The 269,760-nt window shown below is 41.9% G+C and overlaps 8 protein-coding genes and 3 long non-coding RNA genes across 12 annotated transcripts in view; 8 read left to right on the top strand and 3 right to left on the bottom strand.

Annotated features, from left to right (window-relative positions):
- The first annotated feature begins 60,533 nt into the window (after positions 1-60,533).
- Positions 60,534-91,599, top strand: notch1a (notch receptor 1a). The gene is made up of 34 exons (XM_063889952.1): positions 60,534-60,765; positions 62,260-62,341; positions 71,709-71,971; positions 72,167-72,505; positions 74,047-74,169; positions 74,262-74,495; positions 75,188-75,343; positions 75,783-75,968; positions 76,084-76,197; positions 76,725-76,838; positions 76,931-77,164; positions 77,279-77,389; positions 79,629-79,821; positions 80,244-80,389; positions 80,478-80,591; positions 81,333-81,452; positions 81,564-81,716; positions 81,803-82,031; positions 82,116-82,317; positions 82,750-82,903; positions 83,014-83,198; positions 83,609-83,741; positions 83,837-84,094; positions 84,182-84,294; positions 84,409-84,980; positions 85,446-85,886; positions 86,175-86,320; positions 86,714-86,927; positions 87,023-87,107; positions 87,215-87,377; positions 87,455-87,753; positions 88,363-88,510; positions 88,625-88,722; positions 89,359-91,599. Exons 1-34 carry the CDS (start codon positions 60,708-60,710, stop codon positions 90,535-90,537), a joined length of 7,359 nt encoding a protein of 2,452 aa, XP_063746022.1. The 5' UTR covers positions 60,534-60,707; the 3' UTR covers positions 90,538-91,599.
- Positions 91,600-99,377: 7,778 nt separating this feature from the next.
- Positions 99,378-138,187, top strand: camsap1a (calmodulin regulated spectrin-associated protein 1a). Of its 2 annotated transcripts, XM_063890116.1 has the most exons (20): positions 99,378-99,530; positions 100,855-101,033; positions 116,850-117,112; positions 119,127-119,288; positions 119,365-119,445; positions 120,864-120,923; positions 122,359-122,500; positions 123,651-123,790; positions 123,870-123,966; positions 124,079-124,205; positions 124,708-124,790; positions 126,957-127,038; positions 130,714-133,018; positions 133,209-133,345; positions 134,044-134,252; positions 134,747-134,809; positions 135,236-135,323; positions 135,413-135,534; positions 136,042-136,160; positions 136,261-138,187. In XM_063890116.1, the coding sequence occupies exons 2-20, from the start codon at positions 100,856-100,858 to the stop codon at positions 136,549-136,551; spliced, it is 4,749 nt and encodes a 1,582-aa protein (XP_063746186.1). In that variant the 5' UTR covers positions 99,378-99,530; position 100,855; the 3' UTR covers positions 136,552-138,187. The 2 variants fall into 2 exon arrangements, with proteins under 2 accessions (XP_063746186.1, XP_063746187.1); XM_063890117.1 differs by lacking the exon at positions 134,747-134,809.
- Positions 127,845-130,148, top strand: LOC134868811 (zinc finger MYM-type protein 6-like). Its single transcript, XM_063890118.1, has 2 exons — positions 127,845-129,579; positions 129,718-130,148. The coding sequence occupies exon 1, from the start codon at positions 127,936-127,938 to the stop codon at positions 129,574-129,576; it is 1,641 nt and encodes a 546-aa protein (XP_063746188.1). The 5' UTR covers positions 127,845-127,935; the 3' UTR covers positions 129,577-129,579; positions 129,718-130,148.
- A 6,931-nt stretch (positions 138,188-145,118) lies between the features above and the next one.
- On the bottom strand, positions 145,119-187,407 carry kcnt1a (potassium sodium-activated channel subfamily T member 1a). The gene is made up of 31 exons (XM_063888828.1): positions 187,241-187,407; positions 184,538-184,705; positions 171,624-171,703; positions 170,405-170,552; positions 170,102-170,149; positions 169,771-169,819; positions 169,195-169,254; positions 168,736-168,810; positions 167,954-168,037; positions 166,648-166,742; positions 166,287-166,467; positions 165,802-165,966; positions 165,321-165,457; positions 163,218-163,281; positions 162,958-163,066; positions 162,137-162,245; positions 160,964-161,113; positions 159,972-160,198; positions 159,172-159,379; positions 158,077-158,182; positions 157,769-157,941; positions 155,677-155,748; positions 151,889-152,023; positions 150,838-150,949; positions 150,550-150,651; positions 150,266-150,349; positions 150,051-150,179; positions 149,258-149,552; positions 148,512-148,574; positions 148,323-148,407; positions 145,119-146,557 (listed from the first exon to the last, which is right to left on the bottom strand). Exons 1-31 carry the CDS (start codon positions 187,405-187,407, stop codon positions 146,440-146,442), a joined length of 3,798 nt encoding a protein of 1,265 aa, XP_063744898.1. The 3' UTR covers positions 145,119-146,439.
- Positions 187,408-190,284: 2,877 nt separating this feature from the next.
- Positions 190,285-192,172, top strand: LOC134868871 (uncharacterized). Its single transcript, XR_010166341.1, has 3 exons — positions 190,285-190,481; positions 191,224-191,581; positions 191,680-192,172. It is a non-coding gene; the product is annotated as an uncharacterized LOC134868871 (long non-coding RNA).
- A 137-nt stretch (positions 192,173-192,309) lies between these two features.
- On the bottom strand, positions 192,310-197,371 carry psmd5 (proteasome 26S subunit, non-ATPase 5). Its single transcript, XM_063890224.1, has 10 exons — positions 197,129-197,371; positions 194,916-195,060; positions 194,721-194,834; positions 194,523-194,651; positions 194,223-194,332; positions 193,943-194,085; positions 193,648-193,839; positions 193,442-193,551; positions 193,202-193,342; positions 192,310-192,998 (listed from the first exon to the last, which is right to left on the bottom strand). Exons 1-10 carry the CDS (start codon positions 197,299-197,301, stop codon positions 192,741-192,743), a joined length of 1,515 nt encoding a protein of 504 aa, XP_063746294.1. The 5' UTR covers positions 197,302-197,371; the 3' UTR covers positions 192,310-192,740.
- Positions 197,372-198,345: 974 nt separating this feature from the next.
- On the top strand, positions 198,346-199,550 carry LOC134868771 (beta-1,3-galactosyltransferase 9). Its single transcript, XM_063890073.1, has 2 exons — positions 198,346-198,351; positions 198,432-199,550. Exons 1-2 carry the CDS (start codon positions 198,346-198,348, stop codon positions 199,548-199,550), a joined length of 1,125 nt encoding a protein of 374 aa, XP_063746143.1.
- A 774-nt stretch (positions 199,551-200,324) lies between these two features.
- LOC134868668 (uncharacterized) lies at positions 200,325-202,013 on the top strand. The gene is made up of 3 exons (XR_010166304.1): positions 200,325-201,038; positions 201,339-201,416; positions 201,871-202,013. It is a non-coding gene; the product is annotated as an uncharacterized LOC134868668 (long non-coding RNA).
- A 20-nt stretch (positions 202,014-202,033) lies between these two features.
- LOC134868669 (uncharacterized) lies at positions 202,034-202,688 on the top strand. The gene is made up of 2 exons (XR_010166305.1): positions 202,034-202,334; positions 202,451-202,688. It is a non-coding gene; the product is annotated as an uncharacterized LOC134868669 (long non-coding RNA).
- LOC134868667 (uncharacterized) lies at positions 202,450-204,638 on the bottom strand. The gene is made up of 3 exons (XM_063889948.1): positions 204,119-204,638; positions 203,414-203,629; positions 202,450-203,238 (listed from the first exon to the last, which is right to left on the bottom strand). The coding sequence occupies exons 1-3, from the start codon at positions 204,364-204,366 to the stop codon at positions 203,079-203,081; spliced, it is 624 nt and encodes a 207-aa protein (XP_063746018.1). The 5' UTR covers positions 204,367-204,638; the 3' UTR covers positions 202,450-203,078.
- A 26,220-nt stretch (positions 204,639-230,858) lies between these two features.
- col27a1a (collagen, type XXVII, alpha 1a) overlaps positions 230,859-269,760 on the top strand; it is an 87,710-nt gene continuing 48,808 nt past the window's right edge. The window contains exons 1-8 of the mRNA XM_063890285.1: positions 230,859-231,204; positions 235,507-235,577; positions 241,099-242,567; positions 249,149-249,202; positions 259,470-259,523; positions 261,369-261,422; positions 261,530-261,583; positions 269,695-269,739. Coding sequence (XP_063746355.1) covers positions 231,152-231,204; positions 235,507-235,577; positions 241,099-242,567; positions 249,149-249,202; positions 259,470-259,523; positions 261,369-261,422; positions 261,530-261,583; positions 269,695-269,739 — 1,854 coding nt within the window. The 5' untranslated portion in view covers positions 230,859-231,151. The remainder of the gene's footprint in view (positions 231,205-235,506; positions 235,578-241,098; positions 242,568-249,148; positions 249,203-259,469; positions 259,524-261,368; positions 261,423-261,529; positions 261,584-269,694; positions 269,740-269,760) is intronic.

Here is a 269,760-nt window from a genome sequence, read left to right as displayed (position 1 = left end):
AATGTATATTAAATGCCTACTGAAACGGTTTTTTTCAAACTTTAATGGGGATAGCAGTTCCGTTCTATATATTACTTGATCGTTTGGTGAAATTCTTGTATTTTTATGGGGAGCACGTAAAAGCAGAATAATTGACAAGAAAACACGATTTTTATCAGCCGGCGAGGACCTTCTCAAAACAGCCTGCCTGTACCGGAAGTAGCAGACGACTTTCACGTGACGTCACGGGTGTAACTGTACCGGTGTTGCAACCATGGCTAGCAGTAGTGAGAGTGATTTCAGCGAAACTTCGTCTGTTTCTGTTGGTGCTGAACACGATGAAAGCGTCAGTGGGCTCTCTGATGCCCCTGAGCAGTCATCAGATGGAGAAATTCTTCTTTGTACATATAAGGTAAAAACATCTAATTTGCCCGAATTGAGGGATAGGGTACATACTTTTAAAAAAACCAACGGTAGGCCTGTTCAAAACTAATTTATATATATTTTTTTCGTGTAATAATGTAATGATTATTATGACTTTTTTCAATCTTAATTTCGGGGGCCCCCACCAGGTAGGCTACTGGGGGCCCTACGCGCTCTGTGTACTCTGCGTATAGGGAGCGGCGGCCCTGGTAATTAGTATTCCTTTTGACCCTGGCCTGTTATTGTTATTGTTTTCTTTAACCCGTCTACTGCCTTGGGCGACATCTGTCGCCAAGATTCTAAACTGCCTCCCTGCCCTGGGCATCATATAGCGCCAGAGTCCTAAGCACTGCAGCCTGCCCGGGGCGACATACAGCGCCCAAACAGCATCGTGTGTAGACACGTTGTTTAAACCAATCAAATACGTATTGCTAAATTGTTATACCCTTTGGCACCCATGATAATGCACAACCAGTAGAACATCGTGCCATTGGCATTGTGAAACTGAAAGGAGTCCATTTATTAACAAATAGTAGTAATAATGTCAATGACCAATACAAAAGTCGATTCTAGATACCTGTACGTAACATTACAGGTGGCCACACTGCACACAGATCCATTAACAAGCTGCCACGGCACTACTATTTCACAGTTCATAGTACAAAGTCAGAGAGTATGAAGACTGCATCACTGGGATGCATGGTCTACAAAGCACTCATGATAATGTGTATAGATTAGACACATGTGGATTATATTTATTTTAGCTGCAGTATCCCACAATGCATCGCTTCCCACTCGCGATTTTCGTCATTTTAGCCTAGAATTGACAAAGCAAATCACGACTGAAACACACAGGCAACAATGGACGCCAAACTCGTGGTTACACTTGTGACGTCAAAACGGAGCTTCGCCCCCAAGGGTCTCAAACAAGAACGTTTTCAGGGATTTCCTGGGAAGTAATTTTAAATGATTAATTACTCCGTTAATTCGACCGCAATGACACGGGTTGCAATGATGTCTGTTATTCAGTTGCATATGTACTATTAGACTGCGTGGTGTGTAGTACTGCACTTCAAAAAGGCCTTTAAGATGCAATGTGTCTTGCCTTGGTGGAATGTATTGTTTGGGGTTCTGAAAAAATAATAATAAAAAACAAAACAGCCATGGTCTACACTACAGGGATAATATATATTTTATTTTATTTGATCTTCATAATGGCCAAATGCCATAACCATAAATGTACATTTAAAGTAAAAAAAAAAAAAAAGCATGCATTAATTGTTATGTTCATAATACCTTTTTTCTACCTTTATTCAATTTTGTTCGATTAAAAGCAACAAAAAAACATTTCTTACAATTGTGTTCTGAAATGTGATTCATAGATTCAATTCACATCTTCACGAGCACTTCACCATATGACCCTTAGTCCTAGCATATCTGCACTGCCTAACAGTAATATTCAGAATTCATTTTGAGATGTTACTGATTGTTTTTAAAGCACAGAAAGGTGCGGCTCTCTTGGTTGTTGTTGGCCAAGCTCAAGACTAAAGGTCACTGTGCTTTCTTTATCAGGGCACGTGTCCTGTGGAACAACTGCATGGGGATATTAAGCTTGCTAAATCAATTTCATCATTGGCATTTACTTGAATTAAACCCAATGCACTTTAAAGTTCTATGAAGTCTTGATTTGTCTTTCCTATCTTTGTTTATTGCTGTTTAATTGTATTGGGTTCTATTCTAAAATTCTAAAAACACAGAACTGTACATTAGAAGGTCAAGATGTATATTTGCATTTTTAGAATACAGTTTGCTTTTCATGAAATGTATTTTAGTCCCATAAGTCAAAGATAAACCTGTCTCTGATTCTGATATGAACCAGTAGCATTTTAAGAATCATTGTAGATACAGCGTTTGACCACCAGAGGGCGCTAATGTGTACTCTACCATTATTCATTACGTCTCTCTGACCGCAAACCATGTTAAGCACAACGGGGAGATACAATAGTTTTATTACATTTATTTATTAAAGTTTTCTTTTAAAAATATATATTTTGTTATGCAATTAGACAATTAATGTCATCTAGCAGTGTGTTAACATGCTTAGCGGCTCCCTTTTAAAACAAAAATGTCATGTTTTAGTCATTTTAAAATAATAACTTAGAAAAAGATTAAAGCAACAGGTTCTTTGCAAAAATATCCTAAATGCATGCATTTTTCTTAAATTTATGATTAAATATTAAGATATTAAATATTAAGGGTCTTTGATTGATACTGAAATTTTGTAATATTTAATTTGCATGTCAAAATGAATAATACTTGAAGTATTTATCCAACAAATATAGTGAATGAATATTATTATATATGTTATAGTTATACATTAACATGAGGATTGCAAAAGTCTCCCTTCAAAACGCATATGTTTGACATATAATGGAAAGTTGTAGTCAAAAAGCACAAAGGAGAGAAAACCACACACACTCTTCGCGCAGCTTTCAAATACCCACCACACACACACACCGATGTACAGTATGTGTTTTTCACACACCTCTCTTACACTTTTGCTCAGACTTGTTCACCGAAACCTGGCCTCCCACTACACTGTGTTTGCACACTGCAGGCCCTGGGCAAGTCGGAACAGACCCTCAGGATCACACCCAAAACCCCTCACCTCAGGGAGTGTGTTGAGAAATCTCTGCGATAATAACAACTTGTCAAAATGTAGTTTTATGTTTCTCATAAAAGGATACACATTGAAAAAATCATAATCAAAAAATCAAAAATAATTCTACAGTAATCGAATTCTGATCATGTGAAGTAAAGTGTAACATAACTCATCATGTAGTGCTGTCACTGAAGTTGCATTTAGGTTTGACGTGCAGGCTCAACACACTGTTTCTAACACACACACACACACACACACACACACACACACACACACACACACACACACACACACACACACACACACACACATCACACACACACACACACACACACACACACACACACACACACACACACACACACACAGTACACTTTGCACAGCTACAGACGCACAGACCTGCTGTCCTTTCATGCTTGATCTTTCATTCTGCAACACACTCGCACCCGGCCAATCACTTCCTGTGCTGTGTATGTGCTGCTCAAGACGCTTACTCAACTCTTTATGTATTTATACGTACCTTTCAAACAAACATGATTACCGGAGTGATTCACATAAAAATGAAACAATAAATACAGTTTTTTCAAGACTGAAAACTAAAACTATATTAAAAGTGTCTGTAAATGACATTAAAAAAGTGCCTAATTTAGGATATATTTCATTTCACAATAAGGGTGGCTTTACACGGAAACGAAAACGGCTTAAAAACGCAAAACATTTTTGCGGATGCACTATATCGTTTAGATGGAAACGGTGTTTTGGGGGATGAAAACGCAAGAAAGTGAAACCACCCTCCAGAGTGGAATTCTTGAAAACGCTCCACTGTCGCGCCACCGTGTAAAGGATGAAAAACGCAAAACTTCGTTTCTCGTCACATAGAAATGACGTGACAAGCATAATAAAGCGCCAGAAAACCGAGGGAAACACATTAGAAGGCTATCAACATGTCCGTCCCTGCGGACTTTCAACTCGCCTTAAAACGCTCGTCTAAAAATGCAGATTTAAAAGTGAAAACGAAACGCCACTTTTGCGTTTTTGTTTCAGATCGTTTCCGTGTAAAGGTAGCCTAAGTTAAATAAATAAGTAGTCTGTTTCATGTTATATCAAAGTAGTTGAAGTGTAACATAGTTTAGTAGGCAGTTTGTGTTATGTTTGCCAGTGCATCGTGACTGTGAGTTTCTGTGGTTTTTGTGCCTCGGAACCAATGTTTGTTCATTGTGTGTTGGTACTGCCTTTTTTGTGACGTACTGTGAAGCACAATGTAGGCAGACGTCGTTATCAAAGCTGCTGCAGTATTGTCGTAAGGTATCAGCAGAAGAAGACATTTTAAGAATCTCCTTTCATGACTAGCGGCCAACATGTGTGCGCCATGTCTTATTTTCTTGTTTATATTTGTATTTGTAGCACACTATGCAAACGTTGGGGATATGTGTGTGTGTGTGTTTGTGTGTGTGTGTGTGTGTGTATGTATGTATGTAGTATGTATGTGTAAGAGCCAATTAAGCACACAGTCATATTTGGGGAAAATGTTTATGTTGGCTTGACATATTACATGGTGCTAAATTTCATTTATACTAATATTTTTGTATAGTTTCGTATATAGTGATTTAGGTGGTTTATGCTAAGGTTATGTTTCTGTTGACTACTTTTTGATGTAAAATGCTAGGTTTCCTATTTCCAACATGGTATTAGGGCCTTGAACGCAGCTTTCAGGACACATGTGAAAAAGGAGTTTTAGGAGCTATGCTAGGCTAGTTGGATGCTGGAAGTCTGCAAGATAGGATGCAACAAGTTTTTGACCGTGTTTACTGCTACGTGTTATACCAAACTTCAAGTCGGTATTGGACCGAACGAGATGTATTTGTGGATGAAAATCACCTGCGGTGACGCTGTGTTTTTAGTTTGAATAAACCCTCGTTCAAGTTTACCTGCCTCCCGTGACTACATTGGGTCTTCACAAAAGGTTTGGAATTAATTGGAACACGAGTCAGAACCAAGATACATTGCAGACTAAGTGGCCTAGGAACTTTGGACAATATTAAAACGGCCACTACAATAAGTAAAAAACTTCCGATAAGGACGGACTGTGGGGATAACGTCGTCGAGGGAGCCGACTAATTACTGGAATCGTCGGAACGTGCACATGGCTGTACAGGAGCTGCCGCAGAAACCAAAGGACAATTTGGATTATTTAGTGCTTAAAGGACATTGACTGTAAGCCTCAACCATACCCTTCATGCTCAACTGTTGGAATACTAATTACTGGTCATATCAACCGTCAAAGAGGTAATTCTGCGAGTGAATTGGAGCTGGATACGTCATGCCTGAGGAAAATGACCCCGGCAGCGCAGCTACGGATGACGCCCACAAGAGGGCAGTCAAACCAACAGAAAAGTCCGCGGAGGAGCGGTTGGATCACTTCATCAATGCAAGGAGAGGTAAATTAAGGCAACTAACTGCAAAATTAAACGAAATGGAGCAGTTAATGGACAATGGTTGTAACTTAGAGGAAGTTAAATCAAGGATTAAAGTTTTCAAAACCACCTTTGAGGAGTTTAAAGAATGTAACTGTTCAGTTACACTTCATCTTAAGGACGATGAAAAGGTTGCAGACCAAGACAGCTGGTTTAAACCTAAAACAGAGAAGTTACAGGACTTTATTCGAACAACTGATATGTGGATTAAGGGTGCTGAACTTTGCAAAGAAAAGTCTAGAGCATGTGACGATGAGGTCACCCATATGGACAGTGTATCTGTGGTGACAAGTTCTAGTAGATCTGGCAGTGGACGCACCAGCTCATCATCTGCATCATCTACATCTGCTGCACGCTTAAGGGAAGAAGCAAAGCGAGCAGCTCTGGATGTCAAGGCAGCTACGCTTAAGCAGAAGCAGGCCTTAGCAGGCACAGCTACAGGCTGAGAAAGAGGACTTGGAAATTAATGCTGCCTTAGCGGTGGCTAATGCTAAAATTAAAATATATGAAGTATATGATGCCCAAGAAAAGGGTGATGCAATGAACAAGTATGTGGATGCTGCACATACACTAGACACTCCTGTAAAGAAGGAAGACATCCAAGAACGAGTAGGATATGGACATCCACTCAACACACACAGGCATGAAAACCCCTCAGATAGGTCATTCACAGCATTTGGCGCTAGACCTAAAATATCAAAGACAGAAGATTCAGGTGCAACAGTCATTGGGGTTCCTCAGCAACAAAGTGACACTGCAAAGGACATTTACAAAGTCATGAAACAGCAGAATGACATCACAGAGATGCTCGTGAAACATCAACAGTTGGCCCGTCTGCCACAGCGAGATATTCCTGTTTTTTGTGGTGACCCACTTGACTTTAGGTCGTTCCTCAAAGCATTTGAGCACACAGTGGACTCCAGAACAGACAATAGTGCAGATAAGCTGTACTTTTTGGAATAATATACAAGAGGGGAGCCACGAGACCTTGTCAAAAGCTGTCAGCATATGCCTCCAAGTCGTGGTTTCCAGAAAGCCATGCACCTTTTGGAAGATCGCTATGGCAACGCACTGAAAATTGCTACTGCACTAATGGACAGAGTTTTCAAGTGGCCGCAGATAAAATCTGAGGACGCACTGGCACTCAACAACTTTTCCCTCTTCCTTTTAAGTTGCCGTAATGCCTTGGAAGATGTGGACTACATGGACGAGTTGGATAATGCAACAAATATGAGAGTTATCATCTCAAAGTTGCCCTATAAATTCAGGGAAAGGTGGAGATCACTGGCCTTTGAGATCCAGGAAAAGTACCAAAGGAGAGTCAGATTCACAGACCTGGTCGACTTTGTGGATAGACAGGCAAAGATCATCGCAGACCCTCTCTTTGGAGACTTACTGGGCTCTACAGCTGAAACAAAGGAAAGGAAAGTGTCTCAGATGGAAAGAAAGGCCAAGAATGAAAGGATTAAAGGAAGCAGCTTTGCTACTAACGTGGCCACAACGAAACAGGATGAATATGACAAGGCAAAGACAGTGGTTAACAGGACATCAAACAATGTTGCCTTAAATAAGCCATGTTTGTTCTGCAAAGGAAATCACACACTAGTGGAGTGCCACCAGATTGCAGAAATACCTCACAAAGACAAGCTAGACTTCATAAGGAAGGCTGATCTCTGTTTTGGATGCCTATTTAAAGGGCACATAAGTAAGGACTGTAAAAGGAAAATGACATGCCAAACATGTTCAGAAAAACACCCAAGCATGTTACACATCCACAGAAAGGAGGATGTTTCCAAGCAGTGCAGGTGCAGAAAGGCTTCAGGAGAACAGGTCAGACCAGACAGTAGTTTCCAGTGCTCTGGTAAGCCTAAATCAGGAGGCAACTACCTGTGAAGGGGCTGGAGATAAGTGCAGGGTTCGTACACCTTTTTCATGGCCAAATTCAAGCATTTTTTAAGGACTTTCAAGACCAGTTTTCCAGTACCATTAAAGGCGAAATCGAGTGTGAACAAATCCAAAGCCCTGTTGTTTGAGGTCACTGTAGGACAAAGAAAACCAGAAAATCAACCTTGATACAACCTAATCCGAATGTAGAACCAGCAGCCATTATTAGGTTAACTGAATGGGGCATAGAAAATGAAAATGAAACAGAGTGTGCCCCATTTCATTAGCATTTGCTGCTGCTCTATTTGGTCTGTCATATCAAATTTCCTTGTTCTTTTTCTTACTGACAGCACTCGATGATGTTGAACAGCATGGATTGATTCACACCATATTTCTCCTTGTAATTTCTCCTTGCATAATGTGATATAAATACACGCACCCTCAAAAATGTCAATTTCACTTATTTATTAACAAAACGATTCCATAAGGATAAAAAATTCAAGGATTTTTTATTGTTTGTTTCACAATATCACATTTTCAAGCAGATATTGCCTTATAACCATGGCTATGACAATTACCAAAAAGACAAAATAGGTAACTTTTTTGCTTTAACTGAGGTACTGTAGCCAGTAGTGATGCGCGGGCTGGCCCAAAACCCCTGGGTCCCGCGGGCTAGCCCGTGGGTCGGGCGGGCCGGGTTGTTTTTCCCGTGGAAAATGCGGGGTAGCGGGCGGGTCGGGTAAGAAAATAGCCCTACATCATAGTGGGAAGGTGGCCTAATATTATAGGCTCGCAAATGAGATATGTAGCCTACCATGTTACGGTATTGTGTGAGTTTCTTTTCTTTTCGTCTTCAAATTGCGGAGAAAATGCGAGTGTTCCATAGCCAATCATTTGACAGTTTTGTTTATGCTACATTATGGTTGATGTTCTCTGGCTTTATAATGCGACCGCCTGTTGTGTGTGCGTGCGTGCACTGCTGTGTGTTAAGAATAAAACTATGTTGTTTGGAACATTTTGCCGTTCCATGATTGAGATTCCGTGAATGCCTAAAGTAATGCATCATATAAAAGTTTGGGACAATCAAACAGCAGTACAAGGTGAGCAAAACCCCTCGTTAATAGGCCTACCGTTTGGCAAATCACGACGTAAACTCATTGGTATCTTTTTTTTTTTTTTTCTCCCGTTTTCGCGGGTTGGGTCGGGTTGGGTTAAAAAATCAGAGCGTAATTTTGCGGGTCGGGCGGTGCGGATTGGCTGTCACGATGGGTTGGGTTGGTGCGGGGGTTAAAAATCCTTAACCCGCGCATCACTAGTAGCCAGGCAAGTTAAGTAGACAATCAAAATAATAAAGCAAAAATTGTTTACAAACATATTATAGAAACTCAGTATCATTCACATTAGCTTAGCTCTATGTTGTGCGAAATGTTCCAAATTACACATGCCCCTCACAGGGCAAAGTCCAACATATACAAATTAATATGAACTTCCCCGAACATTAGTGGTCCTTTATGTTTGAAAAAAATGAAAATAAAAAATACCCTTCATGGTAAGACCAAAGGCCAAATTGTATAGGACCCTTAAAAGTGCATCACTCAATTCCTTCATTTTCTGTCAACTTTTGCTCCAAAGTCTCTGTTTTCAATTTACTGCTCCGTTTGACTTTGAAATGAGGTAGTTTGCTTTTAGTTTTTGCTTTTTCTGCATTGCTGTCAGCAGATTTCATTTTCCATCCTCTTCTTTTTGACCTTCATCCCTGATATCTCAATAACACAATTAACCAAAAAGATGAGCAACTTTTTTGCTTAAACTGAGGTAGCCAGGTAAGTTAAGTAGACAATCAAAATAACAGAGCAAAAAATGTACTAACATATAAAAGCTCAATATCATTCACATTAGCTCAGCTCTATGTTATGCAAAATATTCCAAATTACACATGCCCTTCAAAGTGCAAATAAGTCCAACAAGCGCAAATGAATATGAACTTCACCGAACATTAGTGGACCTTTATGTTTGAGAGAAGAAAAAAAAACCTTCATGGTAGGACCAAAGATCTTGTAGATCTTGAGAATTGTTTAGGCCCCCTTAAAGTGCATCATTCAGTTCCTTCATTTTCTCAGTCAACTTTTGCTCCAAAGTTTTAAGATTTCTCTGTTTTTCATTTGCTGCTCTTCTAAGTCCGTTTGATTTTGAAATGAGGGAGAGTTTGCCTGTAGCTTCGGCTTTTTCTGCATTGCCGTCAGCAGATTTCATGAGGACCCTTACATCCTCTTCCATCCTCTTCTTTTTGGCCTTCATCTCCGATACCTCCTCCATCAGTGTTTTTCTTTTCAGTGCTTTTTGTTGATCTTGTTTTTGACGCCTTTCTTCATCAAGGTACATACAGTGGGGCAAAAAAGTATTTAGTCAGCCACCAATTGTGCAAGTTCTCCCATTTAAAAAGATGAGAGAGGCCTGTAATTTTTTTCATAGGTATACTTCAACTATGAGAGACAAAATGAGAAAAGAAAATCCAGGAAATCACATTGTAGGATTTTTAAAGAATATATTTTCAAATGATTGTGGAAAATAAGTATTTGGTCAATAACAAAAGTTCATCTCAATACTTTGCTATATACCCTTTGTTGGCAATGACAGAGGTCAAACGTTTTCTGTAAGTCTTCACAAGGTTTTCACACACTGTTGCTGGTATTTTGGCCCATTCCTCCATGCAGATCTCCTCTAAAGCAGTGATGTTTTGGGGCTGTCGCTGGGCAACACGGACTTTCAACTCCCTCCAAAGATTTTCTATGGGGTTGAGATCTGGAGACTGGCTAGGCCACTCCAGGACCTTGAAATGCTTCTTACAAAGCCACTTCTTCGTTGCCCTGGCGGTGTGTTTGGGATCATTGTCATGCTGAAAGACCCAGCCACGCTTCATCTTCAGTGCCCTTGCTGATGGAAGGAGGTTTTCACTCAAAATCTCACGATATATGGCCCCATTCATTCTTTCCTTTACACGGATCAGTCGTCCTGGTCCCTTTGCAGAAAAACAGCCCCAAAGCATGATGTTTCCACCCCCATGCTTCACAGTAGGTATGGTGTTCTTTGGATGCAACTCTGCATTCTTTCTCCTCCAAACACGACGAGTTGAGTTTTTACCAAAAAGTTCTATTTTGGTTTCATCTGACCATATGACATTCTCCCAATCCTCTTCTGGATCATCCAAATGCCCTCTAGCAAACTTCAGACGGGCCTGGACATGTACTGGTTTAAGCAGGGGGACACGTCTGGAACTGCAGGATTTAAGTCCCTGGCGGCGTAGTGTGTTACTGATGGTAGCCTCTGTTACTTTGGTCCCAGCTCTCTGCAGGTCATTCACTAGGTCCCCCCGTGTGGTTCTGGCATTTTTGCTCACCGTTCTTGTGATCATTTTGACCCCACGGGTGAGATCTTGCATGGAGCCCCAGATCGAGGGAGATTAGCAGTGGTCTTGTATGTCTTCCATTTTCTAATAATTGCTCCCACAGTTGATTTCTTCACACCAAGCTGCTTACCTATTGCAGATTCAGTTTTCCCAGCGTGGTGCAGGTCTACAATTTTTTCTCTGGTCTCCTTTGACGGTCTTGGCCATAGTGGAGTTTGGAGTATGACTGTTTGAGGTTGTGGACAGGTGTCTTTTATACTGATAACGAGTTCAAAACGGTGCCATTAATACAGGTAACGAGTGGAGGACAGAGGAGCCTCTTAAAGAAGAAGTTACAGGTCTGTGAGAGCCAGAAATCTTGCTTGTTTGTAGGTGACCAAATACTTATTTTACCGAGGAATTTACCAATTAATTCATTAAAAATCCTACAATGTGATTTCCTGGATTGTTTTCCCCATTCTGTCTCTCATAGTTGAAGTGTACCTATGATAAAAATTACAGGCCTCTCTCATCTTTTTAAATGGGAGAACTTGCACAATTGGTGGCCGACTAAATACTTTTTTGCCCCACTGTATGGTACTTTTGTCTGGCAGCAGATGCGGAAAGGAACAATTCCTTTGAGTACCCTACGTTGTGCAGCCCTCCGATAATGAGCACATGGTCATGGATGACCCGCTGTGCAATCAAAGAATGTTCTTTAAGGTTTTCCACCATCACCTCCTTATTAACTGAAAACCCCCTCTCAACAGAGGCCTGGCCATGTGAGAGGATCAGGGCAAGTTGTAAAACCGCCCATAGATGGCGAAACTCTGCTTTATTTGCCAAGAGTCCATGATCGAACTCGTCCAATCTGTCACTCTGTGGAGTGAACTTGTGGAATGAATCTGATGCCAACATCAGGCTTGTGTCAAAAAACTGACCAAATTCCCTGAGAACATCATCACAGCATTTTTCTTCAAGCCGGGCAGTTTCCACAAGGAGTCGGAGAACAGTAGTGAGTTTTTGGGAACTAAGCTCTTTATTCTTGAGGAGCACCCTTGGATCCAGGACAGATAGGCTTCTTACCAGTGGATATTTCACTGGTGCCTTTTCGAAAAGTTTAGACACCATCTTCACCAGAAAAAGCTTACAGTTTTGCCTAAACTCAAGTCTCAGTCTCTCCGCTCCCGAGTTCTTCACATGCTCCACCAATGCTCGTTCTGTAGCAAAGCCAACTTTCACTTTGTTGACATCCACGTGGTTATCTTGTTCTTCGTGATCAACTTTGAGAAGCTTTAGAGTGTTGGTTGCACTCATCATCACACTGGGCTTGACAAACTTCTCCATAAGACTTCTAAGAATATTTGTGAGATCACCAGACATGAATGGCAGCATGGTCAGTTTGGTATAGCTTCAAAAATGGCGTGATTTCCCTAGCAACCATTAAAAAGAAGTTCAGTTTGGCTGGGAAGAGGTCATCATGTACAATGCCCTCAGCTTTCTTAATGGCTCTGTGATTTTTTTTGTTTTGGCAGCGCTGATGTAGGTTTTCAATGAGGGCAAAATTGTAAGTGCATGTTCAGCCACCTCCACGTTTTCTAGCCATCGATGACTGCAGAAGTCAAGAGGAAAGGACGTTGAACCTGTGACTTCTGTGAAGTCCTCCCGACGTGCTGGAACATCTTTGAAAAGCCATTTCAAGCTTGACAAGGCATTTCCTAGGTCCCAGTCCGTGGAAGCACATCCTGTTCTGAAAGCATTGGGTAAAGTGTGCAATCCACAACTTCCAACATTTAGCATTTGTCTCCCTGTTTGTTGTTCAATGTTCTGCTGGGCTAAAGAGAAGGTCTTCCAATTAACATTCGGGCCATCCATAGACAGCTGAATCAGGTTCTGAAAGCCTATTTCTGAACAAACTTTTTCAATCTTCTCATTAATTTGCACTGCATTGTGATGACCCATGAAAAATGATGTCAGGTATCTTGAGTGCACTTGGTCATTGTTCCAAAATCTTAAATGCATGTCAAGCTGGCATTTCTTCATTTCTTTATTTAGACTCTCATCAAACATTATGACATAACCAGACTCTTTCTTTGCTGTTGTCTTCATTAAAGAATGAGGAGCAATCCCAAATGTGGTGAGGTATGCCACTTTTCTCTCTCCACAAGAAAACTGCTTGGCAATGTCACTATCAGGAAACATGGTTCGGAAAATCTCCCCTGCATTTTCACATGATTTGTAGGAATAATGACTCATTACTACTTTAATTGCCCAGCATATTTCAGCTTTAAGTGTTGGGTTGGAGGTAACAAATGATGTTAAGGTGCTTAAGGGCTTGTTGGATGTCTTATCTGGAATAGAGGATGGCATCCGGTCAGCTGTTAGGCCTGCTCCACTGCCTGCTCCCACTGCACTCTCCACACTCCTGGATGGTGGTGTGGATGTGTCAGAGTTTGATGCAGGGCTTGTCTGCTGGAAAAAATCCCCCACTGTAGGGCCTGAACTCTGAAGTGCTTTCAGGAGGTCTTGATGCTTTTTTCCTAACATCAAAAATAGGAGAAAATTATATTTTAAAATGGTTTACTCTCACATACAGTATAAGTAAGATGCTGAACATATCTTCTATCAGCTAGGGCCTGTAGGCTCAGCCTACTGTTAAAAACTATTTAAGGACTTCTGTATTTAATAACTTTATGTCTTTACAGCTTTGAATGCTTTCAATCAAACTAAAGATCATTGTCGCTTTTACCCTCTCTGATCAAACCCACCCACAATGAAAAAAGGACCTTTAACTTTAATAAAGACTGTTCAGACCTAGAATCACGTTCAGAATCGTGTTCCATAGAATGTCAGATTCAAGTTGTGCTTTTGATGAATAAGCAAAACTGTAATATATCCTACGCTGAAAAAGCCCACTGATCATCAAATTTGAGAATGAATTTGATCAGTGGGAAAAGCCATGTTATGTGGAATTTCCTCTTTCGTTTTGGTAATTAGCCGTAAAAGCAATGACCTACGTTCTACACATTATCCATCATGCTATGCGCTAACGTCAGCTGAGCTTAAATTAGTTTGCAACGTTACAATTTACCATAGATGGGAACAGCTAAACGTCACACGCCACTCAATTCAGAACGGCCACGCCCCTTTGGGGGAAAACATTGGATTGCTTACAATGGGTTTTAATACAACGCGACCTCCATAAGCAGAGAAAATAGCTTTAAAGGTTGCCATGTGTCATCCAGCAAGAATAAACCCCACAAGATATCATTTACACAAGGCTTGTCTTTCTGTCCGAGAAATATAAACTACATATTATCATGTACATTATACACATTTTTCAGTTGACCATGGGAAGCATCAGTACTTCTAGCCAATTTGAACTGTTGGCTATGGACGTTTGGTTGTCCATAGCAGGCTAACCCTCAAAACGGCACTTACATTCACTATTGAGTACTTCTGAATTTACTCATATGACAACTATCACAGTCTAACATGTACATACGATCTTACTTTCAACAAGTAAGGCCAGCCAGTTAGCTATGTACACTAATATACCCCAATTTGCCTGTTAGCAAGCTAACCGGGACTAGCGGTAAACATTAGCAATACAAGCGTTAGCCAGCAACATCAGAATATTGCAGGCGAATTTGGCTTCTTATGTACATATTCACAGCACCAATCAATTGTTTTAATGCAAGTCTTTAAAAACGTTATGTTTATCAAATTGTTTAATGCCTTGTAAATTTAAGAGGAGGTGTTAAGTGTCACGGCTATCCCTCATTCTAATGCAAGTGAATGGCGATCTTAATTTTTCTATCCCCTAAAAATGCCCGGATGTTCCAAAATAAGGGAAAGTACCCGGATTGTCGTTCCCATCTATTGAACAATGTAGCTTTCTTCTTTACATAGCCCATGCAATCATATCATTGAGCACGTTTACATGCACACTAATAAACCGATTACTGACAATAAACGGGTAGTCTAACTGGAATAAACCGTTTAAGGTGAATACATGCATTTAAGAAATCAGATTATTGACAGAAACCTAGGTGTGTTAAACGGGTTTTCATAAACCGATAAGGGCAATAAACGGATAATGAATATCGGTTTATTCCGTTTACATGAGCACTTGAATAACCAGATAACTACAAAAACCCGATAATAATCGGTTTATAAGTGTGCGTGTAAACGCGCTCACTAATACACATATCATCTGCTTCTACGTTTAGGTCTAGCATGTAGCAAACGATTAGCAAACACATCATAACTTGTAGGGCTAGTCATCTAGAGAGCCGACTCTCCCATTGCGAAAAGGTTAATCTCCTTTCTGCATACTTTGCAGAAGGCTAAACGTGGATTTTGTCCACGTTTTAGCCACAATTTGTATTTGTCATTTTCAAGCCAACGTTCATTGAACCGACAACCTCCTGGCATGTTGGTCCGATGTCCTCTTGGGGGCGACGATGTGACGCATGACAACCATCAATCCGGTCATATGCAAAGGCTCATGCGAAGCCATCAGATATGCGTGTAACTGAGATTAAGCAAATTAATTTTATTTCCCTTCATTTAATAATTGAGTCAGACTGCCGAGAGATATGCCGGCCTAGCACTTTCAAGCATTCATAAGCACTTTACCCAAAATCCAAGCATTTTTCAAACCTGGAAAACACCACATTAAAATCCAAACATTTTCAAGGATTCCAAGCACCCGTACGAACCCTGTAAGTGTGTTCTTGCTGTTCTTCCGGTCTTCATCAAAGCAAAGAAAGGCAACACAATTGTGGAAACTTACGCCTTCATGGACCCCGGGAGCTCAGCAACGTTTTGCACAGACTCTTTAGCAAGGCAGCTGAATCTTCAGGGGAAAGGAACTGAACTTGTCTTGACTACAATGAGCTCAACTAAACAAGTGAAAAGTTGCCTTCTCAGAGACTTGGAGGTCAGTGGACTTGAGGAAGATAACTTCATCAGCCTGCAAAAGGTTTTCACCCAAAGGAGCATCCCAGTAACAAAGGAGCACATTCCCCTTCAGAAGGACATTGAAAAATGGCCGCACCTTCAGGAAGTGAAACTGCCATACATTGCTGCTGAAATAGGGCTCCTTATTGGTAACGATGTGCATGAGGCATTGGAGCCATGGAAAGTCATACACAGCCAAAACAACGGCCCATATGCTGTGAAGACAGTTCTTGGCTGGACTGTTAATGGCCCACTTAAAGAACACATACACAGTGGGTTTGAGGACAATGAACAGTATCAAGTCGCAGTCAATCGGATAGCAATGGAACCAGTGGAAAAACTGCTCATACAGCAGTACAATGCCGACTTTCCTGAGCATGGCTGCAGTGACAAACTGGAAATGTCACAAGAAGACAAAAGGTTTATCAGCTCTGTGTCCAGCTCAGTCCATCATGCTGAAGGACATTATTATGTCAACCTCCCCACGAAAAAGGCAGTGGTCAGTTTGCCAAACAACAGAAGTGCTGCTGTGCAGCGGGCGTTACATCTGAAGAAGAGGCTCAGCAAGAACCATGAATTCCACCGGGAATACACAGACTGTGTCAGTGAGCTGTTAAAAAAGGAATATGCAGTCAAGGTGCCAGAAACACAGCTGACCCGACAGGATGGGAGAGTGTGGTACATCCCACACCACGGTGTGTACCACCCACAAAAGAAGAAACTCCGTGTGGTCTTTGACTGCGCTGCCAGTTTTCAGGGAACTTCACTTAACAAAGAGCTGCTTCAGGGTCCAGACCTCACAAGCTCCCTCATCGGCGTGCTGACACGTTTTAGACAGGCGGTTGTTGCAATGATGGCAGATGTCGAAGCCATGTACCATCAAGTGAGAGTTCCAGAAGAGGACACATACCTCCTTCGCTTCTTGTGGTGGCCAGAAGGAGATCTGACACTGGTAATGGTGGAGTACAAAATGGTTGTTCATCTTTTCGGCGCCACCTCATCTGCAAGCTGCGCCAACTTTGCTTTAAGGAGGACAGCAGAAGAGAACAGATCTGCAGCATCACCTGAAGCTGTAGACACACTTCTCAGGAATTTTTACGTTGACGACTGTTTGAGGTCAGTCAGCAGCAACTCTGAAGCCATTGCCCTGAGCAAAGACCTCATGTCCTTGTGTGCTTCAGGAGGCTTTCATCTCACTAAATGGACAAGCAATAGCCGTGCACTCTTAACCGCTATTCCAGAATGTGAGAGAGCCAAGGAGGTTAAGATCTTAGATCTGATTAAAGACGCTCTTCCTGTTGAAAGGGCGCTAGGTATGCTCTGGTGTATAGAGTCAGACTGTTTCAAGTTCAGAGTCAATGTCAGCAAGAAAGAAGTCACAAGAAGAGGAGTCTTATCGGTTGTAAGCTCTATATACAGTGGGGCAAAAAAGTATTTAGTCAGCCACCAATTGTGCAAGTTCTCCCATTTAAAAAGATGAGAGAGGCCTGTAATTCTTATCATAGGTATACCTCAACTATGAGAGACAGAATGAGAAAAAAAATCCAGAAAATCACATTGTAGGATTTTAAAGAATTTATTTTCAAATGATTGTGGAAAATAAGTATTTGGTCAATAACAAAAGTTCATCTCAATACTTTGTTATATACCCTTTGTTGGCAATGACAGAGGTCAAACGTTTTCTGTAAGTCTTCACAAGGTTTTCACACTGTTGCTGGTATTTTGGCCCATTCCTCCATGCAGATCTCCTCTAAAGCAGTGATGTTTTGGGGCTGTCGCTGGGCAACACGGACTTTCAACTCCCTCCAAAGATTTTCTATGGGGTTGAGATCTGGAGACTGGCTAGGCCACTCCAGGACCTTGAAATGCTTCTTACGAAGCCACTCCTTCGTTGCCCTGGCGGTGTGTTTGGGATCATTGTCATGTTGAAAGACCCAGCCACGCTTCATCTTCAGTGCCCTTGCTGATGGAAGGAGGTTTTCACTCAAAATCTCACGATACATGGCCCCATTCATTCTTTCCTTTACACGGATCAGTCGTCCTGGTCCCTTTGCAGGAAAACAGCCCCAAAGCATGATGTTTCCACCCCCATGCTTCACAGTAGGTATGGTGTTCTTTGGATGCAACTCTGCATTCTTTCTCCTCCAAACACGACGAGTTGAGTTTTTACCAAAAAGTTCTATTTTGGTTTCATCTGACCATATGACATTCTCCCAATCCTCTTCTGGATCATCCAAATGCCCTCTAGCAAACTTCAGACGGGCCTGGACATGTACTGGCTTAAGCAGGGGGACACGTCTGGAACTGCAGGATTTAAGTCCCTGGCGGCGTAGTGTGTTACTGATGGTAGCCTCTGTTACTTTGGTCCCAGCTCTCTGCAGGTCATTCACTAGGTCCCCCCGTGTGGTTCTGGCATTTTTGCTCACCGTTCTTGTGATAATTTTGACCCCACGGGGTGAGATCTTGCGTGGAGCCCCAGATCGAGGGAGATTAGCAGTGGTCTTGTATGTCTTCCATTTTCTAATAATTGCTCCCACAGTTGATTTCTTCACACCAAGCTGCTTACCTATTGCAGATTCAGTTTTCCCAGCCTGGTGCAGGTCTACAATTTTGTCTCTGGTCTCCTTTGACAGCTCTTTGGTCTTGGCCATAGTGGAGTTTGGAGTATGACTGTTTGAGGTTGTGGACAGGTGTCTTTTATACTGATAACGCGTTCAAAAAGGTGCCATTAATACAGGTAACGAGTGGAGGACAGAGGAGCCTCTTAAAGAAGAAGTTACAGGTCTGTGAGAGCCAGAAATCTTGCTTGTTTGTAGGTGACCAAATACTTATTTTACCGAGGAATTTACCAATTCATTTATTAAAAATCCTACAATGTGATTTCCTGGATTTTTTCCCCCATTTTGTCTCATAGTTGAAGTGTACCTATGATGAAAATTACAGGCCTCTCTCATCTTTTTAAATACCAAATACTTATTTTCCACAATCATTTGAAAATAAATTCTTTAAAATCCTACAATGTGATTTTCTGGATTTTTTTTCTCATTCTGTCTCTCATAGTTGAGGTATACCTATGATAAGAATTACTTGCACAATTGGTGGCTGACTAAATACTTTTTTGCCCCACTACTTGTATAAAACGGCCAAGGCAACTTACTTGAATGCTTTTCTGTTCTTGTTTATGTCTTTCTTTCGGCCCGCTGTTAAAACACTGTCATTCTTTGGACTGTGCTTCTGTACTCCATGAACTGTTTATATGATGGGCATGGTTGTTCTGCTGGAATGAACAGAGTTCAAGTAGAAAGTTAGCAGCAGCTCAAACAATAGCCAATTACTAGCAGTGCATATTAACTAAACACGTTGGTATTCTGTTATGGCTGGAATAAGATTGACTGTGTAGCGAAATAAACTGAAACGGTAACTGCGCTTTTATTCACTGCATGTCTGACAATGGCTTCAGATAGCTAGCGCTATGCTGCACTTACTTTGTTTAGCATTTTTCAGCTCGCAGGGCCGTTGAAAACGCAGGAGTTGCAGGCCGCACTGCAAGGCATGCAGGGACGGCGGGCTCCTGGCATTGATGGCCTCTCGGTAGAGTTTTTTAAAGCTTACTGGGACATCTTAACACATGACCTTTTAGACGTTTTTAATGGGAGTCCGGCCTCTGGCTCTATGCCAATGTCCTGCAGCAGAGCGGTGATCACGCTGCTGCCAAAAGAAGGGAACCTGCAGGACATCAAAATCTGGCGCCCTGTGTCTTTGCTGTGTGTGGATTACAAGCTTCTATCCAAGGCTTTGGCCACCAGGTTGGGGAGAGCTATTGAGCAGGTCATCCATCGGGATCAGACCTACTGTGTGCCCGGCAGGTCCATGGTGGAAATGTTCACCTGATTCGAGATGTTTTGGAGGTCTCCAGCTCATTGGGCATTAATACTGGTCTGATTTCTCTAGATCAGGAAAAGGCTTTTGACCGCGCTGAGCACAGCTTCCTCTGGAAAGTAATGGAGAAGTTTGGGTTCAGCGCTGGTTTCATAGCTAAGATCAAAGTGTTGTACAATAAGATTGAGAGTGTGCTGAAGTTCAACGGTGGGCTGTGTGCTCCTTTTAGAGTGTGTAGAGGGGTCCGGCAGGGCTGTGCTCTGTCTGGGATGCTCTATTTATCTCCCTAGAACCCCTCCTCTGCAAAATACGCTCCAAATTGCAAGGGCTGTTTTTACCTGGTTTTAACATACCTGCAAACTAGTCACCTTTCGGCGAAATTCGCCGTTTTCAACTCAAAATATGTCATTGACGTGAATCGTGTAGATCCGAAGAGTTTTTTTTAGGGGGGGGGAGGGGGGGCTGACCGACGACTGACCGACCAACCAACTGTATAACGGACTGTATAATGAGCAAGAAACAAGTTTGCTATCTTCACAATAAATAAAATCTTTGTTCAAATGACTCGCGTTCCACGACCACCGACCAATCATAAGCAAGATAAACCACAGCGCGCTTTTACCCATCGGTCCCTCTGAGTAGAGTGCTCAGTCGTCAGCGAGTGGTTCTTCTGGACAATTTTCGGGATACGTTACAGATACAAGTTTTGAGGTAAATCTAGTAGCAGGTACTCTGGCAAAAACATTGTATGCTGTATCATTCTAACGTTGCTGAAGTAAAATTATTTTAGCCAAATAAAGTGTATTAACATGCTTAAGCTTATCAGCTTGTTAGGTTGCTAGCTAACCTCAGTGAATTGTGTTAAAGTTAGCCTAGCTAGACCAGTTCTACGTCACCTCGTTCAATGCGAAAAGAATGCGTTTGTGAAGGCTGATCTCCACAGCATCCGTCCTGTTACTGATATTACTGGCGGCTGTCATTGTGGTCAGATCTGAGAGGGATGAAAACTAACACGTAATGAACAAATACACATCCGTGTGTGGTTTAGGGAGTAGCTAGTAGTGGTGCAACGGATCATCATTGATCCGTGATCCGTTCGGATCAATTATTTCGGTTTCGCATTCATCAACTTTTTAGTAGCTACGAAAAGTTTGGAGTTACAAACAAACTCTACAAACGCTGGCGACCGTGTGTAGAGTTTGTTTACAGTAAGCACATATAACGCTTCACTGTTGGAAATGACATCATTCATATTGCGCTGTGTTATGTACACAAGACGCAGATGCCTTTGAAACACGCGATCTAAAAATGAAAACATATTTTATATGTAGTAACAATTGTTGGCAATTGGCATGTTTAAGATCCAGATTAGGTTCATGGTTGTGAATTATCTATGTAAATCGACTCTATAGATTACACGTTCATTCTACATGTTGAATGATGATAGCGTAATAAAAATATAGGCTATACATACAATGACAAAACTGCCGTGGGCGATATGTTATCCGTATCCTTTGTTAAAATTAATGTTCAATAGCTCTATGCCAATGGGAACAACAGAACGTGCGCATTACATATGGACCAATGCGACACGTTCATTACAGCCGTGGACCGATAAACACTCAGTACCGTACGCACACCAACCGGCATTTGCGTGTTTAACACCGTGTTTAACACTGGCGTTACCGCCGCTTAACTTAAATAATGAAGAACTGCTTTTAATTACGACTTGGCCGAGATCTTAACGTGCTGTTCATGCGTTTCCCATGAATAGCCTACTACTATAACTCGGAGCGGAGCAGGATATAATGCGCATGTGCGGCGTTGCTAGGCAACGTGTACAAAGGCTGGGGGGGGGGGGTGCCCCCAGACCCCCCTACAACGGTTTAGTTTGTCACCTTTTTCAGCCCTTCTGAGTTTGCAGGTATGTTTTAATGGAAACACGGTTTTATCTGCGTATGCGGACGACATCGTTGTTTTTATTAGTGACTAGAGGGATGCAGACATTTTAACCAATATTGTGACAGATTTTAGTTCAGCATCGGCAGCGAGGGTCAATTGGAAGAAGAGTGAGGCCCTCGCTGTCGGTGAGTGGCGTGGCAGTCTCCCAGTTCTTCCCCAGGGCATGACATGGAAAAGAGATGGCATAAAGTACCTGGGTGTGTTCGTAGGGAACACAAATATAGTCCAGAAGAACTGGGAGAACGTTACAGAGAAGATTGAGGAAAAACTGTCCAAATGGAAGTGGCTGCTCCCGCAGATGTCTTTTAAAGGTAGAGTTTTGGTTTTAAACAACCTTGTGGCATCCCAACTGTGGCACCGTCTTACCTGTGTAGACCCTCCCTCAGGCCTACTGGCCCAAATACAAAAGAGATTGGTAGATGTCTTTTGGGATGGGCTACACTGGGTGCCACAGGGGGTGCTGTTTTTATCTAGAGAGGAGGGGGGGACAGGGCCTTGTCCACCTGGCCAGCCGAACAGCCACTTTTAGAATGCAGTTTCTGCAAAGGTATCTTACCGGCCCGGCTGATTTGGTGTGGAGAGATGTGAGCAGCTGCATTCTAAGACACATGAGTAACCTGGGGCTGGATGCTGCTCTGTTTTTAACTGATTTAACCATTTTAAAGCTAAGTGGGTTACCTCCCTTTTATCAGGGTGTTTTTAAGTCTTGGGCCCTTTTTAACCATAAAAGGTGTCCAAAGACTGACTCTCTGCACTGGTTGTTAGAAGCGCCTCTGATTCATGGAGCCAGGCTGGACGTTAGCAGCAACGAGACACCAGGACTGGTGGTGGTGCTGTGCAGATCTGAGACCCTGAACCTTCAGCAGGTGGTGGATGCAGTGGGGCCAGAGCTGAGCGATCCCCGGGCCTTGGGCTCTCTGCTCTCCGGGGTGGGCCAGAAGGATCCTGCAACTCTGGAGTCAGAGCCTCTGCACTGAGGAACAGAAACTTTTAAGGAGCTACAGACAGGGCAGAGCCAAACCAGACCCAACAGACCCTTTCCCGGAGATATACCTGAGCCCAGGGCTCGGAGAGCTGATGGGCCCCCTGCCCAAACTTACAAACCCAGAAAAAATGTCCATACACAAAGCTGACAAAAAGACAATATACATGAACATTGTCAAAAGCATAAACAAAAATGGACTGAAGGACAGGGCCTCCCAGGATAGGATTCTATACAAACCTCCCTTAAAAAAACATACTGCCGACCTCCAGTGGAGAATTTTACACGGCGCTATTGCCTTCAATTCTTTTATTTCCACTATTAATCCTGCTGTTAGTAACAAGTGTCCATTTTGTGGTTTTAGAGAGACTGTTTTCCACGTTTTTTTTTTTTTTTTTTTTTTAAGTTTTTGGGGCTTTTTGCCTTTAATCGGATAGGAGAGTGACAGGAAAATGGGAGAGAGAATCGGGGTGGGATCCGGAAAGGACCACGGGTCGGGAATCGAACCCGGGTCGCTGGTGCACGGTACAGGTGCCCCAGCCAGCTGCGCCACGGCCGGTGCCCGTTTTGCATGTTTTTACAGAGTGCCAGAGACTCACGGGTTTCTTCTCTCTAGTCTTTTTAGTATAGCTTTTACCGAGAGCGTGTTTATCATGGGGGCTCCATACAGAAAGACAAATAAGGAAAAGTGGCAGCTCCTAAACTACCTCTCTGGTGAAGCAAAAATGGCTATTTACCTAAGTAGGAAGAACAGAGTGGAAAACAGGAAGGGACAAGAAGCAAAAGCGATCTGGCTGTGCAACATCAGAGCCAGACTCTGGCTAGAGCATCGTTTTTATAAAAACATCGGGGACTTAAGTTTTTAAACAACATTGGTGTTATAAATGTATTGTGTGTTCTGTTTTCAATGAGGATTTGCACTTTGCACACATTTTTAAGACATAGTTTTATTATTTATTTATTTTATGTAAATTGATTTTATTGCGCAATAGAGCACTTTATTTGAAATAAATGTATATTTGTTGAACATGTAATAAAGTGTTTTTGCAAAAGTCAGTCTTCTTCTTCTTTATATAAAAGAAACAATAAATACATTTCTTTGCAAGGCTGAAAACTACAAAATGTATAAAAGTGTTAATCACAAACTAACTAAATAATAGGACAATAAAAATATTTAAACAATAATGTACAAAAAAGGGATTTAAAATAAAAATAACAAACTAAATACAAAACCAACACAAAAAAGCAGCCACAAAAAAGTAACGTAAAAAAAGTTCAAAAATTTAAACAAAGGCGTCACTGGGTAGAGCTGGCGGCCATATACTGGGGTTTGATCACCATGCGGTGGACCCAGGTTCAAATCCAGCCTGAGACCCTTTGCCGCACGTCATCCCCTCTGACTCCCCATTTCGCATCTGTCTCTATAATAAAGGCAATGGTTGCCCAAAAAAAAAAAAAAAATGTAGAAGCTTAAATATATTTATACTTTATCATTTAAAATATATATATTAGAATGTTAGGTTACAGTTACTTTAATTAGCTTTTAAACATATCTCGAGAGTATATAATATCAAGAGGCTGGTCCCTTAGTTTAGGTGCATAAAACAGAATGGATTCTCAGGTACCTTTTATGGAGAACATTAGAAAAACATTGGAAAGAAAAGTAGTGGAGGAATTTAAACAAATCTAAAGTAAGTCTTATGTTAATGATGTCAGTTTTAGTTCTGTTTGCTCAGGTTGTGTTTATAGAAGAACCAGGAAAGTGGTTCATGTTTGGTTAACCACTGTCTAAACTCTTGATAAGCCCCTGAACATCACCCTGTTAATGGCACTGAGTCTCCCGACAAAACCCCCGAAGAGGTTTCCTCCTGCAGAGACATGCAGGCCTGTAATCAACAGTCTCCGAGGGCAGGTGTGTGATAACTGAGATAGGAGTTCAGCAGGGTCATTTTCTTACGGGAATAACAAATATTTAAGATCCCATCCTGTTTGTCTTTCACCCTCAACACTGTTAATAGAGTGATAGAGGATATTGTGAGGAGTGCAGGTGTGGGTTTTTTTCTGCAGGATGCACAGATTAACATGATGGTAGCAGAGCCTCTCCCATTTGAGAATCTCTCACATCCCTTCACTGTCCTCATGTTGCTGCCTTGTTGTTTGCAAGGGGGCAGTCTTTTTAAAGGAATGTGCCACAGTTACTGAGCTAAAATATCCTGAAACATGTTGCATATTCAATTTCAGTGAAGCTATTTCTTCTTTTAAACGTGTGTTTTATTTTTACTTCAGCATTTCAAACATGCAGTACATTTTGACCTCAGAGTGTTAACCTTTGCACCTTTTGCTCCTTTGACTATTTTGAACTTTTCCTTATGAAAAACACTCTTTAAAAGTGCCCAGCTCTTCCACTTTAATTAATATATGTGGTATTTTATTCTTCTACCTTTATTGTTTTTTCGAATGTATATGTTTGTTGTGGACAATCATTGATTTTGTGATAGGTTTTTTAATCTTTTTTTTTTAATACAAATATGCTCTTATTTGAGGTTTTATTGCCTATTACTGTGTTTATGTATGCAATATTACACACAAAACACATTCTTCATATGTGAAAACCTTTTTGGCAATTTAACATATTCAGATTTCTATTCTGATAACACTCCTTCCATTATTTTCTTTACAAAATATCCAATTGTCTTTTCATTGATTTCAGTTTCACTACTTTTCTATCCCAAAATACTCACTCATTAACGCTCCAAAAACTAAACACAGCCAGGTGGGGGCGTCATTGCTCATGATATAATGTGATTAATCATTAGACAATAGAAATTTAGAAGTAGATTTTAAAAGTAGAGGAATAAAATGGTACATATAAAAAAAAATGCTGATACAGAATATGTTTTGCATTTCATTTTGACCTCTTTTAAAAAAATCATTTTTAAGAAAAATAAATACTTGACTGGTAAGAAAACTTAAATTTTGTTACATTTTGGCAGTTTGTTTTTCTTTATTGCGTTATGGAGTGGAAGGCTGAAATGACAGATTGGAGTGCACTTATTAGATCACTCCAACGGTCCCGTATCACATTAGCCATCAATTAGGACTGGATGCAATTATTGCATTACAGAAGTGCGGCTAATTTAGTTTCCACTTTGATTAAAGCTAGAGCTATGAGCAGGTTTGATGGAGGTGAAAAGTAATGTTTTTACAAGTGGAAGATGGATTGTTTTACAGACGTTACATCTGTTCCTGCCACTCCCTGCAGGCCTGAGAGCATGGGAACCTTCAGCAGGCTGCGCTGAGCACTTTATCAATTTATCAAAGTCTAAAAGACCCCTATATGGATCTGCATTGTATTTTAAAGGTGTATTATATTTGAAAGCTAATTTCCATCTGTGGTCACTGGGCAGGTTCACACATGACAATCAACAAACATTAAAACATTTCCTGGTGTCTGTCACACTCGCATTTGAACAGATCAATGAAACATAGAGTACATTTGTCAATATCAAAATCACTGTAGATTAATTTAAACTCACATCTTAAACTACAGTAAAATGTATGTTGCCAAGTCTGGTTGCCTCTAACACATGTTGTTGCACTGTGGGAAACAGTGTGAACATCTGAACAAGTTTTTAGATCAGCTGGAAGCATATTCCATGTCCTGCAAGTTCTGTGGCTGCAAATGCTTCCAATAAAAGTATCTCCTGAATCTGGCACTTCCTGTCTGCGGCTGGTGTGCACGGCGCTCACTCTGCACAACACGGTTTTGAGTTTCTCTCACTGTCTTGTCCTGCGTTGGCCCCCCAGGAATGGTGACCACCACACTTTAATAAGCCATTTCACAGGGGTCAATTCCCCTTTCTCCACGGCGTCAGCTGGGGGGGCCCCATTCACCTCTTCCTCACCCATGGCTCCCCCATTGGCATGTGTTCAGCCCGGCGTTGTTTACTGGACGGCACATTTAGAGGGGTTAGCATTTCACCAGGGCAGCTGTTGGCACCATGTGCCTCTCCCCTCGGGCGGCTGGTCGACGGCACGCACGCCACTGCTTCACACACCCTCCAGCATCTCCCCTTAGGGACCCTTCCCTCCCTTCACTCACCTCTCGCTTGGCCTTGGTTAAAACCAGTAGCCTCGATCGGATATCAAATACCAGTTTAATGTGAAGACGCAGTTATGGCTTTAATTGAATTTGGCAATAAATCATGAATACAACATACATAATACATAAAAACATACATAATAAAAACAACATTATTACAAGATAAAAATATAAATCATAAAATGATGCAATATAATATACAAAAAACACCAGGGATTAAAAATGCAAATAAAATAAAAACAACAAAAAAGTCCAAAATAGTTCATAAAATCAACCCACTATAGATGAAAAAAGTTAAAAAAAACAAACAGATAAAAGCTTAAAAGACTAAGCCATAATATTGCTACAAAAAAAACAAAAAACTGATAAGATGATACTTGAATTTCCTTTCAAACATATCTGGAGATGAACTCATGCAGAGAGGTTGTTCCCCAGTTTAGGGGCATAACACAGAATGCATTCTCACCTGTACCTTTATGGAGAACATAGGAAGAACCTTTAAAAGAAAAGTAGTGGAAGACCCGACAAATGTAAATAAATCCAAAGTCACTCTTTAACATCCCTCCTCCCATTCCCTCCCTTCTCGCTTGGCCCTGGTTAAAACCAGTAGCCTCGATCGGATATCAAATACCAGTTTAATGTGAAGACACAGTTGTGGCTTTAATTGATGCTTCCCGAGTGGCTTCTCTGCAGCCACTGGTGTTTGACCGTGAAGAACTCAATTCAGTTTCCACAAGGAGCGTCTGCTTTCTGTATATAGTACCCATGTGACATGAACAGACTTTATTCATAGCGAGACGGCTAATATTATGTCTGTCATTAGCTGGATTAAGAGCTCCTGTCGCTGCATTTTCCACGTCACCTCTCTTGATGATTTCCAAGACAGCTGTAACGACCACCAGGACTCATGGAGATACTCAATGTTGGAAGTTTTAGCTCAAGATTGGACATGGCGGTAGTTTTTGTTTTCAGCCAGGATAGCAGCACGGCTCTATGGATGGCAATGTCGGTCTGTCAATTGGTCCACCCCTTTGGTCCTGACTAAAATATCTCAACAACTATTAAATGATCCTAAACGTGAAGTAAGCTTTTATGTTAAGTGTTGTCCCTTACAATCAATGTACTAAAGCTGATGGCTTGTGAGAGAAGAGGATAACTAACCTATTTGAAGACCAATATATGGCTTTACGCGTATATATATATATACGCGTATACAACACTTAAAATGTTCACTATACTGGCATTCGTCATGAACGTCACATACATAATAACAATAACTGTAAGTAAAGATAACCAAAGTATATTGGTATGTGATTCCTTAACTCTCATGCTGACCTATACTACAAGAGAATCATTTTCTGTACCTCAGTTATGTTTTTCTGATTTGGTCTGATCTACTGTTGCGTGCCACTCCTACCAGCAGTCTGACTTTTGTTTTACAGAAATTTCTCCATAACTATTCGACGGATAGCAATTTGAAACTTGGTACGGACATCCATGATCCCCTGACAAAATGTCCTAAAGGCATTGTTGAGCCCCTAACATGCTAACATGCTAAATTAAGATCGTTAATAAGCCAATAAACCACTCAGCAGAATCTGCCGGAGAAGTTGTCACCTTTGGTCGTAATTCAAGGTGACCTCCAAGAGAGGCGCTCAACAAATTATCTTAAATATAAACCCACTTAAAGATGTGCTCAGTGGTGGAAAAAGAATTCAGCCTATAGACTTTAAAAGTTAAAGTCCCGACTTCAAAATGTTACTTAAGTAATAGTAAAGAAGCATCATCCACAAAGTTCATAATATAAAAAGTAAGAGTTCTTATTGGTTCTAATTGTGCATAATGGAACATTAAAAATAGTTGTATTGTTATAGATTGTCATATTAGCCAGTTTTTAGTACCTACAATTATAAATTAGAGTGTTTTTAATGTTGTAGTTTGTCATTGAGAGCACATTTGGGATACTTTGTATACAAGTGTAAAGAATAATTTATACATATCATATTAAGACTTTTTACGTAGCATAAGAGTGAAAAGTACAATACGTCTCTGAAATGTGTTTAAGTAGTAGTAAGTAAGCTGTTTTGCATCTTTTTGTTGTTGTTGTTGTAATCTCTTTGTATAGTGTTTCTGTTTTTTTTGCAAAGTTCTTGATTACCTACATGCCATCAGTGCAGTACTCAGAGACATATCAGTGTCTACATATGTGTGTGTGAGTGTATCTCTGTCTCCATATCTGTCTTTTTTAATACATTTTGTCACTTTTTGTAGTCATCTTAAATCACTTTTTCTCTTTCTGTGGTGTTTCATCACTTTACAGTAGCTTTATGTTTCTTTTTTGGTATTTTGTGTCTTGTCATGATTCATTGTTTCCTTGGGGTCTTATCGGGTGTCATTACAGCTGTTTTGTGTCTTTTTGTCTTTGCTTTAGTCTCTTCATAGTACTTCTTGTGTCTCTTCCCCCTAATGTTAGTCTTTATGGAAAAATATATTAAACTTAAGCACCGTTTTTCGAGTTAAGTCCCATTCCTACACTAGTATTCTCTGAGGCATATTAGTCTCTACATATGCCTGGAAGTGTATCTCTGTGATTGGCAGATGACTGTGTTCTTGGACAGACAGGGGAGATTGTGAATGCTGGTAATCTCATCCCACCCCAGCCCTTGATAGTCATTTTGTCTCATCTTCTGTTTGGTGATTTTTCATATTTTAGTGGTTGTTTTGTGTTTCCCTGTAGTCATCTTGTAGTTCCTCATGGTCTTTTAGGTTTCTTTACAGATTATTTTAGTCTCTTGGTTATATATTTGTGTCTTCTTGTAGTAATTATTCATCTTGTTTTCGTCATTTGTGTCTCTTTGTAGTCATTTAGTGTTTCCTTGTTCAAGGTTCAAGGGTTTTCATTCTCAGATGCAAAGTAGTCTAGTTATGGCAATGAGAAATGTAGGTCCTGAGCACCTCCAACAATGGGACATTAGACAATAATAAAATAAAGTGGCTTTTAGGATTTCTTTACAGCTGTTTTGCATCTTTTTGTCTTTGTTTTAGTCTCTTCGTAGTATATTTGTGTCTCTTTCCTGTAGTTTTTGAAAGCTCTACTTAAGCACAGATTTTGAGTTCCCATTCCTACACTCGTATTCTCTGAGACATATTTGTCTACGTATGCGTGGACGTGTATCTCTGTGATTGGCAGATGGCTGTTTTTTCAGAGAGACAGGGGAGATTGTGAATGCTGGTAATCTCATCCCACCCCGCCCCAGATAGTAGAGTGAGTCTTGGGAGAGCGGTGCAGGGAAGCAAGGTCAGGGTGACAGTTGTCAGACCCTCATCCATACCATTTGGATGGAAAGTGATACCCCAGACAGCTGAGGCAGCTTCTGTCACTCTCAGGGTTAATTTGGAGCGTCTTAACATTCACTTTGCTCCGGACGGATTTGTAATGAACGTGGAACTGGGGGGTAAATGGAAATCTCAGCATGTCTGTCCCCCCTCTCTCTCTCTCACACACACACACACACACACACACACACACACACACACACACACACACACACACACACATTTATGTGAACATGTCGAGGTCGCGGCGCAGATTCTTCAGGTTGTTGTTTAACCGCAGAGTCATGCAGTGCCCATAACTCTTCCAATCACATTTACTGTGGAAATGCCCGTCACCATACATCATACCCTAACCCCCCCGCACCCCACAAACTCACTCCCGGGACCCAGAGCCCCTCTGTGAATGTTTTCCCTCTTCCACACAGTCAGGCTGCATATCAGGAGGTCCCTAAAATAAACATGGGGGAATAGGATGAGGCTCACATGTTTTGTTGTTGGTCTAATTCACTTTGTAGTCATTTCGTATGTCTTTCTGGTTGTTTTTTGTCTCTACAAGCTGTTTGCACCTTGTCTGTCATGTAGTACTGTTGTGTCTCATTGTCTGTTTGATTGGACCTTAGCAAATTCTTCAGAAAAACAATAAACATTTAAATAAAGCACTACCAGAGGTATGACTTGCTGAAGTGAATATATCTGCTGTTTCCTTGTTGTTCTGAGTTTGAATATTTAGGTTTTTTTTGCTTTGGATGCAAGCGTCAGCCAAATGTAATATTGTCATTTGGAGTTGCTTTATGTCACTTTGTAGTCATTTTCTCTGATGAGTCATTTTTGATCTCTGTTTAGTAATTGAGCATCTTTTTGAATAATTTGAAATTGTTTTTTAACTGCAGTAGTCATTTTTGTATCTATTTATGATTGTTCTATATGTTTACGTCAGTTTTGCATCATATTAATTATTGTTTTGTGTCTACTTTTGTGTGATTATTTGTTGTGTATTTGTGGTCTCTTTGGGGCAGTTTTACAGATTCTTTGCATCTTTTTGTTTGGTCTACCTTTTGTTTGTCTTTTGCTGTCACTTTTTCATAGTCTGTTTCTTTATGGTCATGTTGAGTCTCTTCCTGGTTCCTTTGTGTCTCTTTAAGTCATTTTGTAGACAGGGCCAGTGGTGTGTGATATTAACGGCCCCTGGGGCCTTGCCCTGTAGGCATGGGGTGCAAATTCAAGGAGGTATGAAAGGGATGGATTGAGCCGCAGCTTGATAATAGACTACACATAACGTGTAATGTCCAGCACATACACTGTTCCCCTGAACAGGAAGTTATCTTTGTACCTAGCGCCACATGTGATATGTTCTGCAGTTTGAAGGACTGAACGAAAAGGGATGTTGGTGTCTTGGTTTTCCCCTGACTTGTCCTCTGGTGACACTTTAAGGTTGACCTTTTTGGTTTAAGGGAATGTCCACTTTTGCAACATCATGACCCCTGGTGTCAGCAATAGTTTGAGCTGAAGGCCACGAGATGCAAAGTCTTGGTGTTTTTGTAAGAGAGAAGTTAGCTTATCAAACATCTTCTGCTTGAAGACACATCAGTTGCTCAACAAAAACACATCATCAAACAAACTGTATTGTGGGCATCAGGTTTTAAAAAGGAGGATAAATGCATTGAATGAAAAACACAACCTCTGGTTCTGATGCATCAGTTTTTATACTGATTTTGATCAAGAGTCTTACAATATGACAGGAGGAATTTCCTCACTGCAGTACTCCTTTCCATATGGTGCCACAGGATAAACCTCTGAATATCTTTCCAGTTACTGGATGTATTCTCTTAATAGACACTCGTGTTTTTTCATTGCTGTAGTCCTGGCAACAGAAACCAGAAAACCAGTCAAATGGCGAGGAAAATCATGGCATTGTTTGCATAAAGGTTTCAAACAAACCCCCATGTTATCCAAACTGGTCTTTAGTCAAGAAATAAGAAATAAACTTTAAAATGTTCACCCAGGATGTCCACATTGCCCCATTGTTTGCCATAGGTGCAAGCACACACAGTTGTCCTGTGAAATAAGGGATGATATTGACATTTTGGTCCATTCACTTTCAGTTTTACCAAGCTGAAAGTAGTTCACATATCTGGAAAATGTGGTTCTTGAGCCTTTGTGCTGTTTCACCATATACCCAGTTCTTAACGTCCACTGTGAAAAACAAACCGAATAAACAATAAATCAAACCATTTCATAATCACACGTGATAAAGAAGAGCGAGAAGCCAGCAGAGAGACCTGTTGATTTAGCTGCATGTTATACAGGCTGACAGAAACGTTGCCAGAAATGCAAACTCAAGTTGTATAAATAAACAGATATTGAAATGAAATGATCCCTTAATGAAGGAATTCGACCCTGCATGAAGCCTCTCTTTGTACCCAGAACACTTGGCCTGCTCTCAAAGGGAGACAGAGAGAGCATGGCATCCATTACCCTCCATTAGTACCAACATCAGGATGTACACAAAGTGTAAGATCGTAACTCACTTTCACTTAGTGTCGGAAAACACCAAGATCCAGTTAGAGAAGACAGAGAGGCAACTCTCTAGGACTTAAAGTCCAGCTGTGTTGTCACTGAAACATCTTTACTGTGCACATTCATGCTAGTTAAACTGATGTGGATGTTAACTGGTTCCTTGTTCCAGTTGTGCATGTTTATTCAGAAACTCATACTCAACAACTCAACAATTAAAAGTGCAGTTAAATAGATTTAAAATCATTCATTGAATCCCCAAAAGGACCGAAATAAAAACAAACTGAATCAGAACAAGATGGGTATAAAACACAAGCATAAGCTACAGAGTGCAAGATATGAATAGATATTTGAAAACAGAAAACAGAAAAGGTTTTAAGCCTAGAGTTTAGAACTCAAAGGTAAAAATGATTATATCAGGTGTGTAGTCTTCCTTTAAAGAAGCCCTGTTATGCTTTTCCTTTAGATAGATTCTACTTTATTGTCATTGTGCAGTTACAAGCACAGGTACAAGCCAATGAAATGCAGTAAGCATCCAACCAGAAGTGCAAAGATGTACTATAATATAAACAGGGTGAAAATAAACTACTTTATACATATGTTATACCAGTAAGTATTTAGGGATTGTATATGCAGTATCTACAGATTGTATTTGCACAGAATAGACAGTATAAACAACCTGTACAGTTGGTTGTGTGTACAGTACTTATATGAACAGTATATTAATTCAATCAATGCAGGATGAATAGTGCCATAACGTGTTCGTTATTTACAGTAACAGTGCAGTAGTGAGTGCAATGATGCGATATGGGTTATATGTGCAAACAGCAACAGTAAACAGTATAAACAGTATAAGCAGTGTAAACAGTTTAAGCAACATGTACAGATGGTTATGTGTACAGTATCATATGAGCAGTGAAGTTATTCAGTCAATGGAGATATGAATAGTGCAATTAACGAGTTCTACAAGTACCAAACAGTACAGTAGTAAGTGCAATGTTGCTAATGGAGTGAGGGAGTGGAGTTCAACAGGGGCACAGCCTCATGAAAGAAGCTTTTTCTCAGCCTACTGGTGCGGGAGTGGAGGCTTCTGTAACGCCTTCCGGATGGGAGTAGCGTGAAAAGTCTGTTTTTAGGGTGTGAGGCATCCTTAATGATGCCTCTGGTCTTGCACAGACAACGTTTTCGAAAAATGTTCTCGATGGTGGGTAGCTGTGTGCCAGTAAACCGTTGGGTGGTTTTCACCACCCGCTGGAGTGCTTTGCGGTCTGATGCCGAGCAGTTGTCGTACCATACTGTGATGCAGTTTGTAAGTATGCTCTGAATGGTACAACGGTAGAAGTCCACCAGCATCATGGGACAGAGGTGAGCGTTCTTGAGGCTCTTTAGAAAGTATAGACGCTGCTGCGCCTTTTTGACCAGGGTGGAGGAGTTTAGGGCCCAGGTGAGATCATCGGAGATGTGGATGCCAAGGAACTTGAAGCTAGACACACGCTCCACTGCAGCCGTTGATGCAGATAGCGTGGTGAGCATGGCTCCCAGCCCGTCTGAAGTCCTTGATAATCTCCTCGGTCTTCTCGGTGTTTAGCGCCAGGTTGTTATCAGCACACCACGTATCCAGGTTCAGTACTTCTTCCCTATAGGCCGTCTTGTCGTCGCCTCTGATCAGGCCTACCACCGTAGTGTCATCTGCAAACTTGATTACAGGTACACAGTCGTGGGTGAACAGGGAGTACAGGAGGGGACTCAGCACACAGCCTTGTGGCACACCGGTGTTCAGGGTGATAGTGGCAGAGGAGAGGTTGTCTATCCTAACAGACTGGGGTCTGTTAGTCAGAAAGTCCATCATCCAGTTGCAGAGGGATGGGTTGATACCAAGCTGGCGAAGCTTGGAGATCAGCTTGGAGGGAATCATGGTGTTGAATGCAGAACTGAAGTCAATGAACAGCATTCTGACGTATAAGTTGGGGCTGTCCAGGTGGGTCAGTGCAGAGTGGAGTGCCGTGGAAATGGCATCCTCAGTTGACCTGTTACAGCAGTAGGCAAACTGGTGAGGGTCCAATGTAGCAGGCAGGCAGGATTTCAGGTTAGAGAGAACCAGTCTCTCGAAGCACTTGGCGATGATTGGGGTGAGCGTGACAGGACGGAAGTCATTATGGGCCGTGGTGGTGGAGTGCTTCGGCACTGGCACGATGGTGGCGGTCTCGAAAGTTGTGGGAACAACTGCCTGGGCCAGGGACAGGTTGAAAATGTCCGTAAAGACCCCGGCCAGCTGTTCTGCACAGGCTTTGAGCACGCGTCCAGGTATTCCATCAGGGCCGGCTGCCTTCCACGCGTTCACCTTTCTCAGGGTGGAGCAGACATCTGAGGTGGAGAGTGTGAGAGGCAGTTCATTTTGAGGTAGAACTGCTTTGAGGATGACCTCTTTGTTTTCCCGGTCGAAGCGAGCATAGAAGTGATTGAGCTCGTCGGGAAGGGAGGATGAGTTGGTTGGGGGCACAGTGCTGGATGGTTTGTAGTTAGTGATTGTCTGTATGCCTTGCCACATACGCCAGGGGGTCAGAGGAGTTGAAGTGCTCTTCGATCCTCTGTTTGTAGCCATGTTTGGCCTGTGCAATTCCCCTCCTCAGGTTGGCTCTGGCAGAGCTATAGGCCTCTCGGTCACCAGACCTGAAGGCCACATCTCTTGCTTTGAGCAGAAGGCGAACCTCTTTGTTCATCCAGGGCTTCTGGTTGGGAAAAGTTCTTATTTTTTTGAGTGATGTCACTCTATCGACCCACATGTTGACACAGGAAAGAGTTGGTGAAAGTGTCAATGTTAATCAGAGAACCCGTGGAGGCCTGTGCAGAAAACACATTCCAATTTGTCTGTTGGAATTTGTGTTGTAGAATGGAGTCAGCACCCTCCGCCCAGATCTTGACGGTCGTCGTTGTGGGTTTCACACGTTTGATGACCGGAGTGTACTTGGGAAACAGGAACAAAGAGAGATGGTCAGACTGTCCGAGGTGGGGGAGGGGTGTGGATTTGTGTGTATCAGCCACATTGGTGTAAACATGGCCCCTTGTGGCGCAGGAGACATTCTGGTGAAACTTTGGCAGTGCAGATCGTAGGGAGCAGTGATTAAAGTCCCCAGAGACAATAAAAGTCCCATCCCGGTGCAAGGTTTGCAGTTTGTTAATAGCAGTACCAAGCTCTTTCATGGCCACTTTAGCATTCGCATCTCGAGGGACATAAACTGCAACAGCAACAATGCAAGTAAACTCACGTGATATATAATAGGGCCTACACTTAATAATAAGGTACTCCAGATCAGCAGAGCAAAAGGTATCAACAATGACAGACCATGACTTGTTTACATAAATGCATACTCCTCCCCCTCTATTTTTAGCTGTAGCTGCTGCTACTCTGTCAGCCCGGAATACATCTCGCCCATGCAGATTAATTACAGAGCTTGGCACAGTTTTGTTCAGCCATGTTTTTAGTAGCTTATATGTTATATTTTATGCATGTCAATGGTCTGGAACAATTCAAATCCCTGTGCTCCTACAGAGGGAGTTCCTCACTATGTAAGAGTCACTCTCTTATTGGTTAGTGTTATCCATCACATTGTACTTGATAGGCTAAGGGGTGAGACATCTCTAAACGGTTGACCACTCACAGCAGAGCTGGCCAGCTCACCAATCAGAGCAGACTGGGCTCTGGTTTCAGACGGAAGGTGGAAACCTATATACCAAAAGACAGGAATCCCCAAATACAGCATCAAGCAGCTTTCCATGTTTTTTTTTTTTTGAGAAGCTAGTCCCTGAACCCCATTTGAAGGAGGCACAGAGTGGATAATGGATGGGGGAGGTGGGGAGGAGGGGGGAGTGTTGAATCAAACGTTTTTTTCCTCCTTGCCTCTTGTTGTTTACATTCCCCCCCCCCAAACCCCCTAACCAGAGCTGCAGTGTCTAATCTCATCAGTAAATTCCACGGCTGAACAAATATCTGCTCTCATAGTGAACACACACACGCACACACACACACACACACACACACACACACACACACACACACACACACACACACACACACACACACACACACACACACAAGGTTTAGCAATGCGGGACTGTAACTAAGTACATTTACTCAAGTACTGGACTATACAGAATTGATGTACATCTTAACTCAACATCTACTTTAAGTGTTGGATTTTTACACAGGAAACTGGCGACAATTTGGATAATTGTTTACTTGTATTTAAGTATTTTTTCACTGTAGTATTAGTACTTTAACTCATAAGGGATCTGGATGCTTTCTCCAGTACTGGAGTTACAGTCAGTTTTCTCGTGTGGTGTTTTTTAACGCTTCAAAATCGTATGTACATGTATTTATGTTACAGCAATGAAAACCTTACATACAAAACATACAAATAGTCCAGGTAAACATTTTTTGCAAGAAGTAAAAGAAATAAAATAGTGCAAGACAATAAAAGAAGAGAACAGTGAAAAGTGAAAAAATGGATATGGAGATTTCCTTTTTGTTGTAATGTTTCAAAATGTTGATATGACTGATTTGATCAAGGCTAAAAGTTGGACTATTGATGTTTGACAGTAAGTTTAATAGAATTAAAATGTTTTAAAAGGGGTAGGACTTGATTAATATTGTGTTCTTTTCATCATGGTTTTGTTTTCTTACTTATTTTTTACATTATTAGGTCTGCAGAAATACAGTAGTACAATATCCTGATTTTACCGACATATTTCGATTGTAACGCAGGATGTTTACTTGTATCTTTTTACAATATAGTAATAGTACTTTAACTTATAAAGGATCTGAATGCTTTCTCCAGCGCTGGAACTTAATCACAGTCAGTTTTCCCAGCTGTGTCGTTTTTTAACGCTTCAGATTGAGACTTTGCTTCCTCTCTTCTCTGTGGACTGTCAGCACGTCAGCAGGAAGTGAGTGGAAGTCACCCTCTCCCCTCCTCTCTAATTTTCTCTTTTGTTTCAAACAATTCAATTTAAACAATGTACAAGGGTATTTTCATTTCATGCAACTTTACAATTCTACTCAATTGTATTCCCAATATTGTACATTTCACCCCTCTACATTTGTCTGACATCTTTAGTAAGTTGTCAGATGAAAAATTGGTATTGCTTTCCTGTCCGTTTGTATTTCTCTCTCATTCATCCAATCATATGCTCACTACTTCAGAAACAGATGCAGCTTTGCTAAAACTTTAAAAAACAGCTTGGGAAAAATAAGATTTAAAGGTAGCATGTGGTGAGTGATTGATATTTAAACGGTTATTTTTGCAGTGAAGTGTTTCTTAAAGCACAAAATGCTATTTGGAGAATCCCAAATCATGGTAAATTGAATTGGGGCTTTATTTAACACAAACAAAATATGTATTTTTTTTTACTTCAAAAGAAGTATTTGAAAATACTGTTACGCTTGTTCATGCAAAGGCTACTTAAATAGAAAGGTTTCCGCTAATTGCACATGTAAGAACAAGGTTTTTAAGGGACGGACTTTCCCTGAGTATTTTCACAGTGTGGTATTAGTACTTTTACTTAATTAAAGTTCTGAATACTTCTTCCACCTCTTGCTGTTGTTCTTTCTGTCACCAGGTTGTGAATGAGGGCCATTTCCTGCACTTTCTTACTATCAGCTATGTGGGGGGCGGACCCCAAGAGAAGACGTCTTTGTTACTGTGTGTGTGTGTGTGTGTGTGTGTGTGTGTGTGTGTTTGTGAATGAGGACAGCTTGGAGCCGGTTTTTCCTGCTTCTATTGTTTCTTTGTCAGACACAGATACATACTAACAAATACATGCATCTAATAAATATATATACAGTAGGCTGCTATTACAGCATCAGTAAACCCACTACTGTTCTTAAGTAATATTTTGAGGTACTTAATACTTCGACTCCAATGCCATTAAGGCAAATATTTTAACAACTTTACTTTAATGACATTAAATAATAACATTTTATTAGGCCTTCTCCGTGTTACACACATCATAAATTGAAAAAATATATTTTGTTTTGTAATGATTACACATTAGCATTTTTACAAAATTCTGAAATTCAGCATTATGAGCTTAAAATAAATAAATACTAATAATCATAATGCTAAATGCACATTTCCACACAAACATCTCTGATGATAAATCAATAAAATGTGATATACTGACTTGCATCTCTTATTTATTATGAGACTCATAAATAACTTTGTCTATAAAAAACAACTGTAAAAATGGGGCTGAATTAAACATTTTAATTTTATTTCACTTTTCCAAAACAATTAACACAGACATAACGAGATTTACATAATAAATACAAATATAAATTGATAAAACAAGTAAATAAATGTGGGAAAAACTGATCGAAGAGAGAAATCAATCCTGAAAAAAAAAATATATATATATTTTCTCCCCCCCGACGTCATGGGGATTGGATGTGATGCACATGTGACAAAGGGCTCACTCTCTAATGTTCCCATCACTGTGAGCGGAGTCTGGGCTTGTTGACATCAGAACGACCTGCATGCATATGAGAGGCTTCTGTGGCGGCCGAGGGAGGGAGGTGATAATTAAGACACCTGAGGACCCGTCCTCTGATCCAGGGCTGAAACACAAACAGGGGGGGGGGGGTCATCGCCACTCTTGATAAAGTGATGTGCTTTTTAAACCTCTTCTCTTCAAACCGTCAACAATGGGGGTTGTTTTCCAACAAACAGAAGCCAATTCAGACTGAGCTCTGCAGTAAATGTGGGCAGAAGTGTGAAGCAGCCGCAGATTAGGACCCTCAGGAACATTTTTTTACGTTTCTTCTTTCATATGACTGATTGGATCAAGGCTTAAAGTCAGACTACTGATACTTCATATTTAGTTTAATGGGAAAAAAATGTTGTAACAGAGGAAAGACTCATTCATATTCACTTCTTCCTACATCTTTTCATCATTGTCTTTGCTGTTTATATTTCCTGAATGTTATTATTATTTATTACATTTTTAGGCCTGCAAAAATACAAAATCTGAATCAATAGCTGCAATGAAAGCCTCCAATGATTCCTAGGCTAGAATAGGTTGGAAAGTTTAAAGGTTTAACGTTTCTCAGTTGTGATTTCCACTTTGATAAAAACGTCAGAGTTGACTGTCTAAACAGCTGAGTATCAAAAATAATATCTCAATTACTTTGTATGGATTAGTAGCTAAATCTAACATGAAACAATAAAAAACTTTAATTTTGCAAAGGTCAGAAAATGCATCTTATTTAATTCCAATTACAAGCATTCAAAGCTGCTTACTGACTGTCCTTGCACAAAACAGACTATTCTCAATATCTCAAAATTCTATCAAAAACATGTTTGATGTTATTGGCAGCCATATTTAAAATGATTCTAACCATAACTTTCTGGACACTAAACAGCCCTGTTCAATGACTTCTTGTGTCATGGAGCTTTTTGGAGCCTTTGTTGCAGCTGTTTGGGTGTGCACCAGGAATAATACTCTGAGGTCTGATAGTGGGATGAGATCATGTGGTCCTTGTCACGGAGAAATGCTTTTTATCACCACCTCTGGCCCTGCTCCATTCCTGCAGCCGGAGCAGGAAGGAAGGGAGTTAGAGGCAGAGTGCTCCGGAGTTCGCTCTGCAGAGGGCAGCCGCATTTACATTTCATCTCTTTTTTGCTCTGTTGTCTTGCACTGTGCTTGGACCTCTCATGGTCTTCGTGTCTATATTAAGCTTTGATAGAGTTTGTTTTTCGAGCTTTGGGTCTTTCCCCTCTTCAACCTTGTGAATCCATCGCAGAGCGTTTTCTCATGGCCTTACATTTTTACCACCCCAAAACAAATATGTCAAGTAGAAACACAGGCTCTGATTTCAGGAGAGATAGAGGCTCTTCTGACCAATCAGCATTTTCTCATTCAAAGCCCAAACCACACCTTTTCTTTCAAATCCCTTTTATGGACCATCACATCATTGTGTCATATGTTGTTTGCACACAATAAACTAGCACAAAACTACATTTACAAACACTTATTATAGAAGCTACAGAATTGCATTTTGAGAGAAGAAGAGGAAAAGCAACAACAGAAGAAGAAGAAGAAGAAGAAGAAGAATACTTTTGACTTTTACAAAAACACTTTATTACAGGTTTAGTAAATGTACATTTACATCAAATACAACACAACTCAATTTACCTAGAATAGATAAATAAAAAAGCTAAGCCTTAAAGACTTGTGCAAATCCTCATTAACCACAGAACATACCATGTCTTTATAGCACCAACGTTGTTTAAAAGCTTCCAAGTCTCCGATGTTTTTATAAAAACGATGCTCTAGCCAGAGGCTGGCTCTGATATTGCACAGCCAGATCGCTTTTGCTTCTTGTCCCTTCCTGTTTTCCACTCTGTTCTTCCTACTTAGGTAGATAGCCATTTTAGCTTCACCAGAGAGGTAGTTTAGGAGCTGCCACTTTTCTTTGCTTGTCTTGCTGTATGGAGCCCCCATGATAAACACGCTCTCAGGAAAAACTATACTAAAAAGACTAAAAACCAATGTTAAAAGAGAGAAGAAACCTCTGGCACTCTGTAAAAACATGGAAAACAGTCTCTCTAAAACCACAAAATGGACAGTTGTTACTGACAGCAGGATTGATGACAGAGATAAAAGAGTTGGAGGCGATAGCGCCGTGTAAAATTCTCCACTGGAGGTCGGCAGTACGTTTCTTTAAGGGAGGTTTGTACAGAATCTCCACTGTGGGCCTGGTCCGTTTCCGGCACCCAGTCTAGTGCTCCACACAGTGGAGACCCTGTCGGTTTTTACAATGTTCATGTATATAGTCTTTTTGTCCGCTTTGTGCATGGTCATTTTCTCTGGGTTTGCAACCTTGAGCAGGGGGCCCGTCAGCTCTCCGAGCCCTGGGCTCAGGTTTATCTCCGGGAAAGGGTCTGTTGGGTCTGGTTTGGCTCTGCCCTGTCCGTAGCTCCTTAACAGTCTCTGTTCCTCAGCGCAGAGGCACCGGCTCCAGAGTTGCAGGATCCTCTGGGCCACCCGGACAGAGTGTAGACCCAGCAGAGAGCCCAAGGCCCGGGCATTGCTCAGCTCCGGCCCTACTGCTTCCACCACCTGCTGAAGGCTCAGGGTCCCAGATCTGCACAGCGCCACCGCCAGTCCTGGTGTCTCGTTGCTGCTAACGTCCAGCCTGGCTCCATGAATCAGAGGCTATTTTAACAACCAGTGCAGAGAGTCAGTCTTTGGACACCTTTTATGGTTAAAAAGGGCCCAAGACTTAAAAACACCCTGATAAAAGGAGGTAGCCCACTTAACTTTAAAATGGTTAAATCAGTTAAAAACAGAGCAGCATCCAGCCCCAGGTTACTCACGCGTCTTAGAATGCAGCTGCTCACATCTCTCCACACCAAATCGGCCAGGCCGGTAAGATATCTTTGCAGAAACTGCATTCTAAAAGTGGCTGTTCGGCTGGCCAGGTGGACAAGGCCCTGTCCCCACTCCTCTCTAGATAAAAACAGCACCCCCTGTGGCACCCAGTGTAGCCCATCCCAAAAGAAATCTACCAATCTCTTTTGTATTTGGGCCAGTAGGCCTGAGGGAGGGTCCACACAGGTAAGGCGGTGACACAGTTGGGATGCCACAAGGTTGTTTAAAACCAAAACTCTACCTTTAAAAGACATCTGCGGGAGCAGCCACTTCCATTTGGACAGTTTTTCCTCAATCTTCTCTGTAACGTTCTCCCAGTTCTTCTGGACTATATTTGTGTTCCCTACGAACACACCCAGGTACTTTATGCCTATACTTTAGGGCCTCCCTTTTCTTCCAATTGACCCTCGCTGCCGATGCTGAACTAAAATCTGTCACAATATTGGTTAAAATGTCTGCATCCCTCTGGTCACTAATAAAAACAACGATGTCGTCCGCATACGCAGATAAAACCGTGTTTCCATTAAAACCAGGTAAAAACAGCCCTTGCAATTTAGAGCGTATTTTGCAGAGGAGGGGTTCTAGGGAGAGTGCATAGAGCATCCCAGACAGAGCACAGCCCTGCCAGACCCCTCTACACTAGGGTGGCCAGACGTCCGGCTTTAGGCAGTCCGGACGCGTATTTGTCCTCCTTCTTGAGGCACTAGGCTTGAAGAGCGGAGTTCTAGAATCTTTGCTGGGACGCAGCACAACGTCCAATGCCGTAACATATCTGTTCTAACAAATGATTGGCTAAGAGCGGTGTCAGATAAATATCTGCTATATCATTGGTTAAAAACGTAAACAAGGCTCCATGTGCTGCCACTTCATACATATGCCGGCTTCTTTGACAGAAAGTTTGCATCATGCCAAAACGTAAGACCTCATTCAATCCAGAATGGACGAAAGAGCACGATTTTATATCTAAAACCAGTCGAGACTCCTTTCATGGCTTCTGCACACTTTGTCGTTGTGATTTTGACATAAGCAGTAAGGGAAAAGCTGCCATTGAACGACATGCGGATACGAGAAGCATAAAACTAATAGACGTGCGGCAGGTACCTCTTCAATGAGGACATTTTTTCGTGAAGCCTCGTCGCCCCTGGATAATAAAATAACCGCTGCTGAGCTTTGCAAGGTTTACCATGCTGTAAAGCAACACCAGTCGTACAGAAGTGTAGACTGCGGCGTGAAAGTGGACCGGGAGATTTTCAGTGACTCGCCCACAGCTAAAGGGATGACTGAAGCAGCTGCCCCCTTGCCAGTCAAAAAAATGTGAAGCAGATGTTCTGCTTTTTTATGAAAGAGCAAAGAAATACATCAGTGAAAGATATGACTTCTCTGACACAAGCTAGCAAAGTGGCCAAGCTTGGCCTCAAAACTTCTGTGCCATTTGAAGACTACAGTGCTGTCCAGGCCTGCAATCTGGACATTGATATGGATGGACTGTATGAGGAATATGCCATGGTGGAAGGTTCCTTCAGCTCACCAGAAATGGAAGGTTGCCACAGTGAGGAACGATATTTGAAACTGTTTTCCAAAGCAGATGTACCACTTGTGAATCTCAGGAAGGTCAGCGCCTATATTTTCTCCATCCCATGCAGCAATGCACACACAGAACGTGTCTTTTCAATGATGACAACTGCATGGAGAAACGAGAGGAATCGCCTGGATGTGGACAGTGTCAAGGCTGAGCTGCAAGTGTGTGTCGATTTCACTTATCCCTGCACAGAGGTGTACAAGAAGTTCCTTGAAAACAAAAAACTCTTGGATGCAGCCAGGAAAGAACAGAAGTATTGCAGATAGACAATCAACTACTTTGGTGAGTACACTAGTCTTATGATTTCACTGATGGGCTGCATGAAATATTTATATTTATTGGGTTGAAAACAATACAGATGTTTGAAGGTTGATAACAGTATTCTTGCTATATTGTTATTTGTACCAGTCCCTGCAGGATATAAACAGGCCCAGGGGCAGTGGGGGCTTGGAAGCCATGATGTCAGAGGTGCTGTTGTCTCCTGAGCTGCTACAGAGGGTGAATGTGGAGTTTGCCTAAATACAGGTGGACTGCTGTGAAGACACTGAAGACAAGTCCCCAAAAGACTGAAACACTTTAGAAATGCTATACTTTTTGAGCAGTTGAATGTAAATGTTTTTGTTTTTTTTACAATCTCCTTTGTTGTTTACATAAAAGGTTATTTATGCTTTTCAAAAAAGCATTTTTGTATTATTATGTATGTTACCTGTTATTTGTTTTTTCCATTTAAGTCCACACATGTTATGCTTTGTGGCACTCTGCACTTTAAAAGATTCATCTCAGTGGTCAGTTTTTGAACACCACAATGTATTGAATAAATACAAATACTGTGAACAAACCCTTTTTGACTTTTCATTCATATTTGTTCCTATTCAGCTACACAAACATCATCTTTAAACCACACAAAATTGTATTGTAAATGAGAGTGTACCAGAGTCCTATGTACATCATAGTAATTTATTGATATGCCGCATAATGTCCTCCTTTTCGGTGTTATGGAAATGGTCACCCTACTCTACACACTCTAAAAGGAGCACACAGCCGTTGAACTACAGCACACTCTCAATCTTATTGTACAACACTTTGATCTTAGCTATGAAACCAGTGCTGAACCCAAACTTCGGCAATCACGGTGTGCCCCTCTTCCCCGCAACCAAATCACTTCATAACTGACGAGGTTGCAAAAATCAGGTAGTCATAATCATCTACTTTAACGTGAAAACGGAGGTTGAGCTCCGCTTTCCGATTGTTAAGTATCATATAGACCTGTCTGCGATGAGACACCACGTGCTTCAGTAACTGAGACTTACACCGAGACAGCATCTTCTTCACCGGAGAAACAAGTTTCCCGTGTCTGCATAGCCGTGGGAAGATGATTTGGGTTGGGGGTGCTGAAGACTGAGAGGTGTTCCGATAGGCTAAATAAAAGACAGGCATACGTGTGCGCAATATTTAAACACCACACGATATTTCATTGTAAACCAGATAGGCTACTGCAGTGGCGGCTGGTGAACATTTTTTTTGGGGGGGCGCAGTTGGGCAGCACGGTTTAAATAGCACTTTTTTAGAGGTTTAGCTTAAGACAGTTGGTTAGGTGGCTGCGGCCACATTCGTGCTTCTTACATTTTTGTGTGAAGTGCTTTAGATCCTTCATCCCGGTTGTAGTCCAAAGTGTTTCAGTCCCAGGACTTTGAAATAACAGACAAGGGAAACAAAAAAAGGCATTGCTCACTGTACAACCAGCTAACCAATTCCGCTTAGCATACAAGTTTGAGGAGAAAGTCCGAGTGTAGGTTCTCCCGCGATCAGTGGTCGTCTGTTGAATGTTTAAATCCGGACGCTCGGGTCCCAAGTCTTTCAATTTCTTCTTTTCGACATCTGATAGTCGATGAAACGGTGTTTTAAGTAGAGCTTGCACGGAGTTCTCAGCCATCGATGTCGCCATATTCACTCAATCTAAGTTTCAGCTAGCTACGGTGCTGCTCTTTACGCTTGTGGTTAGGGAATGATAACGATGCTGATTCGCCGAAATAGTCCAATCGCGTATCTAAGAATGTCACATTGAACTAAGAAACAATGCCATTGGCTGTGGGCGCAAAGATTTGCGCCCACAGATCTAAGTTTCATCCCCCAATGAAAAGCTATCCTTGCTAAAATGACTGAGAAAAGTATAAGCTCTCCTATAGACTCCCATGTTATCGGCGCCCACGGATGGTAGCCGACCTGCCTATTCTCAGAAAAGGCGAATGGCAATATATTATGTCCGGACACATTTTAGCGGTTCTTGACAGTGGTCTCCCATACACATTTAACCCATAAACACGGTACATTTCTTATTTCAATTATGTTGTATATATAACGTTTTTTAACTCAAAAAGTCAGGGTGGGCGGCGCCCAAGCGCCCACTATTGACGCACCGCCACTGGGCTACTGTGATGTGAACACTAAAACAAAAGGCTACTTATTTCAATAAAAAAATGTTTACAGCTTTAAAGACGGTATTGTAAATGAGCGACTTCCGAAAAAACATTAAACCAAACAAGCATCAACAGAAACCTGCAGTGTTCTCAGGGGCAGGGAAGAATGCACAATATGTCTATTAGTAACTGTTGAGCTGTGGTGCACTACTGTTGCACAGATAACGTTGCATTCGGAGGAAAAGCATACACGGAGAGTGAATTATCTTTAGCCGTACTTGGCGTATTTATTCGGTGTGCTCTGACACATCAGTCTCACGGTCAGAGCTACTACGGCATCAACTACTACTGAACAAGCATTTAGTTCAACCTTTTATAGGCTGTACCTTAGAATCGCACACAACTGAGAACAGTTATTATATCTCAACAATCTCAACTGACATGAAAAACAAAAAAGTCAGCGTCGAACTATTTACAGTACACTGCTCGGCGGCAGCTGAGCTGATCAAATCAAGCGCTTACCGTTGGGCCTTTCACAGTACTACTCCAAACACGGACTGACGCTCAGGCGTCATGGAAATAAAATCTCTCATGAGCGCATTCATGTCCACATCGTCCATAATGTCTTTGTGGACATTCATCAATGAAAGATGCGTCAGCCTCTTCTGTGTCATTGTGGACCTTAACCAAGTCTTTAACCTTCTCAAAGTGGAGAACGATCGTTCCGATGAGGCCACTGATATTGGCAGAGCCAGACATAACTGGATGACTTTCTCAACCTCAGAAAAGAGAGCTCTCGTCTGTGGATGGAGATTACAAAGACGTGCTGCTACATCTTTAACTGTGGTGCACCGAGACTCCTTGGTGACAGTGTTCAGCATTTTAAGCTGGAGATCAAGGCGGCAGTTGTCCAGCTCCATAGGAAGCTGAAGGCTGTCCAAGTCCACTGTTTCTCCCTGTGCTGCTGCTATAACTGCCCTCTCTCTTTTCCCCGCTAGCGTCAAAGTCTCTTGGTCGAACCTTCTTTGAAGCTCCCCTGAAACTAGATCGACAGCCTCATAGAATTCCCGTTTCCAAGAGGCTGTTGGTGCGCTGCGAGTGAGTGCTTCTGGCTCTGCAGTTTGCCTAAATCGTGCCGGGGTTCTGCTCTCTCTCGTTTCTGGCATTTTGAGATCCATTCTTGAGGAATGTTCTTCCACCTTCTGAAACATCTGCACAACATTTGGGTCGTCTCGAAGGGCCGCAATGCTGTTTTTCAGTACATTTGCGCACTCAAGTGTGCCAAGCGCACTCATTGTGGAGCTCTGCAGCTTCCGTGCCACAGCCTCACACGGTTCAAACAGTGCCTGGCAACAGAGCAGGCCGAAGAGAGTTCTGCCTTTACGGGCTTGCTTCCACAGCCCGACAATCTTTGCTCTGCTGTCACCTCTTGTGGTTTTGTCATCTTTCAACAACGTTAGTGTGGCCAGCAGAGTGTTGTAAGATGAACATATGCGCCTGATGGCTGTGGCCCGCACACACCACCTGGTTGGGCACAGGCCTAGGATGTTAACTGCAACCTCGTCGCAACTACTGAAAAGCGATTCATAAAGCTGTTTACGCTTTGACGACTCTCGTATCACACCAGCAACACCCCGCACAAAGTTTAATGTATCGGCCACTAGGCCAACTTCGCAGGCGACTTCTTGGAGAACTAAATCAAGTGCGTGGTTGTTGCAGTGAACGTACATGGACAGAGGGCACAGTTCTTTCAGACAGGCCTGGACTCCTGAGAAACAGCCGGACATATTACTAGCGCCATCAAAACAATAAGCAATAAGTCTTTCAATCGGAATGTTCAGTCTCAAAAACACATCCTTGATGCAAGAAAATAAAGTTTGTCCGGTAGAGTCAGGAGCATTATAAAAACCCAAAAACAAGCAATGCGCCTCCAGGCTGCTGTCAACAAACTGCAAACAACATGAGAACTGTTCTGTGGTGCTAATGTCAGTAGTGCCATCAGCAACTAGTCCATAAAACATGGATTCGGAAGAATTGGCGACAATGTTCCTCTGAATTGCATGCGCGAACTGTTGAATGATCTCGTTCTGTATGGTGTTTGACATCCAATTGTCTCGTCTCATAATCCACTCTCTTTCCTTCGGAAGATCATATGTTCGCTCCAGCATGTATCCAAACAGTATACCATCACGTGTAGTGTCTCCCCTGAACGGAATACCTTTGCTGCCCAAAAAACGAATACTTCTGAACAGTAGTTCCAAAACATGACGAGCAGTCGCCTGTTGTTTGCAAACCGCATCAGATAAGAGAGCGTTAATCGGTGTGCCTTCCAGTGCAGCAAGTCTCTGAATGGAGTCTGTGTGCAGTTTAGATTTTTCATGTTCGTTGAATTTTGAGGTAGCCTTACGCCAGTTTCCGAAACCACCCGACAGAAATGGGTTGTCTGCACGAACACTATCAGCATTGATCAGTCTTTTTTCTTTGGCTCTCAGGCAAGCAAAACACAAGACACGATCTATCTCTGGAACATAATGTAGCCACTTCCACCTGTTAAACCAGGATGGTGAAAATGTACGACTGTACGTTTCATTCCCACAACGCGACCAGGAAAAGTTCAACGGTTGGAAAGGCTCAGTGGGTACACATCCACTGTCAGTGGCAGCAGCATTGTGCAGAGACGTGGCGGGCTTTGGAGGGCCGTTATTACCGTCATCATTTGTGTCAGTGATCTCTGCATCTTCTGAAACGGAGGATGAACTGCTGCTGCTAGCTGGATTTGTTTCCGTTTCTCCAATCTGGAGACACTCTGGTGGTGTAGACCTACTGGTTTTAGACACTGGTATTGGTAATCCACTGAAAAAATCTGAAATTCGTTTCTGTGCCATTTTAACGTTCAGGCTGCCATTTTAGCTTAAACAATCCCGTGGCTACTTCATATGACATCTGATATAACCAGAATGCACAGCGCTATCGAAAACGTTTTGAAGATTATTTTTGTAATAATTAAGAAACTGTATTAAACCATATTACACAACATAATTTTAAATTTTAGACATTTTATGCATTTAATAGTTTATGTATTTTATCGTTAGTTTTTTTTTGTCAACTGGCGGGGCTGCTACGATATTCCACCTGTCGGGACCAGACCTCCAGCAGGGGGTGCTGCAGCACCCCCAGCACCCCTACTTCCCACGGCTATGCGTGTCTGGGTAGCTCTCTGCTGAGGAACTCATCAGTTATGAAGGGAGGGACGTTGGATAGAACCACTTCGGTTGCGGGGAGCGTCAGCGGCTGCACCCGCACAAACACTTCACTCACCGTGATGCCCGTCTCGATAACGCGGTTCACTTTCTCCACCTGGTCCAGAAAGATCACGACTGCACTGTTCATCCGCGCCAGGGACTTAATGCTGCTGTGTCCGACCTTATCTCCCACAGCCAGCCCGATATCCTCCACAGTGCATGGGAAGCCGGCCGATATTGTGATGCCGTGCTCCCGCGTGAGTTTGGAAAAGTCTCCATTCACCATGGCGTCAGACACCGGCAGGAGAAGCCCGCAAAACACCCCAAAACCTCCACCAAAAGTTAAGCAAAGTAAACTATCACCGATAAACTATATGAAACTAACACCCATAAACGGAAAAATAACGCAACAAGTGTCGTTCTTTTCTTCAACTCGCACTCCAAAAATCTCCCAGCATGCACTGGAAGAAGAAGAAGAAGAAGAAGAAGAAGAAGAAGAAGAAGACTTTTGACTTTTACAAAAACACTTTATTACAGGTTTACATCAAGTACAACAAAAATCTATTTACCTAGAATAGGTAAATAAAAAAGCTAAGCCTTAAAAACTTGTGTAAAGTGCAAATCATCATTAATCACCGAACATACAATGTCTTTATAACACCACCGTTGTTTAAAAGCTTCCAAGTCCCCAATGTGTTTGTAAAAACGATGCTCTAGCCAGAGTCTGGCTCTGATGTTGCACAGCCAGATCGCTTTTGCTTCTTGTCCCTTTTTGTTTTCCACTCTGTTCTTCCTACTTAGGTATATAGCCATTTTTGCCTCACCAGAGAGGTAGTTTAGGAGCTGCCACCTTTCTTTGCTTGTCTTTTTGTATGGAGCCCCCATGATAAACACACTCTCGGTAAAAGCTATACTAAAAAGACTAAAAACCAATGTTAAAAGAGAGAAGAAACCCGTGAGTCTCTGGCACTCTGTAAAAACATGGAAAACAGTCTCTCTAAAACCACAAAATGGACAGTTGTTACTGACAGCAGGATTGATGACAGAGATAAAAGAGTTGGAGGCGATAGCGCCGTGTAAAATTCTCCACTGGAGGTCGGCAGTACGTTTCTTTAAGGGGGGTTTGTACAGAATCCTCCACTGTGGGCCTGGTCCGTTTCCGGCACCCAGTCTAGTGCTCCACACAGTGGAGGCCCTGTCCTTCAGTCCATTTTTGTTGATAGCTTTTACAATGTTCGTGTATATAGTCTTTTTGTCAGCTTTGTGTATGCTCATTTTCTCTGGGTTTGCAACCTTGAGCAGGGGGCCCGTCAGCTCTCCGAGCCCTGGGCTCAGGTATATCTCCGGGAAAGGGTCTGTTGGGTCTGGTTTGGCTCTGCCCTGTCCGTAGCTCCTTAACAGTCTCTGCTCCTCAGCGCAGAGGCTCCGGCTCCAGAGTTGCAGGATCCTCTGGGCCACCCGGACAGAGTGTAGACCCAGCAGAGAGCCCAAGGCCCGGGCGTCGCTCAGCTCCGGCCCCGCTGCTTCCACCACCTGCTGAAGGCTCAGGGTCCCAGATCTGCGCAGCACCACCGCCAGTCCTGGTGTCTCGCTGCAGCTAACGTCCAGCCTGGCTCCATGAATCAGAGGCTCTTTTAACAACCAGTGCAGAGAGTCAGTCTTTGGACACCTTCTATGGTTAAAAAGGGCCCAAGACTTAAAAACACCTTGATAAAAGGGAGGCAACCCACTTAACTTTAAAATGGTTAAATCAGTTAAAAACAGAGCAGCATCCAGCCCCAGGTTACTCACGCGTCTTAGAATGCAGCTGCTCACATCTCTCCACACCAAATCAGCCGGGCCGGTAAGATACCTTTGCAGAAACTGCACTCTAAAGGTGGCTGTTCGGCTGGCCAGGTGGACAAGGCCCTGTCCCCCCTCCTCTCTAGGTAAAAACAGCACCCCCTGTGGCACCCAGTGTAGCCCATCCCAAAAGAAATCTACCAATCTCTTTTGAATTTGGGCCAGTAGGCCTGAGGGAGGGTCTACACAGGTGAGGCGGTGCCACAGTTGGGATGCCACAAGGTTGTTTAAAACCAACACTCTACCTTTAAAAGACATCTGCGGTAGCAGCCACTTCCATTTGGACAGTTTTTCTTCAATTTTCTCTGTGACGTTCTCCCAGTTCTTCTGGACTATATTTGTGTTCCCTACAAACACCCCCAGGTACTTTATGCCATCTCTTTTCCATGTCATTCCCTGGGGGAGAACTGGGAGACCGCCACGCCACTCACCGACAGCGAGGGCCTCGCTCTTCTTCCAATTGACCCTCGCTGCCGATGCTGAACCAAAATCTGTCACAATATTGGTTAAAATGTCTGCATCCCTCTGGTCACTAATAAAAACAACAATGTCGTCCGCATACGCAGATAAAACCGTGCTTCCATTAAAACCAGGTAAAAACAGCCCTTGTAATTTAGAGCGTATTTTGCAGAGGAGGGGTTCTAGGGAGAGTGCATAGAGTATCCCAGACAGAGCACAGCCCTGCCGGACCCCTCTACACACTCTAAAAGGAGCACACAGCCCACCGTTGAACTTCAGCACACTCTCAATCTTATTGTACAAGACTTTGATCTTAGCTATGAAACCAGCGCTGAACCCAAACTTCTCCATTGCTTTCCAGAGGAAGCTGTGCTCAACGCGGTCAAAAGCCTTTTCCTGATCTAGAGAAATCAGACCAGTATCAATGCCCAATGAGCTGGAGACCTCCAAAACATCTCGAATCAGGTGAACATTGTCCACCATGGACCTGCCGGGCACACAGTAGGTCTGGTCCCGATGGATGACCTGCTCAATAGCTCTCCCCAACCTGGTGGCCAAAGCCTTGGACAGAAGCTTGTAATCCACACACAGCAAAGACACAGGGCGCCAGTTTTTGATGTCCTGCAAGTTCCCTTTTTTTGGCAGCAGCGTGATCACCGCTCTGCTGCAGGACATTGGCATAGAGCCAGAGGCCAGACTCTCGTTAAAAACGTCTAACAGGTCATGAGACAAGATGTCCCAATAGGCTTTAAAAAACTCAACCGAGAGGCCGTCGATACCAGGAGCCCGCCGTCCCTGCATGCCTTGCAGTGCGGCCTGCAACTCCTGCGTTGTCAACGGCCCTGCGAGCTGTGAGTTGGCCTCCTCAGAGACCTGAGGTAGTTCTGCACAAAACTCCTCTGACAGCGTTTCGTCCTCGTTATATTCACTCGTGTAGAGGGTGGAATAAAAACTCACAGCTCGCCTCCTGATCTGGCTTGGCTCTGTTAATTCCTGCCCTGTGTCTGACAGCAGTGAGTGGATTACCCGCCTCTGTCCATTCTTTTTCTCCAGGCCAAAGAAGAAACTAGTGGGGGCATCCATCTCGTTTATGTTTAAAAACCGGGACCTGACCAGTGCACCCTGAACTTTAACGTCCAGCAGGCTGGCTAGAGCCATCTTTCTCTCTTTGAGGATTTCAATACATCCTCGATCTCCTGTGGACTCGCTTATTGTCTCTAGTTCCACTATATCACTCTCCAGGTCTTTCATAGATCTGATGTTGTCCTGTGTGACATTGAGGGTGTGCTGTTGACAGAGCATTCTTATCTCAGTCTTACCATGGTCCCACCACTGCCTAAGACTGCTAAACTCTCCCTTCCTCTGTCTAAAAACACTCCAGAAATAAGTGAGGGCCTCTTTAAAATGTTTATCAAATGTTAAAACCGAATTAAAATGCCAGTAAGCACTTCTCGGTAAAACATTTCTAATAAAAACATTACATAGAAGCAAAGAGTGATCTGTAAAACCAGCAGGGAGTATAGTGCACATTTTAAAAGTGTTAAAATGATGCTTAAAGCAATAAATGCGATCTAGTCTGGCTGATGAAATCCTATTCTCTCGGATGTGGGACCAGGTGTACTGCCTATCGTCTGTGTGCATCCTTCTCCATACATCCACCAGGCCGTGGGAGTGGACCAGCTGCCTCAGAGCATGCTGGGATGCTGGATGCGGCTCTGCATGGTTGCGATCTAAAGATGCATTTTCCGTACAATTAAAATCCCCACCCAAGAATAAAAAGTCCTCCGTGGCACAGCCGTTTAAAACATCATTAACTTTTTGTAAAAACAGCTTCCTCTCTGCACCGTTTGTTGGAGCATACACATTTATAAAAACAGCCGTAAAAAGGTCAAACCTTGCTTTTATTAAAAGCAACCTCCCCTTGATAAACTGCTCGACCTCCAGTGAGACAGGATTAAAAGACTTGGAGAGAAGGAAGCCCACCCCTCCACTGAGAGAGGTGCTGTGGCTTAAAATGACTTCCCCCTCCCACTCTTTTTTCCACTCATTCTCATTACCAACGTCGCTGTGCGTCTCCTGTAAAAAAAGCACGTCGACATGTTTTATACTTGCTGTTTGATAAATTAGCGCCCTCTTTCTTAGCTCTCTGGCTCCATTGACGTTCAGGCTTCCCACTCTAAAAGTGTCCATTGTGAGTGAGGTAGTGCATACAACAATAAAAACAAATAAGTTAAATAAAACACACATAAGGGGTTTTAACTTCATTGCTGCTTATTTGTTTTCGTACTTTATGCACCAGTTTCTTTAGTCTCCAAGCTTCCTGTTCTGTGAAGGCAGACTCCTCTTTTCGACTAAGATGGAACTTGGCCGAAGAACAAAAAACAACCAAATCAGGGAAATAGTCTTCCACCACTACCCCATGCTGGTTCTTTGTCTGCAGTAGATAGTTTTTTATCATTTCCGCTGTGTACATTTTTCCCTTTTGACTGTCACTGAACCCTATCACGTCACTGCCGTCTGACACACACTCATCCCCACTCTCATCTGTCTGCCCTTGCTCTCTTCCTTTCTTTCCCTCGCTCACCACTTTGCTACTCTTTCTAAGAGTAGGTGCGTTGTTCCTCGTGCTTCTGCGTTTATTGGCAGTCTTTTTTGTTGTTGCTATTGCTGTTGCCACCTCTTCATCCTCCATCTCAGCAATCTCCACCTGCTCACCCCATGTTTTCCTCTCCTCTCCTGTTTTCACCATATTTTCCTCCTGTTTGGCAGACTTCACCCGTCTCTACCATTTTTTCGATTACCTCAGTTTTTTCCACCATTTTTCTTTTCTTTTTCTCCCACCACCTGATTTTCTTCACCTCTACACAAAACCACAACCTCCCTTTCGTGAACATCCTTACCATCACCCACACCCTGTGCAACACCCCCGCATGCCCCGTCAGACACAGCAACAGCCGGCTGCTCCGGCGCAGCGGCGCTGTCAGCAGCCGCGGCCGCCTCCGGAGGGGAGCCCCCCACTGCCACAGCGGCCACATCAACGGCCACCGTCGCTGGAGACACCCCTCCCTCAGCAGCCGCCGCCGCCTCCGGAGGGGAGCCCCCCACCACCACAGCAGCCGCGTTAACGGCCACCGTCGCTGGAGACACCCCTCCCTCAGCAGCAGCCGCCGCCTCCGGAGGGGAGCCCTCAACCACCACGGCGGCCGCACCAGCGGACACCGCCGCTGGAGACACCCCACCTTCAGCAACCGCAGCCGCCCGCTGCTCCACTACAACCGGCCCGGCCGCAGCCGGCCCCGGCGCGGAGGCAGAAGTGACATCCGGACCAGGCGGAGCCGAGTCCCCGCGCCCCGGACAGGCACTCACGGTGTGCCCCTCTTCCCCGCAACCAAAACACTTCATAACCGATGAGGTTGCAAAAATCACGTAGTCATAATCATCTACTTTAACGTGAAAACGGAGGTTGAGCTCCGCGTTCCGATTGTTAAGTATCATATAAACTTGCCTGCGATGAGACACCACGTGCTTCAGTAACTGAGACTTACACCCAGACAGCATCTTCTTCACCGGAGAAACAAGTTTCCCGTGTCTGGATAGCTCTCTACTGAGGAACTCATCAGTTATGAAGGGAGGGACGTTGGATAAAACCACTTTGGTTGCAGGGAGCGTCAGCGGCTGCACCCGCACAAACATTTCACTCACCGTGATGCCTGTCTCGATAACGCGGTTCACTTTCTCCACCTGGTCCAGAAAGATCACGACCGCACTGTTCATCCGCGCCAGGGACTTAATGCTGCTGTGTCCGACCTTCTCCCCCACAGCCAGCCCGATATCCTCCACAGTGCATGGGAAGCCGGCCGATATTTTGATGCCGCGCTTCCGAGTGAGTCTGGCAAAATCTCCATTCACCATGGCGTCAGACGCCGGCCGGCGAGACACCGGCAGGAGAAGCCCGCAAAACACCCCAAAAACAGCACCAAAAGACCCAAAAATTAAGCAAAGTAAACTATCACCGATCAACTATATTAAACTAACACCCATAAACAAGTAAAAACGGAAAAAATTTAAGTATATAACGTCGCTCTTTTCTTTCGCTCACACTCCGAAATCTCCCAGCATGCACCGGAAGAAGAAGAAGAAGAAGAAGAAGAAGAAGAAGAAGAAGAAGAAGAAGAAGAATGTGCAGAGCTAAAATAAATATGTATGCAATATAATGAAATGAAACATAAATGGAATCAAAAAATAGAAATACATTTTATACTCTTATTATCGTCCTTTAAATACTCCCTAACTTTCTCACACTTAGCAACTTATTCCAAAATTTCAGCTGTAACAAATCGACGACTTGATCAAAAGAGAAACAGCAACCAAAGACCCTGGTAATCAATACATTTTCAAAGTAAATGTTCAAGCAAAAATGAATGTACAGTGGGGCAAAAAAGTATTTAATCAGCCACCAATTGTGCAAGTTCTCCCATTTAAAAAGATGAGAGAGGCCTGTAATTTTGACCATAGGTACACTTCAACTATGAGAGACAAAATGAGAAAAAAAAATCCAGGAAATCACATTGTAGGATTTTTAATGAATTAATTGGTAAATTCCTCGGTAAAATAAGTATTTGGTCACCTACAAACAAGCAAGATTTCTGGCTCTCACAGACCTGTAACTTCTTCTTTAAGAGGCTCCTCTTTCCTCCACTCGTTACCTGTATTAATGGCACCTTTTTGAACTCGTTATCAGTATAAAAGACACCTGTCCACAACCTCAAACAGTCATACTCCAAACTCCACTATGGCCAAGACCAAAGAGCTGTCAAAGGAGACCAGAGACAAAATTGTAGACCTGCACCAGGCTGGGAAAACTGAATCTGCAATAGGTAAGCAGCTTGGTGTGAAGAAATCAACTGTGGGAGCAATTATTAGAAAATGGAAGACATACAAGACCACTGCTAATCTCTCTCGATCTGGGGCTCCACGCAAGATCTCACCCCGTGGGGTCAAAATGATCACAAGAACGGTGAGCAAAAATGCCAGAACCACACGGGGGGACCTAGTGAATAACCTGCAGAGAGCTGGGACCAAAGTAACAGAGGCTACCATCAGTAACACACTACGCCACCAGGGACTTAAATCCTGCAGTTCCACACGTGTCTCCCTGCTTAAGCCAGTACATGTCCAGGCCCATCTGAAGTTTGCTAGAGGGCATTTGGATGATCCAGAAGAGGATTGGGAGAATGTCATATGGTCAGATGAAACCAAAATAGAACTTTTTGGTAAAAACTCAACTCGTCGTGTTTGGAGGAGAAAGAATGCAGAGTTGCATCCAAAGAACACCATACCTACTGTGAAGCATGGGGGTGGAAACATCATGCTTTGGGGCTGTTTTTCTGCAAAGGGACCAGGACGACTGATCCGTGTAAAGGAAAGAATGAATGGGGTCATGTATCGTGAGATTTTGAGTGAAAACCTCCTTCCATCAGCAAGGGCACTGAAGATGAAGCGTGGCTGGGCAACGAAGGAGTGGCTTCGTAAGAAGCATTTCAAGGTCCTGGAGTGGCCTAGCCAGTCTCCAGATCTCAACCCCATAGAAAATCTTTGGATGGAGTTGAAAGTCCGTGTTGCCCAGCGACAGCCACAAAACATCACTGCTTTAGAGGAGATCTGCATGGAGGAATGGGCCAAAATACCAGCAACAGTGTGAAAACCTTGTGAAGACTTACAGAAAACGTTTGACCTCTGTCATTGCCAACAAAGGGTATATAACAAAGTATTGAGATGAACTTTTGTTATTGACCAAATACTTATTTTCCACAATAATTTGAAAATAAATTCTTTAAAAATCAGACAATGTGATTTTCTGGATTTTTTTTTCTCATTCTGTCTCTCATAGTTGAGGTATACCTATGATATAAATTCCAGGCCTCTCTCATCTTTTTAAATGGGAGAACTTGCACAATTGGTGGCTGACTAAATACTTTTTTGCCCCACTGTAAGTGCTTTTATCAGCCTCTCAAACACTGAGCTTATCACTGAATTGTTGGGGGTTTTGAACTGACAACTTTTGTGACATCCAAAGACATCATTTTGGACTTTGGCAGACTGGGATCGAGAGCCCAACCAGTTTTCTTCGAATACTGAAAGGCAAATGATAAATTCATTGGCAGTTAACTGACAATGGAAACGACCATGAGTTGCAGCCGTGGATAGGATGAAACTCAGGGACTTCTAGGCATTTTCTGATATGAGGGGTTTCCAAATCCCTCCTTATCCTCTCCCAGTGTACTTTAATAAAACAAACCGCACCTTTCTCCTGTATGGAGGATGCAGGAGGGCGTGTGTTGACAGCCTGTGAGCGTGTGCCTGACAGATCTGATATTTTCTCACGGTGGGTCAGGTGTTTTCTACTGTCACCCTGCATGCCCGTGCACATCTCTTTTACTTCATACGTCCAACACTTATTTGCGTTTCTGTTGTGCAATAAATCCGGAGCTGATTGCTCACACTCCCTGTTTCCCTCTCTTTCTCCCGGTGTTTCCCACACTACACACACCTCAGGAGATTTAGCCCCTTTTGGCATGGATCCATTTGGCAGTCACACCAACAGAAGGCCAGCATGTGCGTGGGCTTCATAATAAAATAATCTTTGCCCTGGGGTGCTGAAACTCTGCAGAAACTCCCTGACAGTTTCACTTGCCCTGGGAGAGAGGAAAAAAAAATCTGACACAGTCATGCACGCTCTGTTTCTATACAATGCCGTAAATGAAATATCAAGTAATGTCATGCAAGGCTGGGGGATTTCTGAGGAGAAGCAGAGGGGGGAGAAGTACTCAGATCTGGTACAAGATTAAAAGCAGAAGTACTCAGATCTGGTACTTGAGTAAAAGTAGAAGTACCCAGGTCTTGTCCTTGAGTACAAGTAGAAGTACTCAGATCTTGTACTTGAGTAAAAGTAGAAGTACTCAGATCTTGTACTTGAGTAAAAATAGAAGTACTCAGATCTTGTTCTTGAGTAAAGTAGAAGTACTCAGATCTTGTACTTGAGTAAAAATAGAAGTACTCAGATCTTGTACTTGAATAAAAGTAGAAGTACTCAGATCTTGTTCTTGAGTAAAGTAGAAGTACTCAGATCTTGTACTTGAGTAAAAGTAGAAGTACCAGAGTGTAGGAATACTCTGTTACAGCAAAAGTCCTGCATTCTAAATGTTCCTCCAGTGAAAGTAGAAAGTACTCTCATCTAAATGTACTTAAAGTAGCGACAGTAAAAGTAGTCATTGTTTGATTGGTCCATTTCAGAATAATATCTCTGATATGTTTTATAATTATTGATCATTAAAGTGTTCTCAGAGCTGGTAAAGGTGCAGCTAGTTTGAATGGCTTTGTATACTGCAGGGTAGCTGCTGGATTTACTCCAGGTGAACTAAAGTCTGATTTAAGGGCTGATTATATTTACCATCATTAATCCAGATCTGTAAAGGAACTAAAGGGATTAAATACAAGTAGTGGAGTAAAAGTACACCATTTACCTCTGAACTGTAGTGGAGTAGAAGTACAAAGTAGAAAAAACATTAAAATACTCAAGTAAACTACCAGTACCTCAATAGTCATGTGTCAGGAAGAATGTGCAAAATAACGATCCACGCAGCGAGATGGAAACTTTAGCAGGAACTGATATAACTGTTTTCTGATAGATTGAAGACTCTGTGGTCTGCAGGGTATCGAACTGAGAGCAGAAACAGGAAGACTCACATTCTCACATCAGAAGCACATATTTGTGTAGTGATTGAACCAAAGCACAATGGACTTCCGTTTTCGTTCCTCAATTGGATTTTACATAAAATATAATGTTGTGCTTCTCCAATGTCAGCGATGGAAGAACCACTCAGATGTTTGACTTCAATGTGACTGACACAGCAAGTGAATATCCTGCATTTCAAATCTTTGTTACGGAAAACTACAGAAGTATTTTCAGGAAGAATATAGTTATAAAGTATCTTTAAATATATAATTTGTGCAAAATCGTTTCAATGTTGTACCTTCAGGTATAACTTTATCACCCCTGAGGGGACATTTGTCTCGCAGACAACAGACATGATAACACACAGAGCCTGAGGCAACACGTGATATGACAAGACAAGTATCAACAGGAAAACCAGAGTACACTAAAACCATTCTAATCATTCGTCAGTTTGATTGAGCTTGTGTAACAACGTTTTGGTAGTTTCATCTGTAGAAATCCAAAGGTATGCTAGATCATACAGTAGACCAAAGCTGTCCCGTCAGTAGCTGTAAATTCTCCCTCAATATCTTACTTTGTAAATGTTTCTAAGTGTTTTGATAATTTGCTGTGCATATGAAGTACATAAATACCAATAATGAATATTTTGTGTAAGAATATGTATCTTGTAAAGTAACTTGTATTTATTGTTGCCAGATAAAGAACTTTATTATAAGGCTTAAATCTAAAATCCATAGTAAATAAGTATCATTAGCAACATATTAAAGTAAAAGTAGTCCTTGCAGGAAAAAGAGTATTATGAAATTACAGTATTTTTTGTATTTATATAATATCATTGTCATTGAAAAACAAGCATCATATTTCATAAGCTATTCTTGTGTACAATCTTAAAGTAGTGGAGTGAAGATAGTTGCAATAATAATAATAATAATAATAATAATAATAATAATAATAATAATAATAATAATAATAATAATAATAATAATAATAACAATATTACATGGCATTAATATAGCGCTTTTCCTGGTGCTCATATGTTACCACAGCTATGTGTTCAAGAGTCAAAAATAAATAAATAATAAAGTAATTGTACTTTTCCATCATTTTAATGCTAATAATTTCACTTTTGGACAGTGAGAGGGATGGCTGTGTGAGACGCAGCTTTTATACGGCCTGAGGAGGAGGAGGAGTAAAGGGGGAGGAGAGACAGGGGAGGGGGGGGGAATGGGAGGAACATGTAGAGTTGCCTGCAGATTTCATTGAGAACTCGGAAAGCACCAGGTTAACATCTATGAACTGAGTCCCCTTCAAGAACCTTCTCTGTCTGTGTGCTGCTGGATTTACCCCTTTCCCTCCTGCAAGGATATTTATTTATAAGGCAACACCTGGACCAAACTGTGGATCTATGCGAACCCTTTGCGGGAGTCAACGGCATTTTGTGAAGTTGAACAGGAGGAATGTATCGTTTCTTTGTGAAACTAACATTTCTGATTCCTGCAATCGTCCTCACACAAGGTAAACTTTCCCTTCTTTGAAGATGTGCTGCGGAGAGTGTGTGTGTGTGTGTGTCTGTGTGGGGGGGGGGGAACTAGGAGGAAGATGAATCAAAGTTTGAAAGAAGTTTATATATATCAGTACCGTGGGATTCTGAACTGTTCAATACCAGTATGAGATGTACCCTCGATCTTGTAAACCCCCCAGAAACTTTAATGAAGTTACTTTACTGCTCGTGGGAATTTACAACAAGTGCACGAGCCAAATGCTGCTGACTCCCTGTGCTCACTTGTGAACGTTTTTATTTTAATACATTTAAAGTGTGCACAGGTAGCCTAGGCTAGAATAATCAGCACCTGTAACTCAACCAAAAAGTTATAAATAATAATGGATCAAAATCCCTCATTTGATTGGCTGTTTTATTTTGGATATGATCCCATATAGTAAAACATTTGGAGATTGTCCTGAGAAGCGGTTTTAAATAACACGGGACATAATGGAAGCGGGTGCGTGTGTGGGGGACGCGTTAGGGGGGAGGAAGGGGGGAGGACACCTTTTGTCTGCATGGTGGGAGAGTGTTGTGGGTGGAGGGGGTGCTGTTATCCCCGTCTGCCGGTAAACAATGCCCGAGGAGAGTGTTTTATGGCTCGTGCTGGACTCTGATTTCTTTTGTCCCGCGTCTGAGCCCCGCAGCTGCTGCAGCTTTCCCCGCAAAAGCGTGCGCCCCCCCCCCCTCACACACACACACACACACACACACACACACACACACACACACACACGCTCTGGACGCACCGGTGTCCACGAGAGGCTTCCCAAAAAAAAAAATCCCCTCAGGACAACTGTGTAACAAATCAATTAAAGATTAAGGATGTGTACGTTAAAAAAATGTTCTATTTAAGAATTCACTGATGAATAATTTCCCAGTTATTCTAACTCCAGCTAATCCGTGTTAATCTTTACAGCTAGTTCAGAGGGCCCAGTGTGAAGTACCTGAGTACTCAAGTACTTTTATGGTACTTTTACTTGAGTATTTAAATGTTTTCCTGCTTTCTTCTCCTACTCCACTACAGTTCAGAGCTAAATGGTGTATTTTACTCTTCTACATGTATTTAATCCCTTTAGTTACTTTACAGATCTGGATTAATGATGGTAAATATAATCAGCCCTTAAATCAGACTTTAGTTCACCTGGAGTAAATCCAGCAGCTACCCTGCAGTATAAAAAGCCATTCAAACTAGCTGCACCTTTACCAGCTCTGAGAACACTTTAATGATCAATAATTATAAAACATATCAGAGATATTATTCTGAAATGGACCAATCAAACAATGACTACTTTTACTGTCACTACTTTAAGTACATTTACATTACTTTAAGAACATTTTGAATGCAGGACTTTTACTGTGACCGAGTATTCCTACTCTCTGGAACTTTTACTTAAGAACAAGATCTGAGTACTCCTCCCACCTCTGGTCTTGTGAGTTTATTATTAATTTGTTTTTGTGCTCAACAGGTCTAAAATGCTCCCTGCCCACTGAATCATGCATTAATGGAGGACGTTGTGAAGGCACCCACAATGGAAATGGAGAGTGCAAGTAAGTGGCGAGCCTGTGAAGCAGCAGATGTTGAAACGCAGACCACCAGAAAGCTTCCTGCTATCGTCTTGTCTTCTTAGAGGTGCATTGTGGTGTGTTTTCGCTACTCGAAAGTGCTTTTTTAGGTCGGGGGGGAAAGAAAAAAGGGGGCCACATATTCCCCCTTTTCATTCCAGCCTTTGAGCGGGCCCTGTGCCCAGCAACCAGGGGCCCTTGAGTTTTATCAGGGGCTGGTTTTTGCTTCTGCATTGCTACAGGAGCCACATTTCTCTGTGAGGCCATACACACAAAAAAAACAAGACTCAAGAACTTTATTGTCACTGTTATGGCACAACGAAATGTCATGTGCTGGTCCCGTAGGCGCAACAGAAATACAATACGTGAAACAGCCTTTAAAATCTATGAACTAATTGAATTGACATAACAGTATAATAATACATAAATCACTACACTTAACATGATCATAGTGTGTGCCTATTCACTCTCTTCTCTTTATCAGCACTTCTGCTGTTGGGATAATGTAGATTTCCCTGTTGGGGGACACATAAAGGAATTCTGATTCTGATGAAGCACTATTTGCTCAGATGTGGATTGCACATATAGAGGCACTGTATGTCTCCCCCCAGCGCCTTGTACTGGTTTGTACGTCAGACTGTGATTTCAGAGTTCAACAGATTTATGGAAGTTGGAAAGAAGCTGTTTTTGAGTCTGTTGAAGAAATAAAAAGAGTGCAGCTCCAGAGAGGTGAGAGAAGGGTAGCCGGACAAAAGCCCCCAACTCCATCCTCCCCCGTTAATGAATGCAATACCCCTTCCCCAGCAGAGTGAGGGGACGCGTCCAGTCCTAAATCTTGTTTTTCTGCCTTTTCATGGGCGACAGCTGGGGCTCGCCCGCCGCCCGCCACCCATTGTCCCGCAGTCAGAATAATGCTGTGTGACTAATCTGAGTGGGGCTTCCCATCATGCCACAGCCACCACAGCACACACCAAACCCTTGCCATAACCCCCCCTCCCTGCAAAAGGCTTGTCTCCTGCTTTCTGAATGGACACCCCCCCCCCAACCTTACTCTGCTTGTGATCTCCATTAGAAAGCCAGATGGCTGTGAAATGTAATTGGATTGGATGTCAAGAGAGTCAGATTAATTAGAATAAAGTACAGAAATTTGAAGGCAAACAAGTGGGAACGGACAAAGAGGCAGATTGTGGGATATCTGTTTCGACTATGTTCGTTTTAAAATAGTTTAATAGGTAAAACATGTGATATTTAGCTGACCTATATAAGCAAGTGTGTGAGTTTCACCGAGGCAGTTATTGGGTAGACGGCTAAAGAATGCAATCCCTGGAGAAACTGCTGTGTGTATGCTGAAAAGCTGATGCTGAATTTAATACAACAATCTGGATGAATTATGGTTATTCCTTTCTGGAATTGTGAAAGTTATGAATGTCAGGAGTAACAGCAGTCAACAACAGTCCTAGTCAAGCTGAATGTTGTGATGTCTGAACGGAATTTCTGCGATGAGGATGTGGAAGAGGAAGCGAATAAAATAATTGCACTGTGCTCAGAATTCACACCAATTTTTTTTTGTACCATGTTATAATGATTACTAGCTGTGGAAGCCTTATTTTAATATCCGTAAAGAAGAAACTCTGGGGTGGCCTGGTGTCCCCTTGGGGCTTGTGGTCAAGGGACAAGGGGGAGCCATTCAGAGCCCCACACTGCTCGCCCAGGGCCACCTATTTCTAATCTGCACACGCCACACACTCCACACACAGACCACCGCACGTGTGCACTGCAACTGGTCCCTCCATCCCCCCCCTCTTCTCCACAAAGCTGTTATTGTGGTCTCCATCTCTGCTCAGTCCAATTAAAAACAGACAGGATAAGAGCATCACTTCACCCGCCCGCGCTTTCCCTCTTCCTCCTCGCTATGCCTCGCATTAATCCCTGCAGAGCCCAGCAGCCATCAGTCACAGGAGATTCAGACAGGGGTCAGAGTGTGGCGTCTATACCGAGGGGGTTAGTGCAGCAATAACGATTGTTTTCTAGATTAATTGATTCATTTGGTCTTTAATGTGTCAGAAAGAAGTGAAAAAAATGTCCACCCTAGTTTCCAGCTTCCAACGTGATGCCTATTGTCAAATGTTCCCACAACTACTCACTTTAACACGGGAAAAAGCAGGATACCTCAAATTTAAGAGAATGAAAGGCAGCCATTTTAGTATGAAAAATGTCTTTTTTACAGATAATAGAAATATTTTCTTAATGCTCTACAAGGGAGCTTTCAAAAATGTACCTTTCTGACACATTACCTGGCAATTTCAGTTAGTGATTGTGTCTTGACATAAATGGAAAGTCCACCTGGGGAAACCAATGTTTTGCTCACTACGAGAAAAAGATTGTCTCACTGCAATGAAAGGGAAAGCAATGCCCCAAAAATAGGCCATGGTTGACTTGTTGTGACGTGGGCCTCCATCTGTTTAAACCCACTTTTGGTGGTTCTTGAAGTTGCCCTTGAGTCATATTGTGCTTCAGAGTGTTGTGCAGCAGTCTCTGAGGCATGCAATGACACAGATGTGAGTAGTACGGTGTAGATTTAAATCCTCCTGCATCACAGTTCCCACGAGTGTGAGCGCATAGGGTGAAATCACATGCTGGCATAGAGAACATGGTTAGGCTGGGTGTAAACTGTGCTAATCAGATGTCTTGCAGATGGATTTCGTGGACAACAATCACTACAGTGGTATTCCATTGTCCCTGTCCTTCAGAAAGGATGTTTTTCTGTCCTTCCTGCTTCTAAAATTAGACAAACAAAAAAAGGCTGTCCAGACAGGTTGTTATTTAATGAATCATAGTGCTGATAAAAACATTTGCAAATATCATAAATTAGACTCTGTCTTTGGACAAATGGGTCATGTGAGGGGGGAGCACAGTGTGAAAAATCAGTATATCTTTTTCAATCCTTAAAAATGTAAGTGTTGTTTGTTTTCTAAAGACATCCCTTCATGTTTGTCCTTACTTGTACAACCTATTTTTAAAAGTTGCTGTGCTTTAAAAAGACCTCAACTCATGTCTATGCCTCAACAAGCAATTGGTCACAAGTAATGGCATCAGTTCGGGGACAATGAGAATCAGTTCTCCACTCGTCTTACTTTGTGTTGTGGTGATACCAGATGCACAGAAACAACAGCGAGCCGGCGTAATGGGGAAGCACTCACTCATGATTCTGTGAAGTAAAAGGTTATCTCAAGGTCTGGGGCTTCCTGTTTCCCACGCAGCGGAAGCCGTCTTGTTATGCAGGCTGCTCTGAAAGCATGTAGGGGCACCAAGTCAAATTTAGTTTCCATTTGTGGAACGTGATGAGGGCACAGCGAGGTTGAGAGGTTTTTGCCCCTCGAACCCTGGCCCGCCTGACTGCTGATGTGTCTTTGCTGAAATAGACCCTGTTTTGGTGCAAGGTGCACGGTAATAAACTCAGAAAACATCTCAACTATTTGCTGCGTGGTGCAGATACCGCAAGACATCTGACAGAAATAGACCCGTGGTAGAAAAACGTACGGTCTGCAGCGGTGTGTGTCAGGCCTCTGTGACCTTGCAGGGAGCTGCCTGGTGTTGCGTATTGATGATAAAATGTCTCACACATCAAGACCGTCTACTGCACCACTGAAGAGACGCTGCACTCTCATTCAGCAAGGAATGCCGCTCTTCATTCATCCTTCAATAGGATTACAGAGCAGGTCTCAGCTCCATGTGGGCTTAAGCGAATCAGGTGCACGGCTGGTTCCAGTGTGCCTGTTGGTGTCAGGCTTTTATTGGGGTTTAAGCTCTGAGGCGGCCACTCCCCTGGTTGGGCCCATTCCCAACACGCCAGGACCCCCCTTTTCTAATACAGGGAATGAAGTTAAAAGTTGACTTTGAGTCCTCCAATGTGGAATAAACCTTCGATAGGTGGACACATATTTCCCCACTTTCAGTGTCAGAGGGGCCCCAGTAGAGTGGGATCCTGTGGGTCTGGAGATCCTCAGAGCTGGGCGATCAAAGTTGTGCTGTCACAGCGAAAAGATAAGAGGCTATTTGGCTGGAGTGGGCGCTGACAGTTCACATGCACAGGCACAGGCTGTCAGATGTAGAAACACCAGCCACTTTGGCATGTCAGGGTTGCGCCACAGAGCATGTACAAATGATGTGAACGGGTTAGGTGCATGCATGTAAGTGCGTGGTTTGCAGGATTCATTGACAAGTTGTCAACTATTAGATGAATCACCAACTATTTAAAAAAAACGGTTAATTAGTTTGAGTCATTTTTGTAGAAAGAAGAAGTGAAAATCCTCTGATTCCAGCTTCTTCAATGCTTATACTTGCTGGTTTAGTGACTCTTCTATTAAAAGTAACAGAATATTTTTGAAGTTATGGACTAAACAAGACGCTTCAGCATTCTTGTATTGGGCTTTTCTCCATGAGAGGAAATGTAATCAGTTAAAATACTCTTACTTTTAAAAGTTAGTATTTCTGCTTCAAGAGACCAGAACCAGAACAGCTGAGTAGAGCTGGTCTGATCTCAGCTCTCAAAGGAGGATGTGACATGTGGTGTGAGGACCTGATAAAGTGTGACCTGTGTTGTTGCTGATAACGATTGTCAGAAGTGCAGCCGCGGGCAGCTGTGTTCCCTCTTTTGACTGTGAGGCTGGATTTCTCCAGAACATGGTCCATCTCTCTCAGACACACACTGAAGATACAACCCCAGTGTTTGCTAACCGGTATGTATTTGTGCATGAAAGTGATCTTGCAGTCATTAGTCAAGCAGGTGCTCCCATACGTGTCTGACTCTCGTAAACCACTCCTTTTACAGTGTGAGACAGGAAGTAGCTTAATCACTGCCAAAACAAACCAAGCAAGAGCCTCTTTTTCTCTTGTTTTGCAGGATTTAACACCTTAACCCTCACAAAATAAAACAGAATGGTTTACTTTGCAGTGTAAGAAAGGTAGAACTCGGTAGACAGGAGTGATCTTGATAGGAATCCACTCACTTGTATTTAAAGCTATCATGCATGGCTGTTAAACACATAGGCATGATCTCCTGTTAAGCGCAAGGGGAGTTGAGTCCCTTTCAGGCCCGCTACATTTGTCATTTCCTTTCTCAAGAACCTCACTGTTTTATTCTAGGTTTTTTATTCACAGATGTGTAACGCAGGGGTCAGAGCTTGGCTAATGATTAGACACATCCAAGGGAACATCAGCTAACTAGGCGAGAAAAATAAGGAGAAACAAGAAGACACTTATAGAGACAAAGAAGTGAAGTGAGTGTGTGAGATTTAAGAACATCTGAATCAGAATCCTTTATCTGTCCCGCAAGTAGGGAAATTGACATTATTACAACAGCAGAAGTACAGTGCACATAAAGTAAAAAGAATGGTCTTTAATATTTAAAAAATATATATATATATAGTATGCACACATGATCAATAATAAAAAAAACAATAAGTAAAAAAACAAATGTCAGACAAGTACATCATGGTAAAAAAAGTAGCAGCTTATACAGTATATCTTTTTTGAATGTCCATACAATGAAAGAGACAGCTGGTACCGTTAACAGATTGTAAATACATTTTTATATTTACTATTGTCAGGGGTATTACAGTGTGTGGTGGTCTACAACAAGAGATGCTGTTTCAGACTAACCAAAAGAATAAAACCCACACATCGTCACTGGAGACCAATCTTAGCCATTTTCAGGACATTTTTCCTCACTTGTGGCATTTCCAGTGCACAGTAGGGGCTGGTTTTTGTGTCTGGGAATAAAGTCACCCCAGAGTGGCAGATGGTAGATCAGGCTCAGCGGGGAGAAAAGGGAGAGGGGAGAGAAGGCAAAGAGGCCGACCCCGCAGTCACAAAAGTGTTTGGGGTCAGAGGTCGGGGAAGCATCTGCTCCGGCCTGAGGGGACATTGCATGGTGGAGACAGAGACCTGTTGCCGTGGTGTGTGTGTGTGTGTGTTTGTGTGTTTGCTGCTTAGCTTTTCAGCGTGTGGGTGGATCTTTATCTCAGATTGGGCTGACTTCAGGACAAAGAGGATCTATTACAGTTAGTTAGTGTGGGATGAGACACACACACACACACACACACACACACACACACACACACACACACACACACACACACACACACACACACACACACACACACACACACACACACACACACACACACACACACACACACACACACACACAATTTACAACATCTGTTCCATTACTAGATTTTAGATGCAGAGATGTAGAAGTACTCAGATATTGTTCTTGAGTAAAAGTAGAAGTACTCAGATCTTGTACTTGAGTAAAGTAGAAGTACTCAGATCTTGTACTTGAGTAAAAGTAGAAGTACTCAGATCTTGTACTTGAGTAAAAGTAGAAGTACTCAGATCTTGTACTTGAGTAAAAGTAGAAGTACTCAGATCTTGTACTTGAGTAAAAGTAGAAGTACTCAGATCTTGTACTTGAGTAAAGTAGAAGTACCAGAGTGTAGGAATACTCTGTCACAGTAAAAGTATTCTAAATGTTCCTCCAGTGAAAGTAGAAAGTACTCTCATCTAAATGTACTTAAAGTAGCGACAGTAAAAGTAGTCATTGTTTGATTGGTCCATTTCAGAATAATATCTCTGATATGTTTTATAATTATTGATCATTAAAGTGTTTCAAATAAATTTAGTGGAGTGAAGGTACACGGTTTACCTCTGAATTATAGTAGAGAACAAAAAATTATCATATGTGATGCACAAGTCCCTCAATATTGTTCTTAAATACAGTACTTGAGTAAATGTACTTAGTTACTTTACACCCCTGTCTAAAGGAACACAGGGAATTCCCCTCAATGTGTTTTCACGGTTAAGTGGAATAGGAAGCAGGCAGACTTCAAAGCAAATCCAAATGTTTTTTACAATCTTCTGCCAATTGCAACTGTCTGGGCTCCCTGTGGAGCTCATGGCACTGTTAAAAACCCTCTGATTGGTCTCACCTCACAAAGTCAACAAGGGAGTTTTTCAGCAGTCCCATGTGACATATGGGGAGCGCTGTAAAAAGCAAACTGCTGGGAATTGTAAAAAAATACAGGAAGGGAAAAACTGCAAAAGCAGAAACAGGAAGAATCAGAATTCCTTTATGAGTCGAGGAAATGTACAACGTTACAGCAAAAGTGACATAGCAGATGAATGGCAATCACAAATAAAGAGTAGCTAGCATGTTAAATGTAGAGAAAGGGCACACATTAGAAATAAAAGAAGACAAATAGGTACTAAAAATCAGCATTAAGAATAGGTAAGTGGACATATTAAGACTTGAGATACTGTAATGGTTATGTTTTGCCCAAAAAGTGTATCTATTTCCCATTGATAACTTTCACAAGAGGGAGAGAATATTCAGTGTTAAGGCAAAAAAAAAAAGGGGAATTTAGAAGAGGAACAGGTAAGGAATTAAAAAGAGTGGGGGAGAGGAGACAGAAGTTGCAACAGCTGACTTCACATGGGTTCTTTATGTCCCTGGAGAAGAGGCTGGCTTGTTCGCACCCCCCATCTGACAAGGGGACAGAGGGGAGGGATAAAGGGGGGGAGGAGGAGGAGGAGGAGGAGGAGGAGTTCTGTCCAACAGCTGCCTTGATTAACATGCGCACCTGCTCCCTGTGGAGACACTCCAACAGATGCCCTCCCTTACACATAAACACACACTCATCTGCACACAGCTACACACTCACACAAGCCCCGATTCAAACATAAACAGGTTTTTCGCTGACGTTTAATGACGACACGTGACACAGAGGACTTCCTGTTTGATTCAGGGATTTGAACTAAGAAGTAGAATGGATTTATCTTTGGATTCTTTTCTAAATGAATCTTTGGGTCTGTTAAAGAATCCAAGTTGTCTAATATGATTTCTCTAAATGTCTTATTTTTCATGCCAAATTGAACTTAAATATGACTTGACTTTCATGCACAAAAACATAACAATTGTTTTTAATTGATGAATTTGCAGATAATTAACAATGTGGTTTCTAAAATGGCAGAAAAAAAAGAGGAATGTCAATCGAATTTATCTTAAATTCCATAAGGATGTCATTAAATTTCTTGTTTTTTCACATCAAAAGCCCAAAATATAGCATTTAATATTACAACAAACAGAAAAAAGACAACATAAGATGCAAAAGCCATTTGCTGATCCCTGTAGAGAAATACATGTGTTAAAGCGGCCACAGAAAAAGAGGAAAAGCAGGACGACTGATCCATGTTTTCTGTGCATTTTTTGCATGAATTCACTCAAAATAGTTGCTGATGGCTTTCCTGACAGTTGTTTAGTCGACTTATGCAGCTCTTATGTTTTAGCTAATTTTGTTTTATTGGAGACAAATGTATTACTACCCAGGCGCTGCAGGAGAGTGCGGCCAGACCTGAGTTTTGTGGAGTTATGTGACTGTAGCAGCAGTCCATCCTTAGTGTGAATGTGTGGGCTTAGAGTGTGAATGTAGAGCTTCGTTTAGGACATCCAGAGCCGGCCCGGTGCCCTTGATCTCTGCAGTCATTCAGGATGAGTGTGGACAGCCTGGGGGGGAAAGGTAGATGGGAACCGCTGTGGACTATTGAGCACCGTCTGTTCTCGGGGCACTCTGTGTTTTCAGGGTTCTGAGGGAGTCTAATCCAGAGAGACACACTAGAACAACATGGCTTCCCCGTCCCGCTGCACTGGGACTTTTCTGGGCGGGAAACTTTTCCTCCTCCCCTCCCCCTTACTCCCCCTTTTGTTTGGATAATTGCTCAGAGAGTTGTTCAAGAAAAAAATCCTTGTTTTCTAATCACCTTTTCTTCCCCCTTCTCTAAAGACACAGAATACAGAATGTTCCCCACACAGAACTGCAAATATGAACATATCTACAGTAAAAAATACATCTATCACAAATAATACATAATCTATAATATTCTGGATTCATTAAAATGTTCTATGAAAGACAGATAGTGCTTAACCTTTATGCACAAAAAAGATAAAAATAACAGTTATTTTTCTTTATTGGTTAATTCGCAGATTAATAATCATTTGGGTTTTAAAATGTCAGAAAAAAGTGACAAATATCAATCTAATTTTTCCAAGTTCCGTAAGGATGTCGTTAAATGTGTTGTTTTTTTCAAACCAAAACCCCCTAACCATGTTATGATTTTTAAAAAAGCGAAATCCGGCGGTCACAGATCCATTTTTCTTCTTTTTTTTATTACTAGTGTGTGCTTTTCTTTTTATTATTGCATGCCTTTTTTTTTTACCTGCTATGCTACTTTTCCTTTATAACTGTTCACTTCCCTGCAGTGGGACTAATAAATGAGTTCTGTCTCCTCCCAGATGTCCCAGTGACTATGTGGGAAACCGGTGCCAGTACCCCAGTCCCTGCAGCCCATCACCCTGCAGGAATGGCGGGGAATGTCGTGCCGTTTCACATGGCAACACGTTTGATTTCATCTGCAAGTGCCGTCTGGGTTTCAACGACCGACTCTGCCTGACCCCCGATAACCACGCCTGCATGAGCTCCCCCTGTCGCAACGGAGGAACATGCGACCTGATCACCCTGACTGTGTTCCGCTGCAGATGCTCACCTGGATGGTCAGGTATGTGGAAAAACCCCCATAATTAACTACCTGTTTCAACTAGACCTTGGCCATAAAGACATTTTATAATTTATCTATCCATCTATCCACCCATCCATCCATCCATCCATCCATCCATCCATCCATCCAGGTTGATGCAGTTACCGTTAGTTGTGTATTATTACTGGTTTAACTCCTTCTTGTTTTGCTCTAAAGGTAAAACCTGCCAGCTCGCCAACCCATGTGCGTCCAACCCATGCGCAAACGGCGGCCAGTGCTCGGCCTTCGACTCCACCTACATCTGCACCTGCCCCCCTGCCTTCCATGGTCAAACCTGCAAGCAAGATGTCAACGAATGCGCCCAGAGTCCCTCCCCCTGTCTCAACGGCGGGGCGTGTGTGAACGAGGTGGGCTCGTACAGTTGCCGCTGTCCTCACGAGTACAGTGGCCAACACTGTGAGACCCCCTACATGCCCTGCAGCCCCTCGCCCTGCCACAACGGAGGCACCTGCGTGCAGAAGGGAGACACCACCTACGATTGTAGCTGCCTTCCAGGTAACATGCAATCAACAGCTGTTTCTTCACATAAACTCCAGGCAAAATCCAGAAGAAATCAGGGCTGCACATTTGCTGGAGTTTTCCTTTTTACATCAGTAGCACACATCAAGAGATGGTCCATTTTAGATGCTCATTTCAAATCTCTTTTCGGAGCAATTTTGACAGCTTTGCAGACAGAAGTGACCAAAACCTTTTCCTCACCACCCACATGCCCTGTCGCCTGTTTTTAATTGGCAGCCCTTTTCCCTCTCAATTGTACATCACACACACATATTGTTAGGAGCTTGCAAGCTCATTTACTGTCTGATCCACTCAATTCAAACACTTCTCACTAACAGCCCCTCTGGGTAAAGCCTAAATAAGTTTAGGCTGCAGTGCATGAGTAAACAAGCAGAACAATAGTTATTTTGTTGACATAGGGAATTGCATATGGTTCGGGAGGCAACAGCACAAAGACTTTTGTTTTCCTATTACATCAGTTGACCTAAAAAGCAACCTGTTTTGTAGTGAAATCAGATTGAGTGGACAAGTAGTCACCCCCCCCCCCCCCCCTGCCAGGCTCCCCTGGCAGGATGCAGTCGTACAGACGTTTCCTTCTGATAATGTCCCACAACACCAGGGGTACACACATAAACGTATAGATAAACACACCCTATTCATGAGGTCACACGACACTATCTTGTTTTCCAGCTCCATGCAGCCCCGGTCTGGTTGGCGTCTCTTAATTGTGTTGGCATCTTAAAGCCGTTGCAGTGTTGTGTAAAACGCTGGTTAATTTTGAGCTATTGTGGTAACTGGTGTTAGCGGGCAGGCCTGCAGCTGTGGGGAGTCTCCCCCCTCAGAAGGACATTTTGTACTAAGCATGTTTTATTATAAAAAACAAACACAGGTAGAGTTCATAATGCATATAACAGACAAAAAATAAGACATTTATCCTCAATGTTTATAACAATTAAAAATTCATTGTGTTATAATGAAGAGCTTATGGTTTCTCTGAACCCAGCCAGTTTTTTATACATCATAACCCTTTAAAATGCTTGTTTTGCTGTTATTGAGATCTTTAGGTACATTAGCAAGGTATGAAAGCAGTCACATTTCCATTTCACAGAAAGATTTAATGTGGCAATGATGCAAGCTTTTAGCAGCGTGTATTATTGTCACAGAGTTGTTTGTATATGCAGATGACCGGGGGATATTGTGTGTTAAAGTTTAACCATGCTGTGTGTCTCTCGCGGGTGTCAGTGCAAGAATGTGTTGAGATAGCAGAGCTGCACGGGCGCCTGCTGAGAGCGCGTTGAACGTTAATCAGAGTGTGGCGCTGTTAAACACCCACGCCTGCCTTTGATGTTTGAGGGGGACACAGGCTGCTCTGTCACCTACAGGGCATTCGAACAATGTGCCACAAGGATATAGACAGCTTATCTTTGAGTGCACGGTGATATCAAGAGGAAAAAGAGGCCTTATCTTTATTGAGGTTACTTCATCCTTTAATGTATCCTCCACAGATTTTCTAAACTCTTCTTGTCCCTCTTGTTCAGGCTTTAATGGTCCACACTGTGAGCATAACATCGACGACTGTCCGGGCCACAGCTGCAAGAATGGCGGCATGTGTGTGGACGGTGTGAATACCTACAACTGCCAGTGCCCTCCTCATTACACAGGTGACATTTTGCTTTAAGAATAGCAACTTCATAAGACAACCTGAGAGGAAGACATTTGTAAACCTTTCTGTTGTTTTTTTTAACTCTCTCAGGTCAATACTGCACAGAAAACGTGGACGAGTGTGAGTTGATGCCCAACGCTTGCCAGAATGGAGGAACGTGCCATGACACTCACGGCAGCTACCACTGCGTCTGCGTCAACGGGTGGACAGGCGATGACTGCAGCGAGAACATCGACGACTGCGCCAGCGCCGCCTGCTACCACGGCGCCACCTGCCACGACCGCGTAGCCTCCTTTTTCTGCGAGTGTCCTCATGGTCGCACAGGTACTGCTACATCCCAGACATGCTGTATTTGAAGAAAAACACTATATTTCAACCACAAAATATCTATATTTAGTAGAATGACTCACATTGAATCCTATAGAAATGGTGAATTACATGGTAAATGAAGCATCTTAAATTCAAGAAAATTCTTGATTAAAGAAGTAAAAGCTTTAAGAATGGCATAACTTTATAAAAAAACACATTTTTACAAGCTCTCAAATAACTTGGGCAGTATATCAAAAGTCTCATTTATCCAATTATATGCTGATTATATACTTCAAAAACATATACAATTCCCAGAAACCTTTTTTAAAAGAACTTTAGATTTTCATAGACAAGTAGCCCTTATAACACTGTTCATATATTAGTGTTTAAAATACTAAGGTTTTACAATGTGTTTGGGAAGTACAGAGCATTTAAGCGCATAAATTAAACTCGGACTGTACCGCTTGAGTTGTGTAAGAGTTCATAAAAGCATGTTTCAATGTTGTAAAGTGTCAAGAAACCTTTCACTTTTGAAATTCTTCCTTCACGGTCGAGGAATGTGAGAAACAACATATCTTACTTTTCTAAGGTAACACAGGGTGAATATCTGATATACTGATGCTCTTCTTGTGTGTGAAATATTCCCGTAACAAAGTGATGAATGCAGTGACACAGTTCGATTAAATCTCATCTGGTGATGCTCACAGGTTTGCTGTGCCACCTTGACGACGCCTGCATCAGCAACCCATGTCAGAAAGGCTCCAACTGTGACACCAACCCCGTCAACGGCAAGGCCATCTGCACCTGCCCCCCCGGGTACACTGGCTCTGCCTGCAACCTGGACATCGACGAGTGCTCCCTCGGTAAGTGACAACACTTAATGAAAACCTTCCTGCTTCCTGCAATAACTCTGCACAACACATCCCCTCAAGTCGGGGATGTAGCTCCTGGACATTTTAACATCCAAAAATCCTAATGCATCCATCTATGTCGTATATTCACACGGTACATTTATATTTATTTTAATATGCTATTTTCTGACAAACTCCATGTTGATAACATCTATATTTTGTTATCTGTAATTGGCCCCTCATAGTGTATATTTGACAGTCTACTAGTCATTATGTATATATTTGACTTGAAGTTTAAGTTCTACTTTTATTTGATGCCTGGGATCAGTAAAGTGTATGGTATCTTATCTTAGCTTATCGTCTTTCTGGAATAGTTTAAAAATAGTGTTATGTCCAGTTATATGTGCATAAAATACCACGTTTGCATGACAACGTGTATCTTTTATGTCAGGCGCCAACCCTTGTGAGCATGGCGGTCGCTGCCTCAACACCAAAGGCTCTTTCCAGTGCAAGTGTCTTCAGGGATACGAAGGACCACGTTGTGAGATGGACGTCAACGAGTGCATGTCCAACCCCTGCCATAACGATGCCACCTGCCTGGACCAGATCGGAGGCTTCCACTGCATCTGCATGCCAGGTAAGAGCAGGGATTGATATTGAAAGGGGAAGTGGGATGCGTGGATCTCCATAATATTCCATTTTTAAAACCTGCAATTTGACTAATAACTTATAACTTGTGTGTGTGATTTCAGGGTACGAGGGTGTGTTCTGCCAAGTCAACACAGATGAGTGTGCGAGCCAACCTTGTCTCAACAACGGCAAGTGCGTGGACAAGATCAACTCCTTCTACTGCGAATGCGCCAAAGGTGAGGAATAATGAGGGAATTTTAAAGATGAGGAATGAATGGAGTAAGAAAAATGAGTTTTGGGATCCATTGGGTCTCTTTTCTCCCTTTTTTGTTCAGACAATAGAAGTCGCTATTAAAGAGTAGAGTATTAACTCGGCTGTAAATGAGTATAGCATGCCACAGATCAAATGTGAATGATTTACTTCCTCTAATAATTTAAGTGAAAGTGTTTCGGGTGAGCAGGACAGAGTGGGTCAGGTTGCAAGAACATTAGCATTTTTGGCGGGTTTGTGTAAGAGCTTAGCGCCAAAATTGGGGGCAGGGATTGGTTTATGGCCGGTGAGCTAGAGGCCATTGTGTTAGGGTTTGAAAGGAAAGATTTCCCCTGCACAGTAAGATCAGAGGAGGAGGGGGGTTGGGGGGGCGACCTTTAGTGTCCTGCAGTCCTACTTCAGATGCAAATTAGTTTTTCTTTTTGCATCTGGCCATGACATGCATATATAACTTTTAATGGCAAATGTGTTTTTTCTTCTATGCATTGGTAGGTTTTTCAGGGAGTCTTTGTCAGGTGGACATTGACGAATGTGCTAGCACCCCCTGCAAGAACGGCGCTAAATGTACCGACGGTCCCAACAAGTACACCTGCGAATGTGCAGAAGGTAAACAAACTCTCTTTTTACTGAAATCGCATGCATTTTGTTGTAATTCATTCCTCTCCAAATAAACACTCCTTCCTCTCTTTCCTGTGCAGGTTACTCAGGGCAGCACTGTGAGACTGACATTAACGAGTGTTACTCTGACCCCTGCCACTACGGCACCTGCAAGGACGGCCTCGCCTCCTTTACCTGCTACTGCCGCCCGGGGTACACCGGCCGCTTGTGTGAGACAAACATCAACGAGTGTCTGAGCCAGCCCTGCAGGAACGGAGGCACCTGCCAGGACCGGGAGAACACCTACATCTGTGCCTGTCCCAAAGGAACATCAGGTAGACTTTAGACCAGGGCCACATACAGAAAACCTAATCAAAATCCAGCACAATAAATTGAACACACTCTTTCTTCTCCCTAATATCATTTGCTCACTTATTTTCAATCTCCAGGTTTCAATTGTGAGGTGAACCTGGACGACTGTAAGAGCAAACCCTGCGACTACGGGCGCTGCATCGACAAAATCAACGGCTACGAGTGTGCATGCGAGCCGGGCTACACAGGTGAGCACTGGGAGGAGTTTACGGGTGGGGGGGCTGGCCCCTTGAGCTTTGGGAGGGGCAGGTAGGACAGGTGGCTGGCGGGTCCACTGCTGCAAAACAATGGTGTCAGATATCCTGGGTGGTAGAGAAAGGAACACAGTCCCATACCTGATACACACACAAAACAACGCGCACACAAAGCGCTTACTTTGTGTGCCATCTGAAAAGGCTGTGACGTGGAGCCAGGAGAGTAAGGTGATACTTTAAAAGGAAGAGAGCTTGGCTTTTAATCACATGTCTGAAGTTTAGCTGTGTGTAACAGCACAGCAAATCCAATACAGATCTCAGAAAAAAGCACCAAACATACTTCACCTGCAATCAGAAGTGGAGAAGTACTCAGATCTTGTACTTGAGTAAAGTAGCAGTACCAGAGTGTAGGAATACTCTGTCACAGTAAAAGTCCTGCATTCTAAATGTTCCTCCAGTGAAAGTAGAAAGTACTCTCATCTAAATGTACTTAAAGTAGCGACAGTAAAAGTAGTCATTGTTTGATTGGTCCATTTCAGAATAATATCTCTGATATGTTTTATAATTACTGATCATTAAAGTGTTCTCAGAGCTGGTAAAGGTGCAGCTAGTTTGAATGGCTTTGTATACTGCAGGGTAGCTGCTGGATTTACTGCAGGTGAACTAAAGTCTGATTTAAGGGCTGATTATATTTACCATCATTAATCCTAATCTGTAAAGTAACTAAAGGGATTAAATACATGTAGTGGAGTAAAAGTACACCATTTACCTCTGAACTGTAGTGGAGTAGACGTATAAAGTAGCAAAAAAATGAAATACTCAAGCTAAGTACAAATACCTCAAAATTTCACTTGAGTAAATCTAAGATAAGATGGACCTTTATTGATAGCAACAGTTGTCATAGCAACAGAGTAAGACAGAAACACATATAGTACACGGGATAATAAGGATACAAAATAAAATAATGAAAAATAAAATAAGAATAAATATGTACTAATGATATGAAGAGAAATCAAACTCTGAACAGGTTCATACATCTGTATTAATATATATGTATTATATGTATATGTATTAATATGTGTTAATATAAAGACATGTGAAGGTGCCAGCAGCAGCGGTGAAAGTCTGCAGTTCGTTTAGATGCTGCCTCTTCAGTTGCTTTACTCCTCGCTCTGTGATGCAGCGGGAATAAAAGTCCAAGCCGCACAAGTGGACCCCTCTTCCTCCCTTTCCTGGCCCAACAGAGCTGGTTCTGACCGGTAGTGGCTGTGTGATTATGCTGGAAATGAGGAAGAGGGGATGTGGGGGCTGGGAGGGAGGAACAAGTGTGCAGGCTTCTCTCTCCCCCCCCCCCCCCCCCCCCCCCCCTTCCTCCTCCTCCTCCACCTTTGTGTGCTGACGGGGTGAGTGTGGAGGGCATGGCAGGACGGAGAGGGACAGAGGACTATTGTGAGTGCAGATCAGGCAGTTGGGCCCTCCCCTCCTGATTGATGAAGAGCAGGGTGGGTGAGGGGATCCGAGAGGGGGGGGGGTTAATTGTTATTCGGCCGTGTGTGAAATGGCTCTGGCCTTCTGTCCCCCTGTAAACAGCCCTGGGTGAGGTTAGCTCTCCCTGGATGGGGGGTGCTTTGTGTGTGAATAGGGAGAGTAGCTGCAGCCCCCCCCCTCACCTCCTGGCAGCACTCCCCCACCCCCTACTCTCAGATCCAGCTGAAATCCTCCTTCTGCCTATTCAACAGGGCCCCATTTGATCAATGGAAGAGAGGCAAAAAGGGCCTCCAGGGGCCGCAAGGCTAGAGAGACATTGGAGCGGCCCCAGCTTCTGCCTGTTTAATGTTCAGAAAGTCTTTATTGTGCAAATACAACTCAGCTAGCAGCTGTTCATCTCTCTAAGTATGTTTTGCACATTTCTGCGCACATTCTGCAAATCCAAATTCCTTTATGAGTCCCACAGCCCGGACATCACAATCTTAGGGCAAAAGCGGGCAAGCAATGATCAAAAAACAAAAAGTATTAGTACAAAAAAGATATTATCTGACCTACTCTTGCAACTTATTCTCTTATATTGTATATGTTTGCACCCCCATACACCAAAGCAAACTCCTGGTGTGTGTAAAGGTGCCTGGCAGTACATTCTGATTCTGATAAAGGCTCCAAAAATACCACAGCAAAAGTTCACTTAAAGCTGTCCACACCCCATAATGACTCAAAATCCTTTCTGATTGTCTTTCAGGATCCATGTGCAACATCAACATCGATGAGTGTGCCATTAACGCATGTCACAACGGAGGCACGTGCGTCGATGGCATCAACAGCTACACCTGCCTGTGTCCGGAGGGCTACAATGACGCCACCTGTCTGTCTCAGGTGGACGAGTGTGGCAGCAACCCCTGCATCCACGGACACTGCCAGGACCTCGTCAACGGGTGAGCACGGATACACATTCTGCTGTGAATGGTTGGCAGCTCAATTAGGACATGAGGGCTATTACTGCGGACGTCCCTCACTTTCTTGATTTTAGAAATATTAACCGTAATTCATCAAAAATGTACTATAGAACGTTTGGATAAAGCATCTAATAAGTGACAATCTAGTATTACACATCTAAGCCAGCATTACATTATAGCGTCAGCTTTTCAGCATACATACTGATATCTCTTCAGCAATATGTATTCTCTAGTTATCCTTCTCCATGACCAATATCTCGAATACTCTGGATGGACAATATCACTACAGGCTAGAGGAGAAGTCATTATTTTCGATTAAGTGTGAAACTGTTTCTTAAAGGATGTACAAGCAAATCTTGAAAAAGCAACATGATTTACCTGATGTATGCTTCACATTACAGCTACAAATGCACTTGTGACTCTGGCTGGAGCGGCCCCAACTGTGACATCAACAACAATGAGTGTGAGTCCAACCCGTGCATGAACGGGGGAACCTGCAAGGACATGACCAGCGGATACCACTGCACCTGCAGAGCGGGCTTCACTGGTCAGTTAAACCTCATCTTTTCACCATATCCTCATTGAGTGTGTCTCCACATCTAACCGGAGTGTGCTCTCTAATCCTGCCTCTGTAGGGCCTAACTGCCAGACTAACATCAACGAGTGTGCCTCCAACCCCTGCCTGAACCAGGGCTCCTGCATCGACGATGTGGCCGGATACAAGTGCAACTGTCTGCTGCCCTACACCGGTACAACAGCATGTTTCACACTATCACCTGGGCTGTTTGATTAAGTTAACTGTTTGCATAGCTCTGAAAATGTAAAACAGTCATCGGTTTCCACACAGAAGGCTTGTCCTTGTGTTGTTAGAGAAAACACAACACAAACAGGGATGTCTGTTTCTGGCATTTCTGTGTGGAAAGATCTGCTATGCAGGACTAACAGGTGTGTGTGTGTGTGTGTGTGTGTGTGTGTGTGTGTGTGTGTGTGTGTGTGTGTGTGTGTGTGTGTGTGTGTGTGTGTGTGTGTGTGTGTGTGTGTGTGTGTGTGTGTGTGTGTGTGTGTGTGTGTGTGTGTGTGTGTGTGTGTGTGTGTGTGTGTGTGTGTGTGTGTGTGTGTGTGTGTGTGTGTGTGTGTGTGTGTGTGTGTGTGTGTGTAATAACATGCCAAAGCGGCTAATATCGGCCAGAGAACTGGTGCCTACTCCATGCCCCATTCCCACTTCCGCTACGTCCTGTTTCCTGTCTGTGATCGTGACAATAGCAGGAAACAGGAAGGCCCTTCCTGTTTGGCTAAGTCGTCATGGAAATAGATAAGGAAGTGGGATAGAAAATGGGATTTAGAGATGTATGTCACTCCTCGAAATGTAATCTTTTACAGGGACCTTTTTATTCATTTATTTTAAGACTTTTCAATATATAAGTATGAAGAAGTTGCTCCATATATCCAGCGCACTGCAAACACTGACCACTGTTTCCCCCTGCTATCAGGTGATAACTGTGAGACCTTGCTAGCGCCCTGCAGCCCCAGACCCTGTAAAAACGGGGGGGTTTGTAAAGAGTCGGAAGACTACCAAAGCTTCTCTTGCATCTGCCCCGAAGGATGGCAAGGTATCTATCAATTTGTACCTTAAAATGTATATAAGAAGTGGACAATGGTTTCTTAAATGCGGTATTTGGGCCATCTCCAACTTCTTTTACTATCTTCTCCACCCTATTAAGGTCAAACATGTGAGATAGATATCAACGAATGTGTGAAGAGCCCGTGCCGCAACGGTGCAATCTGCCATAACACCATGGGGGGCTACCAGTGCAAGTGCCAGCCAGGCTACACTGGCCAGAAGTGTGAGACCGACACTGACGACTGCAAACCAAGTAAGGAACAGAAGCAAGCTCTCCAGTTGTCTGAACTTATAAACTAGAGATTGGTTGTTGATTGTATTTCTCGCTCTGTGTCTCAGACCCCTGCAGTAACGGAGGTCTGTGCCGTGACAGCATCAACTCCTTCACCTGCACCTGTCTGCCCGGGTTTCGTGGGAGTCGATGTGAGCAGGACATAAACGAGTGTGAGAGTAACCCCTGTAGGAACGGAGCAAACTGCACTGATTGTGTCAACAGCTACACCTGCACCTGCCCCCCTGGCTTCAGCGGCATCAACTGTGAGCTCAACACCAACGACTGCACCGACAGGTAGGTCGCTTTTTCAATACACTCTCCACTCATCTAACCAGCCTGTCTCTGAGGGTTTACCACATTCTCCTCGTGTCTCTGCAGCTCCTGCTTTAACGGGGGCACCTGTTTGGACGGCATCAATACGTTCACCTGCCTCTGTCTGCCTGGATTCACCGGCAGCTACTGCCAGTATGATATCAACGAGTGTGACTCCAAACCATGCCTCAACGGCGGGTCCTGTCTGGACAGTTACGGGACATACAAGTGCACCTGTCCTCATGGCTACACCGGAATTAACTGTCAGGTGAGAATCATAATGATAAATATACATTTTTGTAGTGCTTAATAATACTCAAAGGGACTTTACAATTTAAAAACATTTCATACAAGCTAGAAAAAAACAATAATGAAATGGATAAAAAAAGCTTTATTGTGTTTAGCTGTTTTCAACATTGAACACTCAAAAGTAAAACGCTACCACACAAACAGATCTTCAGGACAAGGTGGACTAATCTCAATTTCACCATTTTCATTGACAAACAAAGATGACCCTAACCCTACATTTTGGCCACCAGGTCAGAAAACATTGGTGTAAATCTTTTCATAAAATCTGTGTGTGCTTATTTTAACCTTGAAGTGTTCAACTTTGCAACTTTTGGAACCAAGGTTTAGCACCCCATCACATACTGGGAAGGTGTTTCCTGTCAGAGACCTAACTTCTATATTCTTTCCTTAGAATCTGGTGCGCTGGTGTGACTCTTCCCCCTGTAAAAATGGAGGAACATGCTGGCAGCAAGGAGCCTCCTACACCTGCCAGTGTCAGACCGGATGGACCGGTCTCTACTGCGACATCCCCAGTGTGTCCTGTGAGGTTGCAGCCAAACAGCAAGGTAAGATGACCTGCCTTCAAGTTAATATGCCTCACGTGATATAGCATTTTATATCTATTAGTTGTGTTTGTCATTTGTGCCTTTTGTAACTCCTGCCTCTCGGTTTTCAGGGGTGGAGGTGGCTCACCTGTGCAGGAACTCAGGCCAGTGTCTGGATGCTGGAAACACTCACTACTGCCGCTGCCAGGCCGGATACACCGGGAGCTACTGCCAGGAGCAAGTGGACGAGTGCTCCCCCAATCCCTGCCAGAACGGAGCCGCATGCACCGATTATCTGGGAGGCTACAGCTGCGAGGTAGGACAAAATGAGATCAGGATTAAATAAATAATTTGCAAATCTTCAGATATGATGAGAGATAATTGGACCGTTGAAATGTTCTGTATAAATTGCTCAAAAATTCTTGAAATTCTAATTGCAGTTTATTTTGGAGGTAATCCCTATCTGACTTGATAGTTTGAATTTTAGATAAAGAAATAACATAAATTGCTTTGCTTAATCCAGGTCTTGCATTAGGGATCTCCCAACAAACGAGCAGAGGCCGAAACATTGGTTATAGCATAATAACATCTGACTTTATTTGATAAATAAAGTGAAATAAAGAGTTAAATGCATGCACTGATATCAGCCCAGTTAAGGTGCTTAACTAGAAAAAGTGCAGGAATCTGAAAAACAATTTGTGTAATGATCTTATTATTTCCCCTCAGTGTCTACCTGGCTATCATGGTGTGAACTGCTCCAAAGAGATCAATGAGTGTCAGTCCCAGCCCTGTCAGAATGGAGGCACATGCATCGACCTCATCAACACGTACAAATGCTCCTGTCCCCGAGGAACTCAAGGTACACACCTACACAACACACCCAGAGTCATATAGTGGCAAAGAATCCCCCCAAAATCTAATCTAATTTCTACCTGACTTGCCTCTCTCCTGTAGGCGTGCACTGTGAGATGAATCTGGATGACTGCACCCCCTCCAGCGACCCCCTGACTAATGAGCCAAAGTGCTTCAACAACGGGAAGTGTGTGGACCGTATCGGAGGCTATCAGTGTGTGTGTCCAGCGGGATACGTTGGAGAGCGCTGCGAAGGGGATGTCAATGAGTGTTTGTCGGACCCCTGCGACCCCCGAGGCTCCTACAACTGCATCCAGCTCACCAACAGCTACCGCTGCGAGTGCCGCACGGGATACACAGGTACTGAGGAGCATCCTGCCGCAATATCCCTGTGTGCCATGTGTGAATGGTGTTCAGGTGCTAACTCGTGTATTTTCTGTCCTCCAGGTCAGCGCTGTGACAAGGTGTTTGACGGCTGCAAAGGAAGACCCTGCAAAAATGGAGGCTCCTGTGCTGTAGCCAGTAACACACCTCACGGTTTCATCTGCAAATGTCCTCCTGTGAGTACAACCCAAGACTCTTCAGAGATGTATCTCAAGAAATTATATTAATAATACACTTAATGATTTTATTGCAAGTGATCCTAACCTGTCCGCAACCGGTCTGTCCTTCAGGGCTTCACCGGCTCTTCCTGTGAGTACGACTCTCGCTCCTGCGGGAGCCTGAACTGTAGAAATGGAGGTACCTGTGTGTCGGGCCACCTGGGCCCCCGCTGCCTCTGCCCCCCTACCTTCACCGGCCCAGAGTGCCAAACCCCCACTGACAGCCTCTGCATCTCCAACCCCTGCTACAACGGCGGCACATGCCAGATCGCCCCGGACGCGCCTTTCTTTCAGTGCAGCTGCCCGAGCAATTTCAACGGCCTACTGTGCCACATCTTGGACTATTCCTTCGTGGGGGGCTTCGGCCGGGACATCACCCCCCCTCCGGAAGTGGAGGTGAGCTGCGAGATTCCTCAGTGTGACGAGTGGGCTGGGAACCACATCTGCGACTCGCTGTGCAACAACCACGCCTGCGGCTGGGACGGAGGAGACTGCTCGCTGAATTTCGACGACCCCTGGCAGAACTGCTCGGCAGCGCTGCAGTGCTGGCGCTACTTCAACGATGGGAAGTGTGACGGACAGTGCAACAGCCCGGGGTGTCTGTACGATGGCTTCGACTGCCAGGGACAGGAGGGAACATGCAAGTAAGTGTAGAAAACAGAAAAAAATAAATGTTCATCATGCTAATGTGTTTGGGGTTGGTCATATATGTGTATATTAGTACGGGTGCTGTGTTGTACCGGTATTGGTGTCAAAGGTGGTATTTAATTATTATCAATAATTATAAATAATTATTATTTTGTACAAACCACCCCTCTGTATTTGTAGTTTGAATTTTTTTATTTCCCAAAAAAGGAACAAAACTCATTAAAAAAGTTATACATGAGTTTGACATTATTACTGTATGAGATATCAAGATAGTATTGTTATCATCAATGTGTTTTTTTAATAAATATTTTTACTATAATTTACTACAGTGCATACCAAAATAATTGACATCAAATAAAACTAATTAAAACAAACATAATACTGACAAATCAAGAATAAAAACTAAATAAAAGTCTGATCATGCCTTTATAAGCACTAACCATCCTCCGTGTTTCCTGCAGCCCGCTGTATGACCAGTACTGTAAGGACCACTATGCTGATGGTCATTGTGACCAGGGCTGCAACAATGCTGAGTGTGAATGGGACGGGCTGGACTGTGCAGAGAACATGCCGGAGAAGCTGGCAGACGGACATCTGGTCCTGGTGGTCCACATCCCCCCCGAGCAGCTAAGGAACCGCTCCTCTACGTTCCTCAGAGAGCTCAGCAGCGTCCTCCACACCAATGTGGTTTTCCGCCGCGACCCCAAAGGAGAACCCATGATCTTCCCGTACTACGGCAACGAGCAGGACCTGGTGAAACACAACGTACTGAAGCGCTCCGTGGACGGCTGGCCCGAGTGGGCCGCCATGCCCGCCACCGTTCTGGGTCAGGTCAAGGAGAGCGTGTCCACCATGGTCAGCCCTCGCAGACGCAGAGAGCTAGATCCTGTGCAGATTAAAGGGTAGGCACCACCAACAACAATTTCAAAGTAAACAAACAATAACAATTAACACATGACAGTGCAGGAAGGAGCCTCCACCTTAATGAAATCCACAACGTAATGGAGAACACAAGATCAATTTACGAATAATAATAATATAGATATATTTTTTTTAATGCAATTTAGATGTTATTGTTCATTTTCATAGACAAACAGAACCAGCGATACAGTACAAAGACCATACCAGTTTATTTTTCTATTCATTGATGAGCTGTATTAAAGTGTTAATATTTACTCCCCTGCCTGCAGGTCTATTGTGTACCTGGAGATTGATAACCGTCAGTGTTACCAGCAGTCCAGCGAATGCTTCCAGAGCGCCACAGATGTAGCGGCGTTCCTCGGAGCGCTGGCCACCAGCGGGAATCTCAATGTCCCCTACATCGAAGCTGTCACCAGTAAGTGACTGATCTCAAGTGTTTTAATATGTCGATATTTAACGTATAATCAGCGGTGCCATGTGACTCGATACATTTACTCAACTTTTGTAGTAAATGCAAACTCGACTTGAATCGAAATGAATGATCATCTATACATCTTCAAGTAATTATTTAGATTTTGTTTTATGGTAAGAAATATATATTTATGCAACAGTGTTGTATTAGTATAGTTTCCTAAATAAAGGATCTAAGTACTTCTTCCATCTCTGCCTGTTATATTAAAACTGGCCACCAAGTTAAGATGAGCCTTCATTGATCCCTGTAGGGAAATGCAGGTGTTTTGCAGCAACAGCAAAAAGGCAGAAGTAATATCCTTTAATCCCAAGTAACTCTAACGTGTTTTCCCTCCAGGTGTGAGACCTACTCCCTCCGGCTCAGAGCTCTACCCCATGTACGTGGTCTTCCTGGGCCTGGCTGCTCTGGGTTTTGTGTGCCTCGGTGTTCTGGTGTCCCGTAAGAGGCGCCGCGAGCACGGCCAGCTCTGGTTCCCTGAAGGATTTAAAGCTTCAGAGCCCACCAAAAAGAAACGCAGGGAGCCTCTGGGGGAGGATTCTGTTGGATTGAGGTATGGACACTTTGAAAATGGATACAATCTCTACCTGCAGCTTAGTGTTTTCTGATTTAAAGCATCTAGTCTAACCTGCCTCCTCTTTTCAACAGGCCTATGAAAAACTCTGACATCAATCTGATGGATGACAATCAAAACGAATGGGATGATGAGGATCCAGACTGCAGGCGCTTCAGGGTAAGAAATAACTTTGCCTTTTGTCTGAAAAAACGTTGTTTATCACTCTCGCAAACATTTCTCTACGTGGTTTCGATGCTCATGTTGTGATGATTTGTGTCTCTCAGTTGGAGGAGCAGGCCATGTTGGATTTGAGTGACCGTACAGACCACAGGAAGTGGACACAGCAGCACCTGGATGCAGCTGACCTGCGTATTGCTTCCATAGCACCGACTCCTCCTCAGGGAGAGATCGAGAATGATTGCATGGATGTGAACGTCAGAGGACCAGGTTTGTACCCTTGTTGTTGGAAAATTCTGACAAACAAGTGACTGAGTTGATTAAAATACCCTTTCCTCGTGTTTCAGATGGTTTCACCCCCCTGATGATCGCCTCCTGCAGCGGTGGAGGACTGGAGACCGGTAACAGCGAAGAGGAAGAGGATCCCTCGGCAGAAATCATCTCCGACTTTATTTACCAAGGCGCCAACCTACACAACCAGACCGATCGCACAGGCGAGACTGCCCTCCACCTGGCCGCTCGCTACGCCCGTTCCGATGCCGCCAAACGCCTCCTGGAGTCCAGCGCCGACGCAAACGTCCAGGACAACATGGGACGCACTCCGCTGCACGCCGCTGTGGCTGCAGACGCACAGGGAGTCTTCCAGGTACACTCCTCTTTTCACTCTTATCAATCTCCTGGGTTTCTCAGTAGAGACTTTAATACATGTATGGAACCATGAACACGTGTCTGGTTAAAGGCTGTTTATGCTCCAACTTTTAAAACACACAAAAATTCAACTAAAAATCATCAACTATAATTTTAATAAATGAAATAAATAATAAAAGACACAGAAGGTTATTAAACATAAATGAATATTATTCTAAAATATAATAACATTTTAGAGTTATATTCCAAAAGTCCATGAAGAGGCCAATTATAAACAGGGCTTCTTTGTCAGATATAGTATTGAATAGATTGTTTTTAATAATAACAATAATGAACTTTATTTGTATTGCACATTTCAAACTAATTTTCTAAGTGCTTTCACATAAAATACCTTTAAAACACAAGGAGAATAAAGTGAACAAAGCAAGCAACAAGCAAAGGATCAGAAAGTAATGAAACACAAATAAAAGCACATACATGCAATTCCAAAAAATTGTGCTTTAGACAGAGTTCACAGCCCTGATTAAAGACATGTGCTTGGTTCTACTTGTTTAAAATGTTCCAGCACATTAAAAGCACTAAACGAAACACCTGTGTGTCTTTACAGATTCTAATCCGAAACCGCGCCACTGATCTTGACGCCCGCATGCATGATGGGACAACACCGCTGATCCTTGCTGCGCGATTGGCTGTGGAGGGGATGGTGGAGGAGCTTATCAACTGCCACGCCGATGCTAACGCCACGGACGACTCTGGTAAGCTAACTAACATGTTATCAACATATGATCATCTCCACAGTTCATGAAGATGCCTCCCAGTGTGCTGAGCTGTTTTGATAATCATCCCTCACCTTCCTCCTCTCTCTGCAGGAAAATCTGCTCTGCACTGGGCCGCGGCGGTAAACAACGTGGAGGCCGCCATGGTGCTGCTGAAGAACGGAGCCAACAAGGACATGCAAGACAACAAGGTGTGTGTGTGAGGAAGGGACTGTCAAATGCTCCGTACATTCACAGTAGTACATTTGGTTTTTCAAAGGTTAAAATGAAACCCCTTTTTATAAAAATCTCTGTAATTAGCTTTTTTCAGTTTTTGACTTGCATCATCCCAAATGTTTCCAACAATTTCAAACCAATAGACATTTTTATTTACGATGATTTAAAATAGATATTTTTCATTTGGTCTGTTGTAATGGCATTACGTGTTTTTTTGCTGTTTTTGTAAGCCAAAAAACATCATTCATTTACTTTTTATTCAGGTTAAGGCCACATTTTAACCATATTCTTCCTAATTCTTTGTTGTTTTTAAATATATTTTAACCGGATGATGGTCATCAAAACATCTGAATCTTAATTTATCAGAGAAACAAGCTGAGGAAGCATTTACATTACTGAACTGCATCAGAGAAATACTACTTTTTTTTAACACGAACAGCTACATTTGGTGTTTTTAACTTAGTTTGAAGAAGCTGATCACAATAACATACTCCCATCATCCCAAACTACAAGCCGTCATCAAACTCTGTTATTGTTTCCATTGAGAGAGTCTTAGTATCAGAATATTAAGTATTAATCACTAAACCGTTATTTCTTTAATCTCTTTACAGGAAGAAACGCCCACCTTCCTTGCTGCCCGTGAAGGCAGCTTCGAGACAGCTAAAGTTCTCCTGGAACATTTCGCCAACCGTGAGATCACTGACCACCTGGACCAGCTGCCCAGAGACATCGCCCAGGAGCGCATGCACCACGACATCGTCCGCCTGCTGGACGAGTACAACGTTGTTCGTAGTCCGGGGCTCCACAGCGGGCCCCTGAGCACCTCCAGCCTCTCCCCCCCTCTCTGCTCCCCCAATGACTATCTCAGCAACCTTAAACCCAACATCTCTGTTAAGAAGGTCCGTAAATTGAGTGCCGGAAAAGGAGGGAAAGACGGAGGTAAAGATAGCAGGATGAAGAAGAAGAAGTCACTGGATGGGAAGGGGAATCTGCTCGATACGACAGGCGTCCTCTCCCCGGTGGATTCCCTCGAGTCTCCCCACGGATACCTCTCCGACGTAGCCTCACCTCCCATGACATCCCCCTTCCAGCAGTCGCCTCCCATGTCTCTAAATCACCTCCAAGGCAATGGGGATCACATGGGCCAGATGATGGGTAAGGATATGAGCTGCTTGTCTTTTGACCCACCACGTCTCTCCCACATGCCCGTCTCCAGCCCCAACAGTCAGGGCAGAGGAGGAAGTCAGTGCGACTGGATCTCCAGGATGCACCCGGGTGTTGGCCAGCAGGGAGGCTACACCCAGCCCATCTCCCACAACATGATGGGGGCTCTGCATGGCGTCAGCACCGCCACGCTGTCTCAGATCATGGGCTACCAGAACATGCAGACCAGCCACCTGGTGATGCAGCAGCAGGCGCACTCGCGGCAGCTCCAGCACCAGAACTCCAACTCCACCACGGCAGGACTCAACCAGAGCTTCCCCAACGTGGATCTGAATGATGGGCGCTCCATGCCCATCCTCACCGTCATGCCGCAGGAGACGCAGATCCTCGGCACACAATTTCTCACCCCACCCTCCCATCACAGCTATTCTGGCCCAATGGACAACACCCCCAACCACCAGCTGCAGGTGCCCGATCACCCCTTCCTCACCCCTTCCCCAGGCTCCCCCGACCAATGGTCTAGCTCGTCCCCACATTCCAACATGTCCGATTGGTCGGAAGGAATCTGTAGCCCACCCACAAGTATCCATTCGCAGATGAACCTGATCCCAGACCAGTTTAAGTAGAGACTTTAAAAAATGGACAGTAGGAAAAAATTCAAAGAAATACAGAAAGAGAGTGACAAAGCTGTCTAAAGACATTTTTTATTATCAGTTTTTATACTAACGATAAGAACAGTTTTAGGAATTTTGTATTTATTTATGTGCTTTTTTTTTTTTAAATATTAAGAAGATGCTTTTATATTTATGCTTTTTTATTCTTTTTTTTATTTGTTATGTATGGGAAGATTAGAAACTGTTTTAAAAGGAGTGTATATCTTAAGAAAAAGACTCCTAGATATGTACACTGGCTATTTATTTGTGTCTCGTGTTGCTTTATTCACTGGATTTATCGTTCTTCATAAAGTTTTTATTTTTTGGGATTGGCAACGCTTTGTTTGTACAGATTTTTTTCTCCCAGCTTTTTATAGATTATTTTTAAAATTTCAGTATTAATTAATTATACTTTAACCTACTTTGTGTTTTTAAATGACACAGGTTTTGTTACTGAACTACACATTTCACTAAGTCTTATCACTGAGTCCATGTTAGATGATAAAATATATATTTAAAGTGTCGCCTTTCATGAAGTTGCTCGCTCTCACAGAGTAACTGAGCGAAGGTAACAGAGACCTTAAAGCACAGAACAAATATACCTTATGAGTTGACAGTTGTTGTGAGTTGATGTTTAACCTGTAAAGTGTTAAATTGAAGACCTGTTGTAGAACATGTTACATTTGCCACAGTTAAAAATAGTGCCAGTGTGATTTAGTTTTTCCTAAGAAAAGCAACATATTTGTGAGATTTCTTGAAAAGAAAAATGTCTTCGACATGAAGGACATAGTTTGTGAAAGAAATGGGGACCTTTGTTTGTGTGTTGAAAGACACCACCTGCACTTTGTGTGGTTTAAGGTGTCTAGATGTCATGTTTTATAAACTAATTCAGAGATACGAAAGATGTTTTTAAGAAAAGATGTAATTCAAAATCAATGTTCATGCAAAGTTGTAGTTTGCAAAGAAGTATTTCCTGATTTAAAAATGTTTTGTAAAAAATGTCTTGATTCAATAAAAGTTGCTGTTAAGATTTAATATATGGCTTCATTTCCTTTAGTGTCCTCCCTGTTCATGTGTAGTACCTCCAAGCTGAATACAAAGAGAAGTTCACTTCACACAGCAAGCCTCTGTGTCTGGGGCCCTCTGGTGGTGATAGTCTGATACTGCCACTGCAAGCACCTCACAGAGCAACTACATTTACTCAAGTACTGTACTTAAGTACAATTTTTAGATACTTCTAATTTACTTGAGTATTTCCATTTTATGCTACTTTGTACTTGTACCTCACTACAATTCAGAGGTAAATGTTGTACTTTTACTTCACTACATTTATTTAACACCTTTAGTTGCCGGGCAGATTAGGATTAATGATGTGAAATATAATCAGCCCTTAAATCAGACTTTAGTTCACCTGCAGTAAATCCAGCAGCTACCCTGCAGTATACAAAGCCATTAAAACTAGCTGCACCTTTACCAGCTCTGAGAACACTTTAATGATCAATAATTATAAAACAAATCAGAGATATTATTCTGAAATGGACCAATCAGACAATGACTACTTTTACTGTCGCTACTTTAAGTACATTTAGATGAGAGTACTCTACTTTCACTGGAGGAACATTTAGAATACTTTTACTGTGACAGAGTATTCCTACACTCTGGTACTTCTACTTTACTCAAGTACAAGATCTGAGTACTTCTACTTTTACTCAAGTACAAGATCTGAGTACTTCTACTTTTACTCAAGTACAAGATCTGAGTACTTCTACTTTTACTCAAGTACAAGATCTGAGTACTTCTACTTTTACTCAAGTACAAGATCTGAGTACTTCTACTTTTACTCAAGTACAAGATCTGAGTACTTCTACTTTACTCAAGTACAAGATCTGAGTACTTCTACTTTTCCTCAAGGACAAGATCTGAGTACTTCTCCCACCTCTGATTCTCTATGTTGTTGGAGACTGTGTGTATATATTTATTTGATAAAAGCGTTGTTACAGTCTTAGGCAGTGAAGAAGCTTCCAAAAAATCTAGGGCCACATACAGAAAAAACATACGAAAGTCCCCTCACTAGAGGTGAGGTTTATTGCCTCATAAGTTAAGTTAGAAGTTAGCAAAATCAATCAAATGTATGTAAATGATGCGTGATACTTAAATATTATTTTACATTATTGTACAGAATGTGAACATGACACCCTCTGCCCCTGGAGCCTCACATCAGACAAGGAGAAACTGCTAAAGAAACCCCAGTCCCCCTAAAGCAAAAGAGGTGGATCCCTCCCCTGGACCGACAGACGTGCAACAGATGTTAAACAGATAATACATTTACAACATAGGCAGTCCAAATGCTGAAAAAATGCATGCGTCTATAAATAAGAAAAAAAAATGATCCACGTGGATGACAACAATCCTCTGGGTGCCATCAAAGAAGTAGTAAGGTGGGCGTCAGGCTCCAGCAACAGTCACAGCCACGACTCAGGATCCTGGCGTAGACAGACACCAAAAGACATTTGGGGAAGCTGGGTTATTTGGAACATGAGGGAACACAGGTACAGAGAGAGAGAGAGAGAAGAAGTAAGGTGTCCCCCGACAATCTAAGCCCATAGGAGCAAAACTATGGACTGGATCTATTCAGCCATAACTATAAGCTTTATCAAAAAGGAATGTCTTAAGCGCACCCTTAAAAACAGTTAGGGTGTCTGCCGCCCAAGGGCGAAACCATGTAGGTGATATTGGGGGGGTCCAAATGAGCATTGGGAAAAGCCTTCCTGCGGGGGGTCTGGGGGTCCTCCCCCCGAAGATTTTTGATTTCTTAGATGCCATTTCCTGCATTATAGTGCATTTTAGGGTGACCTGTAAGACAAATCCTAACCCCATGAAATAGATATAGAACAGTAGATTTCAGCCCTTGGTCCAAATGTGAGCCCCTCCCAAAATATTTAAAGTGAATTTTGTACAATTTTCATATAGGTCTATTGATAAAGATGTGCTTGTATAGAACATAGTTTTAAGAAATGCAGTATAATGACCAATTAACAAGTTACAATTCAAAGCTTGTTTTTTATTGTAGGCTGTCAAGTAGCAAAACACAAATACAAAATGTGCAATTGTTAACTTATTGGCTTCTTAAACAAAGATAAGTGATATTCTGATAATTAGGTCAAAAAGAGCATAGAAATATATCTAAATAAGACTTAAATAAATGCCCCAAAAGTACGGAGGCGTTCCCCATTCATTTCCACAAATCTTTGACAGATCTGTCTCCTGTCCAATGCATCCAATTTGTCTTGATGGACATGGCAAACGGCAAGATTGTTTAGCCGGGTTTGCGTCATTGATGTTCTCAGCCATGTCTTCAAGCGTCTAAGGGCACTAAAACTTCGCTCAGCCTCTGCTGAGGAGGCAGGAACAACCATGACAAGTCGCAAGAGGGCCTCCACTTCCCTAAAAAGATGTCGTACCTCTGGCGTCATACCCTTCAAAATCTCTGCTACCTCTGAGAGACTTGTACTGGGGTAGTTGGCCTTGAACATTTTCAACTGTATGTCCAAAGACATGGCATCCAACTCTGGGTATTCATTGATGAGTGTATCCATCTTCCCAGTGATGACAATGTTTTCTAACTTCTGTAGCCTCTGAAGCCCCTCTTGGCTAAAACGCTCTGAGCACTGTGTAACGACAGTGTCTAAAGTGCCAAAGTACTGCACTCTGTCGTAGTCTTGAGCCGTATGATGCTGATGCTGCATGGCTGGACCAGTGAAGCGTTTTGGGGGCATTCTCACGTGAGGCATTTTGATGGGCTGCAGGCTTACAGATGTTACAACCTGAGATGCTCTCATGTACAGCTGGCCAAAATGCCCTTCTGATCTTTTCTCCTGGATCCCTCTCTTCACATGCTCCACGGCAGCCAGCATCCCTGATGTCGTCTGTCTTCTCTGCTGCAGAGAAATGTTCAGCTCCTCCAACATCGACATCACATCTTCTGCAAGAAGAAGGCCAAGAAGTGTATTGCCCCTCAAAAACTTCTCATGAAGGCCACTTGCTTTTGCAGCCACATCCATCATGGAAGACTGAGCCATTTCCTCTGTTGCAGCAAGCACGGAGTGGTACTGATTGAGAACAGAGCGAATGGCTGGCGTTCGCACCGTCCACCTGGTGGGGCAAAGAGGCTTCAGCGATGTGTAAGGAGCTGTATGATCCGACTTCGCTATAGTTGCAAAGATGGCCCTGAACTTCATAGACTGGTGGAACAACACGCCCAATTCATGCACCAAATGAATAGCATCTCTTATGATAGTGGAGGATGCACAGGCAGCTTGGGTAATAAGATTGATACAATGTGGCCCACAGTGAACATAAACAGCCAGAGGTTGCTCCTTCTTCAGATGTGCTTGCACACCCTGCATTCGTCCCGACATATTGGCCGCCCCATCGTATGCTTGACCTCGTAGCTGGGAAAGAGGTAGATTCAGGTGAAGCAGGACATCTTTGGCTGCACTTGCGATGTTCTCTCCAGTAGTGGATGTAACCTGGTAGAGACCGATAAATTCCTCTCTGGGTTGCAAGTTTTTGTCAATGAAGCGCAGACAGAACGACTCTTGCTCGACTCCAGCTGCATCCTGTGTCCCATCAATGATGAGAGAGTACTGGATTAGGGGCAATGACAGGATCTCCTTAACGATGTCATATACTATTTTGTTGCCGATTATTTTTATGATTTCATTTAGAATTTTTGGGCTGGTGAAGTTATTGCCTCTCTGGAGCCAGCTGTTGAATTCGGCGTCATCCTCTGCTTTATAAATCATCAGTTGGTGCAAGTTTCCCTCTTTGCTGTCATGCCCCCTGAAAGCATTGCCTTGCCTTGCCAGATACATAATCCCACCCACAATCTTCAAGAGGCTGTTCCTAGCCTCATACTGCTGTTTCTGTAATTGCGTTGAGAGTTGTGTAGTGATTGGCTGTTTGCTGTGCAGATAAGTGGTCATCGCTGCTGCATGACAGTTGCTGTTTTCATGCTGATGGAACTTCTCAAGTGCTTTTTTCCAGTTACTGAAACCTGTTGTTATGAATGCCCCATCAGCCTTACTGGCTAAAGACAATTTCTGAATTGCAAAATATTTGGCACAATAAAAACACAACACCCCCTTCAATGCCTTGCTGTAATGAAGCCACGTGTGCTTCCTAAACCAGCTGTCCTGAAATTTTAGTGTCTTTTTGGTCAAGGACTGAGTTTGAATAAAACAAGAGTTTGGCTGATGTGGGCAGCTACCAAGCTCCTCTGCATGCTGATCACTTCTCTCCCTGCCTGGGTCTGTCTCTCCTGAAAAATATATAATATGAAATGTTGACTTATACTGCTAAACTAAGCTTATTGGGTGCTTACCCTTAGTATTTATTTATGTGTTCTACAAAATTGTTGTTCTTATTCCAATATCTTACGTGTATCTTCTGAGCAGGTGCCTGTCTGTCCTCTCCCTGCAGGTGCCTGTGAATTTCCAGCCTCTGTCTCTGCTTGTCTTCCTCCACCTCCTCCTCTATCTCCAACTGTGGGTTCTCCTCCACTACCACCTCCATCCTCTCCCTCAGCCTCTGCTCCTCTATCTCTTCCTGCAAAAATATGTTGATGCATGGCATACGAACAGATTAGGGATAGTATGACTGTAGAATTGCATGGTAAGTTAAGTTGTAGCAAAAAGGGCTTGCCAAAAAGGACAAAATTATTACATCGACATAATTTATTCAACACAAAAACATGGTTGCACAATATCACATGCTCTTCCAGGATCTGACGATACACCACACAATTCCCAATTTGTGTTTTAAGCAGTAGCCTACTGTCTCTTCCACAGAAATACATGTAAATAAGAAGAAAAAAAACTTGTTATTGTTGTTGTTATTTGTAGTAGTACTACTACTACTACTAGTAGTAGTAGTAGTAGTAGCAGTAGTAGTATTTTAATTCATTATCTGTTTTGTTTGGTCCTCAAAATTCACTGAATTTAAACTTATGAATAAAGAAATATACTTATTCTTAGTCTTCTTCTTCTTCTTCTTCTTCTTATTATTATTATTATTAGTAATAGTAGTAGTAGTAATAGTAGTAGTAGTAGTAGTAGTAGCAGCAGCAGTAGCAGTAGTATTTAATTAATATCCTAGTAGTTGTACGGGTAGTAGAAAGAGGTCTCTGTAAAACTCCATACAAGTTTGAGGAGAGTATTTATTAAAGTGTGCAACACATTGCTATTGCGATATCTATTGAGCATTATGGTACTGACTTATAAGTTAATGGTGCAGTACTTAGTTATGTTGTTTGTCCACTAGAGGGCGCTCTGAGACCTGCATAGTGGGCATGTCGAGGTTAAGCTACAATTGAGGTAGACCCAGCTAGGTAGCAGGAGATCGGGAACTGTTCCAGTCGGTGTTGTAATGTAAAGTGTGTGCTGATAATTCTGACAAGTAAATAAGTTATCAAACGGATACTTATGGAGTGAAGATGTTTTATTGGATGAAGATGCAACAGCTATATTTCTAATTTGCATTTAGTTTGGTGGTGTAGATGTATCAAATCAAATCAAATCAAATCAATCACTAACGTCCTGGGCTACTTGATGTTTTCGGGTTGCTATCGTGTTGTGGATTACTAGCTAGCTGTATTAATGTGAACCATGGCAAGATCCTGGAAGGTAGGCTAATCAACCAGTGTTTTCTTATAAGTTCTCTGCAACTGTGCAGTAGCCTAGCTCTAACGATGCGCCCTGCCACGTTGCTAAAACCTGTCTAGTGCCTAAAGAGCAGAATAAGCCTTAATGCTTTTATGAAGGGTTTCCATTCATTCATCCATTTTGCTTAGTTTTTAAAGAGGGACCCTGCACTTACATTCCTGACTGTAAAGAATGAACGAATGTCTCGTTTCTTGGGAGGGGGGCCGTCATCCATTATGTCACCGAAGTCTAGCTCTCCGAAGCTAAGAATCCGCGACCGCAACTTGACATTCTGGGCTAAGCCAAGTTCACAACGGGGGAAGGGGGTCGCAATGTTTTTTTTTTCCTTGATTGTTTGGTTGATTCGTTCTCTTGTGTTTCCCACATTGAAAGTAAATCTGGAACAGCAAGGGACTGATCTAGGAAAAAAGGAGGACTTTTATGTCACATACTAGACAAAATATTGGAGGGGACAGATTGGTACTTTCCCAACATTGGGGGGGACGTGTCCCCCTCAATGTCTATGGTGGTTACGCCCCTGCTGCCGCCCGAACCCAAACTGGAAGCTGATTCCACAAAAGAGGAGCTTATAAGAAAAGGCTCTGGCTCCCATTGTACTTTTAGACACTCTGGGTCTGGGAAGAACCATAACCCTGCATTCTTGGAACGCATGCCCTCGTGGGATAGTAGTAGGGTATAATGAGCTCTTTAAGATAGGAAGGCGCCTGCATTAAGGGCTTTGGAGAGAAGAAGAATTTTAAATCCTATCCTGTGTTCTATAGGGAGCCAGTGTAAGGCAGCCAAGACAGGAGTCATCTGGTCCCTTTTCCGTGCTCTTGTCAATACACACGCTGCAGCATTTTGAATCAGCTGAATCTTAACTGACTTTTGAGTACATCCTGATAATAAAGAGTTACAATAATCTAGCCTTGAAGTAACAAATGCATGGACTAGTTTCTCTGCATCGTTTTAAGGCAAGATATGCCTGATTTTTGCAATGCTACGTAGATGAAAGAAGGCGGTCCGTGAGATTTGCAGTATTTGGGCGTCCTGATCAAATATAACTCCAGAATTCCTTACGGTTTCACTTTGTAGATTCTTGGGGCTGAGTACAATAACTTCAGTTGTGTCTGTTTAACATTAAAACATCCAAGGTCATCCAATCTTTTAAGTCCTTGAGGAAATTTTGAATTTTATTTAGATGATTGGTTACATCAGGCTTGATAGATAAATATAATTGATTATTATCCACGTAGCCTAACTGTTGAGCATGGAGGCGCAGTCTTCCGTTCATTCGCGTGGGTGGAGATTAAGCAAAGAGTCATTCCTTCTCTCTTTAGCCTTCATCCAGGCATATTTATTTTAGCAATATCAATACAGTAGTTTCAACTCCATCCCTCGTGTCTCACGCACGGATCATCACAGGTGATTGAACAGACAGAACTAACGTGCACCGTGTAGTGACGTCACATAATATGTATCATAATACATGGAGTAAGGGCGCATCACAAAGTAAAACTTAACAGTAACAATGAAAATGCACAGCGTGGTTCCCTATACTATTGCCTAACGGAGGCATATATAATGTCAACAAAATAGATGCAAGCACCGAGCCCTGTGGCACTCCATGGCTTCAGTCCTTTGTCTGAAGCTATTAGAAAGAAATGTGTGACTTTCTCAAGAGCTGTCTCGGTGCTATGATGTGTTGAAAAGCCAAATTGAAAATTCCAAAGAAATCTTTTTTTTTTTAGTTACTCACAACTGTTTTGAGAGGAATAGATTAGAAATAGGTAACTCTGTGCAGGCCTGCAGCACCCTCTGTTGGTGATCCTGAGTATTGCAGCAGAGGACAGAAGAGAACAGCGTCCCCATAGAGACAGGGCGACAGGCTGCTCAACAGGACACCGTTACACCGCTCTGAAACAATGGCAGCCTCGATATGAAGCAGCCGGCTTTGGGACATTAACATTTTCCTCGAAATCAGACTTCCGGATGGTTGCCAATCAGATTTTTTATTATTGGATTACCGACCATCAGCCGCAGCTTTATCCCGAGGCCGGAGATCTGTCTGTGTGTGTGTGTGTGTGTGTGTGTGTGTGTGTGTGTGTGTGTGTGTGTGTGTTTGTGTGTGTGTGTGTGTGTGTGTGTGTGTGTGTGTGTGTGTTTGCAGGGAGGAGTCCTGTGTTTCACTGCTAGCTGAGCTAAAACCAAGCATGTCGGCGATTTAACAGCACAAACACAAAGCAAGCCAATGCACTCTTAAAGGTGAGTCTTTGTTGTGTGTTCCAGCTTTAATTTCCCAAGTGTGTGTGCGCAGTATAGCAAGCTAACATGGCTAATACTATCATCTGAATGCTGCTAGGTTTAGGTCATTCATTGGTCACCACAGTGCAGCCTCGACTGGACCTAGCTGGAAAATGCATTGTCAGTCAAAATGGTGTATATGTTATACATTTTCTATAAGTAATAAACATAAAGCAGCTTTAATGTATGTCAAATAGTGCTGCTTTGCTTTCATTTCGACCTAACACACCATCAGCTGATCATCAGCTGTGCAGATAAAAGGTGTTTTGTCTTTGATTTAAATACATAAATGGGCATTGCGCAACATCTTGTTGATTGACAGCAGAGACATTAGCAGCAGGGTAAATGAGGTGGATCTATGTGTAGTATTTCATAAAAAACGTGATGATCAGAGCAGGTGCTGTCAGTGGGAGCTGCAGGCCCTGCTTGTTGTTCTTCATATCATATCGATGATGTAATGCATGGGCTGATACTGGGGTAATAATGTTTCGGTGTCATATTCAGAAATGTGTCCTTAATAGAGACTTAATAATAGATTAGTAGAGACTACCTGGTGCAAGGTATGGCCTGTTCCTTTAAGATTCAGCATCACAGCCAACACTAGAAAAATACATCTGAAAATATATCCTTAAAACATTACCTTCTGCATGCAGGAGCAAACTACTATAATTAATAATCAGTTTTAAAGTTGCCCATATAATATTACATTTCGAAAAGACTTATTTTATAAATGTGCAACATCACACATAGAATTAGTATTGATGGTAATAAATAATATCACTTACTTTACATGTGATTATAAACAGTTCATATACTAATACATTACACAAAATCTTATTATTCATTTTCATTAAGCTACTTTTCTTAGTCTCATTCCCTTATTTTATTACATTTTTTAAATTAAAACTGAATTCTTTTTTGACTGCCTTAATTTTGTAATAAAAATGCATGTCACTAGCGTGAATGTATTTAAAATTATGATATATTATTTATGAATTATTAATTCATATTTATTTAAATAATTTTAATAAAAATAAATCTATTTATTAATTATTATATTCATTATTGTAATTATTATTTTATAATGGTGTATTGGTTTTTACTATCATTATTCGTATAATTATAGGCATTATTATTAGTATTATTATGAATGCTATTATTATAATTATTAATATTGTTATTCTTTTTTTTTCTTTCTTGGTCAATTGATATATTATGACTGATTTTTAAAACCTTTTTATAACTAAATCATGATTGATTGTTGTTTGTGTGTGTCCGACTGCAGGATGGATGTGGAGGTGAGTGCTGGCAGGGACAGCAGCTGGAGGCGGGCAGCAGCAGCAGAGGATGTGGGTGGTGGAGGAAACATGGAGGCTCAGGTCGTACCGCTGGAGCTCTACGACTCTGCCAGAGCCAAAATAGAAGCAAATCTCCGCTGGTTGTTCGCCAAAGCTTACGGTAAAGGTAAGACTTTATTCCCTGCTCACTGGTCAGGCTCTGAACCCACACACTGCTCATTTATTGGAGAACATATCTATTGTCTGGTCTTGCTATGTAGCCAAGGAGTTGTCCCCTTATGATTATTCTAATACAAATATCAACAGCTTCTCATGTTGTGTTATACACGGTGTTTGTTTTCTATACAGTAAAAGCCTTAGTTGTCTGATTAACAGTTTGCTGAATACAAATCCTGTTCAAAACAATCCCATCAGTTCCTTTTCTGGCATGATTTCTTGGAGAGGAACAAAACCAAGAACATAATAACAGCAGAGTTTTAACAAAAGTGTTGCCAATAATGTAAAAGCTGATATTGTATGAACCTGGTATTAACAAAAAGAAAAATACAGTACAATATGCAGCCATACTGTGCACAGGAGTATTTGGAAATGAAAGCTTACACATGTTTGACTTTAGCTTATTGCTTTTATTGGAACTTCAAAATAGTAAAGAGAATGATATGCATCAAACTTCCCTGGTCAGAAACATTGCAGTTATACTTCAAGCTGAAACGATGAATGGCTGATAGAAAATAAAAAACAATTTTGATCCACATTAATCCTTTAAGTCACTTTCAACCAAAAAACGTGAACGTTACTTGCAAAGCTTTGCTGCTTTTATGTGCTGGTAAACTGAACACAGTTGAGTTTCAGACTGTCTGCTGTGCATGTTGTGCTGCTTCTTTTAAGGCGAGGTGGTGCCCACCTCCGCAATAAAACCCTCCAGGAATCGATGAAATACATTGCAGCTGGGATGATGCAGTGAATGTATGAAATGTGACCATGCAGAAATGGATTAGGAAATACAGTTGTTATTGTCCACGTACAGGGAATAATCACCAACTATTTTGATAATTTCTTCCCGCAGAAACGGAAGAAAATGCACTTTTTAGCCTCTCAGATTTGGATATTTCTTGCTTTTCTCTGTTTTTCCTATTATAGTAAATATCTTTGGGCATTTGGATTGACAACTCAAGACATCACATAGGACTTGAAGAAACTAGGATGAACATTGTTCACCTTTTTCTCAAATATAATAAAGACCATTAATCCATAATGAAAATAATTGATGGTTGTAGCCCTAGTTTATTTCAGTGTTCAGTCCAAAAAGACAGTCTGACTACAGTGTATCTACAGTTAATCTCCCTCTTAGTAAATCCTGTATTCAGGTGTTGACAACCTTCCTGCTGAATGTACACTGGTAAAAATGCTGCTCCAAAAACAAGTAAAAAGATAATGAAAGCAAGGTGTTTTCGATGTTAAAAGTAAAATAAATCTGCCAATACAAAAAGTGAAATTTAGGTTGGTAAGATTTATTGAGATAACATGGGATATTGAGATGAATGAGATCTTCTGATTAGCTGGGAAAACATATTCTGAACTATATTTGTTCAGAATCATGAAATGTTGTGTTGCAAAATAACCGAGAAACGGCCACAAGTTTTCAGTTTTTCTTACGTTATAGTGACTTTCCAATAAAAATGTGTTTTCTAACATAAAGTAAGATTCATTTCTTGAAACAAGATGATCCATCTTTCACAGCTGTTATCTTAAAAGTGTTTCATCTGAGATCCAACTCAAAATAAGATGGTGCTTGGAAAGATACTAGAAATGAGACAAATATACTTGGCAATATTTCGAATTGCAGTGTTGAAGTGTGATGTGTGTGAGAATCATTTAGATTTGCATTGCTTTGCTGTGGTTATTTTTATTATGAGAAATGTAAACAGACTTCCTGAGTAGAAGACGGCAGCGTTGCAACAGAGCCGAGATTCACGTTCTCGAGTGAAGCTGACATCTCACCATCAGCCAATTCCTTTATACACGGCCCAATAACCCTGCTGCTCTGATGAGCTCTACTAAAACATTAAACATGACTGCTCTACATGTCCCGGCTGTGAGAACATGTCTGGAGAAGACTCTGAATGTAGGTTTTTGTGTCACTCGCTCATTCAGAGGGTGCAAAAGTACTGCCTGTCATTTCATTAAGAGTTCACAGTGAGGTTTGCACTGAAAAACTGAAACATTGACTTTTATTAAATGTATTATGTCACCAGATTTCACATAACTGTATTAGGTTAGTTGAAAGGAATAATATTCTGTTTAAATAGTTTCAACTTAATATTATTGCTTTCAACTAACCTAATACAGTTATGTGAGATTTGTTGACTTTATACTTTAAACTCAACATTTCAGTTTCTCAGTGTGTAAGCCATTCAGTTATGGATCATCTAATCCATTTTAGGATCTATGCCTGCAGTACTTAAGTGTTTCCTGCCTTGCTGTCTCCTGTTTGCAGTGAATGACTCAGTAGATTTGAAAGGGAATAAACCCTGTGTGAGGTTAAGTCATCTTAAACAGAGGTGGGAGAAGTACTCAGATCTTGTACTTGAGTAAAAGTAGAAGTACTCAGATCTTGTACTTGAGTAAAGTAGAAGTACCAGAGTGTAGGAATACTCTGTTACAGTAAAAGTCCTGCATTCTAAATGTTCCTCCAGTGAAAGTAGAAAGTATTCTCATCAAAATGTACTTAAAGTAGCGACAGTAAAAGTAGTCATTGTTTGATTGGTCCATTTCAGAATAATATCTCTGATATGTTTTATAATGATTGATCATTAAAGTGTTCTCAGAGCTGGTAAATGTGCAGCTAGTTTGAATGGCTTTGTATACTGCAGGGTAGCTGCTGGATTTACTGCAGGTGAACTAAAGTCTGATTTAAGGGCTGATTATATTTACCATCATTAATCCAGATCTGAAAAGTAACTAAAGGGATTAAATACATGTAGTGGAGTAAAAGTACACCATTTACCTATGAATTGTAGTGGGGTAGAGTAGAAATACAAAGTAGCATAACATTGGAATACTAAAGTAAAGTACAAATACCATGAAATTGTACATAAGTACAGTACTTGAATGAATGTGCTTAGTTACTTCCCAACTCTGATCTTACAGTAAAAGATAAAAACAGATAAAGCCAAGAATACAAAATGGTATCCTAAACCTGTGAATACACAATCAGAGACTCATCCCATTTTGCAACGTGAGGATTCAAGTCTCTCGTCTGTTATAAAAAGAGACACCTGAAACCAGTATTGCACCAAGTCAGCACGATTGATATCACATTAATCTCCAAACAACTAGAGGACATTTGTTCTTAGAGCCAATGGCAATATTATGAGACCGTCCTTCTGGTGAAAGGGAAAGTCGTGATTTTATAAACCGGGTATGAGGTGATTATCCTAGTTTTTTTGTAGCTTTTGTGAATACTAACAATTTAAAACACCAAAGTCACGATAACAGAAACACACTTATGTCACTGTGGATTAGTAATTCCTATGATCTAGATAACGGGTTTAGTTCTTGTCAGAAAGTAATGTCTGACGGCAAGTTAAAGTGGTGAAAATGCTCTTAATGTAGAACACAATTAAGGAGATATTGAGGTTTTTAGGTGGCTTGCATTTATTTTACTGCTAGAGCACATTTTATTTCTGCGCTGCTACTACTGACTCCTCTAAACTGTGAGCGTGCCGACTGTCATTCTGTTCGTGACTCACTGGTTATGAATAAGTACCTCTTCAAAAAAAATCCCAACTATCCCTTTAAAGCTTTACCTCTCTGTTACTAAACAGGGCAGAGTTCAGGAGCCTGTGACGAACAGCAGAGCGTCACCTTTCCCCCCTCAGGCTTTCTGCTGCTCCCTTCATCTGATTGGATGCTGCGGACGTCACACTGTGCCAGGGACACTTCTACGACTACACTATCTCAACTCCTTTTCACACAGAAAAGACAGGGCTAGCTTTCCATTGGACCAACATGTTAGATGTTAGAGTACATGCACATTGATGAAAGATGTAACGGTGGGAACACTGAATTTAGCAGCAACAGATAAATAGCATTTACTTTGGTTTTGTGAGGTCATGGCTATGGCATGGCAAAGGTCCCACTTCGGCCTGCATGATTAAACAAACAAAACAACCAATTTTGACTGAAATGAGGAAATGATAATTTTAAATAATGTTACTTTATTTTTTTAGAAGGGTCTGCACCAAACAAGGATTTTTATCTAGGTCTGTAGAATACTGGATGTAGGCCTGTATTTCTCTGCAGCTCCACAATAGTTCATTCAGATATTCAGATATTTAATATTAATACTGCGATTTGGTTATTGGACCGGTCCATATTGCAGTTTCAATAAAATGCAAATACATTTTACGGCTCGAGTCCCACTTACACCTAAATCCAGAATCCCATTTTCTAACTTCTTAGAAATCCTTAGCCTGCTATATTCCCATTATTATTATTATTATTTTATATTTAGAATAAACAGCCCAACATCTGTCACTGCTGTTTCTCTTAACAATATGTCTTGTTGTTGCTCAGTGTGACCGTTTTCTGTGATCTCTGCTTAGTGATAGTCGGTTTATTAGTTTAGAGTTCACAGTGACCCGCTGTGTGTGTGTGTGTGTGTGTGTGTGTGTGTGTGTGTGTGTGTGTGTGTGTGTGTGTGTGTGTGTGTGTGTGTGTGTGTGTGTGTGTGTGTGTGTGTGTGTGTGTGTGTGTGTGTGTGTGTGTGTGTGTTTGAAAGCCACCACAGCCAGTCACATGTTTAAGTGTTTAATGGGATTGGACCTGAAGATGTGTTTCTTTGTCCAACACAGGCTACTTGTTTAGACTCTTGACAGTTTTATAACAGGCCTTAAGGAACCCAGAGAACGTTTATAAATGTTATTATAAGAAACCAGGGATAAACTCTGATTAGAGATGCTTTTATATTTCCCTTATCTTTTACTAAACTTTGAGAAAAACTGATTATTGTTGAAATAGCAACCACATTGTTACGTAAAAAATGAAACATGGATTATTAAAATACAAATATAATCTCATTCTAGAGTGTGAAATATAGATAGGCCACGAGGAGTGTGTCATGTACGTTTTGATTCAATTTGACATATATTATACATATCCCCTAGTTTCCTGTTTGCAAACTAAATTGTAATTGATGTCACTATACAAGTTTACTTACAATAACTGGTTTTGTTTTTATTGTTATGTCTGTATATTTTTCTGCCTCCAAAAATCCAGTCTAAAGCTGCACCCACCACAAATACAAATGCATTGCTCATTTATTTACTGTATATTAATAGAAAATACAAGAGTGTGCGCTGTGTAGCCAACATCATACTGAAGTCCCAGATGCTAGTTATGATTTCAATATTCTACATTTCAATGAACTTTCCTGGTTAAAAAATGTATAGTGTATGCAATGGTTAAACAACAGAGAAACAAACACAAGGATCCACCAAATTTGATTTTTAAAAGTTGTGTTTAGACTACTTTCTAAGAATGAGAAAGTAATGAGGGTTATTTTTGAAAATGATACATTTTGAATGATTTCTTTTGTTATTATTAAATGATCGGCCGTGCAATATCTGCATTAATCAAATATCGACTCAAAAACCATGGGAGGCTCGGCTACATTCAACTATTTAACATGATAGATTTGGATGCATTTACATTTTTTCTGCAGTGTCAGACTGTTTGAGGCAGCTGAGAGGAATACTGTCTGCCTATATTTCTTTATTTTTGGAGAGGACAGGTCAGTGTTCCCCTGCAGACCCTCAGTCTGACAGCCCTGTCAGCAGCATCTCTGCTGATCAATCTGACCTTGTGTCTGAAAAAATAGAAACAAAGGCTTTCCCTGCACCCCCTCCTCTAGATACCCTCCCTTCTCTCACACACGCACGCACGCACACACACACACACACACACACACACACACACACACACACACACACACACACACACACACACACACACACACACACACACACACACACAGTTCCCTGATGTCAGGGGTGATAAAACGATTGAGTGAGCAGGCCTGGGTGAGGGGGTGTGGCGGCCACCCAGCCCCCGCCTTAAGTTGGCATCCATTCATCTCCACAGCAACCGGGGAGGATGAGAGTGCATGCTGGGATATCTGAGAGGCAGGGTAAAGAGACATTTGTTTGGAAATCTGCAGAGAAAGATGTGCAAGATTGTCTCTTGTTGAGAAACATAAATAACCTGTATAAGCCTGGAGGGGTGTGTGAAGAGTGTTCCTGTTCTGGGATCCTGGTGCACATATGGCAGGGGTCTCCAACCTTTTCCCCTCTGAGAGCTACCTCTAAAGAAAAAAAATTACGGAGAGCTACTTGTGTTTTATATCATGTGTAACATTTATTCACACGTATCTAAATCCCTAAATAAGGTTTCGTTTGGCACAAGCATACACGGAACATACATCCAACACTCACTATTTGTGTAAGAACATTAATACTCAAATTAAACTCAAAGTATGCATGTCAAAACATTTCTTTCTCTTTTCAACAACATGTTTTTTTTGCATGAACATTTTCAAAATATTGGCAGCCAATACTCACACTCAAAATACAGAAATGTAACTAAATATGTATCAGTATGCATGTCTATTCATTTCTTTCTTTTCAGCTATCACTGATAAACTCACATTTTTTGCATAACATTTACAAAACACTGACCTCTAATACTCACACTTTGAGTGAAACATAGCCCAAATTGAACTCATCAGCATATGCATTTCTTTATCTGTTCAAACTATAAAACACATTAAACTCACATTTTTTGCACAACATTTACAAAACACTGACACTTTGTCAAAACATAACTCACACCTTTGAAATCACATAGGCTTTCAGTAATTTATTCACTAGCCTACATATTCAGTCAAGCACCTCTAGTTAGTGAGATACCTGGCACTGCATGGTGCCAACAAGAGAGCTGTATGCTGGAATATACCCACTTAGGTTCACTCTTATGGAGTCTTTCAAATGTTCATCCGTCAGTCTTGTTCTGAACTTAGATTTGATGACATTCATGTCAGAAAAAGAAGATTCACAGAGGTATGTAGACCCAAACAAAGCAGCTGTCTTCAGAGCTGCTTGACACAGATGCTTATAGTTTTCTGGCTCAACCAAGCTCCAGAAATGTTCAGCATGCTGTTGAGATTTCAGCTGTATGTCGTTTTGGAGGTTTAAAAGTTCCATTTCCATTTCCACAGGATCGATACAGAAAAGGTCTGCCATCTGCCCAGAAATCTGACTAATGTCCACATTCATGAATGGGTTGGCAATTAATGTCACACAGGGCTCAAGTCTCTCAAAGTCTCTGAACCTGTCTGCAAACTCCTGGCCAAGCTTGATCAAGAGGTCACAGTACTTCTCTGTGTTCAAAGCATCAGCTATCCCTGCATGGGTTTCCAAAACCTTTGTGACAGAGGGGAAATGCTGGAATCTTTTGGCCTTCAACTGCTGGATGAAAAAGGCCAGTTTTGCGCTGAACGCGTTAACAGCACTGATCATGTTGCAGACGTCTTTCTCTTTACCTTGCAACTGTACGTTCAAGTTATTCATTTTCTCAGTTACATCTGTCAAAAACGCAAGATCAAGGACCCACACTGCATCAGATAACAAGGTGGTGTCCTCCCCCCTCTCTTCCAAGAAAATCTTGATTTCACCCAGCAAGGAAAAGAAACGTTGCAGTACTTTACCCTTACTGAGCCATCTGATGTCAGTGTGGAGCAGGAGATCTCCATAGGCCACAGTGCATTCCTCCAGGAATTGCTTGAAGGTCCTGTGTTGCTTAGCCTTTGCTCTGATGGAGTTGATAATCTTGACAACCGGCTCCATGACATGTTCAAATCCCATGACCTTCGCGCATAAAGCCTGTTGGTGAATTATGCAATGGTAGGCCAGAAATGGCGGAAACTCCGGGTCTGCTTTGCATCGGGCAATAAATCCAGAGTGACGACCTGTCATCGCTGGTGCTCCGTCAGTGGTTATTGACACCAGCTTTTCAATAGGGATCTTCTGTTCCGTGAAGTAGTTCTTCACAGCATTGTAAATATCGACTCCCCTTGTTGTAGTTTTCAATGAAAGCAAAGTCAAAAACTCTTCATGCGCAGTGAAATCATCAAAAACCATGCGGATGAAAACAGCCAGCTGGGCTGTATCGCTTGCATCAACAGATTCATCCAGCTGAATAGAAAACCATTTACACCTGTTAATGTCAGTTTCCAACTGTCTTCCTGCATCCACAGCCAGTGCAGACACTCTCCTTGCCATTGTATTTGCACCAAGTTGTACATCAGCAAAAGCAGACAATATTTCTGTCTTACATTTATGGTCCTTGAATAACGTTTCAGCCACCGCGGTCATGGCCTCCTTTACAACACTGCCCTCAGTGAAGGCCTTTTTGCGTTTTGTCAGGATGTGCGCCACTTTAAACGAAGCCTCCGTACAAGCAGTAGCCTTCTGTGCTGGTCTGGTAAAAACAGACTGCTGTCGTTGTAGCTGTATTTTCAGGTCCTTTATCTTTTCTTTTCGTAGATTGCTACCAGCGGGAAAGTTCCGTGAGAAGGGGCTGTGGACTGTGGTGAAATGGCGCTCCACATTGCATTTTTTACCGACCGCCACGCTTACTCCACAGATCAAACAAACACACTTGTCCTTTACACTTGTGAAACAAAAGTCTATTTCCCAATTCTCGTGAAAAAAGTATGTTTTCCGCCTCTTGTTGCATTCAGCGGCCATGGTCAAGCTAATGCCCGTTCGGTGTTTTGCCGCGTTTACATCGGAGGTCGGAGGTCGGAACTGGGAGTGACGTCACATTCGAGGTCGGAAAAGATGGACGCGCCTTGTTTACAGATTTAGCAATTACCTCGGGTTAGCCATTGTTAGCAATACCGGTTGATAGCAGCGCTCTGTGTCATATTTTGTGAAAACAAATATCGTAGCAACATATCTTCAGATAGAAGATGAGCGGTACTTTATGTACAGGTGACAAATGAAATTGGCATATTATGAAAATGTGTGTTTAAATGTTATATATACAGTCTATGGTTTAAATGTAAACTATTTGGCGAGCTACTTTGAAGGGGGCGGCGAGCGACTGGTAGCTCGCGAGCGACGTGTTGGAGACAGCTGACATATGGCCACTCTACAGAGCAGCACACAGTCAGACATGCTATAGGTCCTCTGTGCCAAGCAAGCAGTCACGGCACAAAAAAAAGCAAAGGTTTTCACACTGTGTTGTAGCTCTGATCTGAGCCTGCTGAGTGTGTGTGTGTGTGTGTGTGTGTGTGTGTGTGTGTGTGTGTGTGTGTGTGTGTGTGTGTGTGTGTGTGTGTGTATGTGTGTGTTTGTGTGTGTGTGTGTGTGTGTTTTCCACTGATGGATGCCTCAATTTGTCTTTTCATCACAGTCAGCTGCTTTTTAATGTCAAACTAAATGAGGAAAGATACTGTTGTTAAAGAGACAGTTCACACCCATATCTACAAAACTATTTCTCCTCCTGCATGTTTTGATATTTATCAATCTAGATCTTAAGTAGAGGTGATTGTAACAGTACATGTTTTAGACATAATGTTAAAGAGGACATATTCTAATCATTTTCAGGTTCATATTTGTGTTTTGTGCCATTACTAATGTTTCAGTGCTTTAAGGTTCAAAAAGGTTAATCTTTGGGATTTTAGCCTTTGCAGACCATTTATATGCACCAAAACCTATAGAACACACTGCAGGAAAGGGAAAATACCATAAAAGCAGAACATGGCCTTTTTAATACTTGCAGTAATCGTCACCCTTTTTTAAATTGATGCCAAATATGAAAACTGATGCCTTTCGAAGGAGGTAATATTGTTATTATTATAATTCAATACATCGGGTTTGTGATTAAAAAAAATCAAGTTCATTATTATTCCTGAACCCCTTTTGTTTTATAATTCCGCTCCTCTTTTTTTTCCATATCCTCATTTTATACATTAGTATACCAGTTGCTATTGATCATTCTAGAAAGTGCTGGAACCTCAATTTGGTTAGTGCTTCAGGCGTTAACTTTGGATTAACACATCCAAGGTTTATATAAATAGCTGACCCGTGTCTGTGTTCATGAGCAGGAAAACACCCCCCCGCTGGCTGGGACAACACCAGCAGCTTAACCATCCGGCTAAGTCCTGTTAGCCGCGCGGTTTACAGCCTCTGGTGCGCCTGTAACCAGCCACTGTGTGTCCTGTGCTGGTTCCTTCGCAGACAGGCTGATGCCTGACTACGTCACATGCTGAGGCATGTGTGTGTGCAAAAATAGTTTGAATGATTTGTGACTTTTATAACTTTTTAGATAAAATAAACTTACTGGAGAACCCTGATTATCCCAGCAAGTAAACATACATATAGAAATTAATGTATAAGGTCTACACAAATGTAACAAAATAGCAAAATGGGTTAATGAAATTAACCAAATTGCAGGAAGCAAATTATTTGATAAAGGCTAAATATGTTTCAAAATAAAAATTTTAAGGAAGTATTTTGCAGCTGCTGAGAAGTCATGTTCTGCAGACTTAAAAAAAATACATTTGTTTGTTACAGATATGAACCTTTATCATTTAAATATATTTTCAGTGATAATGAGAATAATAATGAAAAAGTGATCAATCCCTCATATACTGTAAAACATATCTCAATTTATTATAATGTCATTATAATATTCCGAGAACCAGCACCTTATCGTGGTGGAGAGGTTTGTGTACCCCGATGAACCTGGGGGCTGTGTTGTCTGGAACCTTGTGTTCCTGGTAGGGTCTCCCATGGCAAATTGGTCTCAGGTAAGGGGCCAGACTAAGATTGGTTCAAAAGACCTCATGAAAAACACATGTGAAAGCGAGGATACCCGACCTGGAGGAAGCCCGGGGTCCCCTTCTGGAGCCAGGCCCAGACCTCCACCTCCACCCTCCCTGACTCACTGGACCCCCTGCAGTTTGCCTACAGAGCAAACAGGTCCACGGATGATGCCATCTCCCTCACCCTCCACACTGCCCTCTCCCACCTGGACCAGAGGAACACTTATGTGAGAATGCTGTTCATTGACTACAGTTCAGCATTCAACACCATTGTGCCCTCCAAGCTCATCATTAAGCTCAGGGACCTTGGGCTCAACAGCGCCCTCTGTGACTGGATCATGAGCTTCCTGACGGGCAGATCCCAGGCAGTGCGGATGGGGAACATCACATCCTCCACCTTGACCCTCAACACCGGAGCCCCTCAGGGTTGTGTGCTCAGCCCTCTCCTCTACTCCCTGTTCACGCACGACTGCGTGGCCACACACAGCTCCAACACCATCATCAAGTTTGCTGACGACACGACCGTCATCGGCCTGATCACAGACGGCGACGAGACGGCGTACAGAGAGGAGGTCAGAGCCCTGACATCTTGGTGCCAGGACAACAACCTCCATCTCAACGTCAGCAAAACAAAGGAGCTGATTGTGGACTACAGGAAGAGGCAGAGAGAAGCACACACACCCATCACCATCGACGGGACTCCTGTGGAGAGAGTCAGCAGCTTCAGGTTCCTCGGGGTTAACATCAGTGAGGACCTGACATGGACACATCACACCAGGGTCATATCCAGGACAGCTCGACAGCGGCTCTTCTTCCTCCGCAGGCTGCGGAAGTTCAACATGGACTCCAGGATACTCTGCAACTTCTACAGGTGCACCATCGAGAGTATCCTGACTGGCTGCATCACCGCCTGGTATGGCAGTTGCACCGCCCTCAACCGTAAGACTCTACAGAGGGTGGTGAAAACTGCTCAGCACATCACCAGGACAGAGCTGCCATCCATGGAGGACCTCTACACCCAGCGGTGTAGGAAGAAGGCCGGTAGGATATTAAAGGACCCCCATCACCCCAGCAACAATCTGTTCTGTCTGCTGCCGTCTGGCAGACGGTACCGCAGCATCCGGACCAAGACCACCAGACTCAGAGACAGTTTTATACCACAGGCTATAAGACTACTGAACTCCTGAGCTGTGTGAATGTCTACTCACATCTGTTTATAGTACACACATACATACATATATATATATATTATACACATCTGCCATACATATCTGTTTATAGTACACATATCTATATATTATACATATCTCCCATACACATCTGTTATACATAATATATGCATCTGTCCATACCTCCTCATTCAACAGTGTAAAGTGTTTAAATACTCTCAATGTATTCCACATATGTATATATTTCACATCCTCAAATCTGTATTGTTGTTATTGTAAATATTCTTCTCTCTTTTTCACTATTTTATTTATCTTTTGCACCATGTATGTTGAGTTGTTGGAGGAGCACGCGACATAAGATTTTCATTGCCAACATATACACTGTATCTGCTGTGCATATGACAAATAAAACCTTGAAACCTTGAAAGGAGGACTCGTTGGCAAGCGTCTGGTGGCCGGGCTTGCCACGGAGCCCGGCCGGGCACAGCCCAAAAAAGCAACGTGGGCAACACCTCCGCTTCTCCGTCCCGCGGGCCCACCACCTACGGGAAACAGCGATGGGGTCGGGTGCGCTGCCAGAAGGGTGGCAGTGAAAGCAGAGGGTCTCGACGGACCAGACCCGGGCGGCAGAAGCTGGCTTTGGGGACGTGGAATGTCACCTCTCTGGGGGGGAAGGAGCCGGAGCTTGTGCGGGAGGTGGAGCGTTACCAGTTGGATCTGGTGGGGCTCACCTCTACGCACAGCGTTGACTCTGGAACCTTACTTCTTGAGAGGGGTCGGACTCTATTCTTCTCCGGAGTTGCCCAAGGTGTGAGGCGCCGAGTGGGTGTGGGGATACTTACAAGCCCCCGGTTGAATGCCGCTTTGTTGGAGTTTACCCCAGTGGACGGGAGGGTTGCCTCCCTACGCCTGTGGATCATGGGGGGAGAACTCTGACTGTTGTGTGTGCTTATACACCAAACAGCAGTTCAGAGTATTCGGCCTTCTTGGAGACCCTGAATGGGGCACCTGAAGGGGACTCCTTACGGCCCATACACACGGTTCCGTTCCATTAACGCTTGACGTCACCCCATTCACTTTGAATGGGTTGACGTCAAGTGTCGCCGAACTGCATTGTTGTTCCGTAGCGTCGGCTCCGTTGCTCGCGTCGAAAGTTGAAAAAAGTTCAACTTTTCAAACGTTGATGGAAGCACCAGCCAATCAAATCGCGTGTATGTAAAAATGCCGGGAGAGCGATAACTCGACTCATTTCCTCATTTACCAATAAATGGATGAATGATAATAAAAATGATAATAACTGTAGGGAATCACCTGGTTTTGTATGACCACAAACATGAGGAACCAGGCATGGAGGGAGGTGGCAGAGACAGTGGGTGAAACTGGTATATATTCTCCTGTTTGGGGAGTTTATATCCAGTGTACTTCATTTTAACATTGAATGGACAGCTAGCAGGCACATCCATTATATTAAGCTAGCATGGCATGTTGCATAAAATAGCGCCATAGACATTAATGCCAATCATCATATAACTTCACTCTTCGCAATAATCGAGCTCTAGAAAGTGGGCTTTTTTTTTGCTGTGAGTGTCCGGAGCCAGACGGGAGATTAATGTGATTGGTTCTCGGTTGCGTTAACCCCAAGCGCCAGACACACCCTCCGGCAAGCGTTAACGGAACGGAACTGTGTGAATGCTGCGTCAGTCTTGCTGGGAGACTTCAACGAACACGTGGGCAATGATGGAGACACTTGGAGGGGCATGATTGGGAGGAACGGCCCCTCTGATCTGAACCGGAGTGGTGGTTTGTTATGGGACTTCTGTGCTAGTCATGGATTGGCCATAACAAACACCATGTTCGAACATAAGGATGCTCATAAGTGTACGTGGTACCAGAGCACCCTAGGCAGAAGGTCCATGATCGATTTTGTTATCGTACCGCATGTTTGGATACTCGGGTGAAGAGAGGAGCGGAGTTGTCAACTGATCACCATCTGGTGGTGAGTTGGGTCGAGTGGCAGGCCTCTGGACAGACCTGGTAAGCCCAAACATGTAGTGCGGGTGAACTGGGAACGTCTGGAGGAATCCTAAGTCCAGGAGGCCTTCAACTCACAGCTCCGGCGGAGCTTTTCAGGCATCCCTGTGGAGGCTGGGGACATTGAACCAGAGTGGGCGGTGTTCAAAGCCTCTATTGCTGAAGCTGCTTTGTGGGGCTGTGTTCTGAAGGTCTTAGGTGCCTCAAGGGGTGGTAACCCTTGAACCTGCTGGTGAACACCAGTGGTCAGGGAAGCCGTCGGACTGAAGAAGGAGGCCTTCCGGTATATGTTATCCCTGGGTACTCCTGATGCAGTTGCAAGGTATCGACAGGCCCAAAGGGCAGCAGCCTCAGCCGAGGCAAAGCAGCGGGTGTGGGAGAAGTTTGGAGAAGCCATGGAGAAGGACTTTCGGTCGGCACCAAAGTTATTCTGGAAAACCGTCCGACACCTCAGGAGGGGGAAGCAGGGAACCATCCAAGCTGTGTACAGTAAGGATGGGACGCTGTTGACCTCAACTGATAGTGTGTTAGGGCGGTGGAAGGAACACTTTGAGGAAGTCCTGAACCCGACAACTCCGCACTCTATGTTAGAGGAGGAGCTGGAGTATGAAGGGGGATCAACTCCAATCTCATGGGGGGAAGTCACTGAGGTAGTCAAACAGCTCCACAGTGGCAAAGCCCCGGGGGTGGATGAGATTCGTCCAGAAATGCTGAAGGCTCTGGGTGTTAAGGGACTGTCATGGTTGACACGTCTCATCAACATTGCGTGGAAGTCGGAAACAGTACCGAAGGAGTGGCAGACGGGGTGGTGGTTCCTCTTTTTAAAAAGGGGGATCAGAGGGTGTGTGCCAATTACAGAGGCATCACATTACTCAGCCTCCCCGGAAAGTTTACTCTAAGGTGCTGGAAAGGAGGGTCTGGCCGATTGTCGAACCTCAGATTGAGGAGGAACAATGCGGTTTTCGTCCTGGTCGTGGAACGACGGACCAGCTTTTTACTCTCGCAAGGATCCTGGAGGGGGCCTGGGAGTACGCTCATCCGGTCTACATGTGCTTTGTGCCTGAATTCTTTGGCCATTTTCTATTGAATATTATTATTATGTTTTTATCAACAAAAAATACATGTACTGTAATTTCTAAATTGTAGTTTGCAAACCTTAGTTTCTACTTAAAATACTTGGTTGATTAGTATTAGTCCTTCAGTGACAGGCTGATGTCCCCGCGGTGTCTCACGGAGAGGTCCTTCCTTCCTGCATCGGTCAGACTTCACAACCACCACGGCCCCTGGTAGACCCCACACAACAACAGAGACTATATGCAATATATATATATATATATATATATTGCATATAGTCTCTGTATATATATATATATATATATATACCATAAATAACTGTGCAATTTATTCTCCCACCTTTTATACTTTCAACTGACTGCTATATCGCTAAACTGTGATTGGTACTGGATGTGTATTTTGTCAACTGTAAATTGTGTAATTTCCATTTCTATGTTTAAATTGTTTTAATATTCATGCTTCTTAACTATATATATCTTTGGCTCTTCATTTGCTCTAAAACATTTAAATTGCCCCTCTGTTGGAAGAATAAAGGTATTCTGATTCTGATTCTGAGTACACTTCTGCATCATACAGTATCATAACAGCATATTGTGATTTTTCAAAATGAACAATAAGTGTAAAATAAATGTCCAACATGTGGTGGACTGGAGGTTTATGTACCAAGTGGAAAACAATCTAGTAAACTACAAGAATGTCAAAGTAGCACTTGAGTAAACTACTTTCTGACATGTTCCCATTTGTAATGTTGGTGGTATTGGGCTGTGTAAATCACATTGGCTAGATGATTGATGGTATGCTTGACTTACTTTTGCAGATCACATCCCTGCAGACCTGCGGGACCCCTTCTACACTGACCAGTATGATCAGGAGCACATCAAGCCCCCCATCCTGCGCCTGCTGCTGTCGGGGGAGCTGTACTGCCGGGTGTGTGGACTGATCCTGCATGCCGAGCAGGCTGCCGTGCTTCACACACACCAGTCCGTCCTGCAGGCGCTCAGCAGGAAGGGCATCTACGTCCTGGTGACAGGAAACACACCTGTCTCTGACCTGGACCTCAGCTCCTCCCCCATCAAGATGGTGGGTATAGAACAGATTGTAGAAGAACATTAAAGCAACAACAAGGACAGGGGTGTCCAACCTTCTTTTACTGAGGGCCACATACAGAAAATATATGAAGGGCTGCGCCCCTTTCAGAGGGGAGGTTTCTTGCCTCATAAGTTAAGTTATGAGTTAGCAAACTCAATTAAATGTAGGCAATTACGCTTGACACTTGAATATGCTTAAAACAAACAGCCCACATCACACTTCTCCATTAACAGGGTTTAATTGTTTTTCATTTTGATACAAAAATGTTTTCGCTGCTCATCTCTTAAAACAGATGCCTCAGATTGCTTCTCAGTCGGGATGGTGCTCCCCCTTAACAAAGTACAAAGTGAGGACAATCAGGGGAAATAAGCAGGGTATTTTTCAAGCTTGTTATGCAAATAAGTTATTGCGGGTTTTTTTCAGCTGAGATTCTTTGGAGTATATTAAACTTTAAGTGGCTGAATTTATAGAAAAACTGGGCTTACTAACAAGTAACATATGAATACTGTGTAATGTTTTTACATATATTTAATCAGAATCCGAATTCCTTTATTTATCCAGCAACGGTGGCATTTACATTATTACAGCAGCATATAGTGCAGATAAATTAAAGACAACCTACGTTTTAAACATTTTAAATAGCTAAGTAAAAAGAACATCATAAGTCAAGCCTACGTGTCATGCGTTGGACATATCCCATTATACTTTTAGAAAAAGAAAAAATTGACCCAGGGCCTCCTTTGGCCCCTGGGCCGTAGTTTGGACACCACTGAATAAGGAGCCTTCATTTTGTGATTTTCTCTGTCACTTTCTGTCAGGTTTTGATTTAGCAAAGACATGCATTTGTTTTGGAAGCAAGTACACCTCTCTTCTCTCCCCTCAGCGACTGATGCTTGTGTGTACACTGTCTGCTGGTTATCATGCTCATCCTCACACACAGATGTGCAGTGCTTGATAAGCGCAGACAATATTAGCATTGATTCAACTTAGGTTTGCATCTTGCTTTGCATCTCACAATTTATTTTGCAAGTAAAACTAAATGAAAATGAAATGACATAACAGTTTAAGAGGAAGAGGGCCTATTCCAGATTTGTTTTGTAATTTCCTGAGAACATTTAAAAAAACGCTTTTCTGGTCTGCATGCTGTAATGCATACTTTTTAAACATAGTGAACAGTTAGAGAGTTAAATAGTCAGTTATTTCCTTCAAGAGTAAGAGTAGGGTGAAACAAATCTAAAAAAAGAGTAAACATTGGCATTGATGTACTGTGTGCTTAAACATTTGCTATATTACAACTAAAATGATAGTATGTGGACAATGAGTTTACAGCACCCAGGGGGGCCAAACACTCAATTCATAATGCTTAAAGAATTGTAGATAATCAAAAATCTGAAAATGTTTCCTGTGATGTAAAGGAAGGTGCATCTGGCAACAAGCTACAGTGACTTTGCTTTCCACAGCTGAGTGTTGGAATTAATAATTCACCAGCAGAGGTTGGTGATTTTGCTTTCAGAAATTGGCACATTTCAGACAGGAAGTTCTTCCGGTTTCCATGGCAACTCAGCATTAGAGCATATTTCACCCCATGTGACTGTAAAATCAGTTTTATCTTCAACAGAAAAACACACACACTGTAGGTACAATAGCTAGTTATTGAAAGTAGTTTTGTATTATTCTATGAAATTATAACCTTGAACAAAACTCTCAATCTGAATAAAGTGTAAGTACAGCCATTATGTATTTTCTTTATTGCCACATTTGATAGATTGCTGCTAAGCGTCCTTTGCACGCAGTAAAAAATAAATAACTGTCTGCAACTTTGGTTTGCAGCAGAATATGAATAAGCATTTGTTACGTTTTTTCCAGCGTGGATAAAGGTGTACATAGTAGGGAGGGATTTTGTGCCTTGATATATAACTCCTTAGCTGCAGAGACTTAAAGAAACGTTTGGTACAGCTTTAGTATTTACTCCTACTAATAGGCAATACAATCCTCATCCCTCCAGAGCTCCCACATCCACCTCATCGACGCCCTGATGCTGGCCTACACCCTGGAGATGATCAGCGTGGAGAAGGTGGTGTCCAGCGTCAGACGCTTCTCCAACTTCAGTGCCTCCAAGGAGCAGCCTTTCGACCTGGAGGACGCCATGGTGTTCTGGATCAACAAGGTGAGCTGGGTTTCTAATATTTCAGATCCGTGCTGTCTTTTATCTGTGCTGACCCACAGTGTGTGTGTGGCTGCAGGTGAACATAAAGATGAGGGAGATCCTAGAAAAGGAGCTGAAGATGAAGCAACATTTGATGGAGTCACCCAGTCACCAGAAGGTAGGGGCTTGTGTCACACTGCGTTCCCTCTGTGGAATCGTGTATTTCTTTGGGGCTTTTGTTTATTGTCAACATGCATGCATCCTTTCCTCACTGCTGGATGAGTAGGTTTTGTCATCTAGCTGGTATATGATCTGATGAGCCTCACATCACAATCTGATCACAGAACACATTTTAATTTTAGTTTTTGTAGCACTTTTGTGTTGATGTTAGTGTACTGTACTGAACTGTAGTTGTAGATACTGTACAGTTCCCATAATTATGGGGTTTTGGGGATGCAACAACGTAAAAAGTTCCCATGGAGAGAGCCGCAATGATGAGTCCACTATCGATAAGTTGATCGACAGAAATTATTTGCCAATTGTGTTGATTACTATTTGTTAGCATAATTTGCAATGCTGTTTTCGGGCTATTAAACAGTAACATCATTTTAAAGTTCCCATCTTTAGGTCTTGGACTTCAATCAGTGCATATAAAGACATCACCTTGGCTTTGGGATTTACATTTCATAGACCAACAGTTAAAATGGTGGGACAAATAAAAAACGTATTTGCTTACAATTAACTGTAATGCATCCAGTTGTGTTCCTCTTATCCCTCTAACCCTTTCAAATCAGATCTGCCTCCATGTTAACAGAGAAAATCTGATTCCTTGTCACTGTTTCTGACCCTTGACCTGTCTGCTGCTCTTCCTGTTTGTGTCTTCCCAAACTCTCCTTTCCTTCCTGCCTCTTGGATACTAGTCTCCCTCCAAATGGTACTGGAAGCTTGTACCTGTAAGTGCAACTTCTAAAAAAATCGCCTGTGTGATTGTACAGTATGTGTGTGTTAAATCAGACCGAACAGAAACAGCCAACAGCGCCTCTTAGGGGCAACAAAAGAAACAGCATGTTCTAAAGAAATTTGCCCCCCTCTCAAAACATCAACACACCAGGCGTCATTTCATTTCATTGTTTCTGTCGGGGTTGGGGAAACAGGACCCAAGTGCAGTAAATCAAGGGGAAGCAGGTAAGGTCAAAAACAAAGAGCGAGCTTTATTCAAAAGCTGTTGATGAAAACATGAAGCATGGGGAACACAGGACATGAAAAACACTTAGCTTCAGACATGAAGGGCGACAGGAACAGGCAGGTATCTTGGACAAGATCAGGGAAGAAATGACGACGACAAAAGGGAAACAGGGACTAAATACACATGGGTAATCACAAGACAAAAGACAGCTGGAACAACAGGTGAACACAATAACACAATCAGGCACAGGAGGGAAACGCAGCCAGGAAGTGAAGCTTAACATGACAGAAGTGGGGAAAACATTTCAAAATAAAACACACAACACAAAGACATGACGGATACGAAACAAGGATCATGACAGTTTCATCACTTCATTAACTTCCTCCCGATCATTTCTCCCCCCTCCCCAGCCTGATATATTGCATGCTCTGGCCTGCAGCTTATATGAGCCCATGGAGATCTCTCAAATGGTAAAGTACTCACCATCAACCCTTCCCCTATTAAATCCTCACCTTCATTGTTTTCCCTTTAGTAGTCATTCCTCATATGCACCAACTAGCAACTGAACCCATCTTAGTCTTAGAGTGATCACACCTGAGAGTCATCCCATATGTGTGAAGACACATGTTCTTATACAACATGACAGAGAGATGCACAATGTGATCCTCGAAAATATTTTGCAAAGCTCAAGCACTAATTTTCAGTTACAGATACCTACTCCACAGTATATACGTGAATGTAAAACTTCCATATCCTTCCACCTGCACCGTGTTTCCCCAGCATTGAGAGAGAGTCCTGCAGCTGGCATTTTCGCACCAATAATGTAACACCAGTAAAGGTTTTTGTTTCTGCCACTCAAAGGCTTGGATTTTTACTATAAGTGTCTGACGACATTATGGAAGGGATGTTTCTTTACCTTAATCCTGAAAGCACTGTTTTATTTAGTTAATCATGTCTTGCTCTTTCGATAAATCATTCTGAAATCCGGCATTGCATCCATATTGTCAAAATATTCTGCCATGACGATTGAAGATCTTTGAAATGTTTCTGCTTTTGTCTTCTGTCAACATGGTACTGTAAGGGTTTGGGTAAATAGGACTCAAGTGCAGTAAAAAACTATCAAAAAGGTCTCAACAAAAGGCAATCTTTAATACAAAAAGCTGATTACAAACAAAGACACAGAACAACTAGACATTCACTGAGAGAACGACTGAATAGGGAGCAAAAGGGAACACAGGACTAAATACACAGAAGGGTAATCACAGGACAAGACACAGCTGGGGAGGGGAGGAGAAACACTGGGGCAACAGGGGATCACAATCAGACAATCAGACACAGGAGGGCAAACACAGGAAGTATGACCAGAAAAGAGGAAGATCCATTTCAAAATAAAACTATTAACAAAACTCTATAATCATGACAGTTAATTAAGTACACCTACATAAGTAGCAGCTTTTTAAAAGGACTGTATATAATGTGTATAATGTGCTGAGTGTAGCAGCCAGAATAACACATGTAAACGTAAAAAAGCACACATAGCAGGAAAGTAAAACATTTCACTTTAGGTTCCTTCTATAACATGGTACTGTATGTGTACTGTGCGAGATGCTTCACAATGTCAATTTATTTTAAAGTTGAAATAATAATCTGAGCCTGTTGATGGCATCAGAGCCCTTCCAGAAGCTCCCAGCTCCAGCACTCTCACTCGATACTGGACCCATTTCATAGATTGTCCTCCCCATTACTCACTCAGACTGAAAGACATGGGCAGTGATGGTTGAAAAGTACCGAAGATACTCTTCAAAGAGAGCCAGTGGATGATTTGTGATAGATGTTGTGTGTGAGCTTGTGTGTCCTGATTGGATATATTTGTGCAGCATGTTCAGACGCTCTCCTCTGGTGCAGGTGCGTTACCGTAGAGACCACCTGTCGGGTCGGACCCTGCAGCACTTCCCTCTGTTGGACGACCTGCTGAAGGACGTGTGTGACGGCACGGCGCTGCTGTCTGTCGTCCACTTCTACTGCCCGGACCTCATCAGACTGGAAGGTAATAGATGGTGGAGATAGATTGTGAGACAGTGAGCCGATACAAAAAGACATCTTCAAATGCAAACAAAATACTCTGTCTTTCTTTGGTGGCTTTGCAGTCTTTTTGCATCCTTTGTGGTTGTTTTGTCTTATTCAGTTGATTTTTTTGGCTGTTCTTTTTTCTTTGTTGTTGTTTTGTCTCTGTGAAGTTTCTTTGTCTTGATTTCAGACTTTCTCGTCTATATTGTAGTTTTGCATCTCTTTGCAGACAAAGAGATGTCTCTTTTTGGTTGTTTTTCATCTCTTAATAGTTGTTTTTCGTCCCTTTGCATGTCTGTGGTACTTTTGCATATCTTTAGGGACATCTCTTTGTGACTTTCCAACAAGAAATGTTAGCAGTAACAGAAAAACAGAAGCGCAATAGGCCCATTCACTAACAACAACAACAACAACAACAACAACAACAACAACAACAACAACAACAATAATAATAATACACTTTATTTATAGAGCACCTTTCATGCAAGATGCAGCCCAAAGTAGAGATACAAAATAAAGTTGGAGGAACATATTTAAAAACAAGTTATAAACACACAAACACAAAGAGTTAGATCAGAGAACCATAAATCAATGATTGATGTGTTTGCAACCTTGTTAAAATGGCTTGAAATTAAGATCACATTCTAAACTGACCCCCAGATTGGTACCTTGTGTTAATATATTTGGACATGCTGGAAAACACTGACTCTTGAATCTGAAACCTAACCCTGAATCTACACTCTAATCTGTTCATATAACTCTGGACTGTAGAACAGATACCACTAACATGTCTAGACGCTAAACAAGCTAGATCCAGGAGAATGTAAGCTCAGCTTTAAGACTGAAAGCCCTGGGGCATAGCTGGCCTGGGTTACTCAAAGTCTTAAGTCAACCAATCAGCCGATTGGCACCTCTAAAGTTCAATTATTAACACACTATGATCACATTATAGCTACTTTTTTGTATTTCTTCTAAGATAAAGCTATTTTTTTTTCATATTTAGCATACAAATGAGTGCTATTTTTAAGGTTTCCTCATAAGAAATAGGTTTAAAATGTCTTGATATAGCATTGAACTTTAACACGATATAGTTTGAGCCTGGGAGTATTGACCATTGTTGTCCTGTGCAGATATCTGTCTGAAGGAGGTCCCCTCCATAGCAGACAGTGTGTACAACATCCAGCTGCTGCAGGAGTTTTCTAATGAGTACCTGAACAGATGCTTCTACCTGAAGCCTGAGGACATGCTGTATTCTCCACCAGTGCTAAAGGTGAGCCCAAAGAAAATAAACAACCAATAAAAAGTGCTTCCTTATAATTTCTTCCTAATGTGATCTCTGTGCGTTGCAGAACAATGTGATGGTCTTCATCGCCGAGCTCTTCTGGTGGTTTGAGAGTGTGAAGCCGGACTTTGTACAGCCAAGGGACCTACATGAATTCAGAGACGGTATAATACACTTATTCTCTTTCATGTTTATCAAACTTCTGGTGGCTCTTTTAGAGATTGTGTCATCTGTTTTAGATCTTTTTCTTACGGTTTCCTTGCTATTGTTTTCCAGTGCGATTGCTGCTGCAGCCCAAGAGTTCAAGATCTAATATTCCCCTCTCTAACGCCACCAAACGCAGCTTCCTGACCACATCCAACTCTGCCGACATGTTGACTACGTCCGCCAGCCCTGACCTCAGGTGACATCCACACACTGTTTTTTCACATCATATAAAACAGGCGTAGTTTAGCGACTTAGCCGATGCGATTACCCTAGTTTTCTTTAATCAGATTTCTTAGAAATGTCTCGTATATTTTACCGTCATCAATATTATGGTTATAATGTAAAACTTACAATAGAACACAGTACTTAAAGGACTTATTGAATGCATACTTCACAACTTAATATTGTAACAGTCACGACCTGGAACAACCTTTGCTTGTGAAAAAAGCATTTGTGCAGTTTCCTTTCTCAAAGACAAACTTTTTTGCCAAATCAAGAGGACTTGAGCAAAGATCACGCCTCTGCCCTAAAGAAAATATATTAGCATCTTTCCTATTATTATTATTATTATTATTATTAATAAAGTCAAACTACCATTAGCTTTGGATACACACCATCAGAGTTGTCTTTTTCTCTATACAGAAATGTCTTTTTAGAAGCTAACATTTAACCCCAGACCTCTCTTTATTTCCTTACAGCTCTAAACCAACACCTCTCAGCCCGTCTCACTGTCTCCTGCCCCTGAGACAGAGACAACAGAAGGCTGAGGAGAGCTCTTCAGGTAATTAAATACATATTTATTTACAGCCTTCAGTCACAAAGGAACTTCTGCTAACAGATTAAAGAGAGCGGGAAGATAGAGAGCAGGAAGAAGTGTGAAGTGTTGAATGTACTTATCTAACAAAAGAAACTAGGTTCTTCATGAGTTGTTAACTAAACCAGCAATAAAAAGTGTTGTAACATGCCAAAGATGTGTGTATTGGTAAAAACCAGTGGCGGGCCGTGCATTTCACACCTAGGCCTTCAGTGATGTCCTACACAGTCCTACCTGAATTATTCCACCTCTTAATACCATCATTATGACGCCATGGCTCTAGAAACTATACATTTAGACAGAAACGCAGTATAACCGGGCGTTGCATCACCTTAACATAGTCAAGTACAACAGAGTTATATTAATATTTCTGAAGCATTTATAATCAATACATCCGCATTTACAGTTAACTTAATTAATCAGATTATCTGACAAACCGCTCCTTGACACCTGTGTCCGTCACATAACGCAGAACAAGTGCCAGCTGTGCTACATTACCCACATCTGACGTCTCGTCCACCATAACAGCGACAAAGGGTGCTTTTTTAATCTTCATTTTGATCTCTTCTCCCATCACTTCAGCAATAGCATAAATCAGGTCGTTTTGTATTTTGCCTGACGTCCCAGTAAACATGTTGTTTGTGTACAGGTGGTAATGCAAATCTGTGTTGTTCTCAGCAAGAACAGAAAGAAGCTCCACGTAGTTTCCTCTGTTTCTGGACTCGGCGCTTTCATCGTGTCCCATAAATGAAAGTTCCTGTTTACCCAAAAACAGGACACAATCAATCAGTCTTTCAATATTTCCCTATTTTTGTTCACCCTTTCGTTGTGGAGCTCCGTTTCCCTGCGCACTTGTTCGTTGAGCTGTAGATCCACTCGGGTGTCCCCAAAGGTTTTCAAAAGCACCAGTGCTTCCAAGTGCCCAGCTGTGCTTTGGTGTCTCGTTGCTGCCTCGGTTAGACAACTCAAGTTTGCAAATTTAGTGTGGCTCCAAACACCAAATCGATCAGTTGCAAATACCAGGCATTCCCGGCAGTACAATTTGCAGTGCCTCTCGGAGGCTGTGAGCCAGGGGTACCGCTCGTAGTTTCCCTGCTGTGCTAGGCTCGCTAGCGTTGGAGTTGGTCGTTCCCTTTTCAAGATGTGTAGCTTTACTTGAAAAGTTCGTTTTGAAAATGGCGTTGTAATTATATCTTCGACCAAATTGATCTCTTCTCCTCCTTCAGCCATTGTGGGTTGAAAAAAATAGCTTGTAGAAATCTACACAAATTAGCTCGCTCAAGTTCCAGTTCTGTTTGCTAGCTTTGCCCATAGACTGTATGGCTCTGCCTACTGCCTAGCTCTGCCTCTCAATAGTGCGTATCCAATCAGAAGATGTGCACGTGCTAACGTTAGCGTACGCCTGCTAGCTGGCCCGTTGTCGCCACCTCGAAATCTGATTGGTTAACGCCACAATTTTGTTTGCGTTCACTTTAAGCTACAGCCGCCCGCACTGTTGATTCTGAAGGCCTAAGGGCAGATTTCTTTGACCCTAGCAACACATTATGGCTGAAATATGATTGGATAAAAGCTCTAACATAAAGGCCAGCCCTCCAAATCTCGTTCTGAGGCTGGAAGCAGCGCAGCCAAGACGAACGCTATAAAATGAAGAGAATAGACTATGGGGAATAATTTAATACGTATTTGTGGAAAAAATATATCAAAATTTAATTTATATTCTGATGATGTTTAGGCCAGCAGAGAAGGCCTTGCTGGCCCTGACGGCCCACCACTGGTAAAAACACACACATGTATGATCAACCTCGTAGCACTGAAGATCTCAATCTCAACAAATATTATTTCTTTCATAAGGACATTTGAGAGGTTTTTGTTAAAAATCACAGAGATTATAAATGTTTTCTTTTTAGATATATGACTGTTATTTACATTACAATTTTACAAATTTAATCCAAAAGAAAAACAGATTTAATCACAAAAGTTCTGAGGGGTTATTGTTCTATAAAATAATCCCCCCACCTGTGCTCTGTAATATCCTTTTTTTGTAATACAATAGCCCTAATACACCGTATCAGATTAATGTTGCATGTTTTTGGAGTTTTTGTTTGTGATCTGCATCATATTGTCTTTGAACAGTGCTGAGAGACAGGTCCAACTCTCTGACACGGGACGGGCCGATCCAGGGCTCCATAATGGCCTGGCCGGACAGGAGGCCGAGGTGAGGAGTGTCATTACAACATTTAAAAAATACTGCACTGATGTTATTTCAATGTGTTAGTACAGGGGTTTTCAACCGGTGGTCCGCGGACCCCTGGTGGTCCGCGGCGGCATTGCATGTGGTCCGTGACAAGAGCCTATGTTGATCAGTTCACCATTGTTTTTTTTTAATATAAATTCGCTTTGATATTTCAACACATTTCCAGAATACCGTTACATATCGTGAAAAATATGTTTAAAATAATATAAAGGAAATTCAAGCTGACAGAATGTAGCCTTGCGCCTATCCAGTCTATGGTAGCCTGTGATTCGCTAATGGTAATGAGTTGCGTCGCTAACCTCACTTATTATTCATTACGTACAGTCTTGCGAGCAAAGTTGACACACATTTATAAGCATAGCCGACGAGAGTATTTTAAGATAGGTTGTAGTACAGCAAACATTTGTTACATATGTACTAGTCTAGCTATATATCTAGCACCAATGGATCGTTTTGTAGTGAGGAAAGTGCCAGAGGGACAGGCTGCCATGACAGAGGGTCAGGCTGCCACGACAGAGGGACAGGCCGCCACGATAGGGCAAGGACAGGCTTCCGAAGCGTCAACTTCGCAAAAAAGACGAAAAAGAAAATACAATGAGGAATATGTTAAATCATAGGCGCCGATTTATGTTTCTGCCGGTGGGTGCTCTAAAAAGTTTAAAGCCCGACCCTCGACAATCTCCGTGTGTGCGGTTAAATCTCCGTGGGTGCTCGGCAATCTCCGTGGGTGCTCGGGCCCCGAAGCACCCACGGTATCGGCGCCTATGTGTTAAATATGGATTCACAGTGACGACAGACAGAGCAGGAGAGGAGGTACCACTGTGTTTCGTATGTTCAACAATTCTCTGTAATGAAGCTATGAAGCCGTCGAAACTTACGCGGCATATGGAGACGCATCACGTCCACTTGAAGGCCAAACCCGTTGAGTACATGCAACAGATGTTGCGTGATTTCAAAGGACAGCAGGCTACCATGAGGAAGAGTGCAAAAATAAATGAAAACGCACTGAAAGCATCGTATCTGGTCGCTCTCAGGGTTGCAAAAAGTAAGAAGCCCCATACCATTGCAGAGCAGCTTATATTGCCAGCAGCCATAGATATGTGCAGAGCTATGGTAAGCGAAGAATGTGCCAACAAATTAAAAACTATTCCGTTGTCAGACAACACAATCGGAAGACGAATTGGGGAAATGGCAAATGATGTCAAAGACCAGCTGATGGCAAAACTTCAGACAGTTCTGTTTTCCCTTCAAATCGACGAGACGACAGATGTTACTAATGATGCGCAACTGTTAACATTTGTGCGATACGAGGACAGTGGCACTATGTGCGAGGAATTTCTTTTTTGCAAACCACTGCCCGGGCGAACTACCGGTGTAGAAATATTTAAAGCACTGGACGATTTTTTCACGGAGCACAATATCTCGTGGCAGAGGTGCGTTGCATTATGCAGCGATGGGGCCCGAGCCATGAGTGGCAGCAAGACTGGACTGTTTGCGCATGTAAGGAGGGTGGCTCCGGGGGTAATTTGGACACACTGCCTGATTCATAGAGAGGCTCTCGCCTCCAAAGATCTCAGTGTTGAGCTCAGTGGTGTGTTTGATGTCGTTGTCAAGACGGTCAACTTCATAAAACGAAACGCATTGAATACACGCCTGTTTTCATCCCTATGCCATGACTTGGGAAGTGAACACAGCTCTCTCCTTTATCATTCAGAGGTGCGTTGGCTGTCTCGCGGCGCTGTGCTCGCCCGTGTGTTTGAACTACGCGGAGCTATCTACGAGTTCTTGTGCGAGAAGCATTCTGATCTGGCTTCCAATTTCAACGATAGTTACTGGTTAACTAAGCTGGCGTACCTCACAGATGTTTTTGCAGAGCTGAACAAGTTGAACAGCTCCATGCAAGGGAGAGATGCAAACGTCATGCAGCTCTACGAGAAGCTCGACGCATTTGTGAAAAAAATGTCAAAGTGGATCGAACGAGTGGAGAGCAATAACTTGGCGATGTTTCCTTCAGTTGAGGAATACCCTGACAGCACTGACATCAACGACACTATATGTGAGCATTTGAGGAAGCTTGTGCGTCAATTCGCAAAGTACTTCACTGATTCGGAAGAGTGGCGCCGTGACAGCAAGTGGATCCTGCTCCCATTCAGTGACGATGCATCAGTAGGGTCAAGTCTGACGGCTGTGGAAGAGGATAAGCTGATTGAGATGTCCACAGACTCTGTCAGGAGGCATATGTACGACACACAGCCCCTTGTTAAATTCTGGATAAGTTGCCAGACAGAATTTCCACAGCTTGCTGCAAAAGCAATGAGGTGTCTTTTGCCCTTTCCAACCACATACCTGTGTGAGAGTGGTTTTTCTACACTGGCGTACTTAAAGAATAAGTACAGGGCTAGGCTTGATCCAGAGAATGACATGAGACTGTCTCTGTCTACCATTTCGCCACGAATAGACAGGCTGTGTGGACTTCACCACGCCCAGATATCACACTGACAGGTAGGCCTAATTCTCCCATGTTTTCACTGTTACGACCCTGGCGGGTTTAGGCCCCGCCCTGTGTTAATGGTAAGCCTGTTCTCTCTCCCTGCTTTTCTCAATCTCTCTCTGCTTTTCTCAATCTCTCTGTCTCTACAGCAGGTGATTGGTGACAGGTCTGTCCTGGCTGGGTTATAAAAGCCCTGACCAGCCAGCAGTTGAGGCTGCCTTGGTCTTCATTTGTTGGATTTTGGTTCTCCGGTGTTGTTGGATTTTTGTTCTCCGTTGTTGTTTTGTCACACACCTAGACTGACTTTGCATGACATTTTTAGTTACTTTTCCCAATACTGAATTGCACAACACTTTATTATTCTTTATTCTTTCTTTAAAATAATCTTTAATTTAATTTAATTTAATAAATCTACTTTTATTATTATAAAATCTGCGTGGCCTCTCTTTCATGTTTCATGCATTGAGCTATGCATGTAACACCAAATACACACGCGCACGCGCAGGCACATCAGTGGGCCGCGGATTGCTTTCTAGTCCGAATGGTGGTCCCTGGGACAAAACCAGTTGAAAACCCCTGTGTTAGTAGATATCACAGAAGCTTGTTCCATGCTTCATAATCTGTAGTGAATTTCTATTTCTGTTGCTCTATTGCAGTGTATTCAAATGTATTCAGTATTTTCTTTTACTACGTATTATTTAGGTACTCTAGTGATACATGTCTTTTCTACACTGAACAAACTGAAACATTGACTTTAATTAAATATCAACAAATTCAGCTTAAATGTATTAGGTTAGTTGAAAGCAATACTACGAAGTTAAACCTAGTATTTATTATTTAAACATATTATTATTGCTTTCAACTAACCTTTTACAGTTATTTTGTAATTTCAAAGTCAGTCAAAGTCCACTTTATTGTCAAAGTTTCCACATGTGTTATACATAGAGAAAATTGAAATACCGTTTCTGGCAGTTTGTTGATACAATACATTTAATTAAAGTCAGCGTTTTAGTTTTTGCTGTTAATGTTAATTTGTATTTACTTATTCTATCTTTAAGTAGATTTAACTTAATTGTCACCAATCTGGGATGATATCTATCTTCCTGAAATCTCACATTAATTTCATTGCTCCTCCCCCCCTGTAGGCCTTTATCGGTGCAGGCTCCCTACGCCCTGCATTACCCGCTGGAGGAAGACGCTGACAGCATCAGCCTTGCTCGCTCCATCAGCAAAGACAGCCTGGCCTCCAACATACTGAGCATCACCCCCAAACACATGCTAGGCCCCCAACACAGACTCAGTGGCCAGAGCCTGCTCAGCCACATGCGCATAGAGGACGAAGAGGAGGAAATAGAAGAGGAAGAGCTGGTTGCTGTCATCCACCCTTCTGCATTGTCTCGCCGTCGCCTTGGAAGTGACATGGAGCAGGATGAGCTGGAGATCCCGAGTGTGGCGTCCACCTCGAGGGTTTCGAATCCTCGTTGTTCTCCCTTTAACACCGAGCGCCCGACAGACAGCTACTATCTGGAGCCTTTGATGCCTACCATCCCCAAGCCAGCCAAAGAGAAGTGCATCAGCCTGAATAAAGAGGAGGAGAGCGGGGAGAGTCGCTTCAGAGCTGCTAGGAAAGAAGCAAGCAACTTTCCACAGAGGAAAACCCAAACGCCTGAGGCAAACCGAGGCCCCTTCACACCCATACAGCTGGCAGAGTCAGGTAGAATCCGGCCGCCCACAGAGGGGTCTGCAGTCACCCCTCAGCCTGAGAAGAAACTCTCCCCAGGCTTTTTCCTTCATATGTCAGGAGAGGCAGACCCCCACTGTCCTCTCCCTTCTGCGCTGGATGTCAGGGACGACTCCGACTCTGACATCGCAGACCTGGAGGAAGACGATGACAAAGACGAGGAGCTGACTACAGAGGTGGTAAAGAGAGCACAGAGGATGTTCCTGCAGGAGGGAGAGGGGTGTAAGTTTCGGGAGTTAGAGTGTGAGTCGGCCAAGCTGAGAGAGGACTCAAAGGTTAGCGAGCGGGACGATAAGGAGGGTGGCAGCGGGCGCTCAAGCCCCTGCCTCAGCACCACGTCCTGGGCCAGCAGCTGCAGCGCGTCGGGCAGCACCAGCGTGAAGATGACCAGCTTCGCGGAAAGGAAGCTCCTGAAACTGGGGCTCCGCGATGAATTCTCAAGCACCAGCAGCTCTCAGAAGACCACCCCGGACGGATCTGAGGTAACGCCTTGCCCCCCCTGGCAGCTGAGGAGCGACTACACGTCCGGCTGGCTCGCGAAGGAGCCCAGATCCGTGCTGGGGAAGAACCTTGCATTGAGTCCCTCCGTAGTGCCTTCAGAGCTGCTGCAGCTTCACATGCAGCTGGAGGAGCAGAGACGAGCCATCGAGTACCAGAAGAAGAAGATGGAGACACTGTCGGCACGGCAGCGGCTAAAGCTCGGGAAAGCTGCCTTCTTGAACATCGTTAAGAAGGGAGGAGAGAAGAGCGACACACTTCCTCTGCCCCTGAAACAATCCTCAGAAACAGCTGACAGGGGTAATATGAAACCCCTGTCGTGTAAGGATGACTCCTGTCTGGATGCTCTGAAGGCGAAGGAAACACAGGGAGGACAGATGAGAAAGAACCGGATGAACACCCAGTCCCAGGATAGCGTGGCAGAACCGGACCTAAATGAGTGCTCCCACTCCATAGATCTCCTCAATGATGCTATCAGCTCCATCCAGCAGCAGATGATGCAGCTGTCTCTGCAGCAGAGCCTGCTGATGAAGCGCGTGGTGTCACCTGCAGAAAAGCCAGTCAAACATGCAGTGTCTCCTCCAGAGCCGCTGAAGAAGCACCCCTCCTCGCCTGCAGAACAGGAAGAATCGAGCACTAGCACAACCCCCACCACGTCACAATCCACGCCCTCTACCTCGGACTCCAGATCTTTCGCGGTTCACTTCGTAGAGATCAGCGGCAGCAGCTCCACTCCGTCCCGCCGTCCGCCTAAACTCAGTTCAAGCCAGCGCAGCAAAGCCTCCGAGCAAAAACAAATCAGAGAAGACAGCAAGGCGGCTTCTGTCAAGCCTATCACTCAGTCCCCGGGAGGCAGAGAAGATTCCGGGAGACTCCAGGAGAAGAGCGGTGTAGAGAAACCGAGGCAGGAGAGAAGCATCCGGAGAAACAAAACCTTCAGAGTGGGCGAGGACCCCGAGCAGCGCAGCAGTGAGGAGGATAATAACTGCTTCTTTGACTGTTCCTCAACCTTTCCCTCACCAGAACTAGAGAACAAAGCCAACAACTCAGGGAAAGAGGCAGCAGATAGGTCGGAGGCTGCCAGGGTCAAAGGTCAGCTGATTGAGGTGGATCTATCAGAGCTCAAGGATCGTCTGGAGGACGTCAGTGCAGACGTTACAGACTGCACCGCAGAGGGAGAGCAGAAGAATACGCTTGGTTACTTCTTTAAGGTAACAGTATTGTGTGTCTGAATTATACTAGAGATGTTTCTACCGTGTCTGTGCGCTGTTGTTTGCCTGTAGGTGCTTTGTGTGGACCCCAGGAAGAGTAGCTTCAGCTTATATGGATCATAATAAAAACATCTTTGGCATATTAAGTGAGCAGTCTGGGAAGCATAATAACCACTGTTCCGTCTTGCAGGATGAAGAGAAAGCCGAGGATGAGCTGGAGAAACGTCGCGCTGCCTTCCTTCTCAAGCGGCAGCGTAAAGCTGAAGAGGCGAGGCTACGCAAACAGCAGCAGGAGGTGGAGAGCGAGCTCAAACGGGATGAGACCAGGTAGGCATCTGTTAAACATACTCACCAATGAAAGTGTAAAGGTTCCCAATTCAGCCATGTTTTTTGTCTAAATGATTAGTGGGGACAACTTTGTTTTGGAATTAGTTAAGTATTGCTTTAAGCCAAACGGGCTGCAATGTAACTGTTCAGGAGATACACAACACACATGTCCACCATTGAAAGTGCTTGTTTTAGCCGCTGATAAGCGCAGATTTTTATTATAAGTGACTGACAACATTATGGAAAGTGTCCTAGAGAGAATTCAAAAAGTTTCTTAATATTGTGTTGTTTTTTGGGAGAGAAGTCTCGTCCTAGAATTGCGTAAATGGTGACTTTTTGAGGAAAGATAACCATGGAAATGTAATATTTGGAGAATGGAATGCAGGAAAGACTTTGTTGTGTTGAAGCAAAGTGAGCGTAGCGGAATATTTCATTGTTTTTGACAATGTTGATGAGACTACCCCTCTCGGTTGAGTTCCATAGACTATATATTTAAATACAGATCTCAGAAGGAGAGCTCTCCTTGAGTGAAACTGCAAAAGATACAAAATGAAGAAGACCAGGATTTGGAATTGTGCCTTAAAATTGCAGACGCCCTTTTAATTAAAAATATCGTAATTATATAATTCCCCCATAGATCATGGGGTCACGGGTTACACTTAAACTTGCAATTAAATCCTTTCTGTTTCAACTTCCAGGCGTAAGGCAGAAGAGGACCGTATTCGTAAGGAGGAAGAGAAGGCCAGACGAGAGATCATTAAGCAGGAGTACCTGCAGAGGAAGCAGCAGGCACTGCTGGAGGAGCAGGGTCTGGTGAAGCCCCGCCCACGAATGAAATCCCGGAGGAGCAGACCCAAATCCCTGCACCGAGAGGAGGCCAACAGCCTCTCCAAAGGATGCGCCACTCGTAAGAAGGCCTTTTGCAAAGCGTTTACATTTTGTCCGCTCAATCAGTTTACATCATCTGTTCGTCTTCATCCTGATAGGCTGAGTGAGCGCATGATTGTTCGGTTTAGTTCACACCGATGTTGTCAGATCCATATCCTGCATCTCTGATGGATTCAAATCCTCAAAGAGGCACTTGATTTTTTGTCTAGAAATGCTACATTGGGAACATCAAATCCGTGTTAAAAATCATAGAAGAAACGATGAACTTAAACATTTTTCACGATGAGAGCATCTATCTTGTGCAAAAGAAACTCTTAAACTCTACTATGAAAGAGAGAAAGCATGTTTCTATTAAATGTATACAGTAGCTCAGTAAAATTTGGTTATTTTTGTTAAAAAATAATGTAATGATGGTGGGACTTTGGGACTCACTACATTAAAAAACGCTCACCCTCACCGAGTTCACATGTGTACATCTGTCATCCTCTGAGTGTGTGTGTGTGTGTTGTGCAGGGAATTCTCTGAAGACGTCCATGTTGATCAAAGCCACGAGCTCAGCAGCAGGCTGCAGGGGAGGTGAACCCTCTTCACTGCTCTGCATGACCAGATGTATATATACATGTGTATATATATATATATATATATATATATATATACATATTGTTCAAATTGCCCAACATATGGAGGTTATCATCCGGCAGTTTCTACGTGCTGGGGACCCTACTATACATTAAAACTTTGGGGTACTCAACATTTCAGGGTTCACTATGCTGGCAGCTAGACTATATTTAAAATTCATACTCATAAAAACTCTTACTCATCCATTAATCTTTTTAGAAATGACTCAGTTATAATCAATTCATCCTTTTGTTATCTTGCCTGTCATGCAGCTACTACCCTTGTTTGAAACACATGATTTATTAACTTTTATTGTATGAAAAGTAGAACAGGTGCTTCATTTTGTTCAGTAAAGTAACCAACATTTGATCATTGTGTTTTCAGCTGATCTGAGCGGGAGTCATCGAGGGTCGACGCTCTCTCTGGCAACGGAGGCCGACAGCGTTATATCCGGAGGGGCGGAGTCACAGAGGTCAGACTTCCTGTCTAGTGCTTTGGATCAGAGGATCCATCTTGTGTAGCCATGTGATAATGTGACTGAGATTTCCATGTCTTCTTCAGGGCTGGATCTGTGTGCTCCATGGAATCATTCCCCATGCTGAGCAGAGCCTCCAGCAGGAACATGGAGCGGGACTGGGAGAACGGCTCCATAGCCTCCTCTATCACTTCTATGGAGTACAATGGTGAGCAGAAATCAGCTTTGCCTCCTAGAAAAACAATTCCCACACAACTAAACTGAATTTTTCAAATACATAAACCCTATTGTTAGGGTTAGGGTTATTACGGTAATTGGCAGAAAATACTTGCACCATCACAAAATGACCATTTATGCAGAAAAAATTAAAAACATGGCTAAAAGTATTTCTGATTTTGTCAGTGTCTGTAGAAAAATAGTTGAAACTTTTATGAACTGGCTTATTTTCTTTCTTGGGAGAGTTAGATGAGATGATCGACAACACTCATATCTCTCAGATAAATATAAAACATAGCTAACAGTCTCTTAATTCCCTCTAATTTAATCCAAATAGAAAATGATCCAAAAGTTAAAATAACAATTAAAGGTTTTACAAGGGGATTATGTCATGGAATAAGCTTGTAGGGTATTTATTTTCCCAAAACGATTTATTTACACATAAGACTCTTTAGGGATTATGCATTTACTTAACAATTTGTTTTTCAATTTGTTAAAGGTCCCAAACTCTTCAAGGAGCCGAGTTCTAAGTCCAACAAGCCAATCATCAGCAACGCCATTGCTCACTGCTGCCTGGCGGGAAAAGTCAATGAGAGCCAGAAGAATGTTATCCTGGAGGTCAGTGTTATCACTTAAGAACTTTTTTAAACATCTGTTACTCTCACAGTTATTTTTTTCCATATTTACTATCTAGTTTTATCTGTGTTTCTGATCACAGGAGCTGGAAAAGTGCGAGTCCAATCACCTGATCATCCTCTTCCGTGACGGCGGGTGCCAGTACCGAGGCATTTACTCATTCTCTCCGGAAACAGAAGAGATCGTGAAGTTCACCGGCACCGGGCCCCGCTGCATCGGCCGGAAGATGATCGACAAACTGTACAAATACAGCTCGGACCGCAAGCAGTTCAACGTCATCCCCGCCAAGTCCGTGTCGGCCACTGTGGACGCTCTCACCATCCACAACCACCTGTGGCAGGTCAAGAGACCGGGCAGCGCACGCAGGAAGTGAGAAACTCGACTCTTGTTTTAGTTTCTATCTCACTAACGTTGGGCAGGACCCAATAATCTCTGAGTTGATTGACATGTGACAGGTCTTTAGGCAGTCAAATCAGACTGTGGCAGTGCGGGGAAAAGAAACCGCTGCCAACTGAATGTTTTCTTTGTCTCGTTTATTCTGCATGTCACACTTTTAATTTGTCCTACATTATTAGCCAGTATTAACGACGGATTGAATATTATGTAGCAGTATGGAGGAGATGGACCTTAAAGTTGAATACTAATGGATCTTCTTACAGCACCAACTACTGTACGATACCAAGTGCAACTACAACTTCAGCTTGGCAAAAAAATACCCTACTGCTGTGATTAATCCTGGCGACTATTATTCACCAGTAACTCCTACTGGTAAGTGCTTTTACGGAGAAGGAACTAACTTTTTCTATGTAAGTATGGAGTGGATGTTAGTGAGTGATCATGTCCAGTATCGTTTTATATTTAGTGTGTTTGGGGAAGTGTGTGTGTTATAGAGCTGAATGCTCTGAATGTGTTATTTCACTCTTAAATTATGCTTTAATACTGCAATGGAACTACGGAGCAAAGCAACAACATTTTGTTTGTTTTTAGTTTTGAAACTGCTGTTACAGAAATGGAAGACAAATTATGTTTATACAAAAGGGGATATTGTACTTGTATTACAAACACGAGCCCTTTTCAGACAGTGCATTATACTTTTTCTGCAATAGCCATGAGATGCAAGTGATGTTTTTTTCTTATTTTTTTCTAAATTGTTTTCTTCTCTGAGTTTATACTAACACATGAAAAGGGTTTGTTAGGACGATCTGTCTCAGGTCCTTTTTTTATATATGAAAAACAGGTGGAATTTCTTTTCTATCAACATCATTTCGTTTGTTTGTTGTTGTAGTATTGATTTTGACCACAAGAGGCTGAAGTGTATCACAACTTTATGTCCTAGTAAGAGCAACAGCATTCATTTTTATGTTTTAGTTTAAAATCTTCCAAAATTATTATAACAACAACATACACTTAAATATGACCATAACAACAAGTAATTCCCCCCTAGTTTTACAGATGAAAAAAAGTTATTTAAAATATGTTTGGAAAACTTCTTTTCAACTAGACACACTTTTTTTTCTCCACCTGTTTTACAGATATCTTTTGAAGAAACCCCCTTTTCACCCGTTCTCAAGTCATGAACACAGGAGAGGAAAACTATTTAGAATCATAAACATGTTTCCCCACTTGCCTCTCAGGGCTCCATACTCTCAGTAGTGCATTATATTATATTCACTTCATCTTACATTCCTCCTCCCATACGACGTAGCCTCCGGAGCTCAACATGAGTACCTTCCCTGTAATGACCCACTGTCAACGGCTAGTGTGATGTGGGGGGGGGGGGGGGGGGGGACTGCACAATACTTGATATTTGTTTGCTGCATTTTGTACACTTTTGAGTAGAATATTTTGTACGTTATGTACAAGTTATGTTTACTAAAAAGCAGGCACTATTTTGAGGTTTATTATGTTACAGGCTTCAGAGATGTTATGAGTCTTGTTTTATTGTTTTACACTGTATGTTTATTTATTTTGAAGAGATATAATAAAATGCAACTAGGTATGTATTCTGATGAGGTGTGTGTGCTTGCTTAAGTCTGTGTGCATTATTGTGTGTGTATACAGTATTGTCCCGTAAACGCACGCTCCTCTTTAGTATCCAATCTGTCTCTTTTTCTTAACTGCTTCTCCATTCCTACTTTCTCTCCTGGGTGTGGTGAAGGGAATGTAGTGTGTATAAAATGTTTGTAAGGCTGTTTAGCTCATTCTAACTCTGGCACATAAATCAGTAAACACCATTGTCACAACGATCTTTTTTCAAGAAAAAGCACAGCTCTAACTTGGGTTCCCACACCTTAAAAGTCTGACTCAAGGACTCAATTCCTTCATATTCAAGGACCTGGCACAGCATAGTTTATGACACAGATCGAGATTACAACAGAAGCTTGCATACAACAGTTGAAAAAATAAATTGTTATAATTAAGCAAAAGAGAAACAGAAATACTTATTCACAATGTAGAAGTAACTCCAATTTATATCCTTGCAAATATAATATATATAAATCAAACCCATTTTTAAGGACTAAAATCATGTTAGGCCTTGATTAGTTTACCTTACAAACATTTTAGGATTTCAAGGACCTTTGTGATTCATGGGAAATATCATCCCTAAAGTCACACATTTATATGTCACATGTGTGTTTAATGTGAAAGCTGGTCACCGCTCTCGACAAGATATCATACTAGTTACAAGGACATTTGTAGGGAAGTCATTACAGTTTTTTACAGTTGCTAAGACACTAAAATGACATGCATAGCACAATTATTTAAACGGACACACAGAGAGCAAAACCTCTTCTCAAGTCTCCAAAACTCTAAACACATTTTCTGCTTTACACACATTTTGCAATTCAAAATGGCACTTTTTAAATGCACTGAATATGGTTCTCTGCATAAGACACAACAATCTGACATACAGTCACATGTTTGCCATATCAAAACACTGCCATTCAAAATAACACTTCATGAGCTAATTGGCCAAAATATGTGCCACCTGGCCAAACACCTCAATGCTTGATTGTTAGCACTTCAATCAGGAAGTAAGCACTATAAAAGCACCACAGGTGAGCATCTGTTTTTTACAACAACAATGGAAAATGTCGCAGAGAGAGGAAGAGGAAGGGTGAGAATGAGAGGAGGAGGAAGAGTGAGAGGTAGGGGTAGAGCTGGGAGAGGAGTTCATGGCCAAAGACAACAACTTTCAAATGAAATCAGAGCAACCTGAGTTGATCATGTCCTCAACCATGGGCTGACAATGCGAGAGGCTGGACAGAGTGCAGCCCAACTTGAGCCGTTTTACTGTCGCCTCTGTCATCTGGACATTTAGACTGGAGCACAGGTATGTAACCAAAATTTCTTTCACACTTTGTAGTACACGCCATTTCATAGTGTATCAGTTGGGTGACACCTGTTTACTTCATGAATGACTGATGTCATACACTTACTGTACACGTTTCCTGTATCATTTACTCTACTGTGGGGGAAATATCTTTAGGCTGCAGTGCCCTATGTTTTTGGTTTTTTCCAAAGGACTGAGAGACGCAACCATGGTGGAGGAAGGGGCCTAATGTTCACCGGGGTACAGGAAGCTGCCATTGTAAACTTGGTTTTGGAAAGTAATGAAATCAGATTAAGAGATATTCAAAGTCACATCATCCAAGACAACACCGTATTCAACAACATTCAACAAGTCAGTTTGTCCACATTGGCTTGCGTTCTCAAGCGAAACCAAATCAGTATGAAACCACTTTATAAGGTGCCTTTTGAGAGAAACTCTCAAAGAAACAAAGAGCTCAGAAGAGCATATGTGGATGTGAGTAAAATATTGACTACAGTACACAACATGCAACATGGTTTCCCAGTGTACTGGATAACAGCATATTGACTGATTTTTGTTCTTTGTTTCTAGGGAGTTCTGGAAATGGATGCTCATGCAATCCCGCATGAGTTCATCTTTGTAGATGAGGCTGGGTTTAACTTAGCAAAGACCAGAAGAAGGGGAACAAACCTCATTGGCCACAGAGCCATTATAGATGTTCCTGGCCAACGTGGTGGGAACATCACAATGTGCACAGCCATCTCCAATACGCATGGTGTCCTCCACCGTCATGCCAAACTTGGACCATACAACACAGCCCATTGTCTCACATTTCTGGACAGACTCCACAATATTCTCAAACCACCAGAGCGTATGAATGATGCAGTGCATCGAAGAAACAGGTATGTTATAGTATGGGACAACGTGAGCTTTCATCGTGCAGCCCCAGTCCAAACCTGGTTTGCTGACCACCCACCATTTGTCGTGCAATACCTCCCACCATACTCACCATTTTTGAACCCCATAGAAGAGTTCTGTTCAGCATGGCGGTGGGAGGTTTACGACCGGCAGCCCTTTGTGGCATGCCTCTTTTGCAGGCTATGGAAGAGACGTGTGATGAAATTGATGTGGGTGCGATTCAGGGATGGATAAGGCACTCAAGGCGCTTCTTCCCTCGATGTCTGGCAAGGGAAGATATTCCCTGTGATGTGGACGAGGCGTTGTGGCCAGATCCAGCTATGCGGCAAGATGCTGCCTAATTACAGTATTTTTCTCGCCTCTTTTTTCATATATATTTTTTCTGCACATTTTTTCTGTAATTTTCTTTTTCAGTTTACTGTTTTTTGTTAGCATATTTTTGTTCACTCCAATGTATCTGCTGTGCATATTTTGCATTGACTTTTTTGGTGAAAAATAAAAATAACAGCAGCATGTGTGTGTATCTGCAAATATTTCTGTGCATGTGAACAATCTGAAGAATTTTCAACAATTTGAACTATTTTAGTATTATGGCAAAGCTTACTAAAGAGGTTAGAGCTTTACATTTTGCCCAACAGTGTGTAGTTGGTGAGGCAAAAATCTGGTAATATGAATGAAGTGTGTGCCGTTTGGTGCAAAAGTTAGATTTTCATAATGGTATATGTAGTTTTGGTTGCAGTACTTCATTTTGCAGCATATATGAGGTATTTTGCAGTTTGGGTGTGTGGCTGTGTGAATTGTGTTAAGTATTTTGATAAAACCAGGATAGTTTCCAAAATTGTGTTTAAGCAATTGTAAAAAACTGTAAATGGATCTCCCAAAATGTTGACATGTTCTTTAAAGGTGCAGTATGAGACATGGTGAGTTATTTACTTTTAAACCACCAAAGTTAACTAACACTATTAAGAAAAAGTAATGAAATAAATATATCTATATGTATTGTGTTGCACAGATATCTACTGAAATGATCATGTTGAACAGCTTGCCTCGGCCCTTCTCTTGATCTGACCTCAGTCCAACACGAGATGACAAAGAGGAAGTACAGTTGCCCTGACGGCTTGTTAATCACATTTGAATAAGTTGGTTGAAGTTAGTAGCACACCTAAATATGCATAAAGCCTTTGACAACAAAGTTAAACAATAAAGAGCAATAGAAATAAAAGCAATACACCCGCTCTAGTGGAGTGAAGACAGGAGGTTTGGTGCTGAACTTTCAACGTGTTTTCCGGTACATATTTGTATTGCATCGGAACTGAAAAGTCGGCAGACTGGGGATCCATCCATCCATCCATCCATCCATCCATCCATCCATCCATCCATCCATCCATCCATCCATCCATCCATCTTCTCCCGCTTTTCCGTCAGGGTCGCGGAGGTAACAGCTCCAGCAGAGAGCCCCAAACTTTCCTTTCCCTGGCCACATCAACCAACTCTGACTGGGGGATTCCAAGGCGCTCCCAGGCCAGCGAAGAGATATAATCCCTCCACCTGGTCCTAGGTCTACCCCTCGGTCTCTTCCCAGCTGGACGTGCCTGGAACACCTCCCTAGGGAGGCGCCCAGGTGGCATCCTCACTAGATGCCCGAACCACCTCAACTGGCTCCTTTCAACGCGAAGGAGCAGCGGTTCTACTCCGAGTCCCTCCCGGATGACTGAACTTCTTACCTTATCCCTAAGGGAGATGCCAGCCACCCTGCAGAGAAATCCCATTTCGGCCGCTTGTATCCGCGATCTCGTTCTTTCGGTCATGACCTATCCTTCATGACCATAGGTGAGGGTAGGAACGAAGATGGCCCGGTAGACAGAGAGCTTTGCCTTCTGGCTCAGCTCTCTTTTTGTCACAGTGGTGCGGTAAAGCGACTGCAGTACCGCTCCCGCTGCTCCGATTCTCCGGGCCATCTCACGCTCCATTGTTCCCTCACTCGAGAACAAGACCCCGAGATACTTGAACTCCTTCACTTGGTGTAGGCTTCATTCCCTACCTGGAGTGGACAGTCCATCGGTTTCCTGCTGAGAACCATGGCCTCAGATTTGGAGGTGCTGATCCTCATCCCAGCCGCTTCACACTCGGTCGCGAACCGATCCAGTGAGTGCTGAAGGTCACAGACTGATGAAGCCATTAGGACCACATCATCTGCAAAAAGCAGTGGTGCAATCCTTAGCCCACCGAACAGCAGACCCCCTCCCCCACGACTACGCCTCGAAATCCTGTCCATGAATATCACAAACAGGATTGGTGACAAAGCGCAGCCCTGGCGGAGGCCAACCCTCACCGGAAATCGGTCCGACGTGCTGCCGAGGACCCGGACACAGCTCTCGCTTTGAGAGTACAGAGATTGGATTGCCCTGAGTAGAGACCCCCTCACCCCATACTCCCGCAGCACCTCCCACAGTATCTCCCTGGGAATCCGGTCATACGCCTTCTCCAAATCCACAAAGCACATGTAGACCGGATGAGCGTACTCTGAGGCCCCCTCCAGGATCCTTGCGAGAGTGAAAAGCTGGTCCGTCGTTCCACGACCAGGACGAAAACCGCATTGTTCCTCTTCAATCTGAGGTTCGACAATCGGCCGGACCCTCCTTTCCAGCACCTTAGAGTAAACTTTCCCGGGGAGGCTGAGTAATGTGATACCTCTGTAATTGTCACACACCCTCTGATCCCCCTTTTCAAAAAGAGGAACCACCACCCCGGTCTGCCACTCCTTCGGTACTGTTTCCGACTTCCACGCAATGTTGATGAGACGTGTCAACCATGACAGTCCCTCAACGCCCAGAGCCTTCAGCATTTCTGGGCAGATCTCATCCACCCCCGGGGCTTTGCCACTGTGGAGCTGTTTAACTACCTCAGTGACTTCCCCCCGCGAGATTGGAATTGATCCCCCTTCATACTCCAGCTCCGCCTCTAACATAGAGGGCGGAGTTGTCGGATTCAGGAGTTCCTCAAAGTGTTCCTTCCACCGCCCTAACACACTTGAGGTCAACAGCGTCCCATCCTTACTGTACACAGCTTGGATGGTTCCCTGCTTCCCCCTCCTGAGGTGTCGGATGGTTTTCCAGAACAACTTTGGTGCCGACCGAAAGTCCTTCTCCATGGCTTCTCCGAACTTCTCCCACACCCGCTGCTTTGCATCGGCCACGACTGAGGCTGCTGCCCTTCGGGCCTGTCGATACCTTGCAACTGCGTCAGGAGTACCCAGGGATAACATATCCCGGAAGGCCTCCTTCTTCAGTCGGACGGCTTCCCTGACCACCGGTGTCCACCAGGAGGTTCGAGGGTTACCGCCCCTTGAAGCACCTAAAACCTTGAGACCACAGCTCCCTGCCGTAGCTTCGGCAATGGAGGCTTTGAACACCGCCCACTCTGGTTCAATGTCCCCAGCCTCCACAGGGATGCCTGAAAAGCTCAGCCGGAGCTGTGAGTTGAAGGCCTCCTGGACTTGGGACTCCTCCAGATGTTCCCAGTTCACCCGCACTACACGTTTGGGCTTACCAGGTCTGTCCAGAGGCTTCCCCCGCCACTCGACCCAACTCACCACCAGATGGTGATCCGTTGACAACTCCGCCCCTCTCTTCACCCGAGTGTCCAAAACATGCGGCCTCAGGTCCGATGATGCGATTACAAAATCGATCATGGACCTTCTGCTTAGGGTGCTCTGGTACCACGTACACTATGAGCATCCTTATGTTCGAACATGGTGTTTGTTATGGCCAACCCATGACTAGCACAGAAGTCCAGTAACAAACCACCACTCCGGTTCAGATCAGGGGGGCCGTTCCTCCCAATCATGCCCCTCCAAGTGTCTCCATCATTGCCCACGTGTGCGTTGAAATCTCCCAGCAAGACTAAGGAGTCCCCTTCAGGAGCCCCATACAGTACTTCTTTCAGGGTCTCCAAGAAGGCCAAATACTTCTTGGAGACCCTGTATGTGTATGTATTTTGAATTAACTAGGGAACTTATTATCTTGCATTTTCTTTAGTAGTCATTATTGCGGAGTGTTATCGACTAAAGTCTCCTCCCACCTGTCATCAGAAAGTAGTGTGCTGTATAGCATATGAGCACTATAGAGCATACATTTAAGAAGAATCATAATAAAAGCACTTTACAGGGAGGGCTCTCAGCTGTCATATTGCTTTATATTTCTCCCTGTTGCTGTATTTTCTCTTACTTAAGACATGCCAGCTCGCACCCCCACATTAAAGCACACAGGTGTTTTCTCTTGAGTGTCCTGATTAGACCACAGCTTTCTCCTGATTGACGGCGATGTGACTCACCTGTTAGTCACTCAGTGCCTTCCCACCTTCCTTTTTCACATCATCTCATCGTTTCAACCCTGTTTCCTTGCTTCTATCTCCTTTCCTTCCACCAATTATTTTGTTATTCAGTATATTTTACACAGGACCAAGCTTTATACGTGTGTGGTCTTTCCATTTAGGCTGTTAACTATGAAAAATCTGCAAAAAAAAGTATTTTATTAAAGAGCTTTATATTTATCGTCATGAAAAATCCCCAAAGTATTCTTTCAAATCACCATTTCTATGTTGAAGACATGCAGCAATACAATGGCACTTTCAATGTGTTTTTACTTCATGATATAGCACTTTATTGGTCAAGTACAAATATTTTTTAACATGAAGTGAAAGTCAAATATTCTTACAGTACAGGATGTAGCATTTTAGAAATGCATACCTTGTCCAAAGAGCCATACATGTACATTCACAAGCACATTTATTAATTGAGCAGTGCTTAAAGTAAAAGTTTTCTGATTCCTAATACAGTACAAATCAAATAAATCTGAATGGCACAATACTGCATATATTGCACAGCCTGTTAAAAGGGTTAAAAACTGTTAAACTGCACTTGCATTGCAAAAACCTCATCCAACCTCAGAAATGTGAGGAACAACAATATTTGTACATCATTTAATATTCAAAACCTTTCACTACTGAATAACTAGGGAGCACAGGGGCCGCCATAGAGGAAAAAAAGTAATTTATTCATTTCAGTGGTTTGTCAAAGTTAAATAAATCCTGGATGCTCACAATATCACCCACACGCTCTCTTTATCCTTGTTTATTGGCTTGTCCTAACAACGTAATACAAAGCAAGTATTGAGAATAGGTCTAGATAACTCACCCGAAGCTAAAGTAAAGCTTCATTAAAGAGTATTTATTCATGTCTCTATAAACGAAGGACAGATGCCTGCAGCAGGTGGCAGCTGGGATGAATGATTTGGCCTTTTGCATGGCTAAAGTTATTAAAGATTTAATTTGTGGACATAATTGAATCAAAATCTGGTAATGATTTCATTTAAGTTAGGTAATTTAATTATATCTTGTGCTCACAAATGTGAATAGTGTCCTTTCTTCCTCTATGGCTACTGCCGGGCTCCGTTAGCAACTACTTCTACGATTCAGCTACAAAAATAAGCTTTAAAGGAAAGCTTTAATGCACATATTTTATTTAAGTCACATAGTGTTGAATGTTATGTTTTATTTGACTTGAATGAAGGTGAATAGAGTATGGACCAGAGACAACTAGAATAAATGCATCTGATCTAAAAAGATAAGAAAAGACTTTATATTTTTCTGAGAGGAGTCACTACCAATAAAACAATAAACAACTCCAAACAGTGGTTGGGGGAAACTCACTCTAATCAAGGACGATACTGCAGGTATGATGGACCTGATTCAAATCTTCCTTTTTGATTGACACACTTGTCCCTGAATGCTCATCTGAGAGAGCTTTCACAGCAATGAACACAGTTACTCTTACTTACAACGTCGGAGGAGAGAGGATGAAAATGTCACAGGGGACAGTAGGCACTCATAACACGGTTGCAGACTGCAGCGCTGGAACATTGTAGCACAGGCTGTCCTCTTTCAGACTGCACGGATGCAACCAGCACCCCGTGAAAAGCTGAAGGGGGTGTTTATTAAACGGGACTGTATTAGTGGAGGTTAACGTGTTTCTCAGAGTTGGGTGTCCTCTCTGGGCTCTGTTTCGGACTCGTGTCTCTCTTTCAGGCTGCTTCTGTGGAGAGGAGGCTCCTCTGGGACGTGAGCCAGAGGGTCCGATCGAATCAAATACCTGAAAGAGAAACAAGAGGGCAGATAAAGAAATTAGAAACTGTGCAACAATTTGAAAGAGTCGCTATGTGGGACCGCTTTCCGAATCCCCTTAAGTGCAGAAGTCACATGAAGAAAGAAGAGGATATGAAATTTCCCTGTAATCCTCTCAAATAATAGGCTGCATAACTGTCTGGGTCAGTTCTTTTGTAGAGGAATATTAAGAGCTGGAGCCAGGGACTTTTACATATAATTGAAGGTTTGTTGTATACAAGCCCTTAACAAATGAGTTCACACAATGCTGATGAAAGCTAATTCATGCTCATTCGCGAGGTTGACCCACAGGCTTTAAGTGGACGTCTGTGTGCAGCTTCAAATGTGTGATCATGCAGAATGTTCATATAGCAAGCATGTGAGTGGCAATGTTCCAGTTTTTTTGGTGGCGTGTGCACCTCTTTTTATATTGCGAGGAAGAAGAAGAAAATAAAAAAGGGGATTGCTTTGAGGAGAGGTTGTGCGAGAGAGCTTTGATTTGGTCTCCATCGAATCCTTGGGGAATTGTCTAGCTTGTTAGCTCTTAAATGCCCAAGCTAGTGGCTTACTTTGAGCCATCTGCTGTTTGTTGTTAGAAAGGTACCGTACATTGGATTTTAAGAGCTTTTTGGTTGACTGCTGTGGCTGGAAAAAATGTGAAAAGAGTTAACAAAAAAAGTAAACTTGTCTTGGAAACCTAAACAGCTATGTAAGACGTGTTAAAGCTCTGTGCAGATCTGGGGACGAATAACTCCAACAAGGGGGTTATCTTCATGGATGTATAAAGAGAACTTGATACAGCATTGACGGCAGGACCCCGTTTAATCCTTTAAAAGTTGCTCTGCGGTGCATGAAGCCAAAATATCCTGCCTCTCGAGAGCAAGAGTACTCTATCTGGACGCATAGAGAGTGTGCCAATTTGCAGTGCCACGACCGTTCCTGGCTCAGTAAAATGAATGGAGAGAGAAAATAACTCTGGATTCAGCTTTTATCACATTCTACAACTTTTAAAACTAAAGGACTGAAAATATGGGCAATACAAGTGTCCGTTCTGGGTAATTGATATCGTTACAAATTAATCATATGCCTATTTAAAGTCAATTGTAATGGAAGTACCATCATTTGGCCACTATGACAATTCCCTTAAATGCCAGCAGAATAGCAGAACAACTGTCCATGGACCAATGCCTCATTACATTCAGGAGCGGGTCCGAATCATTGGTTGGATCCCAAACTTTTTGGTTAACCCTAAACCTAACCCTAAGCCTTAGAAGTGATATATCTGCTCTCCAATGCAATTCTAGTTCTCTGTGGCATTTAATTGCGAGCAATCCAATTCAAGTATTCAATTTATACAAGAAAAGATTTATCTTGCAATGTTAATGAAAGTGGAAAAATAATGTGTGTATTAACTCAGATCAGAACAAACAAACACTCAACAGAAAACATTCTTGGCGGAGGCTTTCATTTGTCAAATGAAGTCAAAGTGGCAAAGCAATATTTATTTTATTTGTTTTCACTATTGATCTCCTTCATATCCACTGTGAAAAAAAAGATTGTCACTTGGAATCATTTCTGACAAGATTCACACAGTATAATACACTTGCAAGAACACCCACAAATGAGACAGCTTCGGGAAAGCTGAGAAATAAACAGAAGCAGTAGTGACTCAAATTTCACCAGATTACCATTCTTGAAAAACAAGACACTCGCCCACGCACACAACAGGAGCGACACAAAAGAGACATGCTTACACAACGTCATTGAGCTCCAGCCTGGTGTCAGGAGAAGGGTTGATCAGGACGTAGGACAGTGTGTTCTGGTGATCGTTCTGCTCATCTGAAACAGGAAAATCATCTCAATCAGAAAACTGGATTAGTCAGATTTCTATGACTCAGTTATGATACTAATTTCTAGCTGCTACAGGATTGTTATGGGTTTACCTTGTAGGTATCCCAGGTTGACTCTGTTCATGACGTCGCTGGCAGTCAGGTTAGTGAGGTCTTCTACAAACAGAAACAAACTTTTTAAGTTACTACTCACGGTTGTTAACTGGTGATGAAACAGTCTCAGTTTAGTATTCATGGCTCTATATTGCCTACATAAGCAAACAAAAGCAAGACAATTTGATATTTCGAAATAAACTCAGAAATATACACCCGGTTGGATTACCTGTGACGTACTGTAGGATTAAACAGTTTATAGAAATACAATGTATTATTATTATTATTATTATTATTATTATTATTATTATTATTATTATTATTATTATTATTATTATTATTATTATTATTATAAGGGGGTTTTCTATTGGAATAAATATTTTGTGGTTTTTATTTTATTTACAGATTTGCATTGTGTGATGTGGTTTTATGGTTGGTGGCTAATCAACTTTATTTCATAATTTTGTTTTCATAGTTATAATATTAAATATCTACAAATAGATACATTTGCTGATCGCCAAGCAGTATTCTAAAAATGCAATGGTATAATAAAAAGTTAAATTGATAAACCAGATTAAAATCTTTATGACAAGAGGGGGTGTTGCGCATTGGAAAAAAATCCGCTTTTGCCTGCAGGGGCCGCCAAAATCAACATAAAAGTTCCCTTTGAGCTGCTTAAATCTGAAGAAGACGTACAGTTTTGGGGAAATGAAACTTCTGACCAGTGGCCTCATAACCTTCCTCACCATATCCGGACGTGGGGAGGCCCAGATGCCTCATGCGGTTGCGGACCAGCTCCGACAGCTCCTCCCTCTCGGAGCGACGGTAAAGGTTGAGGCGCTGCTGAGCAATGCGCTGGGCGTGGTCCCTGCTCGAGTCGCGGCTCGACCCCTGCCACCTCACGCTCTTCTTACTCAGACGCCGGGCCCACTGCATGCTCTTCTTCCTCAGCAGGGGGTGATCTGACTGGTCGTTGCTGCGAGAATCGTCCCCTTTCTCCTTGGTGTCCTCACATTCGTCAACACTGACTGACACCTGTGACTAAGGTGGAGTGACAGGAAGTAACCTTCACAACACCTTTCAGTGTGTTTATGATAATAGAACTTCATTAGTTACTTCAGTAACATGTTTTATATGAATGAGAATATTCCATATCGAAATAATTTGGGCATCTGCTCCATGAATCAGAACTATTCTAAAATTCAATCAGTTCCTCTTTTGCAAAATGGTCTCCCTTCCACCAAGTAAAAAAAAATAAAAAATAAAATAACAGTAGGTATTCAAACCAAAAATCGAAAATATAACCTCTTGGGCTGCAATTAACAATTATTTTAAGACCCGATTACTCTGCCCTAAGGTCTATAAAATGTTGAAAAAAAAAGAAAAGTCCATGATGATTCTTTTTTTATGACACAATACAAAGAAAAAACTATTCTAAAAGGCTCAAATGACTTCCTTGCGGAGGTAGCAAACATGTTATTGTGTCCAAGCTGGATGTTTAGATTTATACGACTTACATTATCATCTCAGAGATCTCACCTCAGAAGTCGGGAAAACATGAGATTCTGTCCGATAGATCCCAATAGGAATTTCGGCACTTGAGGAGCAGAGTTTCTGAAACAGTCTGCCATAAGTACTGATCCACAGATCTTCCTCTGTTACCTTCATCTGGAATGGGAAACACAGGGGTACTAAGACACTGTGTTAGATTCTTTGTTTTTCCTCAGAGATGTTTTTTATTTGATTAAACTCACAGCACAGAGGTATCCGGATCCTGGAGTGGTGTCCAGCCCCAGCAGCAGCCTGGCAATAAGGATCATGTAGTCCTTCACAAAAGACTGGAATCAAATAGAAGCATTTAACATTAACAGTAAAAACTAAAAACCATGGTTTTCTTCCTATGACTGAACACAAGAGGGCACTTTAGCTTTATTCTGCCGCTCAGTTTCTTCAGGTAGCACTGCTGCTGTAAGATTTCATTTCTTTACCTGGCATTGGAAGTGTTATTTGAGGTGCTTTGCTGTAGGTGTGTACCGACCTGATACAGCAGGGTGTCCAGCATGCTGATGCTGAACACTCGCCCTGCAGCGAAGGGTAGGCGAAACATGAAGGCCAAGTTGGAGCCTTTATCACGCTCTTTCTGTGTGGGAGAACCAAGACAAATTGAAACAGCAATGATTTTAAAGTTCTGTCACTTTTCTGATAGAAAGTCAGAGGGAAATGGCAAACGTAAAAAAACAGTGTTACAGAAAGAAAAATACTCTCTTCTGCAACTTCTTTTAGATTCATGCTCATAACTCATACTGCCCCATTCACTGTGTTTTACCTTCTCCAATTTGGAGAGGGCCAGTGAGTAGCAGTCCTTTGCCCTGAACTGCATGAATCTCATGTTGGAGGGGTGAGTCAGCTCTGTGATGATGCTCAGACTAGGAAACAACCTGGAGAAAGACAGAAGGGTGTGCATAAAAAAAAATGCAATGCGTACCTTACTACAGCAACAACATCTGGGCTTTATGCGTATATATTGTTCTTATTCCTGCATCTTAATTGCACTGTTATGTCTATTGCAATATTTCATTACACTTTTTCATTTCTAAGACAGGATTCTCAAGGCCAAAATCTTTGCATATCACAAAAAAGCCTCTGAATCTTTGAGTCATTTACGAATATTGACCTACGTTTGTATTTGAACTTGCTTTTAAGAGAGGTCTTAAGAGAAATACACGTCAGATTCGTGACGTATTCTTAATGATTATTAGACAAATCGACATATTTGACAAAAAAATATTTACATACTATTTAGAAAAAATCCATACCAATACGTGAAGATTCCTGATTTTTCAGTTTCTACCTCATTCAACTTAATACCTTTGGAATGATAAACCAAGACCATTTAAACTCAAACTGGGATGAGACTTTGTGAAACTAGGATGGACATTTTTTGCAATTTTATGGACCAAATCATAATTGGCATAATATTGACAATATTAAGCAGATTAATAGGTAATAGAAGTTTTCATTAGTTGAGGCATAAAAAAAAAGCAAGAATTTGGTATTCCCCCCCTCGGCCTGTGACTCTAAATGTCATGCCATTCAACTTTCAAATGGTTGTCACATTAGTATGACATATTCAAGATTCATACAATGAAGTTTGACTGTTTCTTGAAACTGTTACTACTTGTTTATTGTGTAGTGTTTTGGCTGATATAATCTCAATGAGTCTGCCTGATCAAATAAACAGTAAACCTTTAAATTGACAATAAGTTTAACAATACTTCTGTCGTCCAAACATGATTTCCAATACAAGTTTCACAGTGACATTATACCATGCCATTGATAATATTTGATATCGATTGTGATACAACCTGCAGAATTACCTGAACATAGTCTGCACATTGACAATAGTTTTGGCATCAGCCATGTAGTCTTCCTCGGCACTCATTGTACTCTCTTTATCCACCACCACCAAATTATCAGCATAGATGATGCCACACTGCAGCAGGCTGTCCAGACTGAAACACACACACACACACACACACACACACACACACACACACACACACACACACACACACACACACACACACACACACACACACACACACACACACACACACACACACACTATAAGTATAAGACACCAATTTCCCTGGTACATGCTGTAATGTACATCCAATGAAATATCAGATGAGTACAAAAACTTCTTCAACATGTTGTATGACTATAATATATAAAAGCACTTTTAAATGAAATGCAGAAGCTAATCAACCCTTTCCAAGAACCAGCACCTTATCGTGGTGGAGAGGTTTGTGTGCCCCGATGAACCTGGGGGCTGTGTTGTCTGGAACATTGTGTTCCTGGTAGGGTCTCCCATGGCAAATTGGTCTCAGGTAAGGGGCCAGACTAAGATTGGTTCAAAAAGACTTCATGAATGAACATAATTGGAAGCGAGGATACCCGGCCCGGAGGAAGCCCGGGGTCCCCTTCTGGAGCCAGGCCCAGAAGGAGGACTCGTCAGCGAGCGTCTGGTGGCCGGGCTTGCCACGGAGCCCGGCCGGGCACAGCCCGAAAAAGCAACGTGGGCAACACCTCCGCTTCTCCGTCCCGCGGGCCCACCACCTACGGGAAACAACGATGGGGTCGGGTGCGCTGCCAGAAGGGTGGCAGTGAAAGCAGAGGGTCTCGACGGACCAGACTCAGGCGACAGAAGTTGGCTTTGGGGACATGGAATGTCACCTCTCTGGGGGGGAAGGAGCCGGAGCTTGTGCGGGAGGTGGAGCGTTACCAGTTGGATCTGGTGGGGCTCACCTCTACGCACAGCGTCGGCTCTGGAACCTTACTTCTGGATAGGGGTTGGACTCTATTCTTCTCCGGAGTTGCCCAAGGTGTGAGGCGCCGAGCGGGTGTGGGGATACTCACAAGCCCCCGGTTGAGTGCCGCTTTGTTGGAGTTTACCCCAGTGGACGAGAGGGTCGCCTCCCTACGCCTGCGGGTCATGGGGGGGAAAACTCTGACTGTTGTGTGTGCTTATGCACCAAACAGCAGTTCAGAGTATTCGGCCTTCTTGGAGACCCTGAAAGAAGTCCTGTATGGGGCTCCTGAAGGGGACTCCTTAGTCTTGCTGGGAGACTTCAACGCACACGTGGGCAATGATGGAGACACTTGGAGGGGCGTGATTGGGAGGAACGGCCCCCCTGATCTGAACCGGAGTGGTGGTTTGTTACTGGACTTCTGTGCTAGTCATGGATTGGCCATAACAAACACCATGTTCGAACATAAGGATGCTCATAAGTGTACGTGGTACCAGAGCACCCTAGGCAGAAGGTCCATGATCGATTTTGTAATCGTATCATCGGATCTGAGGCCGCATGTTTTGGACACTCGGGTGAAGAGAGGGGCGGAGTTGTCAACTGATCACCATCTGGTGGTGAGTTGGGTCGAGTGGCGGGGGAAGCCTCTGGACAGACCTGGTAAGCCCAAACGTGTAGTGCGGGTGAACTGGGAACGTCTGGAGGAGTCCCATGTCCAGGAAGCCTTCAACTCACACCTCCGGCGGAGCTTTTCAGGCATCCCTGTGGAGGCTGGGGACATTGAACCAGAGTGGGCGGTGTTCAAAGCTTCTATTGCCGAAGCTGCGGCGGGGAGCTGTGGTCTCAAGGTCTTAGGTGCCTCAAGGGGCGGTAACCCTCGAACCTCGTGGTGGACACCGGTGGTTAGGGAAGCCGTCCGACTGAAGAAGGAGGCCTTCCGGGATATGTTATCCCTGGGTACTCCTGACGCAGTTGCAAGGTATCGCCAGGCCCGAAGTGCAGCAGCCTCAGCCGTGGCCGACGCAAAGCAGCGGGTGTGGGAGAAGTTCGGAGAAGCCATGGAGAAGGACTTTCGGTCGGCACCAAAGTTGTTCTGGAAAACCGTCCGGCACCTCAGGAGGGGGAAGCAGGGTACCATCCAAGCTGTTTACAGTAAGGATGGGGCGCTGTTGACCTCAACTGATAGTGTGTTAGGGCGGTGGAAGGAACACTTTGAGGAACTCCTGAATCCGACAACTCCGCACTCTATGTTAGAGGCGGAGCTGGAGTATGAAGGGGGATCAATTCCAATCTCACGGGGGGAAGTCACTGAGGTAGTTAAACAGCTCCACAGTGGCAAAGCCCCGGGGGTGGATGAGATCCGCCCAGAAATGCTGAAGGCTCTGGGTGTTGAGGGACTGTCATGGTTGACACGTCTCGTCAACATTGCGTGGAAGTCGGAAACAGTACCGAAGGAGTGGCAGACCGGGGTGGTGGTTCCTCTCTTTAAAAAGGGGGATCAGAGGGTGTGTGCCAATTACAGAGGCATCACATTACTCAGCCTCCCCGGGAAAGTTTACTCTAAGGTGCTGGAAAGGAGGGTCCGGCCGATTGTCGAACCTCAGATTGAAGAGGAACAATGCGGTTTTCGTCCTGGTCGTGGAACGACGGACCAGCTTTTCACTCTCGCAAGGATCCTGGAGGGGGCCTGGGAGTACGCTCATCCGGTCTACATGTGCTTTGTGGATTTGGAGAAGGCGTATGACCGGGTTCCCAGGGAGATACTGTGGGAGGTGCTGCGGGAGTATGGGGTGAGGGGGTCTTTGCTCAGGGCCATCCAATCTCTGTACTCCCAAAGCGAGAGCTGTGTCCGGGTCCTCGGTAGCACGTCGGACCGTTTTCCGGTGAGGGTTGGCCTCCGCCAGGGCTGCGCTTTGTCACCAATCCTGTTTGTGATATTCATGGACAGGATTTCGAGGCGTAGTCGTGGGGGAGGGGGTTTGCAGTTCGGTGGGCTAAGGATTGCACCACTGCTTTTTGCAGATGATGTGGTTCTAATGGCTTCATCGGTCTGTGACCTTCAGCACTCACTGGATCGGTTCGCGGCCAAGTGTGAAGCGGCTGGGATGAGGATCAGCACCTCCAAATCTGAGGCCATGGTTCTCAGCAGGAAACCGATGGATTGTCCACTCCAGGTAGGGAATGAAGCCTTACCCCAAGTGAAGGAGTTCAAGTATCTCGGGGTCTTGTTCTCGAGTGAGGGAACAATGGAGCGTGAGATGGGCCGGAGAATCGGAGCAGCGGGAGCGGTACTGCAGTCGCTTTACCGCACCGTTGTGACGAAAAGAGAGCTGAGCCAGAAGGCAAAGCTCTCTGTCTACCGGGCCATCTTCGTTCCTACCCTCACCTATGGTCATGAAGGATGGGTCATGACCGAAAGAACGAGATCGCGGATACAAGCGGCCGAAATGGGATTTCTCCGCAGGGTGGCTGGCATCTCCCTTAGGGATAAGGTGAGAAGTTCAGTCATCCGGGAGGGACTCGGAGTAGAACCGCTGCTCCTTCGCGTTGAAAGGAGCCAGTTGAGGTGGTTCGGGCACCTAGTGAGGATGCCACCTGGGCGCCTCCCTAGGGAGGTGTTCCAGGCACGTCCAGCTGGGAAGAGACCGAGGGGTAGACCTAGGACCAGGTGGAGGGATTATATCTCTTCGCTGGCCTGGGAGCGCCTTGGAATCCCCCAGTCAGAGCTGGTTGATGTGGCCAGGGAAAGGAAAGTTTGGGGCTCTCTGCTGGAGCTGTTACCTCCGCGACCCTGACGGAAAAGCGGGAGAAGATGGATGGATGGATGGATGCAGAAGCTAATATGACAGTCTTACTTGTCGATGGTCCCAGCCATGTAGTAGACCATGGGAAAGCAGCAGATGGCCTCCAGGAAGTGATTATCCGGCCTGGGGAAAAAAATAACATATGATACATTTATTTGCAATTCTCTTTTTACTGGCGTCCCTGAAAAATCTTTAAAGAAATTGCAATAAATTCAGAATGCTGCGGCAGGATTTAACAAACACAACAAACAAAGACCACACTTGCCCCTATACATCAGTGACTGCCTGCAAGCACACTCAGATCCTCCAATGCCTTTCCATTAGAAGAAGCATTTCAGAAGAAATCTGGGGGGGGGGGTTGCTTTCTGTTTATATGGCCCCAGACTGTGGAACAGCCTCCCATTGGATCTTAGAACAGCAAACTCCATTTAAGTTTTTAAGAGTAAAATAAAGACCTATTTTTTAATTTGGCTTTACATTTGAAACCACTGCTTTATGGTTCTGTGATATAACTTTTTCTGTTTATGACTTATTTTTAATAATGTTCCTCACTTTGTTTTTCATTACTCGTTGTTATTTTATTGTATCTTGTCTTGCTCTGTTAATAAATAAGTAGTGTATTTATATGTATTTACAGTGCATCTGGTCCTTGTGTACAATGCTACTGTGATGTCAGAATCATATAAAATAAACAAAAAAACTGTTTTACTTTTGTTTTTGTATTGTGTGTTACTGGAAGAGGAGTTATGAAACAAAAAAACTATTAAAGAAAATGTTTGGCATGGAAACAGAAATAAACTAATGCACCAAAAGCCCCAAAAATGCAAGAAATACTTGATGATCCAAATCTTTTGGTTAATTTGGGATAAAGTGTCTATGCTTTATCAAACTGCTCTGCTGCTGAACTTCATTTTGTCATGTGTTTACGCTAAAGCGATGATCCGTCTGGTGCTGAGCACACTCAGAGAGATTTAGTTGCTTTATTACTTCCAACACATGGAACAACTCTTCATGCATCTGTCGAGACCCAAGGCTGTCGTAAGCACTCAAATGGAAAGTGTGTGGGTGTTTGTATTTGTGCGACACTGATGGAAGGGGAGGGGAAAGCTACATGTTTGGGGGGGCAGGGAGTTTATTGTTATGTATGTGTTTCTATGATAGTCCTGAGAGCTCAAATGTGGGGGCTGAAATGGGACACATCAGGGTTGCTGATGAAAGCGCGCTCAGTGTTCACCACAGAAATCTTTTACTTCATCTTTTTAATTATTTTTTTCTCTGCTTGTAGCAATATGTAGAATTTCAGTTCAAGGCAATGCAAGTTGCTATGGTTACTGTCTGGAGAGTGCAGCGTTTTCATTTTTCTTCGTCCCTCAAAAACACAAATCACTGAGTTGCAGCAGTAACCTCACATCAGGGCTAACAATGGACCTCCACCTCCACAGTCTTGTCCTTAAGTGCAACACTGACGGAAGCTTTCCGAGAAATGATGTTTCCTGGAGTGAAATGGTGAAAGAATGACTGAAGGTTAAAGGAAAAGATTGTGTATGTCTGTGTGAATGCCACTGATTGAATGATTGGTTGATAGTGTTTTTCCTTTTTCAGACAAAGAAACCAAGGTCTATAAAGGATGCAATGTTAAAGCTCTTTTCCCAACATAGTCCCAAGAGCTTTGAAGTCAAAGAAAACGCAAGCCAAGCACAATACATTAAACTGAGAAAAAACTCAAATAAATCATGAAATTGAAAATCAAGTCACTAAAATGTAAGAAAAATATGAAATAATTCGAACAACAATTTAAAATGTTACTTTAAATATTTGACTGTTCCAAATATAATCAGATTTTATAAACTTCAATATTCTGTCAAGGCACTTTACAAGGGTGGACACTTGCCCTGGTATTATATTGAAAATTGGGTGTTTGTTGTCCTATCCTCATTGGGACCAAGTATGGAAAAACAACCCATTCTGTGAGGACATTTATGATTGTGAGGACCTTTAGGATGGCCCTCACAATAAAAGTGGTGTGTGCATGTGTGTGTGTGTGTGTGTGTGTGTGTGTGTGTGTGTGTGTGTGTGTGTGTGTGTGTGTGTGTGTGTGTGTGTGTGTGTGTGTGTGTGTGTGTGTCTTTGAATGTGAACTCACGGATTATCCAGCAGCAGGACAATGGGGTTGAGTTCTTTCCTGGGTCTGTAATAAGCTCTGAGAGGAACTATAAAGTTATAAAGACCATTCCCTGCAGTCTCAGCAGACACAATGATGAGCTTGTTTTTAAAACCATAAGCCTTAGCATCCTCAAAGCTGTTGTGCCTGCAACCCTGCATAAGAAATACAAAAACAAAACAGGTATTTTAGGTTTGCGTTTAAGTCGTGAAGGACAGAGGGAGAGGCGGATAGGAAATGATGGAGGCAGTAAGTAATTGAGTGACTAAGTTGGAGCAGTGACTGCCCACCTGGTCCAGTCGTAGGCAGCAGAACGGAGCTTTCTCTGCCAACAGATGGCACAAGGTGGGCGAGCTCCCGATGTACGGAGAGTTTGGGGGATAACCTTTCACATACCTGCAAACAAATCCAAAAAGCTTGAATGAAACATTGCATGGAAACAGACTCTGTTCAAAAAAGGATTTCCAGTACCAAAAGAAAAAGCTGGTTTCCTAGAAGTCCTTTAGAAATAAGATTTCAATGCACTCAGGTCTAATGCATGCTGGGCAAACTATTCAAAGAAGGATATTACATAATTTATCTTTTGGTCAGACAGTCTGAGAGGTTGCATAGTGGGAACAAACAACAAGACTCATTTGGATAGCATGTGATTGTTCGTTTGATTTGCATTTTGCAGGTTTAGCATATATTAAACGACTGTTGATTCAATTATTTTAGGTTCAATCAGAAATGGGACAGCATTCATTAATTGAAGTGTAGAACCATAAACAAGTTTAACTTATTTACATAAACTAAAAGAGCAAAAGTATGAGTACTTGTGCAGAAATATGTCCCCCGGTTACACTATTTTATGTTAAAGAATACATATTGATAAGTAGTGTGGTAGTTACTGCCATGAAGCTAATTTTAACTTTTATAATCAGATCTTATGTTGTTTGTAAAATGTTAAACTGCTATGTAACAAATAATTGCAGCTTACGCACAAATGAAGGGAAGTTAAACCACAGTATTTCTCTAGTAAGCAGGATTATATAACATTTAAAGGTTACTACAAGCAAGAAGCACATCCTATTTGTACTTAACTACTAAATTACTTGTTAGTTTCCTTCACTGGACAAAAGACACCCTTTTAATAACTTCAAGGTCATAAATAGTAAAATAACTGTTACTCAAAGTCATCAGAAGAAACTACATTGTCATTTTCAACAAAAGAAGTCTAACTGCAACGTAAACAAAATGGAGGTCAGGTAACGTTGGGCTTGAATAGAACGTAAAAGTATTCTTTCTGCACTGTCAATGTTATCATTATCTAATAGTCTGCATTATTTACTCCTTGTCATTTGGTTTTTAAAGTTTGATTATTAATGTTCAAACAGAAACCTTACTCGGTAGATTTCTCATCTGTGAAGACAGAGTCATCTTCTGATTGGTCGCTGAGGAGGTCACATGGCAGAATGGAGGAGGAGTCGGCAATCTCCTGCACTGGAGCGATGCTCGGCCGGCGGCCCCCTGCCCCGTTTACTGAGGGTGGGACCAATTTACCAACAGAGACATCAGGGGGACTCGTATTGTGAAGATCCATGGCAACCGTGCCTGTAAACGATATTCACTTCGCTTTATACCACACATAGGAACAACTCCTCCTTCAGTGAATGACCAACAGACACAGCGGAGCTCACTGTGCCAGATGACAAAAAGGCACAAAAAGACCTCACAGAGACACAGAATGATACAAAGATGCGCCAAATGACCACAAAGACACACCTGAAACCACTACAAAAAGACACACTACATTGAGACATAAAATGACTTTAAAGACACACAAAATAATTACAAAAAGACCACAAACTTGACTACAAGAATATGCAAAATTATTGCAGAAAGGCCGAAACTATTTTTTTTACAAATGTACAACGAAACATACAGTGACTAACTAAAAACAGACCAAGACAATTGCAAAATAACCTTAAACAACTACAAATAGACACAAAATAACTACAAAGAGACCAAAACAATTACAAAGGGGAAATTAAACTACTACATAGAGAAATGCAATTACCAAAAAGACTCACATAAATGATCAGACACCTACACAGCGATGCACAGTAACTATGAAGTCTGTGTTTATTTTTCCAGTTTAGGTGAGGTGGGGTCTTTTGTCCCATTATGCTCCTGTGCCTCTCACCCATGCTGGCGATGATGCTGTGCACAGGAAGCTGCGAGGGTCCGTCGTAGAGCCCCCCTGCCGGGCGGCCCTTCTTCTCCTCCTGGTTGAAGATGACGGAGTTCTCCTCCTTGGTGATGTTGATGTAGTAGCAGGTGTCGGTGGCGGCCATGATGTGGCGCGGGCCAGGGTTCAGCAGGATGCTCTTGTTGTCTTCCTTTTTTATACCGATCAGACACACGCCGTACCTGCCGACACACGATGGCTGTTAGCATAATATGCTTTAGGATAATATCTAGGGATGCAACGATAGCACTATTTTTCAGACCAAGTTTAAGTACAAGTATATCCATGTGAGTACTTAATAATACCAAGGCAGTTTGACTTTTGGCCCTCCTCTTGACAATTTATATCCTTTTTACACGGCTTAGTTGAATATTCAATTCTGATTTGTCAATACCGACATTCCAGAGGTTATTAATTAAGGAAGATCAAGGGAGGAAGATCAGGAAAGAGAATGGAAAATATGTCAAAAGATGCAGCGCTGGACAACAGATAAATTTAAAAAAAGCTACTTTTAACAGACTTAGACTTAGTCACAATAAACATCGGTGAGAGCTGCTGTTCATTTCAATTACGTTGTTGAAGGAGGAACATAAGCCTCAAAGGAGGAACATAAGCCTCAAAGGAGGAACATAAGCCTCAAAGGAGGTACATAAGCCTCAAAGGAGGTACATAAGCCTCAAATTTCAAACTATTTTTTTCAAACTACACAAGAAAGGGTTCTCTGGTCACGCAAGAGTTAAATTCAAATGTTGCAGCACTGAGATGAAAACATCAACTTTCAGTTAGAGAAATAAATCACGTACTCTTGCTATAATCAAAAACGTTCTCTTTTCACATGTTGTTATCTGCATACACAAAAGAATAATCTAACAGCCCTGTAACTGTCTCTGTACATTCTCAACTTGTCAGCATCTGAAGAAGATGCTTTAGCTTACATGTCAACTCACTTCTTGTGAGCATGAAAGGAGGCGTATGTAAAGCTTTTGCTGTTATACTCTCCAAAGAACTTGCTGTCACACACTCGGATGTGGTACACCTCGTTTCCAGAGCAACAACCGTACATCCTCTGCCACTGCTCCGGGGACTGTTGGCCCTCTCTGCATTCACACAGGGAAAATAAAACACACATACCACAGATCAGTGAGCCTAGCACTTTTTAAAGGGTAAAACCAATTCGACACATATTCATGAAGTCAGGCTAAATCCCAAAAACCTTCCATATCCCCCAAGACCCTCTGGGTGTTCTGTCGTGTTCCTGAGTCCCCGGGGTTCTCTGACATGGCATGTCTATAATAATTTAAGGCTTTGGGAAAAACTCAATACAGCATAGTATCTTAAATATGAAGTATTGACCTTTTATCACACATTTTTGCAAAAATAAATCAAATATTTTTTCAGTCAACTAGACAGTTCCAGTCTGTCGGGATTGGAAAAAATAGGTCCAAATAAGGATGGTAACATGCTTTTTTTTAACGCACCATAACTTTATCCTATTAGATAAAATCGACGTTGGCATTTTGTATAATTTGCAGAATAGGTAATTAATACTAATACAAAGCATATTGCACAAATATTCTATATCTTATGAATAATATAGTATTGTTGGTCCTCTTGTAATTCCAACCCCTTAAAACAAACTAGCTTCTTCATACACAATCCACAACCAGAAAGCTATAATATTCATGTGCACCTTTTGTATTAATCTTTGCAATCTCAAAGCCTGTTTGCCTTATAAATACAATTTATTTTCTTAAGAGCTGCCAGGAGTAAAGAAAGTGCCGTAGCTCAGTTTGCTCATTGATTCCCCTTTCGCAGTTTCACTTAGTCACTGACATCAGCTTTTTAAAGTGATCGGTCGTCAAGCTGTGAAAAATAATTTTCCACCAGAGAGCTTTTCACACTGTTTTACAAAGAAATCCATTTAGTCACTGCCTGATTTTTCTTTTTGCCTCATTGGTCTCTCTCTTTACTTCCTCTGAACTTTTGTTTCAATTGGGGTTATTCTCCTCTCTGTGCCAGTTTCATAAACACATCTCTATACTTCATCAGACATAAACATGTGAAGAAATGTTAACTTCACACTGAGAAGAAGAAAAAAAAGCTAAGCTAAGAAGGCTGACCGTCCGCGGGAGGTGTGTACGAGGAGCGTGACCAGGGTGGAGGTGGCCGGACACACACAGTTGAGGGCCAGCATGGCGTACTTGAACTCCTCCTCACACACAACATGATCTGAAAAGAAGCAATAAGTAGAAGTTACTCAGCACAACATTTTCCCTGTTTCCAGTCTGTATGCCAAGCTAAGCTAATCAACTTTCAGCTCTTGCCTCATAATAATCTAGGGTGACCAGACGTCCTCTTTTGCCCGGACATGTCCTCTTTTTATGTCCTGTCCGGAGCGTCCGGGGGGGTTTTATAAATTCATGAAAACGTCCGGTTTTCACAGTTTTTCATGGGACCATTAAGCGTGTACTTAAATTGAATGGCGCTTTGCACAGAAGTCTACTGTACTTAGACTTCCCCCCCAACAATCGCAAGTGTCCTCTTTTTCGCCACCTCAAATCTGGTCACCCTAAATAATCATGCAGTTTTTGACCACGCTCACTGACGCCTGGGAACATTTGGCCAATTTACTTTCAGTTTATTTTAACAATGTGATTTCACCAATCTTTCCAATATTATTGCATATCAGTTGTAAGCTAGCTAGCTAACGTCTAGGAAAACAGACTAACTGCCAAGAGTGAGTGACAGTTTCCGTTGTGTTTTGAGCTGTGTTTTTATATTTGCATTGTTTTTGAGAGCGCAGCGCGTTTCTCTGTTTTCGTGCGTTTGCACCTGTCGCCCACCGTAGCTATACTGTAGGCTAAGAGTAGTATTCATTTTCGTATCTAACTATCTTCCAGAAAAAATGTAAACGTTACACTGACAGTAACGTAACTTTTACCTGCAAATTTCACATGGAACTTATTTTCAGGTTTGAGTATCTGAACATAAAGGGGGCAATTCGGAGCAAAGTCCTTCACAGCCCAGGCTCTCAGGATGGTCTGATGGTCCTGAGGGAAAACAGTCAAAGATAATGCATTAATAAAGTAATCTCCTTTAATTAACTGCTAAACTGACAGCATTAATGACTTGGTGGTTGTACACAAATTAACGACATCTCAGAGTTACGGCAGAGAGTCCGTTTATTGTTGCTCTTCTTACCGCTGCCATGCGATCCACCTCGTTCCGACTGCTCAGAATAAAACAGGCCTCAGCGTCATCCATTCTGCAGAAACAACAACAAGTAAAGTCAAAATGCAATAGGCCTACTCGAGTAAAGTCGTATTCCGCCTATGATCTTAAACCAGACAGAACAGACAAGAGACATCCTTTGATTTGATATTTAATGTAGAGACAAACACACACAGAGTATCCTGAAATGCACTGTATGTGATGTTCTGTAAACGTGGATCTGTTTTTGCATATGATTATGACAGACAGGAGAATGAAAAACAAGTGTGGGAGGATTGAAATGGTGCCAGAGGCAGGATGTGAGCGCGACACACACCCTGTCCTCCACTTCTAATTGCTCTATCACAACCCTGCCAAATGTTAACAGTGAAGTTATATAACCAATTTCATCTGAAATTAATGTTTGGTATATGGTGCTCCACAGATTATAGTACCACTGTTGCACAAGACATGCCATTTTCCCATGCCATTTTTGTTTTGTTTTGTTGTTACAGTATTGCATGTGAATTTGGGAGACTCAACATAGAAGTCGAATTAAAATAAATGCCAAATTGAAGCTGGTACTCCATGATCACGCAGTTATTTTCATACACTGCAGAAAGTTCATCCAAAGCCACAGCAGCTGTTTCAATCCTTCCATTAACATTTCCACTTTCATGACTTAAAATTGAGAAAATGTGAGACAGGTCATGATTGCTTTCCTTAGGAAAAGAAGGGGTAAGCTGTAGAAGAAATGGATATAGTTTTAATCAATAATTACAATTTTGTCTCAGCATCGCGAGAGGGACAATAAAGGTTTATATCCTGCATTTTTTTATACATCCATAAAATGCAATACACAAAAAAATAGCATCCGCTCTAGCTAATTAGATCTGAGGAAAAGCTGTGCAGGACAGGCTGCAAACCGAATTGACAATAAAAGTTGTCTTTTTTTCCCAGAGGCCTCAGGAAAAACAAACACAAAATGAACTTCAGTGAACATATCACACCTGATACAGCTCCCCATAAATTATGTAAACAATGTTGTCATTTAAAATCTAAAATCCATCATCCTCCCAGTAGGCCTATTTGTAACTTATTAAAATGAGAGGATTTGTTTCACCTGCAATTGTAGAAATGATAGCAATTACATAGATAAGTGTAAACATATAAACATATTAGCAACACTTCAGTGACCAGACTAAGAGCTCTCACATAATTTTATTCAGTTTCTGTTTTTATTAGATTTTTTATTACTTGATGAAGTTTCCCAAACCTTAATTGTAAGATGTCTGGTATCGCTTCATTAGAAGATATTATTTAAATCATGGTACCCCTTACACTTGCTGGATTCAGGCTGTATTGTATTGAAGTCGATTAAAAAAAACAAAAAAACAATTTAAATACTTTCTCCCCAAAAGTTGTCCTTTTAACAAAAATGTAAGTAATGTCAATTTCACCACATTTTTATACATTCATTCATTTAATTAATTATTAATTTATTATTAGCAGTAGTTGTATTATTTTCCTATATTTCATTCAGTAATTAATTTGATATTTTTCTTTATAAGTATCTTATTTCCTCTTGTCCTTCGGTCTGTAATTAGTTTTAGTTTTATTTTGTTTGTCTAATGGTATGCATACATATATTTGTATTTCATATTGATTTTATCAGGTATTCCCTGAATTTATTTGACTTGATGCTTATTGGAAGCAAAAACAAACAACTATTTGGTACTTATTTATTAAGCTCAATAGAGTTGATAGAGGTTATACTGCACTACCTTCACGTGATGCACACCTCATTCTGCAGAGATCCAACCCAGAAGCTCTGATCTTTAGTCAGTTGTAAAAAGTTTGGTTTCTAAAAAAGAGACATCACTGTTGGGTGTTTTATTTTTTATTTGTTGTTGCATTGAGCCCCCAAGCCCAATTCACTCCAGTTCCATTACGTTTAAGAGAAACTAGACTACGATAGGGCAAATAACTCCGACAGTTTGCCACTCAGACCCAAACAATGAAGATTGATTTATCTAAAGTCCAACATGTAGGAGGAAAATAATGCACTCTTGATTTGATTTAAGTGTCACATACTTGGCTCTGAGCAGGTCCTGGTCTTTGAGAACAGATCCCTGCAGATAGATGACTCTCTGAGACCACAGAGGGATCTGCAGCACTCTACGCACCTGCAGGTCCATTTCACTCGGGCACAGGATCACCACGTAGTAATCCTTTGAGAATACACAAGAACACGTGTGATATCCAATGTGAAATTCCTTCAAAACCACATGGAAGATGTCCCAAAATCTAGGTTCAAATACACTTACTTATATGTCTCTAGTTACTCTACTTATCTGAGGTGGCCCAATTAGTCTGATATTTTTATTTCTGTAAAAGTAGTAATGTAGTGATTTAGTGGAGGTCAAGTATAAAGCTGCAGAAAACGCATTTTTTTTGAATAAGTACCGGCCCCTTAAAGTGAAACTGAAGTGAGATACATTCCATCACTGCCTTTATCCCCCCCGATGTGCGTACTCTGCAGTATATAAATGTGTGATATTGTGATGTTCGGTACCTGCAGCCTGGGATGGGCATAGAACTCATTGAGAAAATCCATAAGCAGGTCTATCTTCAGCGCACTGACACACAGCACCACGTGTTTCTCCGTCTGCGCTCGGTGCCGGCTGTAGTTTCCTCCAGACTTCTGTCTCTCCATCCACAGATACATCAGCTCCTCAAACTGACACACAGCAAGATTACTGAGTAACGCTCACACACACAAATAAACATTCACATATAGAGGAACAAACCGCCCAAGACAATACAACTAGTATAAAAAACACAATACGTAAAAAATGATGATATCAGTGCAGAGGTATAATAACAATGCTTATATTAGATGACCTCTACAAAAGCAGCAGTAACGTTTTTTTTAGGCTCGACTTAAAAAGAAACTCAGGGTTGGGGAAGACCTCATGTGTTCAGGAAGTTTTATCCAGATCTGTGGAGCAAAGAAACTAAACTTTTAGGGGTCGTAGTTCCCCTTCCATATCCTCTTACCTGCAGAGGCAGCACCACCAGAGCCACACAGATCATGATAACCACCAGCAGCTGGGAGGGCCAGATGCGGGGGGTAACGTCTCCGAAGCCCACCGTGGAGAAAGTGACGATGCAGAAGTAGAAGGAGTTGAAGAGTGACAGATTTTTCCCTGCTCGCTCGAGGTGCTGGATCCCACATGTGCTGAGTGGAAAAATGAGAACAAACACTCAATATCTCAAAACTATGCATCACTACAGTGACACTGAATAATTAAAAGTATTGTTGGCATCCACAAAATCTAACCTGAATATATTAGAGGTTTACTTCACACTACAGAAACACAGATGGACTTTACAAACAGCTCAAAGAAATCCTGCTCACCCGGTGAACACCAGGCAGAGCAGCGTGCAGATCAGGATCAGGACCTGGTTGAACATGGCTGAGTTGGTCCTCTGGATCGCTCTGTGGACGTCATTCTACCCAAGGAACCACAGTGTACTTTAACATGTGAAGCTAAAAACTCAGGAAAAGAAGCTGGTGGACGATTGTTTACACGAGGTGCAAACACGGAATTAAAAAAAAGCAGCTCTTTTAGTTTGTTTTTCCTGCATATAAAGCTTCTATATCAGTGATGGACCTTTGTGGGAACTGCAAGAACAAATCAAGAGATTTAAAATGTTGAGGAAACATATTGATCTTTTTTTGTTGTGGATCATTTCTTCCAGGACTCTCTTAAATGCCCTACTAGTGGTGGATATGCTATTACATATAATACATCTAATATAAATTATATCTATGACTTTAGATTAGATGTTTGATATTGTTCGGTCAAGCAACATTTCAATTCTGTTGACAGAAATCTTTCTTTAACATAAATATTTTTTTTATTGACTTTTTATAATACACTATATTGGATTATTTCACATGGTATATGTACATTGACTCGTTTAATCTTTAGAGATGCAATATGTTTAAAGTTTGCAAGTGGTTCTTATGCTCTTCTTATTAATCTTACTCTGAAAAGTGACAAAAACTTTTATGTGTAAAGTACCACTTTATTGAAACACTCAAGCAAAGTAAATGTACTTCAATACTCACGTGAGGTAACACTTAATGTATGTTGCTGCTCTTGGATGATGAATGACAGAACAATAATATTAATCCTTCTTGCTACAGTTCAGAGGTTAATGCTGTACTTTTACTCCATTACATTTATTTAATCCCTTCAGTTAGTTTACAGATCTAGATTAATGATGGTAAATATAATCAGCCCTTAAATCAGACTTTAATTCACCTGCAGTAAATCCAGCAGCTACCCTGCAGTATACAAAGCCATTCAAACTAGCTGCACCTTTACCAGCTCTGAGAACACTTTAATGATCAATCATTATAAAACATATCAGAGATATTATTCTGAAATGGACCAATCAAACAATGACTACTTTTACTGTCGCTACTTTAAGTACATTTAGATGAGAGTACTTTCTACTTTCACTGGAGGAACATTTTGAATGCAGGACTTTTACTGTGACAGAGTATTCCTACACTCTGGTACTGCTACTTTACTCAAGTACAAGAAATAAGTAGTGGTTGTTGTCAACAGCAGCTGCAGTATTACTATATCATTAAAATGTTGGTTAAAAATGTATCCATTAACCAAAACAATGAAGTAAATGTTCTCACTCACGATCATGTTCTCCAAAGCACACTTAGCCAGCCAGCAGTTGAGAAACACAGGGATGAAGATGTTTCTGATCGAGGGCCAGAAGATCTTGGGATAAAAACACATTTCAACTCAAAGTGTGACGTATTATTCAGTATCATTTCAATAGTTCTGCAACCACACAGTAAAAGCTGCACAGAAACGGCTGTATGCATCGTGGTTTATATGCTTCAAGGTGAAAGCTTCAATGCTCTTAACTTAAATTTGGCACCCAAAATAACGTTGATGCAGTCTGCAGTTTCTAACTATTACATGTGTACAAGAAATGTGGAGTTGAAGACTGAAGGGTAAGGACAAATAATACAAAAATCTAACAGAAGTATGGTACTGAGAGAAATAATGCAAATAATTTACAAATCAATCAACAAGTCTTCTCTTTTCTGTCCCACGATGGGGAAATGTACAATGTTACATCAGCAAAAGACTAGAATAATGCCAAAAATAACATATTAAACAAAAAGAAAATGCAAGCGGTGGCATGTTCACAAGAGCCACGCACTTTGGCCCTTTTGCTAGGAGGGATAGCGTGAATCGTTTCTATTTTCTTACTATAAAGATTTTTATTCTTCACTTTCCAGTGTCCATCGATGTAAATCTGACCCTCAATAATACTTGTCTTCATTTCTTAAATGCTTACATTAAAGAAATAATGAAAAAGTACAAAAAAAGAGTGCTTTCATTACCGTTGTTTGCAGTGTTGGAGGTTATTAGAGATAATGATTGTCAGAGAGTGGCAGAAGCATTACCGTGATGATGAAGGGAACTGTGTTAATCATCTCCAGAAGAAAGGACACCTGGAAGATCTGCTCCCAAATGTTCCCCTATAATGAAATAAAATAAAAGCATGAGCAGAGATTATAACAGTTTTAACCTGTAGGCACACAATGGACCGAGAGTGAGTCACTGCAGAGATGCGGGTCTTAATTGTAGTCTGTCACTTTGCACGAACACTTAATTCTTCACCTCCAGCAGATCCTGTAATTACACCTGTCCTTAATGTAGCCGTGACAAAAGTCCTGGGATAATTACGCCACTTATTATCTGTCAATCTCTCAGACTGGAAGTGACTCATTGCATCGACGGGCTGTATTAATGACATGCATGAAGTCTGTGTGTGTGTATGTGTGTGTGTGTGTGTGTGTGTGTGTGTGTGTGTGTGTGTGTGTGTGTGTGTGTGTGTGTGTGTGTGTGTGTGTGTGTGTTACCTTGTAGCTCAGATACATCAGTAACATAGTCTCCAGAAAACTAATGATGGCTACAATCACCTGCGCAAGAAAAAAACAGGAACACAAGCTGATCAATTGTTAACAAAATAATCATTTTAAAAAGAAAGAAACCCACAATGTTGTCAAGCACTTGTCAATCAAAGTGTTTGTTGTTTAGAGTGTGTACATTTTCATATCAGTATGTAGCGTCTCTCCTGGGACATGTCTCCAAGCTTTGATGTTCAGAAATCTCTTTATGTTTCTCATACTGCCTGTGCTGCAGCTCCTCTTTTCACCCTCTTAAAGATTTCCCGCACATTAGCCTATCACATAAAATGTGTTGGAGCGCCAGCCAATAGAAGTGCGAGTGTTACACAGTGATGTCACTATGTTATGGAATTACACAAAGGTGTCAAATGGAGGCGTTTGAGGTGGGGGGGGGGGGGGGGCTTGTCAGACCATTTACATGCACACAAACCTATTGAACACACTGCAGGGAAGGGAAAATCCCCAAAACATAATATGGCCTCTTTAAAATATAAAGTATATATTTTTATATATCATGTGATGACTCACTTGAATGGCCCAGACAGGAACTTTTCTATCCACCCAGAAGATCAACTCCCTGTCAAACAGAGCAACCCTTTTATTATCAACAAATGACCTATATAAGTCAAGAAATGCTTTATCATCGATAAATATTAGAGATTCAATAAGAGAGTAAAACATGTGACAGTTTGTCAGATGAACATGTGCAAAGTTAATCTCAGGCCAAGTGAAGTAATTAGCTGCTACAGGAGAAGAGCTGTAAGACACTCACAGAATATGTTGCTTTCACCATAGGCTACATAATACTTTCTTTTAGTTTGACCCTGAATGAACAGTGATCACACCTCCTGCTGCTTACCAGTTAATCTCTCTGTCCTGCACTGATCCGTTCCACTGGCAGTCAACACTGCAGGAAAGTGAGAAATAGAAAATAAATTGAAGTCCTCTGACCTTTTGATGCTTAACAAAAATAAATAAAGGCTTACTAAAATACATTTATTTCAAGAAAGGTTGCTTGATGGATGAGTAATTTCTAAAAGCATTTACTATTTCTTTTACTGATCTCTTTTCAAATCCCTGTGTGCCATTGTTTCACATGTTATCTATCTTTGAGTCTATCATTAGTGCTGTACGTTAGTGCTTCTGTTACACATGGACAAACCATTTGACGTTGCCACTGTTAGCGTTCTGTTGTCCTGCGCTGTGGCTGGTGCCGGCGCCCTGACCCGGGTTATCAGTCACCACCCGGATAATGTACAGCAGGCAGGTGAGCAGCTTCAGGGAGAAGTTGAACACACGGATACGGAGGCCTAAGGATGAGACAGGGACACATTATCCAATCAAATACTCACAAATACTGCTTTTGGTTCACCCAACACACTCCTCCAGAAACAGTACCTCAATAACACCAGACCCTTGGAATAATATCAGTCAGCATTGAACAATACTCAATTCAACATGATTTTCTATTGATAGAAAGGTTAACAAAGAAATCAAATAAAACGTATTCGAGCTCTGAATTATATCCAATGACATCAGGACCTTGTTATTGTTTAAAGATTAAGAAAAAGTTGTTTCCTCGGCTGCTGGAGTCATAAAGATTTCAGATTTCTAGCTATTCAATCACATCACCCTATCGAAAAAACAAATGTATTAAAATGTTACCAAAGATTTCAAATATAGCTTCACCTCGTCCAGGATAGAAAATCCATGCACTAAAATCCAGAAAATTCAATTATTGCAAACCCCTCTGTTTCGGTATCAACCATGTTACTGTTGAATGCTTGCAACAAGTGAAAGAGACTCATAAAACGTTCAACATACAGACAAAAACATCAATAGCATTTATGCATGTAGCTCCTTCTTCACAACATTCTGCTGTTTGAGTTGAAATCCCTGCCTGGCCTTTCAATACGTATAATCTCGTCCTAAAGTTTTGGAGACAGGGCTTTCTAAGAAGCTTTTGGTAAGAAGCTGCACCAGAACTCTGGAATACAATCCCTGAAAATATTAGCGCAGTATAATCGCTTGACTCCTTTTCAAAAGAGTCTTAAGAGCCTCTTTTACTCTCCTGCTATGACTCTTGAAATGATTTGCATTCCACATTGATCTGCATGAATGTCTGCATGCCTCTGCATTAGTTTTTAATAAATAAATGTAGAAGGTGAAGGTGACAGTGCTGCAGCAAAAATGCTATTTATTGCGACTCATGTATTTCTCTTTAAATATGTGGTTGCTAAGCATTGAACTTGTTTTTCTATATGCAAGTGGGTCTCATTAGGAAGCAATGAGTCTGTATTTGTTATTTTGGTGACCTTTAATTCACCCTTTCCATTATGAAACTCATAGATGTGTGAAGATGTTTTGCACCATACACTTACTTGATCTTTGGTTTTTGATGAAGAAAAGCTTCAGGCGCTCCTTGAAGGTGTTTTCGTTCACATAAAACTCCACCTGCACCCTGACAGAGAGGAAAAAGGAAAGGGAAATTCATAAAAAATCAGAGGAGAGTTTGGTGATTATCTGTCTCTGATTGTGTTCCCAATTACAAGACGGGTGACTATAGGACACACAGCGTAACTAAAGGAGACAAAGAGCAGCTGATGAGGATCATTTCACCAAAACTTTAAATACATTATGAATATTTTAGTGGATAAAGCTGCAAATGATTCATAATAATTGTAAAGTAAAATAATATTGTAAAAAAATGTGTGTAGTGCTGATAGCTTGATAACATTTCTTTTTGACTGCATATATCTATAAACATTTGCACTTCAGTTTTTAAGTTGATCATTTAAGCTTTTTTACTTTGGATTTTTCAGAAATGTAAATGTGAATCAATCACTTTTCAAAACGGCAACCTCATTTTAATACATTTTTTGTTTTAACATTTAATAATGGGCCGATCATACTGAGTGATAAAATATTTTCCTTTTGTGTGTTCACCATTTTACCTCAAATTTTAATTACTGGTATCATTCATTTCTATTTTTACAGCATTATTGATTCCTTACATATGCAAGTGTAATTAAATAAAGACAAATATGCATATTAAAAACAAGAGGCTTCCCCCAGGGTTCGGTGCTTGGTCCTCTCCTCTTCATCATATACCCCTTCGCCCCTGGTTACATCATATGCTGCCATGGTCTCCACTTCCACTCCTCACTGACAATGTCCAACTTTACATCTCAACAAACTCCATCACCACTTCAAGCTTCTCCACTCTCACCAACTGCCTCCCTGAAATCCTGGATGCAAAACAACTTCCTTAATCTCATCTGTGATAAATCTGACATGGTCATCACCGGTCCCAAATCCCTTACCAAAAACAATAACAATCTCTTCCTCTCGATTGACGATTCCACTCTGTCCTCCTCCCCTCACATCCGCGACCTCGTAGTCATTTTCGACAGCAACCTTTCTTATGAAAACCATATCAAGCACATCACCAAAACCAGCTTCTTCCATCTCAAAAAGATATCCCGTCTCCTTCCATCACTCTCCTTCTCTGCTGCTGAAGCCCTCCTCCATGCATTCATCTCATCCAGACTAGACTACTGCAACAGCATCCTCTTTGGTACAGCATCCAGACTCCTCAATTATCTCCAGTACATCTAAAACTCTGCCGCCCGTGTCCTCACCCACACCTGCTCCTGTGACCACATCCACTCACTGCAGAATCTCCACTGGCTCCCCGTCCCCCAACACATCTACTTCAAGATCCTTCTCCTCAACCACAAAGCCCTTCATCACTAGGCCCCTTCCTACCTCACAGACCTGCTCCAGCACCACACTCCTTCCTGCAGCCTCTGCTCCTCAAAATCCTCTCACTTCCACAAAGGACGAGCTCCAGACCTGGGGGGACAGAGCCTTCACCATCGCTGCCCCCTCCCTCTGGAGCTCACTCCCCAAACACACCCTTGTTTGCACCTCTCTCACTATGTTCATCATAAATCAAAACTCACCTTTTCAGATCTGCTTTTAATCTTGAAATTATTGTTGTGTTTTGTATATTTGAAGTGTGTTGTTTTAATTATGTTTTCATGAATTTCTACTCTGTAAAGTGTCTTTGAGTTTCTGAAGCGCCCTATCAATAACATGCATTATTATTATTATTATTATTATTATTATTATTATTATAATCTGAGGCAGGTTGAAATCATATGAGGCTGCCACTGCACAGATCACAGATGTCAGCGTGTGGCTGATCGCTGCACAGTGGAAGGACAGAGGCATTGTAGGTGTTTGACGCAAACCGGTCCATTCCCTGTCTTAGCTTTATCATGTCTGCACCATGATGCAGCTACACAAGACAACATGCATGAAACAGACAAACAAACAAAAATATGTAAAAACCAGCCGGTTAGAGAAAGGCTCTTCACCTGAGAGCTGACGTCACTCATGAGGGTCCTGCAGATGCTCTCTGTCTCACCCTTCCACCCACCCACACAAGCATAACTGTGCAACTAATGACCTTTAATTCCTGCTGAGCACACAATTACTGGCAGAGAAGGTCTGACATTAGTCATACTTCAGTTTCACATCCTGGTGATTAGGCGCTTTGGGACTGATTGTGTCTTTGGAAATGAATAACTCTGCAGAAGTTTCTCAGGGGAAATCTCCTCGCAGCTCTGGATCGGAACTGCTGTATCAGATCAAATCTGGAGGTGTTCATCAACCCTGAAACCTGAACACATACCACTACAATGAAACCAGGGATTTGACTGTGAAAGTGAACATATTTATTTGGCATGATTTCAAACAAGTTTAAGGTAATCATTTTACTTGACTTTTTTATGCAGAAATGACCCAACTTTACCTCATTCCATCTTCATTACACTATATAGATAAGTAGCTTCTCTACATCCAATTTAAGAGGGATATTTGAGTTTTGCATGGGATAATCCTCATCAAATATTTTATTATTACTATTAAGCAACTTTTTCCAATGTACTAATTAATTTTGAAAAAGAAATGCTGAAAAATCACTAGTTTGGGAAACTGAATTATCAACATTTTGTTGTCAATGTGAAGGTTGACTTTTTATATATACCACATTGTCATGATCCTTGTTTATTGTCTGTTTCCTATTTTATTTTGAAATGTTTTCTTGTGTCATGTTTAGTTTCATTGTGTTCACCTGTTGCCCCTGTGTTTCTCCTCCCCCTTCCAGCTGTCTCTTGTCTTGTGATTACCCATGTGTGTTTAGTCCCTGTTTCCCTTTTGTCTGTTGTTCGGTTGTCGTTGATTCCCAACTGATCTTGTCCATGATACCTGCCTGTTCCTGTGACCCTTCATGTGTCAAGCTAAGTGTAACCCAGGTGAAAATAGACATGGTTATTAAATAGTTAATAAATAAGAATAAATATCAAACAGAATTTCATCATTTCAAATAATTTACTTTATTGATATTAAAAACATCTTAAACAGATAAATAGGATTAAAAACATTATTTCATGGTTTTGGTAATTTATTTTATCATTGGTTGAAGTTGAAAGGTCATATCTATCAGCTAATCACAGTGCTGATAGTCATTCTCTTCCGGAAGATTCTCAGGAGAATCGAGGAAGCAAGAACAGGTGAAGTCACGCTTGAGAGTAGCTCCGGTAAGAAGATATTAGAGCTAAGAAATCTAAGTGTATTTGACGATTTATTTTCTTGCTGTGAGTGTTTTGTTTACCCTTCTGTCTATGTCGATAGACTGTGGTTTTGTTTAGCGTTTTAGTTTTTGAGTTACTGAGGAGATTCGCGGAGATACAGTTTGCTTTTGAAGATCACGCATCCAGCGCGTGGTCAACGACATTGGATGGCGAGCCACCCGAGGAAGGAGCAACGTTGAACTGTGTTTGTACGTCGAAAGAAACATCTTTTCTCCTATTCGAGGAGAGCGGACATCGTAGTGAGGGGCCGGGTGCTTCAGCCTTTCCCTTCCTTTCCCTGCCGAGAATCAATCACCAACTGCGGTAAGACTGTGCCAGTAGTAGCCGCCATACTTCTCCCCTCTGGATCACGTGAGCAGTGCGTGGACTGCTCCGCGCTGCTGTGTGAAAGGGAACTTTCTCCCTTTCTCTCGCCAAAGGACTGTTTAGCACTAAGGAATTGATTTAATGGACATTGATACAGTTAACCATTTTGTGTTGATATTTATGTGCATACTGTGAATGTGTTTAACTGTAAGGTTGATTGATACTGCATTTACTGGTGTTAACTTTCTCTTGTGGGCTTAGTAAGATGCCCTATGTTCTCGGTTGTAATAACCTACTGATAGAGGGTAATACCAAATGCTTCTGATTTAATTAACTAAAATAGGCCTAAGTTGATTAATAATCAAGATGGAAAATTAAAGAACTAGTTATACCAAATAACTGCAAACTAACTGGATAACAAACTAATACTAGAACACTTATAAGAGCTCAACTGAGATACTAGCTAAATTACTGAAACTGACTGAGTTTAAGTTAACTAGATATTAAGAATTCAAAATAGTTTTCTTTACTTAAAGGGTAACTGAGTAAAACTCAGATTCTTCTTTGAATCAAAAACCATTTATGCAAATGGTTTTTCCTGTGTTGTATGTTTTGTATGTGTAATGTCTTAAAGGTACCATTTTCTAAATAATACTTCTTCTACTTCTATTTTCCTTTTTTGATAAAGCCGGCAATTCTAAACTTATCTTTTGGTCTGTGGTGTTTTCTCTGTTCTCTTGCTAATTATTATTTTAACCAATTACTGCTCTTCCTACGAACCTAGTTTCTGGTAACAACAACAACAACTCTCTTTTAATATTTGTAGTAAGTGCTACATAAGTGTTTTTCGTGTCCTGTATTCCCCTTGCTTAGTGTTTTCGTCAACACCTTTTTGAATAAAGCTTGCTTGATGTTTGGACCCCTACCTGCCTCCCATTGATTTACTGCACTTGGTTCCTATTTCCCCAACCCTGACACATACTGTTCATGATAAATTGAAGGAAAACAGCAGAGTATTTGTAATGTATTAGTCAATCATCAGAAAATGTCCTGGTTGTATTACTCTTCTAAAACATTACAGATCTTTGTTTGAAACACAAAAAGTCATTTCAATAAATCAACTTACACATCGTGAGGGGCATTTCACTCTTTCTTTCTGACACCTTAAGAAATATGTTTACTGTGCATCGATAATGACTATCAATACGTTACAGTAGAAACGGATTACATTTAACTGTATTAGGTAATCAGGATACAAAAGAAGGTAACTGTATTTGATTCCAATTACATACAAAATAAGTGATTAGATTACTGTTACATAAAGAACAATATATTATGGGTAGACGTACAGATTAATGAATTTTGTTTATGGCTTGTATTTAGGCTGATTTAATTCTTCTTTATTTTAAATACATTTACTTTTTAATGCAGCAGGTGGACACCTGATTTATTAAACAAAAATACAGTTTGCTTTTGATTAATGTATTAATCTAAAAAATGTGTAAACTATTAGTGTTTCTACATTTTGTAATATCTTGGTATTTGTTTTCTAAGGTCACATTGTTACATAAACTTAAGTAAAAACACATCCAATTGTTATGTATCTGTTTGTTTTTATTGAGGTAATCCAAAAGTAACAAAGTAATCAGATTACATTAATTTTGTATTTTGACACTCAGATTAGGTTACTGATTATATTTGATGACAGGTAACTAGTGATTGTAATGGATTACATTATTAAAGAAACCCCCCCCCGACCGTGGTGTCCATGAACACAGTCAATAACAAGCTGCCAGCTCACTTATATAACACAGACATTTCTGTGCGTTTAGGCGCGCTTATCAAACCGCTACTGCCAGCCCACGTTGCTTACTCAATCTGCACATGCATTACGTAATTAAAACAGGTCTAATCTAAAAACTAATCTATAAAATCTTCTTACGATGTGCAACCCTGGCTTCCCCTTTCACACACACAGCACCAAAACTCTATCTATCATACACAGTCATATGCAGACTCCATGTGGCCCTACCTCTGCCCGGCTTCAGCGGCAAACAGTTCCGACCTCCACGTCCCCACGGTGGGACTTCCCCAGGTGGGGATGACAATCCTCGGATCCATAGAGCAGGACACCTCGCTGCGTCGTGCAGTCTCTCTAATCTCAACTCTGTGTGAGCTCCTTGGCAGCGCGCCTCCCCACAGCTCTGCTTCCTCTACTTCAGAAGAAAACAATCCAAACTCTCCAAACGCAAGGAGAATCTGATTTTGAAAGAGATCTCAAACCAGAAGCACGTGTTTGGTTATTGATTTATTTTGAGGACTGAAGTGCATATTGGAATATTTTTAGAACAGTACACAATCTCTCTCCTTTTCTCTCTGTGTTGCCACAGCAACGTTGCAATGGCAGGAATAACCCCTAAATAATGATGATGGTGCGGCGTCAGCTCCTGATGGAAGCTGTAACACTGTGACACTCTGGAGGAATGTTCCCATCAAATCAGTGGCAAATAAACTCTGATGTGTGTTTTTTATTATTCATATAAATATATAATTAAGCCGAAACAGTGTCAGGCATCATCAGCTGCAGCGTGTCAGAATGTAAAGTGTTTGTGAATTAAACCTCAGTCTGTCTTTCTGTTTCACTCTGCTGTCAAGATTAGAGGCTGTGCTGAAGTTCGAGCATCTCATCTGACAGAAACAGAGATCTTCTTTTAATTTCAGATAATCTCCTTGCTCTGAGTCCTTTAAACATAATGGAAGAACAAGACAAATGCTATATTTAGAAATACCACATGACTGGGGCCAAACATTACAAGCCACAAACACACATGGGCGGGTCTGATCAATCAAATGTACACTATGGAAAGGATAACACGTACAATTACACAGCTGATAATAGATGGAGGAAATGGATTGGATTTTGCAAAAACCAAAACTAAAATACCACTGTAATGCTTTAAGCACCAGAACACGGATCCTGAACCCTCTCTTCACTGCACTCTGGTTGATTTTCAGTTCTGCTTACTGTATGTCTGCACATGTAGGGACGTGTGTAAATATAATATGTATATAGACGAACATGGGAACTTTAAATATATTATTGTTTACATATTTGATTTTTGGTTTCGTTGTTGTGATTAACCTTTATTTGATGTCAAATCACGAGTCAGTATTCTCAGCGAAGTGCATCTGTATAGGAACTTAGTGGATACATGAAAAGATCTGAGAGAACATAAAAGAAAATTCTCAAATAACTTAGGAGGCTTTCCTCCCTTCCTGTCTGCCTTCCACCTCTCTGTCTGCTCTTAATTTGAAAAGTCTAAAGTAGTAATTTATAGATGATCTCCTGTATGAGTCAGAGGTTTTTGAAAATACAGAAGAGGCCACACTCCACTTGACCCCCCCCCCATTCGCCCACACTGATGGAGCCATTCAATGCTGCTTTCCAACTCACATGGGTGGGAAGACCCTAATGCCATAACTACTATCTGTAAAATACGTGACATTTTCATTCCTGCGTGATGCATTCATACAAGGCTAAATTAGGCTCAGAGAGACTGCAGGGGGGGATAGAGACATCTAATTAGAGATAAACAAAGTAAAATGAACAGAAGGTAGCAGAAGAATGGATGACAGTGGAGGAATGTAAAAGTAGAAATGAGCGAGAGTAGAACACATCAAATGAGAATGACAGTTTGACTATATTAAACATATCAAGCTGTAATAATGTTGTCACTCTATTAGTAGATCAACAGAAGTTAATCTCTTATTGATTTGTGTTATTTTTAAGCAGAAATGATCAACTTTACGCTGTAACAGCTTTTTCAGGTGTGAGGATTTGTTACTTTTTAGGTCAAATTAGTTTGGGTTTTGCATGTGATGATAAATAGTTGAAGCCCTTATAGTTTACCCTCTAGTCAATTGACAGAAAAGTACTATAGCATGTAAAACTAGGCCCTGATGTATAACTGAGTTATGCTCAGGGAGACTTCACTTAGCTGTGGATGTTGGAAGAAGTAAATAAATAAACAAAGTCTACTGGACAGAAGGTGACAGAAAATGGATGAAAACATGAACATTTACAAATGAGCCTCAGAGAAATCTGACTTTAAAATTGTGTACACATGCTTATTAGTTTTTCTTCTCACGCACGTCTGACACTGAAGGAGGAAGCTCTGAGTGATTGATGATCCTGGCAAGATGTGTTCAATGACATTAGGGAGTTCACAGACGCACAGAAGCCTGCAGGCTGTCCACTGGACATCCGTCACCTCCAACCACACTATCTACCGGGGACAGACGAGCTTGTGTCTGAGTAGGAGCCGGGAATGTAGACGGCTTTATCGAGGCTAAGACAGTGGCTGTTGCAAGGTGAAAGGATTTCCCTGAAAGCGATTGCAGAGCGTGTTGTTATCCCTCGCAAACATTACAAAAACACACTGCTGTCTCAAAGGTTTTATGCTGCTGTAATCACATCTCAAATTGCATTTGATCATCACTGTCCTCTGGCAGCTTAAATACACAATAAATATATCAAGGGGACGCACTTATGAGCATATTGCAAACTCCTCGAGATTGTTCAATTTAGGCACTCTTTTTCTGCTAGGAAAACAGAAAAAAAGCACACAGCTTTTGCCTCTTTTTCTTTTCTTTAAAATTAATTTTAGCAGAAGAGCTCAGGATGCCGTTTTTTAGATCTCAGGATGAAAAATAAGAAGCATATCTAAAGAAAATCTGAATACGGCTACTGATTTAAAATTCTTATAGTGAATTAGCCTTTCCGAGAACCAGCACCTTATCGTGGTGGAGAGGTTTGTGTGCCCCGATGAACCTGGGGGCTGTGTTTTCTGGAAACTTGTGTTCCTGGTAGGGTCTCCCATGGCAAATTGATCTCAAGTAAGGGGCCAGACTAAGATTGGTTCAAAAGACCTCATGAAAAATACACGTGAAAGCGAGGATACCCGGCCCGGAGGAAGCCCAAGGTCCCCTTCTGGTGCCAGGCCCAGAAGGAGGACTCGTCGGCGAGCGTCTGGTGGCTGGGCTTGCCACGGAACCTGGCCGGGCCCACCACCTACGAGAAACAGCGATGGGGTTGGGTGCGCTGCCAGAAGGGTGGCAGTGAAAGGAGAGGGTCTCGACGGACCAGACTCAGGTGACAGAAGCTGGCTTTGGGGACGTGGAATGTCACCTCTCTGGGGGGGAAGGAGACACTTGGAGGGGTGTGATTGGGAGGAACGGCCCCACTGATCTGAACCGGAGTGGTGGTTTGTTACTGGACTTTTGTGCTAGTCATGGATTGGCCATAACAAACACCATGTTCGAACATAAGGATGCTCATAAGTGTACGTGGTACCAGAGCACCCTAAGCAGAAGGTCCATGATCGATTTTGTTATCGTATCATCGGACCTGAGGCCGCATGTTTTGGACACTCGGGTGAAGAGAGGGGCGGAGTTGTCAACGGATCACCATCTGGTGGTGAGTTGGGTCGAGTGGCGGGGGAAGCCTCTGGACAGACCTGGTAAGCCCAAACGTGTAGTGCGGGTGAACTGGGAACGTCTGGAGGAATCCCAAGTCCAGGAGGCTTTCAACTCACACTTCCGGCTGAGTTTTTCAGGCATCCCTGTGGAGGCTGTGGACATTGAACCAGAGTGGGCGGTGTTCAAAGCCTCCATTGCCAAAGCTGCGGCGGGGAGCTGTGGTCTCAAAGTCTTAGGTGCCTCAAGGGGGTGGTAACCCTCGAACCTCCTGGTGGACACCGGTGGTCAGGGAAGCCGTCCGACTGAAGAAGTAGGCCTTTCGGGATATGTTATCCCTGGGTACTCCTGACGCAGTTGCAAGGTATCGACGAGCCCGAAGGGCAGCAGCCTCAGCCGTGGCCGAGGCAAAGCAGCGGGTGTGGGAGAAGTTCGGAGAAGCCATGGAGAAGGACTTTCGGTCGGCACCAAAGTTGCTCTGGAAAACCGTCCGACACCTCAGGAGGGGGAAGCAGGGAACCATCCAAGCTGTGTACAGTAAGGATGGGACGCTGTTGACCTCCACTGATAGTGTGTTAGGGCGGTGGAAGGAACACTTTGAGGAACTCCTGAATCCGACAACTCCACCCTCTATGTTAGAAGTGGAGCTGGAGTATGAAGGGGGATCAATTCCAATCTCACGGGGAGAAGTCACTAAGGTAGTTAAACAGCTCCACAGTGGCAAAGCCCCGGGGGTGGATGAGATCCGCCCAGAAATGCTGAAGGCTCTGGGTGTTGAGGGACTGTCATGGTTGACACGTCTCATCAACATTGCGTGGAAGTGGGAAACAGTACCGAAGGAGTGGCAGACCAGAGTGGTTCCTCTCTTTAAAAAGGGGGATCAGAGGGTGTTTACCAATTACAGAGGCATCACATTACTCAGCCTCCCCGGGAAAGTTTACTCTAAGATGCTGGAAAGGAGGGTCCGGCCGATTGTCGAACCTCAGATTGAGGAGGAACAATGCGGTTTTCGTCCTGGTCGTGGAACGACGGACCAGCTTTTCACTCTCGCAAGGATCCTGGAGGGGGCCTCGGAGTACGCTCATCCGGTCTACATGTGCTTTGTGGATTTGGAGAAGGCGTATGACCGGGTTCCCAGGGAGATACTGTGGGAGGTGCTGCGGGAGTATTGGGTGAGGGTGTCTCTACTCAGGGCCATCCAATCTCTGTACTCCCAAAGCGAGAGCTGTGTCTGGGTCCTCGGCAGCATATCGGACCAATTTCCGGTGAGGGTTGGCCTCCACCAGGGCTGCGCTTTGTCACCAATCCTGTTTGTGATATTCATGGACAGGATTTCGAGGCGTAGTCGTGGTGGAGTGGGTCTGCAGTTCGGTGGGCTAAGGATTGCACCACTGCTTTTTGCAGATGATGTAGTCCAAATGGCTTCATCGGTCTGTGACCTTCAGCACTCACTGGATCGGTTCGCGGCCGAGTGTGAAGCGGCTGGGATGAGGATCAGCACCTCCAAATCTGAGGACTGTCCTCTCCAGGTAGGGAATGAGGCCTTACCCCAAGTGAAGGAGTTCAAGTATCTCAGGGTCTTGTTCTCGAGTGAGGGAACAATGGAGCGTGAGATGGGCCGGAGAATCGGAGCAGCGGGAGCGGTACTGCAGTCGCTTTACCGCACCGTTGTGATGAAAAGAGAGCTGAGTCAGAAGGCAAAGCTCTCTGTCTACCGGGCCATCTTCGTTCCTACCCTCACCTATGGTCATGAAGGATGGGTCATGATCGAAAGAACGAGATCGTGGATACAAGCGGCCAAAATGGGATTTCTCCGCAGGGTGGCTGGCATCTCCCTTAGGGATAAGGTGAGAAGTTCAGTCATCCGGGAGGGACTTGGAGTAGAACCGCTGCTCCTTGGCGTTGAAAGGAGCCAGTTGAGGTGGTTCGGGCTCCTAGTGAGGATGCCCGAACCACCGCTGGGAAGAGACAGAGGGGTAGACCTAGGACCAGGTGGAGGGATTATATTTGTTCGCTGGCCTGGGAGCACATTGGAATCACCCAGTCAGAGCTGGTTGATGTGGCCAGGGAAAGAGAAGTTTGGGGCTCTCTGCTGGAGCTGTTACCTCCGCGACCCTGACGGAAAAGTGGGAGAAAATGGATGGATGGATGGTGAATTAGGTCACAGTCTCGTTGCAGGGAAACGTGTTTCCTGTCAGACTTTTTTAAAGTTTTGAATAAATTGTCGGGGGAGATGTATCAAATACATGCGCAGCCTTTTTCCAAACCTCTAAAAACACTGCAGTGATTCAGAAACCTCCTCACTTTCAGCACCATGGACAGCTCTACAGCTCTTTGCTTCATTTCCTCATTCAGAACTGACTAAATCTAAACAGCACTTTCACCTATAACAACTTTAAAGAGCACTCCTGTAGCTACAAGACATATTTGCTATCCCGAAACAGCCTTTCTTTGGATATATAAGGGATGTTGTATCTTCACAGACTACGTCTTTTTCTCTTAACCGCTTTTGCAGTGACGCAGTGAAGTTTATCTCAGAGCGCCAAATTGGAAAGCACTTTATCTCATCATTTTATTCACTCCTCGGTTCGGCTGGCACATAAATACTGCCAAATATTTCCTGTAAATGGGAGAATGTTTTGGGACCTGAACATATTGAAAATGATTAGCAAGCATCTATAAACTAAACAGAACCTTGTTTAAATGTACCAGACTGAGGAAAACCCAGACTGCATATTACTCCAGTCACCTAACATATCATAGATCGTTCCATTTCCCCATTATGTGTTAAGTAAGGGGACATGTTTCCATTGCTTTTGGGAATGTTAATTCATATCTAGATTCTGGACATTTATTTCCAGGGAAATAAGTGTGACATTTAAAAATAAAATTGAGAAGGACCCTGGTGTTTTCCTTCTAGGTCTTCCCTCTACAGAATCCCTGCATCACATTACAAACTTCTTGCTAAAGTGGTGTGAGCATTCCTCCCTGTACTGATGTTTAAGACTGCAGCAAGGTAAACCCTCCTTGCACAATGACTCTGATGTCAGTTCAAAGGAAGCACAGACAGCTCCACTGAAGAGGGCTCGAGGACTCTTGAACTGAATAGATCCGGTAATCTGCTCTTCTGATAGCTGAGAGCAGCCTTAGATAACTCATAGAGCTGGGATGAGGTCAAATAATCTGTCACTGCTCAAACTCAAAGTGTTTTTTGGAAATGTGGACACATGGCAGCACAAAAGCAACAGAAGCAGCCATTTCAAGTTAGGAAGGATAAGTTTGATGTGGCTGGATTTTGAATTACAGTCATTTACTTTGCTGTATAGTGTTTTAGATTTGCACCAACAAGAAGTGAAGATAAATATGCTGATTATATTATTAAATGTGAAAACTCTCATATATTTTCAATGGCTCCCATGCTATGTGACTTCAAATGCAGAATTGTATAACTACACTGGAAAAGAACACCTTTTTTAGTAGATTTAATTCTACTTTCTGTGAGTCTTTTCAAGGATTCCTCTCCACACAAACTGCTTGAATGTGATTGGTCAACACTACTCGGACGACAATGGAAAGCCAGAATGCTTTCGATATCTTCATCTTGTCCAGTTGTGCACAGATTAGGCATTAAATGATAAAGGTAATGGATAAAGAGGGTAAACCCGCGTTGATTGAAGGTGTGCATCTGACAAAACGGATCATGAGGTTATTGCTGCATCTGTAAAGCTTTAACAGCAGTGTATCCATAGACAGTTAAATCTGGGATGTCTCTCACAATTCCACACTTGTTGTCCCTTTGCACTTCACCAGATACACAACATCATCTGATGTTTTTCTCTGGGTCTGCTGCCTACCTGTCATCATTCTGGAAGCTCTGGTCCCCGAGCAGCAGGTCTCGGAAGCGGAAGCGGGGGGGCAGCGGAGGCACCTCCTCGCTCTCCTGCTGCTCCATCTTAAGGGCGGAGATGTCCAGGATCACCCCACTACCGCTGCTGTGGTTCCGGAGAGGAGCTGAGGAGGAGCTGAAGGAGGGAGAGGAGAAAGGTAAAAGGAGCAGGAAGGAAATAAAGGGAGAAAAGGAGCAGAAAGCAACAAGGAAGACAGGCAATGCCGAAAAGAAGCAAGCAGCAAGGGATGGGAAAATGCAGGAATTCTGATGAGGAAAAAGCAGAAAGTAAAGGAAATAGGAAAGAAGAAAAATACAGTCACAATCTGTGCCGAAAAGTCTCTGAGCTCCGGCGCCTACTCATGTAATTATCCTGAGGCTTTACCTGTCTGTCCGCAGCTCGATCTGTAATAGGAGCTGTTCAATCTACAGATCTGACTTTCAAACAGTTCTTTTCAGCCAAGCTACTTGATACGTTGATAATATACCTTGTGTATGGTTACCCTTACAAACATTTGATGTGACCCATTTTTATACAATCCTATATCCTATTTAAAAGAAAACACAAGAAGAGGCTTAGAAAGAGCTGAGACAGTATTGAAAGAGTGATCCAAATGCTGATTAATTTTAGAAAAGTTGTAATTTATTGATCCCAATTCTAGAAATGTGTAACTCGTGATCTCTGGCACATTTTGAAAAATGTCCATCTCATTTTCCCACGGTTAGGTCTATAAATGTCTTTTGTGGGGACAGTCCAAAAGCCCATGATATTCCCTGTGATATGATATAAACCTGAGAAAAAATTATGTTTTCATGAAATATAGCTTAAAAGATTAATCAGTTATCAAGATGTTGCAGATTATTTTCCTCATTCCTCCTGTTTCAGCCTTTATACCTGAGATGACCTCATGTGTTAGAGTTAACATGATCAAACATAAAAAAAAGAGATGGATTCTCAACTATGTTCTGCAGATTTTAAGTAGCAGGACATTGTTTTATCTTCTCCTTTGCCTCATTAATCATTAGTCTAAAGTGCTGTTACATATTGTTTTATGAATATCAACAGTGTGTTGTCATGTCATATATGATCATATAAAGGGGACATTTATTATTATTAAGCGTATTTTGCTGATAATATTTCTATTCAGGTCAAGAATATGATTTAAGGTCCTTGGCTCAAATTCGATATTTTTATAAAATCATAAAAAACTGAAGGACAGACGAGTGACGTTATTGACTGCAGATGTTGAGTCATCTCGTCCTGGTCTTATCCAGTCTGTGCATCAGGCAAAGAGGAACACAGTACAGTGGTATGTTTGTGTGAGTTTGTGAAAGGAATCACATAACTTAGAAATCCCAAATTGAAAGATTTAATCCTAAAGCGTTTGAGAAACGTCACACTTTTTTTGCCTATTACCTCCTTGCATCCTTTAATTGCATATTACTTATCACAATGAGATGAAACAGATGTATTTTATGATTCAAATGAAGTGTTATAGTGTGAAATGTTCCTAGTTAAAGACGGCTGATGATGTTTCCAGTCTCCAGTAAACAGATCATGAAGCCTTATCAGCTCTCTCCCCTCCATCTCTGCCTGTTTGCTAAAGCCCTCCATTAAGCTTGTCAAAGCTATTGCATTAAAAATGAAGGCTATATTTCCCATGTGGATGGTGAAATCCATCCATCAAACAAAAAAACCCAAGTGCAACAGTCTCATAAAACATACCGGAGTTTACAGGTCATTTAAGGCATCTGAGTGCATACACAATAGAGGACAAACATGTAGAGAGGGTTTATGGTTGCAGATTGAGTGCCATTAGAAGATAAAAAATCTGTTGGTCTTCTTTGGGACTTTAATGGACTATTTTCTGTGGTCCTGAGTCAAGGATCCTGAGTCCTTGATCAGGATTTGTGGCTGCGCCTGTTGCTCCTGCCTGACACTCACCACACTACTTCTTTGATGGCACCCAGAGGATTGTTGACATCCATCTGGATCCATCTTATTATTATTATTTATAGACGCATGCATTTTTCCAGCATTTGGACGACCTATGTTGTAAATATATTATCATAATCCAGTGCTTTACACACAACATCTATTGCACGTCTGTCGGTCCTGGAGGAGGGATCCCTCCTCTGTTGCTTTCCTCCGATGTTTCTTCCTTTCCCCGTTAACTGGGGGTTTCTTTGGGAGTTTGTCCGATGTGAGGGTCCAAGGACAGAGGGTGTCATATTCATATTCTGTACAAACTGTAAATTCCACTGAGACCAATGTAAAATGTGTGATATTGGGCTGTATGAATAAACCTTGATGGATTGATTTTCAACAAATGTAGCAGTTTTTAATTGAAAAAGAACACAGTCACCCCAAAAACGAAACACAGAGTTGCATTACAACATAATGTAATATGTTGACCAGTTGCATATATATTTGCAGGAGATAATAGTCTGTACTGACAGCTGAGACAGAGCAATTAGCAGCTGAACACACAGCAGTGGTGACAGCAGTGCGAGCACACTGTGTATGAATGGAGCTCTACAAAATCACTGATGCAACAAAAAATCATTTGCCACTTTTCACAGTTACCATGCATCTAAAGCATGAATAATGTCCACATGCATTAAAGAACCCAAAGTTTGTATACCTACTTGCCCCTGTGTTTTCTCTTACCGTGGCTTGTGGTCGTTCACGGTGCCATCGTCGTGCACAAAAGTCTGGTTCACGTAACATTCACTGCACATTTTGGCCGGAGATCCGGCGCTGCCGTCGGATTGGAGAGCTGCGGTGGTCGGCGTGGAGTCCCCCTTCACAAAGTCTTCTTCCTGGGTTAATTGCATCGGAGGGTGATCTGCCAGAAAGGAGTGCACACCCGGAGAGGAAGGGAAAAACCCCAGGTAATAACTCCTTTGTTTTGGATGCTCCCTTCACCTACTCAAGTGCATGTTGGAGGAAGAGTTTTTTTTAGCATACGCAGATGAAGAGGCTGCAAGAAGTGACACCTGGCTGAGGAACTCTTTCAACAGACCAACCCAAAGGAGAAAATGTGAAAATGTGTCAGTAAATGAGGCTGATAGGAGGGGACTGTGTGGTGGGAGACGCAGGGAGGTCTGCAGCAGGGAACATGCGGGTGCTGACTGGCGGAGGTATCTGAACACCTAATGACAAAACTGTTGAATTTACACAGTAACCCTGAAGAGCAGAGAGGGATCAGCGCCCCCTGCTGGAGGATATCAGTTTATCCAGTTATGTGGATGAAAATATCAGATGCAAATGGGAACACTAAGATGCACAAGATAATATTTTTTTGCCAAATATGCATAAGGAAATGCATTATTTTAAAATGCACAGCTGATTCAAACCTTCAAATAACAAAATAAAAACACCACGAGCTTCACCAGGTTATTATTTACCCCACTGCATATTGTGGAAGTGTTTTTATTAAGCAGACCTACAATCTATAAATGTAACACATAGCCTACATAATGTATAATCCTACTAAGAATAACGTACTAAGTTTTTCTTACAGAAAAATGTATTTAGTGTTCTAAAAGTAGAAGAATTCACCGCCTGAGAGAGATTTACCATCACTGAGGGAATACTGATATATAATTGCATATGTAGCATGTAACTGTTCTAGCTGATATAGGTTGTTCATTATTTTTTTTAGTCCAGTGGTTTTCAAACTACAAATTGGGCCCTTTTAAAGGAACACAATAAGGTTCCATGAGGTTTTTTACACAATTTGTTTTTCAATTTCTCTAAACATTGCTTTTTTTTTTTGTCAATCATTGGATTATTTGACCTCTCTCTGTCTCAAAGATATATTTGCCTGTATGTCAGATGCAAAACCTGGAAATACTCAAGTACAAGTTCCTTAAAATGTAACGTTAGCATTTGAGAAAATGTACTTTTACATTCAAAATAAAATAAAAAACCTTTTCATAACAAAGTTCTCTTTAGGAACAAGTCAACTCTAGACAACCAAAACACATGAGGATTTTTTGAAGCAGGTCAACATAATTCCAGACGTCAGTTATAGGTTAATAAAACACATGATGGTTTGAAGAAGATTTGTTATTCAAGTAAAATCTGAAATTAACACTTTTCCCTCCACATTGAATCTGCAGTCAGTGGGTTTAAGCAGATCATCTCTCCTGACCTTTTCACACAGATGAAACCCCAAATCTCATGCTCTCTGAAAAAGAAGATTATCCAGAGTTAATAGGGCACTCTGGGGATAGGAGATAATGCTGACGTTGCATCATTTAGTGTAGAACCAAATGGGAATATTGCAGCACATCTTCACTTATAAATATTAACAAGAGAATGTCACAACAGCTGACATTTTCGGGCAAACTGGGTGTAAAAGTGTTTTGCGACATGAAATGGTTTCAGTGTCTGTTTTGGAAATTCATCTTTCAGCAAAGAGACAAAATCACTAAATGTCAGTAATAAAAATGTAAAAAATAATGTGAGAAGGGATAAGCTGACTGACTTCCACATCACACTCCCAGAAGTGCGAGGAGAAGAAATTAAAATAAGATGTCACGAGGAAAGATTGACTGACTGAAGGTTTTATTTGTATTTCTTTGCCTATTGATGACGCAAACTGGAGAAAGTATGAAGCAGACGTGGGAGAGGAGTCTGATTCACCAAGGTGATGGAGGCATGAGGTTGAAGAGCTAAAACATCATGATGGATGTTTGGGATTGAGTCAGGCTGTGATTGGAGTGGGAAGCCTTTTTTTCTGCTAATAGGAGTCACATCTGTGAGATTATCCCAGCAGGGTAGTGCCAGCAGATTCAAAGAAAACGTTGAACATGTTCATACAGAGCCGAGGTACATTTATGGAATTATTCAAGTTAGTTTCTTAAGCTTACTTAATATAAAATTGTCACAATGCAAAGCTTGGATGGATGTGCTATAACATATGAGAAAGCCTGAACTCTGCACAAGAGAACATTTGATGCAATTATTGGCATCACAATGTGGGGGCCAATTCTAATTATTTTCAGGTTCATATTTGTACTTAGCGTCTATCCAGTGACATGTCTCCATGCTTTAATGTTCAAAAGGCTCTTTATTTTTCTCATACTGCCTTTGCTGCAGCTCCTTGTTAGTTGTGTCTTATATGCAATGCCACAAAATAATTTTCTGACACACTTTTACATTTAACACCATCCACTTAGAGTACAAATTTTACTGTATGAAGTACTAGTCTTTTCTTACTAATCAAAACCCTTGTTGTATGGAATCCAGTGTTGTTGAACAATACAACCTCAGTCTTTGTGATGGGCTGCAGGATTTCAAATGTCCAACTGTATCGGCATATTTACATGATGGCCCATTTCATTCTGAAATTCATCCTAATAAATGCTTTTGGTGGGCTTTATTTTGATGCTAATAGTCTGACATGTTTGCACTGTAGTATCACTACTTCCCACATGTTCCACAGCTGCTGATAATGCCTCAGTTGTTCAGCTGCCTGCCATGCATGCATTCTTCCTTATCAACTGAAAATAACAACCATTATCCAAACCTCCAGTCAACCTGATCACCAAAACAAAAGTGTAAATACGCATATACATTTAAAAAAGAGGAAAAACTGCCTTTTCTGCACACATGAACCAATCACAATGCGGGGTGGGAACACACCCACTATAGCCCGCTATCATTTAGTGTGCGTAAAGCGGCCTCTGGCTTCAGAGCGGTGGATCACCAAACAGCAGAGATGACAATCATCAACACAGAGAGGTCCAAAGGCATTTGTCTGATGAGGGAAAATGGGAAATTTACTCGGGAGATCCAGCAGTATTTTGCAAGCCTGGACATCAACATAGCTCTGAGCGCTCTGAGGAAAACACTTCTGGGAGAAACCATCGCGCCGCACCGGGCCCTGCAAACTGAAACTGTACGTTTATTTAACTGTGCATTATGTTATCACATTTCACATAAATGTATTAGGTTAGTTTAAAAATAATACTATTAAATGTAACCTATTTAAACACATGAATTGCAACTAACCTAATAAAGTTATGTGAAACGTGTGGAAATAATACATTTAATTAAAATGAATCATCAGTTTTTGCAGTGTAGAAGTGGGGCTCTGTTATTCTTACAGACCTCAGAAGAACTTTAATTTTTCGGAATAATAGAAATATAGAATAATAGAAAATAGTTTGTAAATGAAATAGGTTTCAATGCATATTTGTCAGCTTTCGTTCGACAGAAACGAAGTTCATTCACTTGCTAACCTATTCAATAAAAATATTTGAGGTAATTAGACCTTAATTAATTTGCTATTTTCCGCTACTTTTTACATCTTCTCTACTACACCCCAGAGGCAGATTCTTCATAGCACATTTATTAAAACACTTACTTACTTTTCAGGGTGATATTAAAGCTTCCTCTTCCCTTGCCTAGTGAAAACTCACCATAATCCAGTAGGCCTGGATGTAACTTGTACCTCCTGTGTAAAGCACACTTTTGTTTGCAGTCACAGTGTGGTTCGTTCTAATTTAAATTCCCTGTTTTCGTACATCATTCTCCATCACTGAAATCACTGAGGTGCAAAGTTTACCTGATGTACAACATCCTGTAAGTAAACATCTCATTTTCTCCTCGCCTTACAATGCTGTCTTTGTCTCCCACAGTGATATCCTGGATGCTATTGATGAGCAGACAAAGGCTAATGACACGCTGATTGCTAAGGATATGCAGCACATCATTTTGGAGTTCTCCTCGGCCTGAGCAGTATATGCAGGGCCCGAAGGAAGCTGGGATGGGATTTTAAGAAGACAGGCTTCACCTTGAAGACAAGAGATGAAAACCAAGAAGAAAAACAAATACAATAGCTACAAGGGAGCGATTGTGAGGAGTTGTTGCAGGATGAGTCCACAGAAGATGAACAACAATCTGTTGACAACAGTGCCACAAAGCTTCACCCAGAAGCAAACCATAGAAGAAGGGGGGCATCCATGTTTTACAAGCCTAGACGACCTCGCAACACAGGTTAGTAAAAAGAACATAACTCTAGACATAAGTCCATATAGGCCAAAGTATTTCTTTATCCGACCCCTTCAAAATAAATACGTATTCATTTCTTTTAGGCTTCCGTAGGGATTGCAATCCGTGCAATGCAGAGATCCTGACCATACCACCACAATAACGCAGAGATCAGTGACCTGAAGAGCCGTCCGAGTGGCACAGAGCAGCACGTTGTATTCCTGATGTCTTTTCTGGAGGAGATGAGCTCTTCGCTGGAAGCCCAGACACAGACTCTTCAGGAGCTCCAGGATCAGTGCAGGCTGCAACAAACCCCACCAGCACCGCAGCAGCTGGATGCCAGTACTCTCACCAGGCGGAAACGGTTCCTGGTCAAAACAGAAGAACCACCCCAGCCTTTAGAGCCAGCAGCATCCAAGCCTGGTACACCAGCTAGCTTCATCGCTACTACACCAGTGCCAGGTACCACGCTAGCCCAAGTTCCCAAACCAGATAAGTGTTTTGCAATCTTTCTGTCCTCCAGGCTACACAGCTTCTAAAGAACTGCCCAGCTTCAATAAATGATGTTTCAAGATATTATATTTAAATCAACTTACAGGCGTGAGACTAGACAAGTTGTTCTTGGGAGAAAAGTCTCCTAAATTAAAGCATTACATTAAGTTACTTAGTGTGGTGTCTTTTTCTAGACGATTTCTGGGTTTGTTCCACAATCATTGTACAAAATCAAACACATATGGCGTCAGAATGCATCTTCTTTATTACAAAAAAATCCTTCCGTTTAATTAACAAAAATATTCTTGACACAAAACAAATCTGAAAAATATGGAGCGTGGGAGTCAAATTGATACAAAAAAACTGTAAAATATGAGGGTGTGAATTTGGATAAGTGCCTGAACCTAAACTAGATTCACTCAGAAGTTTAATGTCCTATCATAAACCACCATGTCATTGAGTTGTAAACATTTATAAGCATTTTTTAAATAAATGTTGGCTAAATCCAGGAGGTTTTCAACAACTGAACACCAAACCCTGGTTTATTCCAACTGCATATGTATTTATTAGAAAAAGAGTTCTCTATAGCAGAGTATTATATGTTAACCCACAGTTAGATTACCAAGGCATTACTGAGTACTTGAGCATTATCCAGATTTTCTGAGTGTGTTGATCAGTCTGCCCCCTCTGTGCTGACGGCGGCCACAGCAGCGACGTAGTACGGCCCCTCTCTAAGGTAACTCTTCAGACGAATGTAGTGCTGGCTGCCCAGTATCTCTGCTGCCGTCGACGAACACACCAGAGAGCCCACCAGATCAAACTTAGCGTCTTTAGCCTCCTTCGTCTGCCCCGCAGAACGATCCAAAACAAATTCCATGAAGCTGGGAGTGCTGATCATCAACTTCTGACCCCACAGCTGAGTGGAAATAGCCTGGAAAACACACACACCCACAGAGAAAGTGGAAACCGGGTCTGCAGAGCAGGAAATCCATCAGAGCCCCCCCCACCCCCTGCAGATAAATAGCATTATGCAAGACTAAACTCTTTCAACAGACGCAGTTCTACTTTGTTTTTGTACAGGTTATTAACGGCTCAGTGACACAGGGACAGTGTTACAAACAGCTGATTACTCACAGTAAATACCCGCATGGCCCCACAATGCAGCTCTGGGAATGGCTGAGTGCTGATGTTGCGGATCATGTCCATGGGCTGGTTAGACAACAGTTTGAACCAGGACTCCGTCAGGGCCAATAGGTCCTCGGTCTGCTGTTCCGGCTGCAATAAAACATCATAGATGCAAAAGTAATCACATGTTTGCTTCAGAAAATTATTTATTTGAAAGGAAACGACTTAAGATGCTGGCTCTTTTTGTACCTGTAGAGTGAGAAGCTGTGAGATGGCGTCCAGGCTACGTACTCTGAGCTCTGTAGCTCCAGCACCTGCAATCTGACTCATCCTCAACCACACAGCCTTAAACTTTTCTCCTTAAAACAGAAAAAGAAACGGTTACAAAGATCCCAAAACGACAGCTATAAATACAGGACATTTAACACTCTGAGGGGGGGCATTGCCAAACTCACCTGTTTTGTGAAAGACCTGCTTGCCCTCCACAGTAGAACCAAGGAGTCCCAAAGTGTCCAGAGCCACGCCGATCATGGAAGGGTCCGGATCCAGAGCCATCTCAAACACCTTGTTCTGGAAGACCGGGTAGGTTTCACACACCTGCTGTGGGCTGTCTATGATGGCCAGGTTTCCGAAGAACTTCACCAAACCTACAGGAGTTATATTCACATGAATGATTGTATTAAATGAACGAACAGCCACCTAAACATATTTTCCTGGGTTTTCTGGGAGCAGTATTCTAAAGATACTCACCAGGAATGTACAGTGAAGAGAAGGGGTCGGTTTCTGCTCCTCTGATCATGTTGGAGATTTTGTCCATTATTCCCTGCTGGGCCAAATACTGGCGGCCATGCTGAGTGTGGGCTAGAGACGTCACCATCTCAATGGATGTAGCTCTGGAGAAACAAACAACAACAACAGATACCCATGAAAAGTAAATACTATGAAAGCAGTGAGGCCAACTCTCATCAGGATGTAGCATCACAAATTTATAGTAATTTCTCAGTTGCTGTCTCTATGATTATTTGATCACCTGGTCAGTACATCGTCTCCAGTCAGTTCTCCAAGCAGCTGAGCAATAAAGCCGCTTCTGGCACAGTAACCGAGGGAAATGGGAGATGCAGACGAGATTTCCACCACCAGCTGCAAGCAGAATGAAAAGTCTTTGTCAATGAATCACTATGAGAGATGTTATATGTGTGTATATTAATATTTCTGAATCTAAGATTGCACATTCTGGCATCATTTCTACACATGATTAGTCTTCCTTTCCAACAATGACATTAAAATAAATGTACTTACAAATGTCTGTCAACCAAAATAAGAGACGTACCTCATATATCCTGTACCTGATGATGTCACTTGTGGCCATCACATCCTTGATGACTTGCAGCAGGTCGGTTTGGAACAGTTTGTCTAGGCCAGGTTTGGAGTGACTCAGTTTGGATAGCGACTGAATGGCCTAAAAAAACAAAACAATTATTGCATCCTTTAAAACTCATGCAAGATATTTAGTTACGTCGGTCTTTACCTGCTTCGCCACGGCAATTTTCTCCTCCCCAATGCAGCGGATTGTTGCTGCAAGAATGTCATGGTTGTTGAGGATTTCTGTGGAAGCTTCTGGATGCTCCACCATTCGACCAATCTGAGAGAAACATACATGTTGACAAGGTCAGCGGTTTGAAAGCAATAGAATATTTTTCTGTGCCGTGTGCCAGCAGCCTACCTGCGTCAAAGCCAGTATCTTAACGGATTCATTAAGATGAGTCAGACCGCCCTGCAGCTCTGCTCTGTAGTTCTGGGCCAGGGACACAGGGCCCAGGGCCATTAAGATGCGTTCAAGGATTCCCACACACAGCTCCACCTGCTCCCTGTAAACACAGCTCCTATTAATAACAATTTAACTGCATATAAACACTTTGGATGGATAGATAGATAGTAGGGGTGCACTTTTGTGGCCAAATTCACACGATAAATACATTTTTGAAGCTTGTAAAGGGAAGATGACAAGCACCTGTCAACTCACACTCTGCTGCTACTCAACGCCGCTACACCGTTGCCAAGCAACACTTATTGTTTAGGTGTCCTTTGATGAGCAGGCCATCATACCATTAGCTATAACTAGCTACATCTGATCGATATGGACATAAACGCGGGTGAAGTATAATCTGACGTGAGACAGAGAGGGATCCGTGATCAGGATCAGCTGCTACTGACGGAGAACACGCAGCTCCGCCCGATCACCTGCAGCAAAACACACACTTAGACCCTACACATGTAGCTATTTTATCTACCTCTCCAACAAAATGAACTAGTTATGAATACATTTATTCTTCATCGTCTGACGGGTCACTCATTACTGGATTAGCAAGCTGCATGACCGAGAGTTATTTAACAGTAGCGGCGCACTACATTACACCCGACTGCCACTGGAACATGCAAAGCCACGTCCTGCAAACTCCCCCCATTTACGAACAGCACACAAGCATACATCTGGCAGAGGTACTGAAGGAGGTAGTGTTGGAATGGAAGTTGGAGAGGCCAAGAAACACAGTTCCAGTCACAACAGATATCGGCCCTTTCTGCATGCAATGTGGACAAGTTAATTTCTCTAAAAAAAAAATATGAAAATACAATGAATGTACAAGCTGACAAGCAAGTCCTAATGTCAAGCTGCTGATGTGAATAGAACAGTATTTCATTTTCAAAATGCTGCTCCTTAATGTTTATTTTATTTTCTATTGATTTGAGAGAATATTAACAGTTTAATAATTATTTAAAAAAACCCAAAAACATGTTATGTTTTGTGATCATTTTTTCTGCTGTACCGAAAACGTACTGAACTGTGACCTACAAACCGAGGTATGTACTGAACCGAAACATTTGTGAACCGTTACACCCCTACTGGATGGATGGATGGATGGATGGATGGATGGATGGATGGATGGATGGATGGATGGATTAGATAGATAGATAGATAGATAGATATACAAAATATAAACTAAAACAAAATATAAAGCAGGATATTATATAAATGTGAAAGGTGTATCCTGGGGACATTTAAAAAAAAAACGTGAATACGCAAGGATAGGCTGTGATAGTAGTATAATTAGTGATGGCAAAAACAGATGTACTCATAAAGATGATGAATGAGATGATAGTGAATAAAAGTAACTGTGTACATTATGATAATAATGACAAGTCATACACTGGTAAACTCATAGGTACAAGAGAAGTATAATCCAGTGTTCGCAGTAGTGTTAGTGTAGAAAGTGAAACCGCTGCTTAATATTATTTTAAAAAGTACAACACTTGCATCATGTCTTTATTGGTTGCTCTGTAACCACATCTCTCACACTTATAGTACATATTATATCCTGCTTTATATTTTGTTACTATTTTCTGTACATTTTTTGTCACAAATGTTTATTTTATTGTATTGAAACTATATTGCCTGGTTTTTATGCTGCTTCAACGTAAACATTTCCCAAATTGAGATCAATAAGGCAATTCTATTCTATTCTTACAAGCGATTACTCGATTTGAATTGACCATTCAACGCTCTTAACCTCCATGCCATATTAAATAATAGTAGCAGTCAATGTCTCTCCATATGCACTGTTGAATTCATTTAGGGGACTATTTCTGCTCTATTGTACTTCTAAACACATTCAAAACACCATAGAGATGAGTCAGCACTTGCATTTTCGTTTTAAAGCAAAAAAATACAGCGTCAGTGTTCCATCGGTGCTGTGGCATTGTAGAAACTAAGCTAGCTAGCTTGCTTACACTACAGGTATACTAAAGCCCTTTTCAGTTAGAAATCTATCTAACAAACATTCTCTTCCTGTATTTCAACTTACTGCGACACCAACATTAAACAGCTGACTGACTCAGCATTATCTACAGTGTAAACAAGGCGCCTTGTGATAAACCGACCTGTCATCTGAGTGTAGAAGAGAGAAGATCACGTTGAACCTCTGCCCGCTCACTGAGTCTCTCAGGTCCCGCAGAGGAATGGATAATAAAGCCGTTTTTAAACATTGTAGTTCTTCAATTGGATCATCAACGCCTGAAATTTCTTCTAGTAAGCTCTCGATGGAAGCTGCCATAATTTTCAATGTGGGAATCTTCCGCCGGACTTCTTCTTCTACGTCATGAATTCACAGCAGTTGATGTCTGACTTGTCTGGCGCATTATCGCCACCTTCTGGGTTGAGTGGGGGACTGCACATGCTTTCACATTGATTTGGTTTCTGATGTTCTTTTAACCTGTCCACTATGGGCTCATATGAGTTCTAGTTAAAAATATATTTGACTATGTCTTGACATCTACTGCCGCCTAAATTCTTGATTAATATTAAATGTTGTCTTTTTTTGTCATGGAGGGCATTTTTGACGATACACACAGTATACTACATTAGCCTTTTACCCTCTTTATGGTGACATTTGATCAAATACCACATGATTTGTCGAGGAGGAAACACTAAAAATAACCACAGTTGGCCAATTCGTACTGTTCTTTAACCTGTAAATATTATCAAAAATAATTTAAATATCAGCACATAACATTGCTCCCAGCTGTGGCTGTGTTCATTTTGCAAGCATGCACCTGCTGTAGTGGGAATACAAACACACTAGTGGCAATGTATTATTTCCTTTCAAAAAAACGTCTTACTGAATGCAGCATTACTTAAATATTGCTATCCAATCGGTGACAAATGATTTTTAAAAATTGAACCAAAACTTGAACTTAAAATGAAGCTTAATTTGGCTGGGAAATACTGAAGCTTCATTTAGATCATTCAATCAATAAATTCCCCACAATTGGGATTAAAATAAAAAGATTTTTGATGATCTTTTTGCAGAAAAGGTGCTGTTCTCTCTTCTCTCACCTTTAATCTGATCTGTACATCCTTTGTGCTTTAAACATGTCTTTGAGGATCAAACAGTTAATTCTCGGTATCATTAGAGCTGCATGCATGATGCAGGACACACTCCTCTTGATGAAGCATGTGACTCGGGGTGCAGGGTTACATGCTGCTAGAGTTTCATCAAAGTAGAAACTCTGTCTGTCAGCACTTATTGTTGTTGAACGGCTTGCAGCAGGAGTTCACTGACAGCTGATACACACCGAAGAACAACAAGGCAGGTGTCATGCAGGTACAGTGTTATTATTTGCAACCTATTCATCATAATGTTTGAGTGATTGGTGATTCATACTCTGTGTTTCTCTGCTGCAGTGCTCTCTGTGCAGGCTGCGAACCCACCAGTGGTGTTTCCTCCTCTTCAACGTCCTCCTCTTCCATGCGTTGTTGTTTGGGGCGGACTTTGTGGAAGAGTACCTCCTGCAGCCCACGCCGGGGGTCTACACTGATGGCCTGGTTGTTGACGTAAGAGAAAAAGCAAGGAAACTAGACCTGAGCAAAGCCAGGGAGAACATGTCCCAGGCCTACCCCATCTCTAACCCCGACGCCTGCAGAAACACTGACCTCTTCCTCCTCACTCTCGTCTTCAGCTCCCCGGCTAATGTCACCCAGAGAGATGCAATCAGGAAGACGTGGGGCAACCAAACGCTCATGCAAGGCTTCCCAGTGCGGATACTCTTCTACTTAGGATCAACTGAGACTTTCTCTGCACAGGAGGCCCTTATGATAGAGTCTGAGCTCCATGGGGATCTGGTGCAGGGTCTTGCAATGGCTGATTCGTCGTTCCGTGGCCCAACAGAGAGGACAATCCTGGCCCTCCGCTGGGCGATAACTTTCTGTCCTGTCGCACGTTTTGTCCTGCTGACAAAGGACTCTGCGTTTGTGAACCTCCCCGCCATTGGAGGATACCTACTCGGGCTGCCCAGGCACCCTGAGGACCTTTATTTAGGGCGAGTGATCCAGAGAGACTCCCCTGATAGGAACCCTAACAGTCGTGGCTACCTACCTCCAGCTCTCTACCCTAACAAGTACCTGCCTGAGTATTGTGACGGGACGGCGTATGTTCTGTCCCAGGATGTGATCCGAAAAGTGTACATAGCATCAGCTGCAGTTCGTGCTCCAGTGCCGGCAGATGTTTATGTGGGCATTTGTGCACAGAAAGCCGGCGTAACACCGACCCACAGTGCCAGGTTCTCAGGGGAGAAACACATCCATTACAACGCCTGCTGCTACCGCTACCTGTTCAGCTCTGCAGGAATGGAAAGCCATGAGCTTGATACAGTGTGGGCAGATCTGGGAAAGAAGGGGGGAGGATGCTCTCTGTTGCAGACATACAAAGGTGTGGTGACCTGCAAGGCCCTGACGTACCTGGATAAACTGCCCTTCTTCAAATCCAAGGGGGAAGCCATATCTCCTGGTTCAGTGAGAGAGTGATCTGTTCACTGTGGGGGAACGACAGAATGACAGGAAGTGTGGGGTCTGATAAGTCTGTTTTCCTTGTTCACGTGTGTGCCAGTGCTTTTAATCTACCTAAGCAAAAGTAATATAATAGGTGTAGATACTTTGTTACAAGAAAAAGTCCTGCATTCAGAATCTTACTTAAATGCTAAAGTATTAGCATTGAATATGCTTAATGTACAAAGAAAACAACAGGCTTCTCAGAATAATATATTTATTATGGTTTTTAATTATAATTACTAATGCATTAATGTGACAGGACAAGTTATGAAGGAAACAAGCATTAGCTTTTTTTTGTGAGTGAATTTTGATTTACAAACATACTAAATAAAATCAGCTGTCATATTTATTTCCATGTTATTAGTAATGTCCCCTTGCTTTTTCTTTTCAAGACCTCAGAGTCCTTATTGCATTGTTTTGCTCTTATTAAACATGCAGTGAGAAAAGCAAATCACTTGACTTTCTGGGAGATGCACTGCATTAACAGTCCTAAAAGGTTGATACGTTTTTGAATAAAATACAAAGAAAGTTGCCAGAATAAATTGTACCAAGGAGGACATCTAGTGCCCATTTGAGGTATGGAAACACGCGGACAGGAAACATATTTCTTCTGGGTTGATGATTCAGTTAGCCATGTATAAACTCGTGGTCGGGATGATTTTGTGTTGTGTTTATCATCATTTCAGACACCAGAGGCAGATGTGCACTACTATCCCATCCGCTTGGACTAAAATAATCCATGTTTTCTCTCAGGTGATTTGTAATTCCTTAAAGACCTCATGACACCTAGAGACTACCTTTTTTTATTTAGTCTAAAATAACTTTTATTTTCGATTTGAAATACATAATTGTGATAAATATGCCCGGTTCTCTGTTATTTTCGAAATTTGTACGCAAGCCACTGAAATCCACAGGCCAGTGTCTTGACAACGTTCCAACATAAAGATGACGTATGCTCCGGAACGCTTTTAGACCTGATTGCACCTGCTGCCACCCTTGACCTTGATCATTTCTAGTCACAGTAAGTCGTACTCGCAGTTTTAGCATCTTTAAAGTTTTGTTCTTAATATTTTTGTTGAGAACATGCCTGAGCGGTGTGTTGCAGCGTATTGTTCAAACACCAGGGAGAACGGTTTTACCCTTCATCGGTTTCCGAAAGACCCTGCTTTGTGTGAACTCTGGACGCAACAAGTTTGTAGGACAAGAGCTGGTCCGAAAGGAACAGTATGGAAGCCAAGCTCGTCGTCTGTACTTTGCTCAGCGCATTTTGAAGAGGAGTGCTACGACTCGATCCCCGCTCTGAAGGAGCAGCTTGGTATTGATGTTCGTCTGAAGAAGGTTTTGCTGCCCAATTCGGTTCCGCGTATATTTCATCGAGGGACAAGCTCGAGGTTAGCCCCGGGGGCGAACGGCGACGTCAAGAGCCGGAGGTCTCATGCTCTGGAGAAAAGGCAGAGATTGGAGGTACGTACCTTCTTATTTTGGACTATATTTTAATAATGGAAGGGAAATGAAATGCAAAGGAATGAGTGTTTGGCACTGTGTAAACAGCTTGCGGTGGTTCTTCATAGTTGAAGTTGGCGCTAGCTCTGAACACTTCAGCTCAGCTGGCTACTAGTGCTAAGTGCTTTAGCTATTCAGCTAAGTTCACCTCAGAGTGTTAGCAAAAAGTCAAGTCTCAAGTGTTTGTTTTAGGTTTGCGGTAGCGTTTTTTTCCCCCTCCAACTCACGCTAAATCTTGTGATTTATTTATTTATGTTTCAGGTACTACAGGAATGCCAGTCTGAGTATGTTGCTGAAGAGGAAAGCGATGACTTTCCTGACGGGGACCCATCTACTGATGTAAGTTTTCGGAAAGCGTTCAGGTCAACTAAGTTACTGACTAAAGATTTTATTTGACTAACTACACACAGCATTACAGTATATCAAGTGCCAGTGCCCCCTCTCTCAGACCTTCACCCTCACCATCTCCAGAGGTGTTAAAAGTAAAAGTACTTTTGTGGTGTAATTACAACAGTAGCACATATAACATAACCGTTACACCATTTACTCCATTGTACCTAACTAGATAGATGGACTGTCATTACTGAAAAACACTAAAAACCTAACAAGGACCCACCACAAACTCAATTCAACCAGTGCAGAATCAGCTGATTGTAAGACAAATACACTGGTCTACTTTTTACTAGGTTACCTGTGTTGGAAGGAAACTCTATTTTTTAGTTTTTTTTTTAACTTTTACACACACACACATATGTATACACACATTTATTTATTTACTTACTTATTTATTCAGGTGAATTCAACAGAAGATCAGCACAGTGACTTTTCCGTTCAAGTGTGTCTGAGGCCACCAACAAGGACGGTGGCTATGCAGTTCAAAGGAAGGGGACGGACTAAAGGTATTTTATCATTTATGTACGTATTTTAGCCAAACAGATGTCCGGGGAAACGGGTCAGGGCCTTGTGCCTGGTTTGGGCAGCCACTGTTAGGCAGTGCAACCTGATAAATAGAGGGGTAACATGGGCTCTTTTGGGTTGACTTGTTTATGTTTCGCTGTTAAGAATGGTCATCTTGTTCCTGATTATTCTGTTTGTGTTCTGTTCTTAGAGGGATCCTGGCTGCTTTGCATTTCAACGAGAATGCCAACAGGGAGCAGCGGAGCAGACACGATGGCGAGATGATGTTCAACCTGCGGTATCCAAAGTATAAGAAGGGCGGCTACATTGTGAGGAAAGTCTTACAGGAGCCATCTTTTGGTAAGCATAATAGAAAGTTGATTGCAGATATGATTTGTATTTTGAGATGTACATAGTCGTGTGTCATATCTATGGTTGGATTAATTTGAACCTTGTCCCATATTCCTCTGCAACAGGCTATGCTGAAGAGCTGATGCGGATGGTGGAGGCCATGTGTCGAGGTGAGGACTACAACGGTGATGACTTTGACATCCCAGACCCGTCCCCTGTTACAGAGCCACTCAATGCATCATTCGAAAAGCCGGATAAGAGGGCAGCAGTCAATGCACATATGACCCGCTTTAGCATTACAAATAACACCTAAATGTACACATGAGAACCGGACTGAATGGAATAAACACAAACTTAATTTCATCTTTGCCGTGAGTGCTTTGATTTACTGTGTTGGGAACCTCCTGCTCCATCCTCACCTTGGTGTTCTGAAAAGTGTCATTACAGGGTGTGTAGTATGTCTGTGTTGCTACAGTTTTCCCCCTTATCCATGTGGGCTTGTATTGCATTGTCCCTGAAGTACAGCACATCTTAGACACCGTATGATCAAAAATATCAGCTACCCTTCCATGGTGAAGGTGTAAATTGATTTGCTAGGCCTATTTGTTGTAAGCTGTTGTAAGTTGTAAAAATGAAGACACATTCATGTGAAGCCAGAGGTATCATGTATTGACATTCATTTTCATGTATTTACAAACTCATGTATTTAAACTAAAAAAACAAAATTAACAAGTTAACAGCATACATGTATCATCACGGGCTGTTGGTGTCCTGGAACCCCCTGTAATCAATGGAGGGAAAAGTTCTCCGGATACACCACACCACACAGGAAGGTATGGGGACCCTGACATGTCTTCCCAGGTACTCGTAGCACCATCGCACAAACTGTCTGTATCCAGTGTACCTCTTCCACCTAAAAGTTGAAAGAAAATCAGAAGAAAAACACAGGTGTTTTAGATGTAGGCCTAGGCCTACTGTAACCTACATGACAGTTCGTTTTACGCATACATTTACGTCATTGGTGATATCAAATCATACAATTCCTACTAGTCCATACAAATGATTTTACAATAGGATTGTATACTCACTCGTTTCCCTCTACATCCCCGTATTCTTGCCGATAGTGGAAATGTGCGGTGCGCAGAACATGCAGATTCAGACAAACTGGCTCAAAGCCAGAATGTTCTGTGATGCAGCGGGTGTCTGCTCCCTCCTCCTCTCTCCTCTCGCACACTCTTGACTGTTCGCGGCAGCACACCGACTCCACTACCAGTGGCATTGGCTCACATCTCCCACAAGAACACCTAAAATATAACAGATAAAGGCAAGGGGCTTGAAACAATCTTACAATTGTCACAGAACTTTACAAAGTGTCAATGTCATGGGTTGATTCGCGTGAAAAGCCGACGTAGAACTAGCCTAATCGCGGAAGGATGGCCACTGGTCAGGAGCTAGGTTATAGCATAGGCTACTACTGGGTTATAGCATAGGCTACTGTATGAGTATGACGCAGGGCAAACTAATATAGTAGACCTAATTGGTATTTTCATCGCTCTCAAAAAAAATAACATAACTAAATAAAGATTAAGACTATGACAAGCACCGGGAAACAACAATGGCCCTTTGCGATCTGTAGGCTAGTAATGGTGACTATTTGGCTAATTCTGGGAGGTGAGGAGGCAGACTGCACACACACATGCTCGCTGGTGCAAACGCTGGTTGTGGTGGATATTACAAAGTACAATATCTTACGGAGTGTTCATTGTCAGAAAAGTGAACAAGAAGGAAGTTACCATTCCACGTGCTGTAGTCTGCCAAAATCCATAGGCATCCGACCGTCTGCCACAGCAGCACCACCAACAGCGCCTTCTGCCTCGCCATCCGAACTTTCCGTAGAACCCTGTGGCTCCAACTCATCCAAGTATGGCTCGTATCTATAGGGCATAACGCCCCTCACATTGTCCTCCAGCATTGGGTCGGACTCTGCCACTTCGAAAAATGTGTCAGGATCCGAGGATGAATCGGAGTTGTCAGAATCCATGTTGTTGACAGGTGTCAGGATAGTCGTGAGTGACAGGTGGGATAGTGTCTTGACCAAGGAGCCGTTCCGGAGTGTACGTCATAGGTCATGTGACTGACTAATAGGAAGGTCGGTAGCAGATCGCAAAAATCGCACTTTTAAAAGGCCGTACAAACTCAATTTCTCTATCATAATGATTAAAACCAACTTCAAGTGACTATTTTGTATGTGTACTTTCAATGTGTGTATGTATATTACTTTATTTTCCACGTGTCATGAGGTCTTTAATGAAATCTAAACACAAGGTAAATAAACTGTAAGCATTGTTGCGGATACAAATAATTAAGGAACTAGAAATAGCACCCTGGAAAATCTCTTTGTTTTAGACCTTCTGTTGAGTCAACTAAACACAGGAGATAAAACTATTTTGATCAGACAGAAAATGAATCACCAGAGTTTTTTTCTCCCTTGCTTCTCAAGGCTTCTGTAATCAACCCTTTCAAGAGTAGACAATAACATTAACGTTTCTGACTGGAAGGTGCGATTCACCCGCAGTAAAACTCTGTCCCACTTTCCTTTTATTTCGCCGCAAATGATGTCGTTTAAATGCTGCTCAAACTACTGCTTATCTCCCTTGCATTCCACAAAAGGCCTCAATCCCACAACCGCAAGCTAACCAAACAGAGCAGTCTGGGTGTCCTACAAACCTTTTCTCTTGTGTTTTACTGTCAGCGGTTCACACTTTGGTATGGCTCCATTGTGTCTGGAGAGCTTTCCCTGGCTGCCTGTCTCACCTCATCAGGCGAAGGTATTCACAGGAGAACATCTCAGCATGTCTACAATCTCTCTGGCTGCTGACCAGTCATAGCAACAATTTGTTCGGCATACCATCAGTGTAAAAGCAAGTTCGCTCTACAGGGTTAATCTGGATGTATTAGCATCAACACCTTCCATTCATGGCCTCAGCACCACATGATCGACCACTTCTCATCTCTCCACCTGTCTGTTCATAAACAGTAGCCCCATGATTCTTAAATTTGACAATGTTGAGTTTTTCAGCTATCATCCGAAATGTGCTGTGATTTCGTTTGAAACCAACAGGGCTTAACAGGATATTCAGTTGCAGAGAAAGTGCTAGAAACTGTCAAGCATCCCAACACAGATCATTTATTTTAAATTAATATGATGAGGCTTTGTCTATCGCCTAGGACCCACTGATGAAAGCGCTTGCATTTTCAGCATAATACACTCTTGGGGAATGAATAGAGTTTGGATCTCTGGGAAGTAAGACTAGATAGACAACCATTGTGAAGTTTGCTGATGACACGTCCGTCATCGGCCTGATCACCGACGGCGACAAAACGGCGTACAAAGAGGAGATCAGAACCCTGAGATCTTGGTGCTGGGATAACAACTTTTATCTCAAAGTCAGCAAAACCAAGGAGCTGATTGTGGATTACAGGAAGCAGCAGAGAGAGGCACACGCCCCCATCACCATCAACGGAACTACTTTGGAGAGTGTCAGCAGCTTCAGGTTCCTCGGTGTCCACATCACTAAGGACCTGACATGGATCACACAAACACCATCACCAGAACAGCTCCACAGCAGCTCTTCTTCCTCCGCAGGCTGCAGAGGTTCAACATGGACTCCAGGATACTCTGCAACTTCTACAGGTGCACCATAGGGACCATCCTGACCTTCTGCAGGTGCACAATAGAGAGGATTCTGACCTTCTACAGGTGCACCATAGAGAGCATCCGGACCTTCTACAGGTGCACCATAGAGAGCATCCGGACCCTCTACAGGTGCACCATAGAGAGCATCCGGACCCTCTACAGGTGCACCATAGAGAGCATCCTGACCCTCTACAGGTGCACCATAGAGAGCATCCGGACCCTCTACAGGTGCACCATAGAGAGCATCCAGACCCTCTAAAGGTGCACCATAGAGAGCATCCTGACCTTCTACAGGTGCACTATAGAGAGCATCCTGACCTTCTACAGGTGCACCATAGAGAGGATCCTGACCTTCTACAGGTGCACCATAGAGAGCATCCTGACCTTCTACAGGTGCACCATAGAGAGGATCCTGACCTTCTACAGGTGCACCATAGAGAGCATCCTGACCTTCTACAGGTGCACCATAGAGAGGATCCTGACCTTCTACAGGTGCACCATAGAGAGCATCCTGACCTTCTACAGGTGCACCATAGAGAGGATCCTGACCTTCTACAGGTGCACCATAGAGAGCATCCTGACCTTCTACAGCTGCACCATAGAGAGCATCCTGACCTTCTACAGGTGCACCATAGAGAGCATCCTGACCTTCTACAGGTGCACCATAGAGAGGATCCTGACCTTCTACAGGTGCACCATAGAGAGCATCCTGACCTTCTACAGGTGCACCATAGAGAGGATCCTGACCTTCTACAGGTGCACCATAGAGAGCATCCTGACCTTCTACAGCTGCACCATAGAGAGCATCCTGACCTTCTACAGGTGCACCATAGAGAGGATCCTGACCGGCTGCATCACCGCCTGGTACGGTAGTTGCACCGCCCTCAGTCGTACGGCTCTCCGGGGGGGGGGGGGGGTTAAAAATGCACAGCACATCACCAGGACGGAGCTGCCATCCATGGAGGACCTCTACTCCAAGCGAAGAAAGCCCACAGGATAATCAAAGACCCCCATCACCCCAGCACAAACTGTTCTGTCTGCTGCAATCAATATATACAATATTTAACCTTACATTCTGTTCTTGTATATTTTATTATATTTACGTGAACATAGAATCTTGAATTACTTTGCCACTTTAAACATTCCCTGCATAATTTAGCTTATTTTATTTATTTATTTTCTGAAATGTATATAGTTAACTTCATCGGCACATCTTGTACTAGTACTGGTCTAGCAACATGTATCTATTTAATTTCATTTTGCTCATTCATTCATTTTAGTATTTTGCTGTATGTATTATATATAATATGTTGCATTGTTGGAGGAGCTAGGGACCTACGATTTTCATTGCTATAACTACACTGTAGCGACTGTGCATTTGATAATAAAACCCTTGAACCTTGAATCTACTGCGTAGTTTTTTTCAATAAAAATCTGAAATCCTAGGCTTCTCACACAACAGTGCCAAATACAACATACTAAGACCTTAAAAAAGAGAGATTAAATGTACAAATGACATGATGAACAGATGAAAAAGGAATAAGTAAACTAGATACATAGGAAAATAGATGTATGTGCTATGAACATTGGTAAGTGAAGAATCAAACATATCTTCATTATGACTTGTAAGAAAGAAACAAATATATTTGATATTGTAACTTAAAGGACAAGTTAATACACTTATTTGGTTTCTTTCCGGATTAAACAACAGGATTTATATTACTCTCATATCATATTTAATACAAAGCAAAATACAGAAGACAGTTAGCTAAGAACAATGGAAAAACAGCTAGATCTGTCCAAGGTGACCTTTTCATACTCCATGAAGTAATTTCACCCATTATAAATAACTCATTTGTACATTTTCAGTTTTAGTACGGATTAAGAGTCTGGCTAGCTATTTCCCCCTGCTACTTGTTTAAATGCTAAGCTAATCTAACCGTGGACTGACTCCAGGTTCATATTTAACAGTGAAGTTTCTTCCCGTCTATCTTACAGCAAGAAAGTGTAAAGAAACATTTCTTAGAATCCTCAACAATTCCTTAAAATAGATTGAGTCAATGAGTCAGAAGTGCATTTCAGCTGTGGACCTGTCCACAACCGTTTCGAAAAAAAAAACATACAAGACCAAAACTGCTACTGTAGAATTGAAAAAAGTAGCCAAAACATTTGCAAGTGCAGTCCTTCTTCACACAAAGTCATCGACATAAACAAACTGGCTCAAAAACCTAGTCAAAGTCTGGAAGGAGTTTCCGAGAGAAAGTGTAAACCGGGTCTGCAGAGCAGGAAATCCATCAGAGCACCCCCCCACCCCAACCACATGCACACATCAACACACACATGCATATACACACACACACACACACACACACACACACACACACACACACACACACACACACACACACACACACACACACACAAACTCCTAACACAGCCTTCAGAGATTCTTAATGTGAGGTCGAGGGGTCGGTAAACTACATGCGGGTGGTGCAGCTCTAATGAAAGCCTCCCCTCAGAGACACGCAGAGAAGGACTCATCAAACCAGAGAAAAAGTGTTTTATTTAGACTGTTTACTCTGACAAAACAAGGCTCCACAGCCGCCACCACTGATTTAAAGGGAGAGCTAACGTCCCTGCTGATGAAAGAAATCAGTGTCTGTCATCTCAATGTTGCATGTTTGTGCACATTCGTGAGAACACACAGTGTGCGTCCTCATACATGAGTGTGCAATCCTCAAGGATTCTCGTGTTCACATCAGAGGCTCAGTGTTCCTTCTGCCCTGCTGCCCACCATCATTTACGTAGAAGCGGTAACCTCAAGGATAAACCCTCTTTTTTTTGACGACATCTGTGGTTTCTTCTCCTTTCCCTTTTTGTAAACGCCATAATCTTTCCTATGAGGTTTAGGAGACTCGGCCAAGTCGGTTTGTGCCTCTCACACAGTGCAGTCGCGTTTGACTTCTTGTGTTTTAATTATACTTTTTTTTATGGCTTTTGTCGTTCTTACAAAAAATACTCCATCTGAATGAAATCAAGCACAATAAACAACAGAGAATTCAGCCCAATTCTCTAATACTCTTATACAGCAGAAGAGCTTTTACTCTTTATTATATTTCTAATAACTTCTTTTGGCTGCCATTTCACTGTGAGATTGTTTGGCTCTACAGGAGATATTAAAGGGGGCCTATTCTGGTTTTTTGGGGTTTCCCTTTCCTGTAGTGTGTTACATAGGTTGTTGTGCATGTAAATTATCTGCAAAGGCTAAAATCTGTGTTCACTTCAGGTGGGAATTTCTCCCCCACACACTCCCCCCACTGGCTGAAACGCCTCCATTGGACCCATGGTTTACTTCCGTAACATATTGACATCACAATGTAAAACTTGCATTTCTATTGGCTAGCGCTCTTACACATTGTACTTGATAGACTAAGGGGGCAGGACATCCCTAATCGGTGGACCAATCACAACAGACCACAACAAAATAATTATGTGAACATGATAATTAGCACAACACCTGACATTACCATAATGTTTAAGATTGTTAAACAGAAATTAAAAGCAGTGATACAGTAGAAGCAGCAAGGAGAAAAATACCAAGGTACTAGCTAATGGTAATAGTTTTGACATTTGTAGGCAGTTACTTCAAGATTATACAGATGTTGGTGATTGGTTATACTCCGATCAGTGTGATGAGGGATTTATCACAGGGATCCTCCGTCACTGCTGTCAGGATCAGTGCAAGGTGGAGACTTGCTCTGTAATAGAGAATATCAGACCGCATGTTATTAGAGACATGTACTGTATTTGTTTCTGGGCTCTGATGTGGTTATCTTCCCCTCTACTTTGTCGCATTGACTCACTCGCAATATAATGAAGATATCTGCCAACACACTGATGCTCGACTGTTTCCCTCAGCTTAAAGACTTAAAAAAAAAACTTTTTAGTATATGTGTAGAAAATGTCCTGGATTTAAACATAAAGACAGATGATTATCAATGATAGACAAAGAAAATGGCACTGCCTGCCACATAAATCAACCGTGAAATAGTTTCAAAAAACTGTCATCTCTTCCACATCAATATGCTCATCTAATTCCCTGGTAGAAAACTAAAAAGCATATCTCACAAAATGCCCATCATTTACATATATATCAATTGTTTATTCACCCTGTCCTTCCATCAAGATCTATGACTAAATGTAGACGCAACACTGAGGGAGCAGCATGGTTTTGATTGGCAAAGAAAAAAAGAAAGGGGTGAGATGCTAACACTATTTCTATGTGAGGATTCAACCACAAAACAATATTGCAGCAGGATGTGGTTAAATGATGCATTTAGCCACATAAATATAGTACACATCTGTGGTCGGTGTACTTTATTGGATCTGTAAACCTCGACCATAACTACATATGTTGTGTTTAATCCACAGATATGTGCTATCCTCAACACTGTTGGGGATTTAAGACACTGACAACTCATCTGTATTCAAATACCTGCAAATTAGACAAATAATGGAAACATTCAAATGAATCCTCTGAACTGTTTTATTCTCCAAAACATCAAACTATGTCATGGCTAGCTAAATAAACATATCTTTTAGTCAGTCACTTGCACTTTTCTACTTTTAAATCCCAAAGTTTGAGGTACTTTTTAAGGTCCACTATATTAATTTTACAGCATTAGTTACTACATACTTTGCAGTATGATGTTTTAACTCAGCAGTATATAAAGTAATTAAAAGAAACCCTATCTTTACTAAATGTAACATTGAAGTATGAATTTCATAGTTCAATACTTTAATATAGGTGATTCTGAAATAATTACTTTCTTTAAATAAGTTACTATAAATTAGTTTATTTTATAGTATAAATTTTATACTTTTGTACTGTCATTTTAGTTTAGTTTTGACACAGTGGTTTTCAATCTGTTTGTGTTTCCTGTTTTATTTTGAAATGGGGTCCTCTGTTTTATGTCTGTTTGTACTTCCTGTCTCTGTGTTTGCCCACCTGTGTGATTATTAGAGCCTTTTCACCTGCAGCCTGTGTTTTTTCTTACCCTCTTTCCCAGCGGTGTCTTGTCCTTTTTGATTCATTCTGCATGTGTCTGGTTTTCTGTTGTTGTGTTTGTCAGATCCATGTTTATCGTTCATTGGATTGTTTTGTTTGCTGTGCTCCACTCCGCTCTGTTTAATCTGGAAAACAAACTATTCGAGGTATTTTCTTTACATTTATTTTGTGTCCTGCACTTGGACCTGAGGTATCTCACCGTGAGACAGCAAGGCTGAAGCTGTCACTGAAGGAGCTGCACAGTGCGGACAGGGTATCCTGGAGGGGGTGGGACACATTGTCCTGCAGGGAGGACAGCTTGGCTGTCTTCTCCTGTCTCCCACCACCTCCACAGTGTCCAGAGGACTCTCCAGGACAGAGCTGGCCTTCTTAACCAGTCTGTGCAGTCGCTTCCTGTCAGCAGCCGAGGTGCTGCAGCCCTAGCAGTCCACCACAGATTCATAGAAGGTCTGCAGGAGGGCCCCCTGCACCCCAAAAGACCTCAGTCTCCTCAGCAGGTACAGTCTGCTCTGTCCCTTCTTGTAGAGAGCAGAAGAATGATCAGTCCAGTCCAGTTTATTGTTCAGATGAACACTAAGGTAAAGATTTTACAATCTCAATATCCGCACCCTGGCAGGTCACTGGTGTTGGGGGAGTATGTTGGTGCCGTAGGAAGTATACCACCAGCTCCTGGTGAAGAGAGTGAAACATTATTGTTAATAACAGATACATTTCTCATCGTACTCTATTCTCATAAATGTCAATTTATTTCTTTAAATGCTTGAAATAGAGTCCTTGGAGCAGAGCAACCTAGCTGTGGTCACATGAAATGTTTGTCTTTACCTTTTGGTTTCCCTGCAGAACCCTAAAACGCTGGGGGTGTATTGATTTCATGTTCTAATAAATACATTTACTTTCTCTAACTTCCAATTGACCCATATTTTGCTAATCTTCAGGTTCATATTAATATTTTGTGCTTCTACTGTGACATGTCTCCATGCTTCAATGTTCAAAAAGATTGCACTTTTTTTCACCCTCTGACTGAAACCAGAGCCTAGTCTGTTCTGATTGGTTAGCTGGCTGGCTTAGAGATGTCCCGCCCCTTAGCCTATCACGTAAAATGTATTGGAACCATTTACATGCAAAAAAAACCTATACACACTGCAGAAAAGGACAACCCACAAATAACATAATAGGGCCTCTTTAAATGTTCTCAAAAATAGTCTGTTTAAGTGATCAAATCAGTGCAACAGTGTAATCAGTGTTTTATAAGACCCCCTTTATTCCCAAAATACTGTATCTTTGGATTGAGGATTTACTTCAAGTGTCTGTAACACAGCCTTTGGGCTCCTGGAAGCAAGTGTATCTGAAGCCGAAGTCAGTGAAGCAATGTTCTCTGTTTCTGCTGGCCCCAGATCAGTGGGCCCATTGTCCCCCTTCAGAATGTGATCTTAATCTGACCTGAATAGAGATGTGTTTCGTGGAGGACTTTCAGATGTGGGACGCAGTAAGCTGCTTTACACTGAGCAAAGCAAGGCATACTTCTACTGGTTCCTTTTTATCTGGGCATTATCTTATAATACTTTTTATAACTGTATAATGTGTTTGTAATTTTATTTTACTGAAATTCCTTTTCATTTTTTTTATATTAAAGAAAGCATGTCTGTGCTATGTCTACGCAGCCCATTGTCTCGTTAAGGGACCGAGACGCAGCTATTCTGTAATGACAGCTCTGACTGGGTGTGCTCAGCTATTCCTGTAGCAAATGACTCTGTGTGTTGGATCAGGGGCCAGAGAACTGGTTTTGGGATTATTGTATCTGGCATGTGTTTCTCTTTTGTCCGGTTTTTCATGCCGGAAGATGCTTTCTCAATTTCCCTGCGATTGTTTCTCACAGTCTCCCCGCACATACATGCAATGAGGCTAGTAACAGAGAGACAGGCAGATTAATGAGTCTGTTTCCTTTGGCTCTGGCAAGGATTTAAAGGCCCCATTTGATGAGAAGTTGCGCTATCCACTCCAATTCCTGGTGTTGCATCTCTATTGTCTGATCAAATGGTCTTCACTCATCTCATATGACTTCCATCCATAACAACCATCCACTGCTGGGAAAGCAGCTGATTTCATATAGGAGCACTCCACCAAATTTACACACGAGGATCAGTTTTGCTTGTCCAGATGAGTATAGAGTGGTGCAGGACTGAGTCTCTGTTTACGTGTTTTTGGTTAGAAGCCTGATAATGAGGTCTGTAGTTAACACAAACTGAAGAGAAAGGTATGTCAATATGTATCCTGCTGAACAAAGCATCATAAACCTGTGTTTGCCACAGAGATTATTCTTTGAAATCTTACACATCCAATGTAAAAATCCCACTTGTTTTTGCCATGGAAGCCCTCGCGATGGAAATTCTGGATTGGCTTCCAAGAATACTGCATCCCTGCACCTCTGTGTTGACCAGCCTGTGAAACAAAATGCATTGTAAGGAGGCTTTCCAAAGTCTGAGAAATAATGCTGAAGATGTCTTCAGCCCATGTCGTGGACTTTTTAACCGTGTTCCTTTAGATGCATTTCCTTATCATCTCATCTACATTTCTCTGTGATTAAAGTAGGAATGACTGCAGCTTTATATCTGACTGACTTTGCTCTGTTTATTGAGAATAAAAGTAGAGTTATAGTTCACTGTGGCTGTGCGTGTGTGAGCAGTGTTGTGTCTTCCATGGTTGGGGGTGCAATATTTTGCTCGGGGGGTGCCACTTCCTTTGATGTATGTTTACAGTTTATGTTGTGCATACAGTGCGGACGCAGCAGACGCAGCCGCATGCATTCCTGCTCACCCCCGCTGCAGACTGAATGTAGTCCTTTAATGGCAGGAAGGACTCCACCCGACTAAGTACAAAGTTGTAGTTTTTATGAATATGTTGAAAACTGTATGTGCTTGTTTCAGAGAAAGAGCCTTAATTTCATGTCACACAAGTCAACACTGGGACAGTCTGCGGATGATGGTGCTGACCATCGAAAGCCAAAACATTTCCAAATGACAACTTACAAAACCTCTAAAAGAGGAAAACACACACACACTTAGTTCAAAAGCAATCAGATGTATTATTATTATGTTTCTACTATTATTCAACTTTTTATTTATTGACTTAGTTTGTCCGTATGTACTTCCTTCAAAATAGAAGTGCATGTTTTTATATTTAGATTTAATAAAACAAGACAAAGCAATACGTTTTATTGTATGCCTTAAATCCCAAAGTAGTTATATCTGAAAGAAAGACAAAATTATATATATATATAAAAAATGAATGAACAAATAAGTGAAAATAAAATAAAATGTATGTCAAATATAAAGAAAAAAGTAAAACTAAATAATAATCGAAAATGTAAACACAATATTTAGAGGTAAATGAAAGCTACCTGATTAACATAATAAACATTAATTATTTAAAATGCCACACGTGGATAATAAAAGAGTTTTAATTGGGTAATTTACTTCTAGCACAAGACTGTTGTTAGATTCCTGAAGACCCTGGATTATCCTAACCTCACACCTCAACAGCTGATTGACACTATGTGCACTTAAATTATCCTAAACAATGTGATAGTGAGCTATGAAATTACCACACATTTACACAGAAAAATGCAGGTAGTGGTTGTTGTCATCTAATTACCTAAATCTTCCTCAACAGGTGTGAGCACTGCGACCGCAGTGACCAGAAGAGTAGCTGCATTGTCATGTATAATGTAAAAATGTTATATGTTTGATGAGACTTTCCATAATATGCCACATAAAAACATACACGACAATCATTACAACAGCATCAAGTCCCCCACCCCACTTTAAAATGTCTATCCATTATCCTTCAGACAAGCCAAAACATAGCCCTCCCGGTTCAGGTAAAAATTGTGTGTCATTCATCTCTCTCTCCACTGACAGTTTGACATAACATCTTAATATTACACTGCACAAATACAAGCAAACACTGTCCAGGATTTGAAGCCTAGAGTGGTGATGTTTGCTGTGAGCATATTCACACACAACATGTTCACACAGTAGGGGAGAGGGGGGGGTAAGATGAGCCAGTGGGTAAGTTGACCCAACCTCTGTATCTAGGCAACTGTGCACATTTGTTGTCATGTGACCATACATTCAGGAAGCACCCATCATTTTTCTTTGGCTGTGAAGGAGAAGAGCACATTTTTTTCTCTCACAATAAACCATGTTTTGCTTGTTGAAGTACATTGTTCAACATGTTCAGGAAAAATGACTGTCTTTTCAAAGCAAATGTATCATACATGTTGGTTATTTGGCAAGTTATAAAACCATGTCAATCATTTAGCTAAAGATTTTACGGCACGTAAACAGATGAGAGAGTCAACAGGCCAGGATCGGGGTAGAGGAAGGAGTTAAAAGGCTCATCTTTCATCTCAAGTTAAATGAAGCCTTTTGATGGATGTTTTCTGTGAAACGGGTCTCAGTGATGCTTTAGTGAGTACCCTTCATAAGACTGAGCCCCGGCTCTACACAGGCCTGCTGTTCTAGTGGGAGGCAACCACGAGGAATTCTCAAAAGTCCATCTGTCTCTTTCCGACCTGTTTGGATTTCTACAGGAAGTTCAGCGAGCGAATATAGGTGTGACTGTACTATGATATTAATGAGTTTTGTAGAAAGAGCCCCATTCAAAATAGGCTCTGAAAAAAAAACATGGCCCCACCGGGACTTCAGTTGAGCTCGCATCCTGCCTGCCTCTGAGAGAAGGAAGGAGTGAAATCACATTTTATAAATTGAACACTTATTTTCTATTTCAGTTTGCTAGAAGCACACGACAAATGTCCGGGTGCCAGTTTATTGCTGAACTAAAAAATGTCTCACATAACCGGAAGCAAAAACCAGGAATATAAAAAAGCAAAGAAACTCAAAAGAGAAGATTTAAGAAATAGTCATAGACAAGTTGAAGTGCCCAGAGGCATTTTTACAGACTCCAACTTTAGACAAGTCTGTCATTACGGTTTGGTTTACTGGGACAAGTGTGGCGGTTAAAGGCAGGAGGCTTCATAAGAGACAGGCCTGCTTGAGAAAAGACAGTGGCCTCCGCCTGGTCGCTGGCACCAAAAATACACAGCTGGAGATGGCTAAGCATTGGGTTTGGGAACGTATATATAAAGTTAATTATTGTATATGCTCAAAGAAAAATATAGTAGGCTGTTGCTAGCTACTCATTTTCTTTCTGTCTCTTGACTATTAGACTTTCAGTAACAAGCCCTCTGCGTGTAAAAACAGATTATTGGATTGTACGTGTTCATGCACTTGTTGTGGAAATATTTCCTTCTCTGTTTTCAGGTTATATGCATCTTGTTCTTTTCAGAATTTTGTATCTTTATATCTCTTCCATTCCAAATTGCATGAATCCAGATCTTTTTCTCATACCTGAACCCTAAATGACTGCAGCATGCATTGTGCACACACAACCAGCAGAGGTAGCATTGTTCCTCTTTGGGCCCTTCACTCTCTACATTGACAAATGTACCTCTAAAGTTCAATATTTCCCTGTGACATGCTAGTTGTTGAAATGTTCAGAAAGTATTTCAAATGTTTCCGAAACTGATTTCTAAGTTTGTCGGTCATCAGAAGACACAAATCTTATTCCTCCTACACTTCCTCCTCCTGTTTTGCTTATTGAATATTTATATTTACAGTCAACGTACAAGAAAACAAAGTTAGTTGAAACAGGAGGGCAGAAAAGAAAAGAGAGTCCTCCCTTGAGACATCCAGTCTCAATGTTTTTGGTCAGAGACCTTCAATCTTATGGGGAAATAACTTCAAACTTTATGATAAATAAGTTCCACATGTTGTAGAAAACATATATTTTAAGTCACAGGAAAACAGAAATAATAATACAATACAAGAAATGTCATAAAAGTACATATACAGATTAAAATACGATTTAGTATAAACCTTTATATATATATATATATGCATTGTGCCCGTGGTCAACAAACTCTCTTTCAGAGGCTTAATTTACCTGGATCCAGGATTGGAAGACAGAAAAATAAACAGTGAGAGGGTGTGTGTTGTGCTAAAAATGAAGAGACAGGAACATAACAAAATGATTATAAAGGGAAAGAGGGTGGAAAAATGAAACGTTTACTTTAATTAAATGTATTAGGTTAGTTGAAAGCAATTATATTAAGTTGAACCTAGTTAAACTTGATATTATTGCTTTTTTAGTAACCTAATAGAGTTATGTGAAATCTTTGGACATAATATTTTACAATTTTTACATTTTAGTGTCTTTCAGTGTAGCCTTAGAAAGGTCTAGTTTTTTGAGGCCTGTGCAGTAGCACTTCCAATGGTTTTGCTTATTAAAGATAAAGCATTGTATTGTAAGTAATGTTGGATAAAAGCTTCAGCTAAATAAAAAGAAATAAAGAAAGGAAGTGATTGGAGATAAACGGAACAAGAATAGCAATGCTAGGTGAGAGTCATATATAAAAGTGACAAAGAGCACATGAGAAGCAGCTCTGTGCCCTTCTTCTTCTCCAGACCTTGGAGCAACTAAGCATGAATCCAGCTTTTGTGATGTAACAGTGTATTGACCCTTGGAGGGGCCCCGGACCAAAAGAGGGTGTTTACTTGAACACGCAAGGAGCTCTGAGCGTTTCATAGCCTCCTGTTCTCCGAGAGGGCCAGCGCTCCTCATTGACTACCACTGGAAATGGCAACGTCTCTCTCTCCCTCCCTCAGAAATAACAGAGGCACATAGAGACTGTATTCAATGTAAGTATAAGTCCCTCCTGCGATGTGCCAGAGCCGCAGATTAACATGGCTCCATGTACAGTGGCAGTCAAGTTCAACACAAAGTGAGGCATGAGCTCTGAGAGACTGTTTGTTTGGAGAGAATCACACTGCCTGTCATTAGCGTGGACACTGCTTTTCCATGAAGACCAATTCACTCTTTAACTTCACTTTATATGTAGAGAGTAACATCCCCACATAGAGGATCACAGAGAGAGCTTATGTTATGTCTTGAAATATCCTGAAATTTAATGACAATCCATCAAATTGTTGTCAATATTTTCTACTCTACTGAAAATAAAACTAGAGGAGTTATTCCAGAGAAAGGAGGATTATAAAGCCTTATGTTTTCAGCTGAAGGTTTGGGGAAATCCTTGAGTTTTATTTCCAAATATGTGACTCACATAAAAGTCTTTAGTGCAGTAACTGTTGTAATTTACCCTCTGTCATGTATCAGTGTAACTTCACTCTAGCCTCACCACAATATTTACTATGTCAAGTAACTAATTCCAAGGAAAATTGTACCCTTACCTTTAAAATTGGAATGTATAAAGTACACTTGAAATGAGAAACAAGTGTTGTATATAAGTATTTTATCCTTAACATGCTTGAAAACTCTTTAATTACTGGATTTATGAGATTTTTGGCATCTGAAATGGTGCAATTATCCATCAAATGAAAGTAAGACAAAAGAAAAAACTAGGAAACTGATATTAAATAACAATGACAGAATCGTGGTGATAATTATATCCCAATGCACTTGTTCACCACACAAAAAAAGCTCATATTAACCCAGCTCTTTATTTGGGCCCAGCATAAATCTTCTGATGTGTCATTCACTGGATGAGAAAGTGGAAACCAGCAGAAATGCACAATGAAGACAATGTGAGGCTGAGTGGTGGAAACCGGCAAAAGCAGCTTCAGTTACAGTGATGTTATGGAAAAGGCAAATTGTTCTGTCTAAGAGAGGCACTTATTGTTCATACTCTATGCTGTAATTATTTCCCAAATATTTGGGTGATGTATTAGCCGCTCGCCTCCAAGCTTGCATCTGTTTTAATGCTCAGAATTTGGAACTGATCGCTTTTAAAACCAACAGTTATTGAGTCAATAAAATTATTGTTTTACAGGAAGGGTTTAATTTGAGCACTGCAGGCATTTACAAACAGTCTTTAATAGCATAATATTTTTCAGCTGGGACTCCTAAAATTACTTATATGGTTATCAGACATGATAGGGTGCATGGGTGTTATAAAAAGTTATGTGGACACTTTTTTCAGATAAAAAAACAAAACAAACTACTACATTAAGCTCCCCATGCAAACTATACATACTTATGCTTACAATACTATTTTTCACAACAAGTGCAGTAACTATGCTATGTGGCTGCAAAGCGAGAGCAACAATTGCTTTACTATTCTCCATTCAATTATTACTAATATTAAACGTGTCACAAGTCCAAACTGCACCCCTTGGGTTACCAGAAATACACCCAAAAAGTGTGAACAGTCCTCCAGATTGTAGCTACATGTTCTCTTGTGCAAATAAACATTTCTCAAAGTGAGGTGGAGACATGTCTCCAGCGTCCACAGTATAAATGATGCCTATGGATGACATATTTTTGACTACTTAAAACAAAACTAAAAAAAGCAGCAAAACATCCTTTATGAATTTGTGCATTTGTGGTTATTTTAATCAACTAAAATATTTTTGTCCCCGTCCAATCCAAAAGCCCAGTCATTTTCACAGATGTCTTTGTGGGCACTTCGTGTTGGGCTTACCCTCCACACCCAGCAATTCTGCCTCCGTTCTCATAGAGTCTCTGCACCACAAAGGTTGATTTCTGCTGTATCATTAGCATTTATATGCTCTCACAGGGACGTGCATTCCACTGGCAACATGAAAATACTTCTCTAATTTTGCAGCAAAATCACAAGTTAAAGCATTTTATGTTGGGTTAGGGTCGGAATGATCGCTCTGAAAAAGAAGAAGAAATACACACAAACTATTTTATGCTGTCAAGGAATGTGTTCTAGATTGCAGGAACAGCACTTTAACACTATGCTAGGAGCTAAATGCTAACAAACGCTACTATGTTTACAGTGACAATGCTAACATGCTGATATTAAACAGGTGGGACGTCATTTGAGGTAATGTCACATATTGTATGATATATTCCCTCCTGGTGGATGCATCAAGGACTATAAACCATCATGGCATCCTGTAAAATACTACAGAACCCAAAGTCAGCAAGGCAGTCAGGATAATGACTGCAGCCCAGCAGAACCAGGTGGGCTGATTTACCTAGTAAGATACGTAGTTTAAACAGAAAAAAATAGCAGTGGTGTTAGCATTGTAGTATATAGAGGTTTTTAGCTACACAGAGGACAGCTAAGGTTTTTATTAAAAATACCTTTTTTGTTTTGTTTGTCTGTCCTTCTCCCTCTACTCATATACAATACAATATTAGCTACATGCTATCTGAGGCTAAAAACAACGTCCGGTAATACTACCGGAATTGGACAAATATGGTCCGTCCAGAAACAGTGAATTATCTTATAATGTTCTGTTTCAATATATTGATTATTTCTAACAATAGTCTGAATTTAAGTTGGAAAACAATGGCTTGCCAAGATAAAAGCTACCCACCTCTCAACACATCACACAGGTAGTGTTTACAAGGTTCACCACCTCTTTTAGCATGTTAGCATGCTAAAGTTTGCTAATTAGCAACAACAAAAAGTACTGCTAAGGCCTTTATGATTGACATTAGTTTTGCAAGTGTAGCAGAAGAATAAAAGTCAGCGAATCAGTAAAGTATGTACGATTATTATTAAAATGGTGGGCCAATAGACAGATATAACCATCCCTGGAGCCACACTGTTAGCGTGGCAACCCAGACCTAGAGGCGACAGTATTCAACAATCTGTTCTTAAAGATGGAAGCATTATTGGGCAAGCTGCAGCTCTCAGATTAGAAACTATAAGGATTAAGGGGTGAGGGCAGTAGTGGGTGCTTATTATTCCAGAAGAAAATAGTCCCCCAGACATCTAACATACTCTGTGATGTTCTAGCTGCATTACAGAAGATGTCTGTCTTTCATACCTAAATACACTGCTGGTAAATGAAGGAATCTTAAGTATTATCATCACTAGTATTTATTTTAAGCTAGGGAGAAAATGGCGATGTGTGTTGGGTGTAACAATCTCTTAGATAATTGGGAGTCTGGCGCTGGGAGGAGAAGTGTGTGAAGGTTTCATGTGTTAGTCTAGCCAGAGCATTTCTGTAGGACCTGCTGCAAATATATGCTTCATTAAAACACTATCAAATAATTAACTAAATGACATGGTCCTCCTATAGTATCCTGTGACAAACTCAATTTCCAGCACACTGACGCCTCACCTTGGGCTACCACATTATAGAAACTCATCCCATGCACCACCCACGCCTACGCCATGCCCACTTCAAAGTGCACAGAAATGCTAAATGAGCATGCAACGGCTGCCAAACGAAAGTCAGGAAAATAGCATCCTGTCACAGAGCGCAGCCGAACATCTCTGCACTGGCATGAAAATCACTCAACTGACAAGGTGGCTTTGTTCTACTTTTCCCCATGTTTTTCTTGCTTTTCATTCAATCACTGCTGTTCAGTTAATGGGGAAAATACCTTGTGTTTTTTATATTTATGTTCCAAAGTTACCATTAGGGGCCATTAAGTTCAGCTAGAGGCATATTTATGGGATGCAGTGGTATCCTTGATATTTATGATGGAAAATAAAAAGGAAAAAGCACAGCAAGGTTTCTCTCAGCAAGTGCTTTAATGTCTCTTCTTAAGGGATAGATACAAAAATCAGTTGGCCTATGGTCTTTATTTTCACCACTATGGGATGTGTGGCTTGGCGTGGCTCTGAACAGAAGTATAAATTCAAAAACTTCCCAGAAAAGCCCATCTGCCACCCAAACCCTGTAATAACTTTAATAATGGTTGAAAGGCTTGTAAAAGGTCTTTTGACATTTTTCTTAATGAGAAATTATAAAAAGTCTGTATTGCAATTGCTCTAATATTATATAATACAATACAATTAAAGGGGTCTTATCATGCTGCTTCCATCTTACCCCCCCCTAAAATCCCTTCAACAATACCAATATGTAACAATCATGCCTCTATTATCTAGCGCTCCAACACATTGTATGTGATAGGCTAAGGGGCCGGAACATCTGTAAACGGTTGACCAATCAGAACAGAGCCAACCAGCTAACTTATCAGACTAGACTGGGCTCTGGTTTCAGACAGAGGGTGAAAAGAGGTGCTGCACACAGGCAGTATGAGAAAAACAAAGAGCTTGTTGAACATTAAAGCATGGAGACATGTCCCAGTAGAGGAACTTAATACTGATATGAACCCGAATATGGGGGCCCCTTTAAAAAAAGTTCTGCTAAATATTACTGACAGTCATTAAACACAATATATATGACCGGAGCAGTGACATAAAAACCAGAAAAAATATGGAAACTATGACTATGAACACCTCAATACTTTTAATTGAACAGTAAATTCTGTCCCCAACACTCATAACAGACCTGTCAAAAAATATATTTTACTTAATATCATACCCTTGCCTTTGATATAACATTCCTTATATGATTCCTTTATGTCTATCTCTCTGAATAAAACATGACCTTTTTTATTCACCATAAGGCAGCTGTATCCCTCTGCTATAAAATAAGTTAATGTCTCTTCAGAAAGAAAGCCTCTTCATGCTACTGCGGAATGAACCTGGCCGGAGAATCACAGAATGACAAGCTTTTTTCAGACACTATTGCTGCTCCTTAACATGATATAAGCCTTCCTATTGGTTGCCAGAGGAAATGAAATGTTTATTATATTGCCCTGAGGGCTTCTGGAGCCAGAGTCTTGGTGGACTTAAAGAAAGGATGAACTCTTCCTCTCTCCTCTGCAAACTTGGCCTCCTCTTGTGGCATATGAGAGGCAGGAGTTAGAGGCAGGGTCATGGAAATAGTAAAAGAGAAGCAGCATAAGTAGAGAAAGAGGCGGTAAAGCTGTTAATTGGCAGCTCATGCATGGTCTCTGGCATGCAACAAAGCCGAGCATAAGGACATCTGCCCTAATAATCCCTTCTTACCTGGGACACCTCTGCACGTTCCTCATGACCTCCCCACTGGGAGGCTTCAATTCTGATGGATAGATCTTCAATCTGTTCCTTTTCTGCAGAGGTTTTGATGTAGAGGATGGATATAGAAATAAATGCATTTAATGGGAGAGAATGAGGAAAGTGTACCTCGGGGCTTGTTTTCCTGCACGAAACCCAATTTATTTCCTCAATAGCAGATAGCAACTCTTTATATCTGTGAACCTTTGAGATGTGATTGATGGAAAGCCCAGTGCTTCAGGCTGCAGAGAGCTCAATAAGCCACATTTAGCTGTGTAAGGACTCCAGTTTCTTTTAATAATAAGAAACGTTCATTCTGGCCATACTAATGGCTAAGGCTTGTGTCACCATCAGGAGGAAGAAGTTATGTCACTGCTCTGGACAAAGGGTAATAAGGCACTGCGAAATGTGTCCACAGGAAAATTCTCCAATTTCCTGCAGTCACTGCAGCCACAGTGAGTCAGATAAAACCCTGTTATCAGAACCATCTGAAAGTGACTCCCAGGCACAGCCACCGGCCTGGAACCGTTTTGCTTTACAGGACAGTTAACGGCTGCATTCACACACAGACACACAGTTTGTGTACAGTGTGGTTCCACACAGACATACGCAAACAGTGACTATGCCAACATCAAATTAAACCAAGATGCAGTATTTATCTGCATTCATTGGAAGAATAACTGTTCTTTAATTTAAAACTGCAATACCATAGTGTTACAAGTAAAAGTCCTGCACTCATTCTTTTTAAAAGTACCAAAGTATTAGCATAAAAAATACATAAAGTAATACAACTTTCAAAAACTGCTAATTTTCCTGAATGGCTCTTTCAGAATACATATCACACATCATCATGTGCTGGTGGAAATGTGAACATTATTTCAATATTTTTTCATACTTCTTCTTCCTAGGAGAATTGTATATTTACTTTTTGCTGGCAAAACAAAATGCCAATAAACATATTTGTCAAGAAAAGTATAAATATTCTAATCCTAATATGTAATGGTTTCTGGAGGCAGTGTAATACCTCCTCTGTTGCCTTTCTTTTGCTATTCCAGTAATATGGTTGTATTTCTTCCCATGTGGTGTCAGGAAGGAGACAGAGGGGGCTGATGGGGGTGTAGATGGGGGGTTTGGGTGAGCCATCTCTGGGATGCAGAAACACTGAGCCTGGTGTAGGAGCTGGTTCCGTGGGGGGAGTGGATCCAGCATCATAATGACCAAGCCAAATATTTGTCTAGTCCATATTCTCAGAGCATAATGAAGTCCTTTTACAGAGGGCATCACTGGAATCCCAACACTGACTTCATGCCAGAGAGAGCAGGTTTCACTCAGCCTGCTGTTTCCACTTAGGCTACCAGGGTCTCTGGTGGCCCCATGCAAATTCAATACAGAGCCTTCTGTCCTGAATAAGAAGGAATCGTGGCTCTGTGTGACACATGATAAGCCGCGAGTCGGAAATTAAAGTTGGAATTAATAAGGATGGGAATTGCAGGTGGGATTTCCTTTTACGGTGAAAAAATGCTTGACTTTAAAATAAGGATTTCTCCTACTACACACGCTGACTGTTTATGGAGGGAGAAGCTACAACGGTGGAATTTCACAGCAGTCAATGCAGCCAATTCCTCTCTCACATGTACCCTGCATACCTGTGCACACACTTACAGTATGCATATACAGTACATCGTCTATATACTCACGCAGGTGCGGACTAACTTCCGAGCGTGTTGCGCCTTTTTTGCCGTTGCCAAGTTATTCCTGTGTCAATATTCTTCCTGACTGCCAAAAAATGTGCCAGGAATGAAAAGAGGCCAAAGCTACTGTCCAGGAATCTGCTGCTCCACTTTCACATAGTGCAAGATATTTCTCCTGCATATTAAACAAGCCTTACCTGCAGCAGAAATATCCTGCAGGATATGTGTGCACACGTGTATTCTCAAATGACTACCTAGGGGGACTTGTTGATGATGAAGTCTCTGTGATGAGATTGTTGGGGGAGGGTTTTGCAGGGTATATAAGTAGGCTCCAAAGAAAATGTTTCAAAAGATTTTATTTATTTGAAAAAATAATTTACTGCTTCCACTCAATGTGTCCATAGCAGTGTTCTGCTATAAAGCAATAACAGAGCGTAACATGCAGTAAAATTGAGTATTCAACAGAAACCTGTAATAACTCAGAGTAAGTATTAAATATATGCAATTATGCCATTCATAACAAAGTGCAAACATTATTTAAAGCTGTTATAATATCTAATTGTATGATAGCAATTAATCAAATGGGGACGTGAAAATAATGTGCCTATGTTATAGGGGTCTTTCGCCACAGAGAAGTACTAGCTGAAGCTGCAGCTCTTTGGGTCATATTTTTTACAGTAACTGTTAGCTACTTGTTTAGCTGTCGGGCCCACAACTTTACTTTTTAAATTCACTCTTGCCACTGTCATAATTTGCAGAAGGAAGCGGTTTTCCCTTAAAAAAGCTCTTAAAACTCACTGTACACTACATGCTGTTCATCAAAAGAAGATTTAGAGAATAGCTGATGAACATTGTGCAGCATTTAGCTGCTAGAAAGACTGATGTGTTTTTCAGGAGTTGGTGGAGACCAAAAACGGAGCTGAAATTGAGAAGATATTTGACTTTTAGGCCCCTCAAACAACTCCAAAATAAGGATAATGTTCTGTAACACCTGCATGTTGACATAAAAAAGCCATATTAAAAAGTGATACTGTGAAGGTTTTGTCCACCACTTGTTTTTAAGTGTCCAATAACATCTCTTATTGCAATTCTAAAAGGATGTACTCCAATTTAAACCATAATATCTAAATGGAAAAGAACTTTAACTGAGCCACTAACATTCATAATGGAACTGGAATTAGGAAATGGTTAAATTATGGTGTGAAAAATATTAAAATAGAAATGATAATCTAGTCATTCCTTATGTTTTAATCAAGAGCTGCAGCAGCCACTTTAAATGACCTATATCTGTTACAATGCAGAATTGAGTTAATGTGGGAGCTGCCCGAATAATTTAGACTACCAAAAAAGGAAAAATACACAACCTTCCCCTCCCTCCTCCTAATAATTCCTGTACAATATAAACACAGAGCGAGGTGAGAAAGACGCAGTGTTAACATTACAGTAAACGTGCATCATTTTAGCACTCATAACCCAAAACACAAAAATACAGTAAGAAAACAGCAAGCTCTGCAAAAATCCATCCAAACAAGGGGGGGGGGACTGAAGTCCATATTTCACACTTCAACAAGCCCGGGTCTGTATGCTGTTGACACTGAGTCCAGGTCTCAGTCTGTACCCAAAAGAGCTTGTCTCCCCCAGCAGGTTATTCTGGTGTTATTATGAGAACTCAACATGCCCATTATGGTTGTGGCACAGCTTTCGGGGTGGCTGTCTACTCTGGTGTGCCAGCGCTGGAAATGCTTGTGGTGAAGGATTGACAGGAGGACAGGGAGAGGGAGAGCAAACACGGGGAGATGGACAGAGGTGGCAAAATGGAAGAAAAGAGTGTTCAAATACACTATTAAAAGTCCTGCATTCAAGAGATGTCTTAAGTAAACGTACATTGCTTTGTAAAATGATTACATTGCTAAATTTACATTCTGATATCTATTAATTGTCGTTAAAAGTGAACTTATTTCTGCAGTTACCTTCACATTGTGTCAGTTGCACCATTCTATTACCATATTTTTAAAGTAATTTAGTTGTTTTTATTTTAATTTTTTTACTTTATTTCTATTTCTTTGTGCACTATTTTGTATTTGTTTTGAAGGCTGAAAAATATTATTTATTAGTTGTTTTATATTTTGTATTAGGTAACAATCTGAATCTATGAAGTACTAAAGCTGTCAAATAAATGTAGGGGAGTACTTGCTTCTCAAATGTAGTGGAGCAGAATTATAAAGATGAAAAATAAAAAAATACCCTGGTAAAGTACTTCAAAACTGTACTTCATGACTGTACTTGAGTCAACTCATTCCATTCCACCTCTGGAAATGGAGATTTAGCATAAAAAACTGAACATAGAGGAAAAGAGGATTGGAAATAGAAAGACACTAATCCACTCTCCACCCCCGAGAGCATCCCAAAAACCATCCCACTCAGGAAGGAGACAGCAGCAGGAACTCACACAAGTGGACACAACCACCTGTAAAGGAAAAACACAAACCACAGAGACACATACACACTCGGCATACACACACATTCCTGGTAGGAACAGTGTTTCTGTGTGTGGTGGAACTGAGAGAGACAGCACTGTCTGGTTCACCGCCACCACCTCCGTAACCTCTGCCACTGCTCAGCGGGAAAACACTCCGGCACACAGGGGACTGTCTTCAAACATATTTATTTTTTGGGTGACATGAGGTTATTTTATCTGCTCTGAAAACACTGCTTCCTGAGGAGTTTTAAATAGTCAGAACTACATATACAATGTTATAAATGTCATGAAATCCTTGTACTTTTTGCATAGTTTCTCATTTTTACTACTTTTTCACCTGGTGTCAATTCATGGTTGTTCATAAAGTACATTTACTCAAGTAGTGTTCTTCAGTACAATTTTAACATACTTTTACTTTAGTATTTTTTTGTTTTGTTTTTACTTTATACTTCACTACAGCCCATTTAGGAGGGAGATATGGTACTTTTTTTCTCATCTTCATTAATTAAGATTATTAATCCATAATTGAAATAAACGTATAAATTAAGATGAAATATTATAGTTTAAGCTACCTTTTATTTAAAGCCCGCTACAGCCTGATACAAATTGTGCGCTACATTTAACAGCTGCAACCTCAAATTGATGAACACATTAATTCATCAATATGTACCGGTATACTATTCTAAATAATATGTCATAATGCAAAATAAGTACTTTTATTTCTGGCTCTTTTGAATGAAAGACTTGTAAACATGTCTTTTTTACAATGAAGAATTCCTACTTTATCATTGGTTTTAAGTAAACCCTTTGAATACTTCTTCCAGCCCTGCTTCCAGATAAATATAAACCATGAGAAACTTGGTGAACACCCAACCAAGCCCAGGGTCAATTTTCGTAGCTTTTAGTCTGCAAAACACTGTATTGGTTGTTTGTATGTACAGTACACAGCTCACTGTAAACACTGATATCTAAACAGCCCGCGCTGCTGTTGCTCTGCCGTGCATCAAAGACCAGTCTTGTGTCCTCACCAGGCCCAGGCTGCAATTTGGGCTCGAGGCGTGGCCCGGCACCCGTTGGGCTGTGTCCGCCCTGCGCACCAGTAATGACCCCTTCCCTTTGGGGAACGTTTGATCTGGGCTGCCTGTGTGCTGCAGCAGGACCTATTTCTGGAGCGTGGGGGGGATAAAGGGAGCTTTCAGACGTGGTGCCAATGACCATAATTAAGCAGCTTTAAGGGGTGGCATTTGAGCGCGCTAGCAAGCTCAGAGTTTGTAATTTTGGAAGAAAGGGGCAGAGTCGCCGTGGCTCATTGGAAGTACAGGGGAGGGTCGGGTGGCACCCAGTGCTGAAACACAAGGGACGGAGTGTGTGAAGGGGGCTGTAAAGAGGATGTTAATGACCTGCGTCCATTAGCACCCGCCCCCAAAGCCGGCTTACTGTCGGCCTGAGGCTGAGGTGCAAAAAGATGGCCTCAGTGGACACACGCAACCAGCTCCACCCAACACAGTGTCAATCAGGGCCAGCCTTCAGCGCTGAAGGCCTTTGGCAACTCGACTAAAAGAGTGAGCGCTAATGGATGCCGAGTCACTAATATCCTTATTCTGCAGTCACAGCATTCATCTCAACAAGCACTTTTCTGAAAAGCCAATTCATGTTGAGATTTTAGATTCATGCAGATTAAGTAACTTTTAGGTGATAAGGCTTTTCTATAAAAGAAATGACCACTTATACCACTTATCCACTTCAAAATGGTTTAATGCAACAAAAACAGGATCGCTTAACACGATAAGCCCATTTTTAGTTGATGGGCTGAGTTCCAAAAAGGTGTGTTTTTCTCAGAAACGGCCAAAGTAATGAATAAAGCTGATGTGGTAGTTTTGAATGCTTTCATGCCTTTACATGTGAAGTTTTGAGGTTTTCACCTCTTCTCTAAAAGGGCAGAGGTGAATTAAAATGCCTTTGTGATCAAAACATTCAAATTAAGTGAAAGTAATATAACGTAGCAGCATTTCTCTGGAGAAAATAAGTCCATGTTATTCTGTATAATCCACAGACCTTCCTGTAGGCAGCTTTCACCTAAACCACATCAAACTCATACATTTTAAGTCCTTCTTTTTCCTTTTTTTGGAAGAACACAAAATGTCTCATCACCTTGTTAAGCATGCGTGTTCATTAAACAGATGTGAGGTGGTAATTATTAGCTCTTGTGGCTGTGCGGGGTCTTTGGTAGGCCTCGTCCTGCAGTGGGCTGTGACCCCTCTTAAGGTAATGGGAGCTCATCCAGGGGCTGCCCCCTCTCTATTAAAACTTCTCCAACACTTTTTCGCAGAAAAAAGTTGCAAAAAATCCACAGGAAACCCACTTTTTGCAAAAAAATCCAATCCAATCTGTGTGTGTGTGTGTGTGTGTGTGTGTGTGTGTGTGTGTGTGTGTGTGTGTGTGTGTGTGTGTGTGTGTGTGTGTATGTGTGTGTGTGTGTTGTGTGTGTGTGTGTGTGTGTGTGTGTGTGTGTGTGTGTGTGTGTGTGTACTCATAGCCTTTCTCAATCCAAGTGGAGATGAGACACCCCTGCCAAGTTTGTGAAGATTTATAAAGCTATTCTTCGCTGGTAAGTCCCAAACACCATATCTCTTACAAATAAGTGGATTTAATGACTCAAGACCATCATAAATTATCTGCAAACCCAAATAATTTCCCACATTGAGGGATTATAAGCTGAAGGGGGAGTTTCTGAAGGCGTTCCTGTTATTCAGTTTCCTTGTTTAAAGCTCTGCCCACCGTGCTTCATTCATAGCGTTCAGTTAGACAATTCACCTACTGCAACACATCTGTAATAACTGTGATATACTTCCACTTTCAATACTGTCACCTGGCCGCTATCACACTACCTTATACGTTCTACCCTTTTTTTTCTAAATACAATTACTGGTACTGATGTGTATTTTGTAAATTGTAATTTGTGTCATTTCTATTTTTATCTTTAATATTTTATGAATAAATCTTAATCAATATTTTGCTGCTTTTGCTGTATTGTGGGATGAATGAAGGTATTCTGATTGATTCCCCACTCTGAGGACAATAAGGTGATCATAAGTGGAAGTTTTTTTTCTTGCACTGTAGTTCAAACATGTTGGGATGTTTTCCAGTATTGGTTAACTTGCAATGAGCAAAACCTTCAGGTCTGAACAGGTAATCATATCAAATGTGGCCTTCAATTAGAAATCTTTCATACACATAGCCTATGTGACTTTCTCAAAATGTCCCCAATATGTATTGCTTTTTCTTAATGACATGAGATTATACAAAACATGTTTTAAATTGAGCAAGATTAAAAATCCAAACTCACTTCTCAAAAGTCTCTGGAGGCTTTTCCTGTTTTGCAGTTTCCCTGTTTGAAGCTCTGCCCACAGTTTCACCGTGCTTCATTCAAAGCGTTTACCGGTGCATGGGGCTCTGGGTTGGGTATCGGATCCATGTGTCCCCCCCACCCCCCCGGAGGAGGCTTGCAGTTTCTCCGTACAGCCGCTGGGTTTGTAACCTGACACCTGGCGGTGCAGTGAGTTTTGCCATCGCTTTACCCACTGAAAGCCCATTTAAAAAGGAAAGGGATGAGTAAAACGCTCCTGACTCCGTAACCCCCCTCCACAAGAACCCAGCTTTCCCTCCGGCTGCGCGTCCCTTCACTCTGGATCGGCATAAATGAATGAAACACAGGGGAATATCGACAGACACTCGCACAGGGAAACTCTCTGTCAAAGCAGCCTGCCAGGAGGAATTTATGTCGGGCTTGACAGGCATATCAACATGAGATTTTTTCTCTGGAACTTCATCTCCAGCTTGTCAAATGTGTAAAACGGCGACCGGTGTCTTCTGCCCCCCTCTTGCAAAGGAGTCACGCTGTGATTAACGGTTAGGTTTTTGACTGCCAGGACAAATGAATACAAATGAATTTAGGCACCCGAAGGAGAGATTGCAGAACCTCTCATCTAGACACAAAGTGAGTACCCTTTATTTTGCTTTGTTGTGTCTGTGTGCCCTGTGAGAGGATGGTGGAATGAAATGGATCACTGGAGGGGACTGAGTTAGTTGTACAGGAGCTCCATGTGTGTACCTGTGTTTGACCGGCTGGCTGTGGTCCAGCTCCCCAGGCAGGAGAGGTGTTCACTGGGGACTGTTGAGGCTCTGTATGGGGTTTGTTTGCAGCATTTTCCTATTTGTCCAAATGTTTGTTCCCTCCTTTTTTACGTTCACCAAACTAGACAAAAAGGAACAGGCATCATCACAAGATTAACTGCTAAGGGATTTGTTTGGGCTATTTTAAGATTCCCTCCTGTCTGACAGATTGTGATTGCTTGAGAAATAAAGTTTATCGGGATGTTTTTTTGTGGCATCCATGCATGAGTTTTGCTGACTCACTGAGCAAAACAAGCATGTATTCAGACATATAATGCCTTCTATGGAGTTCATCTGCATCCACACGAGTGTTTGCTGGATGCTTTCCATGACTTTCCTTTTTACGCACGCAAGGTTCACAGCCACATTTGCGCAGCAGAGTCTCGTCTCAGGTGGATTTGAAAGGAAATACGAATTAGTTTTTAGAATTAGTTAAATAAACACCTGGCATCAGCATTTGCAAAAGTTGCCAAGATAACATCCACTTATCAACTTTGAGACAATAAATCCGGATGCTGCATGTTTTTAACAGCGTAGACATAGTAATATATTGGCCAAAATAGTTGGTCTTATCTTGGGCACACTGTTGACTTTCTTTAGGGAAGCAGACAGCCGTTGCACACAGTCTTTGAACAGGCATGCCTCCATTCATCAATGCATTCATTCATGTTCCATGCATGCATCGCTCTTATCTTAAATAGATGTGAGGTTTTAAAGCGCAGTGAACATCTGGTTTGCTTAATGGATGAGAAGAGATATAGTGGGGATTGATGCTTTTTGGGAGCAGAAAAGTCCGGAGATTGGTCCCTCAGTCTTGAAGTTCCTCACGAAACAAGTTGACAAGAAGTCAGGTATATTGATCACACCTGAGTGGAGGCTTGGTAGAATTGTTTTCCTTAATTTTTTGTACAAGATTTATATATTTTACACATGTTAAGCCACTCATAGTGTTACAAATAAGTCATTGATTTAAGATTTACCGGAAATATGTATGATCTGCTGCATGGAGCATCAGTCACACGATGTCCACACGGTGGCGCCCTATTTAACTCATCCTGGCTTTATGCCTCCAATTACTGTGTTGACATATTTTGGCTTTTTTTTTACAATGATAAAACACCTATAATGTATATGTTTTGTTAAACATAGACACATACGCATACACCTTCTGAGTTTCTCACTCTTGCTCTAACTTGGTGCTAGTATCCGCTACATCGTAGAAGAGTAAGGTGTCACGATGAATCATATACTTTTATCTTCTCTTAGTCATGATAATACTTCAAACTTGACTGCTTTTGCTTATTTGATAAGAATAAATTGGTTTAAAAAAGCCTAAAAAGAGAACAGATGATGCACAGTCAACTATACTAATGGTCCTCTGAGAGGTCAGTTACCTCAGCCTCTTTAAGTGTCAACTCATCCATTGGAATTTTCCACTGTGTGTGTGTGTATGTGATTGTGTGTGTGTGTGTGTGTGTGTGTGTGTGTGTGTGTGTGTGTGTGTGTGTGTGTGTGTGTGTGTGTGTGTGTGTGTGTGTGTGTGTGTGTGTGTGTGTGTGTGTGTGTGTGTGTGTGTGTGAGTGAGTGAGTATTTCTGATGGTGTGTGTGCTCAGGGGGCAGGATCTCCTGTGGGAACTCCTTTCAGGGAATCAATGAGTCCAAAGTTGTAAAAAATAGAAACGGAAACTGAAGTGACTTCTCTGTGAGGTTTTTTTTTTCTCAACCTTTGACTGGTCGCTGGCCTACAGACAGACTGCTGTTTGAAAGTGTGTGTGTGTGTGTGTGTGTGTGTGTGTGTGTGTGTGTGTGTGTGTGTGGGGGGGGGGGGGGGGGGGGTAGGGGCAGGGTTGGGAGGTTAGAATCAGACTTGCATGTTAGGTAAAAAAAGACAAGACACCAGAGGGAAAAACACACATTGGCTTTGAGGAAATATTGAATCATCTGATTCTGCAGGTTGCGCAATTGCTTTGTTGACTATCCACAATTTATTTTTCCATTTAGAGTCACTGGGGAGATGTGTGAGCAGTTAAATTAAGAAGCTCAGTGAGTAGAGTAAAACGTTATCAGCACTACAGAGCAGCTTCTGTCTCTGAGTTCAGTGGCTCACAGCTCAATATGTAGGTTACACTGTCTGCTCTATGGATGACTTATGAGGAGGTATTGTTCGTCTGGTCTGAATTCTGTCCACTCAGCTAGGACGGAAACTCCCTCAGGGAGCCGTGTCATAGCTCACTGTAGCAGTATGAGAGGCACAGGAGACAGGGTCAGTGTACAGATGTCAGACGGATGATTTAAATGTCCGCTGTGCACAAACCCACCTCGTTGCAACCGCAAAAGAAATATCCTTACCTGTCATTCACTTTAAAAATCAACCCAATAAAAATCCAAACAAGCTACCGGGAACTTTTAATATGAAAAGCCAAAGAAAACAGCACACTTTCTCAGGAAACTTGGCCCAGGTGTAAACAGACTGTGGGACAGAATGAGAGACGTTTATGCTGGAGTAAAGAAATCTCAGCATTCATGATGACTCATTTTCAGCAAGCGGATCTCTCCTCAGCTGATAAGACACTGAATGAGACTGTTACCAGCTGGAAGTATGACACACACACACACACACACACACACACACACACACACACACACACACACACACACACACACACACACACACACACACACACACACACACACACGCTGAGTAACCACAGCCAGCTGTTAGTTGGGCTGATTGCGATGAAGCTTTATTAGCAACAAGAAACTGGGAACTAAGCAGACATAAACACCACAAAAACACACACTTATACATGTATACACACCTTGATTATAATCATCAAAGCTAGTGGGGGGAAGCAGTGTGGAGGTTGTTTGCGTTCTACAACATCCATGCCTGTTTAAGTGCAGGTAAATATATTTCCACAACAGTTTCCCACATTTTATGTATTTGGAGCTGTTGGCCCACTCCCCCGAATGCCTGCTCCCTCAAGCTACACAGCTGTTATACACATTTCCACCTCCACTGTGTGCGTGTGTGTGTGTGTGTGTGTGTGTGTGTGTGTGTGTGTGTGTGTGTGTGTGTGTGTGTGTGTGTGTGTGTGTGTGTGTGTGTGTGTGTGTGACCATGTGTGACCATGTGTGTCTGGATGACCTCCAGTGGTAAACAGTGACTCCCCTGCCTGTCACCAGATCTCGGCCCCCTGCAGAGCTTTCAGTCCACTTTCCTATCAGCCTCCTCATCCTGCTGCACACCTGCATGCGGTGAGAGTGATGACAGGGACTTTGTTTTTATTTTTCTGTGTGTGTGGGGGGGGGTGCATACACATGTTGGTTTTGGATGGAGAGTTGATGGATAAGACTACTGCAGTTTTTGTGGGTTTTGAATAGTTCCCTGTCTGAGATGTAAGTGCTTTTGCAGACAATTGTCGTTCACATGGTATCAGTGGCTCAATTGTAAAGCATTTATAATCTAATTTTGAGTCACAATTGTTTTGTTCATTGATTATTTTCATAAATGACTAATGACAGCAGTTTTTTCTTTATTAAAGCATTCAGTAAGATACTCTTCTTATGGCTAAATGCCAGAAGGGCTGCAACCAACAATTATTTTCACTATTAAATAATCTGCCAATCATTTACTATATTAAAAGATTTAAAGGTCCCCTATTATGCTACTTTTCCAGGTCCGTTTATTACATTTATGGTTTTTCTACAGTTAGGTGTAGTTAGAAAATGAAAAACCCTCACATCTGGATTACCAACTTTTGTAACTACAGTATATGCACCAAATATTACAACATCAAAAGCCAGTAGGATTTTTAACAACCTTGCAACAATAAATGTGTTTCCAATTTGTTTGTAGAAAATTGCATACAACTATTTTAGAAGTATAAGAAGAAACAGTGAGAATGAAAAACAGGACAGTACAGATTCACACAAGGTAGAAAGTAGATAGACAACAATTTAAAATAAAATAATATAGTAACTGTAAAACAAGATATCACAACAAGGTAAACATTGATCAGTTGAATGAACATATACATATTGGGTTCATATTGTTAAATCTATTTGTTTGATTGTTACAGTAATGTGTGACTGTCTGCTAACACCTCTCTTCTCTTCCTGCAGGAGAGCCCTATTGCTCTGTACCGTATTATATTGTACTTGCTACCTGGGACTTTCACAAGTACACCCTGAAGGTAAGACATGACTTTATGTCATCTCCACACTTTTCTCAATTCAGTCACTTCACTTTCTCTCCTCCTCTTTCTTCACAAAAAGGTTTAAACTGGAGGGGTTTTGGAGTCGTCTATGCCTATTTGGTCATTTCCAAAGCACCAAAACACATTGAATTTTGAATTATAATAATTGAATTGTATTGGATGATAAGGTAATATTACCGTGACAAAGTGGAACGAGTGGATTGTAGCATTGAATGTACAGTACGGAGTCTGTTCTTTGCACATTGTTTGGCTGTAGCTGCTCTCTTAGCATCGTTTTCAGCTGTAGCAACAGCTGGTATTGCTGAAAAGCTCCAGAAAGACACTGTACCAAAAGTACTCAGCATAAAACAACAGACAGAAACAGTAAGCAAGTGAGCATACTGGAGCATTTAGCAGCTATAGAGCCAAGAATTTCCTTTAGCAGTTAGAGGAGACCAAAAATGGAGCTACAAGAGGTTTTATATTGGATTCAAATTTTAAAAATGAGCAACCCGTTTTGCGACAAAACAAATACTGTTATTCCAAATAGGCAGGTTAACTAAAAATGGAAATGTACATAGATTGTAATCTCTTCATTTATGTCTCTTATTCAACAGTAGGAATGTTTGAATGAATGAAGAATGGCAGGTAAAAATAGTTTTTGGCAGGTTGTAATCTTTTGTATACATTTGTTGTACCGTTTGGTGGTTTCCCCTGATGAGAAGTCATAGATACAGTCCAGTGAACAGGCCCCTAGACTCCTCCAATTATCATGATTAAGACTGACAGGGAATTCAATAGGCCCGACGCGCAGGCACTGAGAACTGATGACCGACAAACAAAATGTCATCTCGGTTCATTACAACAAGGCTGAAACATTTTTATTTTTTAATTCAAGGTCATAGCTCTGTGATTAAATCCGTGTAAAAGCTTTAATCCATTTTTGTAAGTGATGGCTTTTTATATCTGATAAAGCGGTATCGAGTATACATGGTGGAGATCACATTTCATAGATGTAAACATAGTTTCAGATACAGATTTGAGTAGATTCATACATATTTGTAACACGCTTTGTTTCGGTTTATTAAGTGAATACCACACAGGCTCGTTGTTTGAGACTTTAAAGAACAAGTATGATTTTAATGGAAAAAATTGTCTCCTTTTGTGGTAGATTTAGCCAATTTTAGGCACTGATTAGGTAGTCAGATCTCTAAACAACGTCTATGACCAACATTGTTGTTTGAGAGCGAATTCAAACAATGATCTCACTGCTGTGCTTTAATCCAACTGTGGAGCTCTGCTAAATATCATACATCTCGACACTGTTAACTGTCAAATACAGGCAATGAGGACAACTAGAATGGAAATTCTGGAATTTTGTGTGCCATGGGTAAGTTACACACATCATAATAATTCCCGGATTTGATCGCAGCTGGTGGGATTGATGACCTTTTACTGATACCAATGCCATTATCGAGTCTGCCTATTGGTCTGATTAATTGTTGATTCCCGATAAACCTTTTGGGTGGAAAAAGTAGTTCTATACAGATTTCCAGCGTCAATGCAACTGTTTTTACTATCTCCGAGTAAGCACGGTATAGAATGTCTAATAACATTTGGCAATGGTCAAATCATAATTTTACAGGCATTGAAAGTATCTTATTAGTACTTTCTTCGGGAAATACAGCCAAGCTGTAGACCTTTTCTCCCTATTTAACATGACCGCTTATTGCTAGCATCCAAGTAGACTCAGAGTTTGAAGTCATGCTGCATCAGTTTCTGCTTCGTGCAACTGTCCAAAAAAAGGGGCTGGCGTCAGTCAAATTAATTGATAACCTCAAAGGCATAAAATGTGGATTGATCGTCCAATTTGGAAATGGTTCTCAACTGGAACCAATTCTTGATTCCCATCCCTTGCAGAAGACCATTGTTGCAAGTATCTCTACTTTCATTAACAAATAAAGGCTAAAACAAACAAAAAAAAAGTTTAAAAACAAGAAGAGAAATGTACACAAGCAACATTTTGCCATGTTTGTTCCTCATTTTAATCATAAATCATGATTCTGAATTTGTTGTTGTGGGAAATCATACGTTGTTTTGCTGTGGGGACGGTTTTTCCGCCCAGAGATATCGTAAAATGCTCACTGTAGACCAGTGTGGGTCAGCCAAAGAGTGATCATTTTGAGTGTGTTCAAATGAATCTGTGACTTCATCGCCTACCAGGGATGCCGTTACACACTGAAGAGACTTGGACCCTCTCTCTGTCCTACTTGAGTGCCTTGGCACAGAGCAAGGCTAAGAACTGTAGCCATGTGTTAAACACAAGTCTGTCTCTCTGTGTGTGTTCACTTCCATACAGTGTGCTGTATATTGAAAACCACATGGCTAATGCATGCCCCAGTAATGGTACAAGTGGTATTCAAATAAAGAAGTTTGGAGAGAGGAGAACAGATACATGTAATGCACCCCCCTGCTTCACTGCCAAGTCCCGTTGTCCTTTTCCTGCAGAGCAGACCACACAGAGAGGAGAGTTCACCCTGGATGGGTACACTATATATTCCATGCAGGTCTTGTTTCCTTTGCCTCTTTTTTAAAGCACTAATGTTTTGAGGCAAGGAAAATCTTACAGCCCTAAAGGGAGCATGGAAAGGCTGTTAAGACCTGGCGATGAGTTTCAACATTTGCTCACTCTTCAATGTGCAAAAAAAAGGTTGTGATTGAGTACAGCGCTCTACGAAATCAGATTCAAATTGTGTTAAACCCTGGTATGCATCAGCAGCGCTCAGTAATTCCAGACTAGAGAGATTACTTTAAGTTTTTCTGCAAAAACTACAAGTTGGGAGCAGCTTCCTCCCTCAGGTCTAATTCATTGATCACTACCAGGGATCAAATTCCCACTCTTTCCATGCAATTATGCATTTCCAAAGTCTGAGCCCCCCAAAGTGCTCTAATGAAGTAAGCCTTGTGTTGTACAAAGACAAGCAACTCATTGATGTCCTTTTTCTCCGTGGCTTCTCCGTACAGCAACTGTCAGGACTTCCCATCCATCTTTTCCGCTCATTTTTCCCACTTTCTGTCATCTCATCAACATCCCATGCCTAAGTGTATCTTTTCACAAGCAGGACTTCTATACACATGCCCCCATTAGACAGGGCCCAGTGACCACAGGTCAGAGTGACCCCCTGAAAGAATAAAGATGTCGAGGGGCCTCGTTCTGAGATCACAGGTCATGTAGAGAATGAGATCCCAGGACCCCTGAGACTGAAACGCTGAATAGAGAATCAACATTGGCTGAAAGGCTGGAAACTGTACTCAGCCTCCAGGCAGCGAGATGCTGCGCTCACTTGTGGTTCCTGTGGTCACATTCTGGATTTCCAAACTGGCTCTATTGATGAGAAGGGTAGAGAGGAGCAGGGAAGAGGGGAGGTTCTCCAAAGTTGTTCTTTAATCCCTATAGCCTTTAAACAAAGGGGCCATGCAAACACTACCACTACTTCAAGAGGACATACAGTATTGTACTCAGTTTCAGCTTCATATCAGTATTAGTGTCTCTACTGGGACATGTCTCTATGCTTTAACATTCAAAAACTCTTTAATTTTCTCATACTGCCTGTGCTGTAGCACCTCTTTTCACCCTCTGTTTGAAACCAAAGCCCGGTCTGCTGTGATTGCTTAGCTGGTCGGTCCGTTGTGATTGGTCAACCGCTTAGAGATGTCCCGCCCCTTAGCCTATCATGTGCAATGTGTTGGAGCGCTATCCAGTAACATTACTAGTGTTGTTACACAGTGATCGCACCATATTCCGGTACTTTTGGATTTTAGCCTTTGCAGACCATTTACATGCCCTATAAAACACAGTACAGGAAAGGCAAAACCCCAAAAGCATAACAGGGCACCTTTAAATAACTAATAGCTAATAATGTGGAAGTTTTATAATTTTGCCACCAAATGTACCTGTAGAAGCTAAGCTATCGCCTTGTGCCTCAAAATTCACAGTGGCATATTGTGAGCTTTATTCAGTATCCAACCCTTTCTCTTTCCCCAGTAGGAGAGTGCGTTGTCCAGATAGGTACATAGAGAGGATTACGTACTTTAGCAAGATTTTTGCCTTCATGGTTCTGTCTGCTTTGGCCGTAACCTTAAGACGTCATGTTTCCACCAGTACAAAGGCTTGTCTTGCAGCGTGGCTTGCATAATTAGTAGAAGATAAGACATGATTCTTGTTTGAATAGCTATTTCCTCACTTTACATGTTTCAACTCAAAGTCAAAGTTCTCGTGTTCATGTTTCATTTATTTTCTGCTGCATGCAAACCAAAAATATACATAAAGTTTATAGAACATGAATTTAGCCCTCTCTTAAGTAACTTAATCTTACATCAGAAGCAATAGAATGACCAAAGACAGGAAGGCAACATCATTGAAGGTCATAACCATAGTAACCATAGCACTTTGGTTTGGCTTTAAAACTTCAAATGATTGTACATACTGTTGGAGCTGTTAAAATATGTCCAAATTAGAATTGGATTTTGGGGCCGAGCTGCTTTAAAAACAAAAGTACAGCAATAAACATGCTCTATTCTGAGTACATCTGTTTTGGGAAGGCTGTTCTATGCTTCACAAGAGTCATATGGTCAACGTACCATGTTGGAGGAAAGCCATCAGGCAGCAAACCGCTGACATTGTTATCAAAGGCCACCACAGCACCTCTGCCCATCCAAGGTCACTCCTTACCCCCCTATCATCAGCACAGTTTTATGTCTGTGTAGATCTATTCCTGGTCTTCTTTTTTTCCCTAAAATTGCACTAGAAAGCATACAGAAGCAGTTTAGTGGCCTCAAAAGGCAGTGAGTTTATTATTCTTTCTATTTCTTTTTTTCTGCTGCAGCCATCCTTTTTCCCCATCTGTTCACCCTGCTGTGTTTAAGCTCCATTACTTTGTGAACTGCTGTTTGTGTTGGCTAAAAGACCATTCCAACATGATGTATGGCTCTGATGCTGCCATGCCTGTCAGAAATACATTGGTGTAATATATTTGAAATTGGCTTATAAACCAGTGTTGTCAAAATATAGTAGTCAACGTCTCACGTGTTACAGTAAAGCTTATTCTCACAATGAGTCCAGAATATCCTGTTACTAATTTAAGATGTGTAAAATGTTCCTTTGACATGATTGGTCTCAATATTTGTTCAAAAATATTTTGGGTGGAATTGTTGCTCAAATGTATTTTGAAATACAGGATATACGTATTTCCTAATTGTGTATTTCTAGGTTTTTGATTATAAGGAATGAATAATTTTCACCTTTGTATAGTGACAAAATAAAAACACATTTCAAAAATAAAAAATATTAAAGATCAGCAAAACGGATGTGAACTGAAGGATTAAGTCTTAAAATACATTTAAAATTGCTTCAGGTACAAAATCATGTTCAGTTTTTTGTAGCTGCAATGATGCAATGATTCAATAAAATGCATGCCATGGTTATTTGCACCTCTAACATCCTTCTCTATTTATCCAGATGTGGACATCCTCCAAAAGTTGGGGCTCAAGGGAGAGAAACCGTCGCGCTCGGTGCCAGCAGGGGTCATTCCATTCAAATCGGGGATCATCCTCAACCAGCGGGCGCAAATTGAATCCCCACTGCGCTCAGTCTTCCCAGCGGCCGTCTGGCCCAGCCTGGCACTGGTGTTGAGTGTGCGCTCGCACCGCGTCAACAGTGCATTCCTCTTCACCCTGCTCTCAGGCCGAAAGAAGCTCCTTCTCGGCCTGCAGCTCACACCGAGCAACCTGGTCCTCCACACGGGGCCCAACTCCTCGGTGTCACTGCCCTATGAGCCCCACGATGGCCAGTGGCACCAGCTGGCGGTGGGAATTAATGGACAGAGAGTGACTCTTTATGCCTCCTGCGGAGAGCAGAGCATTCATGCAGACTTTGGGTGGGACAGTGAGGAGGGTTTGGCTCCAGAGCTCCAGGGCTCCTTCCTGCTGGGGCGGACCAGTCAGCAGCAAGCCTCGGCTCACTTTGAAGGAGCCATCTGCCAGTTTGACCTGGTCCCTTTTGCACAGGCAGCTCACAACTACTGCAGGTACATTAAGAAACAGTGCAGGGAAGCAGACACATACAGGCCTAACCTTCCTCCCTTGTTGCCTATCCTTCCACGAGAAAAAAACGTCACCGCTACCGCTGCTACCCCTAAACGTGGTGGCCTGGAAACGCCCAAGAAGACCACCGGGAACAGCCTGGCCAGGAGTGTCGCTGCTGCTGCATCAGCTGTAAGATATGTGGCCCCCACCCAAACAATAAAGTCCAGCACTGGGTCCATTCCTACACCCTTTTTTGGGACAGTGATGCCAGTTACAGTCCAGCTTGGCTTGGCCTCCCCGCCTCCCAAGGGCAGGACTGAAACTGTCACAGCACCACTTAGGACAAAAGCAACCCCAACAAATGCGCAAAACCCAAGACCCACCGCCTCTAAAGCTTCAACTCAGAAACCCACCAAACCAACTCCCCCAAAGACCTCCAAGAAGACGGTTGCAGGAACAGACAAGAAGAAACCTATTTTTCCAGGCACTACCAGCACCAAACCCTCCAAGATAAAACCTGATTCTACCCTACCAGACCAAGGTACCGTCCTGAAGAAACCCCAACCAACCACAGCCAAGAAAACACCTCCCAAGCTTAAAGTTACTCCATCCAAAGCCACTCCGTTCAAACCCAAAAATAATCTTTTCAAAGTTGTCCCTTCAAAACCAACAGTCTCCAAAACGACAACTGCTAAGACCTCCAAGCAAGCTACCAAACAGGTCATCAAACCAACGAAACAAGCCAAAACCACCAAAGCTACAGTCACCGTGCGACCAACCAGACCATCGGACAACCCAGCAACACCACCTGCTACTGACGGCTTCCTGAGCTGGGAGGTGCCACCTACTCAGTTCTCCATGCTGGAGGGACTTATGGGAGAGAAAGGAGATGCAGGCCCACCGGTAAGCACCTCTTAACCTTCGTATGTGCGTGCCACGAGACTGTAGTCAATTTACAACAGATGCATACATGGGTTCCTGTTTTTTTGGATGTAGCTAACAACATGCTTTGAAGATGTAGCCTTATGTGCCTGATGGTAAACAGAATGTTGCAACTAAAAAGGGAGAGAAGAAAATAGGAGTATACAGTGAAATACATAGTTTCTGAAGCTAACAAGGTGCCAGTTTGATACAATATTGTCATAGGCGGCAGATGAGGCTCAGGATCGGGAAGGTTAATATTTCACCAACGATTATATAGTGGTTTTGAACACAAAAAAGAATCTTCTACAGGTGTATCTATGGGTCTCTCTTTGCTAATTATGACAGAATTTTAGTCATAGTTAATGTTCTGATAGTACTACTTTCTTATGAGTTGTCCGGTTAGTAAATATATTTGTTGACTATGAAACCGTAGGCTTATATTACAGGCTGAAATTTGGAGTTGCTTGACATAATATATTGTAGCAGTAGTTTTCCAATTTGGCTTTTAGGGAGCATTGGCAAATTGTATTCCTTATATGTACTGCACAATGGTAAAGGGACCAATAATTAAGCCTTAATCACCCACCACCCCTGAGTATATTCCCCTTTGTTGGCTCTGTTTATTAGCATTTCTGATGCAGTAAAGGTTCTGCTAAATCAGGACAAGGAAACATGTCTTGGCTGTTTATGCGTGTCAGTTGTGGGTGGTTTTGTTCAATGGTTTACGTAGGTAAAGTGCGTGAAATATGCTCCATTAGCGACTTCCAAGTCTGTGCTGGTCTTTGTCGCCAGGGGAGGAGCAGGTTTAATTCTCGTGGTCTGTTGCTAGAAATAGGAGACCGCAGAGATATGTAGGTTATTGTGGCACTATCTTTTTTCCCACACAGGTTAGAAAAACCTACTTTTCGCTTCCCGCCTCTTCCTCTGTGCTCAGAAGCCTCCGGGCTGGTTATGGCGTGTCAGCTCTGACGCCTTGCCGTCTCTGCACCAGATTCCTCTTGTTTGGAAGGCTGGTGGAGGTCTCATGGCCCTCTTTCAAAGCCAGGTCAAGGGTCAAGGCAGTCGGTAAACACCATCATTCATTCAGCTTCCCAATGCAAAAGTAGACCAGGCTCATAGTAAATCAGCAGCTCTATTTTCCCCTTTTCCACTTTCACACCCAGCAACCAAGTGCATCTTGACTGACCACTTCATAGTTGATTTTAAGTTGGTTTAAGTAAACTTCTTAACAGAGCAAAGAAACATGCACATTTGTTGGCCAAAGAGAGGAATAAAGGACTGAGTTGAGATCTTGGTGGCAGATATGGTGCTCAAAATGATCAAGTTGTTTGCCATAGAGAATTCCACTGTGTTTGTGAGTTTTAACTAGTTTTAAGCTTTACATAATTGTCTGCACAGCTCTTCCTGTCTACATGAGGCCTGACTAATCCTCCCTCAGTGTCTCCTCAGGGTGTGTTTGCATTTAACGCTGGTGATTGAGTCATTTCAGTGTGAGGTGTGAGCTCCTCCTGTGTGTTTGATGCGTGTGTGCTTTGCTTATTTATTTTAGTAGCCTGTAATTTGCCGCTGCAGATTGCAGAGTGCAGTGTGTTAAGGGTTGGCTAATTCACCTCTATGTTGATGTCCACGCCAAACTCGACTGTCATTACATTGAACTAAATTACTGCCATCTAGAAAGCACTACCTGTAATTTCAATATGAGGTGCTGTATTCTAACAGAGAAGAGATTGTAGACAGATGATTATGTAGAGATGTTAGAAGGTCATTTTCTGAAGGACTGTCTGACACCAAGGGCTTAGAGTTGGTAGGGATTTCCAGATAATACTGTCCTTCAATGTCTAGTCAATGTATATGGTAAACAAACACTTAAAAGAAGTTATTCTGACTTTATTTGCATAAAATGATGACTTCATTCTCTTAATATTACTATTTTCACTAGTTTTTCAACTCATGGATCACAGTTATGTGGATGATGTCATGAGTGTGCAGATGTTTTTGAAATTAGCAGACATTTAGCTGAAACTCATATCTGCGATTAAAGTCCAGAGGTGTATTTCAATTAATGTTTCATTTTGATGATAAGGTTCCCCATGCCCATTAAAAGACCTTATTTCCTGAAAAAAAAGAGAAATAAAATGTTGCTTATTCTGACTCAGGTGATTTAAACATATCTTGTATGAGATGATCTACAGGAGAACCAATATTTGAAAGCAAAACAAGATGCCTGAGAGCGTTACTTACCTACACTATATTATATTATTAAATTGTTGCATGCCTCTTGAATTTAGTGTTTTCCTTTGCGTGACGAAAAACCATGTATTAATTCATACATATTCACCATAAGGCACGAAATTAAGTGTTTCAGCCCAAAAGTGTAGGGGCAGGGAATGTGTCCTCCTAAATTTGATCCTAATCCTCCGCCCTTGGCCAAAAACCCTTGTCATTTTACACCTAACACAGGGTAAATGATACCAATCTGAGAACACAGAACTGTGCCTAAACGTAGCATGTGCTTCAGAATCTATATAAATGTTCTAGGATTTACTTAAAGATGCATATGTTTTGTCTGGGCTCTGATTTAATTTAAGTGCTGCCATTTGACAGGCTCATATATGGATTTATGATGAGAGTATATTTCAGGCATTAAACAGGTGCTTCCTGTCCAAGTGTGTGTGCATTTGTAAGAATATGTGCGTGTGGCCATGCCTTTGGAGATCCCCGAGTCACTCTCCCATTTCAACATCGTTTGAATTTCATACACACATGTGCCATGTGAAAACTCTGTCTCTCCATCCATATCACACATACACATACACACACACACACACACACACACACACACACACACACACACACACACACACACACACACACACACACACACACACACACACACACACACACACACTTTCATACATACACACACATTTTCACAAATATAAAAGTCAGAAGCCAAACGAAAGCTTTGCTTCATTGAGGTTTCAGCCAATAGCTTTATCCCTCATCACTCTTGCTGCCTAAAGCATTAAGACCCTTCTTCTCAAAGACTTTGGTCTCTTGTTTCCAGCGAGCAGATTTGCACATTGGTGCCAGGAGAAACATTAGTTTAGACTCAGATTTGGAACATTTCCACATCTGCTCCTCACTGTGTCCTGAACTGTTTTTGTTATTGCTATAAGTGAGATTTGAATCCTATTGTATTTTTTATTGAAGCTGTGCCAGCTCTGAGTTTAAATTTGATTAAACTCCCATAACCAAGCTTCTGTGTTCAGTTAAATGTAGCCTCAGACCGCCTGGGTACTTATATGTGGCCACAATAAGATCTTGTTAGCAGTTTTCTTTAGAATTATGGCAAAACAGATTATAGGGGAGTTGAAAATGTGCACTGTGTTTTCTAGTTGTTGTTGCTTTTGGAGAAAAAAAATGTTTATTCTTGCTTGTGTACACTTGAAAATATAGAGCTGCTTTTCCAGGATTTTTTTTAAATAAACATAAAAACATAGTCATCAATCATAGCTGCGTTTCTGCTCCAAAGTTAAAAATAAAACGAATAAATTAAACGAAAGGGTTGGTAGTTTTGCCCATATTAACAATGAAGTCAGTGCAGCACCTTATCAAATTGATTTTATAAAATAAGGAATTATGGGAGCCTATCGTTTTAAAAATATGTTTTTGAAGTTTAGCTGATATTTTTTCTTTTTAATGTTTTTTTACTTAATCTGTCTTGCCATTGATGTGAGGTGTCTTGCAGTGAACACAAGTTACAGAAATGTAATAAAATAACTATATGTTTTTGCCACCAATGAAAAAATATGCCGCAAGTAAGCCTTTCTAAATGCTATTGCTTCTATATTATAACGCATGGGCTGTAGTGGTACATCAATGTTAAAAGTAGCAAGTATTTTGGTATGAATCCTTCCCAGTGTGACTTAAGTTGTGGGGACAATCCCAACAAATATGTGATTTCCAGCAGGTAACAACACACATGAGCTCGACTTTTTTCCTTTTTTGATGGAATGAAAGTAATTGCTAAAGTTCCCAATTTATTAATCTTTCTGGTAGTTTTGAATGAGAATTCTTCTACGAAATTCACATGAAACGATTGCTTTCACATGACTTCCTCACCGGCACAGACTGCAATATAAAGCTCGTAACTGAAAACAGCCTCTCCCATCAGGCTGTGTTTGAAATGTTGTTATTGGAAAAAGTTTACGGAGCTTAAAGTTTCGTGAGGATGCTACTTCCCTGGCTACAGAGAGAGTCAACAACTAATTATCTCCTTTGACATGTCTCCATGCTTTTATGTTCAGAAAGCTCTTTATGTTTCTCATACTGTCTGCTGCAGCACCTCTTTTCACCCTCTGTCTGAAACCAGGGCCCAGTCTGTTCTGATTGGTTAGCTGGCCACCTCTGTTGTTATTGGTCTACCACTTAGAGAAGTCCCGCTCCTTAGCCTATCACGTACAATGTGTTAGAACGCTAGCCAATAGAAGCATTAGTGTTACGTGGTGATGTCACTTTGTTACAGAAGTAAACAAAAGATTTAAATGGAGGTGTTTCAGGCAGGGGGAGAGGGTGTGGGAGAGAAACTCAGGGATATCAGTCTTTGCAGACCATTTACATGCACAAAAACCTACATAACACGCTACAAGAAAGGGAACACTCCAAAAAGCAAAATAGGGCCTCTTTAAAGCCTACATTTGACCTGAAATAAAGCATTGGTAGGAAGTTTAGATAGTATTTCCCGTGTCATGTATTGCATATCAAAATTAAAGCCTCGTTGAAATAAAAGAAAGACAGAAAGAAATATGTTGTTAATGGACAGATGCAAAGAGGAAAAGACAGTGGAAATAAACAAACAAACACACAAGTGTGAGCAGGGAGTGGAAGTGTGAGAACAGTGTGTTAGTGTTGACGGGTCTTCAGGCCACCACAGAGCAGCCACCTGTAACATCAGTGGTGGTCTCCACCATGGAGGTTGACCTGGAAGAGATGGTGGGGGGCCAATTATAATCTTCACCGTGATAGCCTAGCTGTGAACACACTAACCTTCACACTCAAGTTGTTTTGAAGTTGTTTTAGGCTCTTAAAGATCATGGCCTTGTGAAAAACGAGCTGAGCTGAGGAAACGACAGAGAGAGTAAAAGTTTCTCACTACAATACCTGAGCTTTATGGAAGATGCTGCTGCTGTTTAACAGATCCTCATATCCATGGTATCTTTATGCATCAGATTTACCAGGAGAGTACAAACGGTGGTGGGAAGTAACTAAGCAATTTTACTCAAGTACACTATTTAAGAAAAATGTTGAAGTGTTTGTACTTTCAATAACCAGGTCATTGGTCCATATTGTTTCCTCTCTGATTTTCCAATAGTCAGGTAGACATTCAGTAAACACTGTTGCTGCTTTATCACACCAGCAACAATTGTTTCTTACCTGTCACGATAATTATATTTGTAAGACAATATTTGTCCCAAAAACAATTGCAATAAATGATACTGTATTATAGTCATTCAAATGAGACTTTATACTTCTTCTCCACTAGATTTTAAAGGGAAATATTTTTGTTTTTTTCCGCTCATTTTACAGCTTTAGTTACTTTTCGTATAAAAAGTTGAAAATAAACAATATATTACAGAAAAGGTAATAAAGTGCTAAAGATTTAGAATTTATGTATCAGCAGTAAAATGTTTACAACATTAAAATGCTACCTGACAATGTGATAGTGTAATATATTTAAATAATAATAAACAAAAATCTCTCTTTTCTGAGGTACGAAAAAGTTACATGTAAACAATATATTACAAAATCAAAAAGAGAAAAGTCCTAAACATGAATAATTTGTGTATTACCTTTTTTTCTACAACAATCAAATGCTACTTCACAATTTGCTAACATCATAGATAAATAATCATACATCACATATGGAGGCCATTTTTCATTTGACTTTTGGTAATTTAAGAACATTTGGCTGATAACACTTCTGTGCTTTAACTTGAGAATTTGAATGTAAAACTTGTACGTGTAATGGAGCATTTTTGAGATAAGGAGTTAGTACTTTTCCTTAAGTAAAGGTTTGAATTCTTTAAATGTCATCTACAGAGAAGGAAGCATTTTAAAACATCCTTTCCAAGGCTTCAACGTGCAATCCGGACCAGAGCTGCACAGGTAGCTCCTGTTTGCCACAGCAGCCCTCTGTTTATCCCCACCTCTCCTTTTTCCTCTCTTTTGATTAATAGAAAACGCAGTGAGCACAGGGCTGATAGAACCACATAGGGCCATTGAGTGGCGCAGGAAATGACCTGTTATTTCTAGTGTTTCTACGGTTTCCTGCCACACAGGCTAAGAACTTCCTGATGGATAAGGCTGAACTCTCATCACCTTGAGGGGGAATTACTTCAGAGGTGTCACTTTCTTTTTGAACCCTGCAGCCACTGCGCAGCCTGTCAGTGGAAACCCACAGAGGAGTCTTAATGACCTGATGGTTTTGATAACGTAAAATAGAAAAAGCATTGTTTGGGTGTTGAGTAATATCATATGTATGCCTTTTCTCTCCTCAGGGACTCCCAGGACCCCCGGGGAAGACAGGCCTGTTGGGCAAAAGGGGTCCAAGGGTAAGTGTCCTTAAAGTCACTCGCAAACACCTCCAGAAACATCAAACACTCGTCCATTTGTGACCTCCACACATGCACAAAACGGTATTCAGGCCAGGTATAGGGTGGGAAATGAGAGAACCAAGATAATATTTTATCTTAATTTCAAGAATAAATCAGAAATATTGAGAAAATAACTTACTCCTCAGATTGAATATTGTTATGCCTTGTATTTTAAGTTTCTTCTGAACAGATATTCCCCTTATGTCTGGCCCTGATTCTCTTCCGTTGTTTTGTCTGGTTTTCAAATCCAAGTTTTTAAAGTTTTTTTATGGAGCCAAGTCAATAAGCGTGGCTTTATTGTTTTAGGTTTACTGTGGGTACAGTATGTGGAAATCCCTCTGTATGTGTGTGTGTGTGTGTTTTGTGTGTGTGTGTGTGTGTGTGTGTGTGTGTGTGTGTGTGTGTGTGTGTGTGTGTGTGTGTGTGTGTGTGTGTGTGTGTGTGTGTGTGTGTGTGTGTGTTTGCGTGCGCGTGTGTGCGTGTGTGTGTGTGTTTGTTTGTTTGTGGTTTTGCTACTGCTGCTGACGTACAGGTTAACGAAGCCCAAACACAAACAGTCAGTAAATACCTGCCTCTGGCAGAGGGGTTTCAGACAGACAAACAGAGAGGACTGTATCTGTGTGTTCCAGCCTGCAAAGCAAAGTCCTGGACCATTTTCTGAAGTTACAATAATACCCTGCCAAGCCAGGCTCCTACATCACAATCTCTCCCCAGCTGACACAGACACAGAGTTTTCCTATGCAGGCAGATTGACCATATTCAGCACGGGGCTGCGAGTGCTGACCTCCCACCCCTAAGCATAAACAGGAAAGCTCCTATAAAGACGGCCTTTCAAAAGGCTGGCTGTACCACAGGATGCCTAATAAAAGCACTGTAAACAGACAGGGAACACATGGCCGCTGGACTCTGCTGCTCGCTGAGCTGCAGCAACACTTCATAGGAATCCCATCCTGCACTAATGAAAGGCCTCTTTCTCCAGGCCAGTTAAACAGATATAGTCTCATTCTTTGAGGGACTTCCTCTGTTTCTGTCTGTTGTATGGATTCAGATCGACTTCTAAGTATCTCAACATTTATTGGACGCACTGCCATGAAACGAGATCCCCTGGATTTGGTTCTAGGGTCATCAGCAAGTCGTGGTTTTGAGTGAAATATCTCAAAAACATTTGGCTGGATTGCCTTGAAGTTTGGTTTAAATGTTCATTTTCCCCTCAGGATTAGTTGTTATCACTAAGGTGACTCCTTTGATTTTCCTTTCCATTCCAAACTTCTAAAACTTTTAACCCAAATATATGCAAAGTTATTGACATTTAAACCAACATTAAACAAATCATACGCCAGCATACTTTTTTAAGATGAAAGTTTATTAATGAAACCATTTAGATAAACTTTTTTGTTTCGACAGAATTAACACATTCCTTTTTTTTTAAATCGCATTTAGACGTTCCCTTTTTTTTTGAAAATATTGTGTGTATTCAACTCAGTCAATCTGAGAGTGAACCACAAAGAGAAGAAACATGCAAATACAGTATATCATGGTCACTAACATGGTAAACATTAGACCTGCTTAATATAATGGACAGCATTTTAACAATATTATTGTAAGCATGCTAATGTTAGCATTTAGCTCAAAACATAGCCTAGCTGTGGACTACACCTTCTTTTTAAATGACAGACTAACATGTTTAAGCTCATGTTTTACCATTTTAATTAACGGTCAAACATTACAATCTAGCTATTCAGTCAATCCTGACCATAGAATAATCTAAATGCATCACATGACTGTGAATGATTGACACCTTACATCCATGGATTCATGTGCGTGCGTCTTTTTATGTGTTTTATATCTTAATTATTACCTACTGTCAGTCTGTGTCTGAGAGGGGCGTAAAGTCCCTGTGAACCATAGATGTATAAGGAGGTCTTTGTCTGGTTCTAATTAGAACTACTTAAGCCCCCGCAGCACCTCCCACCCGTCTGCAGCTCCACAACATCAGGCCACACTTCTTACCAACTAACCTGGAATACAGCTTTAATTGGGCTCAGAAATCTAAAGACAGATCTGCGTGAACATGTTCATATAAGTGATTGAAACTATTTTTATATGACCCATAATTGACTTTTCCCAACATGTGCACCATATTTACCTTCAGGGTCTTAAAGAATTTGACTTACAAATATGCAGTGCTGCACTCAAACTTGTCCTTGGTAAAGCCCCTCACTCCTCAGCAGTGTGTATCACCTCACACTGATTTACATCCTTATATGTTTGTCGACCAAGGCAGACCAGCTGTTGAGCGGCCTGTGGCATTGTCAGTGGAAGTGGTTGGTTTGCAATATGCAAACAATGAAAACAAGCCAATTGAATAAATAAGAACTTGTAAAGACCTTTGGTTTTTTTCATGCCACTTGAACCAGTGTTATTCTGTTTAACGCACACACAAGTAGCGCTCACAAAGAAGTGAATACACGCTAACAACACTAATCCCACGCCCCTGCAGCTCTGACACTGTGTTTATGAGCAGCCTATATAAAAAGTGAGACAGATTATGGAGCTTTCCTGTAAACAAAAGCATTAATCAAGTTTAATTGCAAAACTGAGCCTCATATACACTTAAACACTTGCAAAACTCACACTCACCAACATGTCTCTGTTCTTGGCCGGGTAAAAGAATGTGGTTTCAATTTGTGGAATAGAAATCCACTTGTTCATCGCTGAAATAAATAAACTGCAAATCTGGATACAAGCAGGTTGTTCGGAGCTGCAGACTCACAGCAGGTGTTGATGCATTATGGGAATAATCATACAAATCATATTTTCATATGAAAGACTAAAGGAAGGAATCAGACTTGACAGTTAGGGAGAAATAAACTGACATGGGGAATCGTGCATCACCTGAAGATTGATCCGCCACTTATAAAGGTTTATCATTTTTACTCGAGCAATAAGGTGAATGGTAAGATTAGGGTTAGTTAATTTATTTAGCATATTTCAGACACAAATGCAAGTGCTTATTCCATAAAATGACATCAACTTAAGTCATCTGGAATTTGCTGAGGGAAGCTCTTTTCTTTGCACGACCCTTTGTAAACTCGTATTACTGGAAGCCTGCATGATGACACACAGAGCACCATTGAGCCCCACCAAGCACCACCCATGAACCTTGACCTATGATCCCAAACATGTGAGTGTGAGACGCCGTCTCCAAGGCAACCGCTTTCAGTATAAGTCCTCAGCTAGGCGTCCCGTGAAAAAGGCAGCGCGAGCTCTTTCCAGTCTGGGTAGAGACGGCGGTGGTAGGAGGGTGTGAGAGGAAACGTGAGGTGGATGCGGGCCACTATCTATCTGAAGACTGGCTGCAGGGATCCGTCTGGAGCCTGGCTGCATCAAAAGGGTCTTTGTCTGAGTCGCCCATCTTTCCTCATGCTTTCCCTTCATACTACTCCATGTCCCACCACCTTGCTTCACCTGCACCTTGAGATAATTGAAATCCGGCATGGACGTATAGAAACCTGGAAAACTTTGACTGTAGAGAAATATTTTAGCTTCAGGACAGTACAAAATTGAAAAAATAAAGTAATCTCTAAAAAGTTTCTGAAAAAGTTTTGTAAGGATACATCTTCAGGGAACCATGAACGTCTGTACTCAATGTTTCAGCTTCAAATATTATGTATATATATCCATATATGCAAGAACAAGATAATATTTTTGCTTTTTCTGGGTTGCGTTTTTTCCAATGCTAACCCTCAAATGCTCTGCTCCATGAACATTAAGAAACCTTGAAATGTAGTAGATTAGAAATACTTATGCTCCAGGGCAGTAACAACCCTAGGATACATCTCCATGAATATCAGTACTTCATGTTTTCACAATCCTTGAAATATATGATGCAACTCTGCTTATAATGAAAACAAAGATAACCCATTTAAAGAGGCCCTATTTAGCTTTTGTGGGTTTTCCCTTTCCTGTAGTGTATACTATAGGTGCATGTAAACGGTCTGCAAAGGCTAAAATCCCTGTGTTCCCTCCAGAGGGAGTTCCGCCCCCTCTGCCTGAAAAACCTCCATTTGACTCTTTTGTTTACTTATGTAACATAGTGACATCACCACGTAACACTCAAGCTTCCATTGGCCAGTGCTCCAACACATTTTATGTGATAGGCTAAGGCAGGGGTGCCCAACCTTTTTTGAACCAAGATCTACTTTTAAAGTTGATAGTGTGTCGAGATCTACCAAGCCATATCGAAAGCCATAGCGTAGCCACAATTAATTGTGCACCTATATAATAACACAATGTTCTGACACAAAGATCAAGCTTTAACAATAATAATACATTTATTGGAGTAGATGTACGTCGTGCAAAGAATAAGCACAAGTAGGCCTAGGACTGGCCCATAACAACACATCAACATACAACCCAATTAATACAATGCCTAATTCAAGTTGGAAAAGTGGTTCTCTACCTTAGTGGGACTTCTGGCTCTGAGAGGAGGAAGCTAGTCTCTCATAGTCCGGACAGTAGGAGCTGAATGCCAGCCGTAAGCAGGCCGCAAGGTGGTCATCAGTCATGGTGGATCTGTGTTTTGACTTAATGATTTTCATATGTGAAAAGGCAGACTCACACAAATATGTTGATCCAAAAAGTGCAGTCAAATTCTTTGCGGTTTGTCTGAGGTTGGGGTACTTCTCTTTCTGCATTAGATTCCAGAATTGGACATTTGTGTCAGCTGTAGCTCTTGATTTGAGCTCAATGTCATTATTTAGTGTGAGGATCTCATTTTCAATAGCACCGCTATCCAGGTTGAAGAGTGATGCCACTTTGGACGTTATACAATCCACATCTATATTCTCCCAAAATGGAAAACTGAGAAAGCTGACAACAGGCTCAATGGATGCAAAGTCAGTAAAGCGCCTGTCAAATTCTGACAAGATGCTTTGCACTTGATCATCATGACGTGCACTCTCAAGCTCCATGTCCATGTGTGGAAAGTTCCGCAGATCACACTGTTGCAACCAGCTTGATAGCAGCTGTAACTTGCTTTTAAAGGTGTTCACGGAGCTGATCATGGTGATTATGTGGTTGTTCTTACCCTGCAGCTCTAGATTCAAGTTATTGAGCTTGTCAGTCAGATCAGTAAGAAAGGCTGAATCCAAGAGTCACTGACTGTCTTCTAGCTGTGCATTCAGCATGGTTTGAACGTTTCAGAAATTCTTTAATTTCGGGCAACAATTCAGAAAACCGTTCCAGAAATGTACCTCTGCTGAGCCACCTTACGTCTGTGTGCAGCAGCAGATCTGTGTGTTCTGCACCGGTCTCCTCCAGTTGTGCACGAAACAATCGCCTCTTCAGACTCCTGGCCCAAACAGAACAGGCAATGTTGTTAGCCACATCCATCACGTCTTTCATATTTAAAATCTTCCCGCACAACCCTTGCTGGTGAATTATACAATGGTAATTCAGGAAATCTGGGAAAGATTCAGACTGTTTGCACAATCCAATGAACCCAGCAGTACGTCCAATCATTGCTGGAGCCCCATCGGTTGTAATGGAGATGAGTTTGAAGAGGGGCAACTTGCTCTTACTAACACATTCCATAAAAACCTGAAAAATATCTGTGCCTCTTGTGTGCCCTTTCAAAGGCAAAATGGTCAGCAGCTCTTCTTTTACACTCATATTGTCGAAAACCATTCTAATGCACACACATAGCTGAGCCACATCCACAGCATCAGTGGATTCATCGAATTGCAGAGAAAAACACTCACATGTGTCAATATCATTCCTCAATTGCGGTTCAACATCCTCCGCCATTCCCTCGCATCGCTGTGTAACAGAATTTCTTGATAGCTGCACATCCTGAATAGCAGACACAATCTCCTTTCGATTTTTAAAATCGGCAAAAAGCGCATCTGCGACTTCCATGAATTCTTCTTTCACAATCTCACCATCCTTGAAAGATTTCTTTCCTTTTGCAAGAACACGACAGAAACGATAAGAAGCTATGGTTGCAGCCTTACTCGTGGTATTGGGCCTGGTAAAAATGGACTGTTGTGCTGCTAGCTGACTTTTCAATTCCTTGACTTTTCGGGCGCGCAGTGGTGATTTAGCTGGGAAGTTTGTATCGTAGCTCTTGTGGACCGTCTTGAAATGCCGCTCCAAATTCCCTTTCTTTGGTAAAGCCACATTTGCACTGCAGATAAGACAGATGGACTTGGCATTCGAATACATGAAAAAATAATCCTCCTCCCACTCTGAATGAAAATGATCAGTTTTAGATTTTTTAGCTTCTGCCGCCATGGTAGTATCCACTCGCTCTAGTCAAGCTTCTCGCGCCCTTCTGAGTCCTTAGTTAGAACCTAGCAACCATACCCTGCGCGCGCAGATAGAAAGAAGCGCGTCTTTGATTATGCCTGATCTACCTTACTACAGCTGTACAAATCTACACACTGCTTCACGCGATCAGCAGTTCATTGTGCCTATTTAAGATGTTTTAAGTTGGAAGTTTTAATGTAGGCCTATTTTACACAACAGTAGGAGAATAGCCTACACACAACATTTTCTCGTGATCGACTGGTAGACCGCGATCGACTGGTTGGGCACCCCTGGGCTAAGGGGACATCTCTAAGCGGTTGACCAATCACAACAGAGCCGGCCAGCTAACCAATCAGAGCAAACTGGGCTCTGGTTTCAGACAGAGGGTGAAAAGAGGTGCTGCAGCACAGGCAGTATGAGAAACATAAAGAACTTTCTGAACATTAAAGCATGGAGACATGTCACAGGAGAAGAGCTAAATACTGATATGAACCTGAAAATTAACATGATAGGACCCCTTTGACCAGGCTATTTTCCTTTTAGTTTTTCTGGTTTCATTTTTTTATGTTTCTGTTTTCCAATGCCTCCCCTCTATATGCTTGCTGCTCCACTTCACCTGCACATAAAGTTAATTTAAATTCCAGATGCACGTATAGAAACCTGGAAAACTCTATAGACCTACTATAGCTCCAGGACAGTCAAAATCACGCTCCATGCTACAATTATTCCCTTTGGCCTCATGTTTGAATAAGATTTTAAGTGTTTGGCATAATGTTAGCTCTTGGTTTCCATCGTAATTTTCAACCTTGTCATGACCATTATGAGATATTACTGTTATTTTTGTAAAATGCCTAAATAATACTTTGGACCATTTCCTTTTTCATCTGGTCACTGCACGATGTATTTAGCTTTAAATATGTTGGCAAATAGATTTTATATGGCTGGATTTTCACCAGTGTAGCTTCATTCATCTGCTTCTGTTATTACGAAGTTTTACTGTAATTTATTTGGCATTGGCCTGCAAACCCTGCACTTTTCACTCAGCAATGGCAAAGCTCTTGCAACATTAATGAACAGTGAAATATTTTCCTTTCCTCAGAGGCGTGTGTGTGTGTGTGTGTGTGTGTGTGTGTGTGTGTGTGTGTGTGTGTGTGTGTGTGTGAGTGTGTCTCTGTGTGTGTGTGAGTGTGAGTGTGTCTCTGTGTGTGAGTGTGAGTGTGAGTGTGTCTCTGTGTGTGAGTGTGTGTGTGTGTGTGTGTGTGTGTGTGTGTGTGTGTGTGTGTGTGTGTGTGTGTGTGTGTGATGACTGGGATCTTTAATTAAGAAGACGTCCAGCAGTTCCTCATGCTCTTGATGTTAATGTTAGATTATCAGACATTGCCCCTTCGGCTCTTATTTGGCACGGCACCATGCAGAATCTCTTTGATCTTTAATACGCTGACTGTATATACATTTAAACTTTTTTTTACGAGCCAGTGTTGAAAGTCAGACCCTGTTTACGGCATATCCCATTCAAACAAGGCCTTGTCTAATATTCTGTGTGGGAATATAACCTTCAGAGTGATGTCATACGTCCACATTGAAGATCCAGAAGTGCATATGTAATATTGCTGGTTGCACATATGGTGTTTATATAGATTTTTGTACACTCAAGCATATATAGAGCAAAAAAGCACCCATAACGAGAAACATTAGGAGCCCTCATTTCTTTAGATTTCGGTTCTCATTTTTAGAAAGGTAATGAAATGCACAGAGCTAACAGCATTATCACCACAGCAGCCGCAGAAACGCCCTGCGTCGCCGCTCAGAGGTCGGTGGTTTTTCATTTGATGGCTTATATGTGCCCCACCCTGCGCTTCTCTAATTAGACACCTGTTGTGCGAGAGAGGGAACACGACATGGAGGCCGCACCAAATGTCTGTGCCAGCCAGTGCCTGTCCTAGTGTACTGCCCAGGCTGCGGTAAACCACAGGGTTAAATTTGAAGCGTGTAATTGAAGCATGTCTAGTTTGTTTGAGTTTATTCAGGGCACAACAGCGTCCCTTAACACTGTCTGGACACAGAGAGACAACACCAGTGGAACACTGAATGAATGGGGGGGAAGTGAGCCTGGGAGGAAAAGAGGCTATGTCTTTCAACCTTGAGAATCCTTTGAATGAAAATATGTAATTTGTTAAACATAACAACGCAAAAACAGACCCTGTTTACCAATATTTTACAACCGCGGATTGACCTCCTCTAAAAAAACATATCTACAAATGACTTGTACAATATACATTTTTAACTATTTATTGAGGCATTTTTTATTATACTGTCAATTAGTTTTTAATGTATTTTATTTTATGTTCTGTCTTTCTTCAACACTTATTCCTGGTGATCTTATGTTGTCTTATCTTATGTCATGTTATTGGAAGGTATCGTGTCTTGTCTTGTTTTGTCTTGTCTTATGTTGTCTTACTTATTAAATCATGTGGAGTATTACATCCTCACTTAAGTAAAAAATGCAAAATATGTTTTCCAATCGTTTTGTCTGTTGTGTTTCCAATAAAACTACTGGCCCAATTTCATGAAACTTGGAGGAAAGGTTTAAAAATAAATAACTCAATACATTTTGGATTCGATCCAAATTTAGTTCTTTACAGTTCTCTAAATATTTGCAAGAGAGGGCAGTTGGCTTCGGTGGAGATCTACACTCTCTGAATGTCATTCTAGTTTTAATATCAGTACATGTAGAGTGTGGAAATAGTTTTTCCACGTGAGATATAACAACAGCTGTACACTCATTAACGTCCAGTTCATTCATGAAAACTCATGAATCAGACATTGGTGTCATCAAAGCGCCCTTTGAAAGGAAGAGCAGCAACAACCACAGGCCTTTATGTTGTCATGTCTGCACGCTGTCTGTTTTTGAAATTCACTCAAAGGACTTTTTTGTTGAGCCGTATAACCCTGCCCAAACCCCACACTGCTTTTTTTTTGGGGGGGGGGCTGTCTGGATATGTCGGTAGAGGTTGTTTTTTGATGCTTGTAGAGCCGATCAGTAATATAATGGCTTCCTGATTTGTTTTGACTCACCTCAGTGAAACTTGCTGACCGAGCTCTTAAAGCAATTGTGGGTCTTTTTCCGCTCTCTCTGACTCGCGTGACCCTTGACCCACTCCGGGGGTGGGTTAGGGGCCCGAAGGTGCCGCAGCACGTGGAGGGCAAGAGTTGGGTCAGAGAATCACGGAAAGAACTCTCAGAAGATCAAAAGGAAGACCGATATTTGGATGGTGGGGATGTAGCTTCAACCTTTTTGTTTCTGTCATGGAATCGGTTTAGATTAATTTTCGATCTTCCAAAAAGTATTCTGCTAAGCCTTCCCAGGGGGGGCTTTTGGACGGTGCGAGATGGTTCACATTACCAATATGCTGCTACTGTAGATCTCACTCTGTTTGCTTTCAGACACAGTCATGTTCATTTCCTCAGCCAATGCTGACAGAAACACACACCAGTGGAGGAATTCAAAATGTTATGATACGAGCGGATCTGCATTACTCATTAAGATGCCTGGCTAATGTGTGTGTTTGTGTGTGTGTGGAGGAAAGGGGGGGGGGGGTGTGAAGAGGAGGCAACCGGGGGCAGGAAAACCACATCCATATGGTGAAGCAGCTCCACAGACCCCCATTTTCCATAAGCTTCTACCCCCAACACCAACCCCAAATACCTCACCAGCACACACACAGCTGATGTATAGGAAAATAGGTTAAAGTAGCATGAAAGCTGAGGTTCTCCAGACAGTCTTTAACCCCCCCTTCCTCTTTCTGGTCTCATTCATAGTAGCCACAGTCTGCCTCCGCTCTATCCCTATATGATGATTGATTGAGATCTCGATCACTGTTTTGATTTTGTTTTTCTCTCTTTGGCTTTTGAACAGGGCGGCCCCGGTCCCCATGGAAATCCCGGCCGAGCTGGTCCACCAGGGCTCAAGGTATTGTAAACACACACTTATAGTCTAACTAATGATTACAAATCGGGCTTTTTTACAAAAGCCTCGCAGCCATTTAGATTTTTCCATTACATGATTATGTACCTGCCTCTAATTATTGTTTAATAAGTAGTTTATGATCTTCTCCTGCCTCTAAGGTGAGATTTTCTATATCAGCTGGAGTATATAAAAGGCATCAAGGGTAATGGAGCTTTGTGGCTAAAGCATCTGGGTCATTTAAGCTCAGTGCAGCCACACCTAAACATTTGAGGCATGACAAACATCCCGGCACTTAAAAGTGAATAGATTCATCACTTTTACATACATGTGGGCTGCCAGGGTGAAAATGTGGTTTAAATCTCTACACAGCGGCTCAATTTGAGCATATCTAGGGCTAATGTGCGTTGGTGCTGCATCATATAGCAGCCTTTGCAGACCATTTACATGCACATATACCTATAGAACACACTACAGGAAAGAGAAAACCCAAAAAGAAATAGGGCCTCCTAAATACATGAAAAAATATTTTCCACATACAAAGCATAACTAATTAAGAATAACAGAGTTATACAAAGATATATAAAAGACAAAGACATTGGTTACCACTGCACAGAGCACAGACAAACAAAATTATAGCTGACACTGACTTTTTCAGCACATGGGTAACCTGTGTCCAGAAAGGAAGGGATGTGGGCAACATGCTGGAAAATGTGTGTGTATGTCTATACATTTATATACTGTTTCCATGTTAATTTGTGTCCATGTGTTACCAATGCAACTTGAGCGGAGAAAGGCAGCTAGTTGAACAGCGGGGGAGCTGAAGTGATTTATCAGAGCTCAAGGGAAAAACATTACACAAAAACTGTCCAATTTTAGCGTGTGAACAGGAGAAGACCATGTCCAAGACAAATTCTCTGCATCCCTCATCTGATTGTCTGCACTGATGTATGCTTTAGCAAACACTTTTGACCTCTGGCACTGTGTGCTTAAGAGTACATAGTAAGGCGCAGTACCTGTATTCAAAGTGCATTATAAAGATGCCTTTCAGAAATGACAACTGTGCAGCAGCCCTCACCTCCGCAGTTCACCAGAAGGGACCGTGATTGTCCTTGTCTCCCTGATGCTTGTCTCCAAAGCTATTAGTGAGTTTTATAGGAGCTTAGTAAGTGGATGTTGTATTGGATTTTGTTAGCATTTCCCAAACTGTCAAGCTATTCCTTATACTATCAACAATTGCCTGGTTAATGATAACAAAAGTGACACACAGAACGGCAGATTTAGGGGCGCACACTAAGTACACTAGGTACTCGAGTTATACTGGGCGGGGAAAAAAAAGTAAAATATTTGAAACCGTGCGAATAAGACTGATGCCAAGCCCACTTTTTCGACCTTGCAGGTGTGTTGAGAGAGTGACTCTGAAGTGTTTGATGTGCATTGCGATTTTTCCTCTTTCATCTTTAATATATGAAACAAAGTTGTAAATAGCAGGGGTCCGTGCACTCAGCACTCGGCCTAATTTCCGATCCATAGCTTTGATGTGCTGACGTTATTGTTACCTGCTGACAATGAAGCTTGCTGTGTGTGGCTGGAGGGGCACTGAACCCACATAATGCTGCTCATCTAACAAAGGCATCTGTAATGGGAATTTATCAGCTACATGATAACTCAATCCTGTTGTTCTGCATCAATTGTAGCCTATACCTATGTATGGAAAGTATGTGCCATTTTTTTTACACTGTAACCCCTTTTTTAGTCTTAATTAAAGGTGTTAACCAGAGAAATTAAGTATATTTTTGGATTTGTGCACCAACACAATGTCTTCCTTTGTGTGTTTTTTTTCTTAATCAGGGTAGGAAAGGAGACCCTGGCATGTCACCTGGGCCAGCACCTAAAGGAGAGAAGGTATTGCAACTTTTCTTACACGCTACATTAATTTCTAACAAAGTCCTGCTTGGCAAGCTCCAAAATGCTGCAAAAGTGCATTTTGATGATTGTGCTTTCTGGTTTAGGGAGACTCAGGGATTATTGGCCCGGTTGGACTGACTGGTCAAGAAGGTCGGAAGGTAAGAACGATCAATACACCCCAATCCTTTGTACTGAATTCCTTCAATTAAATGTAATTCATTGTTGTTATATGCTTGCCATAAGAGCTAATCCATAAATAATTGCTGTTGTGTGTGAGCGAAGTGCCCTCATCTGCAAATATAAAATGGTACAGCCCTTGAAAAGTTTTGAAAAGCCCAGACCATCTCATAACCTTATTGTTTGTTGTATTGTGTCTGCTGTGATGTGTGTACTGTATAAACTCACTGATCTTTGTAAAGTAAACTCACTGATCTGTGTATGTTCCCTCCTTGTCCCCTTCACTCTATTTCCCTTTCCTCGTTTTTGCTGTGCTCACCATTTATTCCATCTGTGTTGGCTTGATGCACCACAGAGGGGTTTTTAATGTTGGCAGGAAGGATGTCATGAGGGATGGAGGAGTTTTTTCGTCATTAGGGACATGAGGATTGGGATCATGCATTCGTATACAACATCACCAGTGTCAAGATGTTTTGCTACTTGAGTGATTCATGAGTGTAGGGATGAATTAGTGGGACAGAGCTTCTGGTAGACAATCATACAAAGAGTGAGTCTAAATGGAATGCTTGAGTTGTGTATTTGTCCATGTTTATATCATTGTGTAATATGTATTGTCTATGTAGTAATTATAGTCTGTAAACACATCTATTGCACTTCTTACAAGCCTGGAGATCAGTTTCTCTTCCTTCTCCCATTTTCTTTTTACTAGCTAGTAAACAATTTAGCACAGAGGCTAAAACGGTTAGCTAAAGGTCAAAATAGTTCGCTTAAACTTATGGATAACAGTTCAAGTTTTTAGCTAAAAGTAGTTGAAATGGCTAATGTTGAATTAATCAGGGAAAAGTGTTGGTTTAAAGTCTGTTGGAAAATAAATAACCCAAAGTAATGGACCAGCAGTGAGCCAAAAGTAGTAAACAGATAAGAAGTTAGCTCAAAGTAAACATTTGAAATATTTATCTAAAGCAATGGATAAACACCCAAAATAGTAACCTAATAGTTAACTTAATATAAAGGCAGTTAAAATGGTTAGCTAGGAGTAACGGTAGTTGAAATAGTTAGCATTAATTGTATCGAATAATGCATCAACTGTTAGCAGTAGTACATTTGAAATAGTTAGCTGAAATTACTTAACAGATCGGAAGGTAGCCCAAAGAAAAACCTTGAAATATTTTGCTAAAAGTAAACTTAGTTGAAAAAGCTAGTGTTAAATTTACCAAGTAAAGAGTTGATTTTCAGTAATGGATAAACCTTCGGATATAACTAAAAGTATTAACAAAGTTAGCGTTAAAGTAGTGTTAAATACAGTTGAGGTGCTTAGAGTGTGCTCTTCAGGTCTGTTGAAAAATAGTCTCTTTCATTATTCCTAAACAATCAGATGTGAGCACGTATCTCAAGGTGGCAGAAGATCTCATACACTGCTTTCAGTCAAAGAGAATTGAGCCCAATGATGCGCACATTTCAAACAAACAGAAGAAGTAGCTGAGTAATTGAATTCAGCAGGTAGACTGTTTGCATTTCAGCAGAGGTGTAAAGTGCCTCTGTCTGTGTTCAATGACTTTTCCAAGCCACAGAGCTCTGCAGTGTCAGACTGTATTGGATGGCTGCCTCGAGTTTAACATATGGCTCTTGTTAGCAGTTGGCTTTTCTCTGAGTGTCTCTGTGTCCAGTTGTATGTCTCTGTGTTTCAATTTTACACACTCGGGCAGAACGGAAAATGTAAAGCTTGTGGAAAACAGTTTTTTCAAGCTAAATGAGTCTTGGCGGTTATTTTATAGAAACATAGACAGTTACCGAGCTGCAGGTAAGGCCATCAAACAGACAACTGAATGACCTCTTATACTGCTGTTTAGCATATAGGTAAGCATAAGTGGCCTGTATAGAAACTGAAAGTGCGTACTCCGTAATGGTTTAAATGTATATGAGCAGTTAATTGTCTCCATGAAGCCCAAGGATGTATAAAGTGCTGCAAGGAAGAAGTACTTTTGTTAGCCCGAAAGGTGGCATTGCATCCTTTTTCTCGATAATTGCATAAAATAAGCTCTGTGGCAAAAGTGTATAAAACTTTTTTTCATTCAGATAATGTCATTTTTAAGTGTTAATGTAATCAGCAGCGAATAATTAACTAATTAACAAAGCAAATAACTTCAACATCACCAACATTTAACTAAAAGCAAAAATGTTTGGTTTAATGTTTTTTAGAAGTCTCATTTAGCTGGTTGTTAGCAAATGCCTTGTTTAAACCATTTAAAAACTCCAAACATTTCTAAGTGTGGTATTTACTGACACATCTTTGGTCTTAAAACAAAATTGAAAATCTTTTAAGCTTGTGTTAACTACAGACATTAATTAATGCCCATTAAAAAAAACTTTGATTTCAACACCAGCGACCAAAAGTGGAAACATGCTGACTCATTTCTGGGCTTTAAGACTGATTCCTGCAGCACTCTATTAAACCAGCTCCTAAGGAGTATATCAGATATCCAAGCATCACATCATCATGTCACGAAGTTGTTGCCATGGTATCCTCATCAACACACACTGACATCATCACAGCATGCCTCAGGTATCGGTCAGTGAACCACAGACATGATGACTGTGATGGAAACTTGTAAAAATTAGCCGCATGGAGTCAACTTCCTTTTCCGTGCACAAAAACAGAATGGCGGATTTACGCATTTGTGCTAAACAATGCACAATAACTACAGCTGTGTTTCACACTGTTGATGTTAATGCATCTTGAGCCCATATGCCTAGCACCCTCTATGACAGAGATGTGAGTCAACGTTCGGACGGGCTGTGGAGAAACAGGCTTTGTTTTGTTCCGTTCATTTTTCGGTCAGCTCAGGTGGAAAGTCCCAGGCGCGTCCTGAATAGAGGCAAGGTCACTACAAGCATTGATGACTTTCATTGCAATTATAGAGGGCCGCCCTGAAACATCCAGGGTTTTCCTTCCTCTTCATTCCACATTTCAGTGGAGCGTTACTCTGAGTTGCGGTTTAGGAAAACAGGACAACAGCAGCTTTTCTTCTGTTCTGCTCTGTATTTTCCCTTCCACCTTCTCTGTCTCTTTCACACACAAACACACCCAACACACACTGGCTCTTTATCAGCCTTAGCTTGACACTTCAACTGGGAATTCTGGAATTTGGCTTCTGGTTTTCCACGGAAAACTTTAATGGAGAAAGCAGTGGTGCTTTGAACGTGCGATAGAAGAGTGTGATTTTACACCACCGGACAAGCCAAGCATGTTCCGCTCTGAACAGCATTTGTTCTAGACTCTCAATGGCTTTTCAGTATGGCAGGCAGGGTCAGGGAGAGGGGACACACACACAGGGCCAAACCACAACTACAAGGCCGCATTACAAGCCACACGTCTTACCTCACTCCCTCTGTGTCTATTCCCTCTGCGAACTGATCTGAATCTTCTCACTGGTTTGGCTGCCTTTTCTACATCTGTCTTTCACACAACTGCTGCTTTTTCTTTCCTAAAGCCAAGACATAATGAACAGTAGCGATGTGCTGGAATGTAACTGAGTGCATTTACTCAAGTAGGTATGACTTTGAGATACATTTATTTCATTCTAGGCAACTTTATACTCCTCTTCCACATCTTAGAGGCTATTACTTTACATTTTAGCTCTATAATAGATTAAATTGTTCATCTCTTTTCTGTCCAGTTAATATCATGCATCTCTAATTTGAGGATTTACACTTCTGATAAACTAAAGAATGAAGTGCTCCTTTATGTTGTGAGAAAACTCTGCTATATCTCAAGCTAAATCATGTCTTTAAAATGCCTTATGAATATGCTGCGTAATGCCAAGCTGAAAACATGGCTGCTTTCCTCTCAGAAAATGTGAGCTTTTAGAGATACGTTGTTCTCACAGGAAATGAAGATCTTATATTATGCATTGCTGTAAATGTATCATCTTAACAGTATACAACAGTTTAAATTAGCATGACCTGGATATATTGCAAGATATTGGAATTGTAATATATTTTTTGTTAAAACAAATACTTATTTGTATCAAAGAACTTGCTAGATGTAGTAATAGCGTATCCAATGTTAATATTCAACTGCATCACAGTTATCAAAACTATATAAATGATCGTGTCATTGCATTTTAAAACTGAGGTATTCTGTAAAATAAAATCTTATTTCCAGGCGGAGTGTTGTTGTCCCTGAAGGTCTGTTACAGAGACCATATGCAGCTACAAGAGTCCATAATCCATAAACACTCATGCAGACTCAGTTTTTGTTATGCTATATTCTGTTAAAATATGACCCTCTTGAGACACATAATGTTGGCTCTTTGTTTATGATAAGTTCCTTTATGTACATGTGCTTTTCTCCTACATACATACATATACATTTGTGAGGACTTTAGGTTCAGTGATTGAACACACTGTTTGTAGACTTCTATGTATTTCCATTAGCACACAGTGAAAAGGCTGTGAATGCAAATGTATGAATTGCTGACTACTGTAGATTACATGCAGAGGATTTTCCTGTCAGCTGAATCTAAACCATCGTTCTCCCAACAAGAGTATCCTTCAAATACAGAGCACAATAATTTCCTGTAGTTTCCCTGCAGGAGCTCCACAGTGTATTAATCACACTCGTTTTCCTCGTTTATGCTAGACAGTTTACTGTAGGACACTAATCTGTCTGAAGCTCCCCGAAGAGCTCTTCCAAACCAAAGTCTCTCCATTCAGATCCTGCCCGCTGTTCAAACTAACAAATGCACATGCTAATCATCATTGCAATTATGGGAGAAGTGAAATCAACCATCATTTTCTTTTGCAAGAAGAGCAACAAATCTGTCTTCCACTGTTTAATAGTGATACTGCATTTAAGCACAACATGCTTCTGAAATTGCGACGCAGTCTGGAGATGAGATGTTTTTCTTCCGCCGGGGTGGATTTCAGCCAAATTGTCAGGTTAGGTTCCTGCAGTTGTTTGGTGTGTCTGTGCCCGCCAGACATCCGCGTGGAGGCTTTATGTTAGCCTGTATGTGCAGAACATGCATGGAGCCAGACAATTACTGTGAGCAATCATCTGGCTCCACACTGCAGAGGGAAGTTACAAAGAGGGAGACAGAGAGGGTGGATTTAAGCAGGGATTAATGATGTGAGCGGTGTATTTCTGCTACCAGACAGTGGAAGATCTTCGTCATTTGTGGTGTACATTTGTTAACCATAGATTATCTTTAGTTTGATGAGGAGAAATGCAACAACGTGTGTTCTGGCTGCTTTAAAGTCTTCAATCTAGTAGACACTTTGGGACTTAAGTAAAACTTGGAATTTTCTAGAACACTTACACTTTTTTTCAACTCAAGAAAAAATTATATTCCATATGATGTGTTTTTGCACCCCTATGTGAGCAAATATTTAAAGTTTTTTAATTTAGTTTGAGACTGTACCTAATACTTATATTGTGTTTGTAGTTTCTTATCATACTATATTAAGTCTTTGGGCAAAAGACTAGGGACTAGTTTTTCCTGTCTAAATATATTTGTAATTAAGTTTTTAAAAGAAAACGGTAGTCCCATATTTCCAAAGACTAATTTATTTGAAAGAAATTGTGGAGGCAAGCCCAAAGTATGTCTTTTATCAAATGAAATTCAAATTCTAAGTTAAGGGCAGAAAAGTGTGTCCTCCGGATGCTCCCTCTTAGTCAATAAGTCAACTTGCCTTTTGTTTTGGTTTTGTCAATTTCTTACTCCTGTTAGTCCTGCTTTTTTGAATCTGAATGACCCATTTCCAAGATCTCTCTCATAAGATGTAAAGTAGTATTCGATTAAATCATCTGATCAAGGTTATGTGAATACTTTAGTAGAGGACAGCTCCAGTGGGTACAGGGTAGCCGGTCAGAGGAATGATAAATCTTCCGCAGACACAATCTGTCTTTTATGATCATTTCTGCTAAAATGGGCTTCCCTGGGGTGTTCCCCGAATCAGTGGGGTAAAATGGGGAAGAAAAAAGTGTTACAAAGGGAGTTACCAGGGAGCTAAATGAAAAGCGTTGGGTGCGTTTATCTGATTGAACACACATGCTCGTTAAACAAGTAGTACCAAACCCAGGAGGCCGCTGGGAAGGGCTGCTCTCATTATAGAGCTCTTAATGAGCGAGATAAGATCAGAGATGTCCGGGTGGGGTTGGGAGGGGTAGTGTAATACCCAGGACCTGCACAGTGTGTGTAAAAGTGTATGTGTGTGTGTGTGTGTGTGTGTGTGTGTGTGTGTGTGTGTGTGTGTGTGTGTGTGTGTGTGTGTGTGTGTGTGTGTGTGTGTGTGTGTGTGTGTGTGTGTGTGTGTGAGAGGATTGTGGACCTCACAACCTGGGATCAAAAGCCTCTACATATGTTTGTACTAACTATGTGATTAGATGAACATGTATCTTTGTGCTTAAAAGGCGTGTGTATTGAGTGTTGCTCCTCCTACACTTCGATGAATACATGCGCACATATTTTCTTTAATGTAGGTGTTTACATTACAGGTTATCAGTTTTGTTTAATTCATTCTGCCAACTTTATACATGTTTTCTGTGGGATTAACAAAGGAAATGAAAGATTGAATAAAGAAGAAAATACACACAGAAATATTGATAATATAGTAAAGAAATCCAGTTTTGGAAAGGATAGAGAGTCCATCACTTGTATCTTAAATAGTTCCCCCAAGTTATTAAAAAACAGACACCAGATGTGGAAAATTGTTGGATTGAGGATATATTTGTCTCCTTTGCTGCCTCATGAGTATGGCATTGGGTCACTACATTGCCTGAAAAAGGGAGCTCTGGAGTGAAAACCGTTCAAACTGACGGAAAATTCGAGGCTCATGGCAACAGATTTCAGATTCGGACACATGAAGGCGAGTCAGACAAACATAAATTCATCATCACAATATTATAACTGCCCAACGGGCCAACATCAAATGGAAATCTTCTAAACAGGCACCATGTGTCTGCACTTGCATCCATCCCACAACACTGCTTACCAACAGTGCTTTCACAAAGTTGTGAAAAACACACACACACACACACACACACACACACACACACACACACACACACACACACACACACACACACACACACACACACACCTTTCCGTTCATGTTACAGCAGTCTCTCAGCACCGTGAAACATCTGTTTGTTTAATGTGTATTACTCACCTGTTTCAGAGTGTCTCCTCCTTGTGCTCTTTTGATGATATGCAACAGATGATGTGAGATGATAGCAAGACATATGCCAAAAATAAAAAGGGGCTTTGATTTGCCTTGGATGCAGAGAAAATGGTACAGTGATGAATGATTGGGTCAATGATGGAGAAGGAAACAAAAATATACTTTGATTTAGGTGCAGTATAAGGCTGACGTTTGCAGTTTGAAGTGCTGGTAAGAAGGTGTAAGCCGGTGGAAGTGATGGTGTAAAAAATGAGGGAAGAGATTCTGCTGCAGTCAGATGTCCAGGCTGAGAGACAGTTTACAGGAACTCTGGGAGTGTTGGCTTGGTTCTCTGGAGCTGTGGTTTTGGAAAATGGGACAACAGGAGTCTCTCCTTTCTTTACCCTTCTGTTTTTATTTTGTTTTCCTTCCCTCTTTCCTGTCTCTCTTTTGCTCTCCCGCTCTATTAAACTGTGGTTTTAAATGGAACGTCTTCCCACCTTTGATTTAGTTTCCCTCCGCTCTTTGTTGGGGGTCCGTGTTGCTGCAGTCAGCAGAACTGTAGAGCAGCACTATGTCAGACTGTCTTCAGTGTTGTAGTCTGCTCTGCAGGCGGAGGGAGGGACCAGATATCTGACTCAAACAGGAAGGCATTTATATCCTGGACATGCCAGGATCCTGGCACGGCCTCAGCGAGCTACATTTCTCTCTGAACACGACCAGTGGAAAGTCTGATCCTCTGACAGGAGAGCAGATTGATTCCTTGCATATGGCACTGAGTAGTTATAGTTAACATGCATATTTCACTCTGCACAAAACTCCCCTTCTGGTATTTCTTTGTCTGTGAACTGCTTTAGTGTTTTATGTCACCTGTTGATTATTTATTCCAGAACTAACTTCTCATTTCTCTTTCTGTTTGCCTCTTTAGGGACAGAAAGGTCACCCTGGTCCACCTGGACTCCCTGGAGAGTCTGTAAGTATCTTTTTCAATTCC

The sequence above is a fragment of the Eleginops maclovinus genome, chromosome 8 (genome assembly GCF_036324505.1).
Source record: "Eleginops maclovinus isolate JMC-PN-2008 ecotype Puerto Natales chromosome 8, JC_Emac_rtc_rv5, whole genome shotgun sequence".
Lineage (NCBI taxonomy): Eukaryota > Metazoa > Chordata > Actinopteri > Perciformes > Eleginopidae > Eleginops > Eleginops maclovinus.
Note: the sequence above shows the minus strand (reverse complement) of the source record. Positions and strands in the feature narration are given on the sequence as shown.

Coding starts and splice junctions, on each gene's coding strand:
- notch1a (XM_063889952.1), top strand. CDS start 60,708: ATGTATCGTTTCTTTGTGAAACTAACATTTCTGATTCCTGCAATCGTC. Junction 76,198..76,724: donor CTACTGCGAATGCGCCAAAG/GTGAGGAATAAT, acceptor ATGCATTGGTAG/GTTTTTCAGGGAGTCTTTGT. Junction 86,321..86,713: donor CTACATCGAAGCTGTCACCA/GTAAGTGACTGA, acceptor TTTTCCCTCCAG/GTGTGAGACCTACTCCCTCC.
- camsap1a (XM_063890116.1), top strand. CDS start 100,856: ATGGATGTGGAGGTGAGTGCTGGCAGGGACAGCAGCTGGAGGCGGGCA. Junction 101,034..116,849: donor CGCCAAAGCTTACGGTAAAG/GTAAGACTTTAT, acceptor TTACTTTTGCAG/ATCACATCCCTGCAGACCTG. Junction 122,501..123,650: donor GGACCTCATCAGACTGGAAG/GTAATAGATGGT, acceptor TGTCCTGTGCAG/ATATCTGTCTGAAGGAGGTC.
- LOC134868811 (XM_063890118.1), top strand. CDS start 127,936: ATGAAGCCGTCGAAACTTACGCGGCATATGGAGACGCATCACGTCCAC.
- kcnt1a (XM_063888828.1), bottom strand. CDS start 187,407: ATGCAATTAACCCAGGAAGAAGACTTTGTGAAGGGGGACTCCACGCCG. Junction 155,749..157,768: donor GTCCTGCTGCTGGATAATCC/GTGAGTTCACAT, acceptor TTTTTTCCCCAG/GCCGGATAATCACTTCCTGG. Junction 152,024..155,676: donor ATGGCTGGGACCATCGACAA/GTAAGACTGTCA, acceptor TGTGTGTTTCAG/TCTGGACAGCCTGCTGCAGT.
- psmd5 (XM_063890224.1), bottom strand. CDS start 197,301: ATGGCAGCTTCCATCGAGAGCTTACTAGAAGAAATTTCAGGCGTTGAT. Junction 194,652..194,720: donor AAATTGCCGTGGCGAAGCAG/GTAAAGACCGAC, acceptor TTGTTTTTTTAG/GCCATTCAGTCGCTATCCAA. Junction 194,333..194,522: donor TCAGGTACAGGATATATGAG/GTACGTCTCTTA, acceptor TTCTGCTTGCAG/CTGGTGGTGGAAATCTCGTC.
- LOC134868667 (XM_063889948.1), bottom strand. CDS start 204,366: ATGGATTCTGACAACTCCGATTCATCCTCGGATCCTGACACATTTTTC. Junction 203,630..204,118: donor AGACTACAGCACGTGGAATG/GTAACTTCCTTC, acceptor GTTATATTTTAG/GTGTTCTTGTGGGAGATGTG. Junction 203,239..203,413: donor GGGGATGTAGAGGGAAACGA/GTGAGTATACAA, acceptor TTCAACTTTTAG/GTGGAAGAGGTACACTGGAT.